The sequence below is a fragment of the Carcharodon carcharias genome, chromosome 7 (assembly GCF_017639515.1).
Source record: "Carcharodon carcharias isolate sCarCar2 chromosome 7, sCarCar2.pri, whole genome shotgun sequence".
NCBI classification, from domain to species: Eukaryota; Metazoa; Chordata; class Chondrichthyes; order Lamniformes; family Lamnidae; genus Carcharodon; species Carcharodon carcharias.
Genome location: NC_054473.1, coordinates 143,463,701 through 143,752,058, shown reverse-complemented (window position 1 = coordinate 143,752,058; position 288,358 = coordinate 143,463,701). Strand labels below are relative to the sequence as shown.

The 288,358-nt window shown below is 42.5% G+C and overlaps 4 protein-coding genes across 11 annotated transcripts in view; 2 read left to right on the top strand and 2 right to left on the bottom strand.

Moving 5' to 3' along the window:
• Positions 1–55,689, bottom strand: part of znf423 (zinc finger protein 423) — a 369,797-nt gene extending 314,108 nt beyond the window's left edge. For all 3 annotated transcript variants that reach the window (XM_041191829.1, XM_041191830.1, XM_041191831.1), the window contains exon 1: positions 55,148–55,689. In XM_041191829.1, the coding sequence (XP_041047763.1) occupies positions 55,148–55,187 (40 nt within the window). In that variant the 5' untranslated portion in view covers positions 55,188–55,689. The remainder of the gene's footprint in view (positions 1–55,147) is intronic.
• A 66,856-nt stretch (positions 55,690–122,545) lies between these two features.
• On the bottom strand, positions 122,546–145,689 carry LOC121279850 (nuclear receptor coactivator 5-like). The gene is made up of 12 exons (XM_041191307.1): positions 145,611–145,689; positions 144,782–144,853; positions 142,401–142,465; positions 141,282–141,329; positions 140,303–140,374; positions 138,928–139,004; positions 133,184–133,313; positions 129,489–129,688; positions 127,467–127,748; positions 126,415–126,480; positions 125,792–125,983; positions 122,546–123,428 (listed from the first exon to the last, which is right to left on the bottom strand). Exons 3-12 carry the CDS (start codon positions 142,457–142,459, stop codon positions 123,388–123,390), a joined length of 1,167 nt encoding a protein of 388 aa, XP_041047241.1. The 5' UTR covers positions 142,460–142,465; positions 144,782–144,853; positions 145,611–145,689; the 3' UTR covers positions 122,546–123,387.
• Positions 145,690–145,741: 52 nt separating this feature from the next.
• On the top strand, positions 145,742–160,799 carry cnep1r1 (CTD nuclear envelope phosphatase 1 regulatory subunit 1). 3 transcript variants are annotated; one of them, XR_005943585.1, is made up of 7 exons: positions 145,742–145,859; positions 145,990–146,061; positions 148,757–148,830; positions 155,343–155,452; positions 156,843–156,897; positions 157,905–158,032; positions 159,753–160,799. XR_005943585.1 is itself a non-coding variant. In XM_041192157.1 (6 exons), the coding sequence occupies exons 1-6, from the start codon at positions 145,832–145,834 to the stop codon at positions 159,792–159,794; spliced, it is 381 nt and encodes a 126-aa protein (XP_041048091.1). In that variant the 5' UTR covers positions 145,742–145,831; the 3' UTR covers positions 159,795–160,799. The 3 variants fall into 3 exon arrangements, 2 of the variants coding, with proteins under 2 accessions (XP_041048091.1, XP_041048092.1); XM_041192157.1 differs by lacking the exon at positions 157,905–158,032; XM_041192158.1 differs by lacking the exons at positions 145,990–146,061; positions 157,905–158,032.
• On the top strand, positions 159,932–224,289 carry heatr3 (HEAT repeat containing 3). Of its 4 annotated transcripts, none has more exons than XM_041192156.1 (15): positions 159,932–160,048; positions 173,078–173,250; positions 174,600–174,687; positions 175,981–176,093; positions 176,954–177,063; positions 189,931–190,071; positions 190,915–191,207; positions 192,846–192,936; positions 213,174–213,319; positions 216,750–216,832; positions 217,998–218,134; positions 221,803–221,891; positions 222,107–222,253; positions 222,641–222,817; positions 223,731–224,289. In XM_041192156.1, the coding sequence occupies exons 2-15, from the start codon at positions 173,198–173,200 to the stop codon at positions 223,842–223,844; spliced, it is 1,782 nt and encodes a 593-aa protein (XP_041048090.1). In that variant the 5' UTR covers positions 159,932–160,048; positions 173,078–173,197; the 3' UTR covers positions 223,845–224,289. The 4 variants fall into 4 exon arrangements, with proteins under 4 accessions (XP_041048090.1, XP_041048087.1, XP_041048089.1 ...); XM_041192153.1 differs by lacking the exon at positions 159,932–160,048 and adding an exon at positions 167,448–167,705 and having other exon boundaries at positions 222,110–222,253; XM_041192155.1 differs by lacking the exon at positions 159,932–160,048 and adding an exon at positions 167,448–167,705 and having other exon boundaries at positions 222,644–222,817.
• The last annotated feature ends 64,069 nt before the right edge of the window (positions 224,290–288,358 follow it).

Sequence of the window (288,358 nt, the reverse complement as noted above, 5' to 3'; positions counted from 1 at the left end):
ACTCCACTGCCAGTACACTGTAGCAGCAGTGTGTACCATATACAAGATGCACTGCTGCAACTCACCATGCCTCCTTTGACAGCACCTTCCAAACCTGCAACCTCTACCAGCTAGAAGGACAAGGGCAGCAGACTTATGGGAACACCACCACCTGCAAGTTACCCTCCAAGCCACACATCATCCTAACTTGGAACTATATCACCATTCGTTCACTGTCACTGGATCAAAATCCTGCAACTCTCTCCCTAACAGCACTATGGGAGTACCCACACCAGATGGGCTGCAGCAGTTGAAGGCATCAGCTCACCGCCAGCTTCTCATGGGCAATTTGAGATGAGCAACAAATTGCCAGAGATGCTCAAACCTAACGAAATAAAAAAAGTATAATGAACCAAATTTAAATGCCTGGTAAGGTTTATTGAAGAGCTTTACCTTCAGTACTCTTACTAAAAAGTTAAGGAATAACAGAACTCAAAACAAAAACACCAGCAGATGCACCATCAAAACAAAAGACATCTTGAAAGCTCATTTGAATCCCAACCTGGCAAACACTTCGCAAATGTGAAACTTCACACATGAAAGAGTCTGAATCGTTGGAATAAACCAAGCAAAAAAATTCCTTCACTTTGTACCAAATGTATCACAAAACCTTACAGGATGCCATCAACATGCTCACCTGAAGGCTGCAGACAAAGAACTGGCAGTCTCCCCCTCAAAATGGCCAAGGAGGACTTGTCTGTTAAGCCAAGATCTTATCTGTGAGGAAGTGCATCAACATTGTTCACTGGAAATATTCCAAGAGTAAGGTTTTTGATCTTTCATCGTTACTTTCTCTAACATGGTAAATAACTCAAGAATTTGACTCCATGAACATTTCACCTGAGATCCATGCCTGGCAGACCCTTGTCCTGAAATAACACAGGAAAAGTTGTTGATGTTATTTCCTCCCAAATTAATTAATTTTCATAAAACTGTGGATTATGAATCTCTTGCATCATATCCAGAAGAAATCAATCATTTGTGTGGGAGAACCTGACAGCATACACCTGCCAAGGTTTGAGCTGACCAATGGGCCTAATATATCTAGTATCACTGGCCAACTTTTATGTGATCCTGGCACAGGGTTTAAGAATGAGATACTCCTTGCATGTTAACCAAGCAGACCATGTTGCATCACCCATAAGGTGACGCAGGTTTGATCTCATACTCTGCTGAGTTCATAATGTTACAGAGCCATTGAAATAATACAAATTGGAGGAAGTAACACCTGATATTCTTACATAAGAAAAAGGAACAGGAGTGGACCATATGGTCCCTCAAAACTGATCCGTCATTCAATATGATTATGAATGAGTGACTGTCTCAACTCCATTTTCACACCTACATTGCTCATCCCTCGATTCCCTGGGACACACCACAAATACTGTGTGGTTTTTTCTCTCCACATTTTAGGAAGGATAAGCTTGCATTTGAATCAGTACAGCAAAGGATCAATAGATTGGTCCCTAGGATGAGAGGGTTGTCCTATGACGATAGGCTGAGCAAATTAAGTCTATATTCTCTGGAGTTTAGAAGAATGAGAAGTTATCTCATTGAAACATGCAAGGTTTTGAAGGGACTTGACAGGATTGACACGGGGGTTGTTTCCACTAGCTGGAGAATCGAAGACACAGCAGACAGTCTCAGGATAAGGGGACGATCATTTAGGACTGAGATAAGGAGAATTTTCTTCACTCAAAGTATTGTAAATCTTTAGAATTCCATACCTTAAAGGGTTGTGGATACTATATCATTGAATACATTTAAGGCTGGGATGGATTTTTGGTTTCCCAGGGAACCACAAGATTGGGCAGTGGGCAGAAAACTGGAGTTGAAGGCCAAGATCAGCCATGATCATACTGAATGGCAGAGGAGGCTCAACAGGCCATATGGTCTACTCTGCCCCTATTTCTTAAGTTCTTGTGCAATTCTAAAAGTATATCAATCTCAGCCTTGAACATATTCAATGATGCAGCATCCACAACTTTCTGGATAGACAATTCCAAAGATTCACAATCCTGAATACAGAAATTAGTCGTAAATGATCAACCCATTATCTTGAGACTGTGCCCCCATGTTCTAGATTCCCCAGAAAGGGGAAACACCTCTCAGTATCTACTGTGTCAAGTTTCTTCAGAATCTTGAAATTTTGAATCATTTCTTTAGATGTTTCCCATTTATTTACAACTATAACTTTTAGTCTATTTCCCCAATCAGCCTTAGCATTATCTCCCCTCATACCCAAGTGACTTTTAAGATTCTTGTTTGAACTGGAGTATTTCACTCTCAAACTTAATGGCCTGAATTTTGCGCTCATGGGACGCGCGCAATTGGCGGGCCCGTGAGCAGATGGGAAACTATCCCCCAACCATGATTTCACGCTGGCTGGCCAATTAACAGCCAGCCAGCATGAAACGCACCCTGAGAAAGGCTCAGCATTGCCAGTGGGGACGGGAGGAGGGCGGGTGCCAACATCACCACGGATGCTAATAAGTGTTTCCACTGAGCTCCCTGAAGGCAGAAAGATGCCTCAGGGTGCTGCAGACCTCCAAATAATAAAAGAAAGCACAAAAATGCTGCAAAAAATGTCCATGCAGCACAATCAAGCAGCTGAAAGCATACCTAAAAAAAAGTCCCCAGATATTTCTTCTTCTTTTAAATACTAACCAAGATTTCATCCCGACCTTGGATGAGGTTTCATCAAAAATGTAAAGCCTGCCTGGCCAATTGGCCTGTTCGCCAACCGTAATGTTGGACAGGCCATGAAAAAAAAAAAAATCGCTTATAATTGGGCTGTTAATGAGTTTAATTACCCACTTAATTGTCACTGGGCACTCTTCTGACTTTTGTGCATGCCTGCTGAACGAAATATCGTGCGACTGCACGATGACATCAGGACGCTCACCTGACGTCCTCTCGCGCGATTTTACATCTGTTCCAGTTGGGCGGCAGGACGTAAAATTATGGTCAATATGAAGCTGAATTGTATTATGATCACACCCCACCCCCACCTCTCCCCCCACCCCCCACCCCCATCCTATGGATCTTTTATTATGAGGTTAAATAACCCCATTTCATTTCACAATACAGCATCTAAAATAGCTTTATCACGACTGGTTCCACAACGTATTTCCCTAGAAACTGCTACCAAGCATTCCACAAACTCATCTTCCCGGTTACTCTTGCCAATTTGATTTCTATATGTAGTTGGTTCTAAGCAATTCAGTGGCTTGAGGAGGCATTTTACTTAGTCAAAGGCGATACATGGCCAAGGAAACCAGAACAAAACAGATAGCCAGTTCATCCAGTTATACAAACCAAATGACTTAGATCATTAGCTGTGTACTTGACTTTTGAGTACTTGAAAATTAATTTCTTTTTCCTCCACCACTTTCTTTCAGTTTCTCTAACTCTCTTCATTCTCCTCTATTGGTTATTACATTAATCATTCAATTAGCCAATAACAATTCTTTTGTTCACCATTGCTTTTCACTTTTTTTTTTGCTTCATGTAATGCTAGAAAAGGTATTTTCCCTCTTGACCATACAAGTGACCATTTTAAATGGCTGACAAGTGAGGAGAGTGGTTAACAGGGATTTCTTTATGCATAGAGCTGTTAGAATGCTTTGCTATAGGGAATAGTTATGGCAGTTAACAGGATCTTTTAAAGAAAGATTGGACAAATATTTGTAGATCAAAATGGGAAGAGATGGGGCAGTGGGATTAGTTTTAGATTTCTCTAACTGAACACAGGCATGATGAATCAAAGGGCCCCCATTTATGCTGTGAACATCTAAGGTTTTCTGATGCCAACCTACTGTTTTCACATATGCACTTTTTAGCTATACAAGCTGCTATAAATCCCCAAGTTACCCATCATCTCAAAATGTTCCAGCCTAATCTACTATTGTTATGACACTTAGCATGGCCATTCATTCATTGTATTACCTATGTAATGCACCTACGAAACTTTTACTGAACATCTGACTTTTACCTGTTCCTTCAGTTTTGTTTTTCCCCAATGCTATGAAGGTTTGCATAAAACTTTAATTCCTCTCACAGAACTATGTCTGAATCACCATATCTTGATATCCGCCAATGAACATTCTCAACAGTCATACAAATTTTGTTTCTTTCAACTCTAGCAAGTTCTTGTAAGTTTTACCCAAAAGCTACCACCTTTGGTAGCTCCATTTTCTGTCATCTAATATCATTCCTGATCTCCAGATCCTTAGATCTCCACTGAAAATCCAACTTTGTCTCCACTGTTACAGTTGCTTCTGAGTAATTTATTTCCTTGTAAATGAAAATAATTTTCTTCTCACTTTAAAATGAAAAATAAGTCAAATCTAAGACTTCATTATTGTTCCAATGTCCAAGGAGGCTCTTTGAATATTTTTCTTAGCCTTGGATATGGTGAGAAAAGAGGATGGTCATTTCAACATTGATCCTTCATCAGTATCCTCTCCAGCCTTGTGTTTATTATAATCAAGTCTAATTTGGTCACTGATCCACTAAAGTTCTCTTGTTCATTTTATTTTAAAATATGCAGTACTGCAAATCTAGCTCTTCCTTTTCATGCTCCCTATATCGCACTGACTCAATTCTTTCCCAGGATTTGAGAATAATGGACCACCTCACACCACCCTCTTTTCCCCACTGCCTCAATTTTCTCTCTCTCTCTCCTACAAATTTACTGGATTTTAAAGCCCAGCCTTGAAAGCACCTGATGAGCAATTCATTTACCTAGTTTTCATTCCAAGCCTTGGCAATTTATGGGTCTGTTAGCTTTCTGAGTAAAAAACTGGAATATCAACAATTCCAGTGGAGGGAGCTCTTTCATAAAGAAGGGAATTCTATAGACAAAAAAAGAGCCTTTGAAATAATTACAGCCCCTAGTATTTTGACCTTACAACGAATGGCACATTTCATAGATGTGGTGATGGCAGGTGGTCAATAAGATCTATAGAAAGGATAGAAAAACTAGAAAAGCAAGAAAAGTAGCAATATTAATAAAATACAGGATTACAGCAGTAAACTGGTAAGGGCAAACAGGCAATGAAAACACCATGGGTAAAGTTAATGAACGAGGATGCAAGATCTTAATGCTATGTAAGAGACATCCTGATATTAGTGGTACAGTGTAGAGGACAAGTGGATTTATTAATATTGAGATAAGCAACATGTTGCAAAATAAATGTAGTTATAAAAGAAATTTTTACAGAAGCAGAACAGCTCAAGTAATAAAGACAATGCATTCCTAGACAATATTTGAGATATTTATTTAGAAGAATATATTTTAGAATCGACAAGGCAACAGGACAAATGTTTTATTGATGAGTAGAATTTTTATGGTCACAAGAATTGCGGATTGGTGGTGGTGGTGGTGTAGATTTGTCTACAGATCTCCAGAAGATACTGATAAGGTTCAACACAAGCCATTATTAGCAAGAACGGAAGGATACAAAATTGTAAGTACCCTTGTGACTTGAGTGGGTAATTGGTTGGGAAACAAAGACTGAATTAACAGGAATATTCCTCAAGGATCCATACTAGGGTTTCCACATTTCACATATATATATTAACGACTCTGATCGAGAAAGAGAGATTGTATATCCAAGTTTACAGATGACACTAAGTTGAGAGTCACATTAAATTGACTAGGTATGAGCAGAATGTTAAAGAGTCTTAAAAGCAGTTTAAGTGGGTGCACAAAACTGTGATAGATAAAGTTGAATGAGGGGAAGTTATAGCAGTTTGGACCTAAGAAAGCCAATCCAGAATATTCTCTTCATGGTCAGAGACAAAAGGAAGAGCAAAGAAATTTGGATGTCCGAATACACAAATCACTAAAGCTGGTGCACAGGTACAAAAAGTAAATCAAAAAGGCTAATGGAATGTTGGCATTATATTTTAGTTGTACAGAGCTTTGGTCAAATCATATCTGGAGTACTGTGTTTGGCATTATCAGAAAGGATATACTGATTTTGGACAGAGTACAGCCCAGATTCACCAGAATCTTAAAGGATTAAATATGAGGCTGTGTTGCAGAAACCAATTTGAATTCCCTTGAGTTTAAATGGTTGAGGTGTAAACTAATTGAGGTATTTAAAATAAAGAGATTTAATGAGACAGATACAGGGAAAAGTATTTCTTCTGGTGGGCAAATCCAGAGCTAGGAGACATAAATAGCCAAGCTCTAATTTTAAGAATAAAAGTGAAATTACAGAAAGTGATAGAAATCTATAACTCTCTCCTGCAAAAAGCTGCAGTTGCAGGATCATTTGAAATTTCCAAGGCTGAGAATATTGATTTTTATTAGGTAATGGTGTCAAGGAGCAAAAGCAGGTATTGTGCACCAGGCTACTGTTCCAATGCCTAATTTCCATTTTCAGACAATGGAACTGATGCTAGAAGCCTGTCCCTAATCCTGGTCATGTCTATTGGTGCATTAGAAGAAGGCACGAGCCCTACACAGCAATGAATTTGTTTATATCACTATCTTTCTGTGTGTTCTCTCTGCTACAACTATTACCAATTAGGCAATGTGCAACATAGAGTTTAAATACAGGAACAGTTATGGGTCTTGACAAAAGCAGAAAACAAGTGTGGTTTATTGTATCCTGTAAGTGGAAATGTACAAATTTATGCATTGTTTCTTACAGGTTTTTTTAATGGGTATGTGAAACTTGTAATCAAAAAGAGTTACCAGCAGTCCATATGCAATAAACTTTAATGTTTTTGTTGAGTTTGGCAAAGCATCATTCGTACAAGTTCGGAAAAGTAACAGGTCCACAAGCCCATTGGTACAAACTGCAAACTGCCATACTTCATTGGCTCATTTTCCTGATAGCTTCAGTAGCTTGTTTTCAATACAATGGAGCTCAGCTATTGTGAAAAATTTAGGCAGTGGAACAAGGTAGCCATCATATGATCACTTCATTAATGGTAAACAATACACTGGGAATGTTATTTTAACAAGAAACATTGCAAAACTTCAAATGGTAAAATGAATTCGAGTCAGCACCACCAACAGGCTCCTGCTGATTCTGCCATAAAGTTTCAAACCATTCCAAGCAATGGACCACTAACATAACACCCAGAGACAGCCCATCCAGCATAGCCGTGCATCATTAACATCCAAACGTTCACAGGATTCTCTTTTCTTGGTTCAAGTTTTCAATGCTGAAGCTTACTTCAGACAAGGCTTTCCAGCATTGGCTGAAGGAACTTAAAATGTTCAGCAAAAACCCTCTAACCCATTATGGACATTGCCAAGAAGGTCCAGATTTTGTGGACAAAATGACCTCACATCTAATGATAAAAATATGATGCAGAGCAGGTAAGCACAATGAGAACAAAAATCATTCTTACCATGCAGTTTTGTAATGCCAACTGCAGGACAATGAAATCATGAAATGCAAATCACCTTTGAATCTTCATTGTGCAAAAAACAATGGGGAACAGAATACAAATTGAGCGGTACCAATATGATAAAAGTAGGCTTGAGTAAGGCATGATTCATACGCCGTGTCTGTATGATCACTATTATCACTAAAAGTAGATGCTACTCAACAAAAATAGCTGCTGAAAGCATGCAACCTTTATGCAATGATCATGTCAACTCAGGCAGCATAACAGTTCAGATAATACCTTGTCATAATTTCTAACATACTGAAGGTTGGAAATGTAAGTCTCAAACAGGCCAAATTATCAAACAAAATGAGATTAGAATCACGCAGGGCCCTGAAGTTCCAGATCATAATCTCTTTGATACAGACTCAAATCAGCTCCAATCATACCACAGCAATAACAATTACACTGAGCATCCGCAACACAAGAAAATTACCTCCCTGATTAAAAATTAACTCTTGGCAATGCAAATGTTTTAATTCAACAAGATGGAAAAAAATATTGACAAAATAGCATTGCCTCCGGTGAATAGAAGTGCATTTGAAGTACAGGTGCAGTGTCTCAAATTCGGCTGTCCAAAAGCCAGAATTGTCCAAAAACTGGACATTAGAATGCGCCATGCATCAAATTTAATTGGGTACAATTTTTAAAAACTTATGGTCAATTCAGCTAGGCGCTGCATTGGTGCAGTGTGGCGCTGGAAGTTATCCGCTTCGCCACTTGCACACCAGTCTATTCCCACAGACTGCGTGACCCTTGAGCCCATGAGACCCGGCTTGGCCCAAACCACCTCCCACAGTCCGAACCAAAATCCAACAAGGTCGGAAATCTGGCACGGCCTTGATCTCAAGGTTACCAATTTTGACACATTTATCTGTGCTAAACATTTTTTTAAAATTCGCTCTTGTGCACACCTCATCAACCCACATGCAAAAAACGTTTGGGAGATCACCAAAAAGGCAATGCCATATCAAACGAACTAAAGCACAGCAAACAATGGGGGGAAAAGATTTCATATCATCAAGAAAAAAAAACAAGCAAGCTCTGTCTTCTGATCGCAAGCAACAAAAGCTAGATGATGAGGCAAAGATCAAAGCGTCAAGACTTGTTTAGCGTGAAGAATCGTGAATTGGCAATAGAAAACAAAATGTGTTGACCTCAAAGTCTTCCTTCCTAACCTGCTTTTTGGAATATTAGGCAGGATATTGGGACCATTTGCGCACTTTTTTTGGGTGCCACAAGTGGCCTCAAGGGGTCCAAAATTCCCCATTCACCACTAGCAGTATTTAAAGAGATTATCAACTACTTACAGGTTAGTTGCTGGTTGTTTTTTTTTCCTGCCTGTTGCTTCAATTCCACAAGTTTTTGGAGCTTTCTATAGTCATTGCAAAAGTTGCAAAAACATTTAAAGGAAGATGTGCCAGGTGCTGATGTAGTTTTTGCTGACTTCAAGTTTTCTGCACAAATCAGTTGCTACTCGCCATCCCCCTTGGAATACTGCACGACTTGGAGAATGAACAGAGACCATGCAAAGCAAAGCAAGCTGCTGGAAGAGTGAGGACGGGGGAGGCAGGGGAGAAGGGTACTCAGCAAGAGACTATATTTGCCCAGAGGGTTCAGGGAGCAATTTTCCTACCTGAACTGCTGCAAGGAACAATGTGAGAGAAGTCTGTGCTGCAACAAGGATGTCCTTACAGAATCTGCCACCAGCTACAGCCATAACTGCCACTTCAAAGCAGGGCAAATACCACAAAATCAGTGGCCGTGAGGTAACTGTGGCCAGGAACTTTAGTACATCTGGCTCCTTCCAAGCTGGAGATATTTGCAACATCTAGCAGTTTGCTGTTCACTGTTGTTTAAAAGAGGCACTGAGGCTCTTTATTCAGTGAGAACTAAATACATTTCATTCTCCCTTGCCAGAGAGGAAGAGGAGGAGGAGGAGGAGGAACGTAGCTTCGCCAGGGTTTCAAGCTTCATTGTGGTGCAGAGTACCACCAAAAACACATTGTGTGGCAACTCTGCCCTCTACCCCAAACCAATAGCCATTCCTCTCCCTCAATATCCAGCTGGTGAGTGACCAAAGGCAGAGAATCATGAAAAGTAATGCCCAGTATCCTGGCTGCAATCATGATGTCTTCATTTTGCAGCAGTCTGAAGCCCAAATACATCACAAACTTATAAATCAAACACTAAACACTTTTAATAGGTACCAGGACAGAGACACAACCATGTGCAGCTCCACAACCTCATTACTTGTCAGCACAACATTCAACGGGCAGGGAGAAGGCAGTTGACATAACCTGCTGAGGAGCCACAAATGTTCTCGAGCCAAAGCTGAGAAGGAATGATAGTGTGGAGCTATCAGTCTGATGTCAATACAGCCTCAATACTTTAAACATATTGTGGCCACCATACACATTGTTGTAAGAGAGGAAGAAGAAAATGCGAGTCTCCCATGTGAAAAATAAATATCCCACATCCCTCAATGTCTGACATTCATAATGCCACTCATTGTGCAAGGTTTTTGAACCGCAACTCAGCAGCATGGAGGCTACTATCCAAGATTACCTGTGATCAAAAATAAAGAAAATGATCTGTCAATTCTGCTCTCAGACTGTCCTACATATTGCAGCCTGCATGGAAGAAAGCAGTATTATTGGAGCCAATTTGTGAGAAAAGCAAGCATGTGGTAGCATGTCACAGAAACGAGATTGCAGACTGCATGATATAAGAAATGCAAGGAGGAAAAGGGCTGGTAGGACCCTGTTGGCTATTGTTGTAATGTAGGCAACTTCAGCAAATTTCCACACAGCAAACTCCCACAAATAGCAATGTGATAATTGTCAGTTCATTTTCTTTGTGATGTTGGTTAAGGGATAAATATTGATCAAGGTACTGGAGAGAACGCCTCTGCTCATCTTCAAAATAGTGCCATGGGACCTATGCTCATGTGTGGGGACAGGCGGGACCTAAGTTTAACATTGCAACCCAAGACATCAGCTCCAACATTGCAGCAATCCCTCAGTACTATACTGAAGTGTTAGCCCAGACTCTGTGCCCAAGCTCCTAGAGTGGGGATTGAACCCACATTTGACTTAGAGGAGAGCCCTCTTGTGATATTAAATCACAACTAACACAAACCTGGGCTTTTGAATTTATAGATTATCACAACTGAACATGGCTTTTGTTTGCCCGAGAAATTAGCTTTTTAAGTTACTGTTTTGGCTTTATAAAAGGATGACGCATTTTCCACAAAAAAAACACTGCAAAGGTTTGTTTTTGGGAACCCCCTTTGCTGGACTGTATCATTTTTATTCATTGGTAGAGCTAAATAGCACTACATTTTCTTTTAAGAAAATTTTGTTTACATGCCCTTAGTATAATATTTGGACAGCAAGTTCATGTCAGCACACTGGGATCCTGTGATTCAAAGTGCTATAGAAAAACAATTTCAGCAATCAGAAAAAGAAAGACAGCTTAACTATGCAAACCCCGATTAGTCAGATTATAGCATTTACAGAAGAAACCACAGCTACCACCCACTGGCAGTATGAATTATTTGGCTATTAAACTAAATATGATACAGTTACGAGGATTGTCTGCATTACATTCGATATTATCTTAATTCTACAAAATACAATCATATTTCTCTTCATTTGTCCACACTTAAAGTGTTATTGAAAATTCTGATTATTAGTTCTTGGCATTGAACATTGCAAGACTGTTGTCAACAGTGACTTAGCTGGAGAAAATCAATTCCCATTCCATCCAGCGGGGGCATATTAATTTCAATTTTTTATTCCTTTTGTTACATAGGAAATTAAGAGTATTAATTTAAATAATTAATTCATGTACCCAAAACTTAATTTTACACACTGACGAAGTTAAGTCATCTCACAACACAGAATATTCACAATTTAATTTAACTATATGACCCCCAGCATTCTCCAAGACAGCCGAGATGTAAAGATACTAATGGGCACAACTGCTAAGATTATTGTCTGCCCATTATCTGAACACCCGCAAAAAATTTATTAAAAATCAATTATTTGCAGGTTAAGGGAATTTCTTCAAGTAATATACTCATCGAGCCAATAAGTTTTCTTAAAAATACAAAAAGAAACACCCATTTTTCAGGATATATTTGGAATTTAACCCCCTTCTCCTGACCCCACCCAATCTACCAGAGTTTCAATAATTCCAGATCTCTGCAGGGAGCCATGCTGCTGGCAATACAGATCAATGTTCTTTTTGATCCTAGAAGTCAAGCGTATATTTGTAATTATCACAAAACATCAAAATTTTCTGGCCAAAGCAAACTCCAAGTTTGAGACAACTGTGCAGAATTGGCAAAGAATGCGGGTTAAAAATATTCTGAAACATATTAACCGAGTTCAATTCTTCTATCACAGTGTGCCCTTAAGCAATCTGTAGCAATATTTCAACTGACCTAGGTAGGTAAAACAAACAGATTTTTCATACCCACAATCAAAACAGCTCTTATTTTATAATAAAATACAAATTCCATGTGGCTGTTAAAGAAAGAATTCACACCCAGCAAATACAAAGACAGGATGTGAACTTTAAAATACAATATGTGGGTCAAAAGATTTGATGATGTATTACCAAAGGTTTCCAACCTTTGGTACACCCATGACCTTTGGAGATTTACTGACACAGCATATTCTTCTAGGCTGCCTTGGACCTGTTTCATGCTGCAGAGAACACCTGCAGGATAGAGTAAACCAATTAATATAAGTTAAAAGAATAAAGGTGGGAAGGAGAATGGGATATTCAAATTCAGGAAGGGATATGTGTAACTTACCATTAAATTATGCTGTCTAGTAATAAAGGAAGCTATCTTGTATCTAAATAGAAATATATGACAGTGAGACTTAGAATTTCTGGTATTTGCTATTTCTCCATTCATTATTAATAGCACATCTTTCAACAAGAAGTATTCAGAGTTCTGCCATGGCAAAGGAATGTAATTCAAGAAACTGTCCAGAAACCTGAAGATTCCATAACTTCTATAAAAGGAAAACTGAAATTGAAACAGGACTAACATTTTAATTTAAAAAACACTTGTCTTTTTGAAAAATAACAACTTAAATATAGTACAAATGCAAGTTATTATAAGCCAGTGAAAGGATCACATTTAAAAAGTCACTTCAAACTCGACAATAATCAAGTTTTTTTCTTACTTTCTACATAACTTACACAGAATTCTGAAACGTATGGTGCATAATGTGCAGGGTCCTTTTGGCGTTGACTGCTCAAGATGCATGTCAAAATTATTTTTTAAAAATCAAAGCAAGACATAACCTTTAGACTGCTGACAATCCGTAAATGTATTTGAATGACTTAGTCCCGATCCCTTGCTAGCCATCTAAAGGTCAATACATTTCATGTTTCTTTTATCATTACAGAAATAGGTAAAGCAGCTTTTTCAAAATTTAATGTATAAAGGTAATTGTTCTCTATAATGCATTTTTCCTAGAATGACAATAAAAACTTGGGAATATTAGCTTTAGTTAAACAGAGATCTTACCAGTGTGCAATTTTTTTTTAAATTGAACCATTTACAAGAACGTTTGATTACAATAGTGATAATCATCTCATCCTTTAGAAAATGGTTTAACATCTACCCACAAACTGGATGTTGCAGTCATATAGGGGGAATGGTGGAAGGGAAAGGGAGAAAACGAGAAAATCCTACACACCATTGCTTGAAAGAATTTGTACCTTGCCATCAGGTGATCGCCTCCATCCCCACAGCGCTATATTGGTGTTAACTATAACAAAACCCGAGGCTGTTTAATCGTGAGAGCAGCACTGGGACTAAGTCACAGTAAGAGCACAAGACTGTGTATGATGGAACTCGCAAAGAGAACATACAGCAGGCCAGGATGGGGCTTTTTACATGAGGCTTAACTTCTATTAAAAAGATCACAAGTACATTTTGCTTAGTGCATAATGTTAAAGAGAAGTTAATTTAGAAAATTATTATAAACTTCTGAAATTCAGTAAAATAATTTTTCTTTCACTTTTTGCACACAATAGATAAAGCCAACATTTCTGAGGCCCCAAGAACCAGCATATTCAGGCCAGCATGGAGAAATGCCATGGTGTTTCTGAACTGATGAAACAGTAATGCTTCATGAATGCACATAATTTCAGGCCTTTACATGGCCTTGAGAACACTCCAGGTGTTGGCCAAAGAAACATCCAGTGAATGGATAGTGTGAGCTCTAACCTCCCGTGCTGAGTACAGCTTTGCCATAAAGAAAGAATAGCACATCGAAGAATAAAAAACAATTAAATAGTAAAATTATATCCAACACATCAAAACCAGGAGAATCCTGCAGACTGGCATTTTCTTGTTGCCAATTTCGCATTGGGGTCTGTTTAACTTTACAAAACTTAGATCTTCTCCAGCATTTAGCACTAAAGGGAAAATACATTTTTTATTGGTTTAGTCTCCATCTGAATGGCTTCCAGGTCCAGTGAAATACTGATCTATAAAATTTCCTAAGAAGCCACATGCTGATGGCCATCATCAAGAATGTCAGTCCAGTGACTTCTAGTCATTTGGGAGTACAGAGCTTGAGTACTGCTGAAAAAAGACACTTTGTTGAAGCTTTTCATCTTGCACTCATCAGGACAAAATCGCAAGAATACCAATGGTTACTACTTTATGTACAAAACTGGAGGCTGTCATGCGAGATTGTACGTAAGAAAAACTATCATACAGGAGAGCATTATATAGGTTTTTAAATTCCTAATATATTGATTCAGCATCCAGAACCAATCATCCAGGTTATTTTCATTTTCCATGGTGCTATGAAAATGAGCACAGAGACAGTTTAACAGTGGCAATCACACTACACTCAAGACAGATATTTGCGAAGTAAGAGCTAAACCATTTTTTAAAAATGCAGTAGGTTTTACTTTTATCCAAAGAATTCACAGGTACTGGGGTAAAGCTCACAAAATTATTTTTAAGGCATCCCTGGAGTACTGATTTAATCTGACTCCTTCACACTGTAAAGCACAGCAACTCCTCCCAGCCAGTCCCCAAAGATTTATCAACACTCACTGTTTACCCAAACACATTTATTTAAAGAAACAGATATACACTGAAAGAAAAAGGATGTTACAATTAATCATAATTAATTTAAAAGATGACAACTATTCTTCAGTAACCAACTCCCCTGGTGACCTGAAAGTATTCATATATCTAGATGGTCAATATAGGGTCTTTATCAAAGTAGCCTTCTCTGATTTCCTTTTTTAAAAAAAACTACCCAGTGTTAGATTTGGATGTTTGAAGCAGCAAGCTACCACCTTTGTTGGTATCCAATCTACCAAAAGATCCTGACTTAATATTGCAAGTTTTGAAAGTAGTTGAAGAGTTCTTGAACTAAATACGCCACCAAAGAAGCCAAGTAATGATATTAGTTCATTACACTCACTAAGGTGTGCTTCCGCATCTGGTAAAAAGCAGAAATGCTTCAGTAGAGAAAAATGATCAATCAACCAATGAAAGCACAGATGTTTAACTCAAGACGAAGTTCCAACATGAAAAAAATCATTGGGCATCTTGAGGTGGGGGGGACGACACTTTATTGTACAGTACTTCATCCTACAAACCACCTAAAGTTCCACCCAGATATCCGGAGTTAGTTCTCTACGGGTAATGGTAGAATTGCTATCAATGAAAAGGATATATAATTTTTTTTTAAATCAATCTGTTCCTTATTGTCATCCTGTGACCTCTAAGAAAGTGTGCACATGGGTACATACATGCATGATGCAGGTAGGATTAGGAGAAGAATCTGATGTTATGCTTTCTCCCATTATTCTCCTGTTGACGTGCAATGTACACTTACAAATGAAGAATGGCCACTGATGTACCAGAAGGTTGCTGACAACATGAAATCAAATCACAATATGCCCCACATTTAAGGAATGATGAGTGAAAATTGGAAGGTTTGGAGAAGAAGAAATATTTTGTTATCAGCTCACCCACAGTCCTAAATCAACTATGAACTACTTTCAAATAGCAACTGCCTTCCAACATCAGCTGCAACCCCTCTCAGTGTTTATCACATCCCGCTTCCAAGAACGATTCAAGTGCCATAATGCTTTGGAAAAGTACAATTCTACTGGCAAAAACTCATCCAAAAGCTAAAGTCAGGTATCAAACAAACAGTCTCGTTAAAGCGCTGCAACCCAATCGGCAAAATTAAGATCAAGACAAAGAAAGTTGAAAGAAAAATCAGCATCACATGCTTGATCTTTGACAAAATAAATACAGCCCAAATATCATGTGATCAGATTCCCAAAGCACTAACTGTTCCCTTGGCCCATCTACTTCAACAGGTGTTGGCCTATCTTAGATCAAAGCAGCATACATCCTGCCAGCTACAGGAAGAGATCAAATTCAAACCATCGAAGCTGCAAATAAGTATCTTTATTATTCTGCCACAGTAAATGAGATGATGCTGCAGTTTCGCAAAAACCATCACAGCAACCCTATTATCAGATTGACTTTGAAACCAAACATCCCAGAATTCGTGCACTTCTCTCTACCCCACCACTGGAAGTTAATGCTGCAACCCTCTACAACTTTCAATGCGAATTACAACCCAGCCTCATCGAGAAATTGGCCTCTTTTGCTCTATCTAGCGAGTTGTTGAAATGAATATGTAACTTCCTCAGAGAATGCAAACATCTGGTCATGAAAAATGGATGTTTCAAAACAATAACCTACTGGATCATGTCACTCTAATTCACAACACTATGATTCTATAGGGCTGGTTTTCTGTATGCATACTCCCAACACAGCCTCGCCTGCCAGGAGCACATATTAGAAATCACAGGTGCACTCCCTGCAATTTCCCAATGCGCACTCCCAATGGGCATGATTCCATGACAAAATCACACATTTGGAAAATCAGCCCTCAAACTTAGAATGACAAGTACATTTAAAGAGCACTTGAAGTTAATTTAAACTGCTTAAGCAAATGGATGTACATCAAGGGTAGATAGTTTAAGGAAAACAAACTACTAACAAATTCGGCGCCCAACATCAGCTTTCACGAAACACTGATTGATCCCTACATGTATTATTCGTTTGAAACATAAATGCATTTTTTAAAAGAAATATTATAGAATCATGCAGCACATTCAGTTGATCATGTGCATGGCAGCTATTTGAAAGAGCTAAATATCAGGATTTGATTTGTTTTACTGGTGGTAAGAGAAAGTTGATATTTGTAACACCGCTTTATAAGGGATGCCTATTTTTCTTATATTTCAATTACTGAACAGCCAATTTATATTGCTGTATGAGTTACAATATTCCATTCGGCTAGACAATATCTCCAGCATTATTTTCAGAGTTAAAAGCCAAATGCTCAAAAACAAAACAAATCCTTCAGCATCTGTAAAGTGAAAGAATGGGTTAATATTTCAGGTGTTGACACCATCAGAAATAGGATGTGGAGGATAAACAAACACTTTTATGGGACAGAACAAAGAGCTGAAAAGCTGGAGTTAAATGAAAACTGCTGGAAGTGAGGCAATTAAAAGAACAAAAGACAGTAGAAATAGCAAAGTAAAGCAGTGAAATCAAAAACAAATTGCTAGAAACACCTCAGCAGGCTAATCAAAGAAAGAAGAAAAGGCAAGTCAGCACTCTGGGCATGGCCAGCCCCGCTGGAATGGTGTTCTGATGAAAGGTCTACATCAACAATACCAACCCATCTCCCCAAGATGAAAATAGGCCAACCTGTCAGAAAATAGGCAGAGGAGTTGAATAAATACTTTGTTCCAGTCTTCACGGAAGAAGATACTAATAGCATTCCAAAAATACTAAATAATCAAGGGGCAAAAGGCGAGGAGGAAATAAATATACTATCACTAGAGAAAAAGTATTAGGGAAATTAATGGGGCTAAAGGCCAATAGGTCCCCTGGACCTGACAGGTTGCATCCTAGGATATTAAAGGAAGTAGCTACACAGACAGTGGATGTACTGGTAGTAATCTTCCAAGAATCCTTAGATTCTGGAAAAGTCCCAGAAGATTGGAGAACGGCCAATGTAACAGCCTTATTTAAAAAGGGAGGGGGACAAAAAACAGGTAACTATGGGCCAGTTAGCTTAACGTTGGTCACTGGAAAAATGTTGGAGTCTATTATAAAGGATATAATCTAATCTAACATCTAATCAAGCAGAGTCAGCATGGCTTCATGAAGAGGAAATCATGCCTAACAAATTTATTAGAATTCTTTGAGGAGGTAACAAGCAGGATTGATAAAGGGGAACCAGTGGATGCAATATATTTGGATTTCCAAAAGACATTCGATAAGGTACTGCACATAAGGCTACTTAATGAGATAAGAGCCCATGGTGTTGGGGTAGTATATTAGCATGGAAAGAGGATTGGCTAGACAGAGAATTGGGACAAGGGGGGCATTTTCAGGATGGTAACCTGTAACTGGTGGAGTACCACAGGGATCATAGAGTCATAGAGGTCTACACCACAGAAAAAGGCCCTTCAGCCCATCGAGTCTGCACTGGTCAAACAAGTAGCTAACTATTCTAACCCCATTTTCCAGCACTAGGCCCATAGCCTTGTGTGCCATGACATCGCAAGTGCACATCCACATACTTCTTAAATGTTATGAGGGTTTCTGTCTCAACCGCCCTTTCAGGCTGTGAATTCCAGATTCCTACCCCGCTCTGGGCGAAAAAAAATCATCACATCCCCTCTAAACCTCCTTACCCTTACCTTAAATCTACGCCCCTTGGTTACCGATCCTTCCACCAAGGGGAAAAGTTCCTTCTTGTCTATCCTATCTATGCCCTTCATAATCTTATACATCGCAATCATGTGCCCCCTCAATCTCCTCTGCTCCAAGGAAAATAACCCCAGTCTATCCAATCTCTCCTCATATCTAAAACTCTCCACCCCAGGCAACATGCTGGTAAATCTCTTCTGCATTCTCTCTAGTGCAATCATATCCTTCCTGTAATGCGAATTCCAGGGCTGCACACAATACTCTAGCTGTGGCCTAACTAACGTTTTATACAGTTCCAGCATAACCTCCCTGCTCTTATATTCTATGCCTCGGCTAATAAAGGCAAGTATCCCATGCCTTCTTAACCACCTTATCTACCTGTCCTGCTACCTTAAGGGACCGGTGGACATGGACACCAAGGTCCCTCTGATCCTCGGTACTTCCCAGGGCCCCACCATTCATCGTGTATTCCCGTGCCTTGTTTGTCCTGCCCAAGTGCATCACCTCACATTTATCCGGATTAAATTCCAATTGCCACTGATCAGCCCATCTATATCCTCCTGATCAATGCTGGGGCCTCAATTATTTACAATATATATCAATGACTTAGATGAGGGAAGTGAATGTACTATTGCCAAATTTGCGGATGACACAAAAATAGGTGGGAAGGCAAATGGCAAGGAAGACACAAGGCGTCCACAGAGGGATATAGACAGGTTAAGTGAGTGGGCAAAAACTTGGCAGATGGAATATAATGTGGGAAAATGTGAGGCTATGCACTTTGGCAGGAAAAAGAGAGGAACTGAAAATTATTTAAATGGAGAAAGACTGCAGAAGGCTGTAGCACAGAGGGAGTTGGGAATCCTTGTGCATGAATCCCAAAAAGCTAACATAAAAATTCAACAGGTAACAGGGAAGGCAATGGAATATTGGCCTTTATTTCAAAGGGAATGGAGTATAAAAATAGGGAAGTCTTACTAAAACTATACAAGGCACTAGATAGACCACACATTGAATACTATGAACAATTTTGGTCCCCTTGTCTAAGGAAAGATATACTGGCATTGGAGGCAGTCCAGTGAAGGTTCACTAGGTTGATCCCAGGTATGGAGGGATTTTCTTATGAGGAGAGGTTGAGTAGGTTGGGTCTGTACTCATTTGAGTTTAGAAGAATGAGAGGTGACCTTATGGGAATGTATAAGATTCTTAGGGGGCTTCACAGGGTAGATGCCGAGAGGTAGTTTCCCCTTGTGGGAGAGTCTAGGACCAGACGATATAATCTCAGAGTAAGAAAGAATTTCTTCTCTCAGAGGGCAGTCAATCTGTGGAATTCTTTACCGCAGAGGGCTGTAGTGTTGGGTCATTAAGTATATTCAAGGCTGAGACAGACAGATTTTTAATCAGTAAGGGAATCAAGAGTTATTGGGACAAGGCAGGAAAGTGAAGTTGAGGATTATCAGATCAGCCATGATCTCAGTGAATGGCAGAGCAGACTCGACGGACTGAATGGCCTACTTCTGCTCCTACATCTTATGGTTTTAATAGTAGATAGCTAGGGTCTTGCAATTGCTAAAGTTAATGTTCATGCCATAGGGCTATATGGTACTCAGGACAAAGATAGCAATTCTTGAAGTTTGTTTTGTGTTAGGTTCAACATTTTAAGAAGCTGAGTATTGCTGAAAAGAAAGGCATGTCAAAGCTTTTTATCTTACACTCATCAGGACACTTCGCAAGGACACCAATATAAGGGGAAAATAACCATTTATATTGTATGAGAAGAGAGTGCTGATTGGTTGGCAAGTGGACTCCGATTGGCAGAGGTGTTGCCATGGAGAATGCACTAATGATGTTGGTTGACAGTTAACTGCCAAACATTGTTTGAAATTTAAACCAGGCAGCTTGACTCTGATTGGTCAAGATATTGCCCTGGGAAATGAATCAGCGAGTGGCTGTCACTTATTTTGTTTAGCTGAAACATGTGCAATATATGTACATGTTCTTTCTGTTTGCAAAGAACAGGGCTCTGTGCATTAATATATGTAGCTTCCAGTACACACAATTGCGCCCATACAACAAGCCCAACTGAATCTTAAATTGGTTGTCACCATAATTCTTGGCAAACTTAGGATTGTTTAGCAAACGTTGCTCAATCACAGAATCACATCTAATGTTGGACATTTACTTTGAGTTTTACAAGCACGGGCTGGTTGGGTACGGTCTGTACCTTGCCTGCTGCAAACAGTAGCTGGGACATACTGTTTGATATGATCAGCCAGTCTTTGGGATGTACAGTCTACATACCTAGCATCACACTGGCACTGAAATTCATATACTACATTACTCATTTGTGTGGTAGGCAGGACGTCTTTTTGGCTTGACGGCAGCATCCTGTTAGTGGAAAACATCACTTGTGTTGTTATTGCACAGTAGCAGTGTGAAACACCTAGTTTCACCTGTTGCTCAAATTTTTGAGATACCTTGTCCTTCCAGAGTAATCTGAGCTAGACTGGGTGCTTTTTAGGGCCCAAAGTGACAGCCTTAGACCCGTTCATGCACGATATACAGCACGCAATATGATCAGGGTACCCATTAGCCGGCAGGATACCTCTGATGTGCCCTATTTCAGCTTCAAGCTTGCTTGGCAAGCAAATGGCTCGGAATGTATTTACAAGGTTGCCGTTAAAACCAGTCTTATAACATATGGGACTGTAAGAATCCCAACACATAAATTGACCAGTGAAGGTAGATTTGGGGTAGACCGTGGTAGAGAACCTCCTGGCAAATTTCTCAACTAGTATGTCAAGGGAGGGGAATTCATTTGACTGCTCCATTTCAAAAGTGCATTTGAGCGTAGGAAGGAGCCCATTAAAACATGTAAAGAAATTATTACATGCAGCTGCTGATTTAAATATAGTGAACATATCATCCACAAATCGGAAATATGCAAGGGATAGGAGGTTAGGTGTCATTCCATTCAAGACACGATACTCATGGAACCCAACATTACCAAACCTACTACCAACTGACTATTAATATAAGAAGCCAAAGACAGAGGGGTCAAAGTGGGAATGAAAGGGGGTAGAAATGACAAACTGAAAAAAGTCAGAATCGCAGCAAGAGCAAACATCCAATCCGAATTGGTCTCCCCAGTGTAGAGGAAAATGCACTGTGAGCAACAAATTGCAGCTACTCAGTTGGAATTATAACTTGCTGTTTCATATGAAAGTACTGTTTGAGCTCCCAACAATGATATGAGAGGAAGTAAATGAACAAGTGTCACATCTGCTATGTTTGCATAGTAAAATGTCATGGTAAGGGCAGCTGGAAATCAACAAAATAACACAATAAGTATTTCCAACATTTTCTGATAAATGCTAAAAATATGAAATAATAGGTTTAATTTTTTGATCAGCCCCATTTTTTCAGCAACTCTTATTTCTCTACCCTAGTTTATTTGCTCCATTATTGCATCTGATACTGTATCATTTAACAAACTCACTCTGAATAGAACAAAGTCAACTGTATTCACATCTGCAAAGACTGCTGGCGCATAAATGCAAACAGCAAGAGAAAAGGAGAGAAAATTTAATCTATCAGTAAAAAGCAAGCATTTAAGAAACAGACTAAAGACTGGAATGAAAGAAAATATTACAAATTGGCAAACTAAGAATCATCTGGCTCTACTCAATTTTGGCATTGCACAAACTCATTAATGTCTTGTATAATGAGAGCAAATTAATGTGGTCATTAATCTATGGAAGTTGGTGGGTTTATTTGGAAATTCAGTAAAACCTTAAATCACTGAAAACTACCCAAATATAAGCTGCACAGGCAGGGTGTCTGCAAAGTAGGCCATTTATTTTGAGGTGAGACATGTAGCAAAATGACATTAAAGTATTTGCATTAAACGGGCCAGATTTTGTTCTCAAAATAATGGTGAGGTTAATCACGAAGATTGGGTTCATGCTTGCCTCTGCCATTTTCACCACTTCCAACATGACACCACCACCAATCTACACCACCCCACCCCCCCCCCCATCTCCTTTCAGCATTCCAAAGGGACCATCCCCTCCTTGACACACTGGTCCATTCCTCAGTCACCTCCAACACCCACTCACCTTCCCAGGGTGCCTACCCATGCAAGCTCAGGAGGATGCAGCACTTGCCCTTTTACGTCCTCCCTTCTAACCAACTAAGGCCCCAAACATGCCTTCCCAGTGAAACAGTGATCTACTTCTACATCTTTCAATTTAGTATCTTGCATTCACTCCTAATGATGTGACTCCTCTACATCGGGGAGACCAAATACAGACTAGGTGACCGTTTTATGGAACACCTCCATTCAGAGCCCAAACTTCCAGTCACCTGCTTCCACGCTGTCTTTTCTGCCCTTGGTCTGCTACAGTGTTCCAATGAAACTCAAGGAATAGCACCTCACCTTTTGACTGGGCATTTTACAGCCTTCTGAACTCAATAATGATTTCAACAATTTTAGATTATAACCTCTGCCCCCATTTTATATTATGTTTCTTTGTTGATTTGCTTATTTTTGGTTTCTTTCTTATTTCCTTTACTTTGCATTCAGATGGCAGTTATCCCGCCAGTCACACCGCCTCTACACACATCTTTTATTTCTTTACTTGTCCCATTGCCACTCCCTTGGGCCTTGCACCAGCAAACCTTTTGTCATTTAATCGCTCCTTCCCTCCACCCGATCAAAGATCTTTTCTTTTGTTCCTCTTCCCACCCTCTCCATCTTCACTTGTTCAAAACCTATCTAACTTTTCCCAGTTCTGTTGAAAGATCACAGGCCTGAAAAGATAACTCTGCTTCTCTCCCCACAGATGCTGCCAGGCATGCTCATTATTTTCAGCATTTTTTTGTTCCAATTTTAGGTTTCCTTCACCAACAGCATTTTGTTTTTGCCTCAGTATTCGAGCAGCTGCCTAGATTTTTGTGTTCAATTCTGTTATGGGACTTGAACTCTCAACTTCATGACTCAGAGGAGAATGCTACCAACTGAGATACAGCTGACATGACAAATTCAAACCAGACTTCTCTTGTACTTTAATTTTTGTTGTATTCCCATTTAAATTAAACATACTGATTGAACCTGGCTGTGCAATCACTCCTGGTATAATAAATACTGCAAATCAAAGGCCATTTTGTGTCCTGTGAAAACATCCCACCTGGTCCAATGTTCATCTACAACAATGGCTTTGAGAAAAAGGATACAGTTCTTCATTTTCTGGTGCCAAGCATATGATAATATCTATTTTATTATTTTTGATTAAGCTCAAAGACTTGTAACGGTCTTCAAATATTGTCACACAAAACAGCACACCTACAACTAACGAAAAAGGGTTTTATTTTGGCTGTACAAATAGTTTTTGAAATTCTATCTTCTGAATTTTTTAAAATTCAATTTCAAAGACTTAATAATATTCACGTTGATGAGGTATCACAGTTGTCAATGTCATAAAAGAACAAGGGGCATTTTATAGGAATTGCATTATTTTAAATTTTGAGTCAAATTTACTTTATGCTGTGGCTACTATAGACTACTGGTGATTGAAACCTGGGGTCGTCCCTCTAGAATAACATGGGGCAGAAAAGGCCAAGGTTTAATAATTGGGGTTACCAACAGTAGAGAGTGGGAATAAAAGAACAAGATCAAAACACGGAAACAGTGTGAAAGAAATGAACCAAAAGAGAGAAGAAAATTATAAAGGGAAGAAAGAAAACTCAGAACAAAAGGCATCAGAAAGAGAAAGTAAACTTGAAAAAGGAACATTCATAAAATCCATCCAATAAACAAAGATGATTGCAGATATCATTCAAACAAAAAGTTGAAATGCTGTAAGTGAACAAATATTGCATTTTAAAGACTATTAGTAGAAAATCGGTCCCCATGTTTCATTTTCTGACTTTCAGAACAAACACCAAATAGTAGCAACTTTGGCCTCCTAATATTTACACAAAATAATTAATTTATAAAGCTTTGTTCTCTTTGAATATTGAACCCAGAAGTTTATAATAGCAATATGTTTCAGCTTTATTTCCGCTCACACCCCACAATAAATTCTTTTCAGCCAGATACTAAATTAATCTACTTCTATTAAGTGAGGGAATGCCTGTAAGCCACCATGGCTGCAAAAGATTGACACCCTAAAACAAAAAAAAAAAACAGTTGTAAAGCAATTTCTTTGTAAATATTCATTTTCCCTACTACTGATATTCATAGATTTCCTCCAATCAGCTTGGTATAACTCTGAGTACCATCGTTGACAAGTTCAGTCATTTCAAATAAGATGACTCACCATAAGTAAAAGCAGTCCTGATGAAAAGTTGTCGACCTGAACCATTAACTGTTTCTCTCTCCACAGATGCTGCCTGACGTGCTCATAATTTCCAGCATTTTCTCGTTTGTTTCAGATTTCCAGCATCCGCAGTATTCTGCTTTTTAAGATGATTTGCCAATGCATGGAAAAGCTTGCTGTTCCCACCACCCATGTTGGATGCGCAGATAAACAATTTTAAAACATTTTCCAGCATGCTTGTTTCCAAAAAAAAACTTAGCATACAATAAAAGGCAGACATATTTGAAATTTTAAAAATCTAGAAGGAAGGAGGTGTTAAACAGCTACAGGGCAAGTACAGGCTGCCAATAACCAAAACTCACTTCAAAGCTCAATGTCAAGCCTGGTCCTTAATCGAAGGAGGGAACTGCACGCTAGCATAAAAATTACTTAATAGAAACAAGTTGCTCAGTCCAGCCAATCCACATTTATATTTATTTTCTATACAGGCAGTAGCACCAAGCCCACGTATATGTAATTTTATCCCCTTTTCCTTCAATTATTTTTCTAAACTACTGTGAAATATTAACATGGGCTGGCATCTAAAGGAGGTGATGAGGGTTTCACCCGCCAGCTAGATAGCCGCCAAGGGCCACACGTCACCTCATTTAGAGAAGGCCAAATGCCACTTAGGCACTTAACTGGACAGCACCGGGCCTTCCCCAGGAGCAAGGATGAGGCCCTTAAGTGAGCATTAGGGCCTCAACTGACAGTGGGGCAAGAATGCCATCTGTGGGCCTTCCCACCACAAACTTAATTGTGGTGGAGGTTGGAAGTTGGGGGGGTGCCCACTCGTACCCTACCTCTTGATTAAATACCCACTGCCACCAAACTCACCACAGGGGAGGGCATTAAATTCCATCCATGATCTCTCCTTCAAATCACACATCTAGTAGCGCATTCCACAACTTCACAACCCTTTTAAATCAAAAACACCTTCTGCTCCATCCCAGATCCCTTACATTTAACCTTACATCTATGGTCCCTTGTTTTGACTGTTCAACATCTGGAAATTTTACTAAGATTTTATTTAGATTCAATATTATAGCGTAACTTATACAGTCTATAACTCTTGCCATAAAACCCAGTGTTCCATTAGTTTCTTATTAAATGAGCTTATCATTTGAGGTGCCCATGAGGTACATCTTTCTCAGCTGTTAGTAACTAGAATACTTTTTCCAACTATTAACAAAAACCACAGCTGATTAGATAATAATTAGAGGCAGCTTCAAAATTGAACTTTTTTAAAAATGACTATAAATTAGAGAGGAAAAACGGTCTCTTGACTTAAATCTCAGCTGGAGGAAGCAAAGTAGAAAAACAACTCTTGGAAATTGATACCTTATTCCATCAAGCACAACTTTCTGTAACTTGAGAGAGAAAACGAAATCAATACTGATAGCATCTTCAGGTATCAAGACAATCCAAAATGGTACAGCTGGGGGCATTTTCAAAACCAAGAATAATTCAGCCAAATGGATCCTGTTAGAACAAACTCCTCCTACTTCTAGGAGATTGATATGACAGATAAACAGAATAGGAATCCAATGACATCAATAACTGAAAAATAACCAAGAGCTCTTCCCTCAGTTACTAAAGTTTTTCAGCTAGTAATTTCCATTTCCCAATAGTTCTGTAGATATCATGCCTACTGCTGATTTGTTGAGCCAAACAGACCAGAACATCTCAAGTTCCCTCTTTGGTCTATGCTAAATTAGCTAATCTCTGCTGAAATAATATCAGGAGAGCCCTACAACTGCTTCATGCAAATTAAAGGAGCATAAGAAAATAAATCAGTCAGGAATCGTTGGAAGGCATTTCTGAGAGAAAATCAGCTAAGAACTCGGATGGGGCACCTCAAATGGAACTCACTAATAAAGCCCACACATGGCCAAATAGCTGAAAAACTGGGTCTCGCAATGCAGTAGGCTATTTTGGTGTGATTCTAGAGGGCTATTCCCTAGTAGGAAAGGAAGAAAAATAATCATCTAAGGATTAATATTGCTACAACACACTAAAATCTTGCTAATTTGTTTGTAGATTGGTTCTTTTAACAGTCACATCACTAATTAATGAATAATTAAACTAACCTGTAAAATAGATGTCATCTCCAGAAAAACAGACTGAAAAACTTAATTCTTTACAATGCACGTGTCGTTTGTATTATTCCAGAATACAGGGTGAAACTAAAGTTTACTCAAAGAATTAATGCCTCTCTCATTAAAAAATATTATGCAGACCATATTCACATTGCTACAGGTAACATTGCTATTGGAAGTTTTAAGAGGAAAGCAAAATATTCATCAGTTTATTCTGGAATACAGTATTACAAAAGTGATAGAATTATTGCTTTACCAATGACCACAATGAAAGGTTTATGAAAAGCTGTATGATTTTAAGGCCCAACAAAATCTAAAATTCAAAGCAGATTGAAAGCAGGTCTTCCAAAACCCAGCCAGGAATTCTATTTAAACAATACCAAATCTGGAACACATTTTTTAAACATATGACCAAATCAAATCTTCATTATAGCAAAGAGGCATGAGAGAACCAATCGTGGTATCCGTTTTCAGGAATTAGGAACTCAGTATTACAGGTAAACTTGTCCACGTCATAAACAGAGTGGATTGTAAACAAAAGTATAAAAATCAGGAATTTAGTGAGGGTGGAAATTCAGTGGACAGAAAGAAAATACTGCAATTTGTCTTAAATGGCATAAGTGGTTCATGCAAGCTTGAGGTAGGAAATATTTAAACTTGTATCTGTTGTTTTTGTGCTTAGTACAAGTTATACACAGATAAAGGAACAATGATTTAGAACCAACCAGAAGTTAAATAAGAATATGACAGAGCCGTGTGTGTGTCTGGACTGCAGCAAGTGGGATTTTGGGGATAATGAGACTGTGCCGAGCGAATGTACCTGCAGCTTATCTCCATCTCGAATATCTCTGGCTTAGAGTCACTGAGCTGCATAGTGAGCTGGAGTCACTCTGAAATACAAGGGAGCGGGAGAAATATTTGAACAGTTTGCTCCAGACCTTGGTCATACCTTAGCGATGCAGAATCAGAACAAGGTTCCTGTGACTGAATGTACAGAAAAGGGGGAACCTTGCTGAGATAGAGAACAAGGATCCTCAGAAACTGATCCTATCCAAAAAAAGTACAACATACTTGCTAGCTGTGAGGGTAAGCCAGGGCAGCCAGAACAATGACCATGGCACTTCAGAGCAGGAGATTAGCCAAACTGGGGGGGGGGGGGGGGCGCAGGGTGTGTGTGTGTGTGTGTGTGTGTGTGTTTGGGGGGGGGGGTGTAATGTGATACTTGTAGGGAAATGGGGAGAGCATCCTTTCCAAGCAGAATTGAAGAATCCCACATGGTACGTTGCTTATTTGGTGCCAGGATGCGGGATATCTTGAACCAGCTTAAAAGGACAGGGGAGGAGGGAGAGGGATCCAGTCATTTTGATCCACATTGGGACCAACAACAGCAGGCATGTGGTCCTGTTTGGGGACCATCAGGAACTAGGAGCTAAATTACAAGTCTCTGGATTATTACTGAGCCACACAATGGCATAGAAATAAGTAGATTAGATAGGTAACCCCGTGGCTGAAGGAATGGAATTACATTTCATAAGACACTGGCACCAGTATTCGGATAGGAAGGAACTGTGTCATTTGAACAGCCTCCGCCTGAACCAGTTTGGGGCCAGAGTCCTTGCAAAGATAAATAGGGTGGCCATATGGACCTTAAGTTAGTAAGTGAATTGGGAGAATTGAGGAAAGGGCTCAAGTAGAAAAACATAGCATAAACAATAGCTTGAAACTAAACGAAAGGGAAGAGAGCAAAATAAGTCAGAAACCGCAGCCTATTTATGTCCTCTTCACAATTTACTTTCCTACCTATCTTTGTGTCGTCAGCAAGTTTAGTAACTATTTCTTCGGTCCCTTCATCCACGTCATTTATATAAATTGTAAAAAGTTGAGACCCCAGCCCTGATCCCTGTGGCACACCACTCATCACATCCTGCCAGCCATCAAAAGAACCATTTATGCCTACTCTTTGCTTCCTGTTAGCTAGCCAATCTTCTAACCATGCCAATATGTTATCCACTATACCATGAGCTTTTATTTTCCACAATAACCTTTGATGTGGCACTTTATCAAATGCCTTCTGGAAATCTAAGTACAGTACATCTACCAATTCCCCTTTATCCAAAGCACATGTGACTCCTTCAAAGGGCTCCAATAAATTAGTTAAACATGATTTCCTTTTATAAAAACCATGTTGACTCTGTCTGATTGCCTTGAATTTTTCGAAGTGCCCTGCTTTAACATCTTTAATAATAGCTTCTAGCATTTTCCCTATGACAGATGTTAGGCTAACTGGCCTGTAATTTCCTGCTTTGTGTCCTTCCCTTTTTGAATAAAGGAGCAACATTTGCTATTTTCCAATCTAATGGAACCTTCCCCGAATATAGGGAATTTTGGAAAATTAAAACCAATGCATCAACTATCTTATTAGCCTTTCAAGACCTTAGGGAGAAGTCCATCCAGACCTGGGGATTTGTTGGGCCTGCAGCCCAACAATTTGCTTAATACCACTTCCCTGGTGATTGTAATTCTAGTCCCCTCCACCCTCTGCCACTCCCACTTCCCCACCGAGTTCCTCCCTCCCTTCCATTTCCTGATTTACAGCTATTTCCAGGATGTTACTTGTGTCCCCTATAGTGAAGACCAAAGAAAAATACCGGTTTAATTAATCTGCCATCTCCCTACTTTCCATTATCAATTCCCCAGGCACACTTTTTATAGGACCAGTGTACACTTTGTTAACTCTTCTTATTTAAATATCTATAGAAACTCTTATTATCTGTCTTTATATTACTAGCTAGCTTTCTCTTGTAATCTAATTTTTCCTTCCTTATTAATCTTTTTATCATTTTTTGCTGCTCTTTATATTACTTCCAATCTCCTGACCTGCCATCCGTCTTTGAGTAATTATATGCTTTTTCTTTAGTTTGATACTGTCTTTAACCTTTTTTAGTCAACCATGGACCCTCCACTTGGAAATTTTCTTTCTCATTGGAATGTAGCTATTCTGTGTATTCTGAAATATCCCTTTAAATGTCTGCCCATTTGATTTTTCTAGTCCATATGTAGATTAAAATCCCCCATGGTTATTGCTGTACCTTTCTGACAAGCTCTCATTAACTCTTCTTTTATACTCTCTCCTACCAAGGTGGTTACAAGTAGGGGGCCTGTACACCACGCCCACAAGCAACTTCTTGCCTTTATCATTTCTCACCTCAACCCAAACCGTTTCGACATCCTGTTTTCCTGAACCTAGGTTATCCCTCTCTAATGTGTTAATACCGTCATTTATTACAGAGCTACCCCTCCACCTTTTCCCAACTTCCTGTCCTTCCTAAATTTCACACACCCTTCAATATTCAGGTCCCAATCTATGTCATCCTGTAACCATGCCTCTGTAATGGTTATCAGATGGTATTTTTCTCTACATGCTTTTACATAGAGCCTTTAGTTTTTACCTTTTATTGTTTTTGTAGCATCTAGCCTTATGTGCTGATTTACTCTTAGATTTGTACTCTTTGTCCCTTCCTGTAACGGTCTGTTTATCATTTCCCATATTAATACCTCGCTCTCTTGCCTTGTCTCTACTCTTTGATTTACCACATCTTCCCAGATTTGATTCCTTGCCCCGACTATTCAGTTTAAAACCCTCTCTACTTCCCTAGTTAGGCAGCCCGAGAAGACACCAGCCCCAACACAGTTCAGCTGTCGATTGTCACAAGGGTTCAGATCCCAATTTCTCCAATACTGGTGTCAGTGCCCCACAAACTGGAACCCACTTCTCCCAAACCAGTTTTTGAGCCACGGATTCAGTTCTCTAGTCTTATTGTCCTATGCCAATTTGCGCATGGCTCAGGTAATAATCCAGAAATTATTATTTTTGAGGTTCTACTTAATTTGATGCTTAGCTCCTCATACGGACTATGCAGAGCCTTCTCCTCATCCTGCCTATGTTGTTGGTACCTACATGGACCACGACCACTGAATATTCCCCCTCCCACTGCAAGTTCCTCCCCAGCCCTGAGCAGAGGTCCCGGACCCTGGCATCGGGTAGGCAACACATCCATCTGGACTCTCGTTCTCTGCTACAGAGAACAGTGTCAACCCCTCCTCACTATACTGCCTCCTACTAGCACCAGGTTCATTTTTGCTCCCACCACTTGGTTGGCTTCCTGTACCACAGTGCCATGGTCAGTTTGCTCATCCACTCTGCAGCCCCTGCTCTCATCCAAACAAGCTGAGAGAACTTCAAAACTATTGGACAATTGCAAAGGCTCACATTCCTGCCCTCTGGGTCCCCTTACCTGCCTCACTCGTAGTCACATCCTCCCAACTCTGACCTCTGACCAAATCAGAAGACCCTATCCTAAGCGGAGTGACTGCCTCCTGATATAAAGCACACAGGTAACTTTCACCCTCCCTGATGTGTCGCAGAGTCTGCAGCTCAATAATTCTGAGCCAAAGTTCCTCAAGCCTCAAACACTTGCTGTAGACATGTTTCCCTGGATCACAATGTTATCCAGGAGCTCCCACAAGCTGCAGCTTTGACACATCACCTGTCCTGCCATCCTTAATGTGTTTTAAATAATTACTTAATTATATTAATCATTTATGTTGCTTTCTCATATTTTATTAACTTTTCCACCAATTTGTGTCCTATCTTAAACCTTAGGGATAGATTAGAACTTATCCACTTACCAGATACTCACCAAACAGCTAGCTCCTTTCCCTGCAGTAGAGCAAAAGCCAATTCCTATGGGTGAGAAAGATAGAAGGGATCGAACATCTCCTTCCCCAAACTCCAAGGCCAGAATTTTGCCCTTGACGGGCAGCCGATTAACGCCGCCAAAATGGGCCGAGCCGCTATTTTCTGCGGACGGGCCAATTAAGGCCCGCCCAGTGGGTTAGCAATTCCCGTGGAGAATGGGAAAATAGTCACGGGGGCGGGCGTGTTCAGACCACCATTTCCAATGGGGAACCGGCAGACTATATAAAGAGTGGCCAGGCAGCCTGCTTGAGGCAGTGCACCATGGCCACTCGGAGAGAGAGAGAGGCAGCTGTCACAGGACAGGAGCATGAGCAGGAGGGGGGCAGGCTGCAGGAGAGGCCAGCAGGGGGGGCCACTGTGCCCCTCACTCTTCTGATGCATGCCTTGCTGTCCTCCTCCAAGAGTTGTCCAGCCGTCAGGATATATTGTATCCAGAGGATGGGAGCCCCCCCATGTCACCTGGCAGGCGTGGGAGGAGGTTGGTGACACTGTAAGCGCCCATGTTGATGTGCGGCGCACAGGCTCACAGTACCACAAGAGATTCAATGATTTGCTGCACTCTGGAAGGATGAGTACCATGTCGGGTTTGGTCATTTTACCCAGAAGGCAGCCTTAGCCTTTGAGAGAGTGCCGATGGTAAAGCAGCCGGAGGGCTGCAGGGGACCAGGCACATGCTGAGTCCGGTACTGATGACGTGCCTCTGGAGTTGTCACCAATGCAGCAGCTGCAGAACAAGCGGCGGGAATCACATTTGCATCTGGCAGGGTTGCATGAGGGTATGCTTCAGTTGGTCTCTGTGATGGATGAGTCCAGGCAGAGTGCAAGTGAAGGCATGAACCTCAGGGCAGAGCTTCATGCTTCCTCCACAGAGATTGGCGACTCTCATGGAGCGGGGGTTTGATTGGATGGAGAATCTTCTGATTGGGTTACGCTCTGACCTGCAAGCCCTCACAGCGGTACTGGCCATGGGTGGTCATTCCCAATGTGGGAGATGTTGTGGGTACCAAGTGTTGCATTCGGTGCCCATGCATCTGTGGTGAGCAGGGAGGTCCAATGGGACCTCACGTCAGCGCAGCAGCTGCCTGTCGTTGTTGCGAGCTCCTCTCAGGGCACTCCGGATGAGGGCAGCAGCTCCTCCGCCCTTCTGCCAGTCAACATTGCTTCCATTGAGGCTGAGACAGCTGGGGAGGTGCCTACTCCCCCCCAGGCGGGGCCATCACAGGCTCCACGGGCCAGAGGACGCCCGCCAAGGTCAGCAAGGCCAACAGGACAGCAGAGTCAGCAGGCGATGAGGGGCAGCACCTAGACATAGCACCTGCAAACAAAAGCATAAGGTATGTTAGGCACGCAACGGGTATGTCACTGGTGATTTTGTGTTGGCCTTAGATTAAGGAAAAATGTACTTATGTTTGTAAGAGATGTTTCTGTTATATGTTGGACAGAATAAAGTCCACTTTTCTGACCATGGCTGAGGGTGTTTCCTTTGTGCTGCATTTGTCTTTTTCACAGACAGATCATGAGTGTTTGAGTGGACATTGATGTTTCTGTACAAAGCCCTTAGTTGCAACTAATGAGGTGGAAGATGTAGCACCCAAGTACCACGTGTGGAAGTGCCAGGCAATGCTGGTCCTGCTGATCCATGTGTGTGGAGCAAGCTGAAGGTTCATTGGATTAAACTGTCCCGGGTGCCCCTGCCTCCTTGGTGTAATAGCAGGCCGTCGTGCTGCCCCTCATCATCGCCCTGTGCTTCCTCATCCTCTGAGTCACTGCTGGATTCATCGTGTGCAACCTCTTCCAGCGTGTCAAGGTCTTCATCGTCAGCTGCATCCCCCCGTTCCAGCACAAGATTGTGCAGAGCGCAGCATGCTACCACTATCAGAGACACACGATCTGGGGGGTACTGAGAAGAACAATGGCTCTCTCCACCACAGCCCTTGTGGTGCCGTGGCTCCTATTGTACCGCTGCTCAGCTTCTGTTCTTGGATGGCAGAGGCGCGTCATGAGCCACATTCGCAGGGGATGGCCCTTGTCACCCAGCAGCCAACCATCAAGCTGAGCTGGAGCACTGAAGAGCCCCAGCACCTGGGAGTGTCTGAGGACGGAGGCATCGTGGGAGCTGCCTAGGTACTTTGCACAAACTTGCAGAATGTGCACCCTGTGATCACACATTATCTGCACATTCATGGAGTGGAAGCCCTTCCTGTTGACGAAGGCACCGGGCTCACCTGCTGGCGCCTTGATGGCCACATGTGTGCAGTCTATCGCCCTGGACGCAGGGGAAGCCAGTAATGGCAGCGAAGCCTCTGGCTCGCTGTGCCTGACTTGCCTGGTTGCAGCAGAAGTGGATGAAGGTCAATGCCCGTCTGAACAGAGCATCTGTAACCTGCTTGACCCAAGTGGACAGCTGACTGGGAGACATCGCAGAGATCACCCACCGACCCCTGGAAGGAGCCAGAGGCATAGAAGTGGAGGGCAACTGTGAACTTCAGAGCCGCTGGCATCGGGTGTCCACCCACACAGTTAGGCGATATCTCAGGGCCAATCATCTGACAGATATAGTTGACTGTCTCCCTTGAGAGTCGAAGCCTCCTTCGGCACTGCACCTCAGTCATACTGAGGTAGCTGCTTCGCCGCCTGTATACCCTGGCAGCAGGATAGTGGCGTCTTCTGCAGCCCCTTCCACCTTGGACAACCTCTTGGCCCTGCGCCCCTTGTGCCTGCGCCTGGCCTCCCAAAGATGGCTCCCCTGGATGGTCCAGTCCTGGTCTCCTCCTTATTCTAGCCCTCCCTTCCTCCTCAAAGGAGCTGCCTCCAGTGGAGATGTCAAAACCCATACTCAGGCTAAATAGAGGCCTCCAGAAAGCTGCAGGCCTGAGAAAGATTACTGTCTGCAGACTGGTTCCTACCTGCCTGCCCGTTGGGCCCATGCGCCGACCCAAAGTTCGCACAGGCCCCTCAAAATTCTCGACAATTGGCAAGTTAAGGGCTCGCTGACTGAAATAGCGCAATGCTGCACACTGACGTCGGGACACTCGCGCGACATTTTAAGCGCTGACGTGCGGGCTCCGCCACCTGCACGTCAGCCAGCAAATTCTGCCCCAAGTCTTCACTCAGTTAGCTCCTTTTGCCCTGGCTGCACTAAAAAAACCTGCATTTATAGTAAAGTAGGACTACAGTAACCAGATTCAACCAGTTAGCTAATTAACTACTCAGCTCCTACAGCTGAGAGTGAGTTTACCGTGCAAGAGAGAACGAATTTAGCTTGTTTACACAGTACCTTCCAGTTACTGCTAATCACAGGCCGGATTAGATTTTAAGAGCAAAAAATTGATAATGGTAATATTGCCAGTGAAAACAAAGAAATGGTAGACATATTGAATAATTAGCTTATGTCAGTATTTGCAACAGAGGAAGAGGAAAGCTTGCCACATGTTCCATGGAAACTGATATTGGAATCAGGAACTGGCATACAAAATTAATATAAACAAATAACAGTAATGAAGAAAACAGTGGCACTAAAGACTGAAAAATCCCCAGGACCTGATGGTTTTAATCCCAGGGTTTCAAAGGAAGTAACCGAGAACATTGCAATGCCCTGACTACAATCTTCCAAAGTTCTCTCAATTTGGAAACCATTCCTTTAGATTAGAAAATTATACATGTCACTCTACTATTTAAGAAAGGTGAGAGGGGGAAACCAGAGCATTATAGACCAGTTAGCTTAATACGTGTTGCTGGGAAATTGCTAGCATCTGTAATTAAGGATAGAGTGGCTGAGCATCTTGAAATTTTCAACTGATCTAAATTAGCATGGAGTTACAAAGGGTAGGCCATGTCAACAAAACTGATTGAACTTTTTTTGAAGAAATGCCTAAAGTACAGGACAGGGGAATACCCATGGATGTTATTTAAATGGACTCCCAGAAGGCATTAGATAAAGTTCCTCATAAGAGACTGTTATTTTAAGTTGAAGCTCATGGAACTGAAGGCAAACCTGATTAGCAAATTGGTCGAATGGCAGGAGACAGAATATAGAAATAATGAGCAAGTAGGTACTCTCCTTAGCAAGATATGAATAGCTGTGCACACAAAGATCTGCACTGGGACCTCAACTATTCACTGTATTAACAGCTTAAATGATGGGATAGAAAGCCACATATCCAAGTTTGCCAACGACACAATGATAGGCGGCAATGTAAGCAGTGTAGGTGGAAGCATAGAATTACAAATATATTAATAAATTAAGTGAATGGGCAGAACATGACAAATGGATTTCAATGTCAACAAATATGTGAAATCAACAATGTTGGACCTAAAAAAAGAGTACTTTCTAAACTGTGTAAAGCTAGAAACAGTGGGGGTCCAAAGAGGCCCAGGAGGCCAGGTACATAGATTAAAATGTCATGAACAGGTTCAAAAAAAACTCAAGAAGGCTGATGAAATGCTGTCTTTTATAGCTAGAGGACTAGAAGCATCTCAAAACACTGGAGAAGTACGATCAAACCCAGTGGGAAGAAAGGCAGTCCGACAGCAGTGTCCTCTTCAAGCCAACATGCCCAGCATTGAGATGCTAATAACTCAAGACCAGCTCTTCTGGGTAGGGCATGTCATTCATATGCCTGACACCAGACTCCCAAAGGAATTGCTCTACTTGGAATTCAGTCATGGCAGGAAACTCCCAGGAGGACAGAGGAAATACTTTAGGGCTGTCGTCAAAGCATCCCCGAACAGGTGAAACATCTCTGCCAACTCATGGAGTCCCTGGCCTATGACCAAAGTAGTGAAACTTCAAGAAGGAAGGCACTGTACATTTACACACTGTCTTTTGAGACCTCAGGATGTCCTAAAGCTCTTTACAGTCAACAAAGTACTTTGGAAGTATAGTCACTGTTGTAATGTAGGAAATGCAGGTGATTTGCACACACCAACATCCCACAATCAGGAATGTGATAAATTACAAGGTAACCTTTTTTAAAAAAAAAGTTGATTAAGAGCTAAATGCTAGCCATAACTGGAGATAACACCTTTGTCATTCTTCAAAATAGTGTCACAAGATCTTTTCAGTCCAACTAAGAAGGTAAACAACACCTCAGTTTGAACATCTCATCTGAAAGATGACATTCCCTCAGTGCTGCACTGGATTGTCAGACTTGCTTTTAGTGCTCAAGTCTCTAGAGTAGGATTTGAACCCCAACCTCCTAACTCAGAGACAAGTATGCTATCCACTGAACCACAGCTGAGACTATAAATAAAAGGATCAGCAGAAAGAGTCGATAGAAAGACAGACAAGACAAAGCAGGAATAAAGAACATTAATGCAATGCCTTTCGAAACCTCAGGACGTCTTAAAGCACTTAAAGCGTACCAAACTGAAACGTGGTCACTGTTATAATGTAGGAAACAGTAAACTTTAAGGGTAAGGAATAGTCAAAGGAAATGAAAATAAAAGTGGACCATGTTATTAACAGTACAAGTGCTACTGCACATAGAATGTGTGCGAGTACTCAAAGACCTTTTAAAAATAAACAGCATCGTAATTTTTTGTAAGGTCCACCTTTACAACAAAAAAAATGCTGTCAGCTTACCTTCGCTCTAGACCTCGTTACAGCCTTGGCCCAAATATTAACAACATTTCAGAGATAAGGTGAAAGTGACAGCCCTTGACATCATGGCAGGAATTGTCCAAGTGTGACATCAAGGAGCCCTAATATTGAAGTCAATGGAAATCAGGGGATTGGAGTCATACCTGGCACAGAGGAAGATGGTTGTGATTATTGGAGGCCAATCATCACAGCATTCCCAGGGCATCTCTGTAGAGTTCCTCAAGGTAGTCTCCTAGGCCCAACCATCTTTGACTTTTTTATTCTTTTGCAGGATGTCGATGTCATTGGCTAGGCTATCATTTGTTGCCCATCCATAATTGCCTTTGAACTGAGTGGCTGGCTAGGCCATTGCAGAGGGTAGTTAAGAGTCAACATGCTGCTGTGGGTCTGGAATCACATGTACCCTAAAGGACATTAGTGAACCAGATGGGTTTTTAACAACAACCTTTGATTGCTGTCATGGTTACAATTACTGAGGCTAGCTTATCTGAATTTAATTTCCAGCAGCTGCCCAAAGCATTAGCCTGGGTCTCTGGATTAGCAGTCCAGTGCCATTACCACGACGTTACCATCTCCCCATTGCCGAATACTTCATCAATGAACTTCCTTCTATAATAAGGTCAGAAAGGGGACGTTCACTGGTGATTGCACATTCTCAACTCCTCAGAAACTGAAGCAGTCCCTGCTCGCAAACAGCAAGATCTAGACAACATTCAAGCCTGGGCTACTAGGAGGCAAGTAAGATTTGTACCACACAAGTACCAGGCAATGACCAATCCCAACAAGAGAGAATCTAACCCTTGACAATCAGTGAATACTCCACCACCAACTCGACCAGAACTTAACTGGGCCCACTACATAAATGCTGTGGCTACAAATGCAAGTCAGAGGCTGAGAATTCTGAAGTAACTAACTTTGCCACCAAGCTCCCCAAAGCCTGTTCAAGGTACCTGCAAGAAGTGTGATGGAATACTCCCTACTTGCTTGGAGCAGTGCAGCTCCAAGGACACTCAAGAAGCTCGACATCCTTCAAGACAAAGTAACCCACTTGAGGCACCCCATCCACCACCTTAAATATTGACTCGCACCACCAATGACATACAGTGGCAGCAGTGCATACATTCTACAAGATACACTGCAGCAATTCATTGCACCTTCCTTACTCACAACTTCTACCACCTAGGAGAACAAGCACAGCAGGCATGTAGAAACCAGGGTGGCTGACTCGAAGGAGAAAAAGAAGGGGGACACTTTGCCAGAGGGGAGGTATTGACAGAACCCAGAGGAGTGTGGGTGGGGGGGAGGGGGGTGGAGGGTGATGGCAAGACAGAAGAAACGGCCAGCCAACACCTGCTCACCCCCTCACGCCTGCCCGGAAACCGCACTCTTCCCACCCAACAACTTTTCAGGCTTGGGCAGGCCCATCCACTGTCAAGCTTGCCAGTATCCCATTGGGTCCTCCCCACCACCCTCCTGTTCTCAAACTTGCCAGAATCTCCAGGGCTTGGGCCGAACTTGACCGCTGAACTCAGGCCTGTGTGCCGCCACCACCAGACAGGCATTCTCTCTTCCCCCACCCCACCCAACCATCTGGGCATCTCCACTCCCTCGTCCCACCCCACCCCCGAATCCCTCCCAATCCCAACCACACACCTGCCAAAGTCAAAAATACTCTCCAGTAGGAGTGGCGGCCAGTAGTGCTGCTTCATGAGTGTCTGTGCATGCGCAGCAGCACAGCATGCGCAGGCACTCTGAGCAGTCACCTCACTTGCTGAAGGAATCCGGGGCAAATAGTGTCCCAAGAAGCCCCCCCACACCAAGGACACAGAACAAGAAGCCAAATTCCACAACCACCCCAGAAAACTGGGGATAGTTGGTCAGCCTGATGAAAACATCACCACCTGCAAGTTCCCCTCCAAGTCACATGCCATCTGGCTTGGGAGTATATCGCCATTCCTTCATGCTCACTGGGTCAAAATCCTGGAACTCCCTTCCTAAAAACACTGTGGATATACCTAAACCACATAGACTGCAGCAGTTCAAGAAGGCAGTTCATCACAACCTTTAGGGATGGGCAACAAATGCTGGCCTTGCCAGCAACGCTCACATCCAAGGAGCAAATGAAAAAAAAATTTGCAAGTGTTTTTAGCTTGACTGCCATAACACATGGACAACATAACAAATTCACTTATTATAATTTACCAGAATATTCGCAATAATACAAACAATGAAATAAGCCTTTTCCCTGTCGTTAGCTGGCACCCTAATGAAACAAAGTTGATAAGCTAAACTTATAAAAATGATTTTAATCCGGCCAACACTAAATTAAGTTTTGAATACGTATGTGTTACTAGCCAGTGCTGTTACACTACAGTCTAAGAACATATTTTTATTTAAGCAATATTTAATTCACCTGTTCCAGTCTAATTTTCCTGCCTTGTTCCATAGTGTACATATTTCAGGCAACAGGGCCTTTTTGGTAATGGAAAGTGTTCTCCCTCAGGAAGTCATTCTCGGTTGCATTGTGCCACTGAGATTGGCGTCCTGGGGGAAACATTTTCCATTCCAAATTTACCTCCACTAAACTGTTTTTTTCCTCCTGTCCCTGCAAATATAACGAAGGGAAAAATAATGAAGATTTAAAAGAACCAACAGTATTCCCCAGTGGCTGAGAAAGTTTATCCAGTGAGTACTGAGTCATATACATCAGGAAGGTCTCAAGTTCCATTAGCTAAACTCAGCCAAGGCAGTCGTGGGGGTAGTATAAATGACCAGGTAGAGCTAGAGATTGGGGTTGGGTGAAAATAAATCAGCCAAATTTTCCACATTTGATCATTATTCAACACCCGTGCTAAAAGTGCACGTTTGATTACCTGCTAGTTTCAATCATATAAATATTCCCTTTGTTCCCTTTCTTTGTACCTGAGGGTACCTGATGTATTCCCATCAGGATTCAAAGGCTTTTGGGAAGAAAATTGGAGGAAAATAATTATAGAAGCATGGAATAGTACAGGACAGAAAGAGCCCATTCAACACATACTGATACTGTGCTGCTCGCTCCCTATTACCTTGTAATATTTCCCGCACCCACTTCAAGTATTCATCCAGTACTACTGAATCTGTTTCTACCACCCTTTCAGGTAGCGCATTACAGATTATAACTACTCAAGAGTAAAACAATTATTCCTCATATCGCCTTTGGTTCTTTGCCAATCATCTTAAATCTGTGTCCTTTTATCACCAAGAAAGGAAACATAGCAGGGAGTATAAGTGAAACAAACAAAATAATGCATCACTACTCCAATGTGTTCACAGAAGATGGAGCCTCAAATTTACAAGCAATGAAGTTAATTAAGCATTCAGCTTAATGCATAATACCTATGTTAGTATGATATACAATGTGCAATGTGTTCTTATACTTGGCTCAAATTATCTTTCATCATCTACACAACACTACTACAATGGGCAGCAAATTGAAAATATAAACCTGGATTTTTACGGTCAGCAGCAAAGTGACAGCGTTCACCATCGACCTCGAAGAAAGCTTCCCACAAAAATCTAACAAGGTCCCATAATCCCTGACTTAACCCAAGGTAGCAGTAAAGAACATAGATGGAGTCGAAGATGACAGCTTTGGTATTGTCATAATAAGCTGAAGGAATTTTGTATCCTCCAAGTATTGATGTCGAATAAGAGTTAGAGAAAAAAGAACAACCTTTAGAACAATAGAGTAAGTAGAGTTGGAAGTCATATATAAAGATAAGGGGATCAAGGATATAGCACTGGAATGTAAACTGAAGATGATTATGCAAGCAAAGGAACATTAACCACAAGAGAGAGTAATGTTTTCACTGTATCAGGCAAAATTAGAACAAAGCAGTGCACAGAATGAAACTGTAAAAGGAGACACTGGAGAGGGAGAACCAGTCTACAGTTTCGAAGGCAGCAGTGTCGTCAAGTACCAGTTACACTGGATATTGTTTGTGAGGTTGGCCATGCAAGTTCAGTGTTATCTATAAGCCTGGAGCCAAGAGAAGAAAAACAGTTCAGAAAATTATGCGTTCCCCTTGCCTTCATTTTTGGTCAAACCACCCTGGTTTAGAAAAATGATTAACACTGTATTTAAACTTCTGTATAAACACAGGTTTATGCAGGAAATGACATGGTTGTGAGGTATTTCCACAGCTAGAAGGAGCATTATATTGGGATTCTATGCAAACCTTTTGGATCAATACAAGATGTTGAAAGGTGTTGAAGCACAGCTCTTGCATTGGCTAAAAATTACTAAACTGTCCATGGCATTGGCCACAATCCTTACATCAATGATTTTTTAAAAAAAAATATACACAAGATAGTAACACAATTCCAAGGGGTACCTTGAAAACCCAACTGCAGAGTTGGTCCTTACAACTAGAGTAACAGCTGACATATTAAATCTGAATTTGAAATGTTAACATCCAACTTACAATGTGTAATACTGACAGTAAAGCAGAGTCAAAACTTGTGAAATAAAATGTGGCACCAGCAAATGCACCCTACAAAAAATTAAGATTTAGATTAAACTCAAGTAGTAAAACTCTTGTAATATTGCTTTAGTCGTTATGTTTAAGAGGCTGAACACCTGCCCACATCAGTTCAATATTGAAGAAGATGGGTTGCAATATACAAGTTAAGAGGGCACTCTGTAGAGCAGATACCTCTGTCACACTGTGTAAACTCAACGTTATTATAATTACATAGCTCTTCCTGGAAGGTCTTCCCTGCATGGTTGATGCTCTGTAACTGCAAAGCTTAATATTGCCAGCAAAGAGAATGAATTCACTTTTACAGGAGGCAGTCACTTGGTCCGTCACTCATCTGCCAGGTGTTTGAAAGAGGTGTCCAATTTAGTCCCATGCCCCTGCTTTATTCACATAACCCTGCAAATTAGTCCTCTTCAAGTACATATCCAATGCTTTTTAAAAGTCCCTGTGGAATCTGATTCCACCACTCTTTCAGACATGCGTTCCAGACCTTAACAACACACTGCATGGTGAAATTTCTTCTCATTTCTTCTCTGGTTCTTTTATCATTTGGCCAGAGGAAACAGTTTCTCCCTACATTCTATCAAAATCCGTTCATTTTGAATACCTCTACAAGATCTCCCTTTAACCTTCCATGCTCTAAGGAGAACAATCCCAGCTTCGCCAATCTCTTCACATAACTGGCCTCCCTTATCTCTGGTATCATCCGGATAAACCTAAACTTCCTCAACACCTTCTCCAGGGCCTTGACATCTGGTGGCCAAGCCTGTACACAATATCCCAGCTGAGACCTAACCAGAGATTTGTAGAGGATTAGCAAGGCTTCCTTGCTAATGTATTCAGTATCCATAATAACTAAGTGCAGTATCCCTTACGCTTTCTTAACCACCATTTCAAGGTTCTGTTCTTACACTCCCCTCAAAATAGTACAATTTAGATTATACTGCCTCACCACGTTGTTTTCTTCAATGTGCATCACTTCACAGTTATCAACATTATATTGTATCTGACATGTGTCGACCCATTTCACCGTACCAGTGTATGTCCTCGTGAAATCTGCTATCATGATCACTATTTATAATGTAGCCAAGTTTTGTATGGTTCTTTTGATGATATCCGTCATGTTGGGCTGAACAGTATTCGCGGAGGGACTGCTGCATAGGTGTTATGTTAAGATCAACTTCCATTTATAATTCCATAACATTCACTTTCTGAGCAACACAAGTATTCAATTCAGCAACTTAATAGATCTCTCTAAGAGGCTAGTTTCTCAATGAGATTAAATCGGATTCCTTTGGAATGCTGTGGAAACACTAAAAGCTCCAGCTGATTGTTTAGAATCATTTCCAGATACTTAACAGAAAGCATCACAAGCTGCACATCTTTCTTAAAAGGGATCCAAAAGCATCCAAAATCATCTTGCAGTCGAACTTGGAGTGTGTTCATAAATCACATACCTCAAAACTGATGGATATTTTTTGAATCAGGGCCTAGTGTGACAACATACTTCCTTACAATTTTGGTTGTCAGATCTTCCCTATTATCCAATGATTCTGTTTCTGGAAATTCTTGTTGCAGGTTTCATCAAACTGAGTCAATATCAGTAAAATAGCCACCTATATAAAGGGCAGTTCTATTGTTATGGTCTCCTTAGAAACCGATAACTTCTAAAAAGAGATTCAAACTTCCAGTTAATAGCTGACAGAAAGTGACGACAAGGTTTCACATTTTAAGATGTTTACTGTAACAAAAAGCCAAAAGCTTTATTGACTAAACACTAACGTTGTAGGCAACTTATACTTTAAACCACAGAACAGAATTTCCCTCTTATTTTTAGCACAACCGAAAAACAACAAACTTCACAGGTTATATGCTACACTGTCCTTCAAATATACATTGTGATCCTGAAATCAGGTCAAAATAATTCTTAACTCCTATGGGGTTTACTTCTGTTATTTTCCTTTCTCAGCTTGGTAACTTCAAACTCCAGAACTATCCTTCACGACGAGAGTATTACTGGAGATCCTCCTAAAGTGCAAAGTATGCAAATCTTCTATCCTCATTTTAACTCATGAATTTGGTCATTTCAATTAGAGTGCAAACTTCCACCCATATTCCAGAGCGGTGAACCATAGAGACATTTGGCCTCTAGCTGCTCGCTCTCTCTCCCACACTCTGGCAAACTAACTACGGCTGAGAGTTTTCATGGAAATTTTAGAAATCCTTCGCCCCATCAAAGTCCATTGCTTTGCTACGTGAATCACATGGGCCTTGTATCCAGGTGGAATTGCAGATTAACTATTCTTGAGAGCACAACACTCTCATATCTTGGAACTAATTAGAAATATAGAAAATAGGAGTAGTTCATTCAACCCTTCAAGCCTGCCACACCATTCAATGTGATCATGACTGATCTACTACTCAACACCATACTTCCGCCCTCTCCCCATACCCCTTGATGCCTTTAGAGTCTAGAAATCTATCTATTCCCTTCTTAAATATATTCAGTGACTTGGCCTCCACAGCCCTCAGTGGTAGCGAATTCCACAGGTTCACCGCCCTCTGAGTGAAGAAGTTTCTCCTCATCACAGTCCTAAAAGGCCTATCCCATATCCTGTGACAGTGACATCTTGCTCTAGGCTCCCCAGCCAGAAGGAACATCATCCCTACATCCAGTCTGTCTTGCCCTGTCCGAATTTTATATGTTTCAATAAGGTCCCCTCTAATTCTTCTAAACTCCAGTGAATGCAGGCCTTGTTGACCCAATCTCTCCTCATACAACAATCTTGCCATCCCAGGTATCAGTCTGGTGAACCTTTGCTGCACTTCTTCTATGCCAGGTATATCCTCTCTTAGGTAAGGAGACCAAAACTGCACACAATACTCCAGGCGTGGTCTCACTAAAGCTCACAGCTACAGTAAGGCATCCTTGCTCCTACACTCAAATCCTCTTGCAATGAAGGCCAACATACTATTTGCCTTCCTAACTGCTTGTTGCATCAGTGACTGGTGTACAAGGACACCCAGGTCCCTCTGTGCATCCACATTTCTCAATCGATCACAATTTAAATAATACTCTGCCATTCTACTTTTTCTACCAAAGTGGATAATCTCACACATATCCACATTATACTGCATCTGCCATGTTATTTGCCTACTCATTCAACTTATCTAAATTGCCTTGAAGCCTCTTAACACCCTCCTCACCACTCACATTCCCACCTAGTTTTAAGTCATCAGCAACCTTGGAAATATTACATTTGGTTCCCTCATCCAAATCATTGATATATATTGCGAATAGCTGGGGCACAAGCACTGATCCATGAGGTACCCCACAAGTCACCATCTGCCACTCTGAAAAAGACCCATTTATTCTTACTATTTCCTGTGTGCTAACCGAATTCTCAGTCCATGACGTGTGCTTTCATATTGTCCCACATAAGAGGTTAGTGTACTTTCTGAAAATCCAAATACACCACATCCACAGGTTCTCCCCTATCTATTCTGCTAGTTACGTCCTCAAAACACTCCAGTAGGTTTGTCAAACATGATTTTCCTTTCATAATATTGACCAATCCCATTGAGAATTTTTGAGTGTCCTGTTATCACATCCTATATAATTTTCCCTACTACTGATCTTAAGCCAACTGGTCTTACTTTCCTGTTTTCTCCCTCCCTCCTTTTTTTAAATAATGGGGTCACAATTGCCACCCTCCAATCTGCCGAAATTTATAGAATTTTGGAAGATGACAACCAAATGTACAGTTTGAAGCACAATTGTTTATAACCCATCATTCTCAACATTTTTCTGGGACTACAGAGACTCAGGCTGCTGCCATTGTCTCCAAGTGTAAATAACTTGCACATTCTTCCCAGTAAAACAATCTTTTATCTCTCAACAATCAAAACAGCCAGGCTTGCTGAGGCAGATTTCAGAGCAGGTCACATGACCCCTTCATTTTACCTTAAAATTTAAAGCCCCAAAACACAACCTCATATTTGGAACACAATGCCAAACTGAATATCACATTGGATCATTGAATGACTACGACTGAGAAGGAGGTAATTTAGCCTGGCATTTCTCTGCTGGCTCTCTAAGAGCAACTTATCTAGTCCCACTTCTTAGCCTGTTCCCTGTAGCCCTGTAATTTTTCTTCAGGCAATTATCCAGTTCCCTTTTGATAGGCATGGTTGGATCCGCCTCCATCACACTCTCAAACTAGATCCTAACCACACACCGTGTAAAAAAGGTTTTCCTCACGTCACCGTTGTTTCTTTTGCCAACGACTTTAAATTGGCATCCTCTGGTTTTTGACCTCTCCATCAACAAGAAAAGATCCTCCCTATCTATTCTGACCCTAAATAATTTTGAACGTTTCTATCAAATCTCCTTTTCACCTTCTCTTCTCCAAAAAGATCAGCTCCAGCTTTTCCAATCTATCCACATAGCTGAAGTCCCTCATCCCAGAAACCGTTCTCATGAATCTTTTCTACACCCTCTCTAATGCCTTCACATCCCCATGACCACTACCACTTAGAAGGACAAGGGCTGCAGGTAAATGGGAACACCACCACCTGAAGGTTCCCCTCCAAGTAACTCACCATCCTGACTTGGAAGTATATCGCCATTCCTTCAATGTCGCTGAGTCGAAATCCTGGAAATCCTTTCCTAACAGCACTGTGGGTGTACCTACACCACACGAACTGCAGCGGTTCAAGAAGGCAGCTCACCACCACCTTCTCAAGGGCAACTAGGGATGGGCAATAAATGCTGGCCCAAAAAGCCTACATCCCATGAATGAATAAAAAAGAAATCCTACTTAAAGTATGGTGCCCAGAATCTGACACAATACTCCAATCAAGTCTAAACCAGGTCTATACAAGTTCATCCTACCTTCCTTGCTTTTGTACTCTATGCCCAGTTTATAAAATCCAGGATTTCATACGTCTTATTAACCACTTTCTCAAACTCCCCTGCCACCTTCAATGATTAGTGCACTTATCCTCCAGGTCCCTCTGCTCCTGTACAGCTTTTCAAATTATTCCCTTTATTTTATATTGCCTCTCCTTGTTCTTCCTACAAAAATGAATCACTTCACACTTCTCTACATTTGAATTTCATCTGTCTCTTGTCCACTCATTCTACCAGCCTATGTCTTCTTGAAGTTTATCACAATACTTCCAAGTTTTGAGTCATCCACAAATGTTGAAATCATGCCCTGTACACCAAAAACTAGATTATTTACATAGATCAAGAAAAATAGTATTAGCACCAACCCCAAGGGAACCCCATTAAGTATCTTCCTCTAGTCTGAAAAACAACCAATCACCACTACTTTCTGTTTCCTGTCATTCAGCCAACTTTATATCTATGCTGTCACCATCCCTTTTATTCCATGAGCATCAACTTTGCTGACACCCCTGTAATGTGGCACTTTATTACATGCCTTTTGGAAATCCATGTACACCACATCAACCACATAACCCTCATCAACTTTGTGTTACCGGATCAAAAAGAACTAATGTTTTGCCCTCACAAATTTGTGCTGACTTTCCTTAATTAATTCATATTTGCCTAAGTGACTGTGAAGGTTGTCCCGAATTATCATTTCTAAAAGCTGCCCCATCACTATGATTGAACTGCAGTTGCTGGACAATATCCTTACACCCTTTTATGAGCCAAGGTTTAACATTTGTAATTCTCCAGTCCTCTGGCACCATCTCTATATCTAAGAAGGATTAGAAGATTACGGCCAGTGCTTCTGCAATTTCCATCCTTACTTCTCTTAGTACCCTTGGATGCATCTCATCCGGCCTTGATAATGTATCAACTTTAAGTACATCCAGGCAATCCAACAGCTCCTCTTTATCAATATTTTTGTCCATCCAATGTCTCAACTACCTCCTCTTTCACTATGACTTGGGATCATTTTCTGCCTTGGAAAAGACAGATGCAAGTACTCATTTAGTATCTCAGCCATGCCTCCTTGGTCTCTAAATGGCCCCACTTCTCCTTTTAATACCCTATGTATATGCCTGTAGAAGACTTCTGGATTCTCTTTTATGGTAGCTGACAGACTCTTCTCATACTCTCTCTCTTTGCTTTTCTTATCTCTTTCCTCACTTCCCCTCTTAATTTTCTACATGCAGACTGGCTTTTAAATGCATACCTGACAAAGTCTCAAATTCCTGGATGGCAGCTAGTTTTTCACTACAAGACAGCAAGCTTCATACTGGAGGTTCCGATTAGCACTGCCAAACCAACTCTTGCATTGCTCGTGCTTTTAGCTTGTTGAGGTCTGCCAGCCAGTTCTTTGTTGCACACATTCAACAACTTATATTTATATAGCATCTTTAATATAATGAAACATCTCTTCACAGGAACATTATAAAACAAAATATGACACTGAGCCTCAGAAAGAGAGCTTAGCTCAAATGATCAAAGAAAGGTGTTTTAAGGAGTGTCCTAAAGGAAGAAAGCAAGCTAAAGAGGCAGAGAGATGTAGAAAGGTTATTCCAGAGCTTGGGGCCTTGGCAACTGAAGACACATTACAACGTTGGAGCAATTAAAATTGCAGATGCAAAGGAGGCCAGAATTAGAGGAGCACAGATATTTCGGAGGGGCTGGAGGAGAGTACAGAGTTGGGAGGGGCAAGGCCATAAAGGGATTTGAAAACAAGGATGAGAATTGCAAAACAAAGATTTTGCTTGACCGGGAGCCAATGTAGGTCAGCAAGCAGAGAGGTAATAAGGGAACAGGATTTGCTACAAGTCAAGACACAGACAGTAGAGCTTTGTATGACCTCAAGTTTACAGAGGGTAGAATGTTGGAAACCAACCAGGAGTGCACTGGAATAGTCAGGTCTAGAGGTAACCAACCCATTCAGTGAGGATTTCAGTAGCAGATGAGCCGAGGCCAGGGCCTAGTTACAGAGGTGGAAATGAGGGGGTGTTAGCAATGGCATGAGTATGAGGTTAAAAGTTCATCTCAGGATCAGATGTGACAGCAAGGTTGCAAACAGAATGGCTACTTCAAGGCTGTTGCCAGTGAAAGGGACAAAGTCAGCAGCTAAGGAACAGTTTGTTTGGAGTGGGGATCACTGGAATGGGGAACAAATGCAATGGCTTCAGTCTTCCCAAAGTTCAATTGGAGAAGTTTCTGCTCATCAGTATTGGATGTCAGATAAGCAACAATGGAGGAGTCAAAAGAAGTGATGGTGAGGTAGGTGGGCATCATCAACATCAAAGTGAAAGCTAACGCTGTGCCTTCAGATGATGTCACTGAAGGGCAGCATGTAGATGAGGAATAGGAAGGAGCCAAGGATTTATCCTTGGGGTCACCAGAGGTAACAATGCGAGAGCAGGAAGAGAAGCTATTGCAAGTAATTCTCTGGCTACGATTAGATAGATAAGAATGGAACCAGGTGAGATCGGTCCCAACACAGTTGGACAACAGTGGAGGGGTGGAGAAAGATCATGTGGTCAGCTCAATGCAAGTTCTAACTAGACATTCTCTCTAGTTTGAGAGCAAACAAGGCATTTAGAGACCATTAGTGATCACAAAATAAGAATGCACTTCATGACACTGCAATTTATCACTACATTGTAACCTCTCCAGTATGGAATGCTTGGGACAAAATAGTTTCTGGATTTTGGAATTTTCTGGATTACAAAATTATTTTAGAATGCTAGGCTACAAGTGTGTGAACCAGCAAACACCACAGATATAAATATTTACCTAAAACATAAAGTGATAAAGCAGTAATAAAAATTGTTTTACTTATCGAAATACTGTATCTTCCACGTTTCGCTCCCAAAGTAATGCACTAAAATGATGCTGTGAGTGCTTGGGTCTGCTCAAAAAATTTCTGCACGTCTAGTGATTCCAAACACTGATTTCTGGACTGGAGAGGTTACAATGTACAACAATAAATCACATTTATACAGCACCTTAATGCAGAAAAAGCTCCCATGGCACTTCACAGAAACATGATTGACATAAAACCGAAGGAGGATTTATTGGGATTTATTGCAAGACAAAGTTATAAGGAGAAAAGGGAGAAATGCAGAGGTTTCAGGAAGGAATTTCAGACAGCTTAGGTCCGAGACAGCTGGAGGCTCAGCAATTAATGGTAGGGCAAAAGGAATGAGAGATAGAGAGCCCAGAATTGGAAGAACACAGATTTGCGAGAGGGTTTTAATACTGGGAGAGGTTGCAGAATTAGAGAGGATTGAAGCCATGAAGCAATCTTGGGCGAGTATGAGAATTTTAAACTGGGTGCACTGGGCATCTGGGAACCACTGCAAGTCAGCAAGCACCAGTGTGATGGGCTCATAGAACTTGCTGCAGTTCAGGATACAAGCAACAAAAAAAAAAAGGATTGAGAATGGGAAATCAATCAGGAGAGCTCTGGAATGATAGAGTTTAGGGATAACAATGTCTAGGATGAGGGTTTCAAGGAAAACGGTCAGGGGTCAGAAATGGAAATACGAAGTCTTTGTGATGCACAAGAAGAGAGGTTGGAAGCTCAACTTAGAGTCCAGTTGAATATATACTTGATCAAAAGCAAAAGTCCAGAATGCGTGATTGGAAGTTAGCTTTCCAGTATAACATAGCAAGCAAAGCATCAAACTGTAAGAGGGCAGGAAATCAGTAGCAACGGAAGAGAGTTTGTAGGAGGGCCAAAGACGATGGCTTTGCTCTTTCCAGCGTTTAACTGGATAAAACTGCACTTCAAAGACCGGATGCTGGACGAGCAGGCTGATAACAGTGGTGGTGAAGGAATAACGGGAGGTGATGGAGAAAAAGAGCTCGGTGTTAACAGTCATATGTATGCGACTTGATGCTACGTTTTTGGCTCATGGCAGCAACTGTCAGCACATAAATGAGGAAAAGACGAGGGCCCAGAATAGATCTATGATCGGCTACAGGGGTAACAATAGGAAGAGCAGCTACTGCTGGAGGTGTTATAATTGATTAGCTAAGAGTGGAGCCAAGTGACAGCAATGCCACTCAGCTAGGAATAAAGAAGGCATTGGAGGAGGATGGTGTTAGAAATCAGCAATATTCTTAGTATATACATGTATATATATGTTTAAATAGGTAAAGGAACAAGTTAGTGATAGTGTAATCAACTTCGGCTGCAAAGAGGTAGAATTGGCTGAGGAGGGACAGCACATTGGATATCATTATTACTTTTATTAGGGGCAATTCAGTGCTCTGTCAGGGTGGAAAACCTTATTTGAAAAATTCAAAGACGGAGTTGCTGGACAGATGGGTGTGTTCACAGACTCTGAAGAGAGGTTGGAGATGGGCAGCAGTTTGCAAGGATAGGGGGGTTGAGGGTGGGTTTTTTGAGGCAGTAAAAATGGAAGTTTTGGAGGGGAGGATACAGCATCTGAGGACAAGCAACAATTTTAGTATCAGCCAGCAATGGATCTTGGAGAGTAAGTTGGGTGGTCAATAGTTTAGTGGGAATTGGATAAAAAGAACATGAGATGGTTTTTATGGCAAGATCAGTTCAGAGATTTGGGGGGGGGGTGGGGGGGGGGGGATAAGAATTTAGAAAAAGACACGAGTTTGGGGATGGGGCAAAGGTTTATCTTGGGAAAGTTTAGCTTGTAGTAGTTTTGCTTCATATGGTTGAGATGTGGCGATAGTTGACTAAACCAGTGCTGAGAGTGATAATGAGAAGCCATACCAGGCGGAAGAGCAAGTTTTATTGTGGCGTCAAACAAAGATGAATAAGAGATTCAGCAGGTCAACAGCTGGAAAAGTATTAAGATAATTGGAAGGCCAAAGGTTAGATAGTTGGGAGTGCAGTTGAGTGACTAAAGGAGAGTTTTTTTCCCAGGGAAGATGTAGGAAGCACCGAGTTGGAAGGGGTAAAAAGGATGTGAGTGTTAAGGGATGGATTAAAGAAGTGATCACCATGGCCCTGTCAGTGATTGAGACAATGAGACGATGGAGGTCACATAAGATGGCAAGGTTGAAGAGCTGGCATGAATATGGAAAGGAGAGTTTGTGTGCAAGGAAAGGTAAGAGTGGACAAGAGGGAAATGGAATCAGAGGGTAAAAGACAAGATGAGTTAAGACAGGGATTGAAAGCACCATGGATGAAAAGTCTTTCAATACTAAGAGAGCAAGAGTGACAATGACTCAATGGGATGTTCAGAGTAGAACTGGGGGAAGTAGTAGAGGGGCAGCAACTAGTGATGTGCTGGGAGAGTCTAAGGAGGTAGCAGTGGATGGGGAAAGCAGGGTGGGAAGGAGGTTAGCATGATTTTCCCCAGTGCACGCTGCACAAGAGAGCAAGATGAGAGTTGAGGGTTGATGCTCACAAGGAAATAACAACTTGTGCCTTGATCATACCTTCAGAAAATGCCCCGAGGCAAACGGGTAGCTGAGAGCATATAAAAAAGGGATTCAAGCTAGGTACAGCAGGAAGACAGTCAAATAATTAACAGGTTTGTATAGGGATTAGGGGAGCAAAGTACCCAAGACAGGGGGCATGAAGTTTCACAACTGACTGACAGTAAGGGGAGGAGACAGGAGAGGAGAGCCTAAAAGAGTTCAAGAGAGAAAAAAGAGAGATAGATCCAACAAAATCGGATCCTGAGCAACAATCAATATGAGTCAATGAATGGTCACAAAGGCAAGGCAAAGATTAGGATAGAAGAAATGTCTTTTACTACGTCCTAATTCTTGGTGATCACTCCTTTAAATTCATCTCCCCTTGTTTAGCGTACTCCTATGGGAGTCACATTGCTCAGCACCTGATCCACCAAGAGGAATCAATACTTTAAGAGGAAATACCTTTTTTTTAAAAATTACATTATTTCTGAAAGTTTATGCTTTGTTAGAAATCAGCTAAAACTATGCTGCCAGAGGGTCCACTTTCATCTGGATATTATACTAATCAGGGAAATCAGAATCTCACACAGTCCTGGTCATGAATCGCAAAGCAACATACATAAAAAGTTCAGAACCACCAGCCTTGATTGAAGGTACTTCCCCCATAGTTTTGTTCTCTTTTAATAACGAGTCACATAATCACCAGTATGTCACAAATGTCAAGGGCTGCAACACCAAAGAGAGATAACAAGTTCACTCAAGGGTCTAATGCTTACATAATATAAATTTAAGATCCATGTGCATAACGCAGCTACCACATTTCACACAGATCTCCCTCCAACCTCACACAGACCATCTCTGACTTTTGTTGACTAAGCTAGTAGACCTGGGACTACTTGAATCATTTAGTTGGAGCCAAGGCTTATTGGCCTTCATAAGGTGCTTGGAGTGCATTTATACTGAATTGCAACGGGTAGCTACAGAATTGATTGCAGCCAGTCAATATCTGGTGCAGACCCAAACTATCACATCTATGAGAAGGCTGTGCATCCAGCAGTTAAATTTCAATATCTTGAAAAATGGGCAGGAGCACCAACACTCTCAAAACATTTAAGGCTAAGTGTGCAGGAGCTTCAAGGAAGCACAAAAAATTTTAAATACACGGACATCGCACTGGAGCTTTACCCCATGCAATATGAATTAGCCCCTCCGGGAGTGTCTCGGACTGTGCCCTTATTGAAGTACACACAAACCACATATTTCATTTGATTCCAGAATACAAACCTGATACCAACTGTACTCTCCTGGTACCAGACGTACTATTTCAGGGTGATGTATCATTGTATGGGACCAGTCCGGATGCAAAGAACAGAATTAAGATGTACAGTATGTTATTACAATACACCTGTACATTTTTATATCACTACTGCAATAAGAGTTCATTTGAATATTTCATTTATTTCATTTAAGTATACAATTTCACTGAGTTATTAAATCAGTGATATCACAAATAAAATATTTTGCAAGCTATGTTTTGCACTATTCTAAGATTATGGAATGCTTTCAAATATGTCCAAAAGCTGTCAAATAAGGTAATGCTATTTGAACCATTGATTAAAGGACTGTAACCTTATTGAAATTCAAAGGCTTATAAATCTATGTTAATGTTCAGTGAAATATATTCCAAAGATCTTGTGGACCAACAACATAAATTTAACCCTCCAGCAATTACATTAAGTAGACACACATTACACATGAAAAATATCAGTGAACACAATGCAAATAACCTCACCTCATAATCTAAACAATTCAACATCCAGACTGGTGGGTTATATAGTCACCCAAACATTTCAATAAAATTGCTTTCTAATTCAGACCCCAAATCTTTATATATTTCACTTAGCCTTTGATTAGATTATATAATAAACTTGCCCTTTCTTAAATCTCTTGATGAAGGTATCCAATGCATCCCATTCATGCATTATCAATGACAAATATGTTACACACATTCTTAATTCAGGACAAATATCGCCATACTTTCATTTACGCTGGATCAAAATCCTGGAATTCCCTACCCAACACCATCATGGGAACACCATCTCCACACAAACTGCAGTGGTCCAAGAAGACTATGGCCCACAACAACCTTCTGAGGGCAACTTTGGGATGGGCAACAAATGTGCCTTTGCCAGCATCACTCGCATCCCATAAACAAACAGAAAAAGGAGTAAGGAACTATTATCAGCTAAATTTTCCATTTGCAGTAATGAGGAGTCACACATGCCCAACAGCAACATACTGGAAAATTACAGGCAGTGTCTGCAATTTTCCATCAATCAGAGGATGGAAAAATCATGGGAACAATATAGTGAGCTCAAGATATTCTCATCTGAAGAATTTGGATGGTGGTTATGAATTACCCAACTGTCCATTTTGCTTTTACAGCTCAGGAACACATATCTAAGCTGACAACTTACTTTGAAATTACATCCAGTGGTTCTTGCAAAGATTCTAAATGCCTTACATACAAGATATAAGTAGGATGGGAGGCGATGACATCTGTGCGTGAGGGGTATTGGAGGCTAATTTCAACTGTTGATCTGCTTGGTGGTTAATTAATTACATGTTGGTAGAGTATCCATAATCCCGATACAGTGGGCAAGTGACACAGCTGGGGGCAGTAACTAGGGCAAGGGAAAGCTGCACAGGTGTAGTGTGTCCAGAGTGTTATAACCGATTCCAAGTGGACAGCATCCCCACCTGGGCCGCCACGTGCTGGGTCCGTTTCACTTTCAAATATTTAAATTCAACCGTCCTTCCAGCGCGAGTGCGGAATGGTTACGCCCCCTTTTTTTAAAATTCGAGAAAACAAACACACGACCAGGATTCTACAACCACCACGAACGTGCAGCAGCACCTGAGCTTCGCGCCTCGAGCCCCGCCCAAGCCGCGTGCCCGCCTGCTCATCGCCACACCGCCCCCCCTTGGTGGTGAGCAGTTGGCCGCGCGCACGCGCGCGCTCGTTCCGCTCTCCGCGCCGCCTCCAGGCTCGAGCCTCCGCCTACTGGGCGCCAGCGGAGAGGAGCGCGTCGCACGCGCGGAAAAGTCCGTTCCTGCAACCGTTCCCGCTTTTTTTTTTGAATTAAAAAGACATTAAATTTTTTTTTTCAAAAGCGTCATGGAGAGGCTCACCTTTAACAGCCCGAGGCTTAGACTGTTTGCGCCTGGACATGTCCAGTCCTTCACTCTGCTGGAAGAATCTGCTCTCTCTGGGCGCCGCTGTCCGGGGCAGTGACTGGAGCTCCAAACATCAATCTTTTGCTCCGTGCTCTTTCCTTTCTCTCTCCCTCCTCCTGCCCGTTGCAATGCGGCAACTTCAACCTCTCGGAGTGGACTACGTGTGACGTCTCCTTCCTACTTTTTTTTTGTTCGCGGTGGTGCTAAAACTAGATTTCAGTCAAGTGATTTATCAAAAAAAACTCCCCTCTCCCTCCTATTTTTCCTCTTCTCCAACACACAACTTCTTTGCAACTGGTGGATTTGGATGCGGGATCTAACCAGCCCACACGAAGACAAGAAGTGATTATTTACAGAGGAGGAGGAGAGGGGGGGGGGGGGGCTTCCTATTTTTCTTCAATAAACTCGATTTCAAAAAAAATGTGCCGCTGCCCCTTTTTTTTTCTATTGTTGCACGAAATCCACTTGCATTAACCTCCACCTTCCTTCCGAGCCCCCCCCCCCTCCCTCCCTTTCCCAAGTCAGCGGCGACCTCAAGGACTAAAATTCTCAGCAACAATTAAACCGGGAGGGGGAAGAGGAGGAGATGGAGGAGGAGGAGAAGGGGGGGGGGGGGAGGGAAAGAGTGAAAACAAAACAAAAACCCGTCAATCTGACGCTTTAACTCTGTACAACAACAAACTTGGCGTTATTTTTGACGAGAAGGGAGGTGGTGGTGGTAAAGGGAGAGTGGGGCGGGGGGGGGGGGGGGGGGGGGGATCACCTGTTTAGCCAGAAATCTAAAGAGGGTGCGAGGCGCCCCTTGTTTTTCCTGCCAGGAGAGTGTCCCGATCCTCCTCCGTTAGTCGCACACATAGAAATAGAGGGGCTGTCTGTCCGGGCTGTCCGAGTGTGCGGGAGATGTTCACCGGGGTGCCGGCGAGCGGGACGAGGTTGGTGCCATGACCGCCGTCCAACTGGCCGGCTCGGCAGCAGAGCCAGCTCTTTGTGCTGCTGCTGCTGCTGCTGCTGCTGCTGGAAGCGGAGCTGGCTGCTGAGGAACTGCGTTAGCGCGCAGTGCAGACACATAATAAGCTGGGAAATTCAAGTAAGGCCCAAACCCATCAGGACCTCTCCACGGGGGAGCTTTCCCGCAGGGAGACGCGCCACACGTAATCACGGAGGAAATCGCTGTCCAAGTGCAGAGCACGCATGGTGAATAATGAAAAAATCCTGAGTGCTCGATCGTGCCAAAAGCATGGAGCCCTGGACAAGCCTGGAGCGGACTGCAACACACAATGAATACTCTCCTTCATTCTGCCTCCTCTCTCACTGAGAGATGTGTCTAAAGTACCGCAAACACCTCAAATGCAAATTAAGCTATCTGAAATCTGCACCCTTTCCATCGGCTTCATCAAAAAAAAATCTATTTTTTTAAAAATAATCATATGTGCCACATGCTTACTCAGAACGGAGCAACTGCATCAAACTCATACAGAGCTCCTGAAAGAAACTAATTAGTTTCGCACAGCACTGAGACAAACATTACGGGGAAAGGGCGTCAGTTGTTTAAGCATAAGCAACTTAACGGTCTTCCATAAACTCCATAGTTTTATGCGGGAACGGCGATTCTGAATTGCTACACTGAGTCACGTTAATATTTAAGAAAATGTGCAAAAATTGAACAGAAAGCGACCCCCTCCCCAAAAAAATATTGATATTCAAAACGGTAATGGCAGTGGAAGGCGCCAGACTCTTGTCCATTTAAGCAAGTCGCTCCAGCTGAACCACAAACTGCTTTAATGTTGCCATTACTGTACATCTCCTTTGATTCGCAGAAGCAATCTCGCAGTCACAGTTTTTAATAACCTAATTCCTACCGAACAATGGAAATTCTTTAGCTTCCAGCACGTAACTCCCTGCAGGGCACAGTGAATTTCAAAAATATCCGTAATGATACGGTGGAATTAAAAGGGTATTAGTGTTAGTAATTCGTTTACATCTAATTATAAACTGATGGAATTATGCCTATGTGGCTAACAAATATAATCGGTTTGAATTTATTTATGTGAATATGTGTGTGTGCTGAGACGTGGTTAGACCACCTCTGTGTGATTTTAAATACAATTTTGAGGTAAGAGTTGGGGGGGGTCTGTAACAGATGAGCAAAAGACAGACTGGAAACCTGGGCTGTAAATCGAAATGCCATCACTTTTTTAATATAATAAATTGGGGAAATTAATAACAGAATATTGCCTATGATTAGCTTCATATGTTATCTGTTTATCTGGCATAAATGACACGAGTGAATCTGAAACCAATTCGAGTGTGACATCAAGAAATGGAGTAAGTCATAAAAATTGTTTTTCTTTTTAATTTAGTGATTCTATAATCTGATTTTTTTTTTTTTCCAGGGGCTAATGCAGAGAGCTGTAAATAGTTTTTATTCTTGCATCCTGTGCAATGTCGAGCTGAATGGTTGTACCTTTCCCTACTACACACTGCCTGTTGTCTGGCCAGGTAACTTGCGCCCTCTTCTGGAGCTCACTCTAAACTTTGCAAATGTTCTGCTCCTGTAAAAACATTCAAAATTAGTTAAATGCTGTTGGACATACAGAGAAATTGTTTTAAAACACCAAATATTTGTTTTTGTTCTAGTACGTTTTAAAAAAATAGGAACATCCCCTTACCACCACCACCAAAAGGACACCAGACTTTCGGAGGGTAATTTTCTTTTACTGGTTACCTATCAATAGCAATATTGCAAAATCCTACCTGGAGAAAGATCTAAAGTTAAATACAAAATGCAGAAAGCAAGGAATAAAAGACAACCATACACAGACAAACAGGATTTGTGCAATTCTTTTTGTAAGTAGTTTCTGTTTTCCAGTTTATTTCGAGTCTCTTGGTCATGAAATAATTTCTACCGGCGTTGGATTGATTTCTGCTACAATTTACGGTTTAAAGACAACATTAGGAAGCCATTTAAATACACTTGTTTTATATTGAATAATAAACTCGAATAGTTCAAAATAACGGGGCAGGCAATTTTAAAAAAGAAACCTTAAAGCAATCACTGTTGCATTCTCTTTATTTTCAAATTTATGAACGTTAGTACTGAGCGCCACATCCGTAAACTTGAAACATTTCGACATACTGTACAGCAAAACGTAAATATATGCGGAGTACAATCGATTCAAAGTACGAAAAATACATCCACATGTTGTGAGTTTTAATAAATATTTACGAGCACAACGACAGGGAAATTGTTACTCGTTTGTTATCTATTTGATCATTTTTCTAATAAACTGAACGTGTTCAAATAATAAATGACCAGTGTTGACAGAAGGAATGTCACTTTTCATTATCCACGCTCAAAAACGCATGTGACTGCTGACCTTGTCACCTCTGAAGCAGTTAATAGATGAACGTTATATATATTATGAAAGTTTTAGTGCAAATGTAGCTTTAAAGAGTATTACAAGTATTTTGGTGGGAATACAATACATTTATTAAATCGGACAAAATGTGTAATCCCTTCCTTAAAAATATAGTCCAGCAGTTCCTATTGACCTTTGTATCTTGCTACCTCATAAACCTATGCCAAAAGGCAGTGGAATGCAAGTAACACCAGGTAAATTTTGTGCAATCATTTCGATTAAGAACTGATGTTTGTAGTATGCTATGAAGTGTTTCTGTGATTTCTGAAGTGTATATAGTCATAGTGCATAATTTGGCTCACGATAAAACACCCATATGTTCAAGAATGTTCTTTCTTACGTCGATAAATAGGACTTTTCTTTGACAATGGTCATTCACCTATCCGCACAGGCTTCAATTCAAGTTCGGTTGCAAGAGTATTTGTTAGATGCTGTATCCTTATTGAATGGAATAGGCGTTGTATTCAACTTAATAAATACCTTGCTCTTTTTCCTTACAAAATAATGTAAATCCTCTAGCAGATACAATGATGCAGTGCCGCTGAATAAGAACCAGAACTCACTTGACCCTAATGGTTGCAAATGTTGCAATATAAAAAACGTAATATCAATTTCTATTATATTAGTGATACCCTCTCAGATAATCCATTCAAATATTGTGCCGGAATTTAAAAAAAAACACGTGCAATTAGGAGTAAAGCGGGTGATAATTTGTTCTTTTAAATGACCAAATTGAGTGTCTGCTATGATAATTGTTATATTCAAGTACAGGCAACAATGTAAACAGGGGAGAGATTGGCCAGGAAGGTTTCAAAATTATTCAATATATTTTCATATAATTTTAGAAAATTTTGCAGTATTTGTGTCATATGTCAAAATAATACTGTTCTTTTGATCTTCTTTTCTAACTTCAAAGGGAAAATTTAACTTAACTGACTACACATATTAAGTTTATTCTAACCTTGGAATAGTCAGAAAAAGATTATCATTTACTAAGGCAAACTCCATTTTTGTAACACAAAAGAAAACCTCAAGAGCCTAAAAGATATTACTGGTAAAATATTTGTTTGATTTTAAATTGGTGATTTTTAAAATTCTTTCGCGGAACATGGGCATCATTGGCTAGGCCAGTATTTGTAGCCCATCGCTAATTGTCCTTGAGAAGGTGGTGGTGAGCTACCTTCTTGAACCACTGCAGTCCATGTGGTGTAGGTACATCCATAGTCCTGTTAGGGAGAGAGTTCCAGGATTTTGACCCAGCGACACTGATCTTTTTTTAAATTAAATATGGATCATTTATGTTTATTCTGAACAGCTTTTAAGAAAATAAATTTATACATGCATTTATATAGAGTCTTTAAAGAAGGAAAATATCCAAGAGTTTCACGAGAGCATAACCAGATAAAAAGCTGAGACTAAACCAGAGAAGGAGAAATTAGGACAGGTGACCAAAGGCTTGGTCAAATTTAAGCCTAAGACAAAAGCAAAATAGGTGGATGCTGGAGATCTGAAATAAAAACAGAAAATGCTGGACATGCTCAGCAGGTCTGGCTGCATCTATGGAGAAAAAAACTGAGTTAACATTTCAGATCAAGGACATTTCTTCAGAACTGAAGGAAAATAGAAAAGTAATAGGCTTTGAGCATCAGAAAGGGTCAGAGAAAGAACAAAAGGGAAGGTCTGTGAACAAGATAGAAAGAGACAAGTGGGAATCCTGTCAAAGAGAAGAGCAAAACTTTTTCAAGGTAGGCATTCATGGAAGAGAAGTGGAGGTGGATTAAACACTAAAACAATACAAAATACTGTGTATGCTGGAAATCTAAAGTAAAAACAGAAAAAAGTTTTAAGCTTACTCTCAAAGGAGGAGAGAAGGGTGGAGAGTTGAAGAGGTTTCCAGAGAGAATTTAAGAGCTTAGAGCTTTGACAGCTGAAAGTCTGACAGCCATTGGTGGGTGAAGGAAGCAGAGGATGCACAGTAGGTCATTGAGCATGTGTTGGAGGAATGTAGAGTTCTTGGATGGCTGTAGGCTGAAATAACCTGATATATGTAACTGTTGCCTTTTTTTCTATGTTTTTTTACGATCTGATTTGTAATTAAACATTGTAGGTTTTTTAGCCCATACCACTCTGATCTTCTTTGTGATATGTTTACTTTTCAAAATAAATGAAAATGCTGTTCATGAATGTAAATTCCAGTATGTATTTTACTACATTTGTGTTCATTGTTAAATTCTGCTTGTCTTTACAAGAGTCTTTACAAGAATGTAGAACACCTAAAACAAATGCATTAATATAAAAGATAAGACCTGCTCACAATTGGATGACAATTGAAACAAAAATGGTGGTTTAAAAGCCTGAACCAAATGCTTCCACATTTTCCACCTCACATTCACAAAAATGTAAATTCTTATTATCATACTGTTCAATCTAGCAGTTGTCCATTGTTATCAATGTAAAATATTACATCTCAATAGTGACATATTTCTGGACATTTCACCAGGAAAGTACATTCATAAGACAACAAGTAGTGATTGGGTGAGATGAGGTCCTATTGGTCCATGTGCTAACCAAGTATCTGATTGACTAAGTGGATCGATCAAAGGGAGTTTAAATCAGCAACTAACTATGATCAAATAAGTAAAAGAAAACTCAGCATTTGTGTTCAGTTTTTTTCAATGCCACCAATCATTAAGGAGCAAGCACTACTAAACTCAACAATTAGATTGCACAAAAAATTTATTCGACTAGGTGGTCTTCTGCCATTTTGCTTCTTCATGCAGATAAGGGTATATAACTAAAAATAATATGCATAAATTAAAAGCATGAGAAAAAATTTAGATGGTCTGAATAAAACAAAAGTTACCCTGGAATTAGGTAATGAATATAGAAGTGCCTGTTCATTTTATATTATTTGTGTTTAATGGTATGCAGTTAGTGGGCACTAATTGGAGATTCACTTTTGCTCTTATAAAAAGGAACAGACTGAAACAATGGTTGTGAGGTTAGGAGATAGAGGTTTGTAATGTATAGCTTTGTAAATAAAAGCTTCTAAAAATCTTAGTTCCAGTTCTATGCTTCACCACCTGGTTTTCTGGACTATAACATGCTAGCAAAGAATAGTTGTATAAAGATGAAGATTGGAAACTAAGAAAAGTTTTCTAACATGAAACTAAAACCCTAGTGGTCTTTGTGGAAAATGGTGGAAAACATTGGTGTAGGATTGCCCTTCAATGTTCTCAAATTCTGAACCATATGACCAGTGTAAGAATGAAGTAGCTATTTGGATCTGAGCTATGACTCTACAAAGTGAAAACAAGGTTTGACATTGATGTTGTTACTTTCTGCAAGCAATAAAATCAAAAGTCAAGTATTTTGGATGCTTATCAGTTGGATAGTGATGAAGATTTAGACCTTCTATTTGAGTTTTTGAATGAAATCTACAAGAAAAATGATCAGTTAAACGCCTATGAGGCATGGTCAGAATTTGATACAATCTAGAAAACAGATAGTCATTCCAAGAAAGAATACATCATGGAATTTAACAGATAGTATAAAATATTGAGGAAATTCACTTTTTTTAAATCCCTGGATTAGCACAACTGTTTATGTTACTAAGATAAAAGCAAAAATCTGCGGATGCTGGAAATCCAAAGCAAAAATAAAAATACCTGGAAAAACTCAGCAGGTCTGACAGCATCTGTAGAGAGGAACTGTGTTCAGATATTTTTATTTTTGTTTTGTTACTAGTTGGTGATAATGTATCTCCTATGGACTGGCAACTAGTTCTAACTAGTGTTTGGTTCTTTGAGAAGGAGACTTTGTTTGATCAGATGTCTTCTCCCTTAAAATAATTCCTGAGAAAGCAGTCATTTCCTTCAGCTTTCGTGGAACAAATTCTGTGGTGACACAAAAGCAGATTGCCAGACAAAACTGTAACAGAACAATAGGCTGCACTTAAAAAGGTGATTCAGAAACAGTACATTCCCATGAGGAGTAAAGGTAGGACAAACAAAGCCACAGGTGAAAGAGATAGAGTTTGATGAAACAGAAAAAAGGTTCAAGTTTTAAGGCTCAGGAGTCAGATTACCGAAAATAGGTGATCAAGAACTCAGAAGTGATTTGAAGGTAGTTTATTAAGTTTATTAAGAAACAACAGTTCAGATATGATGCATAAGCTAAATAGATAGGAAAAGCATATGACCTGTAAAAGGTGAAAACACAGTACTGATCCTAGAGGACAAAGGGATGGATGACACAAACTATGTTGACCCCTATAGCTTGTGGTGGCAGCATGCTGCTCAGTAGCTAAAGTTTTCAGAAACTCTTCCACTAACCTTCCTTCATCTTCCCTAATCCATTTTCTGTCTGTCCAATTGCCTGATGAGGACTGACTCCTGCCTCCTAGCACCCCCTACTGTACTTTATTCCGAGGGGCTGGTTGTTTACCTTATAACAATCACTTGTTCAAATAACTCCAGCCAATGACCACAGGACAGTTACCCAAGGTATCGGGGAGTAAGCAACTCCCCCTTGTTTATCACTTTAGCTCAAGGTCATCTTTTAGTTTACCTCATGCTGAGGGCCATTTGTCAGCTTTTGCCAGACACTTGTATAGTTAAGAGGGTACAAGACACCATCCTATCAACTTAAGAATGTAAACATGGAAGCCTGCACCATGGGAACTCATTATGAGACCCCTTGATAGCATCATTTTCCTTAGATATTACCTTCATTTAACTCTGGTCCTGGTTGCTAAGAATGTTATTTCTCCAATGAGAGAGAGAGAAAGACAGCATATGACCTTCTGCTAGGGGTTCAGGATGGTGGCCAAGTAGTGAGGTAGGAGTAGCGAGGAACTGGCAGAATGAAGTGAAAAAGTGGAAGTAAGAAAGCACAGTGCAAATATTAAGAATGAGTCAGGCAGCGACTCTTGCATTAAAAAATGATTATGTATCAGGAAGAAGGAACTCCGACAGTGCAAGAGGGAGATCTCACATTAGTAGTCTCAGTAGACATAGAAGTGGAAGCAGAGTCTGTAGTTTGACTAAGCTAGACAATTAAATAAAAATCACAGAACAGTCTCATAACAGAACCGAATGCAGAAATCCACATGATTGTGACGTTTTGGTGGCTGTCAATAAATCTGAGGATAAACTAATAAGAGAGGTTATGCAAATGAGTAAGACAGTTGGAGAAGGTTTGGAGTTTATTCTGAGATACCAGATAAGGATCAACCAGCTGTGATGGCACATGTGTTTTTAGGGGAAAAAAAACCTATATTTGGTATTGGGGCCCCTTTAAGAACGAGGTTTCTCTTCAAGATGATTTATTGTAAACAGCCATGCTTCCAATAACTGATCATGTGACTGAGTTGTTTGGGAGACAAACAATAGAAAAAATGTCAACCAGGAGTTAATTATTGGGGTGAGAATGGTCAGGATTTTACGTTCCGTGGAAAGGCGCACGCCTGACCCAATCACGTGCGAGAGCTGGCAGCACACCTGCCGACAATTAAGAGGCCTATTAAGGCCCTTAAGCAGGTAATTAATTTGTACTTTCCACTGCCTGTCCAACTGTTCGGTTGGTGCGGGCGAATCAGCCAGGTGGCCTTTGCATTTTCTATGAAACCTCATCGACGGGCGGGATGAGGTTCCCAGAAGTAATTTTTTAAAAAAATTTTAAACATCATTTTAAACATGTCCCTCTTCATGCTACTGGGTCGCCTGTGGGGACATATTTCTCTCATTTTTAAAATGTTATTTTGTGTCCAGAATTCTTCAGCTCTCTGAGGCAGCTCAGAGAGCATTTAGCGCTTGCTCCACCGCGCATGTGCAGACTTCTGTGCTCACACTCCTCCCGCCCCCACCCTGGCAGCACTGATCTCCTCAAGCGCACATTTCACGCTGGCTGGCCGTTAATTGCCCTATGTTCCTGAGTCTGGTTCTGTGTTCAAACACTTTAGTTTTAGGTTGAGATTTTAGTTTAGAACAAGCTTGCTGCAGGAAACAGTTCTTTCAAGCAAGATTCATTTGGAGTTTTGTGCGTTGGCTAAAGGATTTTGAAACTCTTGTTAACTGAAAGATTCCTAACAGTGAGTTGGACCTCTGATATAGCCAAGCTGAATGGGAGAGGGAGACAGTTTTAAATGTAAAACCCCAGAGTTAAAGAACCTTATAACTAGGGGATTTCTAACATGAGGTGGCTATTCTTAACATGCTAGCGATGCCTGTGTTGAACTGGAAATATACAATCATGGGACAGGTGGGGGAGATTTGAAGGGACAATCTTGCCGGAAGTGAGCAAAGGATCCAAGAAATCTCAATCCTTATATGAATCTTTGAACCAGGACTCCAACCAAGTGGTTGATCTTCCAACTTCTGATAAGTATCTGACTTGAGATTTAGGGAGTATAAGTCAAATGGGTGTAGAGGAATTTTGAGTTAGGAAGATTGGTTTAGCGTATAAGTAACTGTGTTCCTTGGACTTTCAATATCTTTAATATAACTGACTATAATAAGATTAGCATTCATGCTCTTTGATTTTTGTACAGTATTTTTTTTAAACAGTAAACCTTGTGGTTTCATGCTTTTGGTAAATACCAGGGTTTTTGGAGCTCAAAAAAACCCCAGAAATGTTACTGTCCTATACCAAGATCACAGCGCCATTTTGTCCTATACGTGGATTTGTACAGAAAAAAGCCTTGTAGGCGGGACTTAAAATGCTAAAGGGAGACTTTTTAAAAAATTCTTTCATGGGATGTGGGCATCATTGACAAGGCCAGCATTTGTTGCTCATCCCTAATTGCCCTTGGACAGAGTGGCTTGCCACACCATTTCATAGGGCAGTTAGGAGTCAACCACAGTGTTGTGGGTCTAGAGTCATGTGTAAGCCAGACTGGGTCAGGACAGCAGATTTCTTTCCCTAAAGGACATTAGTCAACCAGATGAGTTTTTAAAACCATCAACAATGGTTTCAGGTCACCATTACTGAGGGCAGAATTTTACGGCCCCCTCTCAGCAGGGGCAGAGCCGTAAAATATGATGAAACGTCCAAATGTCGGTTGACTTCAGGGGGGGCCTTAAAATCCCGTCAGTGTAAAATTTTGCCTGAACCTAGCTTTTCAATTCCAGATTATCACTTGAATTCAAATTCCACCAGCTGCTGTGGTGGGACTTGAACCCTTGTCCCCAGAGCATTAGCCAGGGCCTCTGGATTACTTGTTTGGTGGTATTACCACTACACAACTATGTCCCCCTTGCTATGGATTTTGAAGAGCAACTGGGAGATACAGATGTTAGAATGGATTCTTCCATAGCTTGAAGAATTATCTTTAAAAAATCTTTTAGTTCTTTTGGACACATTCAGGGGAGAGTTGGTTAATCGATAAGTAAGATGTTTTTCTGTAGGGTTTTTACTTTTCAGAGACAACTGTTACTGAAACAGCCCAAAGAGGCAGAAGGTGAAGAAGGAAAATTGGAACTGATCAAATGTATCTATGGCCTGAATGATGCTTCCAAGATGTGATATTTTTCAGTGAGGTCTGTTTTGCTGAAAATAGGTTGTGTTCAACTAAAAATGAATCCTGCAACATTTTATTGGTATCATAAATGAAAACTTACAGGCATCTTCATGATGAATGGTAATGATTTATTTTGGGTGGTACTGCAGAATTTGGACAATGTGTCATTAATAAGATTAGAGTAACATTTAAAATTGGGAATCAAGCTTGTGGGGCTTTTAAATATATTGATTTAGATATTAAGCAAAGTAGATGTGGAATAACTTTAAATCCACAATCCATTCAGAGAGTATTACTCCCATCCCAATTAACCATAGTAGGATATCACAGCAATTTATGTCATACCCAAAGAAAAGGTAGAATAATTGAGAAGTTTGATTGGTTAGTTGAACTAGTTGTGCACGCAGACTAGATCAGATTTGACATGTTGGAGTTAAGTACAATGATGAAACACTCTAAAGTAGAAAGTGTTATAATGGCATATAAAACATTAAGAAAATTAAATAGGAATAAATGCATACTTAAGTTCCCATCCTTAGGTGACCATGAAGCTAGTCATATTTAGTGATGCTTCACATGATAATCTTTCTGATGGATATTTTACCATAGCTATTTTTTTAATACTTCTGATGGGTGAAAATTGGAAATGTTCTCCTTTAGCTTGGGAAACTAATAAAATAAAAAAAGGTTGTTAGAAGTACTCTGGCTGTTGAAACGTTGGCTCCTGTGGAGACAGTGCAAATGAGGTTCAATTTGTCAAATATTTTACGAGTTTCTATAGAATCGGTGTACTTAAGATAGTATTTCCATTGAATGTTATGTTATGAAAATCATTCATTGTGGGATAACGTATACGGAACACAAAGTTCAATGAGAAAAGATTACAGTTTGACCTGACTGGCTTGAAAGAAATGCAGGGAAGTAAGGAAATCCCTAAAATTAAATGGATGGTTGTAAGCCATCAACTGCGGGATTGTTTTACAAAAAGAAATGCATGTACAAAGAATTTGTTAGGAATCCTAGATGATGCGCAGCTTGCAGTGTGATATCTGTACAGATTATGGAGCTCTTCAGTTTAATTTCTTTTGACATTTTGGTTTTCTATTTCAACTATGATTTTTATTTAAAGAAGAAAAGGAAACCTGTTAATTGTAGACTCATTGACTCATAGATATTTACAGCACAGAAGGAGGCCATTCAGCCCATCGTGTCTGTGCCGGTCAACAAAGATCTGACTACACTAATCCTATTTTCCAGCGCTTGGCCCATAGCCCTGGAGGCTATGGCAACGCAAGTGAATATTTAATGAGAGTTTCTGACTCAACCACCCTTTCAAGCAGTGAGTTCCAGACCCTTACCACTCTCTGGATGAAAACAATTCTCAACTCCTCTCTTAGCCTTCTACCTCTTACCTTAAATCGATGCCCCCTGATTATTGACCCCTCTACTAATGGAAAAAGTGCCTTCCTATCCACCCTATCTATGCCCCTTATAATCTTATACACCTCTATCAGGTGCCCTCTCAATCTTCGCTGCTCCAAGGAAAACAATCCCAGCCTATCCAATCTTTCCTCATAGCTCAGACCCTCCAGCCCAGGCACTATTCTGGTAAACCTCCCCTGAACCCTCTCCAGTGCAATCACATCCTTCCTACAATGTGGTGACCAGATCTGTATGCAGTACTCCAGTTGTGGCCTAACCAGTATTTTATACAGTTCCAGCATAACCTCCCTGCTCTTGTATTCTATGCCTCAGCTAATAAAGGCAAGTGTCCCATGTGCCTTTTTAACCATCTTATTTACCTGCCCTGCTACCTTCAGGGATCTGTGGATATACACACCAAGGCCCCCCTGATCTTCAGTACTTTTCAGGGTCCTACCATTCATAGTGTAATTCCTTACCTTGTTAGCCCTCCCCAAGTGCATTACCTCGCACTTTTCCGGTTTGAATTCCATTTGCCACTGCTCTGCCCACCTGGCCAGAACATTGATATCCTCCTGCAGTTTACAGCTATCCTCCTCACTATTTACCATCCTACCAATTTTCACGTCATTCGCAAACTTCTTGACCACACCCCCTATGTTTAAGCCCAAATCATTTATGTACACCACAAACAGCAAGGGCCCCAGCACCGAACCCTGTGGAACCCCACTGGAAACAGACTTCCAGTCACAGAAACATCCCTTTACCATCACCCTCTGCGTCCTGCCTCTCAGCCAATTTTAGATCCAACGTGCCACTTTGCCTTGGATCCCATGGACTCTTACTTTCTTGATCAGTCTGCCATGAGCGACCTTATCAAAAGCCTTGCTAAAGCCCATGCAAACCACATCAAATGCATTACCTTCATCAACACTCCTGGTTACCTCCTCAAAAATTCAGTCAAATTTGTCAAACATGACCTTCCCTTAACAAATCCATGCTGACTATCCTGATTAATCAGTGTCTCCCCAAGTGCAGGTATATTCTGCCCCTCAGGATTTTTTCTAGTAGCTTCCCCACCACCAAGGTTAGACTGGCTTGTAATTTCCTGGTCTAACCCTTCCTTTTTTTAATACTGGGACAATGTTAGCAGTCCTCTAATCCTCTGGCATTTCACATGTGGCCAGAGAGGATTTGAAAATTACTGCCAGGGTCCTGATATCTCTTTCCTTGCCTCACTCAACATCCTGGGATACATCTCATCCAGGCCTGTGGATTTATCCACTTTTAAGGCTGCTAAACCCGCTAGTACTACTTCTCTCTTTATGTTAATTTCCTTTAATATTTCATGGTCCTCCACCCTGATGTCTATACCTGCGTTGTCCTTTTCCGTTGTGAAGACTGACACAAAGTATTCATTGAGGACTGTACCCACGTCTTTTAGCCCACATACAATTACCTCTATGGTCCCTAATTGGCCCTGCTCTTTCCCTAGTTATTCTCTTGCTCTTTATATACTTAAAAAACCCCTTTGGGTTTTCCTTTATTCTACCCACCAATGCTTTCTCATGCACTCTCTTAGCTTTCCTAATTTCCTTTTTAAGCTCCCCCCTGCACCTTTTATACTCCTCTAGGGACTCTGCCATATGGAGCCCTCAGTATCTGCCATTAACCTTTCCTTTCTTCTTAATCCTAACCTTTATGTCCCTTGACATGCAGGGTTCGCCAGACTTGGTCCCCTCCTTTGTCTTTACAGGAACATATCTGCCCTGTACTCTTGCTGGTTCCTCCTTGAATGCCTCCCACTGCTCTGACACAGTTTTATCTGCAAGCAGTTGCTCCCGATCTACTTGGGCCAAATTGTATCTCATCCTAGTAAAATTAGCCTTTCCCCAGTTTAGAACTTTTATTCCCAGCCTAACCTTATTCTTTTCCATAACTATCCTAAATCTAACTGAGTTATGGAGACTATCTCCAAAATGCTCCCCTACTGATACGCCTTCTCCCTGCCTGGGTTCATTTCCGAATATTAGATCCAGAACTGCCCCCTCCCTTGTTAGGCTTTCTACATACTGGCTAAAAAACTTCTCCTGGTTGCAACTTAAGAGTTCTGCTGTCTCCTACCTTGCACACTAAAACTATCCCAATTAATATTTGGGTAGTTAAAATCCCCTACTATTACTGCCTTATTATTCTTACACTTCTCTGAAATTTGATGACATATTGGATCTTCTATCTCTCCCTGACTCCCTGATTTTACTAGGATGAGATACAATTTGGCCCAAGTAGATCGGGAGCAACTGCTTGCAGATAAAACTGTGTCAGAGCAGTGGGAGGCATTCAAGGAGGAACCAGCAAGAGTACAGGGCAAATATGTTCCTGTAAAGACAAAGGAAGGGACCAAGTCTGGCTAACCCTGCATGTCAAGGGACATAAAGGTTAGGATTAAGAAGAAAGGAAAGGTTTACGGCAGATACTGAGGGCTCCATATGGCAGAATCCCTAGAGGAGTATAAAAGGTGCAGGGGGGAGCTTAAAAAGGAAATTAGGAAAGCTAAGAGAGTGCATGAGAAAGCATTGGTGGGTAGAATAAAGGAAAACCCAAAGGGGTTTTTTGAATATATAAAGAGCAAGAGAATAACTAGGGAAAGAGCAGGGCCAATTAGGGACCATAGAGGTAATTGTGTGTGGGCTAAAAGACGTGGGTACAGTCCTCAATGAATACTTTGTGTCAGTCTTCACAACGGAAAAGGACAACGCAGGTATAGACATCAGGGTGGAGGCACATAGTACACACCCAACAGCGTGTTTGCCCCTTTTGTGTTTTTTTACTTCTACCCATATGGCCTCATTTGATGATCCTGCCAGGATAACATCCCTCTTCACTGCTATAATTGATTCCTTGATCAATATTGCGACCCCCTCTCCTCTTCTATCCCCCTCCTTACCTCGCCTGACTAACTTATAACCAGGAATGTTGAGCTGCCAATCCTGCCCTTCTTTTAGCCAAGTCTCGGTCATAGCTATGATATCATACTCCCATGTGCCTATCTGAACTTTCAGTTCATCTGTCTTATTCCTCAGGCTCCTTGCATTAAAATGTGTTCCATTTAGCCTTGCTAAACTCACTTCTTTCTTATCTAGCCTATGTTTCCTCTGCCTTCCAGACTCACTTACTAGTGTTTTACCTTCTAATTCCATCTCAGCTTCTCTCCTCTGTGAAATACTTTTCAGGATCACATCCCCCTGCTAATTTAGTTTAAATCCACCCCAAAAGCATTAGCAAACCTCCCCACGAGGATGTTGGTCCATTCCTGTTCAGATGTAACCCATCCAACTTGTACAGATTCCACCTCCCCCAGAAATGGTCCCAATGCCCTAGGAATCTAAAGCCCTCCCTCCTGCACCTTCTCTTCAGCCACACATTCATCTGCACTATCTTTCTGTTCCTATATTCACTACTGCGTGGCACCGGTGGTAATCCAGACATTACTATCTTTGAAGTCCTGCTTTTCAATTGCCTATCTAACTCCCTAAAGTCTGCTTGCAGGAACTAATTTCCCTTTCTTTCTATGCCATTGGTCCCAATATGGACCATGACCTCTGGTTGTTGACCCTCCCCCTTCAGAATGCCCTGCAGCCATTCCGTGATATCCTTGACCCTGCAGGAGGCAACATACCATCCTGGAGTCACGTCTATGGCCAGAGCAGTGCCTGTCTACTCCCCTCACTAATGAATCCCCTACCACTATTGCCCTTCCACACTTCTTCCTCCCCCCTCGAGCAGCTGGACCACCCACAGTGCCAGGGCCTTGGCTCTGGTTGTCCTCCACAGAGGAATCGTCTCTCTCACTGTTTTCCAAGGCCGAAAAACGGTTTGCGAGCGAGTTGCACTCGGAGAATTCCCTCACTACTTGCCTGGTCCCCTTCTTCTGTCTGGCAGTCTGTCTGACCCATTCCCTCTCTGCTTGCACTTCCTTAAGCTGCAGGCTGACCATGTCCTGAAAGGTGCTATTGACGAACCTCTCAGCCTCGTGAGTGCACCTTAGTGACCCCAGCTGATGCTCAAGCTCCAAAACCCGGAGCTCATGTTGCTCCAGTCAGAGGCACCTCCTGCACACATGGTCATCCAGGCCGCCAGGAATGTCAAGGATTTTCCACATAGTGCAGGATATGCAAGTCATGGAACTGAGCTCCCCAGACATATCTTAACTAAATAGAATATGGACCCTTGCTTTTATTTTACCCTTGCTTCTACTTGATTATGGACTAGATGCTAGATCCTCTAGATAGACTAGATTCTCTAGGTGCTGCTGACTGCCTGTCCCAGGGTCCTCCTCTTCCTCTCTCCTCTTTGTATATTAAAAGTTGTTATAAATGGTGAGGTTCAATAATATGGTTATGTTTAAATAATCTCTTTTATTTTAATGGAAAACAGGATGCCCTGGAAAAGGGCAATGGTGTGAAGTTGTATGGATTTTGCCCAGCGACGGACCAGGGGATGGTTACCATGGGGACAGAGGGCCCAGGTTAAGATTCACTGAACACATGTGCTATATTTCACACAGAGAGGGAGACAGTTGTCTTGCCTTGTGTAGGTTTACAAACTCCCAGGCAATCTGATTGAAAAAGCTCTGGACACTGAAAGAGAGTGACATTTAGAGAGAGAGAGAGAGACAAGGAGCAGCAGCTGCTCCGATCTGCAGAGGGGAAAGGCTGTTTTTTTCTGTTAACTACCAGGCAGAATGCTGGGGATAGCTTGTACACTGGTCAAAGAAAAGGAACCTGATTTAAGTAATTTAAGGACACTGGAAGATTTGCCCTGGCCAGGCCAAGAGAAGGAATCACTGAAGTGGGCCTTACTGCTGAAAGTTGGTTTGGGAATTCTCAGGAGACTGGGTGAAAGATCCTTCAATGGACACAGAGAGAAATGAATCCACTGCAAGTTGGGAGTGACTGTGAACTGTTTCCCATAAAGACTGCAACTTTGTGGAGAGTTGGGTGTAACATATACATATGCAGCATGGGGTTAGTGGTTATGTGTAGGGTTGCGTGTGTATGTGTGTGTGCATGTGTGTGCGTGTGTGTTTGCATGTGTGTGCATGCGTGTGTGCATGTGTATGTGTGTGCATGTGTGTGTGTGTGTGTGTGTGTGTGCTTGTGAGTGTGTCTGCATGTGCCTGTGCTTGTGTGTGTGTGTGTGTGTGTGTGTGTGTGCGTGTGCATGTGTATCATTTAGAGCCTGATCCTATGGTACTACAATACATGTGGTATTACAGGACATTCTGTGTTAAGGCTAACAGGATAACCATCTTTCAGTTTCCTTAAGATTAGTGTCATTCTATGGCCTGCCATAGATATGGACCTGGTTTCAGTGGTGTCAGTTGCTCTTGTAAGCAGTTTGTGCGTCTTGTTTTCTATACTAACTGAATCATGGTGCCCTATGTCTACTACTCTGTAAACTTAAACTCGTCCAAATTTCTGCTGCTCATATCCTAACTTGCTCCAAGTCCAGTTCACCCATCACCCCTGTGCTCAATGACCAATCACACAATCTGACAATGTCTCCATTTTAAAATACTCATTTTTATGTACAAATATCTCTATGGACAACGCCACCCCCCCCCCCCCCCCTCCCCCCACCCCCCCCCCCCCCCCCCCCAATCCCCTAACACCCATCCCCTTCCTAATTCTGTCATCTCCTCCAGCCTTGCAATCCTGGAGATCTCTGCGCTCTTCTGATTCTGGCCTCTCTCACATCCCCAATTTGCATTGCTGATCTATTGCAGGCTGTGTCTTTGGTTGCTCAGGACCTAAGCTCTGGAATTCCCTTAAAATCTCTACTTAAAACCTATATTTTTGTCCAAGCTTTTGGTCACCTGGTTCTATTAGCTCTTTATGTCACTCTGTGTCAAAGATTTATCTGATGATTGCAAATCTAATAAAGCTAATTGGACCATTTTTACTATATTACAGGCACTACATAAATACAAGTGTTGTTGTACATTAACACAGCTGATTGGTTTTACAATTATACTGCCTTGTGACATGAAATGGATATTCATGTCCTTTGCATCTCCCAAGTTCCCTCCAACCACACATCATTCTGGTTTGTATATTTGTGAAGTAAGGATGATTCCCCTTGACATCAGGGCAACATTTGATCGAATGTGGCATCAAGGAGCTCTTGTAAGATTGAAATCAGTGGAAAAAACTCTTCACTGGCTAGGTTCATAACACGCATAAAGGAAGATGTTCTTAGAAGCCAAATATCTCAGCCCCAGACATCACTGCAGGAGTTCCTCTGGGCTGTGCCCCAGGACCAACCATCTTTAGCTACTTCATCAATGACCTTCCCTTCATCATACGTTCAGAATTGGGCATGTTCACTGATGATTGCACAATGATCAATTCCATTTGCAATTCCTCAAATAATGAAGCAGTTCATGCTAGCATGCAGCAAGATCTAGACAACATTCAGGCTTGGGATGACAAGTAACTTTCAAGCCACACAAATGTCAGGTAATGACCATCTATAACATGGGAAAGTCTAACCACCTCCCCTTGACTTTCAGTGGAATACCATCACTGAACCCTGCATCATTAACATTCTGGGGGTGGGGGGGTCACCATTGACCAAAAACTTAACTGGACTCTGCAGTGGTTCAAGAAGGTAGCTCACCACCACCTTCTCAAGGGCAATTAGGGATGGGCAATAAAGACTGGCCTAGCCAGTGATGCCTACATCCCATGAATGCTGTAACTGTAGCTACAAGAGGTCAGAGGTTCAGAAATTTCTGGCAAATAACTCACCTCCTGATTCCCCAAATCATCTCCACCATCAACAAGGCACAAGTCAGGATAAGTACCTGGATGTGTGCAGCTCCAACAGCATTCGAGAAGCTCAACACCATCCAGCCCACTTGATCCTATTCACCACTTCAAATGTTCATTCCTTCCACCACTGACACACAATGGTAGATTTGTACAGTTTTTAAATGATGCTCCGCAGAAAATCATCAGGCCTTCTTTGACAGCACATTCCAAAATTGGCATTTCAAACCCAAGACCTCTACTACCTGGAAGGACAAGGGCAGCAGGTACATGGGAATCGCCATGTACAAGTTATCCTCCAAACCACACACCATTCTGACTTGGAAATATGTTGTCATTCTTTCATCATCACTGGTTCAAATTCCTGGAACTTCCTACCTATTGTTACTGAGGGTGTGCCAGCACCGCAAGGAATGCAGCATTTTGAGAAGACACCTTCTCAAGGGCAATTACGGAAGGGCAATATTTGCTAGTTGTAATGATTGTAAGTTAAACCATTTCTTACTGTTGTGGCGATCATGTGACTGTATAGAAGAATCAGCCCGATGCACAGGGAATCTTAGGGGCAGAGCTTTTTAGCCTTGGTCTTGAAACAAGCATGTAGCCTCATCTGGAGTCCACAAATAAAGTTTACTATTTCTTACAAGAATCTAGTCCTTCATTCCAAGTTTAATTCCATTGGCGACGAGGATGAATAGCACCGATGCAGCACCTCACCTCACAGCTGTGAGTATTCCGAAATTTTAAGGGAAGAAGAAAAGCAATGCTTCTCTTTGGCAGAATGGACCCATATGACTCATCCATTGAGGACTGGAGTCAATACATTGAGTGATTAGGTTTCTACTTTGTAGCTAATGAAATAACAGCAAAGGAGAAAAGAAGGCGATCCTCCTAAAAGTCTGTGGAAGCAAAACTTATAACCTAACCTGTAGCTTGACAGCTCCGAATGCACAAATTCCAGATCCTTCACCAAGTCAGTAGACCTCGTGAAAGGACATTTTCAGCCTAAACCCTCAGTGATCCAAGATTCAAGTTTAACCCTTGAGTAAGGGCCCCTAATGAGTCGATCGCAACGTACGTTGCGAAGTTAAAACAGTTAACAGAGCACTGACTTCGGTGATACTTTAAACAACATGTTGCGAGATTATTTGGTTTGTGGCATAAACGACGATGCCATTCAATGCCGTTTGCTTGCAGAAGTTGAGATAGACCTGATGCATGCCATGGAGATAGCGCTAGCAATGGAGAGTGCTGAGAGGGACTCGCAGGCTCTGCAGAGTGTGCAACATGGCGCCGTTCTGCAACTAGGGTGAGAACCTGCCGCTGGGCGTGGCATGAAGACCAGGGAGGCTGCCGCAAAGCGGGACATGGTCCCTACCGCCAGAAAAATAAAAAAAAATATTGGAAGCAGCTCACCAGTAATCTAGAAGTTACAGAGGCAGAATGCCACTATTGCCACAAAAAAGGGCATGTAGTTAAACAGTGCAGAACTCGGTCAAGGCAGCCAGACAGACATCAGGTCAAGTTAAATTAAGTGCACAATATAGATGAGGCTGACGTTTATTCCCTACACAACCTGAAGGCCAGGAAAACCGAACCAATCACTGTTACACTTCAAGTAAATGGAAAGCCTCTGCTCATGGAGCTGAACACAGGAGCATTGACCACAGTGGTGGGAGAACACATCTTTAAATACCTCAGAGAAGGTACCCAGCCATTGAGTTTGGAGAAAATCGCTGCTCAGTTAAAATTATGTACAGGAGAAGCAATACAGGTGAAAGGCATCACCTCGGTACCTGTATCATACAGGCAACAGGCAGCTCAGCTACCAATAATTGTTGTAACAGGAGAAGGACCTAGCCTTCTGTGCTGTGATTGGTTGAAAGAAATCAAACTAAACTGGTCAGAAATTTTTCAGGTCAGGACAGGAGGAATTCCAGAATTACTGAAAAAATGTGACAGAGTATTCCGAGATGAGTGCAGAAAATCAAAGATCTACAAGTTAAAATATACATAGACTCTGAAGGCAAGACCTGTGCTTCACACTCTAAACGAGAAGGTAGAGGCGGAGTTATGTTGTTTGCAGAAGTTAGGAATAATCCAGCCAGTCCAATTTTCAGAATGGAAAACACCCATAGTCCCTGTGATGAAATCAGACCAAATTGTTTGCATCTGTGGAGATTATAAATTAACAATAAACAAAGTTGCGAAATTAGACAAATACCCAGTATCAAAGATCAAAGATCTGTGTGCTAAATTCGCAGGAGGAAGATCCTACACTAAACTGAACATGAATCGTGCACATCAGCAGCTCGAGCTGGACAACACATCAAAACGTTATGTCACCATAAACACACTTAGGGGCCTGTACCAATATTCACGGCTACCCTTCGTTGTGTCATCTGCCTGTGCAATTTTCCAAAGAACCATGGAAAGCTTACTTCAAGAACTTCCCCAAGTTATAGTGTACCTGGACCATGTCCTAATCACAGGATCCACACAAGCAGAACATGTGGCAAAACTGGAAGAGGTTCTGAAGAAATTTTTGGAGGCTGGAGTTCATTTAAAGAAAAATAAAGTGCACTTTCCAAGCAGAGGAAGATACGTGTCTGGGTCATCGAGTGGATGCTCAACGGTTGCATCTGTTAGGGAAGAAAATCAGGGCAATCAAGGAAGTGCCCTCTCCTACCAACGTCACGTAGCTCAAGTCTTTTTTGGGCATGGTAAACTATTTTGGTCGATTCTTGCCATAGTGTTAGCCCCTTTACATTTATTATTAAAGAAGAATCACAGATGGTCCTGGGAGGCACAGCAAGAGGAAACCTTCATAAAAGTCAAGAAGCTTTTACATTTATCGTGTCTATGGCCCATCTAAGGAACTGATACTCACTTGTGATGCATCTCCCTATGGAGTGGGAGCAGTATTGGCACACAGGATGGAGGATGGATCTGAAAGACTGATAGGATACGTGTCTAGAACCCTTTCTGCAGCCGAGAAAGGTTACCCACAAATTGAAAAAGAGGGCTTATCTATTGTATTTGGAGTAAAAAATGTTCTATCAATATTTGCACAGTCGACACTTCACCATAGTGTCAGGTCACAAACCACTGTTAGGATTGTTTAGTGAAGCTAAGGCAATCCCACCGATAGCCTCTGCTAGAATTCAAAGATGGGCTTTAATTTTGTCAGCATGCGACTACACTTTAATGCACCCATCTGGGTGTGCATATAGCTAATGCAGACGCCCTCAGTCATCTCCCTTTGCCAAATAGTATTACACATGTTCCAGTACCTCAAGAAATGGTACTTGCATTGAATTTCCTGGACTCCTCACCAGCCTGCGTGAGACAGATAAAGAATTGGACAAATCGGGATCCAATTTTAGCAAGAGTCTGTGAACGAGTATCACAAGGATGATCAAATGCACAAGTCCCTGAAGAATTAAAACCATTCTTTGTAGGTAGATCCAAACTGAGTTGTCAAGATGGTATCCTATTATGGGGAGCAAGAGTCGTTATCCTTGTGCAAGGAAGAGAACCATTATTAGAAGAACCTCATAGTGCGCCTCCTGGTATTTCGAAAAAGAAGATGCTCGCATGAAGTTATATCTGGTGGCCAGGTTTGGACAGTGATATAGAAAAAGTGGTGAAACACTGCAGTGTCAGCAACAGCAGAAATTGCCTGTTTCAGCTCCACTACATCCATGGAATGGCCTGGTCGACCCTGGGTTAGACCACATATAGACTATGTAGGTCCATTTCTAGGTACCATATTTCTAGTGATTATCGATGCACATTCAAAGTGGGTAGACGTGTTTGAAGTAAAGACCACCTGTTTCATCTGCAACTATTAAAAGACTGCACCAGAGTTTCAGTGTTCATGGTTTACCTGAAGTAATTTTATCAGATGATGGCACGGTTTTCATTAGCACTGAAACCCAAAGATTCGTGAACCTAAAAGGGATTAAACACGTCAGAACAGGACTGTATCATCCCTCATCCAATGGGTTAGCAGAAAAAGCAGTACAAACCTTTAAAACAGGCATGGAGAAACTATCAAGAGGGAATGTGGAAAACATGAATTTCAATATTTCTGTTCAGCTATCACACAACTCCTCATGTGACCACTGGCTTAACACCTTCAGAATTGTTAATGAAGCGTCGATTTTGCACAAGATCGAGGCTAGTATTCCCTAATTTAGAGGGGAAGGTGGAGAGAAACCAGGGTAGTCAGAAAGTGAATCATGACGTTCACAGTGATGGTTGAGAGTTTGCTGTGGAAGATAGAGTTTTTGTATGGAATTTTGTAACTAGAGCAAGATGGGTCCCTGGTACAATCGTCTCTGAAACAGGACCTTTATCAGGTTGAAATGGATAACAGGATTGCCAGGAAACCATGGATCATCTCAGAAGTTGAGAAACCTCCAACAACCAGTTAATCTACCTGAAATCGAAGTGGAAACTTAGACCCCTGAGGTGCCAGATCGACAAAGAATAGACATACCAGATGTCTCTGTTGAAGTAAATAATTCTGAACTGCCATTGTCTACCGATGTCCCTGATGCTGCAGTTCCTGTGCAAGTCGATCCAATAGAAGAACCTCCAGTTGTAGAGTTGCGTCGCTCTACACAAATCCAAAAATCTCCTCAAAGACTGAATTTATAGTGGAATGAACTGTGTATAATTGTATATAATATGGGTTAAGATGTTTTTGTAAATAAGAGGGGAAAACAAAATTAAAGCGGGAGGAATGTAATGATTGTAAGTTAAGCCATGTCTTACTGTTATGGGGATCATGTGACTATATAGACGGATCGGCCCTAAGCATGGGGAATCTTAGGGGTGGAGCTTTTTAGCCTTAGTCTTGAAACAAGCATATAGCCTCATCTGGAGTGTGTAAATAAAGTTTACTGTTTCTTACAAGAAACTAGTCCTGCATTCCAAGTTTATTACACTGGTCTTGCCAGCGATGCCCATATCCCATGGACAAATAAGAAAGCATTCTCTCTAAAAGTGAATTGGGCAAAAACTTGGCATGTTGAGAACAGATACACATTGGTAAACTGATTTATTTCACAGTAAGGTGAGCATGCTGAATAGCCTTGCAACCAGACTCATTCAATTCTATTTGTACAAGTTATCTTCACGTAACAGTGCAAAATAAAGAACATAGCATTCTAGCATATATCTGTGGATAATTTTACTTGCCCACAATTCTATGTTTGAGCCTTTCCAATCAAGTTTCCACTCCTGCCACAACACTGAGATAGTCCCGACAATAGTCACAAATGGCATCCTAAGTCAGTGTGATCATGGTGCACTACCCCTCCTCATCCTTCTCAACCCATCTGCAGCCTTTGGCAAGGTTGATCACATCTGCACCTCGAACGCCTCTCTTCTGTTGTCCAGTGGAGTGGAAAGGCCATTGCCCAAGTTCTACCTTTTACCCATCCAGCCATAACCTGAGAATTTCCTCCAATGGCTTTTTTGTCCCACCTGCACCAATCCCTCTGAAATCCTCCAAAGATCTATCCTCGGCCTCCCTCCTGTTTCTTATCTACTTGCTGCCCTTGGGTATATCAAAAATACCGTGTTAGTTTCCACATGTACACTGATAATGCACAGCTCTACCTCACCATCACCTCTCTTGACTCCTTCACTGTCTCTGTTTTGTTAAACTGCTTGTCTGACATCTGGCCCTGGATTAGTCATACCTTCATCCAATTGAGCTTTGGGAAGACTGAAACCATTACCTTTGATCTCTGCCACTAACTCCTTTCCTCTATTTCCCTCCCTAGCCATTGTCTCAGGCTGAATCAGATTTTTCACAACCTCAGCGTCCTATATGACCTGAGCTGAACTTCCAATCTCGTATCCTCTCTGTCACAAACACTGCCCAATTCTATCTCCATAATATCACTCATCTTCACTCCTGCCTCAGTCCATCTGCTACTGAAACCCTCATCCATACTTTTATTACATCCAGACTCAACTATTCCAATGCTCTTCACCCTCAATAAACTTAAAATACCTTAACTCACAACAAATCCCATTCACCAATCACTCATGTGCTAACTGATACAGAAACTTTGGTGCCAATTTTTTGTTTTAATTATGTTCTTTGGGACATTTTACTATATAAAAGAAGCTATATAAACGCAAGTTACTGTTGACTTAAAATGGCTTCTAACTGTCCTCCAGTAGTTCTTGCTTCTACATTGCAGCTTTCCATTGAACAAACCTTACATTTCGTTACCTTCATATTTCAAATGTTTGTCTGCCCCATGTCCTAGTTTCTGTTATTTTATTTCTAGCTGTTCACAGACAGAGATCAAAGGATTGTTCAACACAATGGAAATGAGGCACTTTTATAATTATGATGACAATCTATTTTTTACAGATTATGTTGTGACAAACAATTTTGCTGTTTTTAGTCTATGGCAAAAACGCATTTCATCTGGCATAGTAACCATTTAGGTTCCTTTATTAAAACTAAAGCTTGTAAAAATATACTTTGCTTAAAAAATATTCGAAGTAACTCCAATTCAATGCCACCATGCCACCACCTCCCCATTGAAAGCCTATTCACCAGCATCTCACCTATCAGCCTGCACAAACAGCATCTTCAGACCTTACTGGGCAGGGCTTAGCCCACACAGCAGGCATTCATGCTTCCCAACCTCTGCTCCATCCCTTCTCATCACACCCCATCCATTTGTTTTCATGCAGGCAAAGCTTGCCCACAGCAACAGGGAGAGATCCCAGGCTGGAGGAGGGACGGCCAACATCCAGGAGCTCTCCAAATTCGAGGAGGATGCATCCAAGTTGGCAGGGGAGGACAGAGATTGCTGCTGTGGGTAAGGCCAGATCGGCCTCTCCCATCAAGCCAGTAAGGATGAGCCCTTCATGAGCTGATCACATCCTGACATTCAGAATGAGTGACATGAATATCGTATTCAGCCTGTTCATGAACTAAATCAATTTTCTCTCACTTACAGGCCCAGGCAGACCAGCACAGCTAACGTAATCCATAGCCCCCAAGCCACCTCATAAGAGGATGCTGAGGAGCCATTTGAAGAAGACCCATCACAGTGTTCACCTGCACCCTCCGCCAGAGCAGACACACCCCTGTGGGTCACACATCTAGATTAGACTCGGGGTCACATTCTGGGGAACACCTCACTGACACATCTCCACAGCAATCAGAGGCAGTGACAGCCCCGGTCTCTGACACATGGAGGCCTGCTGGAGATCAGGCACCCACTGAGTCTGAGTCAGATGATGAGCCGTTGGAAAGAGCATTCTCACAAATGCTAGAGCTGCAAAGGCAGGCAGGGCGGAACATCAGGTAGAATTGCAAAAGTCAACAGACTAGAATGAAGGATGGAGGAATCTGTCCACATTGTCTCTCATGTCATGGCTCCAACATGTGAGTACCTCAAGGTCTCCATGAGAAGTGTGGCATCCACCTTGGAGACCTTGGTCCAGCAGATCCTGTCAGATTTGTGCTCGGACCTGCACTCCATCGTTATAAGCATTCAAGGAATCCATCAATGGCTAGGCAAGAGAGGGACTGAGCATCTCGACCTGGCACCCCTTTTCCTCAAGGAATCAGGTAGGGGCCCTCAGGCACTCATAGTGAAGAGGACCAGCAGCTGGACACCCTGGGGCTATCCACTCCACGAGTGTCCAGCCAATCCCAATCCCTTCTGCCTGTGACTCATCACCCCCAGCTCCACAGGCCAAGGAGGGTGCATCTGCCTCACAGGAGGTGACCCAAAGCAGAAGGGCCTCAGCCCTCTAGAGGACACCTGCCAAGGCCATCACAAACAACATGGCGTCGCAGTCAGCAGGCCACCTCTACCTCTGCTGCAGATGTCAGGGATGCACCTAGACATAGCGGTAGAGTTAGAAAAATTAAAAAACATCAATCTGACTATAGGGTACGGGTGTTCACTCACTGTATATATAAAGCATCTTTGCTCATGACAATGGTCTCATCGTTTGAATGCATCGTGCATATGCCTCTATGTGCCCACTTGTTGCAAGGTGACCCAAGCCCCCACTCCATGAATGGCTGCCTTTATGTGCTTCAGATTTATATGATGTTTAGCGGGCTCAATGTTAGTTACGCGCCCATTGTGTAATGTCAGGGAGATGTGTCCAGCTCTTCCTGAAAGTTTCTGCACTTTGACTGTGGAACCTTTATTCCTCACAAGACACCATGGCATTACATGTACTCATGTGCCTTGGAGGGTTATACAAGTAATGGTGTCTCATCAACAATGAGCTGTCATAATTATTTGTGCCAAAGTAGAAGACCTGCAGCCATGATAGTATTTCCAGCCATGTGCACATCTCTATCACAAGAAGTGTCTCATTCAAGTGGCCATGACTGCGTCAAGTCCCGTAGACGCAGGGTTTGCTCTGGAGAACTGCCTTCCACTTCCCAAGGAGGCTACATGCAGCTTTGGCTGCAGACCTTTCCGAAGAGTAGGGCCTAGTGAGACATGAGGGTTGCGGGTCCAAGGCTGTATGAGACCTTGCTCTTGATGTCACTGCTTGTAAAGGCCTTCCCAAGCACTGGCATGGAACTAAAGGACAGGAGATATGCTCTTGGTCACCCTTGCCTGGACCTTACTCTTGCTGGAACTTTGTAGCTATCAGTGTGTCACAGACCTGTCTTCCACGTTGAGCCTCATCACCGTCTTCAGGTTCCTGCCCTTCCAAGTCCACATTGTCTGAGGATTCTCGGCCTCCTTCATGTCTCCCTCTGGCAAGAGATCCCCCTTTTGAAATGCCAAGTTTTGCAGGGCACATCAGACCACAATGAAGCGGGACACTCTCTCTGGACAGTACAGCAGATCCCCACCTGAGTGGTCCAAAGATCGGAAGCGCACTTCAGGATGCCAATGGGCTGCTCTATGGATCTTGTCACAGTGCACTGTGTTGTAACGCATGGGTATCATGAGCCATCTTTTCAGCGGGCACCCCTTATCCCCCAACAGCCAGCCCTGTAAGCACTGTAGCCCCTTGAATAGCTGAGTCACCTGGGAATGACTCAGGATGTTGGAGTTATGGGAACTCCCAGGGTACCTGGTGCAAATGTGCATGATGTGCCTCTAATTATTGCACACCCAGCTAAAAATTGATGTTAATGAAGATCAGGGGCTTCTGCCTTGGAGCACTCAAAGCAACATGTGCAATCGATTGTACCCTGTACTCTGGGGAAGCCTGAGCTAGCCGCGAATCCAAGAATTCTAGTGGTCTGGCTGGTGTCATCCATTGTGAATTTCACATAATGATGAGCCTTACTGTAGAGGACGTCTGTCATCTCCTTGATACATTTATGTGTTGAAAATTGAGAGATGCTGCATAGGTCCCTGATGATCCCCGAATGATCCACTTACAAAAAAATTAAATGCAGCGATGACTCTCGGGGGCACTGGCATGGGTTTTCCTCCCAGTCCATGGGACATTAGATCCTCCCACAGAATGTTAATTTCAGACGTGTACGGCACTGTCTCTCCAAATTGGAAAGGCGTCTTCGGTAGACTTTTGATTGTGCAAGTCTCTTCTGTGGGATGCATCTGACCTCTTTATTCTCTGGCTCTTCTTGGGGTTCCCCTCGATCAAGGTCCTCTCGAAGCTGAACCAGGTGGCGCCATCCCCTTCTTCTCAATCAGAGCATTACCATCAGGAAGGCAGTATTGAGTGCAGCCTCCATCCTCCAATCCTCTTGTACAGAGAGATCCTACAGATTAATGAGAAATGCCCAGCTACAGTAGATCTCCCACTCTTAACCAGAAAGCTACTGTCATGCCCTAGTGATGCATCTGTGCTACTCGCCTTTCCCTGTTCCAGCCTTATAGCTGAGGCGCTACCTCACAAATCTAGGTACCTAAGAAGCCATCCCAGCAACGACACATCTCAATCCCATTGAGGTTGGAAAGGCTTGAGCACAGCCATGCTATGTTCATCCTCACTGTGAGCGCTCACACAATGCCTGATTTGGTATATGATGATGCCAAACTTGCACTTTTGGAATGAGTGGATGCCCTTTGGCCCATGAAACATGCCAGTTGGACAATGTACTTTACAGGGTTTCGGTGATCATCTTGCAGATATCCAGCAGCTGTGCTCTGTTAATGCTTGGCTGCATCTTCCCTTCTCACATTCCTCTCTTTAAATGGTCACATTGATCATCTTAAATGTGACCCCAATGATTCTTGCAGTCTCACGTTAAAGCACACAATATGTCATTGATCCCAAATCTACCTTCTCATTACAGTGTTCATGAGTTCCATCAGGTGAGACTTCACCTCCACATTGAAAATCTAAGGAGTATGAGGGTGCCCCCAGCAAGGGCCCCTTGAGTCCAGCTATGGGCTCCTCCCATACTGCTTGAGGCACCTCCAGTGGAGAATTTTTTCCTGCTTTTATTTTAAACTGAGTCATTACTTCAGGCTCTCAAGATGGTGGTGCTCCATTTCTATTTCGAGACCAGCTTTGACCCACCCCGTTTGTGTCCTCCCCACCTCCCTGGAACCCCACAATGTGCATGTAGACCTCCCTCCGGTCGCTCTCCAGCCTCCACCAGCAATTCTGGATCCCATAGTTATTGTAGTGGACATTCTTGCCCTCCCGCAGAACCCCAGAGCCCATCACTGTTGATGTCCCTGTCAAGAAGATATAATAATGTCCATAATGTAATTGGAAATTATTTTATAATAGAGTTCTAGTGGCATCTGTGTCTTTGGCCTGACATTTTCCCACGTCGGACAGGCTCAGCGGGAGCAGTTGCAGAGCCAACCGCCGCCCACAATCAGATCCGCATCACCATTATATGCGGGCAAGCCAATTAAGGCCCGCCCAGTGTAATACGTGAGTGGTAGCGCTGAGCACTACCTCTGCGGTGGGGGGAGGAGGGAGAGTCAGGGCCTGCACTCTTTCGCGCATGCGCATGAAAGAGCACTTCAATTTCCCTGAGGCACGGAGCTGCCTCAGGGAGATTGAAGCGCTTTGGAAAAAAAATAAATAAAGGTAATAAAAATTTATTGAAACATTTCCCCTCATGTGACTGTGTCATGAGATGGGACATGTTTTTATTTCTCAGAAAAACTTTTTATTTCATTTGTAAAAGCTTTAGGAAACCTTATCCCACTCGTGGATGAGGTTTCCTAAAAACCGTGAAGGCCCCTTGGCCTATTAGCCTGCCTGTCAACTGTAAGGTTAGACGGGCAGCATAAACTTGAAATTAATTACCTAGTTAATGGTAATTCAATAGCCCTTTCAATTATCGGTGGGCACACAGCCGATTCTGGCACGCGCCCGCCAAACGAAACATCGTGAGACAGCACGATGACTTCAGGACGCACACCCGGCATCATCAGCATCATTTTACGTGCCAGCCTGTCGGGCCCGCCCCCGCACGCCGACTGAGTAATCCTGGCCCGTGTTTGTGTGTGTGTATGTTAATTGGATTAAAGCTAGCTCCCTTAGAGGCTTTGTATAGAAGAAAAGTAGGTTTGAAATGTTAATTAGGTAAACATATGGAAGTTTAAAAACATAGGTGTCAAGGGGGCAATATGCATTTTTAAATAAACCATTCAAAAGAATGGGTGAAAATATTATACCTAGCCAGAAGAAGCCAAACAATGGGCAGAAATTTCCCCCTGTTGGGGGGTTTGTGCGGGGGTGGGCGAGGGCATGTGCAAACCCAATCAGCGCCCCCGATTGGGGCCACACCGCCATTTTACTTGGGTGGGCCAATTAAGGCCTGCCCAGTGTGACATGCGCCCGGAAGTGCTGAACACTCCCTGTGCGGGGGATTCCCTGAGTCGGTGCCTGCATTCTTTAGCACATGCGCACGAAAGAGTGCAGAAATCTCCCTGAGGTACCTCAAGGAGAGTAGTTTAAGGTTTAAAAATTTAAATAAAGGAAAGGAAATATTTTAAGACATGTCCCCGCATGTGACAGTGTCACCTGAGCTGGGACATGTTCATGAATTTTGATTAAAACATTTATTTAATCAATGAAACTTTCATGAAACCTCATCCCGCCCGTGGATGAGGTTCCATGAAAAATGCAAAGGCCGCCTGGGCTCTTCACCTGCCCGCCAGCCTTAAAGTTGGACAAGCAGCTCTGTTAATTGTTTCAGTGACTATTTAAATGGTCTTAATAGGCCTTTGACAGTTCGGCAGGCACACAGCCAACTCCCACCGAACTGGAAATCTAAATGACATGTGGCAACGTCAGGACACCTGCTCAACATCACCGTGCAACATTTTATGCTTCGGAAAGTGAGCCCCGACCCCACTCACTGACCCAAAAATTCTTCCCAATGTGTTTACTTTTTTCAAAGCTTACTAATAAAATTGGTATTATGAAAGGGTCGTATTATTATAAGAGGTAAGGTTCAAAAGACATAGTGATGCAATGAAAATTTGCATTTAAAGAGTAAAATATGTATAAAGGAAGAGAAGGCTGTTGATAAGAGGAGGAGGGATTCTAAGGTCCAAAGCCTCCAGCCTGTCAGCCTCAAACTGCTGTCTGCAAGGACCCGGAGCTGAAAGAAACTCAGTTTGAATTCGACTGTCCAGGGTATGCTTTGTCAGGGGTCTGTTTAAACTATGTGTTTTACTGTTGCCTTAATGGAGGTGTAACTAGCAGTCAGATTATTTAGGGGATTTTTGTAGTTATTTTAGGTAATTTTGTTCGTCCCCTCTTATTTCTGGCAAACAAATCCAACCCATCCCGCTCTGTGTCTGCATGCTAGTCTTCCATGTCAGGCTCCAGCTGCCTGCCATTGTTCCCCAAACACCCCACCCCACCCAACCAAGGCCACCCCCCCTTACACCTTTCGCCCTCATGTCTCTGTCATTTCCTGCCTCATCCGCAGCCACCCCAATCCCACCAACACCCAGTTGCCATGCTGGTCTCTATTTTAGAGCGCAGTCCTGCCTGAGACCCAATACAAAACATGAGTGCTCTCCTCCAGTTGAAGCGCAACAACATCTGTGAGCTGCCCTCCTGCACACCAACTGCATCCACCGTGAGCTGCCCTACTACACACCCACGGCATCCACTGTGAGCTGCTCTACTGCACACCCACAGCATCCACCGTGAGCTGCCCTACTGCACACCCAAGGCACCCACTGTGAGCTGCCTTACTGCACACCCAATGCATCCACTGTGAGCTGCCCTACTGCACACCCACTGCATCCACTGTCAGCTGCCCTACTGCACACCCAATGCATCCACTGTGAGCTGCCCTACTGCACACCCAATGCATCCACTGTCAGCTGCCTTACTGCACACCCAAAGAACCCACAGTGAGCTACCCTACTGCACACCCAATGCATCCACTGTCAGCTGCCTTACTGCACACCCAAAGAACCCACAGTGAGCTACCCTACTGCACACCCAATGCATCCAATGTGTGCTGCCCTACTGCTTACCCACTGCATCCACTATGAGCTGCCCTACTGCACACCCAAGGCACCCACCGTGAGCTGCCCTACTGAACACCCACGGCATCCACTGTGAGCTGCCCTACTGAACACCCACAGCATCCACTGTGAGCTGCCCTACTGCACACCTACTGCCTCCACTGTGAGCTGCCCTACTGAACACCCACTGCATCCACCGTGAGCTGCCCTACTGCACACCCAAGGCACCCACTGTGAGCTGCCTTACTGCACACCCAATGCATCCACTGTGAGCTGCCCTACTGCACACCCACTGCATCCACTGCCAGCTGCCCTACTGCACGCCCACTGCATCCACTGTCAGCTGCCCTACTGCACACCCAAGGCACCCACTGTGAGCTGCCTTACTGCACACCCAATGCATCCACTGTCAGCTGCCTTACTGCACACCCAAAAAACCCACAGTGAGCTACCCTACTGCACACCCAATGCATCCACTGTGAGCTCGCCTACTGCACACCCACTGCATCCACCGTGAGTTGCCCTACCGCACACTCATGGCACCCACTGTGAGCTGCCCTACCACACACCCACGGCACCCACAGTGAGCTGCCCTACTGCACACCCACTGCATCCACTGTGAGCTTCCCTACTGCACACCCACTGTATCCACTGTCAGCTACCCTACTGAACACCCACGGCACCCACTGTGAGCTGCCCTACTGCACACCCACGGCTCCCACTGTGAGATGCCCTACCGCACACCCACTGCATCCACCGTGAGCTGCCCTACTGAACACCCACTGCATCCACCGTGAGCTGCCCTACTGCTTACCCAGGGCATCCACCGTGAGCTGCCCTACTGCACACCCACTGCATCTACTGTCAACTGCCCCACTGCATCCACTGTCAGCTGCCCTACTGCACACCCGAGGCACCCACTGTGAGCTGCCCTACTGCACACCCACTACATCCACTGTCAGCTGCCCTACTGCACACCCACTGCATCCACTGTCAGCTGCCCTAACGCACACCCACTGCATCCACTGTCAGCTGCCCTACTGCACACCCACTGCATCCACTGTCAGCTGCCCTACTGCACACCCATGGCACCCACTGTGAGCTGCCCTACTGCACACCTGAGGTTACCCACCGTGAGCTGCCCTACTGCACACCCACAGCATCCACTGTGAGCTGCCCTACTGCACACCCACAGCATCCACTGTGAGCTGCCCTACTGCACACCCACAGCATCCACTGTGAGCTGCCTTACTGCACACCCACAGCATCCACTGTGAGCTGCCCTACTGCACACCCACTGCATCCACTGTCAGCTGCCCTACTGCACACCCGAGGCACCCACTGTGTGCTGCCCTACTGCACACCCACTGCATCCACTGCCAGCTGCCCTACTGCACACCCGAGGCACCCACTGTGTGCTGCCCTACTGCACACCCACTGCATCCACTGTCAGCTGCCCTACTGCACACCCACTACATCCACTGTCAGCTGCCCTACTGCACACCCAATACATCCACTGTCAGCTGCCCTACTGCACACCCACTGCATCCACAGTGAGCTGCCCTACCTAACACCCACTGCATCCACCATGAGCTGCCCTACTGAATACCCACAGCATCCACTGTGAGCTGCCCTACTGCACACCCACTTTATCCATTGTCAGCTGCCCTACTGCACGCCCACTGCATCCACTGTCAGCTGCCTTACTGCACACCCACTGCATCCACTGTCAGCTGCCCTACTGCACACCCACTGCATCCACTGTCAGCTGCCTTACTGCAAACCCGAAGAACCCACCGTGAGCTGCCCTACTGCACACCCACTGCATCCACTGTCAGCTGTCCTACTGCACACCCACTGCATCCACTGTCAGCTGCCCTACTGCACACCCGAGGCACCCACTGTGTGCTGCCCTACTGCACACCCACTGCATCCACTGTCAGCTGCCCTACTGCACACCAACTGCATCCACTGTCAGCTGCCCTACTGCACACCCAATGCATCCACTGTCAGCTGCCCTACTGCACACCCACTGCATCCACCGTAAGCTGCCCTACCTAACACCCACTGCATCCACCGTGAGCTGCCCTACTGAATACCCACAGCATCCACTGTGAGCTGCCCTACTGCACACCCACTTTATCCATTGTCAGCTGCCCTACTGTACGCCCACTGCATCCACTGTCAGCTGCCCTACTGCACACCCACTGCATCCACTGTCAGCTGCCCTACTGCACACCCACTGCATCCACTGTCAGCTGCCCTACTGCACACCACAGGCACCCACTGTGAGCTGCCCTACTGCACATCCACTGCATCCACTGTCAGCTGCCTTACTGCAAACCCGAAGAACCCACCGTGAGCTGCCCTACTGCAAACCCGAGGTTACCCAATGTGAGCTGCCCTACTGCACACCCACTGCATCCACCATGAGCTGCCCTACTGCTTACCCACGGCATCCACCGTGAACTGCCCTACTGCACACCCACTGCATCCACTGTCAACTGCCCTACTGCACACCCGAGGCACCCACTGTGAGCTGCCCTACTGCACACCCACTGCATCCACTGTCAGCTGCCCTACTGCACACCCACTGCATCCACTGTCAGTTGCCCTACTGCACACCCACGGCATCCACTATGAGCTGCCCTACTGCACACCCGAGGCACCCACCGTGAGCTGCCCTACTGAACACCCACGGCATCCACTGTGAGCTGCCCTACCTAACACCCACTGCATCCACCGTGAGATGCCCTACTGAATACCCACTGCATCCACTGTGAGCTGCCCTACTACACACCCACTGCCTCCTCTGTGAGCTGCCCTACTGAACACCCACTGTATCCACTGTCAGCTGCCCTACTGAAAACCCAAGGCACCCACTGTGAGCTGTCCTACTGCACACCCACTGCATCCACTGTGAGGTGCCCTACTGCACACCCACTGCCTCCTCTGTGAGCTGCCCTACTGCACACCCACTGCATCCACTGTCAGCTGCCCTACTGCACACCCACTGCATCCACTCTCAGCTGCCCTACTGCAAACCCACTGCATCCACTGTCAGCTGCCCTACTGCACACCAAGGAACCCACCGTGAGCTGCCCTATTGCACACCCACGGCATCCACTGTGGGCTGCCCTACTGCACACCTACAGCATCCACTGTGAGCTGCCCTACTGCACACCCACTGCATCCACTGACAGCTGCCCTACTGCAAACCCGAGGTTACCCAACGTGAGCTGCCCTACTGCACACCCACTGCATCCACCATGAGCTGCCCTACTGCTTACCCACGGCATCCACCGTGAACTGCCCTACTGCACACCCACTGCATCCACTGTCAACTGCCCTACTGCACACCCGAGGCACCCACTGTGAGCTGCCCTACTGCACACCCACTGCATCCACTGTCAACTGCCCTACTGCACACCCGAGGCACCCACTGTGAGCTGCCCTACTGCACACCCACTGCATCCACTGTCAGTTGCCCTACTGCACACCCACGGCATCCACTATGAGCTGCCCTACTGCACACCCGAGGCACCCACCGTGAGCTGCCCTACTGAACACCCACGGCATCCACTGTGAGCTGCCCTACCTAACACCCACTGCATCCACCGTGAGATGCCCTACTGAATACCCACTGCATCCACTGTGAGCTGCCCTACTACACACCCACTGCCTCCTCTGTGAGCTGCCCTACTGCACACCCACTGCATCCACTCTCAGCTGCCCTACTGCAAACCCACTGCATCCACTGTCAGCTGCCCTACTGCACACCAAGGAACCCACCGTGAGCTGCCCTATTGCACACCCACGGCATCCACTGTGGGCTGCCCTACTGCACACCTACAGCATCCACTGTGAGCTGCCCTACTGCACACCCACTGCATCCACTGACAGCTGCCCTACTGCACTTCTTCTGCATCCACTGTGAGCTGCCCTACTGCACGCTCACTGCATCCACTGTCAGCTGCCCTACTGCACACCCACGGCATCCACTGTGAGCTGCCCTACTGCACACCCACTGCATCCACTGTCAGCTGCCCTACTGCACACCCACGGCATCCACTATGAGCTGCCCTACTGCACACCCACGGCATCCACTGTGAGCTGCCCTACTGCACACCCACTGCATCCACTGTCAGTTGCCCTACTGCACACCCATGGCATCCACTATGAGCTGCCCTACTGCACACCCGAGGCACCCACCGTGAGCTGCCCTACTGAACACCCACGGCATCCACTGTGAGCTGCCCTACCTAACACCCACTGCATCCACCGTGAGATGCCCTACTGAATACCCACTGCATCCACTGTGAGCTGCCCTACTACACACCCACTGCCTCCTCTGTGAGCTGCCCTACTGAACACCCACTGTATCCACTGTCAGCTGCCCTACTGAAAACCCAAGGCACCCACTGTGAGCTGTCCTACTGCACACCCACTGCATCCACTGTGAGGTGTCCTACTGCACACCCACTGCCTCCTCTGTGAGCTGCCCTACTGCACACCCACTGCATCCACTGTCAGCTGCCCTACTGCACACCCACTGCATCCACTCTCAGCTGCCCTACTGCAAACCCACTGCATCCACTGTCAGCTGCCCTACTGCACACCAAGGAACCCACCGTGAGCTGCCCTATTGCACGCCCACGGCATCCACTGTGGGCTGCCCTACTGCACACCTACAGCATCCACTGTGAGCTGCCCTACTGCACACCCACTGCATCCACTGACAGCTGCCCTACTGCACTTCTTCTGTATCCACTGTGAGCTGCCCTACTGCACGCTCACTGCATCCACTGTCAGCTGCCCTACTGCACACCCACGGCATCCACTGTGAGCTGCCCTACTGCACACCCACTGCATCCACTGTCAGCTGCCCTACTGAACACCCATGGCACCCCCTGTGAGCTGTCCTACTGCACACCCACGGCATCCACCATGAGCTGCCCTACTGCACACCCAAGGAACCCACCATGAGCTGCCCTCGTAAACACCCAAGATGGTGACCATGAGGACCCCGACTGGACACCCCCAACTGTCTGCAGCTTTGGCATCACTGATGTCCAAAAGCATCGCTGTTACAGGTAGGATTTGAATGTTGCACTCACCTCGAATTGTCGAGCAAAGTGAAGGTGGACAGCTATACGCCACTTATATCTGATTGTGATTTCCCACCGACATGGCGTGTAATTGGGAGGGGGAATGTGATTGAGGTGACTTGTGTTTTTAATGAGTATTCATGACATGCTAATACATGCAGATGGGGTTCCTGACATGGATCCACGGGAAACTGGACCTGCCATCAGCCCACCACGAAAGTGGTGAGGGGAAAATTCCAACTTGTTTCACGCCGGCAGAAATCTGCACATCCAAGGCGGCAACAGTGAGGAGCCCGACAAGACACCCCCGACAGTCTGGCCTAACACTGCAGTTTTGGCATCACCGATGACCCAGAGCAGCGCTGTTGCAGATAAGCTTTGAATGTTGCACTCACCGTGAAACCCACTGCTGGCAGGATCTGAAAATTCTGCTCTTTGTATCTTCCTCACAACTTTCTTTGCTACCTATCTTTGTGTCACCTGTAAATCTGGCTACAACACAGCCAGTCCCTTCATCCAAGGTATTAATATAGTTTATAAATAGTTGATGCCCTGGTATTGATCTCTGCGGCACCCCACTAGGTAACATTTTGCTGACCTGAAATTTACCCATTTATCCCAACCTTGTTTCCTGTTAGTTCACCAATCGTCTATTCACGCTAATGTATTAACCCCAATGCCATAAGCTCTTATCTTGTTTAGTAATGTTTTATGCGGTACCTTATTGAATGCCTTTTGGAAATCCAAATGCACTACATCTACTACTCGTTCCCCTTTATCCAGCCTGCTTGTTACATCCTCAAAGAACTCTAACAAATTTGTCAGCAAATAAAACAAACCTTGCTTTATCAAAATCTTTCATTATACACTAGAATGGCAGGCTAACACTTCAAAACATCCAAACGATATAGAAAAAATGAGTAACAGTCTGTTGGGAAAGATTAAGCTTGCACATTTTTAAACCAGTACCTCAGAGGAGTTCCAAGAACAACTTGTTCCATGTTCAAAATAAAACATAATAAAATTACTAAAATAGCTGAAATCCACTAACCCATTGTGCTGAACTGGAACTCAAGAAGATTTAATCAATGAGAAATGCTCCAAAGTTTATGGGCAGAATTTTACGGCCCCATTTCAGTGGGGACAGGGCCGTTAAATGCGGCGAACCATTATAAACCCCATTGACTTCAGCCGGAACGTAAAATCCCGCTGCTGTAAAATTCTGCCCTGTGGGTGAGATTTTCCAGCCCCACCCACCAGTGGGATCTTTCACTCCCACCAAAATCAACAGAGATTTGATTGGCTGGCCGCATCTGTGCGGCGGGGCTGGAAAATCCCAGCCTATCTGTCTACAGATTAGAAGAATGCTAAATTCTGCAAAAGTATGTCGGAAATATTGTATTTAGAAATGCCAATACACGTTCTACTACAACAGCAACTAGTATTTATATACCGCCCTTGATGTAATAAAACGCTGGAAGACGCTAGGGCATCACGTGAACCTTTCCCCCAGCACTGATCCCTGTGGCACCCGACTAGTTACAGTTTGCCAACCTGAAAATTGTTTTGTAGACCTCTTTCTGAAGAATAAATTAGATTAATGAGTCATTAGTAAATTGTTACTGTCTCTGTGGGAACTTCAGTATGATAATTAAGTTATGTGGTAACATTAAGAAAGATTGGTATACAATGTCCTCAGAGATTGTTTGGCTCCTGTACTTAACCAAGGCCAACTGACCCAGAGAAAAGTCATAGTTTGCTTGCTTGACACCAACTGTTTCTACATTTAGTGACCTGCCATTTTGCCAGCCAGGTTTCCATTTCTGACCTTAACTAATAACCCTCATTGGAAGTACATTTCTAAGGATATTGAATAGTCTACCACAACCCCTGGTTGTCTAGAGGAATACAGGGGAAGATCAAACAGAAAAAGAAAGCGTACGAAAGGCACAAAGAACTAAGCACTGCAGATGCCTAGGCGAATAGAGGAAGTGCAGGGATAAAGTAAAAAAGGAAATAAGGAAATCAAAGAGAGGGCATGAAAAAAGATTAGCAAGTAAAGTTAAAGATAACCCAAAGATGTTTTACCAATACATTAATGCTAAAAGGTTAGTTAAGGAAAAAGTGGGACCTATCAGAGATGAAGATGGAAACTTGTGTGTAGATGCAGAGGCTGTGGGAAGGATTTTGAATGAATATTTTGTCTCTGTGTTTACAAAGGAAAGGGAGGATGTAGATATGGTAGTCCAGGAGGAACACTGCAAGATATTGGACGGCATAGTCATAAAGAGAGAGGAAGTACTTGAAGAGTTGAAATCCTTGAAAGTTGATAAGTCACCAGGGCCAGATGGATTGTTTCTGAGGCTGCTGAAGGAAGTCAGGGAGGAGATAGCTCTGAGGATGATTTTCCAATCTTCACTAGATATAGGGGAGGTACCGGAGGACTGGAGAAAGGCAAACTTAGTTCCATTGTTTAAAAAGGGATCAAAGGAAATGCCAAACAATTATAGGCCAGTTAGTCTTACATCGGTGGTGAGCAAATTAGTAGAATCAATCCTGAGAGATCGGATTAACTGTCATGTGGAAAGGCATGGACTAGTTAGGGATGGTCAGCATGGACTTGTTAAAGGAAGGTCTTGCCTCACAAATTTGATTGAATTCTTTGAGGAAGTGACAAGAAGGGTTGATGAAGGTAGTGCAGTGGATGTTGTTTACATGGATTTTAGCAAGGCATTTGACAAGGTCCCACATGGTAGATTGGACGGGAAAGTAAAAGCCCATGGGATTCAGGGTAAGGTGGCAAACTGGATAAAAGGTTGGCTTTGTAACAGGAAACAAAAGGTAATGGTCGATGGATGCTCTTGCAAATGGAAAGTTGTCTCAAGTGGTGTTCCAAAGGGCTCAGTGTTGGGACCCTTGCTGTTTGTGTTATATATTAATGATTTGGACCTGAACATGGGGGGCTTGATTGGGAAATTTGCAGATGACACAAAGATTGGCCAAGCAATGGATAGTGTAGAGAACAGCCATGATCTCCAAAATGATATAGAGGGGTTTGTGGAATGGGCGGTAAAGTGGCAGATGGATTTTAACATAGAGAAGTGTGAGGTCATACATTTAGGGAGGTCAAACAGTTACAGGGATTACAAAATAAATGGAATATACCAAGAGGGGTAGATGAAGTGAGAGATCTTGGCATACAAGTACACAGGTCCCTGAAGGCAGCAGTTCAAGTATACAAGGTTGTAAAGAAGGCATATGGAATGCTCTCCTTCATTGGCAGAGGTATGAATATAAAAGTAAGGATATAGTGTTGGGGATTATATAAAACACTGGTGAGGCCACAACTGGAGTATTGTGTGCAGTTCTGGTCACCACATTACAAAATGGACATAATACCTCTGGAGAGAGTACAGTAGAGGTTTACAAGAATATTGCCAGGGTTAGAAAAGTGTAACTACGAGGAGAGATTGGTTAGGTTGGGGTTATTTTCCTGAGAACAAAGAAGGCTGAGAGGTGACTTGACTGAGGTGTACAAAATTATGAGGGGAATAGATAGAGTGGATAGGATAAAACTGTTTCCCTTGATGGAGAATTCTAGAACCAGGGGACATAGATTCAAGGTAAGTGGTAGAAGGTGTAGGGGGGACATGAGGAAGAACTTTTTTATGCAGAGGGTAGTGGGTGTCTAGAATTCACTGCCCAAGTTGGTGGTAGAGGCAGAAACTTTAAACTCTTTTAAAAAGTACCTAGATCTGCACCTAAAGTGCTGTAAGCTACAGGCTATGGGTTGGGTGCAGGAAGGTGGGATTAGAAAGGGCACCTGGGTGTCCACGGGCTGGCATGGGCAAGGTGGGACAAATGGCCTCCTTCTGTGCTGTAACTTTTCTATGGTTCTATGGTTCTAACTGTGCAGATGTGCACCTGTAGAATGAAGATTAGGATAAGACACTGAAGAACTAGCGTGAGTCATTTCATTTATAAAAAATAACAACTTGAGCATGGGGTAAACAAGATTGTTGGAATATTACAACCTACTGTTGTCAAGTGAATGTCCTGACCCCTTAAAATAAATCTTTTTCCATTGACTTACTTACCTGATCTCTTCATTCAAAGAATTGTGAATCTTTAGAGTTCTCTACCCCAGAGACCTGTGGATGTTATGATCTCAGTAGAGGCCAGCAACTATTTTTAACGTAGAAATACAAAATCCTGATTATTTACTAAAAGAATGAGACCACAGGATTCCATAATTTAAAACAGATTTTTTCTACCATACAAGAGCAAGCACTAAATACTATCTATTCTACATTCTAACATTCAGAATTAATTTAAGTTAAACATGAATTAACAGGCAAATAAATTATCAATTGCACATCAAATGGCAGGTACAACTAGGGCAAATCTTACAAATTGGCTCAGCAGTCAAGTCAGATTTTGGTGATCGCACTCAGTTATAAAGTCCTTCAAAGCCTGTCTTGCTCACAAAGAATTTCAGCTCCTCTCTTTCTAGGAGCTAGTCTGATCTCCAGCTGACAGCAATGCATAACCAATCTGGGTTCCGTGGTCACAGTCTTCACCACAACTAGCACAATTTTGCAGAAATTGCTCAACTCAGCCTGGATGAGGTAGACCACCCAATGTTATATTCCAATGACAGAAACAGCTGCCTAACTTGTTATTAGCTTCTGGATCTGGACTTGCCAGTTCTGCATTTCTACAATGTTCTTCTAAGTTACTTTGATAGAAACCCTAAAGAATTAGCTTAAGAGCCATTTTTAGCTGTCATAGAAGAGTTTCCTCTGTCTTTCGCTCAGTGTTACTGGACTAAATCAGAACAAGCTGTAGAGAAAGTCCAGATGGGGCCTGTACATTTCAAAGGAGAATTTCCATGGGATTCTCCCAAGCAATCATTCAGTGGAAATCCCAGCGAAACACTATAAACTGCCACTTAAGCCATTTTTCCAGGGGTTCCATCAATCTTTTGCTAAAGCTCCAACAAAAGATTTGGGGAATTATCGTGATTACAAAATAAATGGGAATATACTAAGAGGGGTAGATGAAGTGAGAGATCTTGGCGTACAAGTACACAGGTCCCTGAAGGAAGAAGGCATATGGAATGCTCTCCTTCATTGGCAGAGGTATAGAATATAAAAGTAAGGATATAGTGTTGGAATTGTATAAAACACTGGTGAGGCCACAACTGGAGTATTATGTGCAGTTCTGGTCACCACATTTCAGGAAGGATGTAATAGCTCTGGAGAGAGTGCAGAGGAGGTTTACAAGAATGTTGCCAGGGTGAGAAAAGTGTAACTACGAGGAACAAGGTCCCACATGGTAGATTGGACAGGAAAGTAAAAGCCCATGGGATTCAGGGTAATGTGGCAAACTGGATAAAAGGTTGGCTTTGTAACAGGAAACAAAAGGTAATTGGCGATGGATGCCCTTGCGAATGGAACGTTGTCTCAAGTGGTGTTCCACAGGGCTCAGTGTTGGGACCCTTGCTGTATGTGTTATATATTGACAATTTGGACGTGAACGTGGGGGACATGATTGGGAAATTTGCAAATGACACAAAGATTGGCCGATGTTCAAACCAAAAGTCTTGTTGTCTCAAACTACTGTGAGCATATTTGAATGAGGGTGAATGTGTTAAAGAGATCATGTAAAAGAAGCTGTTTGGAACTTATACCTTTTGAAATCATTGATCAAACTTCCATTCACCCCTAATTGATCTTCATGCTGTCATACAGAGAAAGAGTAATAAAAATGTACCAAGATTATATTCAAAATCATGAGGGCATGGTCAGAGTAGATGGGGAAAATCTGTTCCCATTGGTGGAAGGATCAAGAACAAGAGGGCACAGATTTAACGTAATTGGCAAAAGAAACAATGGTGATAGAAGGAAAAGCTTTTGCATGCAGTGAGTGGTTAGAATCTGGAATGCATAGCATGAATGTTCTGGAGGCAGGTGCAATCAAGGTATTCAAGAGGGAGCTGGATTGTTTTCTGGAAAGGAAGAATATGCAGGGCTAAGGGGAGGGGTGGGGAGTGGGGTGGAGAGCCAGCATAGACATGGTGGGCAGAATGGCTTCTTTCTTTGCTGTAACAAACAAAAGAGATCAATTTAATATTGGACAAATATCCTAAGTGTCAGCCTTGGTTCAGTAATAGAACTCTTGCCTCTGAATTAGGAAAATTCTGGGTTCCAGACCCAGGCCAGAGACTTGAACATATGGTCTTGGGTTTTGCAGTGGTAAAAATGGCAAAACCGTCAGTGTTCACTGTCATTACTCCACTGGAACTGACAACAAATTCTTCAGGCCACATGTGCAGAATGATGTGGAAATCCAAAGGTTGTTGTCAGTGGTTCTATATTCTGCCGGAGGGTGCACTGCTGAGGTATTCCCAAAGTGCAGTTCCTGTGCAATCAGTGAATTGATGGGAACCTCTCCTTTTACTCTGTTAGGCACAGTGTTGGCACCCTTGTAAAGGTTACACTTTGTTGAATGAGGTGTAATTGGGTTTTTAGCAGTCCACTAACTTCATGATTACTACCAAACACCCACACTCGTCCTGAAAAACTGATTTTATGCTTATGAAATGTCAAATTTCCCCATTTTTAAAATAATGATCTCCTGATCAATGCTTGCTGCATTGTTGCTGCACACAAAGTTTTTTCCAATCCGAACATATTGCTCATTCCAATCCCTGCAGAAGCAGAAATGGGCAGCACAGACACTCTAGGATAAGTCCAGCAAGTTAGGAGAGTCGAGGGAAGGAGAGGACTTCTTCTGACAGTAGCTGCCATTTTCAAGTAAGTTTTTAAAGGCCCAGGCCTTCTAATGAATGAATGTAGGTGAATGGGTGAGTGGGTGAGTGGATGAGATGGGTAGGTGGGTGAGAGGGTGATGTGGATGAGGTGGTGAGTAGATGAGATGGGTAGATGAGTAGGTTGGTGAGTAGTCGGGCAGTCAGGGAGTAGTTGGGTCAGGTTGGGGGGCTAGTCAGGCCTGGTCGCAGGCATAATCGGGTGGTCGTGGTTAGTCGAATGGTTTGGGGTTAGTTGGGTGGTCAGGAGGGTAGTTGGGTGGTGAGAGGCTTTTGGGTCAAGTTGAGGGTAGTTGAGTGGTTGGAGGGCAGTTGAGTAGTTGGGTGAAGTCGGGTCGGATCTGGGTGGTGATTGCGGGGTGTGATCGAAGGGGGTAGTCAGGTGTTCAGGAGGAGTATTTTGATCTGGTCAGTCCGATATTCAAATGGTCAGGGGCTAGTCAAGTGCTCTGGGGGTGACTACTGAGTTTGATTGTGATGCTCAGTTGAGTTACACAGCATTAGACCAGGTATTAAACTGTCTAACATTTCCAGGGTAAGTCCGCAGTTGGGTCCTGCATATCTAACCCAAGTGTCCACTCTAAACTCATGGTCAGGGATGTTTGCAGAGGGTCCCAGGCATCGAGGAATCAACCCATCAGAATTTTAAACTTCCTGGGCAATTCCCACATATGTCTGCAGGGTCCTGACGTGTATCTCCCAATATATATTCCATCTCCAACGATCCGGAGACCGGAAGATTTGGGTCAATATATTTTAAAAGTTTGATTATATTGATATTTCAGCTTCTATCTAAATCCAATCATGCTCCTTTATTTCACTATCTGAAAATTTAAGTTAGAAGTGAATGATAAAGTACTTTTAACTTCCTAAATTGCTGACTGGGAGAATATTTCAATGTGATTGGCTGCTTACCCTGTTTGCTGCTTCTCCACACTGAAGCTGGAATTTTACTGGGCCTGTAAAACTGGGTAGGTGACGTGGGGTGGGGTGGGGATGAACTCCCATGCAAGTCTGCCTTTGTGATATCAGTTCCGAATTTTATGAGCGACAGGAGAGATGGAGGGCAGGTTTCTCAGTATGATGCAGCAGGACATCAATTAATGTACTTTAGAAGGCAATTAACTTGAATTTAAAGACGATTGTCTGGAATTGTATGTTACACTTTGTATTTTATGAATGGCGTGATGCAACGTGGTGAGGTTTCAGTGCTGCCTTCACCAACCAGCCAAAAGGCAACATGTGTTGGAAGGGGGAGAGTGAACCAACCTGGACAGTCGGGCAGAGAGGGCCATCAGTTTTGGGGCCATCGCAGATTCCCCTAGGTGCAGGGTGCCATTGACTGCAAGTATATGGTTATCAAGGCTCCCACAGACCAGCCAGCAGACCTCATCAACATAACTTTTCTATGATTCTATGGTTCTATGAAGAGCTTTGAAAGAAATAAAGATTTACAGCACGGAAGGCTTCCATTCCATCACTGTACAACTGGTCTGGGACCGCTGAAGGTAGGTCCTTAAGGTGTGTGCATGGTTCCTGGGAAACAGCCATGATGTCTGCATATTCAGACAGTTCAGATGTTAACTGAATCCACACCGGTTGGTGAAAACTAAGGCACAGCAGCTTTCTTAGCTGGAGAGAGTTTGTTGACTTATTTCACAGTCAACACTATTCCAACTCACTGTACTTGTAGCTAAGGTGGAGGCAGGTTGCTGATCATGCTGCCCCAAGGCGTGGGATGACCATCCTCAGTCTGTCTGAGGCCTGGAGGGTCCTGGCATGCTGAGGAGCTCCTAAATAGATACAGGCCTTCTCTATTGCTGCAGCTACTGGAGGAGTTGGTTTCATGGGCAGAGAGGATGAGGAGTCACAGTTTACACTGTAATGCCCTGAGAGGAGCCCAAAGCCCAGATGCCGGGGCCGGTGGCCCCTAGTTCTAGATTCTCCCTCTTCACAACTTACTTTCCTACATATACCTGTTTCATAGAAATCCCACACATCCTGACATAAAAACAGAAAGTGCTGGAAAAGCTCAGCATGTTTGGCAGTATCTGTGGAGAGAGAAACAGAGTTAATGTTTTGAGTCCAATATGACTTTTCTTTGGAACTGAGGAAGACGAGCCATACTGGACTTGAAACATTAACTCTGTTTCTGTCTCCATGGATGCTGCCAGACCTGCTGAGTTTTTCCAGCACTTTTTTCTTTTATTTCACCCCTGCTACTTCCTGGCCTTCCCTCTCCTGCTTCAAGGTTGAAGATGCTTGCTTTAAAGGAGAGGTGTTTCAATCATCAGTTTAAAAAGCTGTGTGTATGAACAGGTTATAATGTATGAACAGATCTGCAGGTATGAGTACACTGCTGAGGGCTTTCTTTCAAAGCTCTCAAGTTATTTTGCCTTGAAGTTGCTGATACCTGTTGAATGTAAACTATTGGGGAACCCAATGAAACAAGACAAGACTGTGCATTCAGTGCTCAAGTTTGTCATTGGTCCAGCTCCTCCAATCACATGTTCTCTCTCTCCCAATCTTGCTGCTCCTCCAGAGACAGAATCTATGGAGGAGCAGCAACTGGGGGGAAGTGGGAACCAGTGATTGGAGGAACTGCCAGGCCGTTCCCACTGGCCACCATGCAGGAGTCTTTCAGCTGCACTGAATGATTTGTGACATCTTCTGGAGGTCAAGGAGAAGGAGCAGAAAATGAAAGAACAGGAGAGAGTCTCCGCCAGTAACCAGACCCAGCTGTTGTCTGTGTCCACAGCATAATGCACTCCCAGAGAACTGGAACTTTGCTTCTAGTGATACTGAGTTATCTTGACTGAGGTGAGTGAGTGCTGTGTCAGTGTGCCAGTGAAAAAGGAGGGAGCTTAGACAGCAGCAAGTGAATGGGATCATCCCCTCTCCTCCTCACCTCCCTACCTTCTTCTTTCCCTTCCACCACTCTCCAACAATGAAACAATGCAAACTGCAGCATGGAGATGGCCTTTCTTTTCTATATTGGACAGGTAAGAGAAATATGTAAAACAAAACCTGTATGCTTTTCTTGCAAACTGTGTTGCAAGTATTGAATATTTCCCCCAAATTTGAATTTACTGTCACTGTGTATGTATGGTGCAATATGGAGAACATGTTAATGAGGCAGTCACCAAAATCAGTTATAAATAAATGGGAGGTTTTCCTGTCAAATAAACAATATTGCACGATGCTGTTAAATTAAAATTTGTACTCTCTGGTTTGTCCAACATTTGTGGTGGGATCATCTATAGGGCACAATGTAATATCTCCCCGATGCTGGAAGACATTTTGCTTCTGTTTCTGAATAAGCTTTCTGATATAACTGCTTTAATTGCAAGTCATTTTTCTGTAACTCTACTAACCTTCTTGAGTTAAACACTTCAGCTGAATTATCCTGTATTCTTTCCTCCTGGACAATATTATCTTACACAGTGCCAGCTAATTGGATTTTGACACCTTCTTCTTGCCTTTGAACAGCCTGCCTTTCTCGTTTTGACATCTTTTGATGATCTGCTTCTATCACTGCTTGTTTGTCCCTACAACCACACCCCCACTCCACTTCTCTCTCTCTCTGTCTCCGGCCCCCACACACACACCTTAAACCAGCTTATATTTCAACTCTTTCTTGGACTCAAACTCAAGTTCTGTCGAAGGGTCATGAGGACTCGAAACGTCAACTCTTTTCTTCTCCGCCGATGCTGCCAGACCTGTTGAGTTTTTCCAGGTAATTCTGTTTTTGTTTTTGTTTTGGATTTCCAGCATCCGCAGTTTTTTTGTTTTTTTCTCGTTTTTCTTGTTCTTCCCGATTAGCCTTTGATTTCATTACAACACAATCAGGAAACAATCCAGGATGTTCCTTCTGTAGCACCTCTGTTGAAAGTACTTCCACAGGCTGCTCAACTACCATAGGCATCACCCACATTTGCGATCCAGCTATATCATTACCCAGAATATATTGTACCCCTGCAATGGGCAATTTTTCCACCACTCCAACTGTAATTTAACCAGTCTTCCATGTGTTCTTTAAATTTACCTTCCACACAGAATAGATTTAACATCTCCATGAACCCCACTTATTATTACTTGCTCCTGCAATACTCCCTTTGAACAACAAATACCACTATCCCACAACATTAAGGATTGAGGGCCCCTGTGTCTCTTAAAATTTTATCATATTTACCTCCTCCAACCTATACAGATGGAAAGACTTTCCCTTCATACACAAAGTCTTAACATTTCTGCAACCTGCTCCTCAGAATTCTCTCGAGTAAACTGTGAACACGTTTCCACTTCTTCACCTATCACTGTTTCTCTCTGTTTCACCAGTACACAAACGATTGGTTTCTCCTGTGTCTGAACCTCAAAACCTACAGCACTTTTGCTTCCAGAGTTTTGCTGTACAACCAAAAATTCCAACAGATTTTTCCTGCAATTTCCAACACACTGCCGCACTTTATTACAATGAAAACACCTCAATTTTTAAATGTCACTTGTATTTTCCTGTTTATTTGGGAACTTCCAGCTATTCCTCCTCTTCCCTGACTACCTACCTTTCTTTCACCTTCCCACTTTTTATCCTTTTCCAATTTGAAAGGGTGACGAAGAAAAGGTTTAGCTCTATGAACTAACTCATAATCATCAGCTATCTCTGCTGCTTGTCTTATAGAATCAATCCTCTATTCCTCCACGAGTTCTCACTACCAAAGGGATTGAATCTTTAAATACTTCCAAAAGAATTACTTCCCTAAGATCTGCATATGTTGTCTCTATTTTTAATGCCTGTATCCACTGGTCAAAATTACTTTGCTTTACTCTTTCAAACTCAATATAAGTTTGCCCAGGCTGTATTCTCATATTCCTAAATTTCTGCCTGTATGCTTCAGGAACCAACTCATAAGCACTTAAAATAGCCTTTTTCACCACATTATAATTCATCGACATTTCTTCTGATAGCGTAGCATACACCTCCTGCGCCCTACCCACTAACTTAGACTGTAATAATAACATCCAGTTTTCCTGTGGCTATGTCATCTGTTTAGCTAGCTTTTCAAATTAAATAAAGAATGCTTCAATATCTTTTTCCAACCCAATCAGAGTTATATCTTCTACTTCCAGACAAGTCTTAGCAATTGCCAAAGCCATCTTGCAGTCTCAACACTTCTGAAAAACCTCAGCAACTCCTGAATTCAAAGTGCTTCTCGTACTCATAACCTTAAGATTCACTAATTCCGAACCAATCAAGGAATTATAAATATTTTTATCCCACAAGAGCCCCTAATTGTTATGACTTAGCAATTGGTAAAGTCTGTTATTTAAAATCCCAGAGGGAAACTTTAAACAACTGGCATAACTTATATTTTCAAGTGGTATATTTGAGTTGCAGCTCTAAATTCAGGAATAAGATCACCAGTCTTGGGAGGTTTTTATATCAAACTATATGAGACATTTATTAACTTAAACAAGTTAAACATATACACATAGCTACAAATTATTACTATCATAACTTTTTAACAAATTCCCAAACTAATCTCCACTAAGGCAACAACAACCCATAGAATTTAGGCAAAGCATTTTAACTTTATAAATTCAAAATTAGGTTCTTTTTACTTTAGTTCCTTTGCAGACAGTTGTAGGCTTACAGCTGCTTTGATGTTACATGCCTCTCCCCTGCACATACAAAAACTCCCTTCTGTTATACCCAGCACTCCCCCTTGAATATAAATTCTCATTGTATCATCAGGCCCTTTGAACTCCACCTCTTCTAACAATAAAACCCCTTTCATAGTACCAGTTTTAATAGTAATTTAAATATATTGCTTGGTCTCTCCTAGCTAGGTGCAAGATTTCACTCCCCTTCTTGAATACTCTATTCAACAAAATACAAATGTACCTTTACCTCTCTGTTTACATCTCAAAACTACTATACATCAAAGCAGACTAGCTGGCTTTCATCCAATGAAAACACACACAGTCAGACCCACAAACTAAACCTGTATTAAAAAAGTTCCAATAACATTATATACATTAATAGCTTCATGACACGCACACAAACTAACAACATTAATGACCCATATTGCATATACATTGGACGATATTTGTAACCAGATGCCAACAATAGGAGTTATCATTTTACTAGGATGTTTCTATGGTTGTTTGGTGAATTGGTTGGTGAAACTTGAAAAGGGAAAGAAAAATAGCATGCACAATTGAGGGTGAAGGTTAAAGGGCAGGAAGGGAATAAGGGACTCAAAAACAGGAGGACCGCCGAGGCCCATGATTTCCCTCCCTGGCCTTGACTTTGCCCATGTTAGAGGATGGGGGCGGTGGGGTGACCCCACAACTGATGGCCTCCTCTGCAATCTCAATTCACGTTTGTTTGGTCAGGCTAGCCAGTCTCTTCTTGCCGTCCTTGGGAAGAGGACCTTCTGCCATTGCCTTGTAGACAGGTGGAGACCCTGCAGGGAGGCACCCCTAAACTGTGGGGTCACACAGTAGCTTCCCACTGCCATGGTGTCAGCTGGCCCCAGGGTAGCTCCTTAGGTCTTGAATTCTGGTGGGGTGGAGGGCTTGAATACTGGCCTAGGATGCAGGGGTCTTCAACAGTGTTGCTGAGGCAATCTTTCTAGAGTAAGGCCCCACTGCAAACAGGACTGGCAGCCCTTTAAATATGGCACCAGCGCCTGCCTTTGAGTCAAGCTATGCCACCATCAGCACCTTGTTGCCCCCCCCCACCCCCGCCCCCGCTTGCTGACTGGATGGGTCCTATGCCCTCAGATTGTTAATTGGCCAGCTGTGGCTGTGATCATGTTCAGCTAGCTTTATTCTGCTTGAATGGTAGCACACTGGCTTTTAGTGCTGTTGCCGGAATTCCTGGCCTTCAACAAAATTTAGCTGCTAGAGATTCCTTTGGCCGGGATTTTCTGTGCCCGCTGATGTCAGGCGTGTTCAGTGACGTGAGCAGACAATATGGCGTGACCGGTTTCATGACAGCATGAAACCATTTTGCGATCACCCGCTCAGCCCGCCGATCGCAGGCTGTGTTCTCAGCCTTCAGACGCAGGAGCTTCATTGTATGATATCAGCATATCATTATTAGGCCTGCCTGCTGGAATCATCTCCCCCAAGCCCCCCGCACTGCACCACACTACCGCCCCCCCCCAACCCCCCGGACCACCCCCCCCCACCCCCCACCGCTGGATCGTCCAGCCACATCGGCAGAAAACGCTCCAGTGTAAAACATGTCTTGACAACTGTGACGTGCAGAAGTCAGGACTTACCCTCCAAGGCTTTGCTCACATTGTGGACATTCAAGAAGCAGAAGATGCTGGAGCCTGACTCCAACAGCACGCTGGAGGAACATCGATTGTACGCTGGGTGAATTCTCATGGACATGGCTCTGCAGCGAAGCAGCGCACGTTGGATAGTCACTGTTGATGCTCACAACAGGTGATGGTCGAGGGGGTGGGCGAGGAAGGGCTAGGATCAACTGGGAGAGGAAGAGGTGTCGGAGTGAGGTTGGGAGGGGGAATGAAGTTGTTGGGATGGGGTGAGCTTGGGAGGGGGGAATGAAGGTGTCAGCATGCAGTGAGGTTGGAGGGGTGAATGAGGGTGTCAGGGGGGAGGTTGGGAGGGGGGAGGGAGAACAGGGGATGATGGGGGTAATGGGGAGAAGATGGCAACTGGGAGGTAGGTGTATGGGCAGTGGATGATGCAAGGGAAGCACTGCTTATAGGGGAGGGTGTCCGGGGGAGTAAGGAATGTGGAGAGGGGAGGTAGTAAGTGTGGAGGAAGAAAAAAGAGTGGAGGAAGGAGTCAGTAAGGGGGTAGGAGTAAGGCTGGAGGAAGAAGTGAGACCAGAGGAAGAGGTAATGGGTGGAGGAAGGAGTCAGATGGGGGGAGGGACTAAAAAGGGGGTGGGGGAGAAATCCGGGTGCAGAAAGGGTTCCGGGGGGAAAGGGGTTCCGTGGAGGAAGAGGTGCGGAAGAAGGAAGGCTGCGGAGGGGGGAAGGGGTGTGGAGCAGGGGATGTGCAGGTGAATGTTCATGGAAGGAGTTGGATAGGTCCATGTCTGCCTCCTGGGGAGTGAACTGAGGGTGGGCGTGTTATGGAAGAAGGGTGAGATTTTGTTTTTATTCATTCGAGGGATGTGGGCTTCGCTGGCTGGGCCAGCATTTATTGCTCATTCCTAGTTGCCCTTGAGAAGGTGGTAGTGAGCTGCCTTCTTGAACCGCTGCAGTCCACGTGGTGTAGGTACACCCACAGTGCTATTAGGAAGGAAGTTCCAGGATTTTGACCCAGCGATGGTGAAGCAATGGTGATATATTTCCAAGTCAGGATGGTGAGTGACTTGGAAAGGAACTTCCAGGCGGTGGTGTTCCCATCTATCTGCTGCCCTTGTCCTTCTAGATGATAGTGCTCATGGGTTTGGAAGGTGCAGTCGAAGGAGCCTTGGTGAATTGCTGCAGTGCATCTTGTAGATGGTATACACTGCTGCTGCTGTGCATCGGTGGTGAAGGGAGTGTATATTTGTGGAAGGGGTACCAATCAAGTGGGCTGTTTTGTCCTGGACACTGTCAAGTTTCATGAGTGTTGTGGGAGCTGCACTCATCCAGGCAAGTGGGGAGTATTCCATCACACTCCTAACTTGTGCCCTATCGATGGTGGACAGGCTTTGGGGAGTCAGGAGCTGAGTTACTCATCATGGGATTCCTAGCCTTTGAACTGTTCTTGTAGCCACAGTATTTATATGGCTGGCCCAGTTCAGTTTCTGATCAATGGTAACCCCCAGGATGTTGATAGTGGGGGATTCAGTGATGGTAATGCCATTAAACATCAAGGGGTAATGGTTAGATTCTCTCTTGTTGGAGATGGTCATTGCCTGACACTGTGTGGTGCAAATGTTACTTGCCACTTGTCAGCCCAAGCCTGGATATTGTCCAGGTCTTGCTGCATTTGGACATGGACTGCTTCAGTATCTGAGGAGTCGTGAATGGTGCTGAACATTGTGCCATCATCAGTGAACATCCCCACTTCTGACCTCTTGATGGAAGGAAGGTCATTGATGAAGCAGCTGAAGATGGTTGGGCTGAGGACACTATCCTGAGGAACTCCTGCAGTGATGTCCTGGAGCTGAGATAACTGACCTCCAACAACCACAACCATCTTCGTTTGTGTTAGGTATGACTCCAATCAGTGGGGAGCATCCCCCCTGATTCCCATTGACTCCAGTTTTTCTGGGCTCCTTGATGCCACACTCAGTCGAATGCGGCCTTAATGTGAGGGGCAGTCACTCTCACCTTACCTCGGGAGTTCAGCTTTTTTGTCCATGTTTGAACCAAGGCTGTAATGAGGTCAGGAGCTGAGTAGCCCTGGCAGAACCTAAACTGGGTGTCAGTAAGCAGGTTATTGCTAAGCAAGTGCCGCTTGATAGCAATGTGATGACTCCTTCCATTACTTTACTGATGGTGGAGAGAAGACTGATGAAGCAGTAATTGGCCAGGTTGAATTTGTCCTGCTTTTTGTGTACAGGACATACCTGGGCGGTTTTCCACATAGCCGGGTAGATGCCAGTGTTGTAATTGTACTGGAACAGCTTGGCTAGGGGCACGGCAAGTTCGGGAGCACAAGTCTTCATTATTATTGCCGGAATATTGTCAGGGCCCCTAGCCTTTGCAGTATCCAGTGCCTTCTGCACTGACATCATGTGGAGTGAATCAAATTGGCTGAGGACTGGTATCTGTGATGCTGGGAACCTCTGGAGGAGGCTGAGATGAATCATTCACTTGGCACTTCTGTCTGAAGATTGTAGCAAATGCTTCAGCCTTATCTTTTGCATGACGTGCTGGTCTCCTCCATCATTGTGGAGCCGCCTCCTCCAATGAGTTGTTTAAATGTCCACCACCATTCACAACTGGATGTGGTGAGACTGCAGAGCTTAGATCTGATCCATTAGTTGTGGGGTTGCTTAGCTCTGTCTATCACTTGCTGCTTATGCTGGTTGGCATGCAAGTAGCCCTCTGTTATAGCTTTACCAGGTTGACCCCTCATAGTTAGGTATGCCTGGTGCTGCTGCTGTCCTGGCATGCCCTCCTACACTCTTCATTGAACCAAGGTTGATCCTCTGGCTTGATGGTAATGGTGGAGTGGGGGATATGCCAAGCCATGAGGTTACAGATTGTGTTCGAGTACAATTCTGCTGCTGCTGATGGCCCACATTGCCTTATGGATGCCCAGTCTTGAGTTGGTAGATCTGTTCAAAATCTATCCCATTTAGCATGGTAGTGCCACACAACATGATGGAGGGTATCTTCAACGTGAAGGCAGGACTTCATCTGCACAACGAGTGTGCTGTGGTCACTCCTATCAATACTGTCATGGACAGATGCATCTGCGACAGGCAGGTCGATGAGGATGAGGTCAAGTATGTTTTTCCCTCTTGTTGGTTCCTTCACCACCTGCCGCAGACCCAGCCTAGCAGTTCTGTCCTTTAGGGCTTGGCCAGCTCAGTCAGTAGTGGTGCTACCGAGCCACTCTTGGTGGTGGACATTGAAGTCCCCCACTCAGAATACATTCCATGCCCTTGACACCTTCAGTGCTTCCTCCGGCATGGAGGAGCACTGATTCATCAGCTGAGGGAGGGTGGTACGTGGTAATCAGGAGGAGGTTTCCTTGCCCATGTTTGACCTGATGCCATGAGATTTCATCAAGTCTGGAGTTAATGCTGAGGACTCCCCAGGGCGACTCCCTCCCGACCATACACCACTGTGTCGCCACCTCTGCTGGTCTGTCCTGCTTGTGGGACAGGACACAACCAGGGATGGTGGTGTCTGGGACATTATCTATAAGATATGCTTCCGTGAGGATGATGATGTCAGGCTGTTGCTTGACTAGTCTGTGAGACAGCTCTCCCAATTTTGGCACAAGCCCCAGATGTTAGTAAGGAGGTCTTTGCAGAACCACAATGACTGAGGGCAGAGTAAGGCTGTAGGGTGGGAGGGTGAGATAGAGGGGATGGTGAAGGTGGTTAGTGGGCACCCAGAGGCAGACCCGGACACTGGGGAGTGGGAAGGAGGAGGTCGGGGAGTTGAATGTGGATGGGGGTGGGTTTTTCGGGAAGGAAGTTCACCTGGACATCCCCGAAGGAAAAGGGTTGGGGTTGGCAGGTTATGGAGGGGAGGTGGAATGTGATGCTACTGTGGGGGATCAACTGTGATGGGGGAAAGGAAATGGGTGACTGGGGAGAGTAAAGGACGGGGGAGCAAAAGTAAAACTGAATTAGCACCGTGCTGCCCAAATTGAAATTGAAATGAGTCGTGGTGGCGAGATCATGTGCTACATGGGAGTGTGATCAGTGGGAGGGCGGAGATGCAGGTCAGCTCAGCTGGACAGCTGAAAGTGAACCCCAGCAGGCAGCATTCATGCTCAGAACATTGAGATGTGCAAAACCTGAAGGATCCATGCGTGTGAGAGAGCACTTGCATGAGGCTCTGATGTGGGCCACACGCACACTTTTCTCTCCAGAATCTCTCGGGGGCCGGCTGCTGCCTCTGCAGTGAAGGGTCTTCCAGGCTGTTTATTTCCACCTCTTCACTGGAGGAGGAGTCCTCTTGTCTGCAGATGAGGATGTGGATGGAGCTGAGGGACTGGCCGGCTGAGGGTGTCGGTCACTTGGCAGAGCTCCCTGTGAACCAAAGTAGAGATAAGTCGTGCATGGCAGCAGAGCCAAAAGCAGGAGAGAGAGCACTCACAGTTGCGTTGCAGCAAGGATGGTGTGGTGCTGGATCCTCAGGTGGGCATTCGCTGCCAACCTCACTGTCACTGCAGGCAGGGCCCACGTCCTCACCAGTCCGCCCAATGGCATGCTCCTCAAAGTGAATAAGTGAGTGAGGGGCCTTATGTGGGCCTCTCACCCACCCCGCCTTCTGGGACCTCTCCCTGCTGATGTGAGCCAGCTTCTCCTGCATGGAAACAGATGGAGAGAGTGTGAGCAGGACAAATGGCACTGTGTGGAATGTTTGTGTGGTGAGCGGAGCCATGGACAGGATGAGGACATGAGCTTAAGCGGGTATGAGCCTGATGGAGATGTGAGGGTGTGTGTGAGAGTCAGTGGTGTTGTCCCCTGAAGTGTGAGATCTCTGTGGGTGTGTGGTGGGTTTGTGAGTTGAGAGTGATGAGAAGAGTGAGTTACCCTGGCAGAATGGATGAGACCATTCATCCTGTAGCGGCACTGGGTGGCTGTCCTCTTTTACAGGGCGTTGTCACTGACCACCGCTGCCACTGCCCCCCAACCCTAGTTGGTCACGCCGCTGCCCATCCTACGGCCAGTGCAGGGGTAGAGGACATAAGCGCTGGGCCCCCATGGCATCCAAAAGGCATTCCAGTGACGCGTCGCTAAACCTGGGGGCAGCAGTCTTTTTGCCTTTTGTGGACATCTTCCCTGCAGCAGTCCTGGGCTGGAAACACTGAGATGATGTTTGTGTGTGGCTGCACTTTAAATATGGCGCCTGGTGTGATGAAGCGGCGAAGTGATGGCAGACGGAGGGATTGGAGCCCACCAGCCATGGAAATGGCGTGTTTCCTGAGAATGCATAAGTAATGTGGCGGGTTTAGGATGAAATGGCGTTAAAACCCACCATCATGGCCGGCAGTTAAAACAACATTTTACCCGCCCGCTACCGGAAGTATGATTCTACCCTTTAACTTGCAGCCAGATTTAAATCGCTGCCCAGAAAGATGAAATCCACACACAGAGATCTCTAGAATTTTGTGGAAAGCTTTCTTCAACGTCAGCAGCGAATGCCATTGCTTCACCACTGACCACACAATCTGGCCCAAGAACTTGGCTGACATGTCAGCGCAATTACTGAGGGAGTGCAGCGTTGTCAATAATCATCATTGATAATCTGTTTCAGTGGTGCTGGTTGAGGGAACCTGAACATCAAGGAATCTTTGATGTCTAACTGAACAGGCCACATAACATGTCTTTGCAAAAAGCTGTACATTTGACAATGCTGCACTCCCTCAGCAATTGCACTGCAGTGTCAGCTGAATTCTTGGGCCAGATTAGGTGGCCAGTGATGAGGCAATGGCATTCGTTGCTTACCACAAGCTTCCCACAAAATTCTAGAGATCTCTGTCTGTGGTTTTCAACTTTCTGGGCAGTGATTTTAAGCTGGCAACAAGTCAAAGGGATCTCTAGGGGCTGGATTTTGTTTGAAGGCCAGGAACTCGGGCAGCGGCACTGGAAGCAGGGGTGCTTATCACATTATCTCATCATTTACCCCATTGCTGTTAGCGGGTCAGACTGTGCACAAATTATTTACTGTATTTATTTACATTACAATAATGATCACAATTCAAAAGTACCTCAGTGTCTGTGAAATGTTTGAAGAGGTCCTTGAAAACATGAAAGTCGCTTTGTAAACGCTAACTTTTATTTGCTTTTATAAGGAAATGGAGCAGCACATTTTGTGTTAAACAAAGTGAAGAGTAACAGATTTCCTGTATCTGCATTTTCAACATATAGATATTCCATCCAAATAATTACTATAACCTGTTGAGCTTTAAGGTCATTAATAGAAGTAGTGTCTAAATTTGGGGTGAAATTATCAACTTGAATGTTCTTTTGGATAGTTTTGCTCAGGAGCCTGAGGTCTAGAATAGGTTGCCAATCTACCATTGTTTTGCAAATAAATGAGATCAGGAGTACAATCTTAACTTTCCTAACATTATAAGACCTAGATTAAATGATTATTTCCAAAAAAGGGACTGCCAAATAAGAACTTAGATCAGAGAGAAATAGTGGTTTGAACATATGACTTTCCGACACATTTTCTCAGGCAATGCAAAATCTGGTGTCTTTAGAAAATGTCTGCTTCTCTTACTGAGGTCTACAGTAGAGAAAAGAAACACTGACCACCAGTCAGTGATGTGATAGGATGTGCATTAGGCTACTTAAATTAACTCAAAAAGGAAATATGTTACATTTTGCTGTTTTGTTTACAGGAAAAAGTATTTCTTATTGAAGGTGTACCCATGATTTTATGGAAGATGTGGCAAAGTGAGGTACCCTGTCCCTTTAAGAGAATGCAAGAGTACTGATCATGCGACAGCACTGACAAATCACTGTGCAGCAGGCAACTGGGAACTGTAAGTCTAGTTCTGGAGGTTTTTGAGTGAGCACATATGATCTGGTGCTCTGCCCTATGTCTCAATAAACCATCACTGTTTATTCTTACATCAGTCTCTTCCCATTATTGATTGCAAGCAGCAGTTGAGGAGAACATCAGAAAGCATGCAGTTAGAGTTCGGTTGGTCAACAAACTCATTTACTCAAGACATAAAAGTGGCAACAAGGATAAAGAACAAAATAAAATAAATTTCAGGATGGGTGAGCAAAGCATTGGAAAGAGCATCTGCACTTAACTTCTAAAATAGGTGACAGATGGCAATCAGAGCAGAAAGCAGTGCTAGGCAGTTTAAATTTTTTTTAAAAAACCCTGTAGAATCAATTTCGTGGGGATCCTGCCAAAATCCAAGAAGGATGCAAAACCTAGCAGAGCAAAGCCGACAGCTGCAGAGACAGAGTTTTTAAAAAAAGGTGACTGTTCTTACAGTGGCAATGCATTTAAACTGGTAAATATATGAAAAATGGCTATGGGCAGAAAATTACAAGAGACACCAGACAGAGGCCAGCTCCATGGTAAGCCAAACACCTGAATTTGTCATTAACTGGGAAGTGCAATCCCCTTGCAGTCATTCACGATGCCGCTGTTCGGACATGTTGATCCATTCGACCCATGACTGGCCTCAGTATGTCGAACGCCTAGCTTTCTTTTTTACCGCAATAAAATCACGGGGGAGGAGAACAAGGCGATTATTTTGTCCTCGTGTGGGAGCAAAATGTGTGGGCTGAACTGCAGCTTTACGTCACCTAGCTCCCCAGACTTAAAGGCTTTCGACGAGATAATAAAAATTGCACAGAGCCACCTGAGACCAAAGCCCTCAGCTACAATGCAATGATTCAAGTTCAATTCAAGGATCAAGCTTCCAGGGGAGACAATAGCTAACTATGTGGCCGTTTTAAAGGCATTAACTGAGCATTATGAATTTGGAATATCCATTAGTGATATGTTGAGAGACCGGCTGATATGTGGGATTGGAGATGTTACTATCCAAAGGCGTTTGCTAGCCGAACCTAGTCTAGATTTCAGAAAGGCATTAGAATTAGTTACCGCAATGGAGAGTGCTGTTAGAAATTCCAAAGTTATAAAAGATACACGAAATTTGAATATGAAAATATTCAGTCAAGCAGGACAATCCAGCAACAAAAGGCGCAAAAACTTTGGACTCCATGGAAAGACAGGAAACGCTGTCTAGCTCCAGATCATTGAAAAACAACAGTTACTGCTGTGAAAACCCACAAAATGAATGAGAGAAATACATCCAGGCCTCCAGTGAATGAATGACAACTCTAACAAGTCGAGTGCTTTTTCTGCCATCGCGACGACCACATAAGGCGGCACTGCAGAGAAAAGCTAAAACAATACTATAAAGGCAGAAGGAAAAATCGTGAAATATGCCTCATGGAAGAGCCAGAAGAAATAAAATCAGTCACCCATTCGTTATGTAACCTCAAAGTGGGTAGAACCGAGCCAATCCAAGTAGTCATAAATGATCAATGGACAACCCATCAAGATGGAAGCTGTTATGGGAGCGTCGATGTCCATCATTGGAGAGCATACATTTAGATATCTGAGTAAAGGAACCCATCCTTTGAAGTTAGAAGTTTCGGACACAAAGTCGAAGACATACGAGTGAAGAAATAAATGTGAAAAGGGTATGTCAAGTCAAGGTGCAGTATGAGGAACAGCTGAAAAATTATTCCTATTTGTAATGTCAGGCAGGGGACCAAGTCGCCTCAGAAGGAATTGGCTGGGAGAGATAAATCTTGAGAGCCCACTAAGTTCCCAATTTGAAACCAGAAGTGTGGCTGCAAGAAAAAATGAGTACACAAAGACCCAATGGGAGACACCTGTAGAAGTGTTACACCGAGACAGAGTTCAAGCTGAAGTCAGCATCCTTCAAAATGAAATGGAAAATCTATTAAATGACTTTCGTGCACTACAAAATTCAATCAGCTCCCAATTTATGCCACAAAAAAGATATGAAGAAGAATTGGAAGAGCTGAAGCAGCAGCTGTGTAAAAGCCCTGAAGTTTTAAAGCTAGAAGGCTTTGAATTCTCAGAAGAGCTGTCAGAAAACCCAAATACTGAGCTCATTCACGTTCAGCTCACACCTGAGTCTGGTCCAGCCAACAACGAAGTTAAACAAAAGACAGAGATATGGGTCAGTGCTACCAAGAAAGGAAGAAAGAGAAAAATTATTGACAGTCCTTGGAAAGAAAAACAAGAAGTTTCTTTTTCCTTTTCCTCTTCCACCTCCCACATCATGTAGCTCTCGCTGTGTTGCTTTGTGCTTGTTGCCCTTTATCTGTTTCAGCTTCGAGGGGAGGGGCAGCAGGAGTGAATGTGACTGCACCTGGAAGATGGTGAAATCATCCACTGAGGGACATTGTGGACAACTGCCCCTGAAAAAGAGGTCTCAGAAACACCAGCCGAGGTTGGTTGGGCTACAATGCTCAACCTGTCAAAGAAGGCCTCCTGATGGACTTGACCTGTAAATAGTTATTGTGTAAACAGTTAATGTGTTTCAAGCTTGTTAGCTGTATTTTTAAGTAAAGGGGGAGGGATGTGGTAAAGTGAGGTACCCTGTCCCTTTAAGTGCAAGTGTACTGATCATATGACAGCACTGAAGAATCACTGTACAGCGTGGGCAACTGATAACTGTAAGCCTCGTTCTGGGGGTTTCTGAGTGAGCACGCATGATCTAGTGCCCTGCCCAATGTCTCAATAAACCATCACTGTTTATTAAAAATAAAAACAAAAAAACTGTGGATGCTGGAAATCCAAATCACTGTTTATTTTTACATCAGTCTCTCCCCATTATTGATTGCAAGCAGCAATCGAGGAGAATATAGGAAGGTGTGCAGTTAGAGTTCAGAGCTCTGAAGAAGAATCATTTGGACTCGAAACGTTAACTCTGTTTTTCTCTCCACTGATGCTGTTAGGCCTGCTGAGTTTTTACAGCATTTTCTGTTTTTGTTTCTCTTCTTAATCTTCTCTGTTTGAGGAGAATAACCCCAGCTTTTCCAGCCTCTCCATATAACATCTCCTCATCCATAAGACCATAAGACGTAGGAGAAGAAGTAGGCCATTCGGCCCATCAAGTTACTCTGCCATTCAATGAGATCATGGCTGATCTGATAAACCTCATCTTCACTTTCCCGCTTTGTCCCCATAACCCTTGATTCCCTTACTGATTAAAAATCTGTCTATCTCAGCCTTGAATATACTTAACAACCCAGCCTCTACAGCCTCTGTGGTAAAGAATTCCACAGATTGACTACCCTCTGAAAGAAGAAATTCCTCCTCATCTCTATCTTACATGGGCAACCCTTACTCTGAGCTTATGCCCTCTGGTCCTAGACTTCCCAACAAGGGGAAACAACCTCTCACATCTACCCTGTTAAACCTCTAAGAATCTTACATGTTTCAATAAGGATGCCTCTCATTCTTCTAAACTCCAATGAGTATAGGCCTAACCTATTCAACCTCCCCTCATAAGAAAATTCCTGCATTCCTGGGATCAACCTAATGAACCTTCTCTGGACTGCCTCTAATAGGGGGACCAAAACTCTTCATAGTATTCTAGGTGTGGTCTAACTAGTGCCTTGTATAGTTTTAGCAAGACATGCCTATTTTTATACTTCATTCCCTTTGAAATAAAGGACAACATTCCATTTGCCTTCCCTATTACCTGCTGAACTTGTATGCTAGCTTTTTGTGATTCGTGCATGAGGGCCTCCAAATCCCCCTGTGCTGCAGCTTTCTACAGTCTTTCTTCATTTAAATAATATTCAGCTCCTCTCTTTTCCTGCCAAAGTGCATAATCTCATATTTTCCCATGTTATTCCACCTGCCAAGTTTTTGCCCATCCACTTAATCTGTCTATATCCCTCTGTAGACTCTTTGTGTCATCCTCACCAATTGCCTCCCCTGGTACTATTCTGGTCAATCATTTTTGTATCCTCTCTAAGTTTTCACATCCTTCCTAAAGTGTGATGCCCAGAATTGGACATAATACTTCAGTTGAGGCTGAACCAATATTTTATAAAGGCATGCCATAACATTCTTGCTTTTGTACTCTACACCTCTATTTATAAAGCCCAGGATCTAAAATGCCTTATTAATTTTCTCAATCTGCCAATCAATGATTTACACACAATTACCACCATGTTCCTCTGCTCCTGCATCACCTTCAGAAATTGCATATTTTATTTTTCATTGTCTCTCCTTGTTCTTCTCCCCAAAATGTATCACTATATACTTCTCTGAATTAAATTTCATCTGCCAGCTGTCTGCCCAATTCACCAGCCTGCCTATGTCCTCTTGAAGTTGATCTCTACCCTCCTCACAGTTCACAAGTTTTATGTCTTCAGCAAATTTTAAAACTTGTGCCCTGCATACCAATGTCTAGGTCATTCATAGCAAGAAAGAAAAGTCAAGAAAAGCAGTGGTCCTAATACGAACCCTGGGAACCCCAGTATATACCTTGCACCAGCCTGAAAAACAACCATTCACCACTACTCTCCAGGCTACCATTGCCCCTTTTATTTCCATGTGCTTTAACTTTGCTGACAACCCTGTTATGTGGCACTTTTTCAAACGCTGTTTGGAAGTCCATATATGCCACCCCCTTTTCCTTGAACCAGCATTCCTTCTGTCATTTAATCACGACTGCCCTCCACAGAGGCAGCTGGGGTTCACATGCATTGACCTCTGAAGGCAGCAGGACATAATGAGAGAATAATTAACAAAGCCTATGGCACCTTGTGCACCATAACTAGAGGTACTGAAAAGATTATGCTGAGTCTTTATAAAGCTCTGGTTAGGCCAAAACTAGACTATTGCATTCAGTTCTGGTCACATGTTAGAAAGGATGTAATGTTCCTTGAGAGAATGCGAGGGTCTTGAGAGGATTCAGAGATTTACCAGAATGGTTCCAGGGATGACGGATATTAGCTACATGGTTAGGTTGGAGAAGTTGGGGTTATTCTCCTTGAAGAAAAAAGATTGAAGGCAGATTTGTTAGAGGTGTACAAGATTATGGCAGGTTTAGATAGATAGACAAAGAAAATCTGTTCCCACTAGCTAATCTACAAAGATTTAGGGACACGGATTTGAGGTTTTGGGCAAGAGATGCACAGATGTGAGGAAGAACATTTTTATACAGGGACTGTAATGACCTGGAACTCACTGTCTCTGAGGATGATGGAAGTGGAGGCGCTCGGTGATTTCCAAAGGAAATTGGGTGAGCTCTTGAGGAAAATAAACTTCCAGCGCTACTGGGATAGGGTAAAGGAACGGAACTTATCGGTTTGCTCTTCAGAGAATCTGCATGGACTTGATAGGTCAAATGACTTTATTCTGTGCTAGAATGACTTGTGAACCTTATCAGACATTCCCTTTTGTTCTTTCCTCCACTTTTTTTTTACTGCTTTTGTACTTTCTTATAAACTGTGAAATCTCTAACAACTTCTACTCCTGATGAAAGGTGGTTGATTGACCCAAAATGTTTGGCTCTCCAAGATGCTGCCTGATCCGTTGGCACCTCCATCATTTGCTGCTTTTCAGATTTCCGGCATCTCCATTATTTTGCCTTTGTAAATGTATAATAGTGGATATGTTATGCTCAAGGACTTATATGCCATTTGTTGACAAATAGCCCAAGTTACTTGTTCACCCAGCTTACTTGATGCATAACCATGCTGTGTTCATTTGCTGATTACAGTGACAAATCCCACAATAGTTGTTTATAATTACAAGCAGAACTAATTTAGTGTATAATTACAAATTTAATACACCGTAGAGTGTAAATGCAAAGCCAGAGAAAATCAAAAATGGTTATTGACATCCAATGTATCTTTTCCAAAAGATGCTTGTTGTTTTGCTTTCCAAACAAAATTGATATGTTAAACCAAGACAACCTTATTTGAATGTGTCAACACCCACCACCTTTAGATTGTTCAACTTGGGATGGTCAGATAAAACATTAATTCATTAATTTGCATTCTAGGCAGCTCAAAGGCCAACCATTTAAACCCATGACTGCAGATGAAGGAAGAGACCAAACCATGAAAACATGGGGAAGGGATGTGTTCCAGTGTGAATTATATTTGAAAGCAAAAACTGAAGTGTGTAGAGTTGTTGGCAAATGGGCTGTATTAATTACTGTCAGGAAATTTATAATTTTTTTTCAACTATCTACTTATTACTGTCATTGTTCATTGGCCTGTGCCCTACATGCTTAATTTCTAGTTAATGCAGAATGTAAACCAATTTTGCAAATTATGTCTTTGAGGGGCTGTTTGAAAAGACTTGTATTTATACAGCCAATGGATGTCTCAAAGCATTTTAGGGCCAATGAAGTCACTAGTGTGATAAAGGAAATACCGCAGCAAATTTGCTGTTTGAGTTTGCGTGCAATGTGATAATTATAAGGTCATCTGTTTTGGTGATGTTGGTTCAAGGATATTTGCAAGATAACTCTGCTGCTTTTCCTCAAAATAATGCCATAGGATCTTCTACTTCCACTTGAGAGGGCATAAGTGGACTTGGTTTATTATCACATTCAAAAGACAGCACCTGCAACATCACAACACTCCCTCAGTAAGGTGCGGGAGTGTCATTTATGCTCAGGTCCTGGAGTGGGACTTGGAGAGAAATAAAGTACATTAGACACTAATACTGGAAGATCAAGTGAGTGCTGTTACATGAATTTTTCAGAGTTCTTCAACTTTCTTACCGTCCTTGAAAGACTTACTTTGAGCTCCCTTATTATAAGCTCACCGAAATCCAAAAATCAGTAACAAGGCCTCAAACTCCTTTTTGAGGCTGGATAAAGAAAACTCCTCAATCTAGAAATTAAAACAACCTCCTCTAGAGTCAATTTTTAGGCACATTGAATCCATGCCAACTCCCCATAGAGCAACCTAAGCAGTCCCACTCCCCACACACCCATCCTTTCAAAATCGATTAATAGTTGCTTGGTAGAACAGAAAAAAACCTCCCATCCCCCCCACTCATCAGACAGACACAAGGATGCTAATCTCCAAAAGGAAAACCATTCACAATGCGGAAGAAAAGGCTTGCCAATTACTTGGCAAGACAATTTATAAGAGATGTGTGCACTGTTGCAAGGTCTTAGATTCTATTTGTTGTCAAACAACCTAAGTTACCATGTAATTTTAGACCTGTATCAGTAGAACATCTGGCTTGAAAAAGGAAGCAATATTTACTTATGAGATATGGTAAGGCTGTGATAAGGAGTACCTCATTTAATATTCAATAACGGCTGAGTTATTGGCTTTTTAGTATAACCATTTAGAAAAACAAAATGCCCTCTATACAGACTACCTACCTAACGTGAGACCCTTTAGTTTTAATGCAGCCCTTCCAAACTTTCGCATGATGCACCGAAAATAATCATGTTGTATCTACCTATGATTGTAATAAGGAAGGAGGGGGGAAAACTAGCATTCTCTACACATTGAAGACCCTTGAACATACAATATTAATGTTGGATTCTTCTTTGTAGTGTTGCATTCCATTGTATTAATGCTGTATAAATGTTTTTAAAAACTTGTCCAATGTTAGCTGAAGATCTTCAAAATGAAAGAGCTTATCTAATAACTTTGAGTTATTGTGAAATTTTCTGAAAACACAATACCCATCTTTCAAAAAAATTCACCCAATAGGATTTTTACCCTTTGAACAAACAGATCCTTCGAGCAGGGAAGCCGGAGTACTGATTTACTTTCAGGCAAGGAAGGCTCATTTTCCTCTTCATTTTATGAACAAACATCAATTCTACCCAAAACTGCTCAGTATAATGAAATATTAACCGCAATTGCAGGTAAAAAGCAAAGAATTAAACTCTTAAGAATGCATTTGTATACCCTATTTCCAATCCTCTGACAGACCAAATGGAGAAATCTCCAATGTTATAAATTAAAAAAGAACTCCCAACAAAATCATATTCCATCATGGAAATCTGTACTAAATAATTACCAAACTAATCACTAACAAATGCAAAATTAAACAAGCTGGGGCAACAATTTTAGCAACACCAAATTATACATTAATGACAAATCATTTATGACTAATCTCACTGAAGGAACTTAATGAGAGCATAAGTTCTACACTTCCCATGCAGTCATTCGCTTTCAAAATTAAGTTAGGTGAAGAGCCAAGGTCCACAGTGCAAGACACCATCAAAAGATGGGGTAAATCAAGTGATCAGCAATCAAAATCCTGTTTTTTGAAATGGAAAAAAATTAATATTCTTTCCTAGGACATCAAAATTGTTAGAGATGTGCAATGAGTTCTGTTCTCAAATGCAGAAAATGGAAGAGCATTTAAAACACATCTGGAACTTGAGAATCAAGGAAGGCAAATTCAAAATGTCAATCATATTGCACATTGATAAAAAATGAAGTTAAGAGCAAAAGAGAAAGCATGAACCCTAAAGAAGGATCACATAACACACATTTTCTCCCTTCTTTAAGCCACAAGAATTTGCTTTAAACAGAAGTTCAATATATTACACCAAATAATTTACATGTTCAAACAAATGCATTACAAAGAAAAAGGGAAACCTTTATTAAGTTCAAACACCTACTTATTCTTCAGTTGTTACAGAAGACATCTCTTTACTTTAAAATACTATCACATTGTAACACACTGAGAACTAAGGTTTCTGAAGTGATTGTGGGTTTTTCTCCCTCCTCCTGCAAAATAATTAGAAACTTCATTTAACAGGTGTATATCAATACATTAAAGAAATTTAATTACTTTAATTGGGATATACTGAACATATTGTTTCTCAGCAAATCAACGCAGCACTGTTACAATGCTCAGTAAAAAAAAGCAGTCAAGTGAACTGTTGTACAAATCTGGCCAAGATAATACTGTACGGTGATATTTACTCAACTTGTTCCTGTTGATATAATTGCTTTTAGCAACATAAAGAACCGCATGTCAGAGTACTTTAAGTCTCCATAAAATAGTATCACCATACAATAGAATCTTTTAAAAAAAGTTGTCATAAAACAGAATGGAGAAAATTTTAACAAGCATCTAACAAATAAAACAACCACTGCGAAAGATACATTTATTAAAAGGTTTTCCTAACCCTTTCAAAACCATTCATGGCGACATTTAAAAGTTACAAAAAAATGGTCCTTATACATGACATTGGGCATACACCTTTCGAAAGGAACTTGAACTTACAATGGGATCTTTCTAAAACGCTAAAATACTACAGTTTACAATTCAGTCTGAGACTATTCATCAAGGTGTTCATGGTATTCGTTCGGTGTGGTGTCTTATACTTCTGGTGCTCTTCAAACAATGTTGTGTTGGATATACAAACTCCTCTTCAAAGCAATGTGCATTCTGATGCTTCGAGTGGCCACTCCTTACTGCAGCTGGAGCCGAGCACCTAGTTTTAATGGATGACCTATAATAGAAAAAAATTACTTCCTGTACAAGAATTTCCACCCAGTAACAAGTTCAGGCTGCATCATTTTACAATGCACTTGTTTTTAAATAAGGCTGCAGCACAGAGGAAGTTCATTCATAAGAACAAAAACTTGAAATAGGAATAAGCCATAAAGCCCATCAATAAGATCATACCTGATCCTGTATCTTAACTTCAATTCCCCATCCTATATTCCTCAATTCCCTTAGTGTCCAAATATCCATCAACCCCCATTGTGAATGTACTTAATGACTGGCCATTTACAGCAGCCTTGGGTAGGGAATTTCGAAGATTCACAACCCTCTGAGGACATTTCTCATCTTGATACGAGTTATCAAGTGAACCTTCATTGCATCCCCTCAAAGGTAAGTATATCCTTCCTTGTGTAAGTACAGTACTTCAATGGTGTGGTCTCACCAAAGACCCATATAATTGCAGAAATAATTTCTTTCTTACCCAAATCCCAATACATAACATCCATTTGCCTTCTTTTCTATTCTTCACACCAAGAGTAATTTTATATTTTCCTATATTGTACTCCATTTGTCACTCACTTAATCTGTCCATCCTTTGCAGCCTCTGTTATCCTCAACATACAAAGCTGGGTGGAAAAGTGTTGTCAGCAAACATGGATCTATTACACTCAGTCCCCTCAGCTAATTCATCAATATAGTCTGTAAATAGCTGAGACCAAAGCACTGGTCCTTCGCACACCCCACTAGTCACAGCCTACCAACCAAAAAATAACCCATTTCATTTTACTGTTTGCATCACTGACAGAGAGCATCCAGAAGAAATGAGAACTGTTATCAACACCGAATTCTAAAAAAATAATTTTGCCTCTGCAGCAATGCTTTCTTTTAGCTATCTCTTGGTTTTACTGATCATTTTAATCTGTTTCTGTACATTTCTACTTGCAAGCTAAGTAAACTTTTTTCCTTCGAGGCTTGTAAGGGTCATAATTTGCCTATTTCATTTTTAATTTTTGCAAATCCACTTAGTTACATTTGTTTAATCAGAGTTGCTAATTCTAGATATGTATTATTCCTACATCCTCTGCATTTTTAAATAAGGGATATATTTTGCTCTATTGATGCATTGTTGAATATCATCCTCTAATCGATTTGCTTCAGTCATTCCTTCACTTCTTTCAAATTAGCCCTTTTAAAGATAGAAACATAGCTCCTGACATTTGGCACATCTGAATTAAAGGTTGTGGCCCAAATATTTGGGTATCCAGACTGTCAGAGATTGGATGCAAGTTGGGTGATGGACGCCAGAACCCTGAGAAATCACATACACATGTACTGAAATTGCCAGTGAAGTTTCACTGATTTCCACTGCCCGGGACTCTCTGCAAACATCTCTGACACTGAGATGAGTGTCGGATACTTGGGCCAGATAGGCTGGACTTACAGGGATACTTACCCAGGAAACGCTACACTGATTAATAGCTGGTCTAACTCAGAGATTAGCCAGCGTAACTCAACTGAGCACTACAACAGACTCCCCCAAATCATCCCTCCCCAACCTGACCACACCCTCTCAACCCAGCTACAAACTCACCCACTCACTTGAGAGACTTGAGACTTTAAACACTTGTCTGAATATGGCAGCTACTGCCATGAAAAGTGGGCATGTTTCGTCCTTGTTCATCTTTGCTTGTGCTCGACAGTCTGCCCTGTGTATATCTGCGCTGACCCATCTGTGCTTCAGCTGAGACAAGTCCTGGCTGAAAAATTGCAAAACGGTCGGGTTGCAGAAATCTTTGTGGGCAGCGCCAATGCATGCATCGATGCTGACCAGAAGATCTGGGCTCATGTTAGATCCGATCATTCAATAATATTTCTCCACCAGGAATAATGGATCTACCATTTCCTGTTCCTTGTCAAGACATAGATCAAATAAAAGGAATTTATTCTGTAAACTTAATTAGCAATATAGTAATTGACCAGAGAACAGATAGATTGTATGAACGTTGGGGAAAGACAACATTCCGCAGCTTAAAAGAGTTCCACGTAGAAATGTAACGATGTCTTTTTAGCTATTGAAAAATTGATGTTACCCAAGGTGAAAATATTTTTTAAAAATAAGTCAGATAGCTCTTGCACAGTTTTGTGGATTTTTATCCACAGCGTGACACAATACAGGAAACCAGAAAGACATCTTTGAAATGCAAAGTTCATTACCCTGGAAAGCTATGCTCCGAAAATGACATGAAAAAATATAATATTCTGAGTTCAGAATATAATATCATTACAAGATATTATAATCTTGTAATGCTTGAAGTTATATTCAAGATATTTGACCGAATGCAAAATAATTGGGAGATAAACACTAACCCGGAGCAGGAAGAAGAGCCCTGATTGGCCGATCACCCAAAAGCGGAGGTTTCTTCTGAGAAAGGGGAGCATGACCCAAAAGAGGTGGCCTGCCTGGTGTTGGAAGAAGAGGTTTAGGCTTGTTGGAGGGTTGTGAAACACTGCCTACATCGTAGTAACCTTCAGTTCCAGTGGGTTGTTGAACAAGAGAAGCTGGAAAACAAAAGTTTAAGACATAAATGCACACTAACATACAGCTTGCACCTAATCTAAATCTTTTAATCACTAAATTCCACCTACTGCTATTATTTAAGTTGTTTAATTCAAATTGCTGTACTTTGCAAAGTAACTTGAAATTATCAGCAGAATACACAAGTATAAGGTCAGTAAGTTATTTTATAATTGGTAAAGTATAATTTTGCAAGTGTTATACATCCAAGCAAGATTGGAATAGATTTTCCCTTCCTCAGAAATTTACTGAAGCAAAGGTCCCAAAATAATTATCAATGTTATTTTAAAAAAAAGGAGCTGGGCACATTATGAAAGTAAAATAATGGAAATGGCACCTATACAATGCAACCTGTTCAAATTGAACAACAACCATTTAAAACATTGCACTGAAATCTTGAAATATGCTCACTTACCTTCGTGTGGCCATTGATAAAGTTCAGTTCCCCCTTCTTGGAAGCTTTGCCAATTACTGTTTGCCTCTATCAAAACAAATATATGTTAAGTTTGCAACAATTATAAAAACCTGCACATTTGGAGACAGCAGCTCATAAATCAAGGCTCTCAATCAGTGATTCAACTGAAACTTCTGTACAGTGCTATAGCAGGGATGCCCAATCTGCACCCCTAAGGCTACATATGGCATGACCCCATGGCAATCTGGCTGTCAAAGCCCACACAACAGAATTCTAGTTGTGCTTACATTTCTTGGTTGCCTGGTTTCAATTTTGTGGTCTTGGAAGTTTTTAGTGTGGGTGGACAAATCCTAAAATCAGAATACCAAGATGTGTCAGTAAGAACAACTTGAGGTACATGTAAATTTACTGGTGCATTTGAATGCAGTGCATGATTCTTTTCTCAAGGAACTCAGTTTCTGACATGCACTAATCAGAGAGGGAGTGACTTCACCAGCAGCTGTCGACCACTGACCCATCCCTAGCAGGATTATCTTCATGTGCAGTGATTGTGAAGTCTGTGTTTTGCAGCAGGTAACAGGATTGAATTTAGGGGCAGAACCAATATTTAGTGCTGTTGAATAAGTGCCTGCATAATCAACCCGTTACTGTTATTTGAGCCTCTGCACAAGCAGGCAAGAGATTGGCACTGGCAATGATCAAAAAAGCAATCTGGCAGCTCCCTCAATGACACTGCACTGGTCACAGTTGTAACCTTTAGAAATTCAACCATCCCTCAAAACTTTTTCCGGTAATGCATCTTACCCTTGAGGTTTTTGAGCAACATTAACATGAAGTGTCTAGTCTTGATGCAATTTTCCATAAGTGGCACATATGGTAATAAATCTATACAACAGTTTGAAGTAACCTATGTTGCACATTAATTCTCAATCGCGATATTTAATTGAAAATGTTAGCAGTGAAACTACTTTCAATACACAGCTGCTGAGATTGAGTGGATTCCATCAATATAGCCTCACTCGACAGACAAAATGATTAAATTCTCAACTAACCTCCTTCAAGGTCCTCTTTTCTTTTGTTCAAGTAGTCAACCACTTTTTGAAGCTCCTCAGCATAAAGGTGCTTGCCATCACCTAGCAGAAAGAGGAGATGCCGAACGCTGCTTGGCACAACATGACTTTCATCATAAGATTCACGATGAAGGTAGTCATCTGCCAAATTAGCTGCTTTGTGCGCAATCTCAAGTCGTTCTTTTTCCAGATTTTCACCAAATATGCGTTGGTGCTCACGAGAAATCAGGTCCAAAGCATCTTCCAAAGGCATATTACGATGTTCTGCTCGAGAGAGGTAACGTTATTTTTGATCTGATATGAAAGCTCTTCAGTGTGTAAAGGTGCGCATTGAGGATATTTTTGTAATTTACTAGCAAGTATTAGGAAATAAACCAACACTGGCACCGTCACTGGGATTTCAATGAAGTGGGATGGAAAAACAACCAAGATAGATTTTGCGTAGACACAACATGAACTACTGAACATTTGCACAAAAATGAAGATTTTCATTTATATAGCACTGCAGTCTAAATCCACCCTTAATACCCATCACAAGCTTTGGAGATTCTTTTATTTTTGTACATGGCTGGACTACCCATCACTCATATGACCCATGGTGGGGGGGAGGGGAGCAGGGGTTTATGGGGAGTAAAGTGAGGAGGGAGGCAGCCTAAATGTATGTCTATGGAGAGAGGGGTTTTAAACCTGTCATACAAAAGGTTATGTTATGCGTGCATTAGAACAAAAGGCATTTATGTATATCAAGTCTCTCATTTCTCTGCAATCATATTCAGCCCACACACTAACTGATATATCAAAAGATTGGGCACCTCAGTTGTAGGCTTCAAGTCTGGCATGGGTGTTGGAAGCAATTTGAGGTGATAAACTGTTTGAGCATGAAGGATATTATATTAATATGTCTGACAGTATAAAACTGGTGAAACAATGATTTAAAATACAAGCTATCTGTAAATTATTTTTAATGCTGACCATACAGCAGAGTTTTTAAAGCAACTAATTGGTGTTAGTTAAAGTAATCTTATAATCCAAATTTTGAAGTGTTTCATATAGCACAGGGAAAGTTCAGTGTCTTTAATTAGGGAAGAAACAACAAAATTTAAAATTCCACTATTAGCAGTCCAGTGATGTCTGAAACATTGGCCACATGGATACTGTGAGCTTGTCAATAATGAATTCTATGATTGAACAGGATGATTACACTCATTTGCTCAGGTTAAGAAAATGAAGCACAGCCACTTAGGCAGCAGAAACCACATCCCACAGATAGGTGAAAATAAATTAAACTATTGTTTGTGTCAGCACCAGCTTAAAAGAGTGATGAACTACATCGAAACAAAAATCTATAACCTCTCTTCACTGAAATGGAAAGTTTACAAAAACCGGTTCCTCCAAAGACTAATAGTTGCGTCCAAAGAATCAAAAAGTAACCCACTGCTTAAAGATATTGCATGCTAAATATGTTGTCTAGGAAAATGGATTTTGGTCACATGTAATCGCACAAATTCGCATGGGAAAAGGAATCTCAAACTTTTGCAGACACATGGCAGGTGATACCAACTTATTGCATTGTGGTTAGACCACATTTCTTCAGTGAGCTCCAATATCAGTCAGGTAATCAAGTACCAAGCAAAGGAGCAGTGCTTCACTGCAAGAAGCATCAGGCAGTTAAAAAGTCAGTTCAAGATGTTTAGACATTCTTCCTCAAAAGCAGAAACCCACCAGCACTTTGCTTGCCTATCAAATAAGAAACTGTACATGATGCAGGAATCAATTTCAAATACATTTTTCTAGTACAAAAAAACTATTAAAATACTTTGGAAAGAAATACCTCAATAGAGCCAAACGATGAATATTATTGTTTGGAAGTATCTAATTTGGCTCAGGAACAATGAGCATCAAGTTACTTAAGAATACTACAAAAATTTCAATAAAAACATAAGAACATCATTGGGGCTCTATACATCAAGAATTCTAGTATTTTTATGGAAACTGAATATGTACCTTTGTGGCCTGCATACAAAATAATCACCGTGCAAGATGAAAGAGACTGATGTTCTCCACCAACAACGACACAAAATGGGGAACCTTCTTCTCGAACATCTTTCAAAGCAGTATCAAGAGCCAACTCTAATTTAAGGTACACAAGATCCACGAGAAGTCCCAGTTCTTGCACTCGTCGCCCTACCAGTTTGGCATAATCCCTTAAAATTCAAAGATTGAATATTTTCCAGTTAGGTACTCTAGCAAGATTGAAAATACTATTAAGTTGCTAGCGTTTCACACAATGTTTTTTTTTTGAAAAACAATACCCAGTGCAAGACCCTAAAATAACTGAGTACATTTGCAGATGAGGATTTCTGATTTTTAATTACAAATGGACAAAACTTGGTTTAAATTCTTATAATGGCAATGACTCACTTCCCAAGTGCACAGACATTTCCCTGATTAGGGAGACATTTAAGCCAATGCTTTCGGAAACTAAGTCTAAAAGCTGAAGCTAAACCATATTTTACAACAAACATTTCAAACAAGAGGCTAGTCATAGCTTAACAATTTAATAGAAATTGTATGTTACTTTCTTAAGCAACTGTTCGAGTGCAAGGCCAATGGAGGGTTATACCCTCAATTTTTTAAGATTTTAGGTCAGGTTTAAATAGCTGGGCATCCAATCTCCATTGCAACACAGGACTAATTGTCAAAGATATAGTGGGTTGACTAGTTAGCTAATGAGAATCTATAATTTAAAATCAATATTCATTGACAAACCTCCAGAATTTTGCACAGAGCTGAAGCAACAAAAATGGCAAATTTAGCAACTTATTCTTTAATTCGAGATAAACATCGCATGTTCCACGATTATAACAATTAGATAGCTTCTGGATTGAAATGGCTCAGATGAATTTAAAGCAAGATTCCTGCTCAAAAAAAATTCAGATGGTGGTCATCAATTGCACCTAGATAAATTACTGTTCATCATAATGGAGTATGTGCCCCAACGATCTTTGTACAACCTTTACACTGCTGGCAATTCCAAGGTGATTCCAATTGCCCAAGGTTGACCATTTCTCAGCTTACACATTGTGACAATGAAACATATTACAACTGAAGAAAGCCAGGTATCATCAACTTTTTTCCCTGTAATATTAACCCCATGCAACTAAAGATCAAGAAAATGTAAGTTTTGAACGCTTCAGCTTCCTTCTCTATACGTTTCAAATAAAACCAATTTGAACATTTCCTCATCTAACCATGAAAACTACCTCATTCTCCTAAGTCCCAGTTTATAAAACCTGGCTTAGGAATGCTGGAAGCTGGTTAAGGCTGTTTTCCCAGTCAAGTGATTGACTTAGTTACTTCAGATGCAAACGCTTCAATTTTATCACAGCTATCATACAGTAGACATACACAAACTACACATTATAAACCTAAATCCCACTCCAAGATGTATAAGCTAATTTGTGAATTGAACCTGTATAATTTACAAATGAATCTCAGAAATGCTGCAATGAGATATGTTATTCCCTAATCATGCAACCTCCACCAATCCCAAAAAGTACACAAACATTAGATCCTTAGCCAGTATCAGCTATCCAGTACAAAAATTTTTACTAAAGGCTACCTCTTTGATTTGTAGTAGCTTCTGCACATGAAGATAATCATGTGATTCAAAAAACTACTCAAAATTCACTGAAAAGCAAATTAATTTTCTTAAATTTATTCATCCAGCATGGTCAACATTACATCTTCTACTAAGTCTTTTACAGTCAAATTTGGTTTCCTGGTCTGTATATACTGCTGTCCAAATATTTCCAGCCATATTTGCATTATTAAAAAACTGCGATTATTTCCTAAAAAGCTTTGCTTCTAGTGCAACTTTATTGCACAAGCCACCAGTTGAATTATGTGCTCAAATTAAGAATATTGCAGCCTACATTATGAATTTCACAGGCAACATAATGGTCCAGGTTGCGCAGTTGTAATGACTTTCAGATTTGCCATCATTACTCATTGAAACTGATATCAATATCTAGCATTTGCACATGCACGGTTAAACATAGAAATCCAGAAGTTGCTGTCAGTGGTTTCCTGCTCCTTCATGGGTTACTCTGAAGTCCTTTTTATTCTTTCACGGGGTGTGGACATCGCTGGCTAGGCCAGCATTTATTGGATAACCCTAAATGCTCTTGAGAAGGTGGTGGTGAGCTACTTTCATGAACCGCCCCGCGGTTCATGTGTTGTAGGAACTCCCACAGTGCTGTTAGGAAGTTTCAGGATTTTCACCTTTTATGCTGTTAGTCTCACTGTAGAAACTTTCAAAATGTTATAGCTTGTTGAATGAGGTGTAACTGGGTTTTAATAGTGCACTAAGCCATAATTACTTCTGACCAATCTCTCTGGCCCTGAAAAATTAATTTTATGATATGCCAAATTGCTTCATTATGATTAAAAAAAGATTTTTAAACAAAGTTCATGTTCCAGTTACATTAATCCCAGGGGTATGTGCCAATTTTTATTTCACTCTCTAAAAAGATTACAAAGTGACAGATAATTATGGTATTAACTCCTTGGTTTGCTGTCTAAGAATATTTCAACGTGACTGGCTGCTCAGATTACTTGATGGCCTCACTGTGGCCGAATGCCAAAGATTCCACTTGAACAAAATTAAAGCTGAAAAAGTGAAATCCACCCCAGAGATTGATCGATTGTTGTAGGCAGTGTTCTTAGAGGTCGGCAGCAACCGTTGTCACTTTACCACTGACTGCAAGTTCCAGGCCATTATATGGAAGATCAATTCATATTTGGGTAGTTTGAGTAAATACTGTAAATGATTTGGTAAAACAATTTTCACAGACAAGGGCATTTTGTTTCCGAATACTAAAACTGATCCTGCACTGCACTGAAATTAAACATAAGGAAGTATTAAAGCAAATGCTAGACAATAATAAGTTCACAGTTGGTTCTCAGTGCATTAAGATGGTTAAGGCAATGAGCAGATGACAGAATCCTATTGTGCAGGAAGGTACTAAATTTCTTCCATGATCTAAACCAGGGTTGGACGTAGTCCCCATTGGGTTAGAGAACAGAAAATTCACTAGGGCTCTCACTCCTATTTGCTGTCCAGAGATCGGAGACACACACAAACATTTGGCATATATGCATACACAGTCAGGTCAGACCAGTTAGTCTCCAACTCAACGCATCTCCCTAGCTCACCAAATTCCACAACTTATGAAAGCTCAAGTATGAATAATGACCACTTGGTTGAAATTTTAGAGTGTGCCTATTTCCAATGGAACTATACTTAAAATCACAAATCAACGCCTTTAGGGGAGGCGACAAGAGGGAAAACTGAAGATCGTGAAGGAACATGCTTGATAGATCTTTTAAAAAAGAAACCTTGAGGCACATCAATTAGAGCTCTTAAGCACCTGGAATTCTACTCCTCCTTTCCACTTATATAGAATTGTAGATTAAATTTTTTTAGTAGACTAATATTCCTGCCAATGATCGAGTGTGCAAATTGATGGTCCTTTTACATTCTCTTCAAGTCATATGACATTTTCTGCAGTTAAAGTCTGGCACAGAGTCAGTGTCTCAAATGGCAATCTCAAACCTGTGCAGGATAGAAGTCTGTTTGGTGTGGATTTGCAATATGCAACAAAGAGTGCTAAAGTAATATACCAAAGGCAATTTACCCCTGTTGTTTGCTTAGGGCTATAACTACACAGTCAGCATGTTTCTCTTTATTGTAGTCATCCTCTATCTCTCTATAGAACTGCTGATAAAGCTCATCTCGGCGACTATCTTCTGGTCTGCAGCTGTCTTCTGTAAACAAGAATGTACAATCAAATAGTTAATTGATTTCTGAATACATTAACCATTTCGTTTTTGTTCTAAAATAATGACAGACTTGCGTTTATATAGTGCTTTTCATGACCACCAGATGATCCAAAGTGGTTTAGAAACAAGTTTTTTTTAAGCTTAGTCACTGCCATAATATAGGAAACATGACGGCTAATTTGCACACAGGAAGCTCTCAAGCAGCAATGTGAAAACGGCCAGATAACCTGTTTTTGTGATGCCAATTAAAGGGTAAATATTGGCCAGGACACCACGGGAAGCTCACCCATCATCCTTCTTCAACATAGTTCCATGAGATCATTTATGTCCACCTGAGAGCATAGATGGCTTGTAATTTAACATCACATCTGAAAAACATCTCTGGCAGTGCAGAATTCCCTCAGTACTGCAATGGAGTGTCAGTCTAGATTGTCATGCTCAAGTCCTGGAGCGGGATTTGAATCCACAACTTTCTGCCTCAGAGGCAAGAATGCTACTGAGTCACATCTGACATGGTTTGGTACAGATCCTATTTAATATAATGCCTCAAAAGTATGCCGACTTATTTCATGGGTGGGGAGATTAGCAAACTTTGTTAGTTAGCTGAAATTAATATAACATTTAATGTTAAAGTTGATCTGCCATGTGACACATTAGGGAAAATGTTAAATTTTAAATAATGTCCTACAACCCCTCTGTTTGAAATATTTTCATGCCTGAATGGGTGGTTTTAAAATAAAGTGGAATGTCTTTTCACACACATTTACAATCTGCAGTTTATGAGCAACTCCAAAACAATCTGCAAATTTCAAAACAGTTGACCACTAATCTATCTATTAAAATCTTACATCTTTGAATTCACAACTCGACTTCTTGTTGCTAGGAAATTTTCATGGTAGTACAGTAGTCAGCACTATATATAGTTTATGCAAGTTTGTTGTACAGTAATTACATAATCAGGCCACATGGTGGCTTTCTGCCTAGTCTGAACAGCTACAAAATACAACTCAAAATTCACAGCAGGTGACTGCTATATTATTTTCTGCTCAGGTTAAGTTTTTCTTTCAGCTTAATGGTTAGTCATCATATTTTGTGAACTGTGGACTGGCATGCATTGCCATGACCACCAGTGGCTACAGCAGCTTGGCAGATGCTAATGCTGAAAACAACCACCCAAAATGACACTTGGTAGCTTCATGTATGGCACTTGTGGTAGAACCTCTTAACTTCAGTCTTCAGCAAAGGTGCCCATATGAAGACACCCCATCTGAAATGGATTTGTTTGTTGCATGTCCATCATCTTTCATAAATGAAAGGATGCTGGTTCCCAATTGTAATTTATTGCATTTTCCTAACTTAGCGGTCTCTCAGTAACTGAGTCATCAGGCTCATTGTTCCACGCAAAAACTCAAATTGGGTTTTAACCCCTTCTGTCTTGAGCACTTCAATGTTTTCCTTCCACTTGTCAGCACAACTGACAACTATCGATCTTGTGGATTTATCTGCCAGCCAAAGTAAGTGCAGAACTTTAACGTGCATACAATTAAAATTTTAATTAATTTAATCCCTCAAATTCCAACTTGCTGCTGGCTTCAGTATGCATTGCTACCAAATATCTGAAGTGGCAGCACTGAACTGGAACACATGGTTGCAGCCATTGATAGAACAATGCCTTGACTAAAGCAGTCTAATGGTACATAATGTTTAATGCATTCTGTTCATCTGGCCAATAAAACGCACCAGAATTTTCTCATCTGTACAGACCAGATCACATGATGTTCTCCATTATTGGGCTGCAGTACACTCACCCCACTGAGAAGCATTTCCTGCTATAGAACCCCAAAACACTGACCAGTCACAACATTTTCTCCCCACGTGACATTGCTCTACTGCATATCTTAAACCCCATCACTGAGCAGCAGTTTCACAACCAGGCCACCAGCCCATTCGTTCTTCCATCATTGAGCAGATTTACATGGCAGAGGTCCTGTTCCACTCAGATCCCAAATCCTGCCCAACCAACCAAAAAGAACTTCTGCACTGATTAGCATGTCAGTGTCTCAAAACCATCCTCCCAACTGAATAAGATCAGAAGAAATAGGAGCAGGTGTAGGCCATTCAGCCCCTCAAGACTGCTTCACCATTCAAAAAGATCATGGCTGATCCGATTTTGGCCTTAACACCATTTTTGTGCCTGTTCCCCAGTAACCCTTCATTCACTTGTAGATCAAAAATCTGTCCAATTCAGTCTTGAATATATTGAATGGCCAGCCTCCAATGGTTTCAGGAAAGAATTCCAAGACCCTCAGAAGAAATTCATCCTTCCCTCAGTCTTAGATGGGACACCCATTATTTAGAAACTGCCCCCCCCAGCAAAAGTTCTAGATTCCCACACGAGGTAGGGGGGGGATAGTGTTTCCATTACCCAGTATCCCTCTCCCAACCTGAAAAGGCTAGGTCTTTCACTCATAGACCTTAATGAATTACTGGTCCTTTGTCCTAAATTCACCTTCAATGCAGATTATCATGCCTGACAAATCAGAATTTTATAAAGAAATGCCTGAAGTTGTGGGTGGGGAATGTCTATGGATATCATTTACAAGGACTCCCAAAAGTCAATAAATAAAGTTACTCATAAGAAAAAGTTGAAGCTGATGGAATTGAAAATAATTATTGAACTATTTCTGAAAATGGCTGAGCAGGAGACAGGGTAGGAATAATGAGCAGGTACTCTCATTGGTAGGATGTGACTATTGTGCCCTGCAAAGATCTGTGCTGGGGCCTCAACTACTCACAATTTATTAACAGCTCAGATGATGAGACTGTAAGCCACATACAAGTTTACAGATGATACAAAGGTAGGCAGCATTGTGAACAGTGAAGGTGGAAGCATAAAAGTGAATGGGCAAAACTGTAGCAAATAAATTATCGCTTAGGCAAATGCAAAGTCAGCCGCTTTAGAAAGGTTAGAATTGGGTAATTTCTAATTGGTCAAAAGCTAGAAACCATGGCATCCAAAGAAATCTTAATGACCCTTGTGCACAGGATATTAAAATGTCATGAGGAGGTATAGGAAATAATCGAAAAAGTGAATAGAATGCTGGCCTTTATATCTCGAGGAATAGAATTCAAGGAAGAGTCATAGGTTGCATAGCACAGGAAGCAGCCACTTGGCCTGTCGTGTTTGTGCTGGCTCTCTGCAAGATCAACTCACCTAGTCACACTCCCCCACCTTTTCCTCATTGCCCTGTAATTTTTCTCTCTCTGGATAATGACCCTGGTGGAAGTCATGCCACCGCTATACAAAAACCCGGTTAATCCATACCTGGAGTACCGTGAACAGTTCTGGACACCAGACCTTAGGGAGGATATTCTGGCTTTGGAGGGAGCACAGAGTAAATTTACCAGATTGATACCTGGACTCCAAGGGATAGATTACAAGGAAAATTTAGATTGCTGAGGGGTTACCTGATTAAAGTTTAAGATTTTATGGGGTTCAAATAGGGTACACAGAAACTTGTTTTCTAGTTGGGAAGTCTAGGTCATGAAGCTATTAATGTTTATGTTATTGGAAATTATTTTTCTTTTAGAAAGAGGTTTAGACTGTGGGTGTGTCTTAATTGGATTAAAACTAGCTAGTTTGGGCGCTTTGATGTGTACTAGTTTTGAGGTGTAAGAGAGGTAGAGTGCATTTGCAATTTTTTGAATAGAGCATTGAAAAAGGGAGATGAAAGCTAGCAGAAGCCAAGCAATATGTTTACATCACTAATAAAATTGGTACTATGAAAAGGGCTTTATTGTTAGAAGAGGAGGAGTTCAAAGGGGCTGATGATACAATGAGAATTTACATTCAATGAGTTGTGCTAGGTATAACAGACAGCAGTTGTGAGAGAGCAGGGCAGAGGCAATGCAAGATCAAAATCAATAAGCCTACCACTGCGTCTACAAAGGGACCAAAGTGAAAAGAACCTCATATTGAATTTGTAAAGTGAAAATGCTTTGCCTGATGTCTGTTGAAAGTTTATGAGTTGCTGTTGCCTTAATGGAGATTAGTTTGGGAATTTGTCGAAAGTTATGATAGTAGTAGTTTGTAGCCATATGTATATATTTAACTTATTTAAATTAATAAATGTCTCATGTACTTTGATATAAAACCTCTCGAGAGCTGGTGGTCTGATTCCTGAATTTAGAGATCATAACAATGGGGCATAGACAAACAATTAGCCATTAAGAAGTGAAATTAGGAAATAATTCTAGCTAAAAAGAATGATAAAAATTCAGAAGTTTCTTCCACAAATGGCAATTTATGCTAGGTCAACTGTTAATTTTAAATCTAGGCTTCATAAGGAATAAGGGGGTGGGGGCCGAGTACATGGAGTTAGATCACAGATGAGCAATGATCTCCCTGAATGGTGGAAAGGGCTCAAGATGGCTTAGTCCTGTTCCTATGTGGCAAAACCCAGTCAAAGTTATTTTGCAACCCACCCATCAAGTTATCGTGGCTGTGGCTCATTAACAACCACTTCAAAGCATGGGGCTGGAGGCAGAAAAGATGAGAACAAAGAGGGGCTGAGGAAAAGGAGCGCACACACAAGGAGGGGAAGAAAGAAACCCATTGAGAGTGGTGTAGGGAGGTATGACAGGGTGCGGGGGAAGAAAGCTTGAGGGGATGCAGTGTGGAGAAATATTAGTGACTGTCCCCTACCTCCTCTTTGAATACCCATTCAACTCTTATCTCATCCTCCTTTTACCCCCTCCAACTATCCATTTCACCATAAAATTACAGTTGGTAATATCTTGCCATGTGCAACACCATAGGTGAAAAGCAAATTATATTAATGTCTTTTCACTGTATGTAATGCCTATAAACATCTTTAATCAATTCTTATGTCCATATTTATGCTGGAAATTGACAATGTAACTTGCCAACTGCTGGTGTTTAAAGTCTGTTTTCCAGTTCCTCAGCTTCTCCTGCAGAGAAACGGCTATACTCTAACCACTTCCATTTCTCCAATTTCCAAACTGATGCATGCATTCTATTTAGCTATAGCAGTTAAGAATCATAAAAATAAGGACAAAATATAACACTAAAATGAGAACAAGGTACATCAGTGCACCCTGATCCAATTATCTTCCACCCTCAAGCCCTGATCTGATGGTTGCAATTGATCTTGACTCATGTATAAAAGTTCAGGGAAATCAACTAGTTTTTAAAGATCTGTAGTTATAGAAAGTGATCAGTGATCAATACTGTGGGCCCTTAAGCTAATCCAAATAAAACACAAGCCAAAATAAAACTTCCTAAGAAAATGCCAAAGCTAGGGCAATAACCCACAAAATTACATGCACTCATGTGCAGTATTCATTGTATTTTAGTTAACTGGTAAAATTCCTATCTGGATTTGCACCACATATGGCTTGTTGCTTCATAAACGATCCAAGTTTTGTTTTGAAGTAAAATTGAATTAGCAAGTAAATTTCTAGACAGCAGCAGTTATTCAACATGTATTGCTTTACATGCCTTTGCTAGTGTAATAAGTTTTCCACAGCAAATTTCTGATACACCACAAACAAGCAGATACATAACTATCAGTCATACCGCTCCAGGTGTAGTTGTAATCCTCTGTACTGTAAGGCTCAGTATAACCACCATAATATTCCAACACTTCCTGAGCCCTGAAAGGGAAGAAAAACAGAAGTTAAGTACAGATGCCTAATTTACACCCGTTTACACAATTACCTTTTTTATTTTAGTATTGCTGAAAAAGGAGACATGCTGTCAAAGCTTTTCATCTTGCATGTCAGCAATACTCAATTTCTGTATGACCAGACACTACTTATTTACTATGTTTTCTTTTGATGAATATAATTTCAAGTTTTGGAGTTAACCAATTACAAAAACAAGCGATTTAGGAAGACCACTACAAAATATTAAGATAGTTCTCCATTCCAAGCTTCAAAATAATAATTTGTCAAAATCCATTTAATTCAGGAGGTTGGGATAGAAAAGCAATGAACAAGTACATTGGGCCGGATTTTGTGGACAGTGTGAGCAACATTTGCGCTGTAACTTGCAGTAATTTGAAATTCATTTCAGTGCTTTGCTCTCTAAAGGGGATCTGAAACTTGCATGAACAGGGCAAGCAACTATGCATCTCCTTAACCAGACTGAAGAAGTCTCGATGAGCAGCACAGTGTAAATCAGGAATGGTAAATTAGAATATTTAATCAATGCCAAATTGAAAATGAAATAAAGACGGAAAGAAAGGTGGGATTAAGAGAGAGTAGAGACAAAACTGGTTCTTAAAATTATTTTTTGGTTTCTGTTTTCACAACTCTATCGGAGCCCATTTCAAGTGCTAATCACTCTTAACTATTACCCAAATAATCCTAAATTTGATTTTAATTAAGTTGAATCTGTGACCACGATCCTACTCTAGAAGCCAACAACCCCAAGCGTAAAGGACAGAATCCAGCAAATGTCCCCAAAATGCACATGAAAAATCCCAAACCAAGTAAATCTGACTTAATCATTAAACTGATGGCCTTAATTACAAATTATTCCTAAACCTGCAGATTACTGTGAACTGGACTGTATAGTGGATTAAGTGTGCTGTCTTTTCTACTTGATCTGGTACGAGTATTATGACAGAATTTTCACCCAGGATGCAATGGTCTCGAGTGAAATAAGTTTTTGCTGTTTTCCATATGCACTTATGAGTAAATTTGTCATGGGCCACACAGGCTGGAAATCAACACAAAGGTTAAGTTAATTTGACATCTCTGCTCAGCAATTAGTTGCAATGCCTCCTGGATTTTAGCTGGGCAGAGAGGAATTAACACAAAAGAATATTCAATGCTGACAGTTGTGTCAAAATAGAAAATGCGCCATGTTTACATTTAGAAATACCAACATTCATCCCCAAATTATAATTAATGCAAGTGCTGAAATCAGAAAGATATTTATGTGTCACCTGTAAGGATCAGCTCTTTCAGCTCCCAAAGGTGATCGGTCTCGCTCTAGATCTTGCCGAGTTGAGAGGATGCTATTAAAAACAGAAAACTAAATTAAGTTGGTTAACTTTCATTGAAAAGAAACATTCTGAAGATCAATACCACAAACTCCTTTTCAAAACAAAACTCGCAGATGCCTTCAGCAGTAAATGTATCATGAGATTTGGTACTGCGCAGAAGTCCCAAGTCACCTGGGGTGGTGGCTACATACATCAACCAAGTTCAGAACCTACAAACTATTCTTATTATCTCATCCTCAAATAAAAACTTTCCTCGCTCTTGATGACTATTCAGTGGCCCCTACTGAAATCAAACAATTGGATGGTCAGCTAAGACTGAGTCCAGCTCAGTTACAATAAACCCATTAACCAATTGCTTTCCGACACATTGTCCAGGCCCAGATATGTAGCAAGGCAGTGAATTTGTACCTTCAGGAGAAGAGGCATTAAATGAAAGTAAAATTGGTGGAAGAAAACAAAATACCATTGAAGGCTTTACTTAATAATGTAGTTATATCAAAGTATTAATTGCACCAATGTAATCACCCTCAAATCTGAATGCAACACAGGTAAATATGTTTTTTTATATCACTGCAGTGGGAAAGGAGAGGGCAAGAATTACTGCCCACAATGTAGTTATAGTGGATAAAGCATTACTATGGCCTGGGTTTGCAGTAGTGTATTAATGATAGAAAATTCACACAGTTCACTGAAGAATCAAGAAGCCAATGGGACCTTCACACAAGTTTATATTGAGAAACATATGCAACTCACTTAATCCACTGTCAGTGCTACATCACAATAACATAGAGCCCTGTTCCTTCACCACCGCCCCCAAAGTCCTGGGTGAATTCTTGCCCCACTTTCCAGACAACACAACATTATTACTAATGTAATTAGACCATGTTTGGTCTGTTAACCCAGAATAAACTTATCATACCTTGGTAAGGATTCCCTTGGAACATTGTATTCTGCTGTTGCAAATGAACTGGAGGAGAGAGGGAGAAGAAAGAAATAGACAAGGAAAGTCAATCTCTAGGCCTTGGTTATCAACTTTCTGCAAACTAGTCAAGAATCTTATACTTTTCACTACCAGAGAGTAGAGTTTGATTAGAAATGTAGAGACACAGAACATGATACAGTTAACCAAAAAGTTCAAAAGTTGAAGAAAATAGGCTGTATGGATTCATTTTTCAGGACATATGATAATAGTTGTTAGGTAGTGTAGAACTTGAGTATTGCTGGAAAAAAAAAAGGTTTAACCGAAGCTTTTCGACTTGTACTCATCGGGACAATTCGCAAGGATACCAATGCAAGGGAAAACAACAAATTTATACCATCTGAGAAGAGACTGCTGATTGGTTGGCAAGTGGACTCTGATTGGTAGAGGCATTGCTATGGAGAATGCACCAATTGATGGTGACTGACAGTGAACTGCCAAGCATTGTTTGAAATTTAAACCAGGCAGCTTTGCTCTGACTGGTCAAGGCATCACTCTCAGGAATGATTCAGCAAATGGCTGTCACTTATTTTGTTTAGCTGAAATAGATGCCATGTATGTACATGTTCTGTCTGCAAAGAACAGGGCCCTATGTATTAATATATGTAGTTTCCAGTGCACACAAATCAAATGGTACATTTTTCATGGAAACGCCCCTAACTATCAACACATTCTTCTCAGTATAAATTTGTTGTTTTCCCTCATTGGTATTCTTGTGAATTGTCCTGATGAATTCAAGATGAAAAACTTTGACAAAATATCTCTTTTCAGCAATACATATAATAATCCAATTTCATTTGTTTGTGCTTACTAAATAGTTTAGAGGTTTTCAATTCTCAATCAGACCAACCTATTTTCATTATAAGAACTTTTTCAGCATCAGACAGCAATATTGTAATGATTGACTATTAGGTTATTAAGCTAGGACTGTCAAACATAAGTTTAATTAAACTTTAGAATATTCACAAATACCTGAATGAAACAATGCTCAAAAACTGTAAACTAGGCATCGTAATGGACTTTTCTGGGATAAGAGGCATTTTAAAAAACACTTCTTACCTTCCATCTGGGCTGGGTCTGTGTGATGGACCTCCCCTAGGCTTTATCCAAGCAGACATCTTAACCTGCAAAAATAGAAAACTGGTTAAGAAAATGTTGCATTGCTTCAAAGTAAATGGTCTAATGGTACATACTCCATTTGGAATTCATCCAATGCCCTCAATTCTTTTTATTGTGCTTATGTCTAGCAACAGTTCAATTATAAAGGAACTGTGTAACATCAAAATGAAGTCTAGCTGAGAGGAGGATGCTAAACTTTGCAATAAACACCCAGAGATTTGCAGGCTCCAAATACACACTTACAATTAGATACATAAAAAGTTTACAATCCTTCAAAAAATTGGTAATATCAGTTGTCACAAATACCTCTACTTGCATTATACTGACAATAGGGTGTTACTTCAATTCTGGAGCTTAAAACAAAATTGTTGATTTTGCAACATCTTTAAGACACCAGTAAAATCTTCCCAATCCAACATGTTTTTCTGATATTCAGCAGTGACTGACTCAATCTACTAAACTAAAACTATTATTGCATCTTGCAGGGTTTTCCAACTGCAAATTGGTGTCCATTTATAAATCTAGACAGGATGCCATCCAGATCATGGCGCATATATCTTTGAAGTGGCCCCAAACTTTGACAAGTAACAAATTCAAGTGTCTTGGTACACTGATTGTCTCCATTTTCATATTTTTCAAATGTTAAAGCCTTGTACTTGACACTTGCAGCTGTCATTACTGTACACGGGCCACTAAAGTTTCTTGTGCTTGACAATTTAATTTCAATTAACTTGTACTGTTTTGTCTTGAATTCCCCGAGCAAGGGCATTGTTGTACAATTCGAACTTTGAAACACCAAATCACTGGAAATTTTTAATATTTGGTCGGGTGGAGGATTGCTTCAATACTGAGTTCCTACTGTTTAGTAAAATTGAAATGTACAAATTCAATCATTAGTGGTATCATGGAATCATATTTTGCTTCAATTTCTGAAACAGAAACATTGGATTAACTCTTAACTAAATGTTACCAATACACCCAAAATTGTAATCCCACTTAATTCTGTTTTCCTACTTGCTGCTTAGTTTTGTAGGTTATATTCTCATATTGAAAAATATTTTTCTTGCTAATCCCTCAAACAATTTCCCAAATGACAAGCTTTTGCCAATATTTTACTGATTCATATATCAAGGGAATCTAGGAAATCCACAGAAGTGCAGATTCCCTTTTTGGATGGAAGGACTTCTCTCAAATCCTAGCTGCATCTGCACGCTAAGGTGGTGGTAAGACAATAGAGGGGAAAAAAGCAACTCAAAGGAGCTGGCAGCCTACTATAAACCAAGGGTTACAACATCATGCTGTCTTTTTTAACAGTACATCATAGCAAGAATTATGTATAATCAATGGTGTTCCAGATTAAGAGCAACCTCTCGTTTTCAGGTCACTTGAATGTGCTGTGTTAATTTTACATTGGATGCATTTGCAGCTTATTTCTCACATTTTGCCTATTGCTTTTGTTTGTGGTGACCTTTGTGTTTTATCTAGCACACTCCTACAATTTGTGTATATCTAACAATCAGTCTGTTAACCCACTAATTCCTTTGAGATCGATGTATCCAATTCTCCACCCCTTCCCTTCTCTCTTTTTTGTCCCCCCAGACGCTAATTAAAACGCTTCAAATTCTGACTCCAGGCAGCCTTTAAGTTTTGTCTGCAACAAACTAAAAGATTGAGTCTTCAGTTCTGATTAAGCATTCACACTGGTAACACAATGACCTGTCTTTTCTCTTTAGAGAAATGTGAACTATAATGAAAAACTTTGGCAAACACAATTCTTCAAATGTGAAGTATGGTTTGAAACTAGGTGAAGTATTCCTTTTTAAAAGCTTAACTCCTGTATAATAAATGTGCATACATTGGAATTGTCAGGAAGTCTGTTTCAAACATCGATACAGAAATAGTAGTTACGCTTTCTCCCAAATGGCCAATTTTCATGTGCCTAGGTAACAAGGAAACAAACTCCCTGCCCAAGAAATACCTAGACCAATTGTAACTGCTCTACAGCTAACTCACCACACCACCCAGGAACTTGGACTCCCTTGTTTGTAAAGATCTATTGCTATTACCAACTAAGCCACTCAAGGCCCCATATGTCTCATTTTAAAAGTAGCTCCTCTTCACTATTGATATTCTTATAAATGTCTTGACAACCAAAGTTGGAATGATGCCCAGACAAGTGCCCATCATAACCAAATCAGGTACATTTCATGCTACATAAATTTTAATTTACCAGTATAACTTTAAAGGTGGTCAAACATATATATATATACACCCCTCCAGAAAAAATGCAAAGGATTACAACTATAACCAACATAACTCACCTTCTGAATTATAATTATAAATAAGGAGACTTCTCAATTTACTGTTGAACCTTCAAGCTTTAACAGTGGAAACTAAAGACAGAGATTAAAGTGGTAACAGAGGGGAGTGTTAAACATAAATGTTAATATATCTTTTCGCTTCATAGATTCGACCGACCAGCTATATTTGTATTTTTATTTTAGATTACCAACATTTGCAATTTTGTTTGTGAGATGCAATGCCTGAATAATTTGCTATAAGTTACATTACGTTATTTTTTTTCAAAGAGAAGTGCGGAATGAAGAAAAATCGTTGATAACTGCGTGTGCGAATGCATTAAGAAAACTAAAAATAACCCATCCAAGACACGCTGAGAATATCGGCGCTGCACTGGGCGACTGTTTCTCGGTGAGTTTAAAAAACAAGAGACTCGGTAAAAACGGGCGACCTCACAACATGGCCACCGACTCTGGGCTGAATAAAAGTTTGGGATGTCTCCATCGTTGAGGGAGACTGAAACAAATCGGAACATGGGCCTAGCGAAACCGCCAACGGCGCGGGTTGAGGAGAAGAGAAAAGGCCGGTCGGGCCCAGACAGAGCGAACGGTCGCAAGGCCTCTGCTTGCGGTAAGGAGGAGCAGCAGCGGCGGCAGCTGGGCCGAGCCTGGGCCTCACCGCCATCCAAAACTAAACAAAGGGGGGGGGGGGGGGGGGAAATCAGCTAAAGTAAAACCTGAGCAGGGGCAGCGATGCAAAAAGAAAATAAAACGGAGAGTTAGTGGCCCGGGTGACGGCAATCCTGCGGGGGAGGAGGGGACCCCCTCAGATTAAAATGAAACCTCGATTCACCTCCTGCTGCTCTCGCTCGCCTCAGCCGCCAACCTGAACCGGAGCCGGAAACACAACCAGAAACGGCACCTGACCCCACCCCTTCGCTTCGTCTCCACCAATCAGATCGCTGCTTACATGGCCGCCGCGAAGGGCCAATCAGCCGTGGCCTTTGGGAGGGGAAGAAACGGGAGGCTCACACGGTGACCGGACGCCGTGGGGGGAGCGGCTGGAGATTTGTGATGATGAATTCTCTGGAACAAGCTGAAGGTACATGGGGGTTGTTGGAGGTGGTGAGTTAGTTAGTTAGTTAGTTAGTGAGTGAGTATGTGGGGGGTCCGGAGCCGGTCATCCTCCACAGCGGCTTGTTAGACGGCGAATGTGTTGTTTTGTGTTGCAGATCTCAAGGCTTTCGAGAGGAGGCTGACCGAGTACATCTCGTGTTTACAGCCGGCGACGGGACGGTGGCGAAGTGAGTATCCGGGGTGTGTGTCCGCTCTCACGGGGTGGGGGAGGTAGTAGTGAGAGTTGCATTTCCACTTGTATTTTTAGTGGCGGGGATATCGCCAGAGCAGTATCAACTGGTCTCTTAAACATTTGTACAAAAGAAAGATATTGTGGATACTGGAAATCTGAAATAAAAACAGAAGATGTTGGTTTAACCCGAAACGTTACCTATGTTTCTGTTCTCACAGATGCTACAAGAGCTGCTGAGTGTTTCCAGCGTTTTCTGTTTTTATTCCCATTAAACAACCTGTAGGTTGCTCAGTATTTGGGGAAATGTGATTGAAGATACATTGATCCGGTACAGCACATTGTTTTTCTTCATGCGCAGCTACTGAAATAATGTACTATTAAGGCAGCAATGACAGCTAGGATCTGGCAACCCTAACTTTGGGCATCTATATTGTACAGTGCACTGTCTACGCAGTCAAGTGTTGAAAACACAAGCAAAGAATTTAATTCATTCATTTGGACTTGGTCTCAATCAAATTTGCATTTTCTAAAATAACTTGCATAATCATTGCAGCAAGAAGAGTAATCAGAGATTGGCATAACAAAGTTGCCCAAAGACAATTGCAAGTTTAAAAAAAAATTATGGAATGCAAGCTTTATTGTTGTATAAATGGAGAGAAAGCTGCAATTAAATCTACAAGCTGCCCCCAATGCATTTCATTTTTATAATCCTTACTTTCTGTAGATTTGTGCCTCACTCCTCTCAGTTTCTGGGTTCTAAGTTAGTAAATGGATGGTCAGAGGTTCTCAGCAGACATTTTGTTTGGCATTCTGACTTTTAAGTGCTGCTTACAGTTCGTCATTGGCAGAATGAACAACGACAAAGTCTGTCTCCACTCTCCCTGTGACCTGCAATTTAAAAAGTGTAATGATGGCAAGGAAGGGTCAAGAATATCTTGGATTATGTAGCAATTCGGTAGATTATCCTTGGTTTCCTCTTTCCATCAGAGCCACAAACAAATTAAGAATTTTTATAATTGCTAAACTGTGCAATGGCTGGATTTCATTTCAGTGTTTAAGAAATAAGCAAGTGTTTAAGTTGGTGTGAATATCCAAAATGAGCCATACAGACAAGGAAGATCTAAGGTCCAATCCCTGGAATTTGTGTCTCTAGTTATGGATGGGGAAAATCAGCTAGGATTTCTGCTGCTTAGCAGTATTCAGTGACACTTGCAAAAGTATAATGTTGTGAACTTTGCATGATGGCAGGATTAGGTTTGACTGTAATTTCCTGCTGTCCTGAAGTGCTTGAAAAGCCTATTTTTGATCAAAACATCCTTTAGAGATTGATTAATAATTCATGGCCACTGGGATAAAATAACAAGGTTCAGCAGTGCCATGGGACTCAACCCTAACAAGAATCCAAACCATCACAAGATCAGGGTTTCAGAAAGAATTTAGAAAAGGAATTGTTTGGAACAATCCATGAAATCTTATTAATCACCTCTGAATCTGTGAATTGCCACTTTTTGAAAAACAAAGCCAGGTTTGTAATGGGGAGGGGGAAGGGAGAGGGGAGGGGGGAGAGTGGAGTGGGGAGGGAGGGGGGAGTGGGAAGGGAGGGGGGAGTGGGAAGGGGGAGGGGTGGGTGGGAGGGGGGAGGGTGGGTGGGGGGGGAGAGGGGAGGGTGAGGGTGGGTGGGGGGGGGAGAGGGGAGGGTTGAGGGTGGGTGGGGAGGGGAGGGGGGAGGGAGGGGAGGGGGTGGGGAGGGAGGGGAGGGGGTGGGTGGGGAGGGAGGGGAGGGGGAGGGAGGGGTGGGGTGGTCAGGACAACCAGTGTGTCTCAATATATGTTGTTGATGTACTTATTGCAACTATGTCTTCCATAGAGAAACATACTCTGACAAGGAGTTTAATATTAATAATACACAGATAGAAATGCCCATGCGCTGTATAAATCAAAACTTGATCTTAATGTGCAAAATATTTCAGACAATGTTTTAGGGCGAACAATGCACCCCTCTACTATTGGCTACGCATTAGAAATAATATGGCTGGCCTACTGTGTGTTTAGAGTTGGTAGAAAATACCAGGATGGCAGCTTGTGCTCAGGTTAAAAACTATTAATCTGGATCATGAAGAAAACAACTACACTGCAAGAATTAAGCAGAATTATTTAAAAATACAGGCTTAATTTTCTACTTCAAAACATTTTTTTCCTGAAATAAATATATTTTGTTATGCTTATTGATGAACGTGTGCCATTGTACTCTGAATATTCACATCTTAGCACCTTAGATCTATCCTTCACAAAAACAACTCGCCAGAAAGCAGCCACAGAAACTATATTTTAAATTATTATAATGGTAGTTTGTTTATTCGTTTATGGGATGTAGATGCTGCTGGCATGGCCAGCATTTATTATCGTCCCGAATTGCCGTTGCGAAGGTGGTGGTGAGCAGCTGCCTTGAACTGCTGTAGTCCATGTGCTGTAGGAACATCCACAGTGCTGTTAGGGAGTTCCAGATTTTGACCCAGCAACAGTGAAGGAACATAGACAAAGCTAACTTCCAATTAAAAGTAGATTTCTTAAAGTAACTATGGTAAATACATTTAGAATTTTACTTCCCTTGGAATACAAATCCCTGTTGTCTTAGTGAACTACATCCATTAAAAAAAATTGGTAACTGAAGTTCAACTTTTTGTTTGCAGTGATTCTCATAGTTGTTTCGGTATGTACTGCCACAGGTGCCTGGAATTGGTTAATAGATCCTGAAACACAGAAGGTAATTTGAAGCTTTTATACTTACTTAAAATTGTCAAAATATTTTGTTCGGAACAAATAATTGTGTGTTTGCTTTTTGGTAGTAACGATGGAGGTTCACTTTCAAAAGGTTCAGTGGAACTTTTCTGTTTAACAACAGCTCAGACCACATTTTCTTTCACATTCCCACAAGTATCAGAAACGAGTTTTATTAGGAGAAATGTTTTCAAAAAAATGTTTTCAAAAAAATCAGCCTATCCTAAAATAAGGGATTAGAATTCACTTAGTTGTCTGGCACTTTGTATGCCAGGAAATGATCCTAAAGAACACTAAGTGCTATTAACATCTTGTAAATGTCTCATGAGAAATTACTGACTTGTTTGAGCATTTGTTATGGCAAGGTTCAAAGTGCCCAAAACCAGGCATGTTGTATTCACGTGGCCTGAGTATAGATGTTGCCTCATATTTCTTTTTATTAAAGGTCTAAATCTTCCAACTTTTGAATTACGATCAGGTTAATGGGAAAATAACAGTCAGCTTTTGATGATTTATTTGAAATTATAATGTAGTCTTCCAGAATGAAGGAAATGAGCAAATCTTCAGATTTAAACAAAAACAAAAGAACTGCGGATGCTGGAAATCCAAAACAAAAACAGAATTACCTGGAAAAACTCAGCAGGTTTGGCAGCATCGGCAGAAAAGAAAAGAGTTGACCTTTCGCGTCCTCATGACCCTTCAACAGAACTAGGTGAATCCAAGGAAGGGGTGGTGTGTGTGTGTGTGTGTGTGTGTGTGTGTGTGTGTGTGTGTGTGTGTGTGTGTGTGTGTGTGTGTGTGTGTGGACAAACAAGCAGTGATAGAAGCAGATCATCAAAAGATGTCACAGACAACAGAACAAAAGAACACATAGGTGTTGAAGTTGGTGATATTATCTAAACGAATGTGCTAATTAAGAATGGATGGTAGGGCACTCAAGATATAGCTCTAGTGGAGATGGGGGAGCATAAAAGATTTAAAAATAATGGAAATAGGTGGGAAAAAAATCTATATAATTTTTTGGAAAAAAACAAAAGGAAGGGGGAAGAAACAGAAAGGGGGTGGGGATGGAGGAGGGTGTTCAAGACCTAAAGTTGTTGAATTCGATATCGTTTAGATAATATCACCAACTTCAACACCTATGTGTTCTTTTGTTCTGTTGTCTGTGACATCTTTTGATGATCTGCTTCTATCACTGCTTGTTTGTCCCTACAACCACACCACCCCACTCCACTTCTCCCCCCCCCCCACCCCACACACACGCACCTTAAATCAGCTTATATTTCACCCCTTCCTTGGATTCACCTAGTTCTTTTGAAGGGTCATGAGGACTCGAAACATCAACTCTTTTCTTCTCCGCCAATGCTGCCAGACCTGCTGAGTTTTTCCAGGTAATTCTGTTTTTGTTTTGGATTTCCAGCATCCGCAGTTTTTTTGTTTTTATCTCTGTGTTTAATTGACTGCCACTGCACTTCAAGAAATGCCTTCCTTGAAGAAGTTCTGTTCGTCTCTGCGACAAGATTTCCATATACCTCTTTTGCCTTGCTCACCTTCATTGCTTTCCATTTCTCTCCTGGTGTTTGACAAGGTGTTTACTAAAACCCGCTTTCACAGCCATATCTCCTTTCTCAGTGACTGTCTCCGTCTCCAACTTACCCCACGTGGATTTCAACTGAAATTCCACCCCTCATGTTTCGAACCCACCCAGGATTACAGGTATCTCTGGGACATAAAACGTTTCTTGGACTGCTGTTTCCGTCACATTCTGAGATCCACACTCAGTGCCATGCGCCGCCATGTGAACACACTCGACCTCTCCCTTCAGCAGCACCGCCGTACCCTTTTTCAAAGCTGCGCGTGTCCCCAGTTTCATTTTATTCTTCGTCTCATCCGACGCCTCAACAAGAAACTTTTTCTCTTTCTCTCAAGTGCTAAGGAACGCAAGCTCCAACAACTCATCGACACCAACACCCATCTAGGACCCTCCACCCCTGCCTGTCCCTCTGTCCCCACCCCATCTTCCAATCCCAGCCCCAGCTGTGTATTCACTATACCCCCTGACCTTCCCGTCTCCGATGCTGAACATTCAGTGCTCAGCAAAGGACTTCGTTTCATACCCTTACGCCCTCACCTCAATGAATTTCGGGCTCAGCACGATGCTGAACTCTTCTTCTGCCGTCTTCATCTCCGGGCTCACTTATTTGGGCAGGAGTCCTCTCCCCGTTCAACGGATCCTTTCACCCACCTACAATATTCTCCCTCCACCTGGACCCCTCCCCCTGGATTCTTACCTTCTCTTGATCTTTTCATTGAGAACTGTCAGCGCGACATTAGTCGTCTCAATTTCTCTGCTCCTCTCACCCATTCTAATCTCTCTCTCTCTCTGAACTTACTGCACTCCATTCTCTCAGGTCCAACCCTGACATTGCCATCAAACCCGCTGACAAGGGTGGTGCTGTTGTTGTCTGGCGCACTGACCTCTACCTCGCGGAGGCTGAGCGTCAACTCGCAGACACTTCCTCCTACCTCTCCCTGGACCATGACCCCACCACTGAACATCAAGCCATTGTTTCCAGGACTGTCACTGACCTCATCTCCTCTGGGGATCTTCCTCCCACAGCTTCCAACCTGATAGTCACCCAACCTCGGACGGCCCGCTTCTACCCCCTACCCAAAATCCACAAACAGAACTGTCCCGGTAGACCGATCGTGTCAGTTTGCTCCTGCCCCACAGAACTCATTTCTCGTTATCTTGACTCTGTTCTCTCTCCCCTTGTCCAGTCCCTTCCCACCTACATCCGTGATTCCTCTGACAGCTTACGTCACATCAACAATTTCCAGTTTCCTGGCCCCAACCGCTTCCTCTTCACCATGGCTGTCCAATCCCTCTACACCTCCATCCCCCACCAGGATGGTCTGAGGGCCCTTAGCTTCTTCCTCGAACAGAGGCCCGAACAATCCCCATCCACCACTACTCTCTTCCGTCTGGCTGAACTTGTTCTCACACTGAACAATTTCTCCTTAAACTCCTCTCACTTCCTCCAAATAAAAGGTGTGGCTATGGGCCCACATGGGCCCAGCTATGCCTGTCTCTTGATGGGGTATGTGGAACATTCCCTGTTCCAGTCCTACTCCGGCCCCCTTCCACAACTCTTTCTCCGGTACATCGATGATTACTTCGGTGCTGCTTCATGCTCTCGTCGGGACTTGGAAAAATTTATTAATTTTGCTTCCAATCTCCACCCCTCCATCATTTTCACGTGGTCCATCTCTGACACTTCCCTTCCTTGACCTCTCAGTCTCGATCTCTGGTGATAGACTGTCCACCAATATCCATTACAAACTACCGACTCCCACAGCTACCTCGACTACAGCTCCTCACACCCCACTTCCTGTAAGGACTCCATCCCATTCTCTCAGTTCCTTCGCCTCCGTCGCATCTGTTCCGATGATGCTACCTTCAAAAACAGTTCCTCTGACATGTCCTCCTTCTTCCTTAACTGAGGTTTTCCACCCACGGTCGTTGACAGGGCCCTCAACCGTGTCTGGCCCATCTCCCGTGCATCCGCCCTCACGCCTTCTCCTCCCTCCCAGAAACATGATAGGGTCCCCCTTGCCCTCACTTATCACCCCACCAGCCTCTGCATTCAAAGGATCATCCTCCGCCATTTCCACCAACTCCAGCATGATGCCACCACCAAACACATCTTCCCTTCACCCCCCCCGTCGGCATTCCGTAGGGATCATTCCCTCTGGGACACCCTGGTCCACTCCTCCATCACCCCCTACTCCTCAACCCCCACCTATGGCACCACCCCATGCCCACACAAAAGATGTAACACCTACCCCTTCACTTCCTCTCTCCTCACTGTCCAAGGGCCCAAACACTCCTTTCAAGTGAAGCAGCATTTCACTTGCATTTCCCCCAACTTAGTCTACTGTATTCGTTGCTCCCAATGTGGTGTCCTCTACATTGGAGAGACCAAATGTAAACTGGGCGACTGCTTTGCAGAACACCTGCGGTCTGTTTGAAGAATGACCCAAACCTCCCTGTCGCTTGTCATTTTAACACTCCACCCTGCTCTCTTGCCCACATGTCTGTCCTTGGCTTGCTGCATTGTTCCAGTGAAGCCCAACGCAAACTGGAGGAACAACACCTCATCTTCCGACTAGGGACTTTCCAGCTTTCCAGACTGAATATTGAATTCAACAACTTTAGGTCTTGAGCTCCCTCCTCCATCCCCACCCCCTTTCTGTTTCTTCCCTCTTCCTTTTGTTTTTTCCAATAAATTATATAGATTTTTCTTTTCCCACCTATTTCCATTATTTTTAAATCTTTCATGCTCCCCCCACCCCCACTAGAGCTATACCTTGAGTGCCCTACCATCCATTCTAATTAGCACATTCGTTTAGATAATATCCCCCCTCCCCTCCACACACACACCTTAAACCAGCTTATATTTCACCCCTTCCTTGGATTCACCTACTTTTGTTGAAGGGTCATGAGGACTCGAAACGTCAACTCTTTTCTTCTCCGCCAATGCTGCCAGACCTGCTGAGTTTTTCCAGGTAAATCTTCAGATTTTCTCTGCCTGAAATCTGATTTTTTTTCAATTGGCCTGATGACCTTGGCTTCTTATTGAGGTTATGCATTAAACAATTAAGGCTGCCTTTGTGTCAATTGTTCCTGTTGCTTCCTTCAGTTAAAATAAGTGTGAAGAGACATTATTCCCTTTTCCTTTGCTTATTCCATGCTCCATGTGAAAACATTAAAACAGTTCTGGGAGATACTCAGCTTGGTTGGGCACCAGAAAAACAAAACACAGTAAGCTAAACTAACATGCAGTAGCTGCCTATAAAGTTTTGTAGCAAATATATTTCTGTTTCGGCTCAAGTTTCTAATGCTGTATGAACAGAAGACCTTATAGTTCTGTGGCAAGGTCCAACATCAGGCCTAATGTATTCTTGTGAATTGAGTTTAGATTTTGTCTCAATGCACTAAATTCATTGATTTAGATTAGTATGTTGTCTATAAATCATCCTTTAATATAAAGATGGTCCTGGAAATATGTTACACCCAAGTATAACCATCTGGAAAAGGTTGTTTGGTACTGGATCTACTGTAAGTACTTCCAGCTCACCATTATAGCTGGTAAAAATGATGCCTTTGAGAAATGCACAAGATCAGTTACTTGCGAATGTCCTCAGTCGGAAAAAAATGTGTAAGAACTTCTAGAACAATATTTTCTACATGCAGTAAACCGAGATAATCCCACAGCTTTGACCCCTCTGGCAATTTTGGTAAGGGGAAACTTTTAGCTAGCATTATACCCTTACTTATGTTTTTATATATGTCTGGTGGAGCATCTTGGCTGGTTAAGCAGTGAACAACTGAGATACACAGATGAGGAAGATCATAGGTTTCATTCCTGTGTTGAGCTGTGCTGACTTGGGTGGTTTTAATGTTACAATGGGTTACAGTGCCAGTGGGTAGAAAATAATTGGCCAGGATTCCTGCTTCTGATGACTACCCAGCAACCCTTGTTAGAAGTGTGTGAATGTGGAGGATGTGATCAATATCAGCTGGGCTGAGCTCTTGGTTAATAGGTTTTTGTGACTCAAATCCCAACAGTGTCATTTGAATGAGATACTGTAGTGTGCTTGATATTATAAAACCATATTGCAACAAGAAGTTGACACCTTCATGATACAGCAAAATAAGAAAATTGCAGGGGGTGTGGAGGGATGAAATTGGCAATCATACGGAAAGATGTCAATGGTCAGGCACTCGAAGGAATATTTGATGCACTCCTGCCCAATTTTTGAAAATGTTATTTCAATAACTTTGCAAAATTAAAAAAAAATTTCTAATACAGGAGAATTGTAAGATAAATGAAGGTCAGATTGTTGCAAATTTTAAATTGGTCTGTTTCTGTAACTTGCTGAAATATGGTCAATGATTGGCTGATTGAATCAAACAGCATGTTCCTTCGGTTGTTCACAACAGGCAGAGTATAGATTGTGCTCAACGACTCTGCACTTGCAAAACCTAACACAAAATGTCTACTGTAAGATGTAATTCCGCAATTGGGAAGTACTTGTTGAGCAATCCTCAGTGTGCTAATAGCTTCACTAACAACCAATTTACGATAATCAGTTGATCGCATAACGTGGCTCATTTACACTTGTTAGAAATGACATACATTTGTATGCAGGGACCTATTCTCTATTTTCTGGGAACAAAAGGAATATGTAAAGCCTTGTACCTTTTTGGAATTACCTGAGAGCTTGGGGAGCCTGTAGTTCCCCGTTGCTTTCCCCATGGCAATGGCTCAGCCAATTAGAGTTGACTTGCCAACTAATCAGCACCATTTTCTCCTGTCATGTAAATTGTGATCATTTGAAATTAAGCATTCTTGTATTTGTCCTGATGAGTGCAAGATGAAAAGCATCAGCAACATGTCTCTCTTCTCAGCAATACATTTTAAATCTTTTTAGGTATCTTTTTTCACATCGCTATGGAATCATCCATTCTTCACCATCAGCTGTATAACCCTTATTGGTTTATTCTTTGCCGGAATACATAAAAGAGTGGTTGCACCATCAATGTATCCTTTTTTGGTGTGTCGTGGATAGAATTTATGGCTTTCCTTTTACTGCCCGTGATCAGTATGTTTGTATGTAAGAGTGATGTATTCTCCTACCCTCGGAGTGAGTGTCCCAATTAAATAATTCCAGCAGCAAGCTTTTTGAGAGTTAAAAAATAAAGGTTATTTATTATCTCTCAGAATCCCAAATTTAACGCAATATTTCACTCATTCATCTCATGCATGTTCTCTCACACACAAAGATCAGCAGCCCAGTAGTTTCCTAGATGCAGGTGATGCCTTAAAGTTGAAGTAAAGGTCCTGTAAAGTGAGGGATTCTCAGCAGGCTGAGAGTTTTCTTTTCAAATTTCTGAGGTTGGTTCTCAGGTGAGCTTTAACTGGAACATGTTGAAGAATCTTTCTCTCTGGTAGGATCTGCCACTTTTGAGGTGTTGCTGTTTATTACCTTGGCTGCGTGGGTGACTTGCAGTTAGTTCAGGGCTTTCGGTGGAACCCTCTGCAAGAAGCTGATTTCAAAAGCAGGCAACAAATGGCTTCCTCATCATGTGACTCCCACAAGTTCAAAGTCCTTTTCCCAAACAATGGGTGGTGTGTATTTTGATTCCAGTCATCCAAAGTTGTCATTTGACACCTTGAGATTCACCCAGCCCAGATTGGATGGGGAAAACTATCATAATACAATGGAAAGTTGATAGGATCTATTCACATCTGTCTTACACACATGAAGTTTTGAAATCTCCTTTTGGCCAGGGTGAAACAGATTTTGGAATTCCAAAATCCTTTGTGTTGATCCATCCTCAAAGGGATATGTGAATTCCCTGATGGCTGTGAATGTTCATATTAGATCAAGTATTCACTTCAGCTTTAAGACTGAAGCTCAAATGCCAATGGTCAGATGATTTGCAGTGGCCATTTTAATAGTCTGTCCAGTTTTTTTAAATATTTACTGAAAGTTCATAATATACTGGGGCATGACAGGTATGTCCCTCAAATTGTCATCAATGTGATTTGCAGAATTAGAAGGGTGATCATTGTCATAATGCCTTTGAAAATGCTGACTATGCATTTTTAAATTAACTTAGTTACCTTCTGATGAGATGAATCTTGTCCTCACTCTGCAGTAATACTTTGTAATGTTTAGTCTATTATTTACTATTAAACTGAAGATTGCATATGTTTAGCTAGAACAAAGACAGCCAACATTCTTTAACTTTGTAATAGTTCTACAGTACAGTTTTCTTTACTGCATTCTGTTGATTAATTTGTTATTCTTGTAGAGTTAATGAATCTATAATTTCTTATGCAGTGTGTCCCAAAGAACAGGACCAATATCATGTAACTCCAATTTTAATTGATGAATAACTGGCTTTCCTTAACACGTTTCTTATAGCATAGCTGCAAGATGTCGAACTGTTTTGGCAGAGTACAATATGTCTTGTGATGATGTAAGTATTTGTTTCCAAAGCTAGAGTAACTTGGAAATGTACATTAAAAATTGCATGGATTTTAAAGTTTAAGTCCTAGCCTGACTCAAATCAGCTATCATTTGCTTTTTCAATATAGAGCACAAATGTTTTGAATTTTCTTCTACCGTTTTGTTTTTTTTAAAAAGGCCCTGTTTTGTGATTTAGGAGCATTGAATGTGTTTTCATTGTGTAATTTTTTTTTTAAAGTTGTTTTAAAAGTTCTCCAGGTGCACAAATAGTAGACAAATTAAGGGGGACAAGGAGGTGAGGAACTAGTGAATAGCTTGTGTGTGAGAATTGCTACTGATTTGGAAACATGCTGTTTCTATGTGTCTTGAGTTTGGTGCTCAGTTAACACTCTCTACCAGCAAAGGCAAAACAAAATTTTGGAGAACTCTGGTCATTTTGTGATGCATTCTTCTAAGCGGAAGTCAGAAATTTACAAAGAGTTAAAAGTCCCCTGCAACTTTGATTTTATAGGAAACTACAGTTACTTAGATTTGTTGAATTCCATCACTTTCACTCAGGGCAAGCTTCAGCAGTGTATTCATTATTAAAGATAGCTGTAGTTGACTCCATGCTAGCTATAAGCAACGCTGCAACTTTTATCTTTCATATTGGTCCAAGCCCAGATCAATAGCTGTCAGGGAATAGTCTAATTTAGAGCTTGGTATTTTGGTTAGTTTAGTACACAAAACAATATGAATCTCCCCCTTTTTTTGTAAATTGCAGAGGAAGAGATCTCTTCATTTGCGTTTTACACGTACCTTGTCCAATGTGTCAAAATAGGAAAGCAGCAGTGTCACAATTGTTGTTTGTCATTGGGTTACTACAGTTGTTACTGGTGTTGCGACCCATCCTCAGGTGAGGTTCCCCCAAGTTGTTGATCCAGGTGATACCTCTCAATTTGTCATGTCTGGCTGGGACACCCCAAATTGTTATGCTCCGGGTGAGATGGGATGAACTGACTCCCTGTCTTTATTCAGCACCCCCCTTTCTATTGGTCGCAACAAGATTTAATCTAAAAAGGATCCCTTTCACGGATATCTTCTTCCCAGACCCAATCGTTCCGGTTTTGAAGGAGCCAATTTAATCAGACTTTCTTGAGTTCAAGGTAAGAGTAAGCTTATTATACTAAAGGCAAGAAAGAATAAAACACTACATACATAGTCATACAGGTTAAGAGTAAAAAATTTTTAAAAGGTTTACGAACAGTCCTTGACTTTATGGGGAGTAGGTGATTGAGCATTGCAGCTGTTGCGATTCAAGATTTCAGTAAAATTTACTCCAGTAGGCAAATAGTCAGTTTTGAGGTTCTAGTAGTATTGAATTTGGTAGAGGGTAGTTGGTTTCGAGGTTCCAGTATTGTTGAATTTGGTGGAGAGGGAGAGAGCTCGGGATACCTGTAAAATGGCGATTTGTAGGGGTACTGTGTGCGGCTGTTACTGCGAAGTCAAACTTCCAGCACTTACTCTCTCTCAGAGCACCCACCAACAAACAGACACCGGGGCAGCTTTTCAGCTCACTTTTAACCCCCTCTTTGTATATTCCAAGTGGGAAGCAAATTCACAAATCTGTCTGGGCATTGCTCACAGGATTTCTTGATGAGATGATGCTCATCTCTCATTATGTCCCATAATGAAGGAGGGAGCAATTAATTTCTGGATGTCTTTAGAAGTACCTTGTCTGGCAACAGGGTGGGGTTCCATCACTTCTTAGGGAGTCACCCTGCAGCATTCCAGCCAGTGGCTTGTGTGCATTTTTAAAAACTTGAGTCTTATTTTTTTAAAGCCCAATATTTCAGGATGCAATCCGGTGTTTTTCCTTCATTATCATGACAGTGGAAAAGAAATCAAATTTCATGAGTATACTTTTAAATTCATTTTTTCTTTTCCAGAATTTGTTTTTTTTAAAAGATCTCCCTGATGCTGAAAGTCGGTGAAATCTGATTGTAGTCTAGCAGTTACTAATGTGGTTTACTTGACTCAATTCATCTTTGGTTAGGAGTTAAGACTAATTGTCTTCTACTACTGTTGGAAGATTGCATCTGTGGTGCCTAGCTCTCAACAACACTTCAAGAAGGAAAGGAATTTCATTCTTCACACATTTAATGTTGTTTATGTTAGTGGTAGTACTTTTTAAATTGATTTGTTCCATTGTTTGTTTGGAACTACCATCTAGGAAAGTACCAACCAACTTTTAACAATAGCTGGCCTGTCAATTTTTGGGTAAATTTATATTGTAACCAATTGTAGTGCAAAACAGTTTCACCCTGATACTGCAATTAAAATGTAAATGGAACCTTATTCTGGAGTTGGGGCCAGCCCTGAACTGACACTAAAGAGAATGAGAGAAATGGTGGGGAATGAGTGAAACAGTAGTAGTTGTGGATGGAGGAAAAGACAGAGCAGAACACAGTAGAAAAGGGAAGAGGATTTTAGCGGATTTGCCACTACCCAACTCCTTAGCTTGATGAGCATAAGATTTTGAGAGTTATTTGGTTTAATCCAAGAAAGTTGAGAACCAATTAACCTGACAGTTTTGTTTAAATTTGCCAAGAATAAATGGGGCTTGAGGGAAGGTCAGTTGGTATGCCTCTGATGTGCCTCGTTTTGAGTACTGCATCTATGGTTTCAGTCCTTTTTAGCTTTCACTTATAGGACATTACTGTTAGCCTGACTCATGAACTGAACAGCTAATTAAAATGGATTTATATCATGTTGCATGTTAAAAGTTGTAAGTATTTTGAACTGTAACTCTGTTTTATTTTTAAAAATCTTTGGAAAATACTTATTGTAACTTCAATTAAAAAAAATATGTTTCACCTTTTCTAGACTGGAAAACTAATATTAAAACCCAGGCCCCATGTCCAATGATGAATCTACGTGCCAGTTCTGTGGCTCTTTGGAAAAAGTGGAAGTAATTTCAAATGCAACACTGCACAAATGCACTGATGCAATGTTCCTTTTGGTGTCAACATCGTTATGTTCAGCTAGCTAAAGCTCCCTAACGCAGAAAAAATCTTCAGCAACAGAAGTGCATTTTATGAGAAATCTAATGTTGCAACCAACGGGATTTTGGATAACTTGGTATAAAATACAACATTGAACTTGTATTTAAATCTTGCCAGGTGAATTTAATTTATTAGAAAGTTTGGGTTCTTATATTTTAACTTCTGGGTTGGACCGCTCATTTTATTATTGATAAGCTTTTGTAACCATTTTGTGACTCTGACTCAAAAAGTACAACATCAAGGATTTAAAAACTGTGACCGATTCTCATTGTGAATTGGGCTGAACTGTATCAGGACTGATCCAACAAGATTGCTAAACCATTATTGCATGCCTTTATTCTAATCCATTACTTTTCCTCCATACAGATGCTTTTTTTTATATATATATATATAAAGTTATGAGAATGTTCGGCTGAGTTATTTTTACTGTTCACCAATTCGATTTATGAGGCATTTGTATCCTTATTCCATTTAGACTGGAGATGAATTAGAAATGGATCCCCAGTGCTTTGGGTGAGAACTTGAACCCTTCAATCTGCCAAATTGTGTTGTGTACAAATCTATTTATAGGAAGAGATAACTTGTTTCATTTGAATTGCAAACTATTGCATATAAAGATTCTAATTTTACTTCTCAATTATGCAGCCTTGTATAACCATGTAGAAATGAACTTTTCAATCTTACAGTTATGTTCACTTGCATTGCAATTCTAGGACCTATTGCAGTTCCACTTCCGCCTCTTTGTATTTTAATGACTTGAATGATTTAAACTTTTAAATTTTAAAAGCATCATGACTTTGTAAATGTTTTCCAGGCACTTGAATTTTGTAGGCCTGTGTACATAGCAATAAACAATTTATATGGAAAAGATTGAGAAGTGATTATAATGCAATTGTTGTTGAATCAATCTCACGTTTCAATGTACTGGATAACCAAGAATGGGATTTGCATATTTGAGTCATGATTTAAAGCCAAGTAGGTTGTCTGATGCTGCTGTGCATGAGCTAGAATCAACTCCAATTGAACACCAGGAAGACCAAAGGAAATGTTTTAAGCCATTACCAAAAGCTCTGGCACCTTAGTACCTCCTCACTTGGCTGTTCATCCAGGCTGTGTGAAACCTCAATTTATTTTAAAAAGCTGAACTTCAAATTATATATCATCCATTCTTCACCAAGACTATCTCTTTCCATTTTACACCATTGTTTGTTTCCAACACACTGCTGTCAAAATACATATTGATGCATTTGTCACCTATTAACTCAGTTTCACCAGTGTTCTTAACAGCTGTCTGACTTCCATTCTCCTTAAACTCCAACTCACCCAAAGCTTCACAGCCTGTTTCTTTTCTGCTGAGCCATCACTCTGTGTTCATTGATACACAGTGACTCTTTGTTTCTAAAACGCTAAATTGAAATTCTTAACCTTCTGTTCAAACCTTGTTGCAGACTTACCCTACTGATACCTCAGTAACGTTTTCTAAGCTTCCATTCCCTCCTGTGACATCTCATTCTCTGACTCTGCACTTCAAAGCAAATCCCTCCCTTCGATCCACTATTAGTAGCCGAGCCTTTTGCTGTCCAGCCCCATCTGATGGGATATCTTCCCCAACGTTTCTGTTAACACTCCCATCTATAAATGTTGTCTGAAATCTCATATCTCCCTCCTCCTCACCCGGTAGATTAAGTACCTCCAGTCCGGTCAGTGGTCAGGGTCAGCAGGGTGTGACTGCAAGTGAGGCAGGTCGAGGGATCCTGTGTTCAGGAACAGAGGAGCTTCAGCTCTTGACCTTGTCCAACAGGTACAAGGTACTTGCTCCCTGTGTGGATGAGGAAGAGGGCTATAGGGAGGATGAGCCAGCTGACCATGGCACCGTGGCACAGGGGGCTATTCAAGAGGGGGGAGCAAAAAGACAAGTGGTAGTTGTAGGGGGTTCTATAATTTGGGAAATTGATAGCATCCTTTGTAAACAGGATAGAGAGTCCTGCATAGTATGTTGCCTGCCCGGTGCCAGGGTGAGGGACATCTCTGACTGGCTTGAAAGTATATTGGAGAGGGAGGGGGAGGATCCAGTTGTTGTGGTCCATGTCGGGACAAATAACATAGGTAAGACTAGGAAAGAGGACCTGTTTGGGGATTATTAGGAACTAAAAGAACAGGTCCTCAAGGGTCATAATCTCTGGATTACTACCCGAGCCACGTGCAAATTGGCATAGGGACACGAGAATAAGGGAAGTAAACACGTGGCTAAAGGAGTGGTGCGGGAAAGAGGGGTTCCATTTCATGGGGCACTGGCATCAGTATTGGAACAGGAGGGATCTGTACTGTTGGGACAGTCTCCACCTGAACCGATCTGAGCCCAATGTTCTAGCGAAAAATAAATAGGGTGGTCAACAGGACTTTAAACCAGAAATTTGGGGGGAAGGATAAAACTCCAAGAAGCATGACTAATGGGAAACAAAGCAGCAGGTTAGCGTGTGGGGGGAGGGGGGGTGGGTGGCGGTGGATTCAACTTCATGGAAAATTATGAAAAAACTGAAAAGAAAGGAGAGCCCAGGAGAGGCTAATAAAGTCTCCAGAACACAAAATAGGACAGAGTGTTTGGAAAGGGCTAGGAATCTAACTTCAAGCACATCAGATAAAGGGATGACAATGAGAAAGGGGATGGGAAATACAGGACTGAAGGTGTTGTGTCTGAATGCCCACAGAATATGAAATAAGGTAAATGAGCTTGTGGCGCAAATTGAAATTGGCAGATATGATGTGGGCATTACGGAGACATGGCTGCAAGGGGATCAGGACTGGGAGCTAAATATCCAAGGATATACATCCTATCAAAAAGATAGACTGGTTGGCAGAGGGGGTGGGGTTGCTTTGTTAGTAAGAAATGAAATTAAATCGATAGCAAGAAATGATGTAGGGTCAGATGATGTAGAATCTGTGTGGATAGATTTGAGGAACCGCAAAGGTAAAAAACCATAATGGGAGTTATGTACAGGCCTCTGAACAGTAGTCAGGATGTGGGGCACAAGATACACTAGGAGATAGAAAAGGTGTGTAAGAAAGGCAAGGTTACAGTGATCATGGGGGATTTAAATATGCAGGTAGACTGGGAAAATCAGGTTGGTAGTGGATCCCAAGAAAAGGAATTTGTGAATTGTCTACGAGATGGCTTTTTGGAGCAGCTTGTGGTGGAGCCCACTAGGGAACAGGCAATTCTAGATTTAGTAATGTGTAATGAGGCAGATTTGATAAGGGAGCTTAAGGTGAAGGAACCCTTAGGAGGAAGTGACCATAATATGATAGAATTTACTCTGCAATTTGAGAAGAAAAAGCTGGAATCAGATGTAACAGTATTACAGTTGAATAAAGGCAACTACAGAAGCATGAGGGAGAGCTGGCCAGAATTGACTGGGAGATGAGCCTAGCAGGAAAGACAGTGGAACAGCAATGGCAGGAGTTTCTGGGAGTAATTTGGGAGACACAGCAAAAATTCATCCCTAGGAAGAAGAAGCATACTAAAGGGAGGACGAGGCAACCGTGGCTGACAAGGGAAGTCAGGGACAGCATAAAAGCTAAAGAGAAAGCATACAATGCGGCGAAGAGCAGTGGGAAATCAGGGGATTGGGAAGCCTACAAAGACCAACAGAGGACAACTAAAAAAGAAATAAGGAGAGAGAAGATTAAATATGAGGGTAAACTAGCCAGTAATATAAAAGAAGATTGCAAGAGTTTTTTTAGATATATAAAGTGTAAGAGAGAGGCAAAAGTGGACATTGGCCTGCTGGAAAATTACGCTGGAGAAGTAGAAGTGGGGAACAAAGAAATGGCGGAGGAACTGAATAGGTACTTTGCATCAGTCTTCACAGTGGAAGACACAAGTGACATCTCTAAAGGTCAAGAGATTCGGGGGGCAGAGGTAAGTATGGTGGCCATTACCAAGGAGAAGGTGCTAGGAAAACTGAAAGGTCTGAAGGTGGATAAATCACCTGGACCAGATGGATTCCACCCCAGAGTTCTGAAGGAGATAGCTGAAGAGATAGTGGAGGCATTAGTGGTGATCTTTCAGGACTCACTGGAGTCAGGGAGGGTCCCAGAGGACTGGAAAATTGCTAACATAACCCCCTTGTTTAAGAAGGGAGTGAGGCAAAAGACGGGAAATTACAGGCTGATTAGCCTGACCTCTGTCGTTGGTAAGATTTTAGAGTCCATTATTAAGGATGAGATTTCAGAATACTTGAAAATGCATGGTAAAATCGGGCAAAGTCAGCATGGTTTCATCAAGGGGAGGTCATGCCTGACAAATCTGTTAGAATTCTTTGAGGAGGTAACAAGTAGGTTAGACAAAGGAGAGCCAATGGATGTTATCTACTTGGACTTCCAGAAGGCCTTTGACAAGGTGCCACACAGGAGGCTGCTCAGTAAGATATGGTGGTAGAGGCAAGTTACTAGCATGGATAGAAGATTGGCAGTGTGGCAGGAGGCAGAGAGTGGGGATAAGGGGGTCCTTCTCAGGATGGCGGCCGGTGACTAGTGGAGTTCTGTAGGAGTCAGTGTTGGGACCACAACTTTTCACTTTATACATTAATGATCTAGATGAAGGAACTGAGGGCATCCTGTCTAAGTTTGCAGATGATACAAGGATAGGTGGAGGGACAGGTAGTATTAAGGAGGCGTGGAGGCTGCAGAAGGATTTGGATAGGTTAGGAGAATGGGCAAAGAAGTGGCAGATGGAATACAACGTGGGGAAGTTTGAGGTCGTGCACTTTGGTAGGTAAAATAGAGGCATGGACTATTTTCTAAATGGAGAGAGAATTCAGAAATTTGGAGCGCAAAGGGACTTGGGAGTCCTAGTCCAGGATTCTCTTAAGGTTAACTTGCAGGTTGAGTCAGTAGTTAGGAAGGCAAATGCAATGTTGGCATTTATTTTGAGAGGACTGGAATATAAAAGCAGGGATGTGCTGCTGAGGCTTTATAAGGCTCTGGTCAGACCACAGTTAGAATATTGTGAGCAGTTCTGGGCCCCGTATCTCAGGAAGGATGTGCTGGCTCTGGAAAGGGTCCAAAGGAGGTTCACGGGAATGATCCCAGGAATGAAAGACTTATCATATGAGGAACGTTTGAGGACTCTGGGTCCATACTTGATGGAGTTTAGAAGGATGAGGGGGTATCTGATTGAAACTTACAGAATACTGAAAGGCCTGGATAGAGTGGACGTGGGGAAGATGTTTCCATTAGTAGGAAAGACTAGGATCTGAGGGCACGGCCTCAGAGTAAAGGGAAGACCTTTTAGAACAGAGATGAGGAGAAATTTCTTTAGCTAGAGAGTGGTGAATCTATGGAATTCATTGCCACAGGAGGCTGTGGAAGCCAGGTCATTGAGTGTATTTAAGACCGAGATAGATAGGTTCTTGATTGGTAAGGGGATCAAAGGTTACGGGGAGAAGGCGGGAGAATGGGGTTGAGAAACTTATCAGCCATGATTGAATGGCGGAGCAGACTCGATGGGCTGAATGGCCTAATTTCTGCTCCTATGTCATATGGTCTTCCAGGAACACACTCCACCCTTCCTAGTTTGTCATTAACATAAAATAATCAACACTATAATTTTAAAGACCGTATGGCACAAATTTAGAAAAGAAAGGCATTGCTTCAATCCACACTGTGTTGAGAATTAAGGTCATAGCAAATTGGAAGTTGTTACTGGTCCTGCAGAGCACGATCAGTAGATTACCACTTGCTGCTTCCAGTTGAAGCTCTAATGACAAGGGAGACCAAAATTTAGAATTTACTGGGAGCCAATGTAGATCAGTAAGCATAGTGGTGATGGGTGATTGGGATTTGATCAGTAAGGACAAGGGCAGTAGAGCTTTGGATGACTAAGGTTTGCAGGCTAGAATGTGGGAGACTGGCCAGGAGTGCATTGGAATAGTAAAGTCTAGAGGTAACAGAGGTACGGATAAGGATCTCGGCAACATGGGCGGAGTCTGGCAGTGTTACAGAGGTGAAAAAATAGGCCATCTTAATGAAGACACAGACATATAGTATGAACCTCATCTTTGTCAGATATGACACCAAGGTTGTGAACAGTCCAGTTCGGCCTCAGGCAATTGTCAGAGAGGAATGAAGTCAATGGCTAGTGAATAGTTTGTTGCAGGGACTGAACACAATGACTTCAGTCTGCCCAATATTTAATTGAAGCAAATTTCTGCTCTTCCAGTAGATGTTGGACAAGAAATCTGGCAACTTAGAGCATGGGTGGAGAGAGGCGAGATAGAGCTAGTTATCATCAGCGTACATGTGCAAACTAGTGCTGTGCTTTCAGAAGATGTCGCCAAGGAGCAGCATGTAGATGAGGAATGGGAGGGAGCCACAGATAGATCCTAGGGGACACCAGAGGTAATGGTGCAGAAAGGGGAAGAGAAGCCATTGCAGGTGATTCTCTGGTTGCGATTGGATAGATAACGAATATAGGTGAGTGCAGATCCTCCCAACTGGATGACGGTAGAGAGGTGTTAGAAGAAAATGGTATGGATAACTTTGACAAAAGCTGTACACAGATTGAGAACAACAACAGCTGATATACAGAACAAAAATACTGCAAACCCTGGAAATCTGCTGATTGGATGATCTCAGTCTTTAAGCTCCATGTGCTTGGTGGTTGAAGGTGAGAGTGGAGGAGACAGGAAAGGGCAGTTTGCAATGAAGAAAAGAAGTCAGGGATTTTTTTCTGCATTCACGATAATCCTGAAATAGTGAACAGTTTTGCCAGCCAAGAGCAGGGCCTGTGGTTAAGCCAGTTGTATGCCATATCTGTTCAAGTCTGTGTCTCTTGGATAGAGAGCAGGGTGTCACAAAATACCTTTCAACCGGTGAAGATTCAGAGTGGATCAGAAAACCAGTTTCTTGGTGTACTACTGCTCAAATGGCTACAAATATTTGAATTTGGAAAATTCCCAGCTTTTATTCATGATTCTCAAAATTAACTTTGCAGCTTTAGTCCTTGAAGATCGCTCTTTAGCTTTGGGATTATAACCTAGAGATCCTAAAAACGTGCAGGGCGATGGAAAGAAGTCGGGGGAGCGGCACTCGGTGAATTGCTCCTTCAGAGAGCCAGCCAGACGCGAAGGACCTAATGGCCTCCTTCTGTGCTGTAACCATTGTGATTCTGTGAGGTTCTGCATTCACGCGGTAAGGTGATAGGGTATCCACTTTGAATACATGCTAGCTTCCTTTCCACAGTGCAGAGTGTTTAACGGGACCCCAGTTAGTGTTGGGAATATCCTCACTGTAACATCACATCCGGATCGTGTTAACCATTTGCGTGAAACGCAGTTCCCACTCCTGGTGTACAAACAATGCCAGTAATCAGTTTTGTGTCCCCACCGAGTGAGAGCGCAGCTTCCGCTCTCCCGGCCAAATTACTCAGTTGCTTTTGCATTAAGATTAACACTAGCCCAGTAGCAGCTTCTTTCCGCAACGCCACTCACTCCGTCTCCCGCTGGTCTCCTCCCCCGGTCGTGACGTTCGTGCGGCTGGGAGTTGCCGGCACAGACATGGACTGCGGTGCCCACATGGTCTAGCGACTCGGCCCGGCTGTCCAGTATAGTGCTCTCCCGGTTCCCAGCTCAGGCCAGCCAGCCGCGCCATGGGCAAGAAGAAAACCAGCAAATTCGCACGGCCGCAGTTCTCCCCAATCGGGCCACTGAATAATATGAAGGAGGAGGAGGAGGCTGGGGAAGTTTGCTCGCCGGCCCGGGATTTACTTGAGAAAGTAAATTTGGGAGCAGTTTCTCCTGGCTGTGTTCTAATACCAGCTGCTCACGCGTGGGACTAACTATTTCTCGATTCGTTTGGGCGCCCGTTAGGCTCTATTCCTTTTTTTAAAGTACAGTGTATTGAATTTTGTCTCCCTCATGCTCTCCGGGGGAAGCAGGCGTCACCAGATAGCATACCTTTTACAAGAAGTTTCAGAGGTTGAATAAGACACCCAGTACTGATGGATGGGGAGTTATATAGAAGTAGTCAGTCTCCTGAAGGCATAATCAAAAGTTTTGTGAAGGGAGGAGGGGTGGTGGGGTTACAAGCATTCAGACAGAGCAAGCCATCATGAGGTCTGAGTAAGGTTGTGTAATAACTTTGTAAAAATTTGGTGGGTTGGGGCAGGGAGCCCATGAGAATTAAAGGAGCTTAGTGTAGGATATGGTGGCAGAGTTTGGGTGAGTTACTGTTTATGTAGAGTAGAACTTGGTAACCTGACAAGGATAGCATTAGGGTTTTCAAGCCTGGATATAGTATGCACGATTCAGTGGTTATGGACTGTTATGATGATGGGGGTAAACTGCCTTAAAGCTATGCACTGTTTCAAACTGACCACTAAAACTGAACATCATCAGTTGTGCCTAACTGAACTGGCAAGACACGAAGAAGGAATCAATGACGAGTGTGCACCTTTTCCTGGGATATTAATAGGAATTTGATGTTTGTTTTACTCGTGCTGAATTGGAGAAAACACTTTCTTTTCTGCTACTTGATGCTGATCAAGCAATTGGTAGAACAGTCCAGGGTGGTAGTGGAGAAAACTGGATGCCATTTACATTGAAGCTCACCCCTGCTTATAGATGGTATCACTAACAACCAGGCCAGATTTGCAACACTTAGATGCAGAAAGAGTGTTAAGGATGAAATCTTGGGCACACCCAAGTTGACCACATGGGGACAGGAGGAGATGCCATTGCCAGAACTGTGGTGACGATGTTGGCATTTAGGAGTGAAGCGAATAGTGTGCAGAGCTGAGTCACAGGTGGGGGAGATAAGGATGGTGGGTCCACAGACTGGAAGTTACGATGATATGGGATTGGATCAGGAGCATTAGGGCAGATTGGGAAGGGGAAGCTGAAGCAGCCAACTGGATATCCTTAAACTTCAAGTTGAAAAAACACCCATGAGCTTCACACACTTGCAATTGAAACTAAGATGCATATTAGCAGCGGAAAGGAGATGGGGTAGGTGATTTTTTTTGTTGTTGTTGCCAGGAACAGGAATCTCTTGTTATTCTTGCCTTGCAGGGTATTGCGGGAGTGGTAGGATTATTTGGCCTTTGAGCAGAAGTTACATTGGCTCAAATCTTCCGATCAGAGTCAGCACACCTGTTTCTGACCCTCATCAAACAAAAAAGTACCCGCTTACTGTCCTCTGATTTTTCTAGCCAGTTTTCCGATGGAGGATCCGACAGAGCTCAGTCAGTGTAGGAAACCCTGGAGACATCAGCAAAGGGAATCCGTGCAGAACCCCATCCCCTTTCTAACAGAAGCAGCTGTGATATCCTGGTAAGTGTTCACTAACACACTGAAAAGCTTTGGGACATTTAAACAGCTTTTCAGTGTGTTAGCGAATGTGTGTGGTAGGATGGGTGAGGTATGCGGGTGGGGTGGTGAGGTTAGGTTGAGTGGGGATTCAGGGAGCCGGCCGGGGATGGGGGGGGGAGGGTGGTGAACAAGGTGTCAGGGGAGTTGAAAGGTGGAGGCTAGTCTGGTCAATTTGTGAAGGGTGGTGGTGGTGATGGTGGCGGGGGGTGGTAAGAAGGCAGTCGAGGGGGTGTCAGGGGAGTCAGTTGTATAATTACCCAGGAGTTAGACTAGAATTTTTCTGCCTAACATTTCCTCGGTGAGTATTCAGGAAGTAAGTTGGAACGATCCAAAGTCTCTCACTCTAACTCAGAGTAGGAAACATTCTCGGAAGGTCACAGGGAGCAGGGGAATTGCCCATCGCAAGATCAAACTTCCTGGGCAATTCACATGGAGTTAGGGTGTTGGGGCTTCCAAAGGGTCCTGTAGTGCATCTTGCAGGGTACGGCTGGTCTCTGACAGTCTGGAGACCAGAAGACCTTGGCAAGTGTCACTTAAGATCATCTAGCCAGACCTGATAGTGAATCACTAGGCCAGTTGTGCACTAGGTGTGCTTATAAGCCTGCAGTCCTCAAATTTAGGAATACAAGAATAAAATTGCACAAGGTGGAACTGTTGGGGAGATTAACAGAAGCTGGTCTGTAGAAGGCTAGACAAAAGGATGCTGGATAGCTTTTTCAGAGCAACGCTTTGGAAGTGGGTAGGGACATGCAGATGTTGAAGCAAAAAATAAGTAATTTGGGGGAAAAAACTTGTATTTATATGTTGCCTCTCCCAAGCTCAGGATGTTGCAAAGCACCTTACTGTCAATGGAGTACTTTTGAAGCCCAGTCACTGTTATAATATAGGAAATGTGGCAGCCAATTAGAGCACAGTATGCTCCTAGAAACTGCAATGTGCTAGGTGATGGTGATTGAGGGATAAACATTAGCCAGGTCAGCAGGGATAACTGCAACAGAGAGAACAGACAGATCCTTAGTATAACATCTCATCTGAAAGATGATATCTTGACAGTGCTCACTATTCTGCACTGGAGTGTCAGACTAGATTTTTGTACTCAAGTTTCTGGAGTGGGACTTGAACCCACAACCTTGTAATTCAAGCAAGAATGCTACCAACTGAACAATAGTTGACAACTTGAAGACTTTGTCAATAGTAGAAAAATGAGAGGTGGCAAGGTCCTGCAGGGTGGCATAAGCAGTTGTAAGAGTTAATCTATAGTCTTAAGTTTGTGTGAAGAGGATGCAGACAAATTGGAGGACAGGGGGCTGGACCAGTTTAAATTGAAATCATCAAAGACAAATTGCTGCTAGCCAGAGAGTACAGTGAGGGGAGTTTCTACAAGGAAATAGCTATGAAATTTTGAAGTATTGGCGATATTCAAAGGGTCTGAAGAACATCAGAGGGAGATGAGGACCTCTATTACAGAGCAACTGTTATTATTGGACTTGTTTGTGTTAAATTAATACAATTTTTCTTTGCATAATAACACAAAATAAAGAACGTTATGCTTTGCCACATTAGTTGTCTGTCTAAACTTAAACAAGTTAATTCCTAACTTTGGCTCTGAAGAAGGGACATACCTGACTCAAAACATTAACTTGGTTTCTGACTCCACAGGTGCTCCCAGACCTGTTGAGTTTTTCCAGCACTTTCTTAATTCCTAACTACCCTCCTGCATCGTAATATTATGAATCAGAGAAAGTTTCTGTTTAAAGACCTGATTGGCGCTATGCATCTCTGTTTCTGTTTATCTTTCTGTGTTCACCAGAGAGGAAGGCCAATGCCAGACTCTCCTAAAAAGCACCTAACACCAGAGAGTTCCCAACAAAATGGCTGTGTGTGATGTGATTATCCATTATTGAAACTGGTGAACAAATTCATTATGGTTTTCGATCTTTATGGAAAATCCTTCAATGCGTACCTCAGGAACATTTTAATCACCAATTGCTCTGTAACCCTACAATGGAGGTCTTTGGGCCACAGACAAAATTTTCCATTTGTATGTGTTCATGCTGCTGAGACAAACCATCATGGTGTGTAAATGATGCTGAAATAATGCTCAAAATTGTTCTCTTCTGCCGTAATTCTTTCTCAAAACATTTCTAGCTGTCTAATACCTGCTAAGTAGAACTCATTTTTGTTACTCCTAGTCCAGATTTTTCTGAGCTGAGGAAAGTTATTTAATTTACTCTTCAGTACCAAAATTATTTTCTGATCATTTACTGTCTGTATAGTGAGATAGCTTCATTTTTTGTTCTGGCCTTGTCTTAAGTATAAGCAGTTTGCATTCTTTAAGATAGGAGCACATGTGTGAGCAAGTGCAAAAATTGCAATATCCAGTTATCAAGGGGACATGTTATTTCCCCTAAGTTAAGCTATCATATAGGCTAATATTGGGCTGTATCTGGTAGTTCAGGAAGGTAAACAACAGTTACAAGAGCGGCTGATGCCACTGAGCCTACCAAGGTATCAATGGCAGGCGCAAACTGGTAATGGACACACTCATTTACCCAAGTTTAAAGGGCATAGTGCAGATTGGCATAGGCATGTTTTAGGAACCCTCGATTGTGTAGAGGGCACTCCTGGATTTTAGTCTGCTAAAATTGCAGAGCATTGGTATGTTTGTCCAGCCAGTGCCATCCTACCCAATAAGGCATTGGCTTTGATGGTGACCTGGAGCTGAGTGAAAATCTCCTGGTAAGAGATCTATGCACCCCCTCATTTGGAGTAGTGAACCAACTGACCCACTGAAGCACTGGGACCTGTCTGACTTAAGTATCTGTTACGGAAGATTGACATGGTTCTGAGATTACTTCACTAATTATTTCATCCTTTAGCCACTTCAACTCTAAAGAGCTTACCAGACTGTGTCTAGATGACAACAATAACTTTCATTTATATAGCACCTGTAACATAAGAAAACATCCCAAAGTGATGCACAGGGGCAATACCAAACAAGGTATGACACCAAGCCTATAAGGTCGGATGATAAAATCTTGGTCAAAGAGCTGGGTTTAAAGGAGTGTCTTAAAGGAGGAATGCGAGTTTGAGGAGTGGAGACGTATAGGGAGGACATTCCAGAACTTGGCGCTTAGGCAACTGAAGGCACAGCCACCAATGGTGGAGCCATTGTAAATCATAAAGAAAACAAAAGGACAAAAATGATGTGCATCAGCAAATTGAAGAAGCCTGGATGGTAATCTATCCAATAGAATTAGCGATGTTAGCGTAATCCTTATCTATGTCCAGGTCTTAGTTATTATCCTGACATTTCCACCAATCATATTGAAAATTGAGAATTCCTCACTTGGGAAAAATAATTACAGGGAAATTTTTAACTTTGTTTTTTGATGCACGTTATGTTGAAGTTACTTCAGAAACCAAAAGTGCACCAACCAATACAATGTGAAAGGCGCTCTACTCTTTGTCTAAAACTTTAAACAGCATTAAACCTTAATTATATGAACTTGTTGATAGCAGTATGCTCATTTTGATTTGTAATTGCTACTAGAAGTAAAGGAATGTGGAATACCCTGTACCATAAAGGGCTTGCATCAATGTAAGGGAGGGTTCCCAGCTAATGCTGCACACTCTTAGAATATTGGATCAGAAAGAAACTAGACCAAAATGTCGCAGCATTTCCACGGGGTGTAGCAAATGAAAATTGATTGTTCAAGCATGTGTGAGCATAGTACATGATTGCTCCCTGTAATTAACTAAAATTCTGTTCTCATAGTTACAGAGTGTGTCTCCTGATGTCCGAGAATTTGCATGTGCCAGTATTTCAAAACTTGTCCAGGAGAAAAAGGTGATTCCTTCATTTCTGCAGAAAGATGCTGTTCGGTGTTTGGGACCGATGCTGCTTGACTCAAGCGTTGGTGTCAGGGAGACAGCTGCTGGTGCACTCAGGTTTGCGCTAAATGTTTTAAATGTTGTTACATATGTCAGATCAGATCTGGAGATCAGATCAATGGTGTTTAAATAGGATATGTACTTGAATGTGAGTTTTATCCAAACAAGGATTAGAATATCTAGATTTCAAAATAATAAAGTTATAAATAACCATTTTCCTATAAAACTATTGGTAACTGTCAACTTTTTAATAATGGTTGCCTTTTTATAGTATATATAAATCTTTAGGAATAATGATTATGCCAAATACACTAGGATCTGGTGGAAGACTTTCTTGAGAGTAGAAATATTTTTATTTTGTTGAATATCAGTTTTTTTTATGTGTTAATGGCAGACTTGGGTGTCTGGCCTTCCCATCGCTTTCCTGCCTACCCCTGACCTGGCTTCCATTTTCTGGTGGACAAGGGAGGCATCAGGCAGCCCACCTGCCCTTGGGCCTATTGAGGCCCTTAAGTGGCCAACTAAAGGCCACCTAAGTGTCTCATTCTGCATTTGCTGCTATTTTACCCACAGCAGGGGAAGGTCCAGGCCAAGTGCATTGCCTGGCAGCTTTCACTGTGAAGGCTGTTGTTGGACAAGAAGGAGGGGTGCACCTCCTTTGGGGGGAGCCCCTGTGACTATTGGGGGCACACCATCTCCCTCTGTAAACAAGGCCATAATCCAACCCCCCTTTAACTTTCCCCCACCCACTGTCTCGAATTCGGTACCCCACCCCACCCCCAAATCTCCCTCACCAGCTGCATCAATGTACCCTGGACTTCCCTGTCAGTCTGGCCTCCATAACCTCTTCCTCGGCTTTGAGACCTTATGACTCTTCGGAGCTCTGAAGAAGAGTCGTACAGACTCAAAATGTTAACTCTGTTTCTCTCTCCACAGATGCTGCCAGACCTGCTGAGATTTTCCCAGCATTTTCTGTTTATATTTTAGATTTCCAGCATCCACAGTATTTTGTTCTGTTTCTTTGGGACTGCCTGGAGTCCTAGCAGCACCAGGTTCAAGTGGTAGCCACTGCTGGGACTACAGAGCTGCTGACCAGTTAGGTCGGCCAGTAGCTCTCTAAGCAGGGTGCCTTCCTCCCTAGATGGGGGCAGGAGTCTCATCCTGAGCCAATGAACACTGCTCCCAGGTTAAAATGATGGTGGAGCAGCCGGCTTTTAGGTGGTCGAGCTCATGACCGACTTTTCAGTCGGTGAGGTGTTGGGGAGGGTGGAGGTTAGAGTACAGCATCCCGTAAAGTCCACTTGACTTGTCGCATGACTGGCCTTCCCCTGTGTTGTAACCATTCTATGATATGCTTGGAAGAGGGGTTTGTAAGTATGTCCAATACAAATTTTTGTTTATAACAGAAACCTTAGTGCTTGTGGTGGATATGATGTTTGTGATGAGATGGTGAAGCAAGACATTATGACTCCCCTTACTGCCTTGCTGCAGCAGGTAAGCTCTTTGTGTAAAATGCAAATCCATCTTCTTTTGTTTCATTTTTCTGTAACTTCCTCCCTTTGGCCTTTTCATCCATAAAAACATAAATAGGAGCAATAGTAGGTCATTCGATCCCTTGAGCTGCTCTGCCATTTAATAAGTCATGGCTAATCATCTATCTCAACTACACTTTTCCGCACAAGCCCTTGAATTCCTTAGTATCCAAAAATTTATCAGTCCCTTACTTGACCAGCTCCCCGGAGCCGAGAATTCCAAATATTCACAACCCTTTGAGTGAAGAAATTTCTCAACATCTTAGTCCTAAGTGGCTGACTCTTTATTCTGAGACTGTGACCCTTAGTTTTCGACTCCCCAGCCACAAAATATCCTCCCGTTGTCTACCCTATCATGTCCCTTTTTATATGTTTCAGTGAGGTCAGTTCTCATTCTTCTAAACTCTAGGGTATAAAGGCCTCGTCTACTCAATCTCCCCTCAGAGGTCAATCCCCTCATCCCAGGAATCACTTCAGTAAACCTTTGTTGCTCTCTCTATAAGGCAGTCACATCCTTCCTTGGGTAAGGAGAACAAAACTATACACATCGCTCCTGGTGTGCTCTCACCAAGTATCTATACAAATACAATTGCAGTAAGACTGCATAATTCTTACCCTCCAAATCGTTTGTAATAAAGGCTAACATACTATTTACTTTCCTAGTTGTTTGCTGTACCTACATGTTAACTTTGTGTTTTATGTATCAAAGGACACGCAAGTCCCTCTGAATACAACATTTTCCAGTCCCTCTCAATTTAAAAACTATTCTGCTTTTCAAATTTACCTACCAAAGTGGATAACTTCACATTTCTTCATACTATATTCATTCTGCTACATTTGTGCTCACTCATTTAATCTATCTAAATCCTTTTGCAGCCTCTTTGCACCCTCAGTTTACTCGTCCACCTAATTTTGTATTGTCAGCAAACTTGGATGCATTACATTGAGTTACCCCATGTGGTGTGTTATATTTGAGGATGTGTGGAACTTTGCTCTTTAACCTCTACCAATTCTGTCAAATTGCCAACTGTTCAGAGAGGAGAGGAAGCAGTTGGGGTAAAAGAAACTGGTATCACAAACATTGGCACAATTGAGAATGGGAACTCTCCTTATGGGGAATTGTTAGATTATAGCATTCTATGGCTCAGATGTTTGAATTGCAAGGCATGCTACTTTTTAAATTGATGTACTTTAAGTACGTGCTGAGAAAAAATAGCTAACTTCAATCTCAATTTCTGTTGTTCCTTGATTACAGTGTTGTACAGAATTAGATGCAAATGTGGTCATTCCACAAAAACAGAAAGGTGCAGATAAAACCTATGTGGAAGACATAGCCAATGAGGCCATCAACCTTCTCTGGAATTTATGGTAAGTTTATTTTTCTTCAAGCACAAAAATTTTGAGTAACTAACTATAGGTTTTCATGAATCTGCAAATATTTTCTTGATAGCTCTTAAAGTATGCACTGCAGAATCAGGCTTTTAATGGCTTTTGAGATGAACAGTTTACGTTATGGAAAATGTCCATGATGGCATTTGGTAAGAAATCAAGCAGAAGTCCTCATTTCACCTCCTGCAGCTACTCTAATAAATTCTTCAATAGCTCTTGGCAAAATACTGCAGATAGAATTACTGAGCCCTTTTATTATTTCTGTTCATTGATTTCAACAGATAGAAGGTTGTGGGGAGCACACCTGTAGTTTTCAGCTCCCCACTCACAGACTAGGCACCTCGATCAGTGAAGACTTGGAACGTCTACCTCAGAAATTTTGGATTCTGTCATTGGTTCTGCTCAAAACAACCTATTGGAATAGAGTAATACCTAAATTTAGACATCAATAAATGCAGTTCTAACACAGCTGTCACAAAAATTGTTACTTCTTTTCAGGTTACTAACTAACATAATTGTCCTGCTCGCATCAGCTAGAAATTGCTGCTTCTGCTAGGATAGTTGCTGTCAAAGTGACTTTCATTTTTGCAAATTAATGTAAATATAATTTTGTTGCTTACTGTTTTCCACTGACTGCACTGATATTTTGTTAGTGCATGTGCACTGTTTCCTAGAGAAATATGCTTGATGATGAGGTGTCTACTTCTGTAAGCTTAGATTGAAAAGATGAATAGTTTGTTTACAGACATGAATGGGTCGCAGCACTGTAAACTAAACTAAAAGTGTGCACAGTAATTGTTGAAGAGAAGGGTTGATTAGTTTTTTTCTCATTTTCTTAGTGAGAGCAGCAGCACGGCAGTGTCTGTCTTTAACAAAGAAGGTTTATTGGACGTCTGCATTCAGTGCTTGAAACGGTTTAGTATTAATATCGAACTAGCCATTTCTGCAGGTGAGTAACCGCAATTAAAATTATTCATAGTGTGGTGTTTGTTTTGTTATGATTTATGGTAAAATTGTAAAATATGACTCGTTCATACCATAGTTTAAACAAAAAGAATTCTTAGAGTGAATTCCATCAGCAACGTCTTGTAAAATTTGAAGTGTTTTAATGTTGAACCCTGGTTTAATTGTTTTTTGCCTTTTTTTTCAAATGTTTCAACGGTGGATCCAGGTGACTGCTTTAGAAGCATAGACAATGACAGTTTTAATCATTGGTTAGCACCATTATTGACTCAAATCTGAGTGGGACATAAGTTTAAAAACATAGGAGTGTCTAGGATTGGAAAAGATAAATTCAGTCCATCTCGCGGGCCTTGGTCTTCAAAATTAGAATATACTTTCAGTACTTATGTCCCTCCATTGATTTTCTCACCAACGTCCTCTTGAAACTTACGTTATCAACCTTTTTTTTTGCCTGGGGAATCCATTCTAAACACTACAATGCTATTTTAACTAATCTATTCATTCTTTCTTCTTTCTGAACTTCATCCTTCCCCACTTGCTGTCAACCATAAACTTATCAATACTCTTAAGGATCTTGACTACATCAGTAAGATCCATTCTCATTCTTTATCATGAACAAACTCAGCTTTTGCAGTCTCTGCTTGTAGCTCCATATCTGATACCATGTATCAGATGGGTAGCTTTTTGCTGCATCTTTTCAAGTCTTATGATTTGCTCCTGCAATGCAATGACAAGAACTGCATAGGAGGCCAGTTGTGTGTGTCAGCATTTACACTGTGCTTTACATTGTCTAAAATTAAAGACCATGGTCTGCATGTTATCTTATTGTGTATGCTCATATAACCATCTCTTTTGTTCATCACGCTATTCAATTCTATTCTATTCTAATGACAGTTTTATTCATGCTCTTAACTACCTGCACTTGCTTGTTTTATTTAATTGAGACCAGGAAGCTATAAGTCAGGCTGTTGATAGAATAATCATTGTGAAGTCACAACATATGTTTTGGATAAAAACAAAAAAACTGCGGATGCTGGAAATTTTGGAGTTCTGCATGTACTCATATTAGGCCTTGGTGCAACACTCTATAGCTTCTTTGGAACAGTATTGACATTAGTAACTTGCCACATTAGTGTAGTTATATTTAATTGTACTAAGTGACAGGAAAGACTAGCATTTATATAATGCCTCATAGAAACATCTCGAAGCATTCTGCATTCAACTTTGAAAAACAGTTATTATGTAGACAAATGAAGGTAGCAAAAGATCCCCAATACAGCAGTGAGATGAATGGCTAGTTAATCTGTTTTTGATGGTCGAAGGAAGACTGTTGGCTCACTCATTTGGGTGAGCTCACTGTTATGCAAATAATGCTGACCACCCGAACCACTGGAATGGGTAGACATGGCTTCAGTCTTATTTCTGCTTCAAAGAACTTTGTATCAGGGCAGCACTCCCTCAGTACTGCGTGCAAGTGTTAACCCACAACCTTTTGACTCAGGCAAAAATGCTCCCAATGGAGTCAAGCTGACACTTAATACATCCAAAGGAGAGAGATTTTAATTTCCCTAATGGGAGGACTGTCTACACAAAATGTGCAGATAGGGTTTGTTATTTTTTTCTGTACTTGAATCAAATTTGCATTTGAATGCTTGATGAATGAATTCCAGAATGATTTGTAAGAGGAAAACTCCTTACTGAAACTACACTGGGGAATATTACTCACGTATTTTCCTAGGTATCTGTTTGATTGCCTGATTACAGTGTGCCAAATGGCCTCATCTGAATAGTCAGTGCCTGATGACAGCAGTAATACATCTTCTGCATTGTCCATTTTGAAAAATGAGGTGGTTGGATTAATAAGTGACAATATAGTTGCCTATTGCTTCAGTTATTCTAGCGGCAGTAGAACCTAGAAGAGGGATTGTTTTCAAATAGACAAAGATCTTTGTTGAAAAGATGAAAAATGTATTATGGGAGTATTGATTCATACTATACACTAACCAATTAAGTTCTAAAGCACCTTGACTGCTTGCACTTATTAATTATTAGTGTCAGCTGTGGCTCATTGGTTGTATTCTGACCTCTGAATTGGAAGATCGTGGTCAAGTTCTGCTCCAGAGGCTTGAGCCATAATCCAGGCCAACATTTCAGTGCAGGACTGAGACAGTGCTGCGTTGTCAGAGGTGCCATTTTTTGGCTGAGGTCCCATCTCCTCTCTCTTGGACATAAAAAATTTCATGGCAATATTCAAAGAAGACCAGGGCCATCATTTATCCCTCAACCAACACCATCAAAACCAATTATTTGATCATAAAAACAGTGCTGTTCGTGGAACTTTGCTGTGAGCCATTTAGCTGCCATGTATCCAACATTACTGTGATTACAAAAATACTTAATTGGCTGTAAAATGCTTTGGGATATCATAAGATCATGAAAGGCGCAATATAAATGCATGTATTCCTTTTTCACAGTTTACTATGTCCTAGACATACTGTACACATGGCCATCATGTGCACTTAAACTAGATTTATAGATTTAGTCTTGTTAAGAGCACTGTCTAAATGTACACTCAATATTTGAGGTGGTCAGAGAAGTGTTGTGCTTTAGACTTTCTTTCAGTATTCCAATCTAATCCATAAGATTGCATTTTTAATAATTGCTACAAGTTACAGATCTTAAATTTACATGATGTTAAGCTCAAACATGATTAAAAATGAAGCATTGACACAACAGTTAAATCACGCCTTTAATGATATTCCAAAATCAGCCTTTTTTATATTTTATGTGATATTTTATTTTATATTATATTAAATTTTGTCTCTTCACTCCCCTAGCCTAATCTTAGTATCAGGTAGGGCTCAGGTGGGCAGGATATGAATTTGTGAGCACAGAGTCCATGCTGCTCTTTGGCTTGATGGGAACTGCACTGTAGTATTGGAAAAAGAAATCTGGCACCAACCATTGCATTGAGCATGCAATCATCTCCACAATCCTAGAGAGTGGGAGTTGAGCTCTGTTTTTGTAGTCAATGGGAGCACCTAGAAACTGAAGAAGGAACATTGATTAGCAAGAATTCTGGAAATTTGAAACCTTGAATTGAAGCCAACAATTTGGAGCCCATGTTATCAAACAGAGCTGCAGGTAGATCAGCAACATGATTTGAATTTCAAATATTTTCACTATTGGAATTGCTTGCAAGCAGTTTAATTAATGGATAGATTATTTTAAAATATTTACTGCTGAAGCTTGCACAATTGATTACAGGGGCTTCTGTCTATTGATGGCTGCCAGCTACTTTTGTGAGCAAATTTCAGAGGAAGTTAAGTGGCCTCTTTTAAAACTGGGGCAGTTTCTTTTTAAAATGGGTTGCTCCTGCAATGTTCAAGATGTTACCCAAATCACTTTAGCTCTTCATATACCTTCAAATCTGCTCTTCAATGACTTGCACTTCTAAGATTTTGAGCTAGGCACTTTGGAAAATGGGATCCTTTTTAAACTGAAGATGTAAAATTCAGGTCAAAAATATCAAGTTACCAGCAGATGTTCCATGACTTTGCTCCTGGGTAGTCTGGCCCTGGAGAATATTTGCAGTAACTGCTAACCTGTCCTGTGCTTTTAAGGCCACTGTTCAAATACTTGCTGTGTAAATCAAGATAATTTTAGTCACTTGTAAATTCTTCTTGTGCACTTAAGGTCATTATATTTTTCAAATTTGTCTAATTGGATTTGCTTCCTCTCTCTAAAGTTATTATGTATCTCTAACAAAGTATCACAGATGCATGCCAGACGTAAGACTTTTTCTATGCAAGCTAGGTTTGCTGTGATGATGCTCTCAGTCTGAGGCTATGATGTGGGTGGGGTGGGAAACTGAGGGAGGGTTGTATATTTCCAATCAAAGAATTTGGAAAGAAGTTCATAAGAAATCTGTTCAGCGACAACAAGTGTTTTTTATGATTGGTTCCTAGAAAATGAATAAATTGTTTATCTTGCCCACTGTAGACAGATGACGACTGGGTAAATCTGTATTGTATGCTTATTTTCAAATTTTTATTGTACATGAACAAAGATAGGTGCTGTAACTATTCAGAGTAAATTACAAGATGTGAAGATTCTGCTATTAAATTAGCATTGTTTTTAAAATGCTTGAACGTGATCTAATTTGTAATTTTGAAAATTATTCCAGTAAAGAAATCAAGCATTATCTTTTTGTTAAAAGCTAAATACTGTGGATGCTGAAAATCTGAAATAAAAACAGAAAATGCTTCTCATTAGTTCTAAGAAGTCAAATGGACTCAAAACGTTAGCTCTGTTTCTCTCTCCACAGACGCTGCTGAGTTTTTCCAGCATTTTCTGTTTTTATTACCTTTTTGTTTATTGATTAAGTCTGCAGTGGAATAGCTAACTATATGTATGGTTGCATTAATAGACAAATTACAGAAAGAATGTTCTCCCAATATTGTTTTTCCTATCAAAAGTTATCTCTTTAGAATTCATGCTTTATATTGCTTTCATATTTCAAAGCTAGAAAACATTTGTTTTTAACCTTAAAACTATAGAATTATTTCTTTATTTGTTGTACAATTTTCTATTATTTGGAAATAAGATCAGAGACCCAGCTTATAAGCATCAGGTGCTGTCATATTCAGTGAATGACACAGATTGCTGTTTAAAAAATGTCTTAAAACTTATCATTAATAAAGTTTAAAAATTTGTGATTTATGTTTCTTTGCGATGTCTATTCTATTGCATCTTGACTATTTGATAAATTTGCTTAACAGTTTGAAAGGAGAATAGGGTCTGATGTGATTCTATCACTTTTCAAGGGCCGAAGAGAGATCCTGTAGAGGCATAAGAATAAGCCCAGTAGTTTAAGAGTAATTTAAAAAAGTCAAGGGTTTCTGATCATATTTCCAGTGTTTGTCTAAATGTTTTATGCTAGTGAAATAATTCTGAAAGCAATAGGGAGTCGATGTATAAATACCATTATTATTGGCTGTCAATTGCAAATGAGGCTGATTGTCTCCCATGAGTCCGAAGATGACTAATGAGGTTGATTCAGGATCTGCAGACTTTATGGCACATAGGGCATTTCTGGTCATGTGGAATGTCTGTTCGTGTATTACTAGAACTTCCAGACAACACAATCCTGTTCCTGTTGCCATTTGCTGGTTGCCAAAGGGCTTGGAAGATGTGTGTGAAAGAAAGACGACTATGTTGACATCTTTTAGTTTGGAGAAACCATTGCACACCAGCTTCCACGTGTCTTAACAGAACAAAACGATCCAATGTTTGAGGATGTTACTTGTAGCATAGATAAAGGAGGACCAGTTGACGTAGTGTATTTGGATTTTCAGAAGGCCGCACACAGGAGGTTAGTAAATAATATTAGTGTGCATGGATTGGGGGAAATATACTAGTATGGATTGAGAATTAGTTAGCCGACAGAATACGAGAATAGGAATAAATGGATCATTCTCAGGATGGCTGTTACTAGTGGGGTACCGCAAGGATCAGAGCTAGGTCCACAGCTGTTCACAATCTATATAAATGATTTGGATGTGGGGACCAATTGTAATATTTCCAAATTTGCTGGGTGGGTAACGTAAGTTGTGAGGAGGAAGCAAGGAGGCTTCATGAAGATTTGGACAGGCTAAGTGAATGGGCAAGAACATGGCAGATGGAATATAGTGTGAATTAGTCTGAAGTTATTCACTTTGGCAGAAAAAAACAGAAAGGCAAAATATTTCTTAAATGGTGAGAGGTTGGGAAGTGAAGGCGTCCAGAGGGACCTGGGTGTCCTTGTTTATGAGTCATTAAAAGCTAGCACGTAGGTGCAGCAAGTAATGAAGGCAAATGGTATGTTGGCCTTTATCGCAAGGAGATTTGAGTACAGGAGTAAAGATGTCCAGCTGCAGTTGTATAGAGCCTTGGCGAGACCTCACCTGGAGTGTTGCGTACAGTTTTGGTCTCCTTATCTAAAGAAGGATATATTTGCCATGGAAGGAGTGCAACAGAGTTTTGCCAGATTAAACCCTGGGATGGCAGGATTGTCATATGAGGAGAGATTGAGGAGACCCGGTCTGTATTCCTTCCAGTTTTGAGGAATGAGAGGTGACCTCAGTGAAACTTACAAAATTCTTACAGGGCATGACAGCCTGGATGTAGAGAAGATGTTTCCCCTGGCTGGTGAGTCTAAAACCAGGGGACATAATCTCAGGATAAGAGGTAGGCCATTTAAGACTGAGATGAGGAGCAATTTCTTCACTCAGAGGATGGTGAATATTTGGAATTCGCTACTCCAGAGGGCTATGGAAGCTCAATCATTGAGCATGTTCAAGACAGAAATCGATAGATTTCTGCAGACTAATGACATCAAAGGATATGGAGATAGTGCGGGAAAGCGGCATTGAGGTAGATGATCAACCATGTTCTAACTGAATGGTGGAGCAAGCTTGAAGAGCCAAATGGCCTATTCCTGTTCCTATGTTCTATTGGCAAGGAAACCAAGATAATTGGAGGTCTCGTTCTGCTGCAGCCTTCGACTGCCAGAACAGCCGTTGAGATATTCCAGATGGCACATTTTCCTCTGCCTGTTCTGCTACTGAGGATTTGTTTCTCAGAACCACATCCACTGAGTATTTCTAGGGTTCCTAACAGGCCTTCACAGTAACCAATGGGGACCCAAGACATAAGGATTCCCTCTGCACTTCACCCTGTTTTTATCAAACCTTTCTTACTCATTGCCCAGGTTCCATGGCGAGGACAAGTGGGTGAACTTTGGAACCCAATATATAAATATGAGAGCCATGAAAGATCTAGAGTAATGATGGATAGAAAAGTTCTGAAAAATTTTAATCACAGGATTAAATTTTCAATTTTTCTTTCCTGGGCCTTGATTTATCGGGTAGGATATTAATTTTCTGTGGAATGAGACAATATCTCAGATAAGGCTTTTTCCCCTCATGAAACATCTGGTAGCCAATTGAAAAGGTACCATAGTTCTGATATAATTTTAGATGGTTTGCTGTTCTTCCTCTTTTTGTGGTTGTTACGATCATAACTGTTTACAATTTCAGCATATATACATACTAATGACCTAGACTTCTGTGTACAGGACACTATTTGTTCTGGATACATTTTAGGAAGGATGTGAAGGCACTAGAGAGAGTGCAGAAAAGATTCATGAGAATAGTTCCAGGGATGAGGAACTTCAGTTATGTAGATAGATTGGAAATTTTGGGGCTGTTCCCCATTGAGATGAGAGAGTTGAGAGGAGATTTGATAGGGGTGTTCAAAATCATGAGTGGTCTGGACAGAGTAGATACATGTTCCTCTTGGTGGAAGAATTGGGAACCAGAGGGCATGGTTTTAAGGGATTGGCAAAAGAGGAAAATATTTTTTACACAATGAGTGGTTAGACTTTGGAATGCATTGCTTGACATTGTGGTGAAGGCAGATTAAGTTGTGGTTTGCAAAAGAGAATTGAATCATTATCTGAAGAGGAAAAATGTGCTGGGCCACAGGTAAAAGGTGGAGGAGTGAGACTAAGTAAACTGTTCTTGCATGGACATGATGGGTCAAATGTAACCATTCTATGATTCTATAATAAAAGCAAAAAACTGCAGATGCTGGAAATCCAAAACAAAAATAAAAATACCTGGAAAAACTCAGCAGGTCTGACAGCATCTGCGGAGAGGAACACAGTTAACGTTTCGAATCCGTATGACTCTTCAACAGAACTAAGGAAAAATAGAAAAGAGGTGAAATATAAGCTAAAAGCTCACACTGAACAATTTCTCCTTAAATTCCTCTCACTTCCTCCAAATAAAAGGTGTGGCTATGGGTACCCGCATGGGCCTCAGCTATGCCTGTCTCTTTATGGGGTATGTGGAACATTCCTTGTTCTAGTCCTACTCCGGCCCCCTCCCACAACTCTTTCTCCAGTACATCGATGATTGCTTCGGTGCTGCTTCATGTTCTCGTCTGGACCTGGAAAAATTTATTAATTTTGCTTCCAATTTCCTCTCCTCCATCATTTTCACATGGTCCATCTTTGACACTTCCCTTCCCTTCCTTGACCTCTCTGTCTCAATTTCTGGTGATAGACTGTCCACCAATATCCATTACAAGCCTACTGACTCCCACAGCTACCTCAACTACAGCCCCTCACACCCCGCTTCCTGTAAGGACTCCGTCCCATTCTTTCAGTTCCTTCGCTTCCGTCGCATCTGTTCTGATGATGCCACTTTCAAAAACAGTTCCTCTGACATGTCTTCCTTAACCGAGGTTTTCCACCCACAGTGGTTGACAGGGCCATCAACCATGTCCAGCCCATCTGCTGCGCATCCGCCCTCACACGTTTGTCTCCCTCCCAGAACAATGATAGGGTCCCCCTTGTCGTCACTTATCTCCCCACCAGCCTCCGCATTCAAAGGATCATCCTCCGCCATTTCCGCCAGCTCTAGCATGATGCTACCACCAAACACATCGCCCTTCACCCCCCTGGTGGCATTCCGCAGGCATCGTTTCCTCCATGACACTCTGGTCCACTCCTCCATCACCCCCTGCACCTCAATCCCCTCCCATGGCACCTTCCCATGCAACCACAGAAGGTGCAACTCCTGCCCCTTTACTTCCCCTCTCCTCACCGTCCAAGGGCCCAAACACTCCTTTCAAGTGAAGCAGCATTTCACTTGCACTTCCCTCAATTTAGTCTATTGCATTCGTTGCCCCCAGTGCGAGAGACCAAACGCAGACTGGGTGACCGCTTTGCAGAACACCTTCGGTCTATCCGCAAGCATGACCCAGACCTCCCTGTCACTTGCCATTTCAACACTCCACCCTGCTCTCATGTTCACATGTTCGTCCTTGGCTTGTTGCAATGTTCCAGTGAAGCTCAACGTAAACTGGAGGAACAGTAACTCATCTTCTGACTAGGCACTTTACAGCCTTCTGGACTAAATATTGAGTTCAACAATTTTAGATCATGAACTCTCTCCTCCATCCCCACCCCCTTTCCGATCCCCCCCTTTTTTTTCCCAATAATTTATATAGATTTTTCTTTTCCCACCTATTTCCATTAGTTTTAAATGTATTTTTATCCATTGTTTTATCTCTACCTTTTAGCCTATTTCGATCCCTTCCCTTCACCTCACCCCTATTAGGGCTATCTGTACCTTGCTTGTCCTGCTTTCTACCCTTAATTAGCACATTCCTTAGATAATATCACCACCTTCAACTCCTCTTTGTCCTTTTGTCTATGACATCTTTTGGCTCTCTCCACCTAACACTGGCCCTCTATCCAGCTCTACCTTTCCCACCACCACCCCCCCTTAAACCAGCTTATATTTCACCTCTTTTCTATTTTTACTTAGTTCTGTTGAAGAGTCATACGGACTCGAAATGTTAACTGTGTTCCTCTCCACAGATGCTGTCTGACCTGCTGAGTTTTTCCAGGTATTTTTGTTTTTGTCTATGGTTCTATAATCTTGACTAACTGTGAAACCAAACCATTCAGCACTTAATGTGGAATTTAAAATTCCATTATAGATCTTATTAACTGTTTCTGCTTGGATACAGTTGGTTTTATTTAGGAATGTTTTACGAAGTGCTAAGAAATTGAAATTTGACCTGATCAACTTTGGTGCCATCTAGTGGTGTGAAACATAATAAATTTATGAAAGTTGTTTATACTTGAAAACCTTAGGAGAGCAATAAAAAAAAGTAGAAAAAATAAGCACAGAAAATTTGAATGATGGTCTAAGTCCGGATAAATTGTGTTCAGGTGATTATTTAAATTAAGACAATCCTATATCAGTTTGATGTTATCAGGACTCAATTACATATTTGTGGCATCACAGCAAGATATGTTGGATATTGTGGACATCATGATGTGATGTTAGCCTAGGTAACCCCCTTAGAGCATATCTGCTATTTTCATTGGTGTCTGTGAAATCTGCCTATTTTGACACTAATTGGCGACTGTTTATTTGCTCGGTCTCTGCTGGGTTTTTGCTGTATCTCAAATAAATGCATGGAAGGAGCATTGCTTCTGGTTGTGTGTTTAAACAGAAAAACAGGCGCACTCTTGGGGTGCGGGCTGGAGTTGTGGAAAGAATCAAAAACCGTGTTTGCCAAAGTGAGTAGAGAATGCTTTATTTTCGTAGTGATGTTCCTGTTTTGTTTTAAATTGCATGGTGGGTGCGGGGGGGGGGGTGGTGAACGGTTGATCTGTGGATTAGTGCTTATCTAATAATAATAAATTATATATAGTTTCAACTCAGTTGTGTATTTAATAGCTTTCATGTGTTGTTATGACGATTAATGAACCACCAGTTGTTTGGATTGCGTTTCTAGGTCGACCTGAATCTGAATTCCCAAGTGCAGCTATCTAAAATATATTGCAGTGTTTTTATTACAATAATTTCAGCAGCCCATGGTAGAATAAGTTCCACTTCCTATCTTAATTGCAAGTTTGTTAATTGGTTATGTGTTGCATAAACCTCTGAAAGAAACTTAAAAATATCCAGTACTGGTTGTTGTACCATGAACCTTCAGGCCCACTTTTGCTGTTATCAATAACACTTTGGTTTGACATTATTTTTACAAGTTATGCCTGTTAAAAAGATTAAAAATGGAAGCACCTATGTAGATATTTAAAATGACTCTATATAATGTAAAAAGAGAATTTGGAAGTGAGATCAATGATATAATTCAGTCTGTCGGTACAAATGACATTTACAAACAGTTAAAGCTGCATTCTTGCGATTTGCATTACTTGAACCAGAGTTATAATCCTTTAAATGGGTAGCTTCATTATCAAAAGAAGTGACTAACTTTAAACCAGTAGATTTCAGAAGTAGCAACATTGATTCAGCTCAAGTGTCCTCTATACATATTCTTCATGAACATACATGTTCATGGAACACTTTCTACCAGCTGCAGCTCAATCAAAGTAGAAAATCAGTGAAAACCCATTGCATGCTGGGGGTTAGATATGTCTCCTTTTCCCTTTTGAAAGACATTGAAAAGATATTTCTCATAAATCTCGTCAAAGTCATCACTAGGGTTTAAAACATAGATTATTTGTATCAGTGGACTTTTGCTTTCAGTGTATCAGCTGCTCCCAACTTTGTCTCCTTCCTGGGATCCAGATTTTACTTTTTCTCACTTGCAGATCAATAGGATGATGCACCTTCAAGTCTATCTGTCTGTCTGGTCTTGATCCTGTATGTCCTTTTGAATATAATTAATGGCAACAGAGAAGAAAATGAATTCACCAGCTACAGCTTACATGGTTATGAAATTGTCCAGGTTCAGATAATATATAGCATTCCAAATTGCCAGATTCTGCCCAACAAGCAGTAAGCAAATTAAAATGAACATCAAAATTCAATAAATGGACAATAACATATAGTGTCTAATCCTGATTTGAAATATAATAGATTTTGTTCACTTGACCCAAAACCCCTCCTGAGAAGTCCTTGTCATTTGGTTAATTTAGAACTAATGAGAATCATGCTTGTGTTTTTCTTGGTCAAATATCCCACCAAGCTTTCTGGTATGGCACCAGTATTTCAGCCTGAAAGATGTACTGCTCCAGCACATCTTGCTCTTGCTGTAGCCTCAGATACTGCTTGGCAAAGGCTGCACGTGTTGTCTGGGTAGTTGTCCCTGAGCAGCAGCAGCAGCAGCACCCCCCCCAAAAAAAAACACCTCCTATGGTTTGCCCTTGGTGCTTTATGTGATCTTAGCCAACAGTTGTCGCCACTTGACTGCTGCCTTACTGGAGCAATCACACTCTGTGGGAAGTGCATTGTACTAATTAATTGTATTAACTTGTGGTGCTAGTTTTGTGGCCCTTTATATCCCTTCTATGAGTAGGTTGGACACAAGATGTCTACCTTAGCATGGACAAGGTGCAGTGTGGAACTGGTATTCGACAACATTGACTGTCTGTGATTTCCCCATGAAGATTGCTGGAAGGGGTGTACTCCCTGTTTGCCTCTTCAAAGGCCCCCTTGGCGGGGATGGGAACGGCTACTGAACTGAATTCTTTCTAGTCCTGCTTAGTTTGCACAGCATGAGCTGCCTGGACAGTTAGACACTGTGATTTTTAGCAGGCTGTGTAGCACTGCTCTGCACACTTCTGCTGGTCTAGCTACAAGCACAGTAGATTCTTGCCTAGAGGCAGCCTGGCTCACTGGCTTCAGGTGGATGGAAATCTCTGATGAAGTATAATGTAAGCAACATCTGCCGCAGCTGCTGCTACTGACTTAGCACATGATAGGCTCCCTTTCCCAGTTTTGACCTCATTTTTAAGTAGGTTATGTATAACTTCCTCATTTAGATCAAATGATGCAGTTGGTAAAATATTCACTTCACAATGAGCCCAATTCTGTCCTCAGCCACATTGCACACAAGTGTGTTTGCAGCAAGGGAGTCACCGAATAGCAGGCAGCTTCAGCTCAATTCCCTTCCTTAATCCCAGAGCATTAAGGCTAATTGCAGTATTCCTATTGCCACCTACCTGATACCAGCACAGACTGGGATTGAACCTGGATCCTGACTGGTATGTGTGGCTGTGTGGATACATTTGCTGAGCTTTTGGGTGCAGTTCTGATTTTATACAATGACCTGTCAAGATTGGTGTTAAAGGAACAGCGTGTGTGCACCGAGATGCAGAACCTGACAGTAACAAACCACACTTCCAACTCACATAAGCTAGCTGTAATGATGCATAAATTAGGATGACTCTCATAGTCGCAGCACTTTATTCTATGTTTGTATGTTAACTTTTTGTGCATGACACTGAATGTGACTGAGGTGGATTCGATGCTTCCATCCACAGCTTACTGTTTACAGACGAACACTGAAGACAATGCCGAGCTTTTGCCGTCTTTAATCCCCTCAACCCTCCAAGTTTTGGAAATGGTGCTTCTGTCTCCGGAAGATACCACAGAGCATCTGCTGCTGAGGACACTTATAGCAGGTAAAATGTGTAAAGGAAAAGAAAACTGAAATCCTCTCAAGGCCATCTATGCAAGATGAGAAAACATTCATTTTGCTTATCTGATTATACATTTTATGTATATGATGTGATATTTGGATATAGATTTACTGCAAAAAGCCTAGGTGTAAATATATTTTTAAATATTGAAGGTCAAAATAAGTTAGTACAATAGTTGAGAAGTAGTCCATCTGTAAATGGCTGTGGAGTATGAGAAGGTGAGATAATATATGACTGCTTCAACGTGGCATCTTTTTTCAGGAGGTGATTTGGATCCGAGTTTTATCTTTTATTCTAAAAAGTTTTCAGCAAAGGATCACTTTCAATAAAACCTAGCAAAATCATTTCCTTATTTCAGCCAAGCAGAGACAAATAATGATGAGCAACAATTCAGTAGTGGATTAATATAATATTTAAAATATGTGCAGAAATTATAAATTTCCTAGAGATATATTTTGTTTCATTTCAGAAAATCTTGTGGAAATGCATTTGGTATTACAGTTTCTGGAAAATTCTATTTTTCTTCATTGCTGAGTGTGGCTAATTGGTTGAGAAAATTTGTGCACTTCATTCTCTGCAAAGATTTGTTTCAGTGCGGTGATGTTAATCTGGTCCACAAATGGTAAATTGTTAATAAAGAAAGTAAGCAAGGTGCAATAGGATACAGTACATTGCTGTAGGCGGTGTAGTGTTATGCTGCACCATTTGTGAGTGGTGAGGGACAATGGTATCTAGTGGTTTGAGAAGCTTCTAATCTGCAGCCACTGGAGTGCCTTGGTTTATCATGTACACATATTTTTGATTGTAAATGACACTTGCCTTTAGGTACCGTATGGAATGTGAAGAGCGTTGTACCTACCAGCAGTCAGGCAGACACAATAAATGCCGTTATAAGAATTCTTTCAGAAACTTTGGAGAAGAATGCCAACCAGATCATTCTGAGACTCAGGGAGGCTGCCTGTGCAATGCCCAAGGTTGAGACAGAGACTGAAATGGAGGAGGAAATGATTGATGCAGGCGAGGATGTTACTTCCAACCCGGAGGATGGGATGCAGAAGGCTCCACACAAAGGAAAAGCAGATAATGTGAAAAATGATGACATTTCAGACCTTCTACCAGTAAGCATATAGTAAAGTTCGTTCTAAAATGCTTTGAGCCACACTTTATTTAAGAATCAAGCTCAGCTATGCCCCTGTCCCTCTGATGTTCATCAGCCCCCTTTTCTCTCATCCTTTTTGTTTAATAACATGAGAGGTAACCTAGCTTCAGCTCATCTCATGGACAAAATCTAAACAAGCCTGAAAAATATATTTGCTTTTATTTAAGGGTGATTATATTCCTAGAAGTCCTAATAGGTTTCTTCATTTTTTCTTGTATTTTCTTTTGGGAAAAGGAGGGCACAAAGGTATGGCACAATCTGCTCTTGCTAAAAAAAAAATCCACCTCTTTATTGGTTTTAGGTTACTGTGGCTCATTTTTTGTATCCTAAATGTTTTCCAAAATTTTAACCTTTTGGTGTTTATGAGTTGTTATATTTTTACTAATTGTCGAAATGTTGAAATCATGGAACATATTTTATGGAGGTTAATTAGAATTTGTGCTGCAGACATAGTGGAATATCTGATCAAGTAGAACATGGTCTGGAAACAATGAGTCTCGTAAATTCAAATAAGATTTATCCTTTACCATGCTGCATAAATATGAACACTTTTCAGGTCAGTTGGCCAATTCCTCCTAAGTATACTGAAATAATTGAAGTAGAATTAGATAATTGTCATTCTAGTTAGTTTTAAATAGAAGTGTGTTATAGTATAATTGTATCCTTTGGTTACCTCCTTCAGCACTGTCTTTGATGGAAGAGAAGGTAAATTTCAACATGGATATTGATTCTTTCAGACAAGCAGAAAGCAGAATGATAACTCTGTTGTTATAACCCCCTTCTTGTCTTCTCTCCCTTCACTCCTCATTGGCAAGCTGAGAACCTGGACTGACATTAACTCACCTCACAAATTATATTTTCTCCTCTAGTTGCCATGTGTTATAGTTCATCTGGAGTAACCATTCTTAATATACTGGTTTTTTTTGTATAAAGTTGTAAACAGTTAGTATTATAGCAGATAGGAAATTGATAGTGATTTTATTGCATAACTGGACAGATGCTCGAGTTATCAGAAGTCAGTCAAGAAGAACAGCTGACTTCTGATGATTCCAACATCATTAGGGCATTAACAAAGCCATTAAATTTTCCACGTAAACCAGGCGTGGATGTTTTTAAATCAATTTTATACAATATAAAATATTTACATAAATCTACAGTGCTCATCGAGTCTTCTACAATGTCTGTATCGAATTCCTCTTGACACCTTTATGACAGTTTATGCATAGTTGCAATTACCAATGCACTGGGGAGTGAATTTGGCACAGACTATTGCAAGCAAAAGACCAAGCTCGTTTGAATTGAGATTTGCTCAGGTGCAATGCATTATTTACAGGCTGAGAAATTATAGACCAGAATGACTTTAAGTTACTTCTCTAGTGCAGACAATTTCCACCTGACGACTTTCACTTTGAAACTACAGACCTAAGTTTGTTATTGACGCTTGCGTAAAAACATGTGCTGCACAGAACGTTGATGAAATTGTCCTCAACCTACCTAATGTTGTATAGTTGCAAAGTGTGCAGTTTCATTTGGTTTTCAGTAGAAAATCTATAAGTGTTTGTAACATTTTGATTTTTAAATTATTATTTATATATAGGTCCGGAGTGAGGAGCTGAGGCATGCCACTGCTCTGCTAGCTGCTCAACAGACTGCCTTAGAGATCATTGTAAACATGTGTTGTTCAGAAGGTACGAATTAAAATCTCACTGCTTCCGCAGTTGCTTTCATTTACAGTTTCTGTCATATTTGGGATGATCATCTTGTGTATCTCGTGTTGTCTTCCTGCAATAGTTGCTGTCTGTCATCCAATCACAAGAGCTGAGCTCTTCATAAGAGTTAATATAAGAGAGATTTCACTGATGGGGAAGTGATTGCTGTGTGGACAAAAGCGAGGTCTGCAAGGTTGGTGAGCAGGTTGGCCATGTCACCCTGGTTCAGGAAGCCTTTCAAGTGGGGGAACAAACAGGAATGTAGTGGTAGTAGGGGACAATATAGTGAGGAGGATTGACACTGTTCCCTGCAGCAGAGAGCAAGAGTCCAGAAAGCTGTAATGCCTGCCCAGTGCCAGGGCTTGGGATATCTGCTCAGGGCTGGAGAGGAACTTGCAGGGGGAGGATTCAGCTGTCATGGTCCATGTAGGTACCAATGACATAGGCAGGACAAGGAACGAGGTTCTGCATAGTCTGTATGAGGAGCTAGGTACCAAATTAAGAAGCAGAACCTCAAAGGTAACAATCTCTGGACAATAATAATCATGGGTGATTTTAATCTACATATAAACTGGAAAAATCAAATTGGCAGTAGTAACCTGAATGAGGAGTTCATAGAATGCTTTCAGGTTAATTTCTTAGAGCAGCGTGTTCTGGAACCAACCAGCGAGCAGGTTATATTAGACTTGGTATTGTGTAATGTGACAGGATTAATTAATGACCTCAGAGTAAAAACACCCCGAGGTAGCAGCGACCACAATATGATTGAATTTTACGTACAATTTGAAAGGGAGAAGAATGAGTCTAAGTCTAGTATTTTAAACTTAGTTAAGGACAGCTATGTGGGTATGAAAGCTGAGCTAGCTAAAGTGAACTAGGGTATTAGGCTACAGGATAGATCAGTAGAGAGAGACATTTAACGGGATATTTCAAAACACTCAGAATAAGTATATTCCTACTATAAATAAAAATTCTAAGGGGAGGACTCACCATCCGTGGTCAACTAAAGAAATTAAAGAAAGCAGCACACTTCAGAAAAAAGCATATAATTGCACAAACATGAGAGGCAGGCCAGATGATTGTTCAGAAAGAAGGAACGGCAGAGAATGACTAAAAGGTTCATCAGCAGAAAGAAATTAGAGTATGAGAGGAAGCTAGCTAGAAATGTAACAATGGATAGCAAGAGTTTCTACAGGTATTTAAAAAGGAAGAGAGTAGAGTGCTGGTCCTCTAGAGAGTGAGAATGGAAGTTAATAGTCGATAATAAGGAAATGGTGGATGAAATTAACAAATATTTTAATTCTGTCTTCACTATAGAAGATATAAAAAAATTCCAATAATAGATGTCAAACAGGAGGTGGAAGGGAGAGGGGAACTTGATGAAATTACAATCACTGGAGAAGTAGTACTGAGAAACTGATGGAGTTGCGGGCTGACAAATCTCTGGGTCCTGATGGACTTCCCCCTAGGGTCTTAAAAGACGTGGCTAATGAGGTCGTGGATGTGTTGGTGTTAATTTTCTAAAATTCGCTAATTCTGAATAAGTTCCATCAGACTGAAAAGTAGCAAATATATACTGTATACAAGAGGCAGAAAACAGGAAACTGAAGGCCAGTTAGCGTGGGGAAGGTGCTAGAAGCAATCATTAAAGAGGCTATAGCTGGGCACTTAGAAAAACTCAAGGTAATTGGGAATAATCAGCATGGTTTTGTGAAAGGGAAATCGTGTTTAACCAATTTATTGGAGTTCTTTGAAGAAGTAACATGTGCTATGGATAACGGGGAGCCTGTAAACGTGCTGTACTTGGATTTCCAGAAGTCATTTGATAAGGTGCCACATCAAAGATTATTGCGGAAAATAAAGGCTCATGGTGCAGGGGGTAACATGTTAGCATGGATAGATGATTGGCTGGCTGGCCTTTTTCTGATTGGCAGGATGTGACAAGTGGAGCCCCACGGGGGTCTGTGCTGGTGCCTTAACTTTTTACAATTTATGTGAATGACTTGGATGAGGGAACCAAAGGCATGGTAGCTAAATTTGCAGATGACACAAAGATAGATAGGAAATTATGTTGTGAAGAGGACAAAAGGAGGTTGCAGACATATATAGATAGGTTGAGTGAGTGGACAAAAATATGGCAGATGAAGTTAATTGTGGGAAATGTGAAGTTGTTCACTTTGGCAGGAAGATTAAAAAAGCAGAGTATTACTTAAACAGAGAACAATCGCAGAATTCCGCGATACAGGGGATCCAGGTGTTCTAATGAAGGGTCATACGGACTCAAAACGTCAACTGTATCCCTCTCCACAGATGCTATCAGACCTGCTGAGTTTTTCCAGGTATTTTTGTTTTTGATCCAGGTCTTCTAGTTTGAGTCACAAAAAATTAGTATGCAGGTACAGCAAATAATTAAGAAGGCTGATGGAATGCTATCCTTCATTATGAGAGGAATTGAACATATAAGTAAGGATGTTATGCTTCATTTATACAGGACATTGGTGAGACCTCAGCTTGAATACTGTCTGCAGTTTTGGTCTCCTTACTTAAGAAAGGATGTAAATGCATTGAAGACGGTTCAGAGGCAGTTTACTAGATTGATGCCTGGAATGAGCAGATTGTCTTATGAGGAAAGGTTGGACAGATTGGGTTTGTTTCCACTGGAGTTTAGAAGAGCGAGGGATGACTTGATTGAAGTATGTAAGATCCTGAACAGTCTTTACAAGGTTGACGTGGAAAGGTTGTTTCCTTTTGTGAGTGAGTCCAGAGCTAGGGGGCACTGTTTTAAAATTAGGGGTCGCTCTTTTAGGACAGAGATGAGGAGGAATTTTTTTCTCTGAGGGTTGTGCAACTTTGGAACCCTCTGCCTCAGAAGACGGTAGAGATGGGGTCACTGAATATTTTTAAGGCGGATGTAGATAGTTTCTTGTTAGGGAATTAAAGGTTACTGGGGATAGATGGGAGTTGGAATTCAAAACACAAACAGATCAGCCATGATATTATTGAACAGTGGAGCAGGCTTGAGGGGCTGAATGGCTTACTTCTATTTCGTATGTTCGTGTAAGTAAGATTTCTCTTGAGTCAGGAATATCAGTGGTGAAATTATGGATAGGAAGGGCATTGTTCACGGGGTAACTGTCATCAAGGAGAACATTTCAAAAGTCCACTGGTTGCTGATCCATTGAGCCAGCGTAAGGAGCTTTGGAAGAGATAAAAAGGACACAAGGAGGTTTGAGACATTAGTCAGCCCCTCCCCTGCCTCAGCCCCACCACCCCCCCTTTCCCCCCTCCACCTCAACCCCACCACCCCCCCTTCCCCCTCCCTCACCCCAACACCCCCCATCAAAGCCTTAAGGAGTCAGCTTGGCCGGATAGTCATGAGGAATTGATGTTGCTCCAGTGTGAAAGGCAGTGCATAGTATCTCTGGGAATGGCCGTGGGCATCATCAGAGTAGTACAAGAGGAGAGAGAGTACTGCAGGGCCTGGAAATGGATGAAAAAGGTGGGAAAATAGGGATCCATAACTAGGGTGTGCCAGCCAAAATGTGTAGGCGAGTGCACATAAAGGGAGATCTCAGATTATAGGGACATGTGGCAGAGAGCCAAACATGAGAAGAAAAATCTTCAAGCTGGAGTTTGAGGAGAGCAGATAACCTGCTGGATTATCACAGAAAAGGAAATATTTTTAAAAAATGCATATCATGATTGTAGCTGCTGCATTTCAATGCTTTGAATAACGTTGTGTCAAAAAAAACATTGCCTTTCATTTTTAAATGTGTGAGCCAGTTTTGAATTTTAACTCAAGTATTTCTTTAACACTAAAGAGAAAATGCTATTGAGCACTAAATCACATTGTTAACACCGAGGAATTTATACTGTGAAATTATTTTGCTTGGTTCAGTCTTTGAAGAGTAGATGGTCATTCAGTAAATATGAATTTAGATAGCATTCTTGCCATAGTGTTTTAGTCAAAATGTTATTACTTATTTTTATTCTGAAATGATACTGCACCCCAGTGGACAGATTGTTTATTGCATTCAGAAGTCAAAGTTTATTACTAAGTTATTTAGTAAGAAAGTAATTAGAGGTTTATTCTTTAAAGTAAAAACCTCAATTCCACTTCTTTTCCTCAAAAAGCCATCTAAATATTCTTGTGTATTTCACTTTCTTAATCGTTTTGCCTGCTCTGGCAGAAATTGTGGAGCGTCATGTTTTATGCAACATTTAAATGCTTTTTTGTTTGTTACAGCCTTGTATTCACAGTTAGCACTAAATTGTTACAAACTTGAAGGAGGACATGCTTGTATGGAGCTATTCAAAAATAAAAAGACCATCTCAACTATTTCAATGAGATAATAAAAGTGCTTCTGGGATGGGAGAATAAATTAGTTGTCAGTTATAATTCCATGTCCATCATTTTCATATAATCCAGGAGGCACATTAATGTTCCAATATTATTTTCCTCTTTCCTTTTTTAGACACATTTTTCTTTCTCATGTATCATGATATGTAATAAGAGTTATTCCCTCGGGCATCAACATTGTGACCACCATAGACAGTGTTTTATTAATTGTAATTTTTTTGCATATAAGGTATCTTTGTCTACTCAATTTTTGAATTAAGAGACAATCATAGGATTGTTTGGATGCATTGCCTTTTAAACAATGAAACCAAAATCTGAGGTGTATTTTTAAAAATTTTCCTTTGAAGTCAATTGTGCAACGTATGTTCAGAGGGTTGTAGCTCTTTTAACATTGTTCACCCGGTCAGTAGTTAAGAATAGTCCAACTCCCATCTATCCCCAATAACCTTTAACTCCCTCGCCTAACAAGAAACTATCTACCTCCACCTTAAAAATATTCAGTGACCCCACCTCTACCGTCTTCTGAGGCAGAGGTTCCAAAGTTGTACAATCCTCTGAGAAAAAAATTCCTCCTCGTCTCTGTCCTAAAAGAGCGACCCCTAATTTGCCTTTGAAGGAGAAAATTGAAACAAAATTGGTTTTACCTTGAGTTTTCGCAGCTTTGAGTTTTTGCAGGAGCCTTTCATGAGCAGTTTAGTCACGTGCTTTCTGGAAGGTTGGATACACCATGTCTTGAGATTTTTTTATTGTACACTCGATGTGCCACCCTCGGTTCCAGAAAGTCAATGAAGTTGGTCAGACAAAATCACTCCTCATGAAACCATGTTGTTTTCTTGAACCTCCAGCATTGATGCAGGCCATCTGGCCTGACTGGTGTTTATGCTCCATGTGAGTTCCCTCTCACCTCTCCGCCTAATCCTAATAGCAAATTCTTCTAATCCTTTCTTCATCTCGTGCTTATCTAACTTCCCTTAAATACATCTATGCTAGTGACCTCAGCTAATCAATGTGGTTAACGTTTCGAGTCTGTATGACCATTCTTCAGAGCTCTGAAGAAGGACCGTACGGACTCTAAATGTTAACTTTGATCTACTCTCTCCATAGATGCTGGCATACCTGCTGAATTTTTCCAGCATTTTCTGTTTTTGTTTCAGATTTCCAGCATCCGCAGTATTTTGCTTTTATTCAATGTGGTAACATGCTTCACCATCCTTTGGGTAAAGAAGTTTCTCCTAAGTTTCCTATTGGATTTATTGAGTGTAGTTTATATTGATGGCACCTAGCTTTAGTCCCCCCACAAGTGGAAAAATCATTTCAATATATACTGATGGCCAGGAGTTGGGGTTAAAGGCCATAATGTCGATGTTTGCACCTGACACAAATATCAGAAATGTAATAAACAACAAAGAGGATAGTAGTAACTGACTTCAGGAGGACACAGATTGGTGAAATGGGCAGACACATGGCAGATGAAAACCATTGCAGAGAGGTGTGAAGTGATCATTTTTTTTAGGAGGAATGAGGAGAGGCAGTATGAGTAAAATTGTACAATTTTAAAGGGGGTGAGGGAACGTAAAGACCTGGGGATATCTGTACACAAATCTTTGGTAGCAGGACAAGTTGAGAAGGCTGTTAAAAATGTAAATTGGATCCTGGGCTTTATTACTAGAGGAATAGAGTACAAAAGGAAATAAGTTAAACTAAACCTTCTATAAAACACTGTTCAGGCTACTGCACTTCAGAAAGAATGTCAAGATCTTAGAGTGGATGCAGAAGAGATTTACTGGAACAGTACCAGGGATGAAAGACTTCAGTTATCAGGAGAGACAGGAAAAGCTGGTGTTTTCTCCTTTGAGCAGGGAAAGTTAAGAAGAGATTTGATAGAGATGTTTAAAACCATGAATAGTTTTGATAGAACAAAGAAGGAGAAATTGTTTCCAGTGGCAGAAAGGTTGTTAACCAGAGAACATAGATTAAGGTGACAAAACCATCAGGGGCGACATGAGGAAACATTCTTTTATACAGTGAGTTGTCATGATCTGGAATTCACTGTCTGAAAGTGTGATGAAATTCAATGCAAATAGTACCAATGAAAATAAAATTAGATAAATACTTGAAGGGGAAAATTTACAGAACTATGTGGAAAGAGCACAGGAATGGAACTAATTGGACATTTCTACTAAAGAGACACGATGGATCAAATGGCTTCCTTTGGCTCTGTATCCTCTATGATCTAATCCACTTTTACTTTATGAATACCCCTTCGTAACACCCAAAAGAGGTCTTTAAAGTTGCAATTATGAGGTTTATAAGATTATGTTTAGGACTGTACCTTTAAATTTAGGGTAAATGAGGGTCATGTGACCTGTTTTGCCATATGCCTGACTCTATGTCTGGCTGGTTTGACTGTTAGAAACCAAAGGAAGGCTGAGATTGTTCTTCTGAGAAGAAGGTGCAAGGTGTTTGCACTTGGAAAAAATGGCAACATCTCTGAAACTGGGGAGGAAATAGTGGATTATCTGAGGATCATTTTCCAATCCTCACTAGGCACAGGCGAGGTACCAGAGGATTGGAAGTCTGCGAACCTTATACCGTTATTTCAAAAGGGTGTGAAGGCTAGGCCAAATAATTATAGGCTGGTCATTCCGACTTCGGTGGTGGGCAAATTATTAGAATCAATTTTGAGAGGCAGGATAAAATGTCACTTAGAAAGTCGTGGATTGATCAGGGATAATAAGCATGGTTTTGTGAGGGGAAGATCATGTCTTATAACTTTATTCAAATTTTTTGAGCAAGCAACAAGGAGGATTATTGAGGGTAGTGCAGTGGATGTTGTCTACATGGATTTTAGTAAGACATTTGACCAGGTCTCACATGGAAGACTGGCCAGAAAAGTAAAAGCCCATGGAAAACAGGGGAATGTGGCGAGTTGGATCCAAAATTGGCTCAGTTACAGGAAACAAAAGATAATGGTTGATGGATGCTTTTGTGAATGGAAAACGGTTTCAAGTGATGTTCCACAGCCTTCAGTGTTGGGTCCCTTGTTGTTTGTTGTATATATTAATGATTCAGACTTAAATGTGGGAGGCATGATTGGGAAATTTGCAGATGACACAAAAATTGGCCGAGTAGTTGATAGCGTAAAAGGATAGCTGTTGTCTGCAGGATGATATCAATGGTTTGGTTGAGTAGGTGGAAAAATGGCAGATGGAATTCAATCGATTTCAATGCATTTGGGGAGGGCAAACAAAGCTAGAGGCTACACAATAAATGGATGGATATTGGGAGGGGTAGTGGAAGTGGGAGACCTTGGTGTGCATATCCACAGGTCCCTGAAGGTGGCAGGATAGGTGGGTGAAGTAAAGAAAGCATGTGGAATGCCTTCCTTTATTGGACAGGGTATAGAATACAAAAGCAAGGATGTAATGATGGAACTGTATAAAATGCTGGTTAGGCCACAGCTGGAATTTTGTGTACAGTTCTGGTCACTGCGTAACAGAAAGGACATAATTGCTCTGGGGAGAGTGCAGAGGAGATTTACAAGAATGTTGCCAGGGCTTGAAAATTGCAGCTACGAGGAAAGATTGGATAGGCTGGTGTTGTTTTCTTTGGAACAGAGGAGGCTGAAGGGCGACATGATTGAGTTGTACAAGATTATGAGAGGCCTAGATAGAATAGACAGGGTTGCCCTGTTTCTCCTAGCAGAGAGGTCACTTACCGGGGGCACAGATTTAGGGCGATTGGTAGAAGGATTAGAGGGGACATGAGGAAAAACGTCTTTCACCCTGAGGGTGGTGGGCATTTGGAATTCGCTGTCTGGTTTGGTGGTGGAGACAGAAACCTTCAACTCATTTAAAAGGTACCTGGAGCTGCAGGTGAAATGCTGTAACCTGCAAGGCTACGGACTGGGTGCTGGAAGGTTGGATTAGAATGGGCAGCTAGTTTTTTATTATTTTTTCGGCCAGCGCAGATATGATGGGCTGATTGGCCTCTTTCTATGTCATAACTTTTCTATGGATCCGTGGTACAGTGAGTAGAGTCTGACTCTCCCAAAGTGTTATGACCACAGACGATGTTAACTGCTGCATAAACCAAATCCCAGAGGGAAATTGGCTTACTTTTTTTTGTATTCTGAAAATGAGAAGAAGACGTACTGATCTCAGCAGTGAGAGGTCCAGTACCACTTTTGGGATTTTAAAAATTTACTGATCTCAGCAGTGAGAGGTCCAGTACCACTTTTGGGATTTTAAAAATTAAAAGTAAAAGCTGTATTAACAAGAATAAAAGAAAACTTAAGCACACAAGATTATAGTTAAACTTAGTTTTACAAAACATTCCCCCAAAAAGATGCTCTATTCGATCAGACCCTCAAGTCACCTTCCAGACAACATTCCTTTATAGATGTTTAACTATAAAACTCCAGTAATATTACCCAATGCAAACTGCTGTAGCTTTAATAGAGGCATACCTACAAGACCTCTCACCTCTATTCCACACTGCTGTGGAATCAAAACTTCAGAATAAAACTGCTTGTTGCAGCCTAAGACTTTTCTGGCTTGAGTGAATGGCTAGTTCAAACGGCATCTCCTCCTATCCCAGAGCTAACAACTCCCACTCAGCTCCAGCTGCCACCTCAACAGCTCAAACAGTTACTCCAAAATACCTTTATTTTCCCCCCTTCATCTCAGGTTCCATTGTTCTCACACCTCTTTGAAACTCAAATCCTTCCAAACATAAAATATTTCATGTCTCTATTTTGTCTTTGCTTTCGGGTCAATAAAATATTAAAATCCCTACTTCCTGTTTACCTATGAAACTCCTGTAAGAGGAAACATGTTTCTCTTTACCCCTGACTCCCCTTTGATATTCAAACAAACTCTCCACTTTTATAAAAACGTAAATGTTAGATCTAACCTATTTACTTGTACCTCAAACCTAGCACCTCTATCCTTTTCATGTTTCAACCTCCCCAGCCAACTTGTCTCCTATTAATCGCTGCCCAACTTAATTAAATCATACACACACACTGACTTTTCCACAGAATAATACAATATTCCCCCAAAATATAAAAAAGGCATCATTTCTCATACAAAGTCCCAAAAGATTTGTAGGTATCAGATTGTAAATAGTCATGCTGTAAACTGTTCATTTACTTCTAAGATGAAAGGGAGTTGGATCAAGAATAGCTAATCAGCTGTTCTACATGGATGCAAGGTTAATGTGTTTCATGTTGCTATGGGGAAGAGGGCAGAGGAAGCCATTTTTTGAGATCAGGTCACAGGCTTCCCTATAAATCAATGAATATCACAGACAGACAGGGGTTTGTATGGCCAGCAGAGAGAAGAAGCTGTTTGATTTTGTGAGCTACCACAGATGGATCCTGGAGGGAGACCGTCTCTAGTCGAAGAGCCATATCCCGTAGCTATCTAAGGATTCCGGGAGATTCTTCTTGGCCTGACCAGGGGAAAGAAGAATTATGGGAACAGGCTTTACTGCTGGCGGTGGATTTAAGAAACTCTCCTGGAACTAGGGAAAGCATTTGGAGACAGTCACATTAAACGGGGATACAGGAACCCATTGGAAGCTGGGCGCTACTGTGGACCATTTCCTAAAAGCACTGTTATTCTGTGGAGAATTAGATGATAAGTATAAAAGGGGAATGTTCCTTTCTGTAGTTTGAAGTATAAGTTGCTTAAAAAAAGAAACTCGTGTTTAGTCAATTGTGCTTTTAGTCATTTGTAAAAGTTTTAAAACGTGAAATCTTGCATTATGATTCTTTCAACTAGTAATTGAAAGTTCAGATCTCTTTTTAAAAGTTATTGGTTTCTATGGAGATTGTAACGTAGGCCATCCCTCAATCTTCTCTCTCTACAAAAAAGCCACTCAGTCTGTTCAGCCTTTCCTAATAGATATAACCTTTCAGTTATGGTATCATCTTTGTGAATCTTTTTTGTACCTTCTCCAGTGCCTCTCTATCCTGTTAATAATTTGTTAAAACACAGAACTGAAATCTGAATTAATGATCTGCCAGTTTAGAACCATAGAACACTACAGCACAGAAAACAGGCCATTCGGCCCTTCTAGTCTGTGCAGAAATATTGTTCCGCTAATCCCATTGACCTGCACCTAGTCCATAACCCTCCAGACCTCTCCCATCCATGTATCTATCTAATTTATTCTTAAAATTTAAGAGTGAGCCCGCATTTACCATGTCAGATGGTAGCTCGTTCCACACTCTCACCACTCTCTGAGTGAAGAAATTCCCCCTAATGTTCCCCCTAAACCTTTCCCCTTTCACCCTAAAGCCATGTCCTCTTGTGTTTATTTCTCCTAATCTAAGTGGAAAGAGCCTACACGCATTTACTCTGTCTATACCCCTCATAATTTTGTAAACTATCATATCTCCCCTCATTCTTCTACGCTCCAAGGAATAAAGTCCCAATCTGCTTAATCTTTCCCCGTAACTCAACTCCTTCAGACGCGGCTACATCCTAGTAAATCTTCTCAGCACTCTCTCAATCTTACTGATATGCTTCCTGTAGTTAGGTGACCAGAACTGCACACAATACTCCAAAGTTGGCCTCACCAATGTCTTATACAACCTCACCATAACATCCCAACTCCTGTACTCAATATTTTGAAGGCCAGTATGCCAGAAGCTTTCTTTACAACCTTGTCTACCTGTGATGCCACTTTCAGGGAACTATGTGCTCCCCTGTCCTCATGGTAACCAGGCACTCAGGCTTGTTGTCGGGCAGAATGTGAAGCAGATTATGTGACTCTCTTCATTATTCCATTTTAGCTTGAATTAAAAAGACAGTCCAAAACGTAATCATCATATAAAATATTGCATTCATAACATTACAACAAAAGAAAATAAATTACTCCCTCATTTGTGCTGTATTCAACTTGCAAGGAGGCAAAGTATACAATATGGGTTAGATGAATTTACTTGAGAATTATTTATGTATTGATTACTGTTACAATCCCTGTAGAGATCTTTAGCTTTTAAAAAGATATTTCGATTTCCAGTGACTGACTTTGAGGAATTGCACAAGATTTCACATGTTAAGACTTACTGTAACAAGCAAACTAAAAGCTACATGACTAAATATTACCAAGTGGGCAACTAATATTCTAAAATATAGAAAAGATAACCGTTATTAATGTTTTAGTGTGACTGATAACCCTATACCACATACATAAACATCATAGTGTGCTCCCCACTGGATTACAGTCTTTATAGGAAACTGTCCACAGTCACTCCCAGCTTCCAATGGATTCACATCTCCCCGTTTTGCCAGGTTGTAAGACTGAGTGACTGTTGAAAATTTTCAGAGACTTTCTGAACCGACGAACCACTCCAATGATTTCTTCTCCCAGCCTCACTAGGACAAATCTTTCAGAGCCTTTAGATTGCCATGGGATGCACCTCTCCCTACTGCATTCTGCCTGGTATCTATTTGAGAACTCACAACTTTCTCTCTACTGCCCACACCAGCTGCAATCGTTTGTCTCTGTGAGAATTCTTTCGCGCTCTCTTTTTCTGTCCAACCACTCAGAGACCTAAAGTCTGTCCACAGTTAGCCAAGCTGCTCTTGCCTTTGTTTTCTGGTGTGAATATTTTGCACCTTGTTCTCAGCAAGTCTCACCTGTGCTCCCCTGTCCTCATGGTAACTAGGCACTCAGGCTTGTTGTTGGGCAGAATGTGAAGCAGATTATGTGACTCTCTTCACTATTAAATTTTAGCTTGAATTAAAAAGACAGTCCAAAACATAATCATCATATAAAATATTGCATTCACAATGTTAAAACAAAAGAAAAAAAATTACTCCCTCATTTGTGCTGTATTCAACTTGCAAGGAGGCAAAGTATACAATATGGGTTAGATGAATGTAAGTAATGCTGTGATAATGGGATTCAGATGACAGAAACAGCAAGGATGAAACTCTATTAACTACGAAGATTACCTGAATCATATCAGCTCCCCTTTAAAAACATATTCGAGCTCTTTGTCATTGCAAACTTCAACCTTTTTCTCACCAAAGTCCTTGACCATGTTTGCACCTCCCAAGTTCATGCTCAACTTTTCCATGGGTTTTTTTTTCCCCAGTTCGTGGTGGTGGGGGGTGGGCTGTAAAATACAGTGAGCCAATCAAAGGTCCATTGACCTCGGCAGGACCATAAAACCCTGCTGGTGTAAAGTTCTGCTCCATAACTTGGTGTTTGAATTTCTACAGTCAGTTTTCTGCCCCTACCACACCACCAAGCCAGCCCTAACCAAAGGCACAAGTTACATCCTTTGTGACCATAGCAAGTTTTTGCAGTCTTTGCAATGGTCAACTATATCATCCCTCTCCAACACTTCTGCTTGTTGGGGTTACCCTGGCTTGCTTCCAGTCTTATTTATCCAAACTTAGACAGACCATCTCAAGCAATGGCTTTTACTCCCTCATCTCCCCTCCAATCCCACCCCGACCCCTAAACATTCTCTCCAAAACACCCACTGCCCCTTCCCATTCCCTCTGGAAAGTTGCTGCAATTTATCCTTTCCCCAACCTCCTCACCTTCCTCATTTATATGCTGCTCCTTGGCGATATTATCTGCAGAGATAGGGTCAGTTTCCACAGGTGTGGTAACAATATCTAGCTATAACTCTCCATCACCTCTCTGACTCTTACATTGCCTCTATGTTGTTAGACTGCTTGTTTGACGTACAATCTTGGATAAGCTGCAATCTTTTTCCATTTCACAACAACAACTTGCAGTTATATTGTGGTATTTACATAATAAAGGCACTTCACAGGAGTCAGTCTTAAACAAAATTTGACAGCAAGCCAAATAAAGGAATATTACAAGTGACTAAAAGTTAGTCACAGACGTAAGTTTTAAGGAATGCCTTACAGGAGGAAAGAGAAGTGGAGAGTTTAGGGAAGGAATTCCAGAGGTCAAGGCTTAAGCAACTGAAGTCATGGCCGCCAATGGTGGATCAAAGAAAATCAGGGGTGTGCAAGAGACCAACGCAATAGTTTTTGGCAGCCGCCAACTCACCTCTAACACCCTGGCCACCGATTCCAGCTCCTCCTCCCCAGCTACTGCCTTCAGCCAGATCAGGCATTTCACAACCCCTCAATCCTATTCAACCCCAAGCTAAAATTTTGATCCCACATCCTCTCCAATAATAAAAGAATGACATACAAACAATGAGCAGGAGTAGGCCATTCAGCCCCTCGAGCCTGCTCAGCCATCCAATAAGGTCATGGCTGACCTGATAGTAATTTGAAATCTACATCCCACCTACCCCCGATTACCTATCAATCTCCTGCTTAACAAGAATCTATCCACCTCTGCCTCAAATATATTCAAAAGACTCTGCTTCCACGTCCTTTTCAGGAAGAGAGTTCCAAAGACTCACGACCGTCTGAGTGAAAAAATTTTGCCTCATCTCTGTTTTCAGTGGGCGACCCCTTATTTTAAAACAATGACCCCTAGTTCTAGATTTTTCCACAGGAGGAAACATCCTCTCCACATGCACCCCGTCAAGACCCCTCAGAATCTTATATGTTTCAATCAAGTCGCCTTTTACTCTTCTAAACTCCAGCGGATACAAGCCTAGCCTGTCCAACCTTTCCTCATAAGCCAACCCGCCTATTCCAGGTACTAGTCTGATAAACCTTCCCTGAACTGCTTCCAATACATTTACATCTTTCCTTAAATAAGGTACACAGTACTCCAAATGTGGCCTCACTAGTGCCCTGTACAACTGAAGCATAACCTCCCTACTTGCATATTCAATTCACCTCACAATAAATAATAATATTCTATTAGCTTTCCTAATTATTTGCTGAACTTGCATACTAATCTTCTGTGATTAATGCACTAGGACATCCAGATCTCTCTGCACCTCAGAGCTCTACAATCTCTCACCATTTAGATAACTTGCTTCTCTTTTATTCTTCCTGCCAAAATAGATAATTTCACATTTTCCCACATTATACTCCATTTGGCAGATCAATTCCCACTGATATAACCTATCTATTTCTTTTTGTAGCCTCCTTATGTCCTCTTCACAATTTACTTTCCTACCTACCTTTGTGTCATCAGCAGATTTGGCAACCATCCCTTCAATCCCTTCATCTAAGTCATTTATATAAATTGTAAACCGTTGAGGTCCCAGAACTGATCCCTGAGTGGCACACCACTCGTTACATCTTGCCAACCTGAAAAAGACCCATTTATGCCTACTCTCTGCTTTCTGTTAGCCAGCCAATTTCCTATCTGTGCCAATATGTTACCCATATACCATGAGTTTTTATTTTCCGCAATAACCTTTGATGTGGCACTTTATCAGATGCCTTCTGGAAATCTAAGTCCAGTACATCCACCAGTTCCCCTTTATCCACAGCACATGAAACTTCCTCAAAGAACTCCAATAAGTTGGTTAAACACGATTTCCCTTTCACAAAACCATGTTGACTCTGCCTGATTACCTTGAGTTTATCCAAGTGCCCTGCTATAATTCTTTAATAATAGCTTCTAACAATTTCCTTATGACAGATGTTAGGCTAACTGGCCTGTAGTTTCCTGCTTTCTGTCTCCCTCCCTTTTTGAATAATGGAGTTACATTTGCTGTCTTCCAATCTAGGGAATTTTGGAAAATTAAAACCAATGCATCAACTATCTCACTAAACACTTCTTTTAAGATCCTAGGATGAAGTCCATCAGGACCCGGGCTCTTGTCAGCCAACGGCTCCCAACAATTTATTCAGTACCACCATTCTGGTGATTGTAATTTTCCTGACTTCCTTCCCTGTTTCCATTTCCTTGTTTATTGCTGCTTCTGGGATGTTAATTGTATCCTCCATAGTGAAAACTGATGCAAAATACCTGTTCAATTCATCTGTTACCTCCTTGTTTCCCATTATCAATTCTTCAGACTCACTTTCTATAGGACCAACGTTCACTTTGTTAACTCTTTTTTGATATTTATAAAAACTCTTATTTTCTGTTTTTATATTTCTGGCTGGCTTTCTCTCATACTCTAATTTTTCCCTCCTTATTAGTCTTCTGGTCATTCGTTGCTGTTCCTTATATTCTGTCCAATCTACTGACCTGCCATTTGTCTTTGCACTATTATATGCTTTTTCTTTGAGCTCGATACTATCTTTAACCTTTCTAGTTAACCACAGATGGTGTGTCCATCCCTTAGAATTTTACTTACTTTTTGGAATGTATCTATTCTGCTCATTCTGAAATATCCCCTTAAATATTAGCCACCGCATCTCCCTTGATCTAACTCTTAACCTAATTTGCCAATTCGCTTTAGCCAGCTCAGCTTTCATGCTCTCATAATTGCCCTTATTTAAGTTTAAAAACTTAGTCTCAGACCCACTCCCCTCTCCCTCAGACTGAATGTAAAATTCAATTATATTATGGTCACTGCTACCTAGGGGCATCTTCACTATGAAATCATTAATTACTCCCATCTCATTGCAAAATTCCAGATCTAGCATAGCCTGTTCTCTGGTTGGCTCCAGAATGTGCTGTTCTAAGAAACTATCATGAAAACATTCAATGTACTCCTCATCTAGACTTTCTTTGCTCATCTGATTTTTCCAGCCTATATGTAAATTAAAATCTCCCATGATTATCACCATGCCTTTCTGGCATGCTCCAATTATTTCTTCCTTTATACTCAACCCTACCATGTGGTTACTGTTAGGGGTCCTGTACACAACTCCCACAAGTGACTTCTTGCCTTTACCATTTCTCATCTCTACCTAAACTGTTTCCACATCCTGGTTTGCTGAACTTGGGTCATCCCCCTCTATTGTGCTAATACCGTCATTAACAAACAGAGCCACCCCTCCACATTTTCCTCGCTTCCTGTCCTTCCTAAATATCCTGTACCCTTCAATATCCAGGCCCCAATCCATGTCCTCCTGCAGCCATGTCTCTGTAATGGCTAGAAACATAGAAAATAGGAGCAGAAGTAGGCCATTCGTCCCTTCGAACCTGCTCCTCCATTCATTATGATCATGGCTGATCATCCAACTCAATAACCTGCTCCTGCTTTCTCCCCACATCCTTTGATCCCTTTCGCCCCAAGAGCTATATCTAGCTCCTTCTTGAAAACATACAATGTATTGGCCCCAACTACTTTCTATGGTAGCGAATTCCACAGGCTCACTACTCTCTGGGTGAAGAAATTTCTTCTAATCTCAGTCCTAAACGGTCTACCCCATATCCTCAGACTGTGACTCCTGGTTCTGGACTCCCCCACCATCAGGAACATCCTTCTTGCATCTACCCTGTCTAGTCCTGTTAAAATTTTATAGGTTTCTATGAGATCCCCCCCCCCCCCCCCCCCCATTCTTCTGAACTCCAGCAAACATAATCCTAACTGATTCAATCTCTCCTCATGTGTCAGTCCCGCAATCCCAGGAATCAGTCTGGTAAACCTTCACTGCACTCATTTTATAGCAAGAGCATCTTTCTTCAGATAAGGAGACCAAAACTGCACACACTATTCCAGGTGTGGTCTCACCAAGGCCCTGTATAATTGCAGCAAGACATCCCTGCTCCTGTACTCGAATCCTCTGGCTATGAAGGCCAACATACCATTTGCCTTCTTTACTGCCTGCTGCACCTGCATGCTTACCTTCAGCAACTGGTGTACAAGGAGACCCATGTCTCGTTGCCCATTCCTGTCTCTCGATTTATAGCCATTCAGATAATCTGCCTTCCTGTTTTTGCTACCAAAGTGGATAACCTCACATTTAGCCACATTATACTGCATCTGCCATGCATTTGCCCACTTACTCAGCTTGTCCAAATCACATTGAAGCATCTCTGCATCCTCCTCACAGCTCACCTCCCACCCAGCTTTGTGTCATCTGCAAATCTGGAGATATTACATTTAGTTCCCTCATCAAAATCATTAATATATATTGCAAATAGCTGGGGTCCCAGCATCGAACCCTGCGGTACCCCACTAGTCACTGCCTGCCATTCGGATAAAGACCCGTTTATTCCTACTCTTTGTTTCTGTCTGCCAACCAGTTTTCTATCCATCTCAATACACTACCGCCAATCCCATGCGTTTTAATTTTACATGCTAGTCTCTTGAGTGGGACTTTGTCGAAAGCCTTCCGAAAGTCCAAATAAATCACATCCACTGGCTCCCCCTCATCAACTCTACTTGTTACATCCTCGAAAAATTCCAGTAGATTTGTCAAGCATGATTTCCCTTTCGTAAGGGAAATGCTACCACTGTTTTCCAAGTGTTCAGCTTTTATAATCTTTTATAATGGAATCTAGAGTTTCCCCACTAATGACGTCAGGCTGACTGGTCTATAATTATCTGTTTTCTCCCTACCTCCCTTTTTAAATAGTGGGGTTACATTAGCTATCCACCAATCTGTAGGAACTGTTCCAGAGTCTATAGAATCTTGGAAGATGACCACCAATGTATCCACTATTTCTAGGGCCACTTCCTTAAGTACCCTGGGATGTAGATTATCAGGCCCTGGGGATTTATCAGCCTTCAGTCCCATCAATTTCTCCAACACCATTTCCCTATTAATACTGATTTCTTTCAGTTCCTCCCTCTCACTAAACCCTGTGTTCCCCAACATTTCTGGTATGTTATTTGTGTTCTCCTTTGTGAAGACAGAACCAAAGTATGTATTTAGTTGGTCAGTCGTTTCTTTGTCCCCCATTATAAATTCCCCTGTTTCGGACTGTAAGGGACCTACATTTGTCTTCACCAATCTTTTTCTCTTCACATACCTAGAGAAACTTTTACAGTCAGTTTTTATGTTCCCCACAAGCTTACTCTCGTACTCTATTTTCCCCTTTTTAATCAACCCCTTGGTCCTCTGCTGAATTCTAAAGTGCTCCCGATCCTCAGGTCTGTTGTTTTTTCTGGACAATTTGTATGCATCTTCCCTGGATCTAATACTATCTCTAATTCCCCTTGTAAGCCATGGTTTGGCCACCTTTCCTGTTTTACTTTTGCACCAGATAGGAATAAACAATTGTTGCAGCTCACCCATGCACTCTTTGAACGTTTGCCATTGTCTATCCACCATCATCTCTTTAAATAATGCTTCCCAATCCATCATAGCCAACTCGTGCCTCATACCATCGTAGTTTCCTTTATTAAGATTCAGGACCCTAGTCTCGGAATCAACGACGTCACTCTCCATCTCGCTGAAGAATTCTATCATTTTATGGTTGCTTATCCCCAAGGGGCCTCAGACAACTAGATTGCCAATTATTCCTTTCTTATTCAACAATACCCAGTCTAGGATGGCCTGTTCTCTAGTTGGTTCCTCAACGTATTGGTCCAGAAAACCATCCCGTATACACTCCAAGAATTCCTCCTCTACGGTATTGTTATTATAGAATTGTAATTATTTATTTCTACGTGCACTCTCAGTTCATCTGGTTTGCTTCAGATGACATGTGCATTCAGATACAGAGCTTTTAGTTTTAACCTTTTATTCTTTTTATAACCTCTAGTTTCATCTGTTGATTTACTGTCAGAGCTGTACTCCTTATTCCTTCCCGTCACGCTCTGTTTTTCATTTCCTGTAATAATACCTTTTTATTTGTCTTGTCTGCTCTTTGATTTACTGCATCTTCCCAAATTTGATCAGTTGTCCCCACTATTTAGTTTAAAACCATCTCTACTTCCTTAGTAATGCAGCTTGCAAGAACACCGGTCCCAGCACGGTTCAGGTGTAGACCATCCCAACGGTACAGATCCCACTTTCCCCAGTACTGATGCCAGTGCCCCATAAACCAGAACTCGCTTCTCCTACAACAGGCTTTGAGCCACACATTCACCTCTCTATTCTTATTTGTCCTATGCCAGTTTGCACATGGCTCAGGTAGTAATCCAGAGATTATTACCTTTGAGGTTCTGCTGCTTAATTTGGTGCCTAGACCCTCATATTGACTATGCAGAACCTCCTTCTTTGTCCTGACTATGTGGTACCTACATGGACCACGATGATTGGGTCCTCCCCCTCCCACTGCAAGTTCCTCTCCAACCCTGAGCAGATGTCCTAACTACTTCCACCTACTGTCAGTTGGTCTGCTTCAGCCCCATCTCATCCCAGCTGCTGCTGAAACCTCATCCACATATTTGTCAGCTCAATACTGAACTATTTTATTTCTCTATTGGCTGGTTTCCCATCCTGTGGCTGTGATTTATGCCAAAGAGAAGTCTTTCACAGTTATCATTGAGACATTAACTGCCCTCCTCTCAAATATTCCTCCGTAACAATTCAGTCATCAGTGACCACAACCTTGTGAATAGCCCAATTTGTGGACTAAAGTACATTTGCATCTGAGGATAAACCCTTGCTATCAGGTAATATTTGGTCCAATTAATTTCTGAATGCAGGTAACAATATTAAGACTCTTGACCAAATATGTGGATAAATCGTAAGAAGTTAATGTATGTTGACAGGAGAGACAAATATAAAGAAGTTTCTTCATGATACATTTAGATGAAAACATTTCAATCCTTTTTGTCCTATCTGATGCTACATAAAATACAATGCAGAGGTCTCCCAAAATGTCACCACATTGTAAACATGAAGCCAACTTGTTATGCATTTAAATTGGAATCAATTACCCATTGAAAGTAATTAAGCCATGAATGTAATTGTCTCTGTCAAGTATTCAACAAGAATAAGCAAAACAAAACATTGCATGTTCAGTCAGTACATACTTGAATGATTAGAGTGTTAAATAGCTTGTGATTCCTGATTTTTATCAGTAGCACCAAATCCCTCTCCATTAATTTTATAGTTTTGGCACTTTTATTCCTGTTTGTACTCAGATCCTTCAGATGATGAATGGGAGGAAATGTCAAGCAGTGATGAAAGTGATAACTCTATGACTGAAGGGGCTGGGACACTGTTTTCTCCTCTCTGCCTGTCTGCAGAGGTCCTCTCTGCACTCGTGAACTACCTTATTCCAAAAAAGGTAAATATACAAATACTTTGACTATGAGTTTAGAATGACATTTCATTTTATTTTTGCAGTGCTCCCTAGCAGTAAATTAGAATAATGCTTTTTGTTATGGAATGTTTTGAATTCCTCATGATTAATTGATTTTTTACTATAGAGTTATCATAATTCTTTTAGTATCGTCTGCCACAACTGCTTTTTGGTCATTGTATTAGAAAAGAGACTTCCCTTCATGTTTGGTACTAAAAATCTTGGTGGAGGCATGGGGATCAGATTTCACTTGAAGCCATTCGGCTAATTGTTGACACGGGTATTGCATAATTGCTGAAAATAGTGGGTTTCAATACTTAAAGCATGAGCATATCTGACAGCAAGCACATAAATGGTCTATAGAAAGACTACTGCAGATTGCATTGCACCTTCTTGTTTTTAATCTCCAATTTTGAAGAAATTCTTGATCATCATATTATGGGAAGGAATTATTTACAGAAGGGATTTAAACCAGTTTCAGATAGCCTGTTTAGTATAAATGGCTAAGAAGCATAAAACTGCTTTTGACTCTCACTTGACTTCACGTTATTGTGTTATTTATCCTCTTTTTAAGTAGCAAAAACCTATCTTGTGATTGCATGATAGTTAACTGACAGAATAATATTTTCTTTCAGTTAGGGTAGAGGAAATGCCTCCCTCTTTATTTCTGATAAGGATTACATTGGTACAATAGAGGGTTTGGGTAAAGATGAGAAATAGTAAAGGTAACAAGTCACTTGTAGGCATGGTTTTTAGGCCCCTAACAGTAACCACATTGTAGGACGGGGTATACAGGAAGAAATAATGGGGGCTTGTGAGAAAGGTATGGCAATAATCATGGGTGATTTTAAGCTACACAAAGATTGGACAATTTGGATAGGCAAAGGTAACCTAGATGATAACTTCATAGTGTTTCTAGCTCAGTTTCTTACAGCAGCATATTCTAGCACCAAGCAGAGAGCAAGCTATACTACAGCTGGTAATGTGCAATCTGATAATGAGACAGGATTAATTAACCACCTAGTAGTGGAGATGCCCGTAGGTAGCAATGATCAATTGAATTTCAGTTTGACGAAGAAAGGAGTGGATCTAAGACTAGTGTTTTAAACTTAAGTAGGGGTAATTATGAGAGCATGAAGACAGAACTGGCTAAAGTAAACTGTGAAATTCGGTTAAGGGATAGGTCACAGGGATCAGTGTTGTGGCCTCAAATTTCCAATTTATACCAATGACTTGGATGAAGGGGCCAAATGTACTAAGTTTGCTGATGACACAAAAATAGGCAGGAAAGTAAGTTGCGAAAAGGTCAAACAAGCCTACAAAGGGACATAAATAGGTTAAGTGAGTGGGCAAAAATTTGGCAGATGTAGTATAATGTGGGAAAATGTGAACTTGTCAATTTTGACAGGAAGAATAGAAAAGCAGCATATTATTTAAATGGAAAGAAATTGCAGAACTCTGGTACAGAGGGACCTAGGTATCCTGGTACATAAATCACAAAAAGTTAATATGCAGGTACAGCAAGTAATCAGGAAGGCAAATGGAATCTTGTTGTTTATTGCAAGGGAAATAGAACATAAAAATAGGAATGTTTTGCTACAGTTGTACAGGGCGTTGGTGAGACCACATCTGGAGTACTGTGTACAATTTTGGTGTCCTCATTTAAGAAAGGATGTAAATGCGTTAGAAGCAGTTCAGAGAAGGTTCACTCAACTGATACCTGGGATGCGGGGGGAGGGCATTGGTTATCTTTTGAGGAAAGATTGGACAGGCTGGGCCTGTATCCATTGGAGTTTAGAAGATTGAGAAGTGATCTTATCGAAACATATAAGATCCTGAGGGGACTTGACAGGGTGGATGCTAAAAGAATTTTTCCCTTTATGGTGGGGAGACTAGAACCAGGGGACACTGTTTTAAAATTGAGGAGCCCCCAATTAAGACAGAGAGGAGAAGAAATGTTTCCTCTCTCAGAGGGTTGAGAGTCTGGAACTCTCTTCCCAACAGAGTGGTGGAGGCAGGATCATTGACTATTTTTAAGACAGAAGCTGATAGATTCTTGACTAAGTTATGGGGGGTAGGTGGAATTGGAGCTGAGGCTACAGTTAGATCAGCCATGATCTTATTGAATGGTGGAGCAGGCTTGAGGGGCCAAATGGCCTACTCCTCCTAATTCATATGTATGAATGAACAATTTCCAAATCAACAATTTCCAGCCTATGGTTCAAGTGAAATTAACCCATTCTCCACTAAGGTTTTCAGTTTTATACTTGAAGGCACACCTGCATAACACTTAAATTAAGTTCTGTTCATGCAATTTCCGATCATTCGAGAGTTCTGACCTTTTCTTTCCAAAACAAATTTGACTTGTGAAAATGTTGAATGACTGTAGACATGTTTGCCATTTAACTATAGCAATTTCAGAGCTCTTACTGACTATTTATATCAATTATGTTGGGAAAATATATTTTTCATTTGTTAGATATGAAAAAACTGTCAGAATATTTCAATATTTAATCAGTTCACCAATTAGCCAGATTTAAAGTTAATACATATTCACGTTGGATAAGTTTTACTAAATTTGGATTTAAAAATTCTGTTCTTAGCAAGCAAAAACTATGCAGACAAGACCTGTGCAATTATGGAATGTAGCTTTGTCCCTGAGTTGTTGGTTTAGCAAAAGGCAGATTTCTAAAAATCAAAGCTTGGAAATTGGAAAATTAGGAAATGTGTGAAAAACCACTGCATGCAACTGCAGTGTGTCAGGAAGTCAGCCTCACTGGCAGTAATGAAGCCATCAACAAGGAACATTGATTAGTTTAGCAGTGTAGTGAGGCAGCACCATCTGTCTACCCAAGTCTACTCCATCAGCTATTACTGATCGATAGCATACCTGTCTGCAATCATAACAAAAAAAATAAACTGTTAGGTATTTACAAATGCTAAAGAATAATGTACTTTAATAGGAATTTGTTTGTTGAATCTTTCCTGGTGCCTATATCCTTGTCCTGAGTTTGTGTTGTCAAATAGCCCTTTCTGGAATATGGCAAGTTATGCTATAACAATTACTATGCTTGCTATGTAGCTGGCATGAGTTGATGTGTTTCTCTTCCCTGGGGTGAATCTTCTACCAGTGTAAAAATCAAACTGTTATCTTGTTAGTGTTTCTCACTTGCTGTGTGAGTGTGAATCTTCAAAATATTCACATAGAACATTAGTTAGGTTAATGTGGTAAAACTTTATACATCACAGCCATGAATCTGGAATTAAATTGTATGTACAGATTTGTTAAATATTTGGCCTAATAATGAATTAAGACCTGGCAGTGATGGATTGAAAAGAGGCATTAGTAGGTGCTTGGGAGCTAATATGTTGCTTTTCTTTTCGATAATGCTTGTCTTAACTGATAAATCCTTAGGTTCTGGAGAAGACTGAATTCACAGACAATGTTACTATAGATGTATGCATGAAAAGTCCATCTTGGCAACGTTTAATTGCAAAGTAAGTAAAAGTCTTATATTGTACAGTAAATTATTAGAGCCAAAACGTACAAACGTATGAATTAGAAGCAGGAGTAGGCCACTCGGCCCCTCAAGCCTTCTCCGCCATTCAATAAGATCAAGGCTGATTTAATTTTAATCTCAACTTCACATTCCTGCCGACCCCAATAACCTTTAACCCCCTTGTTTATCAGGAATCTACTGCCTTAAAAATATTGAAATATTCTGCCTCAACCACCCTTTGAGGAAGAGAATTCCAAAGCCTCACAACCCTGTCAGAGAAAAAAAATTTCCCTCATCTCTGTCTTAAATGGCAACCCTTTATTTTTAAACAGTGGGCCTGAGTTCTGGATTCTCTCATAAGAGGAACCATCCTTTCCACATCCACCCTGTCAAGTCCCCTCAGGATCTTATATGTTTCAATCAAGTCACCTCTTACTCTTCTAAATTCCATGTATACAAGCCTAGCCTGTCCAGCAGTTCCTCATAAGACAACCCATTTAAGGTATTAATCTAGTAAGCCTTCTCTGGGCTGCTTTGAATACATTTACATCTTTCCTGAAATAGGGAGACCAATACTGTATACAGTACTCCAGATGTGGTCTCACCAATGTCCTGTATAACTGAAGCATAAACTTACTTTCCTTGTAATCAATTCCCTTTTCAATAAACAATCACAATGTATTAGCTTTGCTAATTACTTACTGCACCTGCATACTAACCTTTTGCAATTCATGAACTAAGACACCAAGATCCCTCTGCATCCCAGAGCTCTGAAATCTCTAACCTTTTAGACAATATGCTCTTTTTATTTGTCCTGCCAAATGGACAACCTCTCATTTTCCCGCATTATACTCCATTTGACAGGTCTTCCCCCATTCATCTAACCTATTTATATCCTTTTGTAGCCTCCTTATGTCTTCTTCACAACCTACTTCCCTTCCTATCTTTGTGTCATCAGCAAAGTTAGCAGCCACACCATCAGTCCCTTCATCCAAATCACTTATATGAATTGTAAAGAGTTGAGGCCCCAGCACTGATCCCTGTGGCACACCACTCATGACATCCTGCCAGCCAGAAAATTACCTATTATGCCTACTCTCTGCTTCCTTTTTCCTGTAAAGAAGTCTTAAAATTAAGACCTTTTGCTATGAATATTTTTGTAGAATGAAACGGATACAGTGTAGAGCCCTGACCTGCCTCCATAACCTTTTATCAGTAATGGATATGGAGGACCTTGGAGGACCAGCTGCACTTCAGGCTCTTTCACAACACTTTACAACACTTGTTTTCTCCCAGTCAGGTGAGTTAATTGGACAACAATAGCTATATTTAAGCACTTTACATTTCCACTTTTATCCTTTCCATGTTGTTACTATAGAATATTAGTATTTTACATGTTTTCCCACTGCGGGAAAGCAACAGAATGCCCTGATCTTCCGGTCTCCGGCCATTGAGAGATCTGATGTACCCCAGAAGATGTGCTATGCATCCCTCGGAAGTCCCAGCGCAAGGACTCCATGGGAACTTCCCAGGAAGTTTGAACTTCTGATGTGCAATTAGGAAATAGAGATAGATTAAGTAAGATACATTGGTATTTGTGGGTGTTAGGAATGAGTTTTAGCTTTAAAGTTTAATTTTGATCTGTATTCATATATCTGTGTGTTAAGAAAGGTCAAATGGAGTTTTAGTTTCACTTTAAAAATTTCTAACAAGGAGTTTCACGACCCCAAAAGAGAAGGTAAACATATAAGGGTAGAAGGATAGGACTGTTGCCTAGCAGCAGGTGCCCAGAGTGGCAGGTCCCTCCCACAGAAACACACACAGAAGAAGAGAAACAGTTGTTTTGGAAGCTGTTTGAGTGCATTTGGTTCTGAAAGTTGCTGCTAGGAGAGACTGGAGTAAAAGGGACAGATAACCAGTCCCAAGCTAAAGAAAAACCCCAAAAATCCAGGGGAGTGGACAAGGGGAAAGTCCAAAGAAGACCTTCTAGTCAAAGGAAGGACAGGAACCTGGGAAAAAGGTCCTGTTAAGTGAAGTTAAGAGTGAGGGGCAGAGAGAAAAGCTCCATGCCTCAGGTTTAAAGAGACAAAAGCTGCAGAAAGCAGATTTAATGTGAGAACAGCTTGCAAGAGGCAAGAAGGTCCAAAGAGGCAACTGAAGATCTGTAACTCTTTGCTTTGAGCATGTGAAGCAATGGTGTACTGTTGACGGCTGAGCCAGAGAGACAATTTGTGTGGAAGGCACCTGAGAGAACGCGTCGGTTTGGGAGAAGATTCCAAGACGAGCTCTTGTAGAATGGAGATTGGAAACCCCCACATGAAGGACAAAATTCAGTGAGACTGGTCGATTCATGGTGTGACAAGCATCTGGGAGGAGTTGAGGAGACCTCCATAGCATCTAGTTGAGGTGGCATCTGTCACTTGATTTCAGATTGTGGTTTGCCTGACCACAGGGTGCCATAGATTTACATGAACCGTGTACTTACTGTGTACCTTAGAGCATAGGATGGCTTTTGTAACTTGTGTTATCCTTACAAATCTGTATACATCTGTAAAGATATAGTTGTGGGTGAAGGAGTATTGTGATATAGTTAATCTATTCTTGTTGAATAAATGATTTATTCTTTTGTTAAAAGTTCATTAGCTGACTCCTGTGCCTCTGTTCAGTCGCCCCTCTCCATGTATCTAAACAAACAAAAAAAAGTTAAGATCTATCAAACTGGGTTCCACTCTCGGGTCAGATTTGTCCAGGGATAACCTCAGCTGGGATCGTAACACCGGGATACTCCGAAAAATCTCCAACTTTGATTTAGAGATGGAGACTTCAGACGGTTTCACAGAATGTACCTGGATAGTAATCCAGAAAACGTTAGACAAAAAAAAACCTAGCCTTACACCTGGGTAACTATACAACTGAACCCCCCACCCCTGAGCCAATCACTCACACTGACCCACCGCTGGCTTTCTTCTCAACTACCCGACTCCCCTGACCAGCTTGACCGGATCCCACCGCCTGACTCCTCTCCCTCACCCCTGACTCAACTCAGTTGCCCCTTGACCCACCTACCCACTCACCCACCTGCCACCCTATCCACTTGCAAACCTGCCACCTCACTCACTTGCCACACTGCCACCCTACCCCCTTACGCACTTACCTTACCAATCCTAACCCTTACACTTAGCCTTCTGTCCGAAGCTATGGGACACTTAAACTCTTTACTTACAGAATATGGCAGCTAGTGCCATAAAAAGCGGGAGTGGTTTCTGCATGGATTCTCTTCACTGCTCTCTCCAAGGATTCCTGCACTGAGTCATTTCTGTAGGATCTTCCAATGGAAGATTGCCCTGAAAAATTGGAGGAAGGGAGGTGCGTATTTTTTTCTCTAAGGGTCAGAAAAAGGGGTTCTGACTTTGAACAGAAGATTTGGGCGTTAGTGTCTTGATATGAGTCATTACATATGTTGGCTGTCATTAAAATTCCTGACACTGACTAATCAGAATTCATAGTCACGTTTGACTGTTGAAAGTCATACAACAGTTTTTATATGCATTTTATAAAGAGAAACTTTAGTTATTAATAATGAATAGTGGTTAGTATAAAAAACCTTTTCGTCATGTTTTCAAAAGTAAAATAAAAATTATAAAAATCACAGTGGGCTAGAGTTTTTGCTTTGGGCACATTTGGCAATCTGAGTACAAATTGTGCTTGAAATTGCGCTACTTTTCCAAAGTGAAGTTACGCTGCAAATTCTTTTTCCATAATCACAAACATAACGTCTTCCATGAATCAGTGCAACCAGAGCAGAATTATTATTTTTTCCTTGCATTAAAAATATTCTGTTCAAAGTCAGAACCCCATTTTCTGACCCTCAGAGAAAAAAATACGCACCTCCCTTCCTCCAATTTTTCAGGGCAATCTTCCAATGGAAGATCCTACGGAAATGACTCAGTGCAGGAATCCTTGGAGAGAGCAGTGAAGAGAATCCATGCAGAAACCACTCCCGCTTTTTATGGCACTAGCTGCCATATTCTGTAAGTAAAGAGTTTAAGCTTCGGACAGAAGGCTAAGTGTAAGGGTTAGGATTGGTAAGGTAAGTGCGTAAGGGGGTAGGGTGGCAGTGTGGCAAGTGAGTGAGGTGGCAAGTTTGCAAGTGGATAGGGTGGCAGGTGGGTGAATGGGTAGGTGGGTCAAGGGGCAATTGAGTCAGGGGTGGGGGGGAGGGGGTCAGGCGGTGGGATCCGGTCAAGCTGGTCAGGGGAGTCGAGTAGTTGAGGGGAAAGCCGGAGGGTGGGTCAGTGTGGGTGATTGGCTGAGGGGTTGTTGGGGTCGGGGTGGGGGGGTCAGTTCTATAGTTACCCAGGTGTTATTGAAGAGTAGTAACATGGTGCAATTTTATGAATGCAAGTGAAAATAAGCATTTTTATTTAGTGTCGTGTCTATTACCTGTGACTAACCTTTTTAAATCACTGAGCAGAACGCTAAAAAAAACTACCATACACAAAACCATTTACTAGTTTCATGGGTGCGTCCTAGTCTTTTTTACAAATTAAGTTTTTTAACAAATTAAATATTTTTTTTAATATTTGAAAATGTTTAAAATACCAGAAGAATGCAGCATAATTTGCAGACCTTCCTCGAATGGGCACAAATACGTCAATAACAGAAATTCACCATACTCATTCATTTGAGCGTGGGGATTGGCCGGTTTTGTGGCTGGGGCCAACTTCCAGCACAATGTTTTTTAAACCAATGTTAAAGATCACAAAAACACGATTTATTCTTAACATAACTTGCAACCAAAATTCCTTGATCTTTTACGCTGGTTTGGCTGATTCCTGGATAATGTCAGTGTGCTGTATAATATGAGAGATATGGTGTAGTGAATTGGGTGTTTAATGAAGACTCAGTTTGTTTGCCTCATATAATAAATGTGTTTTACTTATTTGTTTTAAATTATATTTGATGCAGAGCTGCCAAAGGATTCAGAGTTTTTAGAGGCTGTGACTAGTGCAATAAGGTCATTGCTGCAGAGAATGGCTTCCCAAAATCTTCCTCAAGTAAGACATTTTAAGTTCAATTACTGCAAATGTAATTCATCTCAACCAATTAAACCGATGTTACTATATATACTTTAAGCACTGGTTTAAATACAAAGCTAACTGAATGATTATATTCACCAAGTAGCAGAGATGAATGGTGTCCATGTTAATACTTTTCCCTGCCCCTTCTCTTAGCACCCCACCTCATTTTCACTCTCTTTTCCAACTCAAAGCAGTGTATGACAGCAGAGCAGCTAATGATACTGTGTGAGGCAGGAGCTCAGTGTGAAAACACCAGTACTCGAGTCAACGTGGTTGCCATGATGGGAATTAGTGGCAGTGCACTCGCCAAAGGAGATAACACGGCCGAAACTCTCAAGGTATCAGAAAAGTATATAATCGTAATATGCCTGTATTCATAACTCTGTGACAGAATTTAAACTAAACATAGTGACGAGTTCAATAAGGCAAAAACAGCGAAAAAAGACTCTATTTCATAATCTGTGTGCCAGCTATGTGGCAGCATGAAAATTGGCAGTTTACCACATAATTAGTGGTAAATGTTTATTTGTATTTCTGCAATTGAGAATGTTTCAACATCCATAAGAGTTCTTTACAAAATGTTTTGAACCATGTCCACAGTTCTGCAGCACTGGCTTACAAAATTATTTGACAGGTTTTCCTGCTTGTTTTGACACATTATTCATGTTATAGTTTTCCTTCCTGTGTATACATTTTCTATCTTCCCATGTGTTTGTTAATTCCAGATGGTCGGGAATTTTTTGCTTCAAGTAGCCACTAAGGATTCTTCATTAGTGGTAGTAGGTGAAGCCCTGGATGCCATCATTGATGTGTTTGCTGATGGAAAAGAGGCAGATAAGGCAGCAGATCAGATGAAGCTCGTCCAGGCTCTGAAATCCTTTCAACCAATTTTCAAATCAAGGGTAATTGATGTAAAATGCACTATAATAATGATAATTATATATAAAACTGTAATGATGCGCTGAATTTTCATCCTGGGCGTTGTAAACAATGATTTATAATCAAATAAAAGCAAAATACTGTGGATACTGCAGATCTGAAATTAAAACAAAGGGCAGGGAAAATTCAGCAGGTCTGGCAGCATCTGTGGAGAGAGACACATTAGAGTTTTGAGTCCAAGAAGATGACTTTGGAACTAAAGAGAGGTAGAAATGTGATGGGTTTTATGCTGTTGTAAAATGAGGGCGGGGTGGTCAGGTTGAACGAGGAAATATCTGGAGGGAGGGGGAAATAAAATACCAAAGATGTTATGGAATAAAAGGCAATGGTAATGGTAGTAGTAAAGAAATAAAGCATAGGTCCAGAGTAGGTGTTAATAGCAGAATAAAGGTGAGCTCTATCTGAAAGTAAAAACATGAAAACAAGATGCGGTACAAACTGGCACTCGAGGGGGAAAAAAATCAAAATGGAGGACAGAGTTCATGGTCTGAAGTTGTTGAGCTCAATATTGAGTCCAGAAGGCTATAAAGTGCCTAATCAGAAGAAAAGGTACTGTTCCTACAGTTTGCGTTGGGCTTTACTAGAAAACTGCAGCAATCCAAGGACAGAAATGTGAGCATGAAAGCAGTCTTTCTGGATTCAACATTGAGTCCAACAACTTCAGGCCATGAATTCAATCCTCCATTTTGCTTTTTTTAATTTCCCATCTGCCAGTTTGTATCTTGTTTTCATGTTTTTGAATTATAATCAATATTATCTGAAGAATTATAATCAATGTTACCTGAAGCGGTTGTAGAAAAAAGTTCATAAAGATGAAAGTATTTTTTCAGTTATATTTTAAAACTTACTTTTAATACTAAATATTTTTTTTATTAGGTCCAAAAGGAAGGCAAAGATAACCTCACTCCAGATCAACGACTGGTCCTTGACAATGTGAAGATTAATCTAAGACGATTTATTGCCTATCAAGAGGCTTTAGCAAAAAAATAAGCAGACAACCGCAAAGGCTGGTTCAAAGAAATTTGTATTTTCAGTTGAGAGTTTCTCGTTCTGACATATTCGATCATAAAAAGGTTGATGTTCATTGAACAATTTTTAAAACTTGAATTATGCAACATTTTTACTCATGAAACTCATTAGAGGAAATAAAGTCTGGGTTGTTGCAATATATTTTATTTTAAAATAATACTGTTTTAACTGTGTGTTAATCCTGAAGGTAGTTACTTCAGTACAATTTTTAAAAGCCAATTTGTTTAATATTACTGACTTCAACAAAATAAAAACAAAGCAAGAACATTCCCTACCCTTAAATAGGAAATCACAGAAGGTTATTGTAACATGATAAATGATGCATTTGGTGAAGGTGTCATAAATGTCAATATAATTCATGTGGAAGACAGTTGATTGTAATAAAGCAAATACATTTATGAAAAAAAATTTATTTATTCTTCAGCTCTATTTCAGATACAATTGGTTCACCAGCTTTGAGGGAAAATGCATCTTTTGAATAGATAAATTTTGTTCTAATTTCCACACTTTGGAACACATTAAAGAGTTGTCTCCTAATAGTCCAAGGTGTAGGGATATTCAACTGTTCCCAGAAGTTTGGCATCTTTCTCACAAGTGACATCAGAATCCCAAGGGGGAGGAGAGAAGGATAAAGCTTAAACCATACCAAGAATCAAGCCTTATATGGTATACATGTTTGAAAACGGTTTACATGTCAAATTATCTGGCCATTCTCCACCACTGTCACTTGCAGTAGTGGCAGGAGTCTTTTATTTTTGCTGTTCCTTCTGACTGAAGAGATTTGCAACCAAATCCTTGCACACCATAATCTTTAGAACATGCGGTTATTGATATTTCTGCTCCACACAGGTGACATCGAGTTTATGGAATGGAGGTATACTGAGTCGCCTCAGTGTAGGTGAAGTATAATTCTATGCTCTTAATGCATGTTAGATACATCAGCATCCTGGAATCCCAGCTGTATTTGGATCCCTGGGAAATATACCAAGTGGCTGTTTGCCAACCTGTCAGTAGAGCTGATGGTCTCCAGCCAGGTGCAGTAGTAGGTAAGGAAATCTCATCAACCAGACTTGCACAAGCTGGTGCTAATAGTGGAGTTGTCTTAATTTCTTAAACTCAGTGGGTGTAGAATGTTTTGTAAAAATGAGCTGCAGTTGCACATTGTCACCTATCTTGCTCTTCTACAGAAGAGCATTAAACCCAAGTTAATTTGATGAATGAGAATCAGAGAAATTGCGATGGGCATTTATCTCTCACTCTGAGAAGTTATATCCATGTTACAGAAATAAAATTTCCCCAAAATACTTCATTTTCAAGTGGCAAAGAATAATATCAGAACAAGATGATCTTGCCTCTTACCTCCAGTCTTCACTAAATGTCCGTAATTACAACACCATGTTTAAGGATCTAATTTCGAGACACTATTCATCAAAGTACAAATATTCACTTCAACCAGCTCCTCCAAAACTAGTTGTGGCTCTAACTAGCCGGTGATACTAACTTCATTGGATCCAGGTTCTAGGTGAGGACTGGAATATTCCTATTCCAAGACTTCTGAGATCAATTATGCATTATCACATTGCAATAATTAAAAAAGCAGCCCTCAGTTGCCATGTTTGTCAAGCCCAGTGCTGAAGTCTTCACATGGCTTGCAGTTGAACCTACCTTTGTAGTAGATGGTGTGAAAAGAGCCACTATCAGCAAATGCTGCTTGGATGTGGGACTCACATGTGTAACAAGGTATATCATTGTAAATACTGCCTTAGGCTTTTTTTCTGCATTTGCCGTTCATTTTTAAATCTGCTTGGAATGGTGCCCAACAAATTTCAGTACTGAAAGGTGCCTTCATCTTGTTTTGCAAATTCATACCTTGATTTAATCAAAGCAGCAAGTTTTCAGTGCTACTACTTATTCACTTGCCCACATTTAATAGAGGTGGCCAATCTTTCAAAATTTTGACAGCATTAAGCACTACACATTTCAAATGTTAGGTTATTAGTAGGTTCACTTATATTTTCATTATAACTGCATATTCAGTCTACTCAAAATTTGCAATTGCTAAGATCGAAGTATGTTAATCCAAATTGCAATCTGATTTCGAAAACAGCCTCAATGAAAATTGTTGTTTGTTTCAATTGTTTCATTTGAATTATTGGTTAATTGTAACTTGAATTTCCTCCTCGAATCGCTCCTGGCCATTTGAACCTCATCTAGTTAAAACAGGCCATAGCACCTAACCTTCCTGACCAATATGAACTCACCTTCTGGAAGAGGCAAATTAATTTGATGCAGAGTTTTGAACAGTGATTGTGATACAAACACACTATGATAGATCAGCTACTTCAAAGACCACATGCTACCAAGCCAGGTCCACACCTTAGCATAGAATCATAGAGGTCTACAGCACAGAAAAAGGCCCCGCAGCCTATCGAGTCTGCGCCGGTCAAACAAATAACGAACTATTCTAATCCCATTTCCCAGCATTAGGCCCATAGCCTTGAATGCCATGGCATCGCAAGTGCACATCCAAATACTCCTTAAATGTTATGAGGGTTGCTGCCTCTACCGCACCCTTTCAGCCAGTGAGTTCCAGATTCCCACCACCCTCTGGGTGAAAAAATTCTTCCTCACATCCCCTCTGAACCTCCTGCCCCTTACCTTAAGTCTATGACCCCTGATTATTGATCCCTCCACCAAAGGGATAAATTTCAATCGCTATCAGTCAATAGCAGGTAAGCAACATACCCATCAGAAGTGTTAACAATTGGAGACCTGGTAAGATTGCTGAAAGTTCACCTAATTTCAACTGGTGGTGCAGTTTGCTCTTTTTATAATTTGCTGTCATGTAAAACACCACTTTTCATTTATAAAAAAGGATCAGACGGGGGAAAAATGCTAAGCAGCAAATTACTATTGTAGATTCTGCTAGTAGGGAACAGTGGTGGGGTGGGGAGAAGAAAGCTGCTAATTGCTGCTTTTTCCAGAAATCCATAATCCATTCATAGGGCTGTTCCTCTGCCTGTGATCTACAGAAAGATTGCTAAACTGGTGCTACTTTTTTGAAGAGTGACTATGTCTCTTTGACTGACACATGGTTTTGCAAGGTGGAAAAATTGCTTTTATAGTTGACAGCTGAAACGCAATGCCCCATATGTGAAATGCCTGCACCTAAAAGCATAATCCAATGGCAACTGCACTATAAATCCATACCATCAGCTGCAGAAGGAGCTGCATTTGTCACAGTCAAGAATCCCACACAGGCAACACTAGTTGACACTGAAGCCGTAAACCTCATTGAGCACATGAGCTCTCTCTTTTGTGACTGCCAGCAGATGTGAGTTTTGAATCCATTACTGGTGCTGATGAGGAAGCCCTGACATCTGGATTGCTGACCAACACAGAAATTGCTGCTGTGTGGGAGGATGCTGGTGCTAGTTGGAATGAGATTGAGAAGAGGCTAAAGCAAGTTGATTCAGCAGGCAGATGGAGGTAGACAAATCAACTCCCGCCATGGGGCTAAGTCCAATTCTATGCGATTGCTGGGGAACTGACTGACAACTAAGCCAGATGTCCCTGTGCCACTTTTGTCTGTGCTAATTATTTTGCAGACAAATGTGCTGTCAGCAGGAAGCAAACCACTATCAGATTATTTTCAAAATGCCTGGACTTTGTGCTGCTTAAACAGTGCTCAAGTTTCTAGCACATGCATTTCAATAGTTGCTTTGGTGTTTTGTGATACATTTTGGTGTTCCTGATTTTTTTTTTGCTGCACTGTTTCATTAAAATTGCTTTTTGGTAACTACAGAATCATTTGAAAAAATTCCAAACAGGAAACAAATTAACAGGCATAGATTGTGATATCATGCAACAAATTTTGAAACAAGCCCATCAATTTAAATTTTGATATGGTTTGCTTTCAACCATGTAACTCTTTCAAGTACAAACCCGTTTCCATCTGTTTCAGATGAAGTTACATTGTTTGCCATTGTGAGATTTGAACTCTTGATCTTGGGGTTATAAGCCCAGTACCATAACCACTTGGCTACCATGTAGGCAGAGTAATTTGGAAAGCAAGCTCCAGAGGGTGGGATTAGTGACTGAAGGTTTGGCCACTAATTGTGGCCCAGAGGGGGAGGAAACACTGAGGCAGTATCAGAGGAGCAAATGATGTGTGCTGGGATATGGAGGGAAAATTGGAGAGGAGATCATTCAGGTACAAAGAGGCAAGACTGCAGATTGAATATATATGAGGACAAGATACTTGAGATTTGTCATGCAGGGAAGCAGGGACTCGGGGAGCTTGCAAGAACAGGGATAATGAGAGTGCATGATCTGATATAGAAAAGAAATGGGTTGCACATATTTAATTTATTGACATTTGTGAAGGGTGATCTGCGAAAAAAATATTTGAAAAGTCGGTCATCAGCTTAAAAGGGAGAGAAATGAAGATGTACATAAGTGACTACAATATTGGAAGTTGACCAGATATGTGTTAGACTGGATACTGATGCTGCAGACCATCTAACCTCATCGAGCAGGGGGCCAGGAGGTTATTAGAAGCAGTATCAGATTGCAGGTGCTGGTAGGAACTAAAAAGTATGATTTCAGTTTTGCCAACTTTGAATTGAAAGGAAATGTCAGCTCATCTGGGCCTGATATCAAGTCATGTAATCAAATCGAACAGTGACAACTTTTGATTCGGTAATGCATGGCAAGGTTGGGTATTTATCAATATATATGTGAAAGCTGGTCCATTGTTTTCAGATAATGTTGTCATGGGTTAGTGCGTAGACGATAAATCAAAGGAGTGTAGGATGGACGCCTGGGGCACAGCATAGATGACTGTTCAGGCATTGAACAAGAAACTTTTTGAATGAAAATTGTTTATAAACTTACTTTCCCCACTTGCTGCATGCTTTTTGTCAAACTTAAAAATGTTTTTAAATGATCCAAAAGGATATTTCAGGCAATCAATTACAAAAGTCGCAATAGCAAAGTTTCCTTGTAATCATCTGCTTTCTGAACGTAAGGCCAAAGCACACCAACATTTCAAGCAGAATTTTTATTTAATTGTCCCATACTGTAAACTGTGGGGGAAGTGATGATGTAGTAGTAATGTCACTGGTCAAGTGGCCCAGGCTAATGCACTGGGGACATGAGTTCAAATTCCACCATAGCAGATGGTGGAATTTAAATTCAATTAGTAAAAATCTGGAACCAAAAGCAAATCACATTAATGTTCATCAATTTTTTATAAAAACACATCTGGCTCACTTATGCTCTTTAGGGAAGGGAATCTGCTGACTTTACCTGGTCTGGCCTACAATGTACTCTGAAATGGCCCAGCAAGTCATTCAGTTGTATCAAACTACTATGGAGTCTAAAAGGAATGAAACCAAATGGACCACCTGGCATCAAACTAGGCACCGGAAATGCCAATGGCAAACTCAGCCCTGTTGACCCTGCAAAGGCTTCCTTATTAACAGCTGGGTGTTAGTGCCAAAATTGAGACTAGTCAAGCAACAGCCTGACATAATCATACTCATGGAATCATACCTTACAGCTAATGTTCCAGCATCACCATCTCTGGGCATGTCCAGTCCCACTGGCTGGACAGACCCACCAGAGGTGGCAGTGCAATGGTATACAGCCATGAGGAAGTTGCCTCGGGAATCCTTCGCATTGACTCCAGACCCCATGAAGTCTGATGGCATCAGGTCCAACATGGGCAAGGAAACCTCTTTCTGATTACCACCACCTGGTCCTCACCACCCATAACTTCTTAGCTGATGGGACAGTGTTCCTCCATGTTGAACACCACTTGGATGAAGGACGGAGGGTGGCAAGGGCACAGAATGTACCCTGGGTGCGGGACTTCAATGTCCATCACTAAAAGTGGCTTAATAGCACCACTACTGACCTAGCTAGCCAAGTCCTAAAGAGCATAATTTATAAACTGTGTCTGGTGGTTAGTGAACCAACAAGAGGGAAAAACCGACTTTACCTCGTTCTCTCCAATCTACTTATTGCAGATGCATCTGTCCATGACAGTATCAGTAGGAGTGACCACCACACAGTTCTTATGGAGACAAAGCCCCGTCTTCACAATGAGGATACCTTCCAACATGTTGTGTGGCACTATCACCAGGCTAAATGGGATTGATTTCTAACAGATCTAGCAACTCAAACATAGGCATTCATGAGGTGCTGTGAACCATCAGCAGCAGTAGGATTGTATTTAATCCTCATGACCTGGCATATCCCCCACTCTACCCTTACCATCAAGCCAGGGGATCAACCATAGTTCATTGAAGAGAGGAGGAAGGCATGCCAGCAGCAGCACCAGGCATGCCTGAAACTGAGATGTCAATTACTTGCGTGCCACATAGTGTAAGCAGCATGTAATAGACAGAGCTAAGCAATCTCACAGCCAACTAATCGAATCAAAGTTAGCAGTCCTGCCATATCCAGTTGCGACTGCTGGTGGACAATTAAACACTAACTAGAGGAAGAGGCTTCACAATTATTCCCATCCTCAATGATGGTGGTGCCCAGCACATCAGTGCAAAAAATAAGGCTGAAGGTTTTGTAACCACCTTCAGCCAAAGATGCCAAGTGGATGATCCATCTTGACCTCTTACTGAGGTCCCCAACATCACAGATGCCAGTCTTCAGCTAATTCAATTTATTCCATGTGCTATCAAGAAACAGCTGAAAGCACTGGATAGTGCAAAGGCTACAGACCCTGACAATATTCCAGCAATAGTACTGAAGACTTGTGCCCCAGAACTTGCTGGGTCCCTAGCCAAGCTGTTCCAGTACAGCTACAGCACTCGCATCTACTCAGCAATGTGGAAAATTGCCAGCTATGTCCTGCATGTCCACAAAAAGCAGGACAAATCCAACCCAGCCAATTACTGCCCCATCAGTCTACTCCCGATCATCAACAAAGTGATGAAAGGGGTTGTCGACAGTGCTATCAAACAGCACTTACTCAGCAATGCCTGCTCACTGACACGCAGTTTGGATTCCACCAGGGCCACTCAGCTCTGAGCCTCTTTATAGCCTTAGACCAAACATGGACAAAAGAGCTGAGCTCCCAAGGTGAGGTGAGGGTGACTACCCTTGACGTCAAGGCAGCATTTGCCCAAGTGTGGCATCAAGGAGCCCTAGCAAAACTGGAGTCAATGGGAATCAGGGGAAAATTTTCCACTGGTTGTAGTCATACCAAGAACAAATTAAAATGGTTGTGTTTTTTAGAAGCCGATCATCTCAGTCCCAGGATATCGCACCAGGAGTTCCTCAGGGTAGTGTCCTAGACCTAACTAGCTTCAGCTGCTTAATCAATGATCTTCCCTCCATCATAAGGTCAGAAATAGGAAGTTCACTGATGATTGCTCAATGTTTAGCACCATTCATGATTCCTCAGATGCTGAAGCAGTGCATTTTAGATGCATCAAGACCAAGACAATATTCAGGCTTGGGCTGATAAGTGGCAGGTAACATTCATACCATTCAAGTCAGGCAATGGCCACCTCCAACAAGAGAAAATCTAACAATCTCCCCATGACATTCAATGATATGATCATCGCTGAATCCTCCACTATCAACAACCTTGGGTTTACCATTGACCAGAAACTGAACTGAACCAGCCATATAAATATTGTGGCTACAAGAACATACAAACATATGAACTGGGAGCAGGAGTAGGCCTTCAAACCTGCTCTGCTATTCAATAAGATCATGGGCAGAATCATCCCAGGTTTGCACCAGATGCGGTAGTGGGTGGATAAAACAACATTTTACCCACTGGATACTTTTCACGCCTTATCATCCCAAGCCTGCTGCGTTCAATGTGCATTCCTGAGAAACACGCCATTTCGATGGTAGGTGGGCTCCAATTCGCTCGCCAAGCCATCACCTTGCTGCTTCACCATGCCGGGCATCATATTTAAAGTCCAGACACGTGCACCCATCTCAGTGCTCCCAGCCCAGGGCTACTGCAGGGAAGATGTTCACGAAAGGCAAAAAGACTGCCCCCAGGTTTAATGACGCATCACTGGGATGCCATTTGGATGCCGTGGAGGCCCACCACAATGTCCTCTACCCCAGCCCTAGCTGCAGGATGGGCAGCAGCATGACCAATCAGGCTTGGGAGGCGGTGGCAGTGGTGGTCAGTGCGAATGCCCTTCAAAAGAAGACAGCCACCCAGTGCCACAAGAGGATGAATGATTTCCTCCATTCAATGAGAGTAAGTTACTCTTCTCATCACTCTCAACTCACACACTCACAAACCCATCACACATCCACAGGGCCTTCACTCACTGCAGGTTCAAGGGACATCACCATTCACCCTCTCGCACACACCTTTATTGTCCTCATCCCGTCCAGGGGGCCACTCACCACCCACTTATGCCAGGCATACTTATCATCTAGCCTGGCAGGTGTTCTGTTTACACTCTTTCCATCTCTATCCATGCAGGACAAGCTGGCACACAAGAAGAGGGAGAGGTTGCAGACAGGTGGAGGAATGCCTGAAATCAAGGTCCTCACAGACTTTGAAAACAGAGCCACCTAGCTGGCCAGTGAAGATCTGGACTGATCCTGGGCTGACAGTGAGGTTGATGGTGCTCTGGCAAGTGAGGATCCAGCAGTGCAAGATCCATCAGACAACCATACTGTGAGTGATGTGTCCTCTTTCACAGGCCACTTCCATGCACTAATTATCTCCCCTTGTTTTTGCAGGCACATCTGGGAAACAGCCGATGGAGTCCATGACCCAGGGCCTCCAACCAAGGCCTGAAGAAACCTCTGAAGAGGAATCGCTTAAACACTCCCTGAAGACCTGCCACAGAAAGCTTTACAGTAGCCTTGGGATCACAATCTGCTGAGCAAACCGCACAGTCTGATCTACAGAAGCCGGCAGCTGGATCTTCCCAGGTGTCCGGCACCCGGAGGACAGATGGAGGCCAGAGATTTGCTGAGTCTGAGACAGATGATGAGCCTCTGGACTTGGTCATGTCACAGTTGCTGGAGCTGCAAAGGCAAGCTTGGGAACATCAGGAAGGGATGTCTGCTGCACTCCTCAGATTGCAAGGCATGATGGAGGAGTCCATCCGCCTTCAGGCTGAGTTGATAGTGCCAGCATGCCAATGCAGCGAGGTCAACACTAATAGGGTGGTGGCTGCCTTGGCGACCTTGGTCCAGGACATTTCTCCTGTACTGCTGCGTGGGCTCAACTCCATCGCTGACGCCATTGTTGGCCTCCAACAGTGTGTACACGAAAGGGGTGCGGGGCAGCTCGATCTCACTCCAGCTACACCTTTTCCTCAAGGAGTCAGCCAGAGGCCCTCGGGTACCCATAGGGAGGAAGATCAGCAGGTTCCCCTCACAGCGGCACCACCCACCCCCCCACCCGAGGCCATCCATCTAGATGATTTTGGGAGTGCCCAGCCCATCCGAAACCCATATTCCTGCAACCTCAACAACTCCAGTTCCGCAGGCCGAGGAGGGTGCCACTGCCACACAGCAGGGCCCCAAAAGCATGCCAGGGCCCTCCAGGTCTCAGCCCTCCAGAATACATGACAGGCAGGGTGTAGCAGTTAACAGGCTGCCTTCACCTCTGCTGTGGATAGCAGCACCAAAACGTAGCGGCAGGGTTAGGAAAGTTAAGAAGATGTAACTCTTTCGAGTACAAACACGTTTCCATCTGTTTCAGATGAAGTTACATTGTTTCATAGTTTGCCATTGTGAGATTTGAACTCTTGAACTTGGGGTTACAAACCCAGTACCATAACCACTTGGCTATTTAGGCCAAGCGTTAAGAAGATGTAACTCTTTCGAGTACAAACACGTTTCCATCTGTTTCAGATGAAGTTACATTGTTTCATAGTTTGCCATTGTGAGATTTGAACTCTTGAACTTGGGGTTACAAACCCAGTACCATAACCACTTGGCTATTTAGGCCAAGCGTTAAGAAGATGTAACTCTTTCGAGTACAAACACGTTTCCATCTGTTTCAGATGAAGTTACATTGTTTCATAGTTCGCCATTGTGAGATTTGAACTCTTGATCTTGGGGTTTCAAACCCAGTACCATAACCACTTGTCTATTTAGGCCAAGCAAACAACTATTTGTAACTCTTTTGAGTACAAACACGTTTCCATCTGTTTCCAGATGAAGTTACATTGTTTCATAGTTTGCCATTGTGAGATTTGAACTCTTGATCTTGGGGTTACAAGCCCAGTACCATAACCACTTGGCTATTTAGGCCAAGCGTTAAGAAGATGTAACTCTTTCGAGGACAAACCCATTTCCATCTGTTTCAGATGAAGTTACATTGTTTCAAAGTTTGTCATTGGGAGATTTGAACTCTTGATCTTTGGGTTACAAACCCAGTACCATAACCACTTGGCTACTTAGGCCAAGTTTATTGTGAGATTTGAACTCTTGATAATCTTTTAAATACCTATTTCCATCTGTGTCAGATGACATTACATTGTTTCATAGTTTGTCATTGTGAGATTTGAACCCTTGATAATCTTTTAAATGAAAACCAAATCAACAAAATTGGGAAAAATCAGGCACAGCCCCTAATTCAGGTCAGCTGTAAAACCAAGAACAAAGTTTTAAAGGAAACTTACAAACTTTGAATCAAAATGTGATTAAAGGGGTCAACAAAACACCCCAGTCCCCGCGGTGCCCACCGAGCACGGAAGGCCTCGAGAGTGCCAGCAGACACCGCGTGCTCCTTCTCCAGGGACATCCGGCAGCGAACGTAGCCGCGGAAGAGGGACAAACAATCGGGCGGGACTCCCCCGTCGATCGCCCGCTGCCTGGACCTGTTAATGGCCAACTTGGCCAGGCCCAGGAGCAGGTTCACGAGGAGGTCCTCCTCCTTCCCGACCCCCTTCCGCACCGGGTGCCCATAGATCAGGAGCGTGGGGCTGAAGTGCAAACAAAACATCAATAAAAGGTTTTTCAAATAACTAAAAAGGGAGTGCAGCCTACAACACCCTATGTATACATGGTCCACGGACTCCACAAGACCGCAAAAAGGGCACGTGTCCTGAGAGTCCGCGAACCAATGCATCCTCTTATTATAAGGGACTGCTGCATGCAACACCCTCCAACCCAGGTCTCCGATAGAAAGGGGGAGGACACCTCCGTAGAGGGCCTCCCATCGGGGGCCTCCGCCGCCGGACGGCAACAAGGCACGCCAGGGCGTGTCCGGTCGACGGACAAGGGCGAGAAAATGGAAGGTGTGCAGCAGCAGTCCGTACAAAAAGCTCCCCTTTGCCGTGCCAAAAGGCACAGAGGGCATGTCCCCGAGGCGGCTCATATTGCGGGGCACCAGCACCCGAGGGAGGGTTCGGGGCTTGGGGCCAATGTGGAATTCCGTCCGAACAGGGGAACGCTCAGACGGAAGACCACCGCGCACCTGGGCCGCCTCAAGACCCAAAATAACGTCGGGTCCGAGCACGACCGTTCTCAGGTCTTGGATGGCATCGGCTGCGACCTGGACACTCACAGACGCGCGTCGCGCCAACTCCTGCGGGAGCATCCAGCCCAGTCCTCCGCCACCCAGCACGTCCCCGATTCTGGTCACCCCTGCGGCCACAGCCCTCCTCTCCGCCAACCACTGAAAAGGACGGAGGGGCGGATTCCTGAGCAGCGGCTCTCTGACGATAGCCGCTACTCCTGACGGGGGAGAGCTGCGTCGCGAGGCGACCACTTTCCAGACTTTGATCAGGTCCTGGTAAAAGACGGGCAACGCCTGCAAGGAGCCACCGAGGCCCAGCTGTTCTATAAACAGGAGCTGCACGTCATAATTCAGGCCGTGCACCTGACGGAGGAAATACGTCATCAGGGCACACCATCTAGGAGGAGGCTCGACGTAGAGGTATCGCTGCAGGGTCTGAAGGCGGAAAGTCGCCACCTGTGTGCGTAGGCACACTAGCGCCTGACCACCCTCCCTAAGCGGGAGACTCAGAACCTCGGCAGCGACTCAGTGCAATCTTTTGTCCCAGAAGAAGTCGACTAACAATCTCTGGATTCTTGTGACAAAGTCCGGGGGAGGGGTCAAAGTGACCAGCCAATACCACAACATGGCGGCGATCAGCTGGTTTATGACCAGAACTCGACCTCGGTAAGATAGCACTCGGAGCAGTCCTGTCCAGCGCCGCAGGCGAGCGGTGACTTTCGTCTCCAGTTCCTGCCAGTTTGCCGGCCAGGATTCCTCAGCGGGGCAGAGATGGACCCCCAGGTAGAGGAGGCTGGTCCTGCTCCAGGTGAAAGGCCTGAGCTCCTCGGGTAGGGGATCCATCTGCCACTGACCGACCAGGAGTCCAGAACATTTACCCCAGTTGATCCTGGCAGAAGAAGCGGCAGAGTAGACCTCCTGGCACTCGCGCATCCTCCGCAGGTCAGCCAGGTCACTAAACATAAGGAGCACGTCATCGGCGTAAGCCGAAAGGACCACCCCGATGCCCGGCCCGCGCAGAACCAATCCCGACAACCTCCTCCGCAAGAGGCGCAGGAAAGGCTCCACGCAGATAGAATACAACTGGCCAGACAGGGGGCAGCCCTGACGTACCCCTCTTCCAAAGCGAAGGGGCGCCGTCAGGGACCCGTTAACCTTCACTAGACACTCCGCGGCGGCGTACAGAAGTCGGATCCGGGCGACAAAATGCGTCCCGAACCCGAAAGCTCGCAGAGTTCCGAGTAAGTATTCGTGATCCACCCTGTCGAACGCCTTCTCCTGATCGAGAGACAGGAAGGCGCTCGACAGACCAGCCCTCTGGGAATGGTGGATGATGTCCCGGACCAGATGGATGTTATCATAAATGGTTCGGTCCGGGACGGTGTAGGACTGGTCAGGGTGGATCATGTGGTCCAGCACGGTGCCGAGCCGAGAAGACATGGCTCGGGCGAAGATTTTGTAGTCCGTGCTGAGGAGGGAGACCGGGTGCCAGTTTTTAAGAAGGCGGAGATCCCCCTTCTTCGGCAGCAGGGCAATCACGGCCCTGCGCCACGAAAGGGGCATCTCCCCGGTAGCAATGCTCTCCCCCAGGACTCCCGCGAAGTCGCTCCCCAAGACGTCCCAGAACGCCCTGAAGAACTCCACGGTCAGCCCGTCTAGTCCCGGGGTTTTGCCCCTAGAAAGACCGTCGAGTGCGCCGGTCAGCTCCCCCAGACTTATAGGGGAGTCGAGCTTTCCGGCGCACTCCGGGCCGACCTGCGGCAGGTCCTCCCACAAAACTCTGCAAGCTTCCTCACTGGACAGATCCGGAGAGAACAGGGCAGTGTAGTAATCTCGGGCAATGGCCCTGATGCCCTCCGGATCCGAGACAAGGGATCCGTCGTCGGCCAGCAGCGTAAAGAGCTGAACTCTTGATCTTTGGGTTACAAACCCAGTACCATAACCACTTGGCTACTTAGGCCAAGCTTATTGTGAGATTTGAACTCTTGATAATCTTTTAAATACCTATTTCCATCTGTGTCAGATGACATTACATTGTTTCATAGTTTGTCATTGTGAGATTTGAACCCTTGATACTCTTTTTGAGTTTTATAACCACTTGGCCATTTAGGCCCATGCGATTTTCGTGGCTTAGCATCTCTTTCTTTTGTAACTCTTTTGAGTACAAACCCGTTTCCATCTGTTTCAGATGAAGTTACATTGTTTCATAGTTTGCCGTTGTGAGATTTGAACTCTCGATCTTGGGGTTACAAAGCCAGTACCATAACCACTTGGCTATTTAGGCCAAGCAAACACGTTTCCATCTGTTCCTATTCAGATGAAGTTACATTGTCTCATAGTTTGCCATTTTGAGATTTGAACTCTTGATCTTTGGGTTACAAACCCAGTACCATAACCACTTGGCTACTTAGGCCAAGCTTATTGTGAGATTTGAACTCTTGATAATCTTTTAAATACCTATTTCCATCTGTGTCAGATGACATTACATTGTTTCATAGTTTGCCATTGTGAGATTTGAACTCTTGATCTTGGGGTTGCAAACCCAGTACCATAACCACTTGGCTATTTAGGCCAAGCATTAAGAAGATGTAGTTGCACAGCCTGCACGCAGGTGTTAATCATTTGTACATAATGTTCACTATTGTAAATAAACTCCCAAGAATATCTCCCTACCTATGGCTCCTTGTCCTGATGAACAGTATTCATGTCGCTCAGATGTGAAACATTTCTACACAAGATAAAGGCAGGTGTCTCAGTCCAGGGCCTCTTCCCCGAGCTCTTCAGACCACAGTAATGGTTCGGCCTCACACTCCCTGGAAACATTACTGATGCCTGCACCTCGGCAGTGCTGGTCATTGCTGCCGGAATGTTTCAGCAGGCGTCACAGAGTTCCCTAATTCTCTTGGTGTGTTCTCAGCACCTTTAAGGTGGGGCTGGCCCCCATTTCTTCAGCATCTGTGACCAGTGATGCCGTGTTCCTGAAGGGCTCAGGTGCTAAAAGCAGACAAAGGATCAGATGCTTTTAAAGTTTCATGGCTGCGTCTCTATGATATGACCCTGATCACAGAGCACAAGCGAGCTACTCTCAGCCAGACAGGAGTCAGACATACTCAGAGGCTATTTGAAGATCTATGAAGTGTCCTCACTGCATGTCATCATCATCCCTCTGCAATCAAGCAACTATTAGGGCCTCCACTGCATCTCCATGACAGGAGCATTATCAGAGAGGGTATGTGTGATGCCATAAGCCAGACTGGAATCAAACATTCACAGATGCAATGTAAGGATCTATGGTGTCTCCTCACTGCATGTTGTCATCATCCTCCACAAATCTAGCAGCTATTAGGGCCTCCTGAGCACGCCTGTCTCATATGGCCAGTGCGAGGGCTTCATCCCCATCATCGTCACCTTCGAGGACCTCTCACCCTCATCCCGATCGGCATCTTCCGCATGGGAGGAGACCTCCACTTCCTCCATCTCTTCCTCAGCCAGCTCCTCTCCCCATTGCAGCGCCAGGTTGCAAAGGGTGCAGCAGGCGATGATGATGCGTGACACCCTCTGTGGACTATATTGCAGGGCTCCACCAGACAGGTCCAGGCACTGGAACCTCTTTTTCAGCTGCATATTCAGCAAATGGAATCCTTTGCGATTGACATGTGTTGCGACGGAGACCTGAGCATCACGTGGGTGTAGTTGATTGCACCCTACACCTATGGGAAACCTGAGATCTGGACAAATCCAGTCACTTTCGCATCCTGGCTGTCCTGGCCCTGGGCAAAATGCACAAAGTTGTGTGTCCTTGTGAAGATGGCATCCGTGACCTCATGGATGCATTTGTGGGTGGAGGCTTGTGATATCCCACAGAGGTCACCTGTGGAGCCCTGAAAGGAGCCACTGGTGTAGAAATTGAGCACCATAGTCACTTTCACAGCCTCTAGCACTGGATGCCCTCTATGTCCATGTGGTGCCAGATCCTGCAGTAGCTGTCAGATGCGACTGATGGGTTCCCTATATGTGTGCAGTCTTTGGCGACACTGCTTCTTGGTCATTTGCAGGAATGAAAGGCGGCATCTATAGACCCTTGGCCTAGCTAGTCACTGACTAGTGACTGCTCGCTACAGTTCTTCGGCGGCGTGTGTGGGAGCCCCAGCTGCACCTTCTTCCAGAGGGTACTGCTTTTCCCTCTGCACAACCAGGTGCCTCAGTCGCTCTCTTCTCCATTGCTGTAAAAGAGGTTCCAGTGCCTGGACCTGTCTGGTGGAGCCCTGTAATATAGTCCACAGAGGGTGTCACACATCATCATCGCCTGCTGCACCCTTTGCAAACTGGCGCTGCAATGGGGAGAGGAGCTGGCTGAGGAAGAGCTGGAGGAAGTGGAGGTCTCCTCCCATGCGGAAGATGCCGATGGGGATGAGGGTGAGAGCTCCTCGAAGGTGATGATGATGGGGATGAAGCCCTCGCACTGGCCATATGAGACAGGCACGCTCAGGAGGCCCTAATAGCTGCTAGATTTGTGGAGGATGATGACAACATGCAGTGAGGAGACACCATAGATCCTTACATTGCATCTGTTGTCTATGCTCCGAGACATACAGCTAGTTCACCAGGCTCCATGATCCTGATGTACTCCTCCTACAGGTTGAAAGAGAGAGACACAAGGGTTAGCTTGGGTGTACTAAGAGCCTATCTTGGTTCAGCCTGAAGGCCCCTTAATGCATCCCAGAGAGTGCTGGCCACCACTTGGATGGCTAGAGATTAGTGCGCTGCATGGCTGCCCACTGGACTACATGCTGTTCTCTCAGCTCAGGCTCAGGCATTCTCCTAACCTGTGCTGCAAGGCTACCCTGTTAGCTTGAACCATGGGGGAGACTGGTCCAAACCGGGATGAAGACATTGCAAGGGGCTGTGAGCACCTCCACCAGTGACTGCTCCATGGCCAGCTTTAGCAAGGAGATTGTACAACGTGCCCAGTCATCAAACTGTTCTGCAGTCCACTAAGACACTTATTACTTTGCAGCCTGTGCCCGAGGGGTAAAAGGCTCTGGAGAGCTTGGTGGCATTTTGATGCCTCTGCGTTGCTTGATGGGCAGAGAAGCTAGAGGCCTGACTCCAATCATATCAATGTGGCTGCACCTGAACTGCAGAGGAATTGTCACTTCATACAATGTGTCCCCAATGTATGGCTGCTTCCCTCACCCACTGACCCCACCCCCAGCCACACCACACGTGATTTTGCGCTACCTTCAACTGCAGGGCAACCCTTGCCCTCCCCCGCCACCCCCTCTAACCAGCAAGTTGCCTCAACCGCAGGGCAGCCCTTGCCCCCCTCCCCAAGTCACCTCAACCATAGGGCAGCCTTCGCCCATCCCCATAACGCGCCTCAACCTTGAAGCCAAACAGGCAACCTGGGCAGTCCCTCTGCAACATTACTGTGTTCTCACATCCAAGTTCCCCTAAAAGTGCAGCCTGCCAAGTGCATGCCTTTTATATACTGTTGTGAAACACATTGGCGTGCAATCACGCCAATGTGTGGACGATTTAGCGGCAAGGGGATGAGTCTGGCAGGCTGGCCTTATAATGAAATGCTGATATATTACAATGAGGTTCCCGAGATCCAAAGGTGGGAAACATGGCCCGCCATCAGCGGGTAGGGTGGATGATTACAAACTGCTTCACAACGTCATGAAACTGATTTTTGGCTTTCTCACCATATTGTCCGCTCATGCCACCGAACACGTCTGATGCCAGAGGGCACAGAAAATCTCGACCCGTGTCTGACCTGATTGTAACCTCCCGCCTACCCACAATAACCATTCACCCCCTTGTCAATCAAGAATCTCTCTAGTTCTGCCTTAAGAATATTGAAAGACCCTGCTTCCACTGCCTTTTGAGGAAGAGAGTTCCAAAGACCAACGACCCTTTGAGAGAAAAGATTTCTCCTCAACTCTGTCTTAAGTGGGTGACCTCTTATTTTTAAACCATGACACCTGGTTCTAGATTCTCCCACAAGAGGAAACATCCTTTCCACATCCACCCTGTCAAGCCCCCTCAGGACCTTAAAGGTTTCAATCAAGTCGCCTCTTACTCTTCTAAATTCCAGTGGATACAAGCCTAGTCTGTCCAACCTTTCCTCATAAGACAACCCACTCATTCCTGATTAATCTAGTAAACCTTATCTGAACTGCTTCTAACGCATTTATATCTTTCCTTAAATAAGGAGACCATTACTGTACACAGTACTTCAGATGTGGTATCACCAGTGCCCTGTACAACAGAAGCATAACCTCCCTACATTTGTATTCAATTGCCCTCACAATAAATGACAACATTCTATTAGCTTTCCTAATTACTTTCTGTACCTGCATACTAGCCTTTTGTGATTCATGCACTAGAACACCCAGAATCCTCTGAATTTCAGAGCTCTGCAATCTCTCACCATTTAGATAATATGCTTTTTTTTTATTCTTCATGCCAAGATTGACAATTTCACATTTGCCCACATTATACTCCATTTGCCAGGTGTTTGCCTACTCATTTAAACTATCTATGTCACGTTTTAGCCTCCTTACGTCCTTTCACAATTTGCTTTCCTACCTATCTTAGTGTTGTCAGCAAATTTAGCAACCATACCATCTGTCCCTTCATCCAAGTCATTTATATAAATTGTAAACAGTTGAGGTCCCAGCACTGATCCCTGAGTGGCACACCACTCATTGCATCTTACTAACCTGAAAAAGACCCATTTATGCCTACTCCCTGCTTCCTGTTAGCCAGCCAATCTTCTAACCATGCCAATATGTTACCCCCATACCATGAGCTTTTATTTTCCACAATAACTTTTGATGTGGCACTTTCTCAAATGCCTTCTGGAAATCTAAGTACAGTACATCCACCAGTTCCCTTTTATCGACAGCACATGTTACTTCCTCAAAGAACTCCAATAAGTTGGTTAAACAGAATTTCCCTTTCACAAAACCATGTTGACTCTGCCTGATTGCCTTAAACTTTTTCAAGTGCCCTGCTATAACATCTTTAATAATAGCTTCTAACATTTTCTCTATGACAGATGTTAGGCTAACTGGCCTGTAGTTTCTTGCTTTCTGTCTCCCTCTCTTTTTGTATTAAGGAGTTACACTTGCTATTTCCCAGTCTAATGGAACCTTCCCCAAATCTAGGGAATCTTGGAAAATTAAAACCAATGTGTTAACTATTTTACTATTCACTTCTTTCAAAACCCTAAGATGAAGTGCATCAGCACCTGAGGATTTGTCAGCGCACAGCTCCAACAATTTGCTCAATACCTCTTCTCTGGTGATTGTAATTTTCTTGAGTTCCTCCCTCCATTCCAACTCCTGATTTACAGCTATTACTGGGATGTTATTTGTATCCTCTATAATGAAAACTGATGCAAAATACCTGTTCAATTCATCTGCCATCTTCTTACTTTCCATTATTAATTCTCCAGACTCACATTCTATAGGACCAACGCTCACTTTGTTAAAAGGCTGAGAATCCTGCGGTGAGTAACTCACCTCCTGACTCCTCAAAGCCTGTTCACCATCTACAAGGCACAAGTCAGGAGTGTGATGGAATACTCCCCACTTACCTGGATGAGTGCAGCTCCCACAACATTCAGGAAGCTTGACACCATACAAGACAAAGCAAGCCACTTGATTGGCACCCCATCCATCACCTTAAACATTTATTCCCTCCACTACCAACACACAGTGGCAGCAGTGTGTACGAGATGCACTCCAGCAACTCAGCAACAATCTTTTAACAGCATCTTCCAAACCTCTAACACCTAGAAGGACAAGGGCAACAGATGCATGGGAACACCATCAGCTACAAGTTCCCCTCTAAGCTATACAACAGCCTGACTTGGAAGTATATTGCCGTTCCTTCACTGTCACTGAGTGAAAATCCTGGAACTCCCTCCCTAACAGCACTGTGGGTATACCTACGCCACATAGACTGCAGTGGTTCAAGATGGCAGCTCACCACCACCACCTTCTCAAGGGCAATTAAGGATTGGCAATAAAAATGCTGGCCTAGTCAGTGAGGCCCATGTCCAGAGAAAAAGAAAGAAAAACATCCCCCTGTTTTCTAACTAAAGCTTTACCCTTAAAGAAGCAAACCATTTACATGACAGCAAAACAAAATAGCATTGTGTTCTGAATGGACTTTAACACAGAGCAAAACATTTACGTCTCTGAAATGTATCAGCGATTTGCTTATCCATTCAACTTCAGTTATGTTGATCTTTGCTAGAGGCAAAGACACGCTTGGAGGTATTTTTTCAGAATGCTAGTTGGGGATTCTTTGTTTGTATTGCATTTTAGACCATGTTCTAGTCACAATAGGACTATTCGGTATTTCTGGTCATGGTGTTGTCCTGATTTGGCATTTGCTTCATTGCACTGTCATGCCATTTAGCATTCATACTTGCCATGAGCTTGGTTCTGGGCATATGCTGATGATTCCTGCTGAGTTCCAGGTGCCATCCGTTTGGTGTTGTACTCAAACTTTCTGTCCGATTTTCAGGCTGGGTAATTTGTTTTCCATATGCCAGTCAGGGGCATCTTTCAGCTTCCCCTGTTTTTCGCATAATGCATCTTGTACGCCTGGGAGCATTGAAGAATGATGCCTGGGGAGGTTTGTCTGCACTTGACTGCTGAATAGCAATTCCGCGATGGTTCCACAATGTGATGTTTGCAAGTTCAGAATGGGTATTACGTATTCAGTTCAGTGTTGTGTAGCCACTTGGCTGATGATCTACATTGCAGAGTTAGTTGACCTTCTCCCAGTGCAAGCTTAGGGTTTCCAATGGTGCTCCTTATGGCCTCTTTTTCTAGCCATTGTCTTGATGTTGCCATGAATGTTGACCAAGGACAGATGCTTGCACACTGTATCCCTGCGATCACTGGACCCGTGTTATCCACAATACAAAATATCTGGGTCACCAGGGTGAGTTCTTGTAGCGACACTTGTGTCTAATGAATCCCAGGGATGGAATCTCTGAGCCATTGTACACCATAGGCAGAATTTTCTGGGTGATTCCGGGGGGAGCGGGGGGCAGGCCCCACATGTCAGCACTTAAAATGGCGCACGCTGAAATTGGGCGAGAGTCCTGACATCACCGCACACCCTCGCGATATTTAGCTGGGTGGGCACACGATGAAGTGTGACGCGTGCCCGCCATTAATTAAAGGGCTTGTTAAGGCCCTTAACTCGGCAATCGACAATGGCCAGAGGCTTCGCGGCCATTGCTGGCTTCCGCCATGTTCAGGGTGCTATAAACTGCACACATGTGGCCATTAAGATGCCAGCAGGTGAGCCCGGTGCCTTTGTCAACAGGAAGAGCTTCCACTCCATGAACGTGCAGATAATGTGTGATTACAGGATGCTGATTTTACAAGTCTGTGCAAGGTACCCAGGCAGCTCCCACGACGCCTACATCCTCAGACACTCCCAGGTGCCGGGGCTCATCAGCGCTCCAGCCCGGCTGGATGGATGGCTGCTGGGTGACAAGGGCTATTCCCTCAGAAGGTGGCTCATAACGCCTCTCTGCTATCCAAGAACAGAAGCTGAGGAGCGCTGCAATAGGAGCCACACCTCCACAAGGGCTGTGGTGGAGAGAACCATTGGTCTTCTCGAGATGTGCTTCCGATGCCTGGACTGCTCAGGGGGTGCACTCCAGTACCCCCCAGATCACCTCTCTCTGATAGTGGTTGCATGCTGCGCTCTGCACAGTCTTGCGCTGGAAAGGGGGGACGCAGTGGACGATGAAGACCTTGATGTAGTGGATGCTGCTGCACATGATGACTCCAGCAGTGGTTCAGAGGATGAGGAAGAACAGGGCAATGCTGAAGGGCAGCACGGCGACCCACAACTACACCAAGGAGGCAGAGACATCTGGGAGACTTCAATCCAATGAACATTCACCTAGTTCCACTTAAATGGATCTGCAGGACCAGCGTTGCCCGGCGCATCCATACGCTGCATTTAAGTGCTACATCTTCCACCTCATCAGCTGCAACTAAGGGCTTAGTACAGAAACATCACTGTCCACTCAAACACTCATGATATGTCTGTGAAACAGACAAATGCAGCACAAAGGAAACACCCTCAGCCATGGTCACAAATATGGACTTTATTCCCATCCATCCATCAGATGGTGCCACAAAAAACAAAACAAAACATTACTCCAATGTTGATAAATATAAATTCCCTAATCTAGGGGCAACAGAAAATCACCAGTCACATACCTAACGTGCCTTATGCTTACGTTTGTGGGTGCTACATCTAGGTGCTGCCCCATTGCTTGGAGTGGCTTGTGAGACAGCCTGCTGACTCTGCTGTCCTGTTGGACTCACTGACCTTGGCGGACGTCCTCTGGCCCGTGGAGCCTGTGCTGGGCCCACCTGGGAGGGAATGGCCAGTTCCAGAACAGGCACCTCCCCAGTTGTTGCAGCCTCAACTGATACAATGGTCACTGGCAGAGGAGCAGCTGCCCTCATCCGGAGCACCCTGAGAGGAGCTCGTAGTGACGACAGGCAGCTACTGCGCCGATGTGAGGTCACATTGGACCTCCCTGCTCACTACAGATGGATGGGCACCGAGCGGTGACACTTGGTGCCCAGGACATTTCTTACATTGCCAATGACCACCCGTGGCCATTAGCGCTGTGAGGGCTTGCAGGTCAGAGCGTAACTCAATCAGATGATGATCAATCTGTTGGAAGCCCCTCTCCATGAGAGTTGCCATTCTCTCAATGGAGGAAGCCTGAAGCTCTGTCCTGAGGTTCATGCCATCACTGACACTCTGCCTGGATTCCTCCATCACAGAGACCAAGCGAAGCACACCCTCGTGCAACCCTGCCAGATGCTCCCGCTCACCTGGCCGCTTGTCCTGCAGCTGCTGCATGGCTGACATCTCCAGAGGCACATCATCACTGCCCGACTTAGCATGTGCCTGGTCCCCTGCAGTCCTCTGGCTACTGGCGCCATCTCTCTGTCCGTGCCATCTCCTCCAGCTATTGTGAAGTGCCCTCTCCATCAGATGGTGCCACAAAAAACAAAACAAAACATTACTCCAACATTGATAAATATAAATTCCCTAATCTAGGGGCAACAGAAAATCACCGGTCACATACCAGGACACTAGCCGACGTTACATTCCCCACCGATGTGGTAGTTGCTGCGCTGGTGCCTGGCTCGCTGAAATGATGTGACACTTAAGCCAATTAACACCCCTCAGGAAGGAGGTCTCTGGACGTCCTCCTGGTGGCCATGCGGTGGTGATGCTGAAATTAACAACGACAGTGGATCAGTTAGCGTTCAGTCAGTAACACAATTCATCCCTTTCCCCCCAGGCTCATAATGCGCTCAACTTTCAAGAACCTAAGGAGACGAATGTTGGTGGGGTGGTAAATACTCAAGAGGAAGCGCAAACATTACACGCGCATACAAACAGGCTGATCAGATGGCCTAAGAAATGCCACATGGAATGTTATGTGGATAAGTGTGAGGTTACGCACTTGGGCAAGACAAGCAAGGTATGGGAGTACATGAGAAATGGTAGGACCGTGGAAATGACGATTACAGGGACCTTGCTGGGCAGACCCGTTAAGGTAGCAGAACAGGAACATAAGGCGTTTAACAAGGTGAATGCCAGACTTGCCTTTATTAGCCGAGGAATAGAATGTAGGAAAAGGGAGGTCATGTTGCAAGTGCAGACAATGCTGTCGAGGCCACAGCTACACTTCTGCATTCAGTTGTGACCTGTGCTTCATGGGAGGGATGGCATTGGAGTGGGGAGAGTGCAGAGGTTCCTGACCTGGATGCATGCAGGCCTGGAGAGTTGGAGTGATGAGGAAACATTGCAAACACTTGTGACATTTGCCATGGAGCACAGGAGATTGACAGGTCACATTATTGACCTTCATACCGTTATGAGGGGCTTAGACCGGTTGGACAGAAGGCAACATTTCCCCTTGGCAGACGGATGACCAACATGGTGGCATTTATTTAAGTTGAGTGCCATGAGGTTGACAGGTGAGGTGCTGAGGACCTTTTGGACAGAGTAATGTGGGGCTCACTGGCTGGAAGGGTGGTGGAGGTACAAACCCTCCTAAGACGAAATAAGTATTTGGATGTGCAGCAGCGATGCCATGGCATGTTAGGCCATGGGGATAGTGGTCAGAAATGGGATAAGGTGACTTTGGAAGGTGCTAGAGATGCGCATCCTTAAAGGCTAAGGGACCTTTGTATATGACCCACAAATCTGACTGTATCAGTCTGTGAATGAGCAGTGTTGTTGCATTAACGATTGCAGCAATCATCAGTGCTTTGGATGGTGGAAAGACAGAGTGGTTGGGACTCTGGACCTCAAATACCTGGCCGCTGCATGCCAGCCTCACCGACACCTGCCAACCTGGCCGCTTGGCTCCTTTCCAGCTCCATGGCCTGTTCCTCGAAGTGGGTGATGTGGTGCAGCACGGCCTGGCCACCACCAGCGCGCAAACGCTCATGGGTGTTGTGCACAGTTTTTGCCTGCAGAACAGAGAACACCATTTATTGCGGCTGATTGCTCATGTACTCTGCACGCGCACGCCGCACCCCAACCATAGTGACCCATCTGAGGCCTCCAGCGGCTCCTGTCCACACTACTGCTGATCAGTCACAAGAAGATAGTACGGCTGCACCCAACCCCCTCCCCCAACGGCCACCTTGAACACATTCGGCGTCCATCACTTTCAATAACTCACGGGTCTTAGCGCCCCTGGCAAGGAGACGCAACTAGGTACGGCGTCGAGGCCAGCAGATGGCTCTTGGCCACAACACCTTGAGGCTCCCTTTCCACCATCTCATCACCGTCAATAAGACGTGTTGGAGTTCTGAGTATGTGTCTAGCTGCCTCCCCTGCAGGTTGCCCCCAGACTACTCAAATGCGACAAACACGAACATATGCTGCGGGGAGAACCCATCTCCTCAACAACCACTAAGGCTGATGTAAACATGGTCACTACCTGTTTGCCCACCCAGCGTGCGCCAAATGCCCAATTTAGTAACGACACTAAGATGTGGAGGATAGGGGGGCCGCTCAAAGGCTAAGGCTACCTGCTGGGTTAAATGGCAAAGGCCAACATGGTACTCACCCTTCCAGAGTGCAACAAATCATTGAAGTGCTTGCGGCACTGGGTCCATGAGCGCCGCACAGCATCCATAGAGCTGATCACCTCCGCCACCTCCTGCCAGGCCCGCTTCGTCACATGGGGGCTCCTCCCATCTTGGAGAAACAGGACCTCTCGCCGTGCTGCCACCTCCTCAACAAGGGCAACACGGCAGTCATCAGAGAAGCGAGGGGCACATTGGCCCCCCCCGCTGGCCTACCCTGCAGCCTGATCTCCTCCTCTGGCCTGCCCTCTTCCCCCTGCCTTCCCTCCACCGGAGCCTACTGTGCAGACCCACTGCACCTGGAGCTGGCCATGGTGATCAGCCTAAAGGAGGCTGCCTGGCCTTTCTTTATACAAACTGCCGGTTTCCCAATGGAACCGGTGGTCTGTATACGCCCGCCGCAATTTTAAAAGTTCCACTCTCCACGGGAGTGCGAAATGCGCTGGGTGGGCCTTAATTGGCTCGCCCGCGCAAAATGGCAGCGTGGCCTGGATCGCCAGCAGCGATTGGCTCCGCTCCCGCCCGCGATTAGTTCAGCTCCGCCCGCCCGGTGAACAGACAATTCAGCCCCATGAGTTTGACAGCGGTTGGTTGAATCATCGCTTGCCACTTCTGTGAGTACATATATTTCATTGTATGAAGTGGCAGGATGTTTGTTTCTTCACTAGTACCCAGTTTTACATTTAGATTATGCTGACTGTTATAATGTGGCAGATGATGTGTGCCAGGTGGACCAAATCCACAAGGAAAGCTTGGCCATGCTATTACAACGGTTTTGCAATTTGTATTTATTATGAGAAGATGCGTGCACTGAATTCAGAAATAATGAGTCCACTGAGACATTTAGCCATTTTAAAAATTAAATTAAAATATTTATTAATAAAGTAAAAGATTTCAAGCACATACATAAGACCACACTTACTTAATACTATAACAAATCCTAAAATTCCTAATTAACCTGACTCTCAGTTACACACCCCCTTTAAGGTAATAGTCCAAAATAGATTTTAGATTTAACAAAAAAGCAGCAATTTAACACAGTGCCCCGTGACTGTGGAATTCTAAAAGGTTTTCTTCAACTTTAGTTACTGGACATAACAGACTTATGCACAAGTGGCTGGAGGCATCTTCAAGGCTGTTTGACACACTCCTGTTAGATCTTAAATGGCCCTCACATAGCTTTTCATTTTTCTTTATATATGTTTCTCTCTCTTTAATATGTAAATTCCATTGTTCCATTTGTCTTTGAAACTGTATCTTCCCCATAATATAAAACTTTCATGCTGCCAATGTTGTCTGTAACCTTTGGGAAAAATAAACACACTCCTTAGCCTTGCTTATCTGGCTAATTGTAAATAGACTAACATCCCTTTGAAATCCAAACAATCCCTTCACTTATCTAAAATTGCAAATTCCCTTCGCAACTTACATGCTAAGATAGCATCCATATTTACTCATTAGCATTTTAAATACATTTCTACCCCTAGCTTATTTTGATGATTTCAAGCTTGCAGTCTACTTGACTCCAAAATGTAATTAAATCACACAGACAGAACCATCTACACTCACACCCATAAACCTACTTTACAACAAACCAGAAAAATATTATGAAAATTATTGTACTTTTGTAACATTGACCCTTCATCTGTGGGCATATAATCTGGACAGTGACAAAGGCTTCGGTTGGTATCACTGTCCCAATACATTCTTTGAACTTCACCTTCATGAACTTCATGCTAAATGTTGGCTCACTCTGTGTTAATGGTCTGGTCATCCTCATTATCTGGCCATATAGCTTGATTAGACATTTCGTGGATCTTCTTTATGCTGTTTGGTATGCGCTCTTGTTTGATTAGAATGCTATACCTGCCTGGCCTCAGGTTGTGACTTCTTGTAATGTTAGAACACTTGTATTGTCCTTTGCTTTCTGCACTGGTGCTTTCAGCGCACTCTGTTGCCCCATGCCTTTCATGCAGTGTTAAAAGCTGGGCAATTTCCAGGTGCATGTATGAGTCTGAACCACCTGCATTGCTTACTAGGCTTGCCTACATTGGCTATCATGCCAATCGTGGATGAATTATGCATAGCCTACCCATTAGTGTTGCTTCATACTTGCATCCACTTTTTAGTAGTCCTTTCAGGGTGTAAACTTTGGGTTGGTCCAAAAAGTCTTTTTGGAATGCTTCCATTGGGTAGATGCTATCATGAGCTTGATTAGTCTGTTGGCTAGCTTGGTTGCCTTAAAATCACAATCATGCCTCTTGTCTATTCACCTACTTATGAATTGATCCATTGTCTCTGTCAATTGTTGCCTGAAAGACATGAATTCCAGACTATGTATTCTGAAGTTGAGCTTCATTCACAATTGGCCTTCGAGTGTTGACCATATTTGATCTAGCTTCTTAAGATGATCATCTGCCATATCTGTTGTGTTCAGTATGTGGAGGCCTTCATTGCCTATAGCAATGTTAATTTTAATAGTTTGTTTATCTGGTTCAGAAATATTGAGGTCCAGAAAACATAGCTTGACACATTGCTGAAACAAAGTGAATTCAGATAGGAGATCCATTGCCTTCCAATTGAGCGTTGGAAATTTTGTGGTCAACTTTTTAACTTTTTACAGGATTTGTAGTGCCACCTGGAGTTTTTGACAGCCATGCAAGTTTCTCCCAGCTCTTTTAGAGTTAATATAGCACTGAGTTGCAGTATCTTTAGTGGCCACTGCCTTAGCTGGTCATAGGTTGCTGCTTGACTACAATGATGGTGCTGTTGAGCTCTTTCTGATTTTTCCCAGTTTTAGTTCTCAGCTCCACCGACAAAGAAATGATTCCAGTGGGAAAATGGCTGCAGGACTTCCAAAGTAAAAGCAAGCAGTGAAAAAAAAGATTTTTACAGTCTTCTTTGAGCTGTTATGAGTTGTTACTGGATATATTCTTCTTCCTAACCCAGTCTCCAGTATTTAGCATCATGAATTCTCTGCAGTTTGCTGTTTAATTTCTGTCCCTGCTTAAACATTGTGGAAGTTAGACTCCTACTAATTAAGCTCTCCCAGATTTAAACAATCTTACCGGGATCCGATGCCTGCTGGCTAGAGTGAGGCACGATCCCACAACTAAGGTACAGTGCATGCAAGACTTCTACAGAGCTGCAGAATCACTTACACCACGGTGAGGTTTGATGGTTGCTTTCACTTTTACACTGGTTGTTTATTCTGCTGCATGTGAAGGATTGAGGCTTGTATTCTACTTAGTCAAACATTCAAAAACCATACTCCCAATGCTGCCACCATGTCACATTCTTCTTTTCTTCAATGTAAATGTACTGATCATAAATAAGAATTAGTTAAATGATAGTGCAGATTCTTTGTTTAGGTCAAAATCTTGGAACTCCATACTTAAGAGCACTGTGGGAGTACCTTCTCTACATGGATTGCAATGGTTCAAGAAGATGGCTCACAACCACCTCCTCAAGAGGTAATAGGGATGGGCAGTAAATGCTGGTCTTGCCGGTGATGCTCACACCGTATGAGTTAATTTTTAAAAATATATGTGGACTAGATATACTACAACTTAATAGTTGTTGAATCTTTTAATAGCAGCTTGCTGCTGGTATTGGTTTTGAAAATAATTAGAAGATCTGCCTTTGTAGTGATTCTACAAGTTTGATGATAAAATGTGAGACTTCTTTTGAAAGACCAAGCCAGGGGCACATGGAGAAAAAAACCTAAGACGTAAAAATCAACGGGATTAGAAATTAAAATTACAGGAAGAATTAATTCCTCTATCCTTCAGTCATAAAGTGTTATTAAATAAACTTCTACACCTATCTGTGGATCCAACCATCAGTATGTTTTCCCATTATAGATTATGATGTTGCTGTAGAAAACTGGCTCTCCTTTAACAGAAACAGAAATCAAAATAAGGGATCTCTTTGAGTTATCATCATATTTGAATCAGTGCACAGAATAGTGAATGTGAGTGCCGAATGGTACACATGACATCACCAGCATGCTTCTTTGGGTGAAGAATTTAAGTGACATCATGACTAATAATAATAGCTGATGGTGGGAAGAAGAGAGGTGCAAAAATTGGGATTAATTGGGTGAGTAGGGTTGGAGCTGAAGAGTTCATCACGTATAATTATGTTGATAGGTATGAATTTTATACATTTAAACAATACCTAATTTAAATCCGTTATAATCCCAGTGAAAACTGAGCATTAACTGAACATATATTTTTTAAGGCATGTGGTATGGAATTGGAAAATGTTCTTTTTTTTTTGCCTTTGGAAACTAAGAAGATACACCACAAGAAAAAGTTTGATTCATATTGGAAAAAATACAGGTAAAAGATAAACACCTCTAATACAACAAGGTACTCAAGTAGCAGTGCTTGACTAAAAATAAATCACTTTTTGGCATCCTTCCTGTACCTGAACCCAAGGGAGTAGTCATTCGTGTGTAGTTTATACAGCATTGCAAGCTTTTTGACTTGGGAAGACAACACACACCAGCCAAATCCTTTGCTCAACTAAAATACAAACAGAAAATGCTGGTAATGCTCTGTAGGTCTGGCAGCACCTGTGTCACAGACCTGAAGCGTTAACTTTGTTTTTCCCTCCATAGTTGCTAGCAGATCAGCTGCGTATTTTCAACATTTTCCATTCTTATTTAGATTTCCAGCAGCCACAGTATTTTGCTTTTTTCCATTTCTCGCCTGATGTGCAGATACCAACCGGGTCACTGCCTCAAAGCTGGATTAGGAAACTTACTGATTTTCCTCTTCTTTATCAATATCTCCCAGCTCTGCCCCACTTCAGCCCATTTGCTGCCAACACACTCATCTTTGTTTATGTTACCTCTAGACTAGATTATTCCAATGCACTCTGAGTTGGTCTCCCACATCCTGCCCTCTGTAAACCTGAGGTCATCCAAAACTCTGCTGACCCTGTCTTAACCTACACCAAGTACCATTCACCCATCACCTATGTACTCCCTGATCTACACTGGCTCCCTGTCAAGCAACAACATGATTTAAAGTTCTCATCCTTGTTTTCAAATCCCTCCATGGCTTTATCACTCCCTATTTCTGTAAACTCCTCCAGCCCCACAAACCCTCTGAGGTTTCTGCACTCATCTAATTCTGGCCTCTTGAGCATCCATGATTTCAATGGCTCCACCATTGGTGACCGTGTCTTCGGCTGCCGAGGCACTAAGCTGTGGAATTCCCTCACTAAATCTCTCCACCTCTCTATCTTGCTTTCCCCCTTTAAGGCACTCTTTAAAACCTACATCTTTGACCAAGCGTTTGGCAATCTACCATAATATTGCATTAAGTGGCTCAATATCAAATTTCTAATGCTCCTCTGAAGCACTTTGGGACATTATATTATTTACCAGGTACTATATTAATACAATTTGTTGTTGTTGTTAATGTCCCTTCCCAAGGGTACTGTGCAATTTTCACAGCCTGGCTGAAAGCAGAGAACTCAGGTCAGCCAAATCAAAGAGCAATTTGTTCTGCACAGTTCAGTATTCACAACACCCTGTCATTTTCTCATAATAGTTGCATTTTCTGTTCATTTTCTATAGCTTTGAAGTTTCCAATAAATGAAGATGTTTTACTGTATTTTCAGCTATTCTTGGCCAAAACTTTAAAGAGATTTTGGAACCAGGTATACTGTTTGTACCCAGCTTTACTTCCTACCAATACTCTCAACCTCTGAACTACTTCCATACTGTCAGATTGCATGCCTTCCACTAGTGCCAGTGCTTTTAGATGTTGTGATTCTGCTTTTTCAAAATTCCAGCCAAAAACTCTCCACTATTCTAGCTGTAATTCCTTCTTTAATAAAATCTTATCAAAACCCACTTCTGACCAAGTTTTCAGTCACTTCTTCTTAGTTTGGCATCTGTTTTATAACCCCTATTCATGAAGCTCTTTGGAATGTTTCATACATTTAAAAGCATTATCTAAATGAACATTATTGTGGGAAAATTATTTCTCAGCTGAACAGTAAGTTCAGCTTAATGCTCCCAGTTATAAGGATATTATAGTATTCTCCTAAACTAATGTTGTTCAGAACAGTTCTCTACATTAGTGTTTCTCAATAAAAAAAAATCCCCGATTAGCCACAGGTGTAGCTACAGCAACACCATTTTAACCACACGCAGGTGAATTTACTTCACACATATATTTGCTTAACAAACACCTACGACCATTCAATAACCAAAGAAGAAAAGCACTCATAACAATCAAAAACACTCTCACACTTTGCTTTTCATCTTACAATTTCACTAACAAATGCACAGCAGTTAATTTACACATCCTTACATATACAGATTCAAATACAGAGATCACATACCCAACATAGGTGTCTATTATAAAAATACCTGGAAAAACTCAGCAGGTCTGACAGCATCTGCGGAGAGGACCACAGTTAACATTTCGAGTCCATATGACTCTTCAACATAACTAAGGAAAAATAAAAAAGAGGTGAATTATAAGCTAGTTTAAGGGGTGGGGGTGTTGGGACAGGTAGAGCTGGATAGAGGGCCAGTGATAGGTGGAGATAGACATCTTTTGGCTATCTCCACCTATCACTGGCCCTCTATCCAGCTCTACCTATCCCACCAGCCCCCCTTAAACCAGCTTATATTTCACCTCTTTTCTATTTTTCCTTAGTTCTATTGAAGAGTCATATGGACTCGAAACGTTAATTGTGTTCCTCTCCGCAGATGCTGTCAGACCTGCTGAGTTTTTCTAGGTACTTTTATTTTTGTTTTGGATTTCCAGCATCTGCAGTTTTTTGCTTTTATCTAGGTGTCTATTATTACTTTTTCATAGCTAATCTGAAATATAATTTGCCACATAGGTAGTGGCTAACATATTGGATAACAATGTTCTACATCCATGTTATTGATCTATTCTATTTTAAGTCAAATCATATTCTCTGATCTTCTTTTTGCTAAATTAGCTTTCTCATTCTTTCTTCAAGGTTCAGCGGTACAAAATCTGCAACCATTTTATTGTCTACTAAATCCGTTTCACTGTTGCTTTTTACTATATGTGGATTACCAGTTGTCATCATTGCATTTACGAAATGTTAGTGCTGATGTTACTTCTTTGGACATGTTGGGCGAATTTACACAACCCAACCTTTTATTTCCTTTTGTAACTGATGTCCTAAATCCTGATAGAATTTCCAATGATTGGTCAACTATGATTTGTAACCTTAGATATTCTATGTTTAATGCACTTAACCAACATAACGTATGAATATTATGAACAGCAGGGTTCCAAGGACTGATCCTTCTGTTCAAACTTCTCCAATTAAAACTACCACTATTCATCTAAAATCCCTATCTCTTGTCAGTGGGAATTTTGTTTCTCTTTTCCACTCAATTACAAGCAATATCTCATAACTATAAAACTCCAGTTAGGGCCCTTATGAAATGTTTTCTGAAAGTTAGATATGCACCATTCATCATATTTCAATCACCCAACAAATCCTCAACATCCTCAAAGAATTGTAATGAAATTCATGGGTGATGTAGGCCTTTCATAGTCTGGGAATAACTCCGCTCTTGCTACAACATTTCTGTAGCTACTGATTTGCTCAAATGCACCCTCACCTCGACCTTTGTTACCTTACTCCCCAGCAAAACCATTAATATTCTTCACCCTGGCTGAGCCCCTGGTACAGCTCCCATCTCTGCTGCCTTCAATCCATGGGATGCGAACTTAAAAATATGACAAGCTTATGGTTTAGTTTGATCACACAAAACATACCAGGGTCTGAATTTTACCCTAGGCAGGCGCGCGCAATTGGCGGGCTTGGGTCTAGTCGGGAAACGGACCCCTGCCTGCAATCATTCCCCAATCGCAATTTCACGCTGGCTGGCCATTTAAGGCCCACCCAGTGTGAAATGTGTCTTCCCAATGGTTGGGAAGGGTTGGGGAGGCTGGGGATGAGGGGGGTGTGGGCGTGGCCTGTTGGGCACAGGGTCCTGGTGGGCGGTTTAAAAACGGCACAGGCTGCTCCTTGAAGGCTGCCAGGGAAGAACGTATCTTCTGCGTGCCGAAGACTGAAGCTTTGGCCTCAACTGTGGCTAGAGACACCAGGCGGGAGGGCAGGTCAGGTGGGCACTTGGGAGGAGGTGGCTGCCTGGAGGGATACCCTCGTCCCCAGAGATGGAAGGAGGAGGCCACTGCATTTGACAAAGAAAGCTTGGGAGGGGATGGCAGCCCAGATCAGCAGCCATGACGTTGTGTGGTGCACATGGGTGCCGTACTGCTAAAGGTTCAACGACTTGCTGCACTTTGGAAGGGTGAATAGCGTGTTGCCATGGATCAGTGTGGTGAAGTGTTAAGATCTGGCCGTCCCCCATTGAAACTCAGGTGTGTTAGAGCCTGAGCGCCAACTGTCAATGACACCAAAGCTGGCCAAGGGGGTGAGCCCTGACTGCTTGGGATGAGTGCCTTGCGGCTCGAGGGCCACGACTTGGATGTGCCCTTCAAGATGTTCCTCATTTGGGGTTGGCCAGGCTGCAATGGTGCTGCTGGTAGAGAGTGGATTAATCAATGCTCCTCTGTCCTTTCAAGAGAAGACAAGCCATAACAACATTGAGAGGTCACGGACAGGTGGAGGCCCCTCAAACCCTCTAATCCTTACAAGATTTGAGCAGGACACCTTGGAGCTGGAGAAGTGCCACACTCCTCGGGCAGCTGGTCGCAGAGAGGCTGGGTGTCAGATGAAGGTAAGAGTGAAGTGCATAGAGGTGAGAGTTTTGGATGGTGCAAACACTCTTGTGTAGTCTCTTCATTGATGTGAGCCTCGAACCTGGAGTGCCCGTTGATCATTGAAAGACGATGACACCATGATGCTAATTTCCATTGTCTCACCAGCACACCTGGTATGCACAATGACAATGTGATGACTTAAATTAATGACATGTTTTGCCAGTACGCTTTCATTCACGGGATCCTGAAGAGCCATCCTTGACGCCAGAAGACTACCAGTCTTCAGCTGCATCCGCGCTACAACTGCTCTCTGAACCAGCACCAGCGCAGATACCAACGCCTCAGTGGGCATTAGATCTTCAGCTAGAATGTCAGAGCACAGTGGTGAGGGCACTTCACACTCACTTGAGGAGCAGGTGGAGGCAGAGAGTGCCCAGGGCACTGGCAGTTGAAAAGCTGCTGGAGACCAGTACGATGCTAACTCGAAGGCTAATGATGGGCCTCTGGAGTCGTCCATTAGGTTGCAGATGCTGGATGTCCAGCGGGATGTGTGGAAGGATCTGGAGGAGTCCATGCTGAACATAAGCACTGCATTGAGCCTCATGGCCAAGTGCACTGCCTCCTCCTTGAGAGAGGCAGCTCTAGGGACAAAATCAGAGGCTCCTGGAGTTGTGCTCGGACCTGCAAGCCCTCACACAGGCAATGACCTAGCTAGGTGCCCATCCATCAATGGCAAGCAAGGAGGTCCAGAGTGACCTCACGCTGGCACATGAGCTGCTTGTTGTCTCTGCGGATTCCTCTCAGGGCACTCTGGATGATGGCAGCAGCTCTTCTGTCCCTCTGCCAGTGACTGTGGCATCTGAAGAGGCTGCAATGATTGGGGAGATGCCAGCTCTCTTCCGGGTGGGGCCAGCACAGGCTCCACTGGCCAGAGGACGATTGCCAAGGTCATCAAGGCCAAAAAGACACCGGAGTCAGAAGGCTGCCTCCAATGCCACTGCCAACGACGGGGCGTGGGGGCAAGCACCAAGACGTAGCACTCACGCACTCGCAAACATAAGTTTAAGGCACTATGAGCACAAGAGGGACTGGTCATGGGTGATTTTCTGTTCTGCAATATTATGTTTGTGTTTACCGGCCTGGGAATGAAAACCTCTCTATGTTAATTTGTTTAGATTGTGAAAATGACATAGATTTTGTTTTTGTTGTAATGGCCTGAGTATGCTTCACTTTTTTATTTTTTTTGGTGCAGGGTACGCCAGTCTGTAATGCTGGACATGAATGACTCTAAACTTTATTGCACAGGCACTGAGTGGATTTTGGGTTCAAACGAAAGGGTAATTTCAGATATCAGGGATGGAGGCGACAACCCTGGCATAAGATGGAGGCAGATCTTTGACAGCCTAGCTGAAGGAGCGTCGTATCATGGCGTCCCTGCTTCCCAGGAGGATACAGAAGACTGCCTTCATGCCCTCAGTGTTGTCCTCACTGTGCTCCTCTTCTGACTCATGACTGGATTCATAATCTGTGGCCTGTGGAGATGCACCAAGATCCTCTTCCTCCAGTGGGTTCCCCCTTGCCAGTGCCAGATGGTGGAGAGTGCAGCATGCAACAACTATCAGTGACACCTGCTCTGGGGGGTATCCCATGAACGGTCCAGGCATCGGAAGTGCATCTTCAGAAGACTTATGGTCCTCTCTATCACCACCCTCATGGAAGCATGACTCCTATTATAAAGCTGCTCTGCTTCTGTTCATTGGTGGCATAGAGGCGTCATAAGTCACCTTTTCAACAGATATCCCTTGTCACCCAGCAGTCATCCATCCAGCTGGGCCGGAGCACTGAATAGCCTTGGCACCTGGGAGTGTCTCATGATATAAGCATCATGGGAACTACCAGGGTGCCATGCACAGACTTGCAGAATCTGCATCCTGTGGTCACACACTATCTGCATGTTCATGGAATGGAAGCCCTTCCTCTTGATGAAGGCACTCGGCTGACCCGCTGGCGCCTTGTGGCCACATGTGCGCAGTCGATGGCACCCTGGATGCAGGGGAACCAGCAATCACTGCAAAGCCTCTGGCTTGCTCAGCCTACCTGGCCTTGTCTGTATGGAAATGAATAAATGTCATTACCCACCTGAACAGAGCTTCTGTCGACAGCTTGATGCAACTATGGACAACTGATTGAACATTCCCGACAGATCCCCCACTGACCCCTGGAAAGAGCCAGAGGCATAGAAGTTGAGGGTCACTGTGATCTTCAGAGCCACTGGTATGGGGTGTCCACCCACACAGTCAGAGCTGATCTCAGGCCTAATCATCTGACAAATGGAGGTCACGGTCTCACTGGAGAGGCGAAGCCTCCTTCGGTATTGCACCTCAAACATATTGAGGGAGCTGCATCGCTGCCTGTAAACATTGACAGCAGGATAGTGGCATCTTATGTGGCCCTTTCCACCTAGGTCTACCTGCTGGCCCTGCGCCCCTTGTGCCTGCGCCTTTCCTCCCACAGGTCCCTCCCCTGGAAGCTGCACTGGGAGACATGTGGCTTCCTCTCCCGTCTGACACTCTCTACCTGCTCAAAGGAGGTGCTTCCAGTGGAGATCACAATCCCCATTACCAGGCTTACAGAAGGCTGTCTGATACCTGGAAGGGTCCACGTGGTCAAAATCCTCCGGGAGCTTGGAGACACCAGTGAGTCCTGAAATGAAGCCTAGAAATGTTAAGAATGAAGTTCAGAACTGAGATGAAACTGTCAAGTTCAAATAAGCAACTAGCTGCATACTATCCCCTAAACTCCTCACTACTCACACTGGCAATGCTGCTGACCCTTTTTTTCCCGCCCTTGGATGAAGTTTTGCAAAATGTGGGCTGCCCGCCTGCCCGTTTTTTCCATGCGATGAGCGCGAAATCATATGGGAATCATAAAATTAGGATCAGTTGCCTTTCTAATGGCCATAAGTGGCCTTTCAATTGATGGCGGGTGCGGTTCCGATACCCGCGCGTGCCTGCTGACTTGAAGATTGCGTGTGTGCAGGACCTTCGCACGATTTCTTCTCGCACTATTTTATGCCCGATCAGGTTGGACACGTGCCTGCCTGTGAAGCTTAAAATTCTGCCCCTTCTCTTGGTTGCTATAACTATGCCTTTCCAGGATCACCCTGGAATGCAAAGAGAATGCCTGTCTTAATTTTTCTACTTCAAACTATCACCTTAAATCCCTCTCCCTTGTCTCCTCCATCCTCACATCCAACAATAAGTGTACGGAACTCACAAGCCTCTTTGTTGTAAAGGTTGAGACCATTCAATGAAGTGCCTCTGCCACACCCCTCCCATTGGGTGAAACTTCCTCTAAGGGACCCAGCTGTCTTAGCCATGAACTTGCATCTTTATTTTATCTCCTATCTCCCCTCTTGCCTCTCTGAGCTCATTTTGCCCTTGAGACCCACCTCCTGTTCCCTCAGCTCTATGAACTGATGATCACCCAATCTATGCTCCTGGTCCCCATGTTAGCTGATATTGTTGATGGTTCTCTCTCTTGAAGTGTGGACCCTCTCTCCTTTAAATCTGCTGTCATCACTCCTCTCCTCAGAAAATGCCATTGACCACATGGCCCTTGCAAACTATCATGCCATCTCCAACCTTTCCTCTCCAAAATCCTTGAACTTGTTGTCGCCTCTCTAATCCATTCCCAACTTTCCCGGAACTCCATGTTTGAATCCCTCCAATCAGGTTTCCATCCCTGCCAGTACTGAAATGTCTCTTATCAAAGTCACAAATGACATCTTATGTGACTGTGATAAAGGTAAACTATCTCTGCTCGTCCTTCTTGACCTGTCTGCGGCCAGAGTTGACCACATCATTCTCCTCCAAAGCCTTCCCATTGTCAGTTGGGTGGGACTGCTCACACCTGGTTCCATCCTTGTCTATCTAATCATAGCCAGAGTATCAGTTGCAATGGCTTCTCTTCCACTTTCACATATTTACCTCTAGTGCTCCCCACAGATCAATTCTTGGCCCGCTCCTATTTCTTATCAGCAATCTGCCCCTCAGTGACATCATTCAAAAGCACAATGTTAGTTTTCACATGTATGCTGACAACACCCAGTTCTACCTCAACAGCACCTGTCCCCACTCCTCCAATGTTGCTAAATTATCAGACTATATCCAGTACTGAATGAGCAGAAATTTTCTCTAATTAAATACTGAGAAGACCGAAGTCATTATTTTCAGTCCTTCTCCAAACTCTGTTCCCTAGCTCTTGACTCCAACACTCTCCATTGCAAGGAGGCTGAACCAGTCAGGTCACAACATTGCATGCCATATTTGATACTAAGATGAGCTTTTGACCATACATTCCTGCCATCCACTCAGATTGCCCATTTCCACCTCCATAACATTACCAGACTTCGCCCTTGTCTCAGCCCATGTGCTACTGAAACCCTTGTTCATGTCTGTGTTACCTCTAGACTTGACTATTCCAATGCACTTGATATCATCCAAATATCATAATATGCCTTTAAGGGATAGCAGCATGCCATCACTTTCAGGGAAATGTGTCACACGATCCAACCTCAGTTATGCTTTGGCCTGGAGCAGAACGCTGACACATAGCTCTAGAGCTCTGATATCTTCAAGCTTTGTATCCATGTTTATCTGTTCACATGTGCCTAAAATTAATCAATGAATCAACAACATGCTTTCACAATCCCTTATGAGTGATTGGTACCTTTATATCACTATAAAAACACACAACACCAAACACCGCTACCTGTGTCTTGATTTGTACCAAGTCCCATTCCCCCAAAACTCCAGAGCTTGCTGACTTACATTGGCTCCGGTCAAGCAACAGTTTGATTTTAAGATTCTCATCCTTGTTTTCAAATCTCACTTTGGCCTACCCCCTCCTTAATTCTGTAATCTCCTCCAGTCCCAAAACTCTCCAATTTATCTGTGCTCAGCTAATTCTGGCCTCTTGACCATTCCTAATTTTAATCACTCTACCATTGCAGCCTTTGGCTGCCTCTGTCCTAAGGTCTGGAATTCCCTCTTTGCATCTCCTTATCTCTCTACTTCGCTTTGCTCCTTTAAGGCACTCCTTGTAACCCATCTCTTTGACCAAGATTTTGGTCACCTGCCCTAACCTCTCCTTATATGGCTCGGTATCACATTTTGTTTTAAAATGCTCCTGAGAAGTGCCTTAGGACACTATGTTTTTATATTGCCTTTAGTTTAATAATAGTTTTTGTTGTTGTAAATGTGCTTCATTTGCTTCCTTTATAATAGCTTGCAGTGTCTTCCCTCCTGTAGCTGTCAATCTAATAAGCCTGTGTTACCCACTCACTCAGGTGCCTAATAACATGCAATTCTGAGCTATTTTCAATGGTTATTCAGTGTTCTAAATGTTAAATATTTCTAAAGAAAATACTGACGCTTTAGATGAAAGTAATCATAAAAAATGGGATTTCTATTAGTTGTAATTTCAGTTATGGAAACTTCTAGTGCAAAGAAAATTATGGCTTTTCGGAAGAATTATTTAATATGCAAGACACAAAGGATTATTTTTATTTCCAGCATCAGCTATATCCAACTAGAAATTTTTATTTAATTATGAAATATGAAAACAAACTGTACTGTGCAATGTGAATAATTTTTGTTGGACTTGCATTGGGGGTGAGGAAATGCTCACGGTACACTTTGGAGGCTAGGGCAGATTGTCTTTTCATAAGTTCTGCAGTTAATCTTCTGAGCACCTATTGAAGAATTCTGTAAAGTAAGCTAAGTTCTGATACTGATACAGCTAACTAATTAGTTCATTGTTAACTAATGAAGACATAACGTGGACTAATGTTCGGTCTACATGAATGGGCAGGATTCTGCAGGAACCAATCATGTTCCTCAGAAAAACTGAGCTAGCTTTTAGATGCCATGACAATTGTTTATTTTTGCTTCTTAATTCTCTCTTCTCATTAGCATTTTAGCAACTGCTGACATAGAAATGTTGATGTCTCCCCCCCACCATTCGCTCATGTCATTTAACCAGCCTTTCTCCCCTCATTGCAGCCTCATATCTTACTAGCTAGTGCTGTATTCTGCTCCCTTCTGTAGTATAAGGGTCTGGCATATCTAGGGTTAACATGGGAATAAGTACAGTACCGCCCACACAACGACGTAAGAGAACACTTGACCTGCACCTAGGGGTCAGTCTAGAGTTAGACTTCCAGAATTCAGAGGTTCTGCCTATGCCTCATGAGGTTCGCCAACAAGACGGTTTCTGCCCAATGTAAAAACCAAACAATGGCAGGCACATTTTCCAGGGCCATAGTAGGCCTTCCAGCAAAGCAGGATGGATGTCAATCTCAACAAAAACACTTCACTGTCATAGACGATCCCCTGGTCTACAATGAGTGGCTGGTCATCCTAGCTGTCCTTTGGCTGGAGATCTTTCAAAAAATACACTAGGGCCACCTGGACATCACCAAGTGTAGGGCCCAATCCGCTGTCTGGTGGCCAGGCATTTTCGGGGCGATTGAGGTCACCATAGCAAACTGTCAGGCGTGTGCACTGAACAAGCAGGGCCAAAGGGAGCCCCTCATCCCCATGCAGTTCCCTACCAGGCCATGGGAGAGGCTGGGCATCGACCTATTTGTCTTCAGCAGCAAATTGTTCCTTGTAGTGGTGGATTACTTTTCCAGATGGGTTGAGGTGAAGCAACTATATATGAGTATTACAGAGGCAGTCATTAGGACACTGAAAGAGATGTTCATGAGCCACGGTATCTCCAATGAGATTGTGTCCAATAATGGCCCACAATTTTCAAATGGGTGTTTAATGCACTTCCCCACCACATCTGGCTTCCACCACCATGCCAGCTCCCCAAGATACCAACAGTCAAATAAAGAGGATGAAGAGCGATCCACGCTGTAAAAGGCCTCTGAGAAAGAATGAGGACTTCCCCACAGCACTGCTAACCTACAGATCCACCCCATTACAATGTGGCCTGGCCCCATCCAAGCTCCTGCTGGGCAGGAAATTTGGCACACAACTTTCAATCCTGCCAAAAAATCTAATACTAGGTTTGGTAAACAAGGATTACCAGGATACCCAAGCAAAAGAGCAGTCCTACCGGAAAAAGCAGGCGGCTACCTACAACAAAAGGTACCGCACCAGACATTTGCCACAACTATAAAAGGATGACAAGGTCTGGATTAAAGACCTTGAGAGACAGGGTACTATCATCAGGAAGGAATTGATCAACCTCGGTCCTACCTGGTTGGCACCTCAGAGGCTACAGTCCTCTTCCCTCGACTGCCCGTTCCCACAATACAGTGAAGAGACATCAAGGAAGATACCCAGGTGCCAGAACAACCTCCAAATCAACAGAGTTTACCTGCAATTATAAGGCCTACCACTCCTCCGAAAGTAGCGCGACCAAGCTATGGAAGGGTTATAAGGCCTCCATCTGAATCTGTGAACTCAGATACTTTAAAGAGGGAGATGGGGTAGTAACAATGATGTAATACCTAGGGTAAACTAGAATAACTTGAAATACATTGGCTAAAGACTTGGGGGAAGGTGTAGTCTAAGGGTCTGGCACATAAAGGGTTAACGTGGGACTGAGTACAGTACCGCCCACACAGTGATGTAAGAGAACACATGACCTGCAGCTAGGGGTCAGCCTAATATTGGACAGAGCCATGTGCACAAGAAAGCATGGAGACAGCTTCCTAGCTTGAACCGTTTACTGTATATTTGTAAATAGTTCTTGTAGTTAAGAAATACCTACAGTCAACCTACTCAAAACAATGAAGACTTCATTAAGACTTACCAAACGGTGTACAACACCCGACAACACCTTCCAATCCTACTCCAGATAATACTAAAGTCTAGCAATGTTGAACTCACACTAGCAGTCCATCTCACTTTGGTTCTTGGTATTAGGCAGATTATCACTCCAGTTCTTGACTGCAGGCTATGTTATGAACATCCATCAATTTTACCCTATTATCAGTCAGTTTTCTTCTTCCTCAGTGCTCATGACTCCAGAACTACAAAAGGCTGCATTGCCAATTCAGATTTACAACAATAGAATGGATGCTGGTTCTGAATAGGAACAGGAGTTCCCATGCTTCAGAAACTGCCTATTTGGAGAATTTTCCCACAGAGACTACTTGCTAACTATTTTAGATGTAAAGAACAGGTTAAATATAGTTCAATTTTAACAGTCAAATGTCATAACCATGCTCCAGTCTGCACAAAAGCATGCAAAATGCCACAGGAGATCAACCATTTAATATTACACAGAAGGCTTACAAAAATAGTTGTGTTCTGTTATTAGAACAAAAGAAGTCTCAAATGTATGATTGATGTGGTCCTTATATTCTAATTCCTAAAATAAATTAAAATTTCTTAATTTTTAACATACAAACATATGAATTAGGAGCAGGAGTAGGCCACTCAGCCCCTTGACCCTGCTCCGCCATTCAATAAAATCATGGCTGATCTGATTGTAACCTCAGCTCCACATTCCTGCCGATCCTTGATAACCTTTCACCTCCTTGCTTATCAAGAATGTATCTACCTCTGCCTTTCAAATATTCAAATTCTCTGCTTCCATCGCCTTCTGAGGAAGAGAGTTCCAAAGACACATAACCCTCTGAGAGAAATAATTTCTCCTCATCCCTGCCTTAAATGTATGACCCTTTATTTTTAAACAGTGAACCTTAGTTCTAGATTCTCCCAATAAAAGAAACATTCCCTCCACATTCATCCTGTTAAAACCCCTCAGGATTTCAATCAAGTCGCCTCTTACTCTTCTAAACTCCAGTGGATAAATTATTTAAGAGCTTGCACTCCACATCATTAGTTCTCAACGATATTTGTTTCCATAGCCCGATAGAGACAGTGTATTAGGAAGATATCCAATTATTTCTACTTTTATGAAAGACACTTGAATCTTAAGCTGTCTTTTGCTCTGAAGCTTTACGTATGGGTGCGGATCAAATTTCTCTTGCCAGACAAACTGCTCCACCTCCTAAAAGTATGCACACTCCTTCCAAAGCTATGATCTTCATTGATCTTCAGCTGTTTTACTAGGAAAAAAACTGTCTACAGCTTTGGTCTTTTCCAGCAGCTTGAATGAGTTCCTTGTTTTGAATATTAACATAATATTTCAATATACAGTATAAAGTCAAGGCAGTTTTTCAATATCACTGTATTAATTCCCAAGTTAGCGAAAGAGGGAAAAACGCTTGCATGGATCACCTTATCACATTCCCAGAATGTCCAATGTTGTTTTACAACCTATAGATTACTTTTTAAAGTGCAGTCACTGTCAGTTAAGCCATTGACTTCAATGGATCCACTTCTGAATATTGTGCAACTATCCCCAAGTTGAAGTTTACCCAAGTATCCCCACCATATCTTCATCATCCACACTTAGACCTCCTCTTTCATTCCTGAGCTGTCCTATCCTAATTATTCTTTGAATTTTCATGTTTATAAAAGCACCTACTGTTTCCTCTTATATTATCTGCCAGCAATTTTATATTTTCTTTTAGCCTTTCTAAACTCCCTTTTAACCTCCCATGCACCACACCAATCTACAGCTTGATGTATAATTTGCTCATTGTAGCTTGCAAATTCCTATGGGCTGTATGTTAGTAATATAGAAACCAGAAATCTCCTACATTGAATCCTTTAATTATGCTGAGTTAGCCAATCTGAACAGAGGCAGCAGCAATAGATCTATAATTGGTTTTAAGACTGAGGTTGATCAGAATTCACTCATTATCAATTAACCTTGCTGGAAGTGCACAGCAAGAAAAGTTGTTAGCATAGCAATAGCAATAGCTACTATTACAAATCCAGGACTTAAATCTTCCACAACATACTTGTAAGTTCTTAAAGAGTTACCAACCTGGAATCAGCAACAATCACAAAATGAATTAAATACTCAATCCTTTCTTATTTCTTTGGATGGGCATGTTGCTAATTGATGGCTATTATGAAAATGGCTGCCACTGCAGGTTGTCTTGGAGCATTTCAGCAAAAAATACATCAGGACTAGGAGGAGGATCGTTATAAGTTCTCCCTGAGCCTTTCAATAATAGCTAGTTTTCCTGTGCAAAAAAAAGACTACCCAGATGGTGTTACAGATGGGAAAAAACCTCCTGGTTTATAATTTGAATGTATTTTTTTTCTGTGGTGATCATATTCTTCCCAATGGAGTTTCTGAATTATGCTGATGCCAGAGAGTACAGCTGTCAGTTCATACCCAGGGAACAAGAAGACATTTTCTGTAGCTGTCAGAAGATTGAAGCCTCAAGTCTGCCTTTTGGTCCCTGTGGGAACTGATAGGAAACCAAAAGTAAGATATACAAGAGAGAGAAAGAGAGACATACAGAGAAAAAGAATGCAAGAGTTCTCAGAATTGGAGATAGTGAGAAAAAACTGATTAACTAAGAGATGTGCAGAAGAGAAATGAAATAGAAGAAAAAGAGAATTAAAATAGAAGAAAATGATAGAAAAATCAATCAATGTTGAAACAGAGAGAGATGGGAAAAAAAGTTACAAAAATGGGGACAAAAGTTTTATTTTTGTTTTTGTCTGTGAGCAATTTCACAAGTCACCAGTTAACTCTAAAATTGGAAATCTTACTTATAGCACAAAACACATTGGAGGTAATTTTGAGGTTTGCTGCTTGGATGGTAAGCTGATGGAGTGGATCACCCCCCTACCTGATTTCTGTTCCATTGATAGTAATGGAACTAAAATTGAACAGGTCCAACAATTGGCAGGCAATTTGTTCCACCAGGATACTGACCAAGAATTGATGTTGAAAATTACCCCATTAAATCTACAAAGTGATTCATTAAATTGTTCTTTGGCAGAAAAATAAAGGTTTCATGGTTTTCTCATTGGCTCAAATGAGCAATTTCACTGTCTGACTCCCGGAAACAGAGAGCAGTGAAGATCCCATAGAAAAGCAGAAAGACTGCAATTTCGTCCAATCCCAAAGCCATGAAAACATTTACAGTACAAGAGTGAAATGAAAACAGAAAATGCTGGAAATACTCAGCAGGCCAGACAGCATTTGTGGAAAGGGAAACAGTTTATATAGCAGGTCAATCAGCTTTGGTCACAATTGGCTTGCCTCACTTAATTTTCTCTCAGGTGTCCTATCAACACGTTTATCCTACCTTTCAAAAATAATTACATCAGAAGCACCTGAGAAGAAGGCCATGGAGCGGCACTCTGCTCATGCTATGGGAGATGGCCAGGGTGGCAGCATATTACTGAAACTGGGGATGGAATTTTCCAGCTCGTTCGCAACCGGGATCATCCGGTCCCGCCAAAAGTCCATAAGACAGAAGACATAGGAGCAGAAATTTGGCCGATTGGCCCATTGAGTCTGCTCTGCCATTCAATCATGGCTGGTAAGTTTCTCAAACCCATTCTCCCGTCTTGTCCCCATAGCCTTTGATCCTCCTACCAATCAAGAACCTATCTATCTCAGTCTTAAACACACTCAATGACTTGGCCTCCACAGCTTTCTGTGGCAATCAATTCCATAGATTCACCACTCTCTGGCTAAAGAAGTTTCTCTTCATCTCTGTTCTAAAAGGTCTTCCCTTTACTCTGAGGCTGTGCCCTCGGGTCCTAGTCTCTCTTACTAATGGAAACATCTTCCCCACGTCCACTCTATCCAGGCCTTTCAGTATTGTGTAAGTTTCAATCAGATACGCCCTCATCCTTCTAAACTCCATCGAGTATAGACCCAGAGTCCTCAAACGTTCCTCATATGTTAAGCCTTTCATTCCTGGGATCATTCTCGTGAACCTCTTCTGGACCCTCTCCAGGGCCAGCACATCCTTCCTGAGATATAGGGCCCAAAATTGCTCACATATTCTAAATGTGGTCTGACCAGAGCCTTATAAAGCCTCAGCAGCACATCCCTGCTTTTATATTCCAGTCCTCTCAAAATAAATGCCAACATTGCATTTGCCTTCCTAACTACCGACTCAACCTGCAAGTTAACCTTAAGAGAATCCTGGTCTACCACTCCCAAGTTCCTTTGCACTCCAGGTTTCTGAATTCTCTCCCCATTTAGAAAATAGTCCATGCCTCTATTCTTCCTACCAAAGTGCATGACCTCACACTTCCCCACGTTGTATTCCATCTGCCACTTCTTTGCCCATTCTCCTAACCTGTCCAAATCCTTCTGCAGCCTCCCCGCCTCCTCAATACTACCTGTCCCTCCACCTATCTTTGTATCATCTGCAAACTTAGCCAGGATGCCCTCAGTTCCTTCATCTAGATCATTAATGTATAAAGTGAAAAGTTGTGGTCCCAACACTGACCCCTGCGGAACTCCACTAGTCACCGGCCGCCATCCTGAGAAGGACCCTTTATCCCCACTCTCTGCCTCCTGCCAGACAGCCAATCTTCTATCCATGCTAATACCTTGCCTCTAACACCATGGGCTCTTATCTTACTGAGCAGCTTCTTGTGCGGCACCTTGTCAAAGGCCTTCTGGAAGTCCAAGTAGATAACATCCATTGGCTCTCCTTTGTCTAACCTACTCGTTAACTCCTCAAAGAATTCTAACAGATTTGTCAGGCATGACCTCCCCTTGATGAAACCATGCTGACTTTGCCCTATTTTACCATGCACTTCCAAGTATTCTGAAATCTCATCCTTAATAATGGACTCTAAAATCTTACCAATGACCGAGGTCAGGCTAATCGGCCTGTAATTTCCCGTCTTTTGCCTCACTCCCTTCTTAAACAGGTGGGTTACATTAGCGATTTTCCAGTCCTCTGGGACCCTCCCTGACTCCAGTGATTCCTGAGAGATCACCACTAATGCCTCTACTATCTCTTCAGCTATCTCCTTCAGAACTCTGGGGTGTAATCCATCTGGTCCAGGTGATTTATCCACCTTCAGACCTTTCAGTTTTCCTAGCACCTTCTCCTTGGTAATGGCCACCATACTCACCTCTGCCCCCCGACTCTCTTGAACTTTGGGGATTTCACTCATGTCTTCCACTGTGAAGACTGACGCAAAGTACCTATTCAGTTCCTTCGCCATTTCTTTGTTCCCCACTACTACTTCTCCAGTGTCATTTTCCAGCAGCCCAATGTCCACTTTTGCCTCTCTCTTACCCTTTATATATCTAAAAAAAACTCTTGCAATCTTCTTTTATGTTACTGGCTAGTTTACCCTCATATTTAATCTTGTCCCTCCTTATTTCTTTTTTAGTTGTCCTCTGTTGGTCTTATTAGGCTTCTCAATCCCCTGATTTCCCACTGCTCTTCGCCGCATTGTATGCTTTCTCTTTAGCTTTTATGCTGTCCCTGAATTCCCTTGTCAGTCATGGTTGCCTCATCCTCCCTTTAGTATGCTTCTTCTTCCTAGGGATGAATTTTTGCTGTGTCTCCCAAATTACTCCCAGAAACTCCTGCCATTGCTGTTTCACTGTCTTTCCTGCTTGGCTCATCTCCCAGTCAATTCTGGCCAGCTCCTCCGTCATGCCTCTGTAGTTGCCTTTATTCAACTGTAATACTGTTACATCTGATTCCAGCTTCTTGCTCTCAAATTGCAGGGTAAATTCTATCATATTATGGTCACTTCCTCCTAAGGGTTCCTTCACCTTAAGCTCCCTTATCAAATCTGCCTCATTACACATCACTAAATCTAGAACTGCCTGTTCCCTAGTGGGCTCCACCACAAGCTGCTCCAAAAAGCCATCTCATAGACATTCCACAAATTCCTTTTCTTGGGATCCACTACCAGCGTGATTTTCCCAGTCTACCTGCATATTGAAATCCCCCGTGATCACTGTAACCTTGCCTTTCTTACACACCTTTTCTATCTCCTAGTGTATCTTGTGCCCCACATCCTGACTACTGTTCAGAGGCCTGTACATAACTTGCATTATGGTTTTTTTTACCGTTGCGGTTCCTTAACTCTACCCACACAGATTCTAGTCAATGGACTTTTTGTGGGGCAGCCAAATCTCCTGCAGCGGGTCCTGTCATGACAGAGCCGGAAAATCCCGGCCTAAGTTAGTGATTGGCCACCTACAAACAAAATATCCCACCCTCTTCTCTGTCTCCTTAATCCTAAGTGGAGTCTTAGCTTCTACCCTTGTTTCCTATACATTTGTGACAGGAAAAAGAGGCAAAGGATGATGGAGGGATGTAAAATGATCATGAGAAAGAGGAGCAGCAGGTAATAATTTTTTTCCTTATCACTTATAACTTTGACAGCAGGATATATTATATTCCATCAAGCCAGGTGGTGAAGGATAGAACTGGAACCAATCTTTACACACTTTTATGGGCATTTATTTATTGAGGTACACATTACATGTAGCTCCTAACTTAACAACCAGAGTTTCAGTCTGTTTCTAATTATATGGGTACAAGTGAATCCCCAGTTGATGCCTCCCACCTGAATATTATTAAATATAATCAATATACAACTAATAAGATAGCTTATGATGAAGAACAGAACAAACAGGAGTCCTTGGAGGATGATCCTGCCCATGTTTCTCTGCCCAGTATCTCTCATTGTCAGCCCCTGCATTACTTACTTCCTTGCTTCTTGTCACCTGTTCCATTCCATTCACCTGGGGAGAATTAAATAATGTTCATGAGGATTTAGCACTGAGGAGCTGAAGGACTGGGAAGTGAATAATGATGTGCCACCATTCCAGTGCAAGCTTAGGAAAAAACTACCTATGACTTTGGAGCTGTGAGACCCAGAGCTCATGAGTCCTGAAAAGAATGTTGAGGGGATATTGTATCTAACCTTTGCTACATTAAAACAGTAACTACACTTTAAGAGTCCTGAGGTCATAAAGGTGCTGCATAATTGCAAGGTTTTTTTTACATGTAGGCTTTGAGACTAATTTCAGAAGGTGTGTGTTAACTAATAGGCTTGACTCTTGAGTCTAAAACTCTCATTTGTATAAAATCTCAGATGCTTTACTTTCATTGCAGAAACCAGTGGAGTGAATGGCAGCTTCAATCTGTAGCAGATCACCACCTAAGAAGCAACCAGGGATCAGTTGGTGCTTCCACCTCCATAGAAGCATAGGCTGATATTTGGTGGCAATAGAGGAAAGAATTGAAGGCAGTTTGTATAGTACCTTCCAGACCATAGTGACCATTGTTCCTCAGCTTTCTCTCAAGGATTTTAGGAACTCAAAACAGCCACTAAACTAGTCATTACACTCATCAGGGGGTTAATAGATCCAAGGCCATTTATTAGAAGCTGGGGGAGAAAGAGTTAACACTGTGGTGTCAATGGTAGACAGCTGCCCAACAGAGAAGACTTTAGTGGCTAAATGTGCTTTGATGCTCCTTGCAGCTGTCACTGAGGAGTACTTTCAGTGCAGGCCATCTTGATGCATTCCTCTATAAAATTCTGGCCCCAGTGGAGCCACTGCCTGCTTGGCAGCAATGCTCTTCTTGAATGGCAAAGTTGAGAGCAATGGACTATAACTATTAGCGATGCATGATCTGATGATGCAGCCACTGTTGCGTGTTGCAGATCCCCTCCTGACCGGTTCAGGCAGCAGAGGTTGCCTTTAATACTGCAATGGTCCTCTTGATGACCAACCTTGTAGAGCTGAACTGTTGCCGTTAAACAAAAACTATGACTTGTATTTATATAGCGCATTTAATTAGATAAAATAGCCCAAGGCACTTCACAGAAGCATTATAAAATCAAGTGTGACACCAAGCCACATAATGAGAAGTTAGGACAGGTGACCAATAACTTTGTCTAGGAGATAGGTTTTAAGGAGTGTCTTAAAGGAAGAAAGTGAGGTAGAGAGGCAGAGAGATGTAGGGAGGGAATTCCAGACCTTAGGATCTAGATAGCTGAAGGCAAAGCCACCAATGGTGGAGCGATTAAAATCAGGGATACTCAAGACAAGGGGTGGAATTTTCTGTGTTTGGTAGCGTGTGTGGTCAATATGGCAAGGAGGCCAAAAATCGGTTTCATGACGCGAAACCAATTTGCCATCAACTGCTCTGCCCATCAATGACGGGCCCCATTTCCTGCTGTCAGACGTTGGGAACCTCATTTTGGATACATCTGCCTATCATTATAAGCCCAGCTCGATGGGATCATCCCGTAACGCTGGATCACCTGAGGATGTCAGTGTGATTGCATACTGACATGTTTCACATCATATATAAGGCATGTACTTGGCAGACTGCACTTTGAGGGGAACTTGGAGGTGAGTGCACAGTAACATTGCGCAGTGCTTGTCCAGGGTGCCTGCTGGACTTCAAAGTTGAGGTGGCGTGCATTCAGATGATGGCACAGGCAAGTCGCTTTTTCCCAGTTGGCTGATAGTGCTGTGCCAGGGCAAGGGTGGCCCTGTGGTTGAAGATAGTGTACAAGCAATTGCGGGATTGCGGGGAGGGAAGCAGCCACGCATTAGGGAAACCTTGTATAAAAATAACATTCCTCTGCAGCTGAGACAGTTCAGACACAGCCACATTGACATGCTTGGAGTTGGGCCTCAAGCTTACCTGCCCTCTCAAACAATGCAGAGGCATGAAATTGCCACCAAGTGCTCTTGAACTTTTCACCCCTCGAGCACAGACTGCAAACTAATGATCATTTTAATGGACTGAAGAACAGTTGGATGAATGGGCACATTGTACAATTTCCTTGTTAAAGCTGGCCATGGAGTGGTCACTGGTGGAGGTGCTCACAGCCCCATGCAATGTCACGATTCAGGTTTGGATCAGTTTCCCAGCACAGGGAAGAGGCCCTGGACTGAGACAGTTGCTTTTTTCTTGTGCAGGAACCAAGGTTTCACATCTGAGTGACATAAACACTGTTCGTCACAACAAGGAGCCATAGGCAGGAAATCATTCTTGGATAAAAACAAAAATACCTGGAAAAACTCAGCAGGTCTGACAGCATCTGCAGAGAGGAACACAGTTAACATTTCGAGTCCATATGAACTATCAACAGAATGAAGGAAAAATAGAGAAGAGGTGAAATATAAGCTGGTTTGAGGGAGGATGGGGGACAGGTAGAGCTGGATAGAGGGCCAGTGATAGGTGGAAATAACCAAAAGATGTCATAGACAAAAGGACAAAGAGGTGTTGAAGGCAGTGATATTATCTAAGGAATGTGATAATAGGTGACATTAAGGGTAGAAAGCAGGACGAGCAAGGTCCCGATAGCCCTAGTGGGGATGGGGTGGGGGGAAGGAATCAAAATAGGCTAAAGTGTAGAGATAAAACAATGGATGGAAATACATTTAAAAATAATGGAAATAGGTGGGAAAAGAAAAATCTATATAAATTATTGGAAAAAAGAAGGATCGGAAAGAGGGTGGGGATGGAGGAGAGAGTTCATGATCTAAAATTGTTGAACTCAATATCCAGTCCAGAAGGCTGTCAAGTGCCTAGTCGGAAGATGAGGTGCTGTTCCTCCAGTTTGTGTTGAGCTTCACTGGAACAATGCAGCAGATCAAGGACTGACATGTGGGCCTGAGAGCATGGTGGAGTGTTGAAATGGCAAGTGACAGGGAGGTCTGTGTCATGCTTGCGGACAGACCGAAGGTGTTCCGCAAAGCGGTCACTGGACCTGGAAAAATTTATTAAATTTTGCTTCCAATTTCTACCCCTCCATCATTTTCACATGGTCCATCACTGAAACTTCCCTTCCCTTCCTTGACCTATCTGTGCCCAGGCTGCGCAACTACATCTTCTTAATGCTCCTGATCCACGGGCACTCAGTGCGGAGGGGGCCAGGAGAGAGGAGGACTTCCTCGTGAACCTGCTCCTGGGCCTGGCCCAGTTACCCATTAACAGGCCCAGGCAGCAGGCGATCGAGGGGGTTGTCCGACCCGACTGTCTGCCCCTCTTCCGCAGCTACGTTCGCAGATGGGTGTCCCTGGAGAGGGAGCACCCGGTGTCTGCTGGCACCGTCGAGGCCTTCCATGCCTAGTGGGCACCGTGGGGGCTGGGGTGCTTTATCGACCCTGATAATCACATTTTGGTTTGATGTTTGTAAGTTACCTTTAAATTTTGTCTTTGGTTTTACATTTCCCTGATTTAGGGGTTTATTTTGTCCCCTCATTTTGTTAATTTTTAGTTTATTTGGTTGACTCCGAAAGAGTTACATCTTCTCAACCTTCCTAACCCTGCTGCTATGTCTTGTGGCTCCCTGGACATCCACAGCGGAGGTGGAGGCAGCCTGCTGACTGCTACACCCTGTCTATGATTACCTTGGCAGGTGTCCTCTGGAGGTTTGAGACCTGGAGGGCCCTGGCCTGCTTCTGAGGTCCTGCTGTGTGTCAGTGGCACCCTCCTTGGCCGGTGGAGCTGGAGCTGTTGGGGTCACAGGAAGATGGGATTCAGATGGGCTGGAGACTCCTGGAGTCACCTGGGTGGATGGCCGCAGGATGTTCACCTGCTGATCCTCCTCCCTATAGGTGCTTGAGGGGCTGACTCCTTGAAGAGCAGGGGTAGCTTGAGTGAGATCGAAATGACCTGCACCCCTCTCATGTACACACTGTTGGAGGCCAACTAAGGTGTCAGTGATGGAGTTGAGCCCGCACAGCAGTGCAGGACCGATGTTCTGGACCAAGGTCTCCATGATGGCTGCCAGCCTGCCAGTGTTGACATTTGTGCATTGGCATGCTGGTGCTATCACCCCAGCCTGAAGCGGGATGGACTCCCCCATCATGCCTTGCAATCTGAGGAGTGCAGTGGACATCCATTCTTGATGTCCCCAAGTTTGCCTTTGCAGCTCCAGCAACAGAGACATGACCGAGTCCAGAGGCTCATCATCTAACTTTGACTCAGCAAATTTCTGGTCTCCTGCAGTCCTCCGAGTGCCGGGGACCTGGGAAGTCCTTGCTGCTGCCTGCTGTGGATCAGACAGTGCACTGTGCTCACCAGATTGTGATCCCGAGGCTATTGTAAGGCTAGGTCCCACCAAGGTGTTTGTCTCTGTGCTGGTGTGGGTGAGCACTGCGATGGGTCTTCAGTGAATCTGCCTTCAGATTCCTCTTCAGAGGTTTCTTGGGGCTTGATTTGAGGTCCTGGGTCATGGACTCCGTTGGCTGTTTCCCAGATGTGCCTGTGAAAGCAAGGAGAGATAATGAGTACATGGCAGGGGACTGCAGAACAAGACACATCACTCACAGCATGGTTGTCTGATGGATGTTGTACTGTTGGATCTTCACTTGGTAGGGCACCGCCAACCTCACAGGAATGGCTCTATTTTGAAAGTTCGTGAACCTTGATTTCAGGCATTCCTCCACCAGTCTGCGAGCTCTCCCTGTTGTTTTGTGCCAGCTTGTCCTGTATGAATAGAGATGGAGAGAGTGTAAGCAGGGTGCCTGCCAAACTAGATGATAAGTTTGCCTAGCATGTGTAGGTGGTGAGCGGTCCCATGGACTGGATGAGGTCATTGAAGGTGTGTGTGAGAGAGTGAATGGTGATGTCCCTTGAACTGGCAGTGAGTGAGATCCCTATGGATGTGTGATGGGTCTGTGAGTGTGGGAATTGAGAGTGCTGAGAAGAGTAACTTAACCTGGTGGAATGGAGGAGATCATTCATACTTTTTCACTACTGAGTTGCTGTCCTCTTTTGTAGCACGTTGGCGCTGACCACCGGTGCCGCCACCTCCCATGTTGGATTGGTGATGCTGTTGCCCCTCATGCGGACATCACGGCAGGCCTCCACTGCACCCAAAAGGCACTTGAGGGATGTGTCATTAAATCGGGGGGGCTGCTGTCTTCTTGCCTTTTGGGGCCATGTCTTCTTCACAGCAATCCTTTTCTGGAAGCATTGAGAGGTGTTTGCGTGGCTGCACTTTAAATATGGCGCTTGGCATGATGAGGTGACAAGGTGATGGCGCCGCAGGTGAAAGAGAGCCCGCCTGCCATCAAAATGGCGTTTTTCCGATGAATGCATTATTAATGAGGTGGGATTGGGACGACACGGCGTGAAAATCCATCATTGCGGCCGGTGGTTAAAGTGTCCTTTTTCCCACCTGCTACTGAAATTAGTGCAAATCTGGGACGATTCCACCCAAGAGGCTGGAATTAGAGGAAGTTGATATCTCAGGGAGGTCTGCTTGAGGAGATTGCAGAGATAATCAGAGGGGCAAGGTCATGCAGGAATTTGAAAAAGTGAAGACAATTTTAAATTTGAGGTGTTGGTTAACCGGTAGCTAGTGTAGGTCAGCGATCACAAGGGTGATGGGTGAACAGAGTTTGGTGTGAATTAGGATACATGCAGCAGAGTTTTGTATGAGCTCAAGTTTATGGGGGGTTGAATGTGGGAGGCCAGCCAGGAATGTGTTAGAATAGTCAAGTCTAAAGGTAACAAAGGCATAGATGAGGGTTTCGGCAGCAGAAGAGCAGAGGCAGGGCAGTTAGGTGATTTTACAGAGGTGGAAATAGGCAGTATTAGTGATGGCATAGCTATGTGGTTGAAACTCATCTCAGAGTCAAAAATGACACCGAGGTTACAAACAGTCTGGTTTAGTCTCATATATTTGTCTGGGGAGCAATGGTATTGGTGCAGAGGGTTGAAGACAATGGCTTTAACCTTCCAAGATTTAATTGGAGAAAATTTCTGCTCATTCATTACTGGATGTTGGACAAGTATAGACAGCAGGGGAGAGATTGTGGCAAGGTAAAGCTGGGTGTTGTCAGCATATTGATGTTGCGTTTCCGGATGATGTTGCTGATGGGCAGCATGTAGATGAGAAATAGGAGGGGGACAAGGAAAGATCCTTGTGGTACACCAGATATAACCGTACAGAAATGGGAAGCGACACCATTGGTGGTGATTCTCTGGCTATGACTAGTTAGCTGAGGGGACCCAGACAAGTGCAATGCCACCCAGCTCAAAGACAGTGGAAAGGCATTGGAGGACGCTGCTGTGTTCAGCAGCATTAAAGGCTTAAGACAGGTCGAGGAGGACAAAGTTTGTCTTTGTCAGAGTGTTCTTTGTAACTTTGGTAAGAGCCATAAAGATCACCCTTACAAGAGCCATTATCCATGCAAGCAGCAGGTGGAGTTTGTACCTAGAAGCTACCAATTGATGTCATTTTCTTCCCCAAAGAGACTTCACAATCAAATTCTCAACAACAAATGCATCTTGACAACTTCCAGCATTTCAAATTTTGTTATGCTGGCATGTTGTCACATATATTGTATACATTTGAGGGAGTGTTAATTTCTCTTGTTGAGGTAGTTAAGGGTTTTTCCCCTGGGATTCCACAAAGTAAAGTAGGTGCCATTGATCGGATTTTGGATATTGGGGCGCTATCTTGCTGCCACCTTGCTGTGATGTCAAATGTGATGAATTCAAATGTGATGAAATTATCTCATTGAAACCTATAAAATTCTGAAGGGGCTTGATAGGGTAGATACTGAGAGGTAGCTTTTGCTGCTTAGAGAGTCTAAAACATGGGGGCACAGTCTCAGGATAAGGGCCCACTCATTTGGGACTGAGATGAGGAGAAGTTACTTCACTCAAAGGGTTGTGAATCTTTGTAATTCTCTACTCCAGAGATGGATGCTGCATTGTTGAATAAGTTTAAGGCTGGGATAGACAGATTTTGGTCTCTCAGGGAATTAAGAAATATGTGGAGTGGGCAGGAAAATTGAATTGAAGCCCAAGATCAGCCATGATCATATTGAATGGCACAGCAGGCTTGATGGGACATATGATCTACTCCTGCTCCTATTTCTTGTGTTCTTGTGAGTTCGCCAACTTTCTTGTAAAAAGGGCCCTGACCTAGTGAGTGCATGCCCCTACAGTGGTTCAAGTTATCACCTTCTCAAGGACAATTAGGGATGGGCAATAAATGCTAGCTTCACCAGCAATGCTTCCATCCAATGAATGAATGAAAAAAAGACTAGCTGATGTTGTAGAGATTGTCTATGGTTGTCTGAAATAATCTGGTGTCATGATCATTGTATACAGTGCTCTTCTTTATAGGCAGAGAACAATGCAGGGAGCTAAGTCAGGCTGCAAGTTATCTGTCCTATTGCACCTTTGGTGAAGGACACTCATATGTTCTGTTTCTGTCAGACTTGAGAAGTAAGGCCCAGATGTCTGTGTGGAGAGTGGTGAAACAATAAATCCTTGTAAAAAGGATTTTCCCGCTGCAGAACAAAAACAGAAAGTGTTGGAAGTAACTCAGCAGGTTTGGTAGCATCTGTGGAGAGAGAAACAGAGTTAACATTTTGAATCGAATCTCATACTTCTTCAGAACTGAAGGAGGGTAGAAATGTGATGGAATGCCCTCGAAAGGATGGAGGGCGAGGAAGAACAAAAGGGAAGGTTTGGGATAGGTTTGAGATAGGAGAGATTAAATGACAAAAATATGGAACAAAAAGGCAAAGGGAGTGGTAATGGTTGTCATAAAGAGACAACGCATTAGTCCAGAGTGAATTAAATGTTAGAATAATAAACAGCTCTGCCTGAGAACAAAAACATGAAAAAACACATTCGTTTTGAAACATTTACTGTATCTTTCTCCATAGATGCAGCTGAACTGCTAAGTTATTTCCAGCACATTCTGTTTTTACTTCAGATTTTCAGCTTCTGCAGTATTTTGCTAAAATACCAGTTGTAGAAGTCATTCTTCAAACTGTCTTCACTTTTAAGGTTTAAAAGCTCCTCAGGTCCACCTGATGCAGGCAGCTTACGTGCCTTAGAAATTTTAGTTTAAGTTACCCAGACTGAGGCTGGGATTTTCCGGCCCCCTCCATGGAAGGTTCCCCACGGCGGGGCTGGCAAGTCATTGAAAACTCCATTCACATCGTGGGATCAGAAGATCCTGTTGGTGTGAGGGGCTGGAAAATTCTGGCCTGAATATCCATTATAAATGCAGGAAACTCAGAGCCACATTGCATTGGTCGTCATTATAATATGAGATCAGAGTTAATGAGATCAGTCAGGGCTTGACAGAGGAAGTGTGAGCTAACTCAGTGGAAGTGTTTTACTGGTGCAAATTGGCTTGTAACTGATTTTATTTGTGTTCTTTATACATTGCTAATGGGTCAAAAACATTGGGGAAATTCAACTCCATTGCATATCATGTGGGTATTTGGATTTCCAGAAGTCATTCAATAAGGTGCCACATAAAGGGTTACTGCACAAGATAAGAGCTCATGGGGCAGAATTTTATCAAAATTGTGGGTTTGCAGGTGGGTTGGGGCCATAAAATTCCCCAGATGTCTACCCAGTGCCCTTCCATCCGCACTGAATTTTCTGCAACTTTACAGGGGCCAGGCAAGGCCTAGCTCAGTTGGCCCACCTTAGCCCCAATCAAGGCCCTTAGATGGACAATTAATGACCACTTAAAGACGTTTTCCCACCTGGTCTCAATTTTGAGGCTGGCTGGAGGAGTTCAGGGGCGGGAGAGTTATTCAACTTTGGTCTTGGGTGGGAAGTGTGGAGGGCACCTTCCCCAACAGCCTCCTTTCCACATTGAGCACCTCCCTCAAGGTCTGCCCCTGTGGGTGTTCCATCCTTCCCGGCCTCTCCATCAGGACCCCATCCCCCTTCCCTTACCTCCCAAGCCCCAACTCCCCATCCCGCTGTGAGACCACCTGGATTTACCTGGTCCTGGACTTCAGGACTTTGAATCTGGTGACTACTTGTAGTCCCAAGATGGAATTTTATGGCCCTTCCCACCAGTGGGATTTCCCATTCCCGCTGAAGTCAATGGAGTTTTGAATGGTTCACCGCATTTTATGGCCTCATCCCTGCATGACAGAGCTGTAAAATGCCTGGCCACTGCTGCTGCTGGTACTGCTGGGATTACAGAGCTCTCTGAGGCAGAACTTTCTCCTGAATGAGGCACGGAAGTCCCGTCTCCAGCCAATTTATTCTCCTTGGGGTGTTAAATGGCTGCGGGGTAACCAGTATTGGCGGGGATGCATTCCCCACTGACTCTTTGGATGGCAGGGCAAGAAGCCCCCATCTGAAAATCTTGGTGATAATATATTAGGATGGATAGAAGATCGGCTAACTAACAGGAAACAGAGAGTCAGGATAAATAGGTCAGTTTCAGGTTGGCAAACTGCAGCTAATTGAATGCTGCAGGGATCCATGCTATATTAATGACTTGGATGAAGGAACTTACTGTATTGTGGCCAAATTTAGAGAGGATACAAAGGTAGGTAGGAAAGCAAGTTGTGAGGAGGATACAAAGGGTCTGCAAAAGGATATAGCCAGATTAAGTGAGTGAGCAAAAATTTGGCAGACGGAGTATATTGTGGGAAAGTGTGAAGTTGTCCACTTTGTCAAGAAGATTAGAAAAACAGAATATTATTTAAATGGAGAGACTGCAGAATACTGTGGTACAGAGGGATCTGGGTGTCTTTGTACATGAATCAAAAAGGAAGGCAAATGGAATGTTGACTTTTATTGCAAGGGAAATGGAGTTTAACAGTTGGGAAGTCTTGCTACAACTGCACAGGGCAACTGCGCCTAGAGATATGTGTCCTTTTGCTTAAGGAAGGATATACTTGCATTCGAAGCAGTTCAGAGAATGTTCACTAAGCTGATACCTGGGATAATGGGGTTGTCTCATGAGGAAAGGTTTAGCCGGTTGGGCCTATACTCATATGAGTTTAGAAGAATGAGAAGTGATCTTATTGAACATAATGATTTTGAGGGGGCTTGACAGTGTAGGTGCTGAGAGGATGGTTACTCTCATGGGGGCACCTAGAACTAGGGGACGCAATTTAAAGATAAAGCATCTCTCATTTAAGAAGCAGATGAGAAGGATTTTTTTCTCTCAGAGGGTTATTACTATTTGGAATGCTCTTCCACAGATAGCAGTGGAGACTGGGTCATTGAATATGTTCAAAGCTGAGTTAGACAGATTGTTGATTGACAAGGGAGTCAGGGTTATGGGAAACAGGCAAGAAAGTGGCATTAAGGTCACAATCAACCATGATCTTATTGAATGGCAGAGCAGTCTCGATGGGCTGAGTGGCCTTATGATATTATTCAGAAACATACAGATATAGAGACCTCTCCAGGACACTCATAAGCAATATTAAGGGAGATACACAGTGCATTACATGCAGCTGCTCTTATTTGGAAATAGGACTACCCTTGAGCAATGTCATGGGAGATCAACTACCCTGAATCGAAATTTGCCATTATGCTTCTAATGTTCTCTCTTCTGACCTCCTGCAGTATAAATCATTCCACAGATACAAACAGGTTTTATTCTCTTTCTCTTTCTATTTCTACTTCACATGCACTGGAAGATAAACAGGAATAGCAATTCCAGAATCATCCAGCTAATGATTACTACATCAACAGCATTCCTCATGCCTAATGTCATCAGAATGTATCAATGTCCAGATATTGAAAGAAATTACAGGCTTGTGTTTAAATAAGAATGTGACCTGGTTTCAACCAGGTAGCTGGCAAGGAATGCAAACTAAAAAATAAATTGGGTGTGACCTGTATATGGATACAGGTACATTTATCTTTAATGTTATAATAATGATCAACATGATTTGATCGACCTGTATATTTGTTAGACTATGACTGCATTTTGTTGGAGGATTCCTTATAACTGCTAGAAACTGAAAACTGTTGGTTTGGGATTTGCTGTCTGCTATGCCAGCTAGCTGTTTTGGGCAGAATTCTGCCATCCAGGACTCAGTCCTGTGGTGGGGCGGGGATGGGGAATGTTTCCCACTGAGGATGCCACTGGAAATTTGTGCCGTATCACGTGACACTGGCTTAATTAATTATGCAGTCGTGGGTTTCCTGAACTATCACATGGCAGGGCAGGCTGGATGGCATGCACGCCACCATCATGTCCGGGCGCCATTTTTAAAAGGCACCTGGACATAATTGACCCACTATTGAAGATAGAAGATGGAACTCCAGGAACACTCTGAAGCTGGAAAATGGACCTGCTGGAAGACTCTGAAGCTGGAAGATCCACTTGGTAGGTGCTCCCTCTAGCCACTGCTGTGTGTTCAAGGGTCCATGGTTGATGGAGGCCTTGGTCCAGATCTCTGTGGGCTGTCCCAGGTCTTCTCAGGTATTTACCAACAGGTAAATACCATGTTGGTCCAGATGTATTCTGGACTGTTGTGATATCCCGCTGGTGATGCAGACGATCAGGTGTGGGGGGCGGGGGGGGGCGCAATTCCAGTCAGGTCTTCACCTGCATCCCATTAGCAGGACGCAAATCGACTGCATGCCGGCATCTGGGAGCAGAAGATCCCACCATCATTTTATGCCGGCATGAAACTGATTTTTGGACCACCTGCCACATTCTCCTCTCCGACTGCCATTAAACCTGCGGTGAGGGCCTTGGGAGAACTTTGCCCAAATGTCTATGAAGAACCATCGTTTAATTTCTGAGGTGCTGGTGGTCCCACTGCTGGGGACGAAAGCAGGAGTCAAGCCCTCTCTGGCAGGCATAGGACACTGGGACAGCATTTTGCTGCTAGCGACCCCTTCCAGTTGAAAACACTGGCCCGCCCCTAAGAGCTGCCAGCCCAAGCAGTGCTTCAGCTCAGCAGTTTCAACAGCACCTTGGCTAGTAGTGACCAGTGCTGAGGCTGCATCAACATGGAGAGGACACCTCAGTGCCGAGACGTTCTTGAAGATATGAAAGCTTCTTTGGGAAAGCTGGGGCCAAGCAGGTAGGCCCCAGTGATTTTTGGTGGGGAGAATGGAGGGTGCGGGCAGGGGGCGAAGTGGTGTGGCCATGTACCATGCGCCATGGGCATGGGTCAGCCACTGCCACTGGGAGGGCGTCTGTGGACCATGGATCATTGGGCTCCCCTCTTGATGCTTTCCCCTGCCACTTTGCTAGCCCTTCTGCCTCCCAGCCACTCTCCAATGGCCAGGAGAATTCAGCCCTATGATTCCAATTTTGTTTGGGCAATAAAGTCTATCAAAAGTCTGTGTCACCTGTCCAAGCCATTATGAACCTCAATACCGTTAGCATAGTCTGTTTACACTTCCAGTGCAAGCCCACTGGAAGCTCCTTGCACTGGGAACTGTAGGTGCACAGAGATGGAATCAGATAAGCAGTTATAATCCTGTTCAGGACAGTCAGCTCAGGGCCCTCTGACTGCTGTTGTAGAAAAGCAATCAGGTGGCCTGAAGATTTGGTAAGTCTTGAGGAGGAATGTTTGAACCTATTCAGCACTCACCTTGGCTCCAACAGACTATCTGATCTGAGGATCTCACAGGCCCAAGGTCCAATATCAGCTTCAGGTGATACCAGTGGAATTTTCCATTCTGATAGAAAATTAAGATGGGAGGACCAGGGGTATCACCTTATTTACATATGAATGCGAAGCCTATAACTTTTGCAGATCCAAACCATGCTGTTCTCATTTGGGAAAGTTTCAGAGATCCCAGGCAACATAAAGCAGGCAGAGATCTGGAAGAATAGGTCCCTTGTGTCTGGGAAAAGAACATTCACAAATTGTCTGACATTACTGCAAGCTGAATTCAAAGGGACACTCAAGATTTGAGTGCCATGGTGAATCATGTGCTTCCAAGGAATTTCTGAGCTTCTAGTTTGCATCTTTTTGATTTTTTTCTCCTTTATCAATCCTCGTTAAGCACTCAAACAAAAACAAAATAAATTTGGATGCTAAAGATCTGAAATAAAAACAGAAAATGTTGGAAACCACTCGGCAGGTCAGGCAGTATTTGTGGCAAGAAAACTATTAACATTTCAGCTAGATGCAGAAGCTGCCTAATGAACCAGGACAGGCAACCTGCAAGAAGACAACAGGTAAGTGGGCTGCCTACAGAAGGGCTTACCCAATCCAGTCCATAGCCAAGAGGTATTTTCTTGAATATTTCTGAGCAGTGCACAAGATGGCTGTGTTTACCATGGAGGCTGTTGCTAATCTATGCAGCGTGTTGAAGCAGGACCTACTGCTTGCTGGACCAAGAGATTATGCTTTGCCGATGGCTATCAAAATCACCCCTGGCTATCAAAGTCACCACCGCCCTCAACTTTTCTGTCACAGGCTCCTTCTCGGCTGCTATTATATTCAAGCTGGTTGATCAATTCATCTCTTAGTCTGCAGTGCCAAGCTGCACTAGACAGGTTACCAATACTGTCCTTGCTAGAGAAAAACAATTTATTAACTTTGCAAAGGATGCCAAGACCCAGGAGAGAGCTGCAGGATTTTCAGCAGTGGCCAGCTTCTCTTGTGTATGTTGCACAATGAAGTCTGCTCATGTAGCTATCAGAGTACCAGAAAAAAACACCAACAATTATGTAAACTGTCGGCTTCAACTCCATGAAATTTGACATGGTGTGTGATCCCCTCAGAAAGATAATGCAAGCCTGAGCCAATTTCAATGGCAGCTGCAATAATGCCTTCATTCTGTGATACATCCATGGCTTCACTTTTCCACCCATCCATGAATGTGCGTGAATGGCTAAATGGGTATGAAGGATAGCCCCTTCACACATGGCCAATGCCAACCTTTCACAGTCCCCACACATCTGAATAATGCAGGTAGCATGAGCGTGATAGGACCACCAGTGACATAACTGAACTTAATGTTGCAGCATGCCTGATCATTTTAGATGATCTCTTCAATCCCTTGAGATGAAACATTAGAGAAAGTCTCTCAGCCATCTTTTGTTAAAACTTCATTACAGAATCACTTGATTCTGTATTGAAGCACATTGAAACTTTCAATAGACCTCTAACAATGACTTTCTGACAATGTAGAATAAGAAGTGTCTTAAGTGTAATAAAGCTGTTGATTTTAATTGCAAATACAATATTGCAGCAAATTCTTTTGTTGCCCAAGTGATCAACCCAAAGGGCTTTTCCTAAAAGGTTTACTAACCCTACTACTTCTACAAAGGGCTCACACAATGGCTTCAGAAGAGCTACTGGATGGCTGCTATTGCTCATGTGAGAAACCAGAAGATGCTTGTGGTAGGTGATTTCTGGAACCCCAAGCCTCTGAGACCCCAAATGTAGTATGTTGGCTGGTCAGCCAGAGTCCTATTTAAAGCAATAGAGCACTTCAAAAAGTATAAAGTGGGCATATTTCTGATGGGATGGGTAGGAAATGCAACCATAACATTCCAGTGAAGCCTGGGGTTAAAATGCTCCAAACCTGTTTTCTGTGGTGGTGGTGAAATTTCAAACTGACACTGCCTTCCACCTGCCCAGAGTTAGAATCAGAGACCAATCTGTTCCTCCATGTCCTCCTCTGGCTGGAGAACTCCCCACCATGCATCCGCATGCCTAGGTGCCAGTTACATATCTGAAGTTGTAATACAATGGTGGCTACACTTCAAAAATACTTCAGTGGCTGTGAAGTGTTTTGGGATGCCCTGAGGTGGTGAAAGACATACTGTAAATGCAAGTCTTTCATTTAAAAGTCATACTAGTGACTATTTAACATTCGAACAGTGAAGCAGAGTTGGAGAATCGTCAAAGCTCACTTTTTACAAATTCCAGTTACAAATATAGCCTAACTTCTCAATCTACTGAATTCAGTTTGGGCAAATTCATACCAAATATTTGACACAATTTACATTGATGTGGTGGTGTGGGAAGCAGCTGAGGTTTGTGGTGTTGGACTGAGCACCGGAAAACACATTGTGCTGTAACATTCAGGGTCCTAGCAGTTCACCTCCTTGTGGAATGAGCCTTTGCAAAGAAGGTCTGGAGAGAGATGCAGTGGTTTTTGTCGAGATTCATCCCGAGCAGTGCCGTGACACAGGTCTCTGCGCTCTACAGGCTGTTCCCAGGGACACATACCAAGACAAACAGCAACTGCAGCTGGAAGTTCATCAGCTCGGTGAAAGACGCTCTTTGGTCTGCCCGAAACTTCTTGGTCTTCCAGTGCAGAGTTGTCCCTGACCGAGTGTTGCAGATTGGCACATTCCAAGGTCCAGGACTACATGCTGAGGGACGCACTAAAGCTTGGGGCAGCCACCACAGAGGCCCAATAGGGAAAGGTCGCTGTCTAAGACCTTTCTGCCATAGTGCACCGAGGGGCTGGGAAAGATATAGGCCCCTCGGGCTGTATGGCTCACAATAAACGTATGCATTGAATACTAATTGTATTATAATTGCATTGAAGCACCTCAAGCGTGCAACATGATGTATGTAGATAACTCCAATACCATTGCACTGTCTAACTGTCTGTAATAACTATAATGAAATGACTGTAATATTCATTGATTGTATTGAAGCACCTCATGATCCATGTGTAAAAGTTGAATGTGACTGCACTTTTTTGTGATGGCGATTTAGAAACGTTTTATGTTCAGATATTTTAGGAATAAACTATATCTTTCAAAGAAAAATTCAGGGTCCTAGCACATACACCACGTAGGTGTGCGATATTCTGTCAAAGGCCTTCTCTTGATCCAGACTGATGAGGCACCTCTGTCGTGCACATAGGCAATCGTATCCTGAGTAGTACAAGACTGTCAGAAATCTTCCTGCCAGGCACAGTGCAGGTCTGGTCAGGGTGGATCACCAACTCCAGAGCAGACTTGACCTGATTGGCAATGACCTTGGACAGAATCTTATAGTCCACATTCAGCAGTGAAATAGGTCGCCAATTTCTAATTTTCTCCCTTTCCCCTTTGTGCTTGTAGATGAGGGTGATAATACCTTTTCTCATGGATTCTGACAGGCTGCCGGCCAGAAGCATACTCTCGTACACATTTAGCAAGTCTGGGCCAATCCAGTCCCACTGAGCCAAATACAACTCAGCCGGAAAGCTGTCGCTTCCGGGAGTCTTATTCTTCTCAAAGGACTCAAGGATCTTAGTCTGTTCGTCAGGAGTAGCAGTTTGTCCAGACTTCACCCTTGAGCTGGGGGAGGGAGCAAAGGGCTAAGGGAGAGGAATGGGACAGAGAGGGCAAGGAGGGGCTGGGGGAGGGGATGGGGTGGGTGAGAGTCAGGTGGTACTGGGGGAGGGAGTGAAGGTGAGAGAGTGGAGGAAGGGGGCGGGGGGGGCAGAGTGGAGGAAGGGGGCGGGGGGGCAGAGTGGAGGAAGGGGGCGGG

Excerpts from the sequence above, each read along its gene's own strand:
- LOC121279850 (XM_041191307.1), bottom strand. The coding sequence starts at position 142,459 with ATGTCTGCTTGGATAAAGCCTAGGGGAGGTCCATCACACAGACCCAGC. Across the intron at positions 133,314-138,927 it reads TTACAACTACACCTGGAGCG|AAGACAGCTGCAGACCAGAA; the intron begins GTATGACTGATA and ends TCTTGTTTACAG. Across the intron at positions 123,429-125,791 it reads GGCTCTTCTTCCTGCTCCGG|GTCATCCATTAAAACTAGGT; the intron begins GTTAGTGTTTAT and ends TTTCTATTATAG.
- cnep1r1 (XM_041192157.1), top strand. The coding sequence starts at position 145,832 with ATGATGAATTCTCTGGAACAAGCTGAAG. Across the intron at positions 146,062-148,756 it reads GGCGACGGGACGGTGGCGAA|TGATTCTCATAGTTGTTTCG; the intron begins GTGAGTATCCGG and ends TTTTGTTTGCAG. Across the intron at positions 155,453-156,842 it reads AGAGTGGTTGCACCATCAAT|CATAGCTGCAAGATGTCGAA; the intron begins GTATCCTTTTTT and ends CGTTTCTTATAG.
- heatr3 (XM_041192152.1), top strand. The coding sequence starts at position 167,580 with ATGGGCAAGAAGAAAACCAGCAAATTCGCACGGCCGCAGTTCTCCCCA. Across the intron at positions 167,706-173,077 it reads CCCGGGATTTACTTGAGAAA|TTACAGAGTGTGTCTCCTGA; the intron begins GTAAATTTGGGA and ends CTGTTCTCATAG. Across the intron at positions 218,135-221,802 it reads ACTTGTTTTCTCCCAGTCAG|AGCTGCCAAAGGATTCAGAG; the intron begins GTGAGTTAATTG and ends TATTTGATGCAG.